Source organism: Micropterus salmoides, unplaced genomic scaffold (assembly GCF_014851395.1).
Source record: "Micropterus salmoides isolate LMB-PRFRI ecotype aquatic unplaced genomic scaffold, ASM1485139v1 Ms_hic_scaffold_4, whole genome shotgun sequence".
Taxonomy (NCBI): domain Eukaryota; kingdom Metazoa; phylum Chordata; class Actinopteri; order Centrarchiformes; family Centrarchidae; genus Micropterus; species Micropterus salmoides.
In genome coordinates, this window is record NW_024043372.1 from 9,556,799 (window position 1) to 9,829,859 (window position 273,061).

Here is a 273,061-nt window from a genome sequence, read left to right on the forward strand (position 1 = left end):
AAATCCATTTTCCAGCATGTTCCTATGCGCGATTGATCGTTTAGTTGTTTGGTCTATAAAATGTCAGAAAATGGTGAAAAAGGTCTAGCAGTGTTTCCCAAAGCTCAAGAAGACATCCTCAAATGTTTTATTTTGTCCACAACCCAAAGATACTCAGTTTATAGTTGACAACTAATCGATTAATCGTTGCAGCTTGTTGCATTCTCCATGTTACACCCCCCCCTCTGGTCATGATGTAGATTTATCAGTATTAGGCTATGTTAGGTGCAGTTGACTTCATGTGGACACAGGTGCGTTCAAGATGACTGCAGGTGACCTTTTGCTGAGGACATGCCTTATTTTAACTCCAGCATTCAATCACTTTAGGTGTGTTTGATTTCATGCGCCGCTGCGTGCCGCTGACTATCAATGGCGAAAGTCAGCCACAGTCATCTCGAACGCACCTGACTCATGTTGTGTCTGTTTCGCAGGTGTTTTAAGTCCAGGCTGGGCGCTTGGCTCTCTCTCTGGTCCACCTTCCAGTCATGACAGCAGCAGACTGACAGAGACTGCTACCAATTTGAATTCTTTTGATTGTTGTTTTTTTCTTATATTTCTGATGGGACTGGTAGTTCAGGTTTCATGGCTTTATTTCTGTTTGTTTAGTTTAGGGATTGGTTTAGGGTAGAGGGGAAGCCTCCAGATCCTATGGCCCTTTGTGGGCTGGTCTGGAGGGCTTCCCTTCTTTTGTTTGTTTTGGCCAGCCCAACAGACTTAATATTTAGCTTGAGTTAAATTTTGACTTCTTTTATGGTTTATTTAATAAACCTGTGTTTTTTTTGGTACAGCTCCTGGACTCTTTGATTATGTTTGACCACCTTTAAGCTTTGGTGGGGGTCTTAACACAACTCTAGTTAATATACTCAGATATTACACCCTATACTCATTTGAACAAATAAGTAATGTAATTGTAAATTTATAAATGATAAATACTGTAAATTATAACTTAATATAGACTATTAATAATACAGAAAAGAACAGACTACTTTTCCTACCATTAATAAAATACATTGATTGTTTTAAGGTTACTCCAAACTTTTTTTCTGGGGTTGGTGGTTTTAACAACCTGGAGGAGTTTACATTTTACAATTAAAATCTTACACAATGGTGGCTATTTTATAGGCCAAATTCCAGTATTTCTAGATTTTCTAGACAGTATTTCAATTTTAGTATTTAGAATTTCATTATACATTTACACATAAAGATGAAATGTTAATGTATTTGACAGAAAAGACAAGATAGAACTTTATATAAATAAATAATATAAGGGGTACTTATGATCTCAGTGTTTCTAAAAATCCTCTCAGAATCAAAAAGAGGTTTATTGCCAAGTAGTATTTTACATGTACAATATGGTGATAAGTGATAAGAGGGCTAGAAATAAATGAATTATAAAATGGAATAAACAGATATGCAAGTTATAAAAGAATTATAGAACTATGTGTAAAAGAAAAACACAACAATGTAGCAGTTACTTACATGTGCATTGCTCTGGGGTCCAATCCATCGCAGGGGGAGAGGAATTGTATTTTTATAAATATAAAATTGACAACATATAAAAATATAATATATATATATATATATATAATATGTACCATATTGCACTTTCTACAACTCTGAAAAAATCACTATAATACATGTATTTAATATTATGTATAAAACATTTATTTTATTGTTCTCACAAAAACTCTTGATTTATCAGGTTTTATTTTGATAGGTCTTACCGGAAGTTTCCTCACAGTCAGTGGCGTAGCTAATAACTGATGGATGTAAATGGATGGTTAGCTCGGAGCTTTTACCTCCAGGTGTGTGTGGTGGTAAAGCAGCAGTCGGGAGTGATGGAGTGGTTATAGGTAAGACCGGTAAGACTTTTTAAAAATGTTATTTAACCTGTTAAAGTGACGGTGTGACGCATTCACGTCATGCTAACTAGCTAGCTCCATTCAGCTGCAGAGGGAGACAGCAGTGTTCAGCTAATCATCACACACAAAAGGTTATCTTCACCTTCACGTGTTTTTAATATGCTGCTTCATCTTCATGTGTCAATATTATGTAGAAAAACATTTTATAGTATGACGCCGTCCAGCATCAGAGACTCTTAATCGAACACCGGAAAATCAGCTGACTGTGTCAACAACAGCTGATCATCACAGTAGAGTTTGGATTTTATTGCTCTGGATTCAGGCGCACCTTACAAACTGGTTACTAAACTGATAGGGCTGCAATGAAAGATTATTCCCATTGTCTGAACAATGTCTGAAAATGATGATGTCACAGTTTCCTAAATTTACAAATTACTTGTTTTTGTCCAACCATTAATCAAGAACCCAAATATATCCAATTGATAAAGACCCTTTCAATTTGAATACATTTCCCCTACATGTTATGTTAACCTGTAGTGTTGGGGAGAAACTATAGTTACATGTAATTTAGTTATATAAATTAAATAAATGTATCCTATAATCCATAACAATTACTGGGGAAATGTGTAATTAAATTACAGTTATGAAAATGTTCATGATTAGTTTGGTGGTTACATCTAAATGTTCTATAAAAAGCTAGGCTATATGTTGAATAATACTTTGTTGTACGTTTTTCATGTGCACAATGTCTTCCTTTGCCATTTCTAGCCACAGCTGTTTAGTAACGTTTGATGAGACTCCCATCTGCCAGCTAAACTGCCTCTTAAGCTGTCTTTTCAAAATGGTTAACAGCTGAAAACCTTCACTAGAAATTTAGAAAATGAATCATAAAGTAATTAAATGTAATAAGGTCCATAACTTTGATAAAGTGATTGAAATAATTACACTACTATTGCATTTTAAATAGGGTAACTTGTAATCGGTAGCCTATTACATTTCCAAAGTAACCCTCCCAAAACTGTAAACCTTTATGAGAGGATGTTAGATTGTGGTTTGATTAATCAGAATGACCAACTATTCAAGAGACAGGGGCCCTCAGTTGTCCCATATTGAACCACTACCCAACCTAAAGACATACCTTCTTCAATAATAAATGTAACACTATGGTTCTGATTATTGAAAAACTTATAAACAGCAAATGGGGAAACTTGAGTAATATTTGAGGTGAAAGGCATTTTCTTTGCAAACAAAAGTTTAAGGACAAAACATTACATTTATTCATTTAGCTGACGCTTTTATCCAAGCGACTTACAATTGCAATACACGTCAGAGGTCGCACGCCTCTGGAGCAACTAGGGGTTAAGTGTCCTGCTCAGGGACACATTGGTGCATGGGTCACAGTGGGGGTTTGAACCGGGGTGTCTCACACCAAAGGAATAGTCTTATCCATTGCGTCATCGCGCAAAAGTGTTTACTGAGGTAATAAATCAGATGAAAAGTAGGGTCATTTTACCATTATTTCAAATGGAGCCGGACTTCTTTTTGCAACCAGAAGTGTCGCCCCCTGCTGGTCGTTCAATAGAATGCAGGTGTCTCTCATTAGAGAAGCTGGAACCAGTGATTGTTTAGTATCTTTGTTTGAAGATAAACCCACAACCAACCTAACATCAGTTACATTACTTGCTGTGTCATTGTTTGATTTTTATCATGGTATTTGTTATGGTATTGGATTTCTCCAGAATCGCTTACCCCACAGTTAAAGGTACAATGTGTAAGGTATGGCCAGAATTTAATTGTAAAACATTGAAAAAAATTTACATTATCAACAGAGTAGTTTTCCAATCATCATGGGGGGAAGTGTGTCGAATGCTGAGCTGAAATCCATAAACAGTATTCTCATGTAGGTGTTGGTTTTCTCAAGGCGTATGAAGGCTGAGTGGATGGCAGTGGAGATGACATCCTCTGTGGATCTGTTCGTTCCTAAAGCAAACTGGTGAGGGTCCAGGCTGGCTGGGATGTTGTTCTTCATGTGCTGTAGAACCAGTACTTCATCAGAATGGGGGTGAGAGCCACAGGATGGTAGTCATTCAGACTGGACACAGCAGACCTTTTAGGTACAGAAACGATGGTGGCTGTCTTGAAGCAGGTGGAAACTCTCTCCTTAGACAGTGATATGTTGAAAATGTCAGTAATAACATTAACTAGCTGATTGGCACAGGTTTTTAGTACACAGCCAGGGATGTTTTCAGCCCCAGCTGATTTACTCATATTCACTCTCAGCAGGACTCCCCTCACATCTGCCGTGGATACTGTCAGTGGCCAGTCCTCTGGAGGTGGAGTAGACTTTACAGCTGACTCTTTGTTGAGGAGATCAAAGTGAGAAGAAAAGGTGTTAAGTTCAACTGGTCATGTGGCCTCACACATGATGGGGGCTCTCCTGCTTTTGTAGCCTGTGATGTATTTGATCGCCTGCCACATATGTTTGTTGTTGGTTGTGTTGAGGTCTTTCTCCAGTCTCTTCTGATATCTTCGCCTCCTTGATGCCAGTTTTCAGTCTTGGTCTGGCGGTGCTGAAGCTTTCTTGACATCTGACTCAAAAACCAGCCTTGTTGTCTCTGGATAGAGCCCTCACCTCTCCATTGATCCAGGCTTTCTAGTTTGGGAATGATTTTATTGTCTTAGTGATCACCACATCATCAACACATTTCCTGACATATGATGTCACAGATATATTCGGCTGTGGTTTTCCTGGGTGGCGGCCTCTCTCTGAACATGTGCCAGTCTGTGCATTAAAACCAGTCCTGTAGAGGTGCTGTAGCCTCATCTATCCACACCTCAGAGCATCAAAGCACAAATCTCCATAATCAGACAGATTTAAATAGTAATTTATCTATAAAAGTTTGTTTTTTTTCAAAGACAGAAAAAATAGCAGGTAGTTACTGCAGTACAGCTGCAATGCAGATACAAAGTGATATTACTGTCCCATTTAAGTCGCGTTTGTCCACCTGATGAATTTAAGTCCAATATTGCTCTTCCCCAACCCCTGAGAAAAATATCTGTCTCTTTAGCTGCTAAATGTTCCACTTTCTTCACCAGCTAGTCTCTGACTGTGTCTGTCTGCTGTTTGGTGCTGGACAGATAGTGGACCATGGGTTTGTCAGAGCTTGTTTGCTAAAAACAGCTGCCTGCTGCTTCTGGAAACAACACTGATGAGAGCTCAAAATCTCAAAATAGTAAAGTTGTAGGCTGGAAAACTAAAACAATAAGATGAAAGAAGCTATAAAGCTTGTGGGAGGAAAAACCTTCAGCAGGGCCAGATGTCTTCAGGTCCTCGTGCATACTGCTTTGTTCTTCATATCTAAAACAATTGAGTTGAATTCAATGCAGTAAAGATTTGCTGGGCTATGCAGCAATTGAACAGGCTCAGTTGTGCATTCATTTATATTTCAACACACGCTCCTCTTGATAGGTTGTTGGAGTATTCCTAATTGGTCCATATTCAAAACAAATAAGTCAGTGAGCCTGTGATTGGTTATGAATTAAAACAGGATCGTATGCCACTAGGCTTTTACCCATGTGAAGGCGCAAGGAAACTACACTCTATAAGTCAAACGCCTGCCTTATCTGTGCGAGCTTGTTCGCAGCAAAGCAGTGCCAGGCACCCCACTATACTGAGACTCTTCTCTGTAACTCCTTCATTAACAAGCCTAGGTACACATTTGTTCTGGTATGCACGGGTCAAGATGTTCTGCTTCTCTTATGTGCTTCGGACCATCAGTGCTTCACGTTTTCTATTATTAAAATTAACCCTTTTCTTTCTTTTTTAATTACGGAGCCGGGGGAATGGGGCACTCTGCGCTCTTTAAAATATGATTTTTACCATTAAGGGCTTGAAGGTGAGCAGAAGGATTTTAAATTCTGAATTTTACAGGGAGACAGTGCAGAGAAGCTAATACAGGAGGGGAAATATGATCTCTTTTCCTAGTTCTTGTCAGTACACGTGCCGCAGCATTCTGGATCAACTGGATAGTCTTAAGGGAGAAATTCAGGCAGCCCGATAATAAGGAATTGCAATAATCCAGCCAGAAGTAACACATGCATGGACGAGTTATTCCGCATCATTTTTAGACAGGATGTTCCTGATATTTGCAATGTTAACGTAAGGGAGGGGAAAAGGCAGTCCTTGAAGTTGGTTTTATGTAGGAGAAAAACATGTCCTGATCAAAGTTAACTCCCAAATTCCTGACGTTGGTGCTGTCTTCTGATTGGATAAGACCTGAAGCATGTTACCAGGCTGTTGTTGCCCCTGAGTGTGCAGCAATTGAGAAGCTTCCGGTCAGCAATCTGATGCAAACGCGAAAACGGCCAAATGGTTCCAAAAAGAAGTCCAGTTCCATTGGAAATAATGGTAAAATGACCCTACTGCTCAGCTTATTTATTACCTTAGTAAGCACTTTCCTAATGAGTTTATGGTCTCAATCACAAGTTTCATATCTTCTTCAATACAACACGGTGTTCATTTAGTAAATTATGGTCCCATTTATTTTAAAATAGACCATAAAGCTGAGTATGCTTCAGAGTATGCGTCAATCAGACTAGAGTGAATCGTACCCACGGAACTGTGTAAATTTAACCAGCGCCGTCGAAAAAGCTTATTAGGAGTTGGCTGTTCACTTTCTCTGCTGAGTATATTTAGTTTTAAGACTGTTGTTCTCTAGATAAAATGTCAGCCCTATTAAAATGACAGTTAACGTGAATTACAGATGCACCTAGCTAAGCTAGCTAGCTAGCTCCACACACGGCAGTTAGCTCCACCGTCTCGTCCAAATACGGTCACGTCCGCTGCCGCTAGTTGTAAAAAATCGGACAAACTCAAGGCTTCAAACGGCGGTCCACAAACCAACGGGTGATGCCACAGTGTCGTCTACTTCAGTCTATGGTGTACAGATAGACTGAGCGTAGCTGTGCAGAGCAAATGACCATAAATGTTATACTTGCTCCGTGTAGAGCCGTTGGGAGAAAAAGCTGTTGAAAACAGACCGTTCAGAACAGGAGGAAATCTGAAGTTTTGGCTCACCGGTTTTCTTTTAAATACTTCTACCTCATTATTTGAAGCTTTGGCCATGTTTAACATGAACATCCAACATTGTAACATTGTAGATAAGTCAAAATATGGAAAAGCATGACAGGTCTCCTTTAAAGGTTCAGTGTGTAAGTTTTTGTGATCTCTAGAGGTGAGGGTTGCAAATTGCAACCAATGGCTCATTGTGCATTCCTTTGCTCTGCGGATGAAAAATGTACTTTATAATAAATGTATTAATTCTGATGGCAATTGTGAATTCAGCTGTAAAAAAAAAACTAACTTTGTACAACCTCCATGAGGTTTTTGTTTGTAATTTGTAAATCCAACAACAAAAAGGCTTTAAAAATATAAAACATATAGTAATCTTTTAATATCTTTATCTAATATAGACTACCCCTGGCAAAGTTTTTTAAAATTTGTGTATTCTTATTTATTTGTATACTGTTCTGTATACTTCTTTATGTCCCGTGTACACTTTCTTCCTCTTTTTGCAATAAAGATTTGAAGAGGAAAACAAATCAGATAATTCCGACATCACATGAATGCACCATCAGTCACTGCTCCCCCCCCCCCCCTTTCAAGTGCGGAGGAGAAGCTACAGTGGCCGACACGCTCTGTTGGCTCTTGCTAAATGATACGCCTGATCCATAGACTGTATATAAAAATCCGGCCTGATTCTCCATTTGTCTAAATTTCACTTCTTTTCTTACTTCTAACAAACCAGACAACGACTACTACTTCTAGTACTTCTTCTTCCTTTGTCTTTGTACGTATTCAACGTAGTGACAGAAAATGCTCTCTATTATGTCCGTTTTGGGCTGCTGTAGAAATATGGCAGCACAATATGACGACTTCCATGTAAGGGGACCTGCTGTGTATGTAGTTAGAAATGCTTTTGCTCATTATAAGGTAATAAAAACAGAACGGTTCATTATGTAAGGTCTTTAGACACCACAGAAAACATAGTTATGTATATTATATTGTTGTTTCTGTCAATAGATCCTCCTAAATATTACACACTGGGCCTTTAAATCTGAGATTTAAGGAACAAGGTCCACAGCTCGTCCTTCTGTTTCTCACAGGCTGGCAGTTTGTGGACACATCAGGGACGCAACACTAATCAGCCAGATGATGTCTGGGCCGTGGAAACGCAGCATCAGCTGGCTGATTATCTCCATGGCAACCATTTCACAAGCTGTTTATCGTCTTGTTTCAGGTGTTGGTGGAAATAGAAATGATCTTTACAACCGTCTGACCTGAAGAGAAACAACACAGACAGCCCAAGGCTGCAGATGGAGAATGGAGACCTGGGTCACATGGTGTGCGAGTGTGTGTGTGTGTGTGTGGGCGCAGTTCTGTTTTTTACTTCGCTGCAGACATTTTTCAGTCTGAACTGTCCTGCTTTCTGGCACTTCAGCCTTTGGCCAGTTGAACAATGTCTGACATTTGAATGATGGCACATGCCTTCATACTCTCTTTGTTTATTGTCTTTCTCAGCTCAAAGTGAGGACATTTTGGTTTGTCCTCACTATGAGCTGGACCTTCAAGTAGTTTTTTGAGGTTTAAAATTAGATTTTAGGAATTAGGTTTAGATTCAGTTCAGAGATTTACAGTTTGAACTTTCACTGTCCCATTACTCATTTATCTGCTGATACTGAGTAAAGATACCAGTGCTCTCTATTTCCAAATTCAGCATCTGTATACATCACAGTGGATAATTCAGGCCTGCTGTGACTTCGTGAATATCCGATAGCTGAAATTTTATGATACTAACAAATAAACTTTTTTTAATGTGGATCAGTCACATCATGAGTGATACCCAATCTGCTCGATAGTTATTTTCGTCCCCAATAATAATGCAATGTGTATGCTTTTTTTGAATGTTTTAATACCTGTGTTTTGTGCATGTGGCATTTGTGCATGCTGCTGTATTGTATTCTTTATCTATTTATTACTCGCTTTAGTGCTCGCGTATGTAAAGCACCTTGAGCTGCATTTAATGTGCTATACAAATAAAAACTATTATGTATCAGATTTTTCAGATTTAACGGTTCTGGTTATGCCTTTTAGTTGTTATGGTTAGGGTTAGAGGCTACAAAATGCATTATATCACTGTCCTAGTTTTCAGACTTTTTTGTTGATTTATCAGAATAATGTCTACTTGAACATTTGGAGATGTAAATATGTGTAGGGAAAAATATACAGAAGCAGTGTGGTGTTACGTATGATATTAGATTTGGTTTTATTTTAAATATACATTACAGTGTGGATAGAAGATGTAGTCACCTGAGCACAGATGAGCTGATGATGTCAGTAAGAATGCTGTTGTCCCAATTAAGTCTCCCAGTGTGGCAGTTGAGTCCCAGTTAAGAGTGTATGTACTACATGCCTTCTGTTCACAGACAAGCCAAGTTTAAACTCACAAGAACACAAAATTGTTGATGGTGTACTCTGTATTGAGAAAGGCCTTCATTGTTGTCTGACTGCAATGTCGTTCCTGCTCTGTCTAGATGGGGGAGCCTGTGACTCTGAATGTGGGCGGCTGTGTGTACAGCACGTCTCTGTCCACGCTGCAGCGCTACCCAGACTCGATGCTGGGAGCCATGTTCAGAGGCGACCTCCCCACCGTCAGGGATGCACACGGAAACTACTTTATTGACCGCGACGGCCTGCTGTTTCGGTGAGTGTGTATTTGTGGCTAGCTCATCAGATGAATCATATTTACCCTGCTGTAAACTCAGTATCCAAACATATGTAGTCTGTATGGATTAAGTTTGTGATTGTCAGATTGAGACATGCTAGCACGCCAACATGCCAAATGTTACATGCGAAACACCGTCAGGTTAACTTCAAATAAGTATTTGTTTGCATAGCAGCATTTTAGCTTTAGCAACAACATGACTTTTTCTCTGCCGTCACCTATGAGACAAACACGCCATTTCTGCGGTAATGATTTTCTTGATGATACTGAAAAATATTTTTGGCTGAGAACTCACAATAGCTTTTGAGCTCTCCACGTACTCAGCTTGTTGCTTCTGCTTGAGATGGTGAAATCAATTTGTTGCATTGCCCCCTTTTCTTGTTATAGTCTTCTTGCACTTCACCATTAGGGCTGCAACTTATGACTATTTTCATACTCGACTAATCTGTTTATTATTTATTCGATTAGTCAACTAGTCAAAATTATTTTTGTCACCCCCTAACCCTAATTAAACCATTTAACTAATTAAATATCTTTAAAGTGAATAACTGATCTCCAACACACAGCCTATCTAGCTAACCTTACCATTAGGTGACTGAGTTTTACTATTCAGACACCAGTGTCAACGCCAGGGAACCAGGGAAGAAGACAAGACAGCGTAGACTACTCCTATAATTCACTGATTTATACAAACTTTAAAACTTGTAACTGTTTCAAGAAAGATTTTTGCTTTGGAACTATATAAAATAAAAACAAATTAAAAGCAAGTACTAAAACCCCAACTGTACACTAACAATGTAATGTCTGTTTGGAACAATAAAGCAACAGTCCCTTTTCATACTACTTCTGTAATTTATTTTTCAGTTTTATAAGTGGGGAATGTTCTGTAGGCTACATCACAAGCCAGCTGTTCCTTTATGTACTTTAAACCATTACTCATTACTAATAACTTTTAGACAGATTTGTGCTGCTGTGTTTATGAGCGTGAGAGAGACGAGCGAGAGGATGTATGGCGTGGATCTGCAATCAAATACGATTTTAAATATGCCTAGTAAAATAAAATAAAAACTAAAATCAGTATGTGGCGGTCAGCATTGATATTGTGGCGGGCCGCGACAAATATATGAATGTATAGGAAACACTGCCTTTCCTTTGTTGTTGCTGCTGCAGTGGTCTGAGTAACTGGGACCAAAGGGCTTTGTGGGCCCGACTGGCCGGATGGCACCGCTACCCCCGCAGGCACAAACAGTCATGGCAGACAGTGGAAGCGATACTGCCCTCTGCGTTGTGCTGTATAGTAAGCCAGGACACACGTCTCAGGATTATCTTGGAGCAGTTTATTCACAGGCAGCTACAACAGCAGCAACAGGTCTGTAATTGTGAAGAAACAAAACATTCACAGCTCCTGCGTAACATCATGAGTAAAATCACTAAATGCTTCATGCTAGTAAGCGTCACTCTCCAAAGCACACTCTAGCGGAGCAAGTCACAAAATAGCCTCACGACACGCACGTGCTGATTGCTAAACATCTCCTTCCTTAGCAGGTTTAAAATTAACTTCAAAACGTAACAATGTAAACAAGGATATTTTTCAAGTGGGTTCGGTGACTTAACTTCATTATTTACAACCAAATAAAATGTAAATAGAAGGAGCAATGAAATGGCGTCAATCAAAGTGTGGTAAGTGCAGTTACCAAAATAAAGTGTCCACTATACTTCCCGTGGTAAAACTCTAACATTTCCTCCTCGGAAAGAAATATCCCCGTCACATAAAGACCATTAACGTAAACACATTCATGAAAAGAAACGCATTAAAACCGTTCCATAATGTTTGATATAAAGAAAAAGAAAAACATTGTAGTGGAAATATTAACTGCATCCTTCAAAATAAAACCCCGTGTTACAATATATACTGAAATGTACAGAGTCCTGTCCACACCATAGCGCAACAACATCACACTACCACACCAGCACTTCCTGAAATGTTCCTGAAATGAAGATTGCTATCTCTCCCTTAAACGGCGTCTATGTAATGATGCGTCGACAATGAAATTTCCCGTCAAACGAATATTTAAAGTTGACGTCGTCGACTAATAGTTGCAGCCCTAATTACCATTTGTTGTACATCTGATCTTTTGTAACCAAACACTACTTAAAATCGCTCCTCCATGGAGCTGGTAGCAACCCCGGCAAGATGGCGGCGCTCAGGGCAGCTGAGGTATTTTGGTGTGCTCTGTTTGTTTTGTTTATGTTTGTTAACTTTGCATTCTGCTGCGATACCTGGCCCTTTCACCAGAGAAGAGCTCATAAACATCAGGGGTCATCAGTGGAATTATTGGACATTCTGGTCAAAACTTCACTGTATTGTTCATGCGGTGAGACACCGGAGGAGGGGGAGGAGGTCCAGTATGCTGGTGTGACTACGCCGAAGAGGACACCGCACGCCGCTACAGGGAATATTTCTCTGCAACATGCGCTCACTGTGCAATAAACTGGACATACTTTAGCTACTGGTGGGGAAAAACAGATCAGGCATCTTCTGTTCTGTGCTTCAAGGAGACGTGGCTGTCTGGATCAATAGCAGACTCAACGCTGCAGCAGGCTGGCTTCCAGGTCTACAGAGCGGACCGCGACACGGACCTCTCCGGCACAGTAAGCAGGGCCCATCACGCCATCCCCCATGCTGCAGTGGGTCACTCTGATCATGTCACGGTCCACCCGATTCCTGCATACAGACAGAAACTAAAACTCTGTAAACCTATATTTAGGACATCTAAGCAGTGGACCAGTGAAGCTGGACTGCACTGACCGGGATGTTTTCAGGACTGCTACCAACAACCTGGATGAGTTTACAGAGGCTGTGACGTCCTACATCAGTTTCTGTGAGGACAGCTGTATACCAACACGCACCAGGGTGAGTTATAACAATGACAAACCCTGATTCACAGCTAAGCTCAGACAGCTGAGGTTGGATAAGGAAGAGGCGTTTAGGAAAGGTGACCGATCCAGGTTTAAGGAGTCAAAGTACAGGTTTACCAAGGCGGTGCAAGATGCTAAACAGCTGTATGCAGAGACTACAACACCAGTTCTCAAGAAATGACTCTGCTTCTGTTGGGAGAGGATTCAGACAGACCACCAGCTACAAACCTAAATCCCCCTACTCCATGAACGACTCAAGCCTTGCCAACGAGTTGAACCAGTTTTACTGTCTCTTTGAAAGACAATGGGACAGACCTGACCTGGAGAGGGACATCAACAGACTGTTCAGGAGGCAGAAACCTCGCAAAGCAGCTGGGCCGGACTCTGTCTCCCCATCTACCCTGAAGCACTGAGCTGATCAGCTGTCTGCGGTGTTCACAGACATTTTTAACACCTCACTGGAGACATGCCATGTGCCAGCATGCTTCAAAGCATCATCATCCCTGTCCTCAAAAAGCCTAGGACCACAGGACTAAACGACTACAGAGCCGTCGCCCTGATGATGAAGAGAAAAGGCCGGGCTAGGCCAGCTGAAGGCCCGTCCTTACACTCACCACTTTAGACGTTGTCAAAAATACTCAAATAGCTCGCCAAAATTGTCAATAATTTATAGTCTAAAACTTCTCTGGAGACGGTCAAGAATCTGTGCAAAAGAGTTTTTATTCCAGTAAAGGACAGCAAAACCCTAGTAACATCCTAGCAGGCATCACGATGGAACAGAGTACGCAGTCAGCGAACATTGCCTTATATATCACCTCAAACTCCGCCCTTCAGGTGGGCATTCTACTCAGTCTCCTCCTAGTCTCCACCTTCGTGTTTGCTGACAGCACCCTCTCTGATGGTGAACTTTTTTATCCCCTGCTGCTATCTAGTGGTTTCTTACATGTAATGTTTTGTTAATTTTAACCCTTTCTCTACCTTTTTGTATCATCAAGTTAGTTGTTTTTAGCTGTTCTTTATCATAATTTTGTTACAATATAGCCTTTTATATTTTTAAACACTCCGGATCAGAAATTCACCATTAGATTTCAAACCTAGTCACACCATATTTTTTTAAAACATATTCTTGTATAATTTGACACTATTAAAACTTAAACACACACAATTATATTTTTAAAAAAGATTAACATAATTCTCTTAAACGTTAACATATCAAACGTAAGTATATAGTGTTGTACCTCCTAAAAAGGACTGGCCACACAAAATAGTCTCTTACATGTCATCTTATTCAGTGGTACGTGACCTGTAGCAGGTGTTCACCTGATGACTCATTCCTACTACTATACAGCATGTTAATCTAGACTTTAACATTACCTCAGTATTTTATCTGGACTCTAAGCAAACATTACTTGCATACGTTAGCAAGACTTTTGCTTTTTCCTAAATTAACATGGCCTTACTGTCAGTGATTTCAGTAGTTTCACTTCACATGTAGCAACATAGGAAGGTTACAATCTTACACAGAATAAAACAGTTATACGATCTATAATGTCAAAGCAAACACTAATCAAACTATCATTTTACTAGTGATTAAAACACTTCTATAGTAGGTTAACATACAGATTATAGATTAGAAGAAAGATAAAAAATTACACAACACTGAAATCTGTGGTTATGAAGTCCTTTGAGCGCCTTGTGTTGTCCCACCTAAAATCCTTCACAGACCCACTCCTGGACCCCCTGCAGTTCGTCTACAGAGCCAACAGATCTGTAGATAATGCAGTAAACATTCACGTCCCTTCACTTCATCCTCCAGCACCTGGACTCCCCAGGAACCTACGCCAGGATCCTGTTTGTGGATTTCAGCTCTGCTTTTAACACCATCATCCCGGCCCTGCTGCAGGACAAGGTCTCCCAGCTGAACGTGCCTGACTCCACCTGCAGGTGGATCACAGACTTCCTGACGGACAGGAAGCAGCATGTTAAGCTGGGAAAACATGTCTCTGACTCCAGGACCATCAACACCGGATCCCCTCAGTGCTGCGTTCCTTCCCCTCTGCTCTTCTGGAGCTGAACATTACCTCCCTCACCAAGAAGGCCCAGCAGAGGATGTACTTCCTGCGGCAGCTGAAGAAGTTCAGCCTACTAAGGACAATGATGGTGCACTTCTACACCGCCATCATTGAGTCCATCCTCACCTCCTCCATCACCATCTGGTATCATTCGGTCTGCAGAGAAGGTGATTGATTGTCACCTTCTGTCTCTTCAGGACCTGTACACCTCCAGGACTCAAGGACAGTTTTTCCGATGGCAGTGGGCTTCCTCAACAAGCCCTGAGTCCCCACTGTTACTGACTCTCATGCCCCCCTCCCCAGACATGCACACTCATACGCACTCCTGACCCCACACTTGACAACAATGCACAACTGTGCTTTATGCTCATGTTGTGAATTTTTGCACATACTTGCTAGCATTGTATTGTAATTTTTGATATCCTTACTTTTTATATATTTCTATTTATGTTCATGTGTACTGTAAGCACCAATTTATACCAAGGGAAATTCCTCATATGTGAAAATGTACCTGGCAATAAAACTGATTCTGATGTTACTTTTGCTTTCAGCCATGCTTGTTGAGATGTAGGGCTGGGCGATATGGCCATAAATGTTATCACGATAAAAATGTCATATCAGTCAACTTTTACTATCACTATAAATTTCAAGTTTAAACAGATGGTTAATTGTGTTTTTAAACTTTTCTTTATGGTCAGAACATGAAAAACAAATTTGAGGTAAAACAAAAAAATATTAAAATCTTTTTTTATAAAAAATAATAATAAAAGTAAAATTAAGTAAAATCTTTTTACAGTCCCTATTCCTCAACAAATAAATATCTTAATAGAAAAATTAAGCCCTAATTTGTTTGTTCGTCAAATGAATTAAATCATACATTTATTAAACATTTATTGAACATTTGTTATATTTTTGTTGAGGAAAATTATATTGCGATAATTATTATTGTTTAATTGCACGGCCCTATCACAATATGAATCATATTCAAACTTATACACACATATCGTCAACAATATGATATGGCACACGCCTATTAGCCTGCTCACTTGCTAATCATTATCGTCGTATACAGTTGGTGGCCGCATTTTAGGTACACCTTTGTGTACCTGGGGCAGATGTCTTCAGGTCCTCTCACCCACATGTACTTTCATTCCTTCTTTTTCTTTCTTTTCAATTAAACACTTGAATCCAGTAGAGTTCAAACTTCAAAGCAACATAATTTTACTAAAACTTCAATGATGTGCATGTGAATCCGAGCTGGTCCCAAGGAGAAACTGGTCAAGCTCTGTTGTACATTCATTATATGTACACCATATACTCTCTTCTGCTCCACCTTTTGTGACTGCAAAGCCAAACTTTTCTAAACTCATCCTGTCTGCTTTTGACATCTGCTTATCCTGATTTTTTGACCATACTTGTCTCCATCGGGTAACAATGGTGTATTTTCCCTGCATCATACTATTAAGAAATAAAAGCTTTATTGCAGCATCAATCAATAGACATCAGTAGACATAGACAGGTGAAGGCCATCCAGACCCTTGTTCCCCAGAGTGTATACGTAAATGGGAACACTCCTGTGTGGGGGAGGCAGTGAGACTCAGCATCAAACAACGAGCTCCCCTCTGCAGGAATGCAAAAGTGATAGCGTGTAGGCAAAGGCCTGCACTTCTAATAACACAGCTTGTCTGATGGATAAACTTGATTCTCTTATATCTCAATGATGATCAAGAAGATTTTTTTTGTGTGTGTTATTTATATATATATATATATATATATATATATATATATATAAATGATCAATAGAAAACATTTCCCACACCTTTCAAATACTGGGTAGGATTCACTTTTGCCTCCTGAACAGCTTGAGTTCTTGGTGGCAGGATTCAGCAAGGTGCTAGACACACCTTAGTAGTGTTGTAGTACTCGGGACTTGTCTTGGTCTCGAGACCACTTTTTGATGGTCTTGCTGTCGTCTCAGACTCGACCGCATTTGTTTTGTCTCGGTCATTGGAGACTCGGGATTTTATTTCAAAACCATAACTTTTGTAATATCAATAAATTGCTTTTGCATTGTCTGATTTATTTGTTAAGATCCTAACTTTGATTTGATGTAAAACGTATTGCTTCAAATGCAACCAATAACCCTAATTAAAAATCACTCCTAACCGCAATGATAAACATGGAAAAGGAGTTTTGAATAAAGATGCTTACGTTGATTTCAGCTCTAAGTGTTTGTATGAGGGTGTTTTAATGGGAATGTGGATCTTTCAGATCAATTTGAGAAGTACCTAGTGTCCAGATATGAGTCTTCACTTCCATAGTCCTCCACTGGTTTTTACATTATGATTGCACTCAAGGAGCAGGAGCACACACGTAGTATAAATATGTCTATAATACATTGTTTGTTAATAAACTCTGTATTTCTTGAACAATTTTTACTGTGCTCCTAAATTTCTTTGTGTGCTCTGAAAAACTTTCATTTAGGAGCACATGTACTCGTTTACTTTTATTTTATTGTATTTTACTAATTTTATATTTATCTTAAACGTGTATTTTAGTCTTTTCAATGTTTTCATGCTTTTATCTTGTATTGTTTTTGTATTATTGTCTCTTGGGTATTATTGTCTTTACACTTGTTAAAGCACTTTGTAACTTGTTTTTGAAAAGTGCTCTACAAATAAAGATTATTATTATTATTACTCATTGTGATGAGGGTTAGCATAGAGCCCTGGCACTTCAGCATCGCTGCTGAATAAAAATTTCTTACCTATATTTTTGTTTATGTCAATCAATCTTGTGTGCAAACCATAGAAACAAATAATTTGTGTATCCACAGTCTAATATATCTTATTCCTCTGTGCCATAGAGCTCCATTGTTGTTTAAAAACTATTAAAAACACATGAGTTGGCCTCACTGTTGCACTGGGTGACATGTTCCTTCATTACCATGAACTGTTGTTTGTTTTGACTCAATCCCAGAAACACCTTCCTGCTACCGGAAATGCTCACTAGAGAAGCAAACGTGTATTAATCCACCACTGAAAATAGTCCCCAACAAATGCACTATTTCCTCCTCTTTGAGTAATGTTTGTAACAGTGAGCAGCTCTTTCAGGAAATGACTGAGTCATTTTTTAGAAAGGAAATCAAATTACATTTCAGTAGGAACCAATGGGCTTGAGGCTGAGAGTCTCAAACAGAGTGGGGAAGTCAAAGTATTGCAAGACTTTTAATGGGATTTGTGGGCAAAAATATATAGAATAACACAAACCTTGTCCTTTTAAAAGAGAAAATAATCTGGACTTGTACAGCAGCTATCTTCGCTCCTGTTCTGACTTAATTGACAGCTCAGAGTTTGAGAGAATCATCAGCTCAGCAGTCTGGACTGATCCTGTCTCTGTTTCTGCTGTTTCAGCTATATCCTCAACTTCCTGCGGACGTCCGAGCTGACGCTGCCATGCGACTTCAAGGAGACTGAGCTGCTCAGGAAGGAGGCCGACTTCTATCAGATCGAGCCCCTGATCCAGTGCCTGGGAGACCCCAAACCCATGCTGCCCTACCCCACTGACACCTACGAAGAGGTGGTGGAGCTGTCCAGCACCAGGAAGCTGTCCAAGTACTCCAACCCTGTCGCAGTCATCATCACCCAGCTCACCATCACCACCAAGGTCTGTGGGAGCAGCGGTTGGGTTGTATTGATGAGTCAAGGCATAATACTTAGTGATAGCTTCAGACCCTCCTCTCTGCTTCTGTCTGTATTTTCCATGTTCATTCATGGAGTCAGACAACTTGGAATAACCACTAACTTTCACTAATTTTGAAACATTTCTCCTCTTTAATTTGTTCTGCTTAGCGCAAATATGCACCTCTTTGACTTATGCCACATCTTTCTATTGACTGTGCTGCCTTTAAATATCACATTGCATCATACAATACAACTGAACAACCACATTCACCACTTTTACTTTGGAAATTGGAGTCTACTAATGTTTAATTTATACTTCTGTGTCGAATCTACGCCATAAGTACGCTGTAGACTACATGTTGCTGCGTACCCTGCGCCAAAAATGTAACTACACGTTGCAACAGTGCACTCTGCAAGAACTGTGACTGGTCAGCTTGGTAGCATCGCATTTTCTCCTGTGCATTTCCGGCTTGTCCTTCTGCCTCAATCAGTTCAAGGGTTGTACATACCATCTCCTCCTCCGACTTCTCTCATTTCTGCATTTTAGTAATTTCACTAAATGTAACTGCTGTTCAACATCGATCAGCTCCAACGTGATCCCCTTAGTTTTAGTCACCATTGTTTGTAGTAGCCTACACCAGTGAAGAAGAAGAAACTCGACACAGTCGAACATAGAAACCCCACCGCCAGCTAGCATTTTGGTGGTGTAATTGCATGTATAAATTGGCCTTAAGGTGTTTCAGACCAGATTCATATATCATGTCTCTTCTCTTAACATTCTCATCTCTATATTTGTATACTTAGTTCTGTTATGCTGATACTGTACATTATGTATACGGTATATGCTAAATTTTAAATAAGTAGTCACATTACTCTCTTTCTTCATTAGGTCCATGCAGTGTTGCAGTCCATCTCCAGCAGTTTCACAAAGTGGAACAAACACATGATGGACACGAGAGACTACCAGGTGTCCTTCACCTTCGGACCATGTGACCATCAACAGGAAGTCAGCCTGCGTGTCCACCTGCTCGACTTCATCTCCAAAGCTGTATGCAACATTTATCTCATCTTTAACATGTGTAGAAATTATCTTCTTACTAGAAAAACTGTTTACATCAGTCAGAGTACTTTAGTTTAGTTTTGTTTTTTTGCTTAGTGGTCAGCATTACAGTGTTTATTTTGTTTAAAAACATGAATGCAGAATGTTTCATCATGTACAGTAGTATTAAATACTTATGTGGAAAAGCAGTAAATAAAACATCACAAATCAAGTCTTTACATTTTCAAAATAATAGGTTATCATGAAACAACATGGTGTATTTTTTTAAATTATGGCTAAACGAATAATGTAAATTTATGTGATTATTTATTTTGCTTGTGTCGTTATTTTCCAGGGTTTCACAATACGCAACACGCGTGTTCACCACATGAGCGAACGGGCCAATGAGAACACAGTGGAACATCACTGGACATTCTGCCGACGAGCTCACAAAGTCAACGACTGACTGATGGACTCATTGACGGATGGAAGATGTGATGGGGTGTCTGCAGACAGACAGAGACTTGTTGTTGGTGGTTTTGTTGTTATGTGTTAATGTTTTGTATGACGTGTGTTCGTTTTGAGTCATTCCCTCATTCTCGTCAGACTTAAAGCAGGAGGTGAGGTTCACATAAGGATAGCACACTAGCCACATGTGGTACATTATCATATATTACCGTAGCTTTATCATAGACTCTAAATGACCAAAAGTATGTGGACAGCCCTCCAGTCTTAATGCTACAGAATACAATGATGTTTTAGACATTAATGTGCTTTCACCTTTGTGTCAGAAGTTTGAGGAAGTTGCTTTCTTGTTTCAACATGATGATCCTGCCGTGCACAAAGCCAGCTCTGTAAAAAAAAATGGCTTTCTAAGTTTGGTGTGGAAGAACATGACTAACCTGCACGTAGCCCTGACCTCAAAACCATCCAACCATCCATTTGGAATGAACTGGAACACCGACTGGGAGCCTGACCTGATCACTAACATCAGTTTTGGAGCTCACTGAGGCTCTTGTGGCTGAATGGGAGAAAAAAGTTTTCAGGCAGGTTCAACCTCTGGTGGAAAGAATAATACCCATGGGTTTGGAATCACATGTTCAATTATCACATACTGTATAGCTGCAGTGTTCTGGTAAAAGTAAAATGTTTTTGACCACATAATGTATGGTAGCTACGTGTCTGACATATCAGCAGTATCACAAATCTGTTGTTCGCCAATGACCAGTAATTGATAGCAATTGCAAATAAAAGAATCTGGACAATTATGGTAACTTTTTTCACCCTCAGTTCTTCTTTTATCCACATATCTCCTAAAGATAGGCCAATTTTAGACTAATTTAAAGGATAGGATGTCTAATAGCCAGGTGCCGATATTTTTGACAGACAAGTGTTTCTTGCTGTAATAATCCCTCCTGTTCATTCTGGACATCAAGATATCCCTTCCTAGCATGCATCCAATGTAAGCGATAGGGGACACAATCCATTGTCTTCATTCTGTGTAAAAAATATATTCAAATGTTTTATTTTAGGCTGATGCAAGGCTTCAGAAATTGAGTATCTTCTGTAGTCACTGTTGTTTTTGTATAAAATGGCCTCTTTATGTTTCCCCTGACAGTGTTTCTGTGCAGAGCTGCAGTGGAAAGATAAAACAAAGAGGGAAGGTTATTAAAAGGTTGTAACTTTTCAAGACACCTGCTTGATTTGTCTTAACTGAGACTGCTGTGTGTGCAGATAAACTTTCAAATACATTTTACAGAGAAACAGGACTGCGTATTTTGTCCCTAATTGCTTAGGAAGGTATCTCTTAATGTCTAGGATGAACAGGAGGAATGATTACAGCAAGCAAAACCTTTTTCAAGGTTGTTTTAAGACAGCAAGACTCTCCTACCTGGAGAAGTTGAAATGTTTGAGCCAATGTCCTCTTTTTGAGTAACAAGATTGTTGTTTAAGACAAACAATTAGTTTTGATTATCTCAGGTGTAGTGAACCTACTCTTTGTAAATGAAATTATTTGTAAAAAAAACAAATGAGAGTAATAGGGTTCAATGTGTATTTAGTTTTTGGCTATTGTGGAAAGGATGTATAACTAAAGTAATAAAAGACGATTAGACGCAAGTTAATGTTATATGATGATACTAAGTTCAATTGGCTATGAGTTTCAGGCTAAAGGCTAAAGGACATCAACTTGGCCACAAAATGCAGAGTTTGCTTTTGCCTCACTGCTTTGTTGGTTTTCTCAGCTGGTATAGTGCTCAGACGGCCCCTCGACTAGCGGCTAGGTTCTTTGGCATTCACGGTCCCTCAACGGCTTGGCACGGCACACGGCCGGTTGCCAGGACTGGGCTTTCCGCTAGTGGGTTTGTCCCGGGGGGCCGTCAACCTCGGCTGGTAGCAGCGGGAACTCTTGCAGTGATAGAGCATTAACCCTGGCTCAGTTCGTTGGTAGATGTCCTCGGTGTCACTGCTGGCGCTGGGCAACGCTAACCAACGCACGTGGTTTGCCTCCCACTCCGTTTGTCGCTCGGAGTAACTTAGTGGAAGTTGATTTGAAATGAAATCAAAGCTTTAAATGAAACTTGGTTGTTTCTCTATTCAAAGTTGCGTGACTTAAATGGTTTGATAACTTTAACAAACAAAATAAAAGGTGTGTTTTGTTTGTTGCTCTCCTTCGAACGTGTGAAAGGACCTGAAAATCACTGTGACTGTTTATACTTAGTGTTAATTCAGTTAGTTAAATGGATTATATAACATAGGATAATATTTCTGTACCATATTATTTATAAGAAAGTATATAGGAAGGTGTTTGGAACATAGATTTTGTGTAAAACATAAGACACAGGCAGGAATGTGAATGAGCATCAGGAGAAAAATAACAGCACTTCAAATTAACTTTCTTTATGGTTCCTTCTTTTCAACATAGTTTCTAAACAATATGACATGGTAATAACTACTCAGAATTGACGAGAACTACTAAGTAACTGTTAAAGATTATTTAACTAGACAGAGCAACAAAATAGCTTATAAGGCAAAGACATTCTTTGTTCATAAAAAGGAATTTGAGGCTGGCCTTTCTCTGGCGTCTTATCAGTTTGGCACATCAGTGTGAAAAGGAGAGGCTGTCTGTGTGTGTGTGTGTGTGTGTGTGTGGGTGTGTGGGTGTGTGTGTGTGGGTGGGTGTGTGTGTGTGGGTGGGTGGGTGTGTGTGTGTGTGGGGGGGGTGATGCAGTCAATCTGTTTTATGACCATTTCGTGGGGTAGAGAATCATGACTGAAAGGGGTTCTTCACTTTGATGTTTTGGAGGTAAGCGTAGGGTGTTACCATGGTTACTTGACCTTTTGGCCTTCCTGTGGAGTGTCCGTAGTGACACCTTTACAGCCAGAGAGGTTGGATGGTCCCAGAATAAACATTTTTCAGTCTAGCATGAGTCTGTGCAGGTCACACAGGCCAAATCTTGGGATGAGGCCCCCCTGGGAAAAATAACTAATCTCACCTTTTCTTAGGGAGAAACAAAGAGAAAGAGATGCTGTTTTTTTTCTTTTGGCATAAAATAGGTAAATGAACACTGGTTGGTTCGCTGGAAACGAAATGGTCTCCTACTTCACTCATTTACATAAAAGACCTTCAAACAAAAACGACATGCTCAAATACACCACTCAGGAAATAAACTATATGCGTCAGTGTAGAGGCAACATGAGAAAATGACTGTCCAAATAGAGCTGAGTATGTAAATGACATGCTCAACACACAACACCTGCAAACTTCAGGCTGTGAGCCAAGAAGAATGGCACTTTGAGTTTGCAGGTGTGAACAGGGTGTTAGGATGTGTTCAGACTGAAAACAGCAGATTAAAGACACACCAGGAGCTGAGTTGGTGTTACTATAGCTAAAGGTGAGAAGATGAAATATCAGCACGTCCAGTTTGAGTGATATATATTGGCGTTTGAAGACTTTTCAGACGGCAAATCACTGCACAGCAAACTGCACAGAATCATGCCGTTCACAATTTCACACTACAGATTAATCTAAAGAGAATGTGTGCTTGTCAGTTGTCTCTTGAAACTGAATGAGGACGAATTGTGTTGTGAAGCAGTGCTATTGTTGGTTCAAACGTAGCCTCAACCTAGGGTCATTTTTAACAGCTGGTTGTCCAAGTACATAGTTAGATCATAAACAGCCTATGTAAATTTGTAAATGTGCTTTTGTGGAACAAAATATTTGGTTATGTTAAATGAGGGCAGTGTTTGCTGCATAATCAGCCATCTGACTGGGAAAACAAGATTGTGTGTGTTTCTTCTGCCATTTTGCCTCTGGTAGAATATCATGACCCGGCTAGTCATACACACAAAGTAACATCTTTGCAGTATGGGCTAATGTGAATACACCTTTTTCATTGTGTCTCTGGCCTGGAGAAACACAAGCACAACAGTGGGTGGTTATACTTACAAACTTAAAGCCATCATGAGAGTACCACAGTGACATTCACACCAACATCAGAACTACGTGAAATCCCCCCACCCCCCTCATTCATTTGAATAAGATCGCTGTGTTGACACAGCAAGGATCCTGACAGAGGGACTCCAGCAAAAACACACACGGGAGTCATCTTTTGCAGCAACGCGTTGCAACGTCCTTAACAGCAATTACTTATTTATAAGCGAACATTCCTGGTAGGTTCCACCATAATCCCACAGTAAATCTCACGAACGTGGAGTTGGAGGATAAAATGATTATCACTGTGATAACCAGAGCTGTAAAATCCTGTAACATGTATTTTTTTTTATGTCTGAAAAACCTTCAAACATGACTGTATTAACGAAACCAGTCTCATCAGTACCTAAAGCAGCATGCACACACCAAAGCAGGGTCAGAAAGTGTGGGACAATTAATGAAAAAATAATCTTTGGGGAAAAAAAGGCTGCATCAAAGTATCCCAAAAGACAATGATGGATCACAACACAGATATCGGTTCAGCTTCAGAATAGCTTGCTCTGGTGGCAGTGGATTACAGTATTTTAAAACAATCATAGCTGTTTCAGTAAGGCAATATAAGTAGTAAATATTACAAGTGGTTTTTCAGAGATTACAGTGTATGCAGATTAAACAGATAATTCTCACTACGAGCAACACCTTTGGTATTTTCACATTGTTATTTTCATACATTATTATAAAATATAATTAATCAACTAATTATTTCATTATTATAATTATTATAAATGACTAGTTTTTTATTATATATATTTCTTTTGTTATGTTTTTCTTTCTTAACTGTTGTTTGTAATCAAGTTGAATTTTCTGCAGGCGGGAAGTAAATCCTGCAGAGGACTCTGGGGAACTTTGACTAGCAAATTTAATCCATTTACTAATAGCAAACTGTTTTGACAGCGCTGACGTTTGAGGGAATGGAGAGCCAGCGAGTCCACACACAATAAGCTGTCATTTTAGCTTCAGCCTATATCCAGTATAAACTGACCCATAAGAGAAGCATAGACTGTGGTCAGTCGTCACACAGGACTCGATGATACAAACATCCATGGATTGACTTTTTGTTCAGTTAGTCTGGGTTGTGCCCAAAATAATTTACTTTAGAGTACAAACCTGTACTTTACACTGTACAAACACAACTTTATTTATTGATTTTGGTAAAATCAAACAATCAGATCCTGCATACAAGAAAACATCATTAAAAAGGTTACAATTATTAAAGTTGTTTTGTATGACTTGAAACGAAAAACGGGGTCAGCAGCGTTTCCAAACTTCTCTGTTTTAAGTCTTCGTTTTCGTCGTTTTAGTGTGGACAGGAGGTGCAAATGTAGCAAAAGGTCTCCGTTTTAATTCAAAAACGCAGTAGTGTGGATGGGGCCTAAGCAGAGGCCGTCACACATTCTACATGAGAGATAGACGACAGGTTAGAAATATGTGTACCCAAAGAGTGTAGACACAAAATAAGAAGCACCTGTCACACCTAATATCTAGCTTTACATAACTCGCCCTTAGGCCCAGCTACCTGTCTTCATAGGGCACAGCCACTGATTCTGATAGTATCCGCAAATCTTTTCTCTCCCTGACCACAGTCACCCTGTTACAGTACGTTGCCAAGCAAAGTCAATTACTTGTTAAAAGCATTATCACCCTAAATTATAACACTTCTGTATTACGTCTTGACTTCTGTGCATGCTGGTTTAAAAACTGCGGCTAGCATATACTCCCATTTAGTTAGCATCATTAGCACAGCTTGGCATTGCTTTATGCTGGCTAATTTGCTAGTTAATGAGCTAACCTCACATGCTCATGCCACCACAGGGGATGATGAGGACATCCGGTGCTGCACTTCTTTGCAGGGAGGGGAAAAGAAGGGGAGAAATCAGCCATACCAAGAGACATCCAGCAGGGTGAAGACGCTTCCTAAGCTCTCTGCAGCTCTCTGGCATCCATGCTGGATATAGCCATCACCAATAATCCACACTTCAACTATGGTAGGAAAATAAATGAGTGTAATAAATGCGTCTATGTCACATATAAAGGAGAAAATGGAACAAAGCAGCAACACCTCAAAATATCTAGATAACAGTCCATATTTTCAATGTTATATCAGCGGTCTAAAGTCTAGTTTATGCTGTGTGACCATAAACTTCAATTGCCACAGTCACAGAAAACTAGTTTTGCTGGATATCATGTACAATGTGTTAAACATGAACCTTAGCCAAGGTAACGTTAGTCATGTCCAGTCATGCCAGGACAGCTAGCTAACTGTTATACATGTCATTCTAAAAAGGAGAAAGCAATAGACTCTGTGACCTTGTAAATATAAATAATCATTAAATCATGCCATACTACATTTAAAAGCATTGGAAATGTGCGACATAACGTCAACTTAGCACCATCTAACCCGTTCATTTAACAACTCCGTCTCTAGTAGTGATGTGTGGATCGATACTAAAGTATCGATATTTCTGATACCAACGTTTCCTACTCTAGGATCGATATCTAAACACAGTCAATTGGAGTGAGTGTGTGTGTTTTATCATAAGTATCTTATTGTCACCAGGGTGGTCTAATTATACTCAGTTGATAGGAACTATTTCTCCATCCACCTGTCAGAGTTATACTTGCGCTACAGCTCTGTGACGGAGCTTCTTTGAAGTCTTTATGTTTCCCGCGATTGAATACTGACTATGGCTGACAGTAAAAGCAGTCACGTCTGGCTGTATCTTAGCTGTGAAGGTAATAATGAGGCTGTGTGTGATGTGTGCGCAAAGACAGTGAAATATCTTGGCAACACCACAAACTTCGCTAAACATCTGAGATTAAGTCACAAAAATATGATGATGTCATAAAGCAGCAGTTCTGAGCAGTTTTTAGTATAATTAAAGAATATGACAGTAGTTTGATGTCTTGTCATTATGCAGCTATTATTTGGAATTGGTAAGCCTAAGCCATGCGGTCGATGCAAACCCATGATTGGTCAGTCACACCCACCAACAGAATCTCTTTTATCGACCGTTTTTTTTGACTCGCAAAACTTTTCAACATGCAAAACTCTCTCACTTGCGAAGGAAGGAAAACTTTTTGACTTACAATCAAAGGAGACAAATTAGCAATTAAAACTTTTTGTGACACAAAAATTGTGTTGTTTTTAATTACAAACTTGATTTTTGATTTTTTTTGCTTGCATTAAAAATACACAAAAATACCTTCATACAGGGAGAGACTGTTTGTACATGAGGTAATCAGGGCGTGATTCATGCACACAGACAGGCTGGGTGATTCACAGGTGACACGTTTCAGAGGAATCAGGCAGACAGGACACAGGGCTTGGAACAAACACCAGACAAGTACAAACCAGACGGAACAGGACCAGCACACAGTTACCAAAACCAACCCCCACAGACCATAAAACATAACACAGAAATAAAGACTGAAAAAACACAGAACACAGGGCAGAATGACTGAAATCAGGATCAAAACTACGAAAACACAGAACAGAATGAACAAACCCTAACACCAGGCTTTTATTTGCTTCAATCATTGAACTCACCCCGCCTATATTTGGGACAGGCCTTTCATTTTTGCACAAAGCTCTTGCTCAGCAACGATAGGCTACTATCAAATTACTTATTTTAACCATTATGAATATTACTTGTCTAAAAATTATATCTGCTAGCATAACAATTACAAATCATTCATTTGATCTAGCCTCAAGAGACAGCCCATCTAGGCCAACCTCAAGAACACACTGGTGCTTATTGTTTCTGTAAAATTACCTGAACGACTGAACTGTGGAGAATCTAACTGATGTACAATGTGCAGCATGTCCATATTGTCAAAAGTTTAATCATTTATGTAATCAAAGCAGCTTAAAACTAGCTCAAGCAGGCTAACCGGTGGCCTTTCAGAGGTTGTATAAATCCAAAGAACAAAGACAAACCAGTCCAAGCCTCTAATTAAGACCTGTATTTAATTTGTCAAAATGTATAGCCAAACCTCGCTAATTGAGACTAGGGTTGTAGTGTTATGGTATATATAAATTGCATTGTGCTCTCATCACCTCAAATGTAATAAAGATGATTAGATGGCACTGCAACTTTGATCTGTAGATGATGCAGTAAACATGCCCTTCACTACATCCTCCAGCACCTGGACTTCCCAGGAACCTACGCCAGGATCCTGTTTGTGGACTTCAGCTCTGCTTTTAACACCATCATCCCAGCCCTGCTGCAGGACAAGCTCTCCCAGCTAAGCGTGCCTGACTCCACCTGCAGATGGATCACTGACTTCCTGACGGACAGGAAGCATCACATGAAGCTGGGAAAACATGTCTCTGACTCCAGGACCATCAGCACCGGTTCCCCTCAAGGCTGCTTTCTTTCCCCCCTTCTCTTCTCCCTGTACACCAGCTGCACCTCCAGTCACCAGTCTGTCAAGCTCCTGAAGTTTGCGGACGACACCACCCTCATTGGGTTCATCTCTGGTGGGGATGAGTCCGCCTACAGGTGGGAGACCGACCATCTGGTGACCTGGTGCAGCCAGAACAGTCTGGAGCTCAACGCTCTAAAGACAGTGGAGATGGTAATGGACTTCAGAAAGAGCCCATCCCCACCCTCCCCCATCATCCTGTGTGACTCCCCAGTCACCACTGTGGACTCCTTCCGCTTCCTGGGCACCATCATCTCCCAGGACCTCAAGTGGGAGCTGAACATCACCTCCCTCACCAAGAAGAGGATGTACTTCCTGCGGCAGCTGAAGAAGTTCAGACTGCCAAAGACAATGATGGTGCACTTCTACACCGCTATCATCCCAGGACTCTGAGGCGAGCAGGAAAGATTGCAGCTGACTCCTCCCATCCCAGCCACAAACTGTTTCAGACTCTCCCCTCTGGCAAGAGGCTGCGGTCCATCAGGACCAAAACCTCTCACCACAAAAACAGCTTCTACCCGTCTGCAGCTAGCCCCACTAACACTCCCCCCCCCCCAAATAATACAATCGTCTCTGCACGTGTAAATATCATTTCATGTCATATCATGCACGAACCTGGCACATTGCACATATTTGTTGTGAATTTCTTGTTAATTGTAAATTGTTGTTGTTCCATTGTTATTTTTTCTTTTTTTATATATTGTCAGTTGTATTATTTTTCTCTATTCTTCTGTTATTCTTATATAACTTGCATTTGTTTATTACATATTTATTATTATTATTTATTTCTACATATGTCAGCTGTAAGTCTGTCTGCGTGTAGCACCTTAACACCAAAGCAAATTCCTTGTATGTGTAAAACACTACATGGCAATAAAGCTCCTTCTGATTCTGATTCTGATCAGGACATGTCCTTCAACTCCCACATAAAATAAAATTCAAGGACTGCCTTTTTTTCACCTACGTAAAATTGCAGAAAATCAGGCACATCCTGTCTCAAAATGATGCAGAAAGACTAGCCCATCATTTGTTACTTGGCTGGATTATTGCAATTCCTTATTATCAAGCAGCCCGAATACGTCCCTTAAGACTCTTCAGTTGATCCAGAATGCTGCGGCACATGCACTGACAAGAACCAGGACAAGAAATCATGTTTCTCCTGTTTTAGCTTATCTGCACTGGCTCACTGTAAAATCCAGAATAGAATTTAAAATCCTTCTGCTCACCTACAAAGACCTTTATGGTCAGGCACCATCATGTCTTAAAGAGCTCATTGTACCTTATTACCTCACTAGACGACTGTACTCCCAGATTGCACAGTAACTTGAGTTTCTTACAGTCTCCAAAAGTAGAAAGGAAGCCAGAGCCTTCAGCTATCAAATATAAATATTTGATGTGTCACGTTAGGGTCACTTGTGCTTCCTGCTGCTGTTCACTTGGGGATCAGATGATGATAATGATGATGATAAATAAGATGAATCAGCACTGACATGCTGGTGCCCCTCCTACTCCACTGGCTGCAGCAAAGGTGTAAGTTCATAAAACAACAACAAAAGAAGAAAATCCCTATAAATATGACGATGACAGACACTGATAGACATGCCTAGTTATGACTAATTATGCTGTTTACATTGTCCGCCAGCAGATCATCTTTCTGTGTTAGAGGCTCTCCTCCTGTGATGAACAACCCGTCTTACACTTGCTGCATCCTTTTTTGCCTTGGTCTGGTCATCCTACACAAATTGTAACAAACACACAACCAGAACACAGACAATAAGCTACTATGAAGAAATAATAGTTAATTCCCTATTAATTTTACTATGCCATTTCAGTTAAAATGTTCCATTGAGCATTACACATTTAGGAGAACCAATGCTTGCATACCAAATTCTTGTTCTCACACAAAAGACCACATATGTTTCATCCAAAATAATTTCTCATGAATTTTATTTAAGGGATTGAGCCTTCCAATAACTTTTTTTTCTCCAAACTCTTGTGCACATTTTTACGGTGGTATTAGAGCTATTAAAGATAAATCTAAATAAATTATGGAGCTGGGGAAGGGGGTAATATTCCAAGACAAAAGTTATACATTTATGAGAGAAAAATATATTAATACAAGAGAAGAATCAGTGCAGACGTAAGAGGTGGAGCTTTCAGACAGACAAGGGACTGCAACAAAGCAACTTGAAAGCATGTGTGAAATCATTCATAAATGTTAAGTTATCTTGAAGTTATCTCATAATACTGTTTGGTGAAAGTAGCAAACCGGTAGATGTGACGGCTATTGTTTTTAGCATCTTCATACCCTGCTGAGTACAGAGTCCCTAATAACAGACAGACTGAGCGTTAGCACATCTAAAAAATTGTGTTTTCCAGACATCAATTTGTGGCTTTAATCTCAGAAATTTCCCACTTTTTTTCTCGGAAATTGACAACTTTAATCTTGGATCTTGAATCTTAAGTTTTTTCTCAGAATATTACTCTGTGGGAGAAAAGCCCTCAGTGGGGCCAGATGTCTTCATGTCCTCTCACACATTTTGAATTTCTTAAACCCTTGAGTCCAGTAGAGTTCAGAGCAATATGTGTTTACTGAAAATTCAATACAGAATGCATGTAAATACAAACTGCTCTCAGGGAGCAACTGATCAAGCTTCGATGTACATTCATTTCTTCTGCTCCTCCTTTTGTGAGCAAGGTCCACCTTTTCTGATCTCTTTGCTATTTAAAAATCTCACTCATTTGACCAATCTGGCTCCATCTGGATGGTGTATTTTCCCTGCATCTGACTATAAAAAATCTTTATTGCAACATCAACCAACAGATTACTCATCAGAATGTGCTATCTTATGTGCTGCAATCATAGAGAGGATGAAGGCTCTCAAAAAGTAAATTTTGTTCGTGGGCTGAAATCAAGCAAAAGATGAAAGTTATCAGACCCATGCTCATCAGAGCATGTGCCCAGCTGGGAACATTTGTGTATAGGGCAGGCAGTGAGCGTTTGCCGCAGGACTGCAAGGGATAACGTAGCTTGTCTGATGGCTAAACTTGATGCTCTTATATATCAGGGATGATTAACAAGACCCTTTGTATTTCAGTAATAATTTGTTTAATAAAGATCAAGAGAAAATATTTCCCACAATCCCTCTCCTCCGTCATTTTTTTTTTTTTACTTGCACAATGTAATGTGACTTATATCCGTTTTACGAACTGCACGTCTGTTTACTTCCCATCAATTCTCCAGTAACGTTACTGTCCACTGTTCACAGTTAGCTTTGTACATATTATTAATAGTATTTATTGTTTGTATATGTATATAGTGTTAAGTCACAGTGTAGCACTAACATTAGCCTGATTTTCATAGCTTAGCTAACGTTAGCTGTTGAAAGAAGAATAAAACGACGTCACACACAGCACGTAGCCGTACAGAAGTAAACAGCCACACATGTTAACTCAGTTTAGCTTCTACTTGCCAACTCTCCCGATTTTCACCCAGGTCATCCGGGTCACATTTCTCTGGAATTATGATAAATGTTCACAACTTTCTGTCCTTTCCATGACATTCATTACTGTTTCTGACGCTGTACAGCGCATATGCCCCACAACTCTCTCTTGCTTTCTATGTCTCGCTCTGCTGCGTCCGCTCAGATCAGTAGCATGCATGTAACTCAGAAGAGAGCTTGTGACCTGGTGGATTTCAGGTGTAAGAAATGGAATTTGTAAGCAGATGATAGCAAAGTAGAAGAGGAAGAGAGCCACAAGTTTATTAATGGCTTATGTGGAGCTTTTTCGTTCACATCGCGGCTCCGTCTAGCGTGGAAACAGCTGCTCAAGAGGGACGTCAAAGTCGCATCAATTCCGATCTGAGTGTCCAGACTGAGGTCGCATTTCAAAAAATCCGATCTGTATCGGAGTAGGACCAAAAATGAAAGTGGCTAAAATCCGAACTGGATAAGATCAGATCTGAGTTACATATAAGCAAAAAAATCGGATTTGGGTCACTTTTACCTGCTGTCCAAACTCAGCCTGAGTTACAGACATGCGGCTCACAGATATACCATTACTTAATTTAGGAAGAATAAGTTAACACTATAGTTTAACTCGTTAATGTTGGAGCTCTTCCTCTGATAAACATGGCATTAGCTAGCTTTGTGGCTAATTTAATTTAGGAATGGACAGTGTTAGCTGCTGTAAGTGATGAACTAGTGAGAAATTATGGGGCCGTTTGTAGAACAGAGCACTGTTTCATAAATAAATCCACAATCAATTTTATCAACATTGTAGCCTCCGCCACTTAACTACTGTAACATTAAACATACTTTTGTGACCTGGGAGGATACCGGGAGAGGGTAATGGAAACGGGAGAAATTGGGAGGGCTGGCAACCTTATTGCTTTGTTTTGTGGTAGATTAGTGGCGGTTTTCAACAGGGGAGTTGCAGAGGGCCATCTGGTGGGCAAACTATGCAACACCCATGACATGATTGAAAGATCCATCTCTATTTCGTTTTTTTTAATCATCATTAAGCGTGTTTTATAAAAGTCGATACCAATTAAAATGCATTTAGCTCGTATCTGCTGATAATATCGACCAACCGATAAATAAGTCGAGCTCTAATTCTTACTGTTAACCAACATAATAGTTTTTGGCATTGTGTAAAATTTGTATTTGCACCTATTGGTATTTTGTATTTGCACTCTGTGCGGACTGGTTCCAGCTCCCGCCGAATGAACACGGCAGCCAGGACCAAATACATTCTCAGAGACCGACAGACTACAGGAAAATTTGACGAGAGGTAATAACGTTACAACCGAGTTGGTTTTCTTGCTGGGTTTAGCTCAGGGAACCCCGGGACCGGAGTCAGCTAATAGGACCACTAGCAGCCCGGCAAATGTTAACCGAGCTAACTAGCTACAGATGCAGACAGATAGTTAGCAGCATTTAACGGTTTAGCAAAAAGTAAAGCTATCTGTCCATCCTGAAGCTCTGTAAATCACCTCAGTACTGTATTCCCTGTTGGCCTTCGAGGCTGTGTTTGGTCCTGTTCAGGCTGTGTTCACTGGGAGGCTGCTGAAAGCGGTTTCATTGCCCTGCTTGCCTAAAATCAGTTAATAAAGATGTGTTTTTGTTTTTGTGCAGTAATCAGTGAGGTCCGGTCAGCCCCCAGAAACACTGCACTCCAGTGGCGTCATAAAAATGAGAAAGCTTTTCATTGGATGCTGAATTAAAACACGCCCCTGAGTGCAGGATGAGTCATCAAAATTTTAAAATCATTTTCCAGGAATGACAAACTCTAAAATACCATCAAGAATACACACGAAACAATATTTTTTTTTTATCATTGATGCTGGTGTATTGGTGTTAGTGCCAGGCATATGCAATAAAAACAAAATAACATCGATTTTGATTTCATGGGGACTTTAAGTACAAGACATACATCAACTTTAACCATTTAGAGGTTTGGTTGGTTGTTGACGCAAAAGATTTTAGCCTCAAACACAAAAAATAGACACAAGCTCCGCCTACTAAAGGCAACACAATTTAGGTTTCTAGATTATGAGAGACAATGATTACTATCCAACTCTGTTATGAAATACAACTTATCCTTTAATTACTTAGGGACTTCTTGTGGATTTTGTTTTGCAAATGATTTTTCTCAGTTGAACCTAAGATTTTATTTCACTCACTCACTTGCGCCGGTTCCCCACCCCCACCCCTCGGCGCGGTTAGCAGAGCCCGCCCCCCTCTCCTCTCTCCCCGGCAGCCTCCGCCTCTCTTCCTTGGTTTGTCATCCACACCGCTGTTGTTGCAGCCATTTTACCGTGGAGCGTCGGAACAGCGGCGACCGGAGGATGCCGAAACAGCAGCGTTGAAAGGTAATTCCAACGTTTTTGTTGAGCGCTTTTATACGCGTCGGTAACCTTCACGTTTCCGACTCAGCAAATAAGTCTGGTAATGTCTGGCGAGCTGAGGAGCAGGCCGACCGGAGGGTTTGAGGGAGCCTCCACAACTAGTAGCTGCTCAGACAGAAGAGATTGCTGGGAGAGTGAGTGGCGACAGAGGCTTGTGGCTGGCAGTTAACAAGTCCGTGAGAAAAATGGCGTCGTTCACTAAAGCACTGAAAGTTGTAAATGAGCTTCTGTGGGTCGAGAACATGAATGTGTGTGTGGTTACAGTTTAAAGGTGCAGGATAGCAGTGTTGTACAAATTAAACTGAGTGTTATTTGTGCGCTCGTGAAGGGGGCGCTCGAGAGCTAAATAACGACGTATGTTTGCGCACGCCTTGTAGCTTAACCCTTATTGGCTAGTCTGGTTTTTGAGTGTTTCAGATGTCTTTTTTTGGAATTGTAGGCTAGTGACTCCATTTTAGATTTCTTTGTTCTTCAATTGAGTAAACGCTTGCGTAGTTAGCATAGGCAGTGTAAAAGAAATGGACGTAGTCACTGTGACGTTACACGTTGGTTTCTGGACTGGTATTTGAAACATTTGGCAAACACAGAGTTTGGCATTTTGGCCGCCACCAGCGTCACCAGAACTGACGATATGTGGACGAGACGGTGTAGCTAACTAGCTTGGTTAGCTAGGTGCATCTGTAATTAATGTTATCGTTAACTTTTTACTGGGATATTAATTCTGGCTGATGAAAAACAGGCTTAAAACAAAACATACATACCAGAAAGAATTAACGACCTATTATGCATTTCTATGTTTTATGACTAAAAATGGCCGAAGCTTTAAAAAAAATGAGGTAAACGTATTTAAAAGAAATCCATGTGAGCCAAAACCTCAGATTTTCTCCTGTTTTGAACAACTTTTTCTACCAATGGCTCCATGCTACAACACACAGGGCTAGACGAGTTGATATTCCATATATGGTCATTTGCTCCGGACAGCAACGCTCAGTCTGTCTGTACCGCTCAGCACAACAACTGCCTGGTAACATGCTTCAGGTCATGGCCAATCAGAAGACAGTGGGCTTTGAGAGGGGGGCCTTAAAGACACAGGAGTTTCTAAAGCTTGTTTCAGGCTTAAATGAAGGGCTATGTGAAGGGACAGTATAAGATTTACTTTGAATCATGCAAACTACAATATCTGGAAATGCAGTATAATAGGTCTCCTTTAACAGCTGACTCCTAATAAGCTTGTTCAGTGTTGGTTAACTTTACACAATGCAACAGATATGAGTCTCCTCTATCCTGACTGACAGATTGCCATGGTAGCAACTTCTCAATCACAAGGTAGTCCCGCCCTAAACCCTGCTTTATCGTATATTTTCCTCTAAATTGGGCCATAATTTACTAAATCAGGTGGGATATAGCCTCATTTTACCATTATTTCTGACTTCTTTTTGCAACCAGAGTCGTCGCCCTTGATGGCCGTTTAAGTTACTTCTACATGACTTCAATTTTCAGACACAGAGGTTTCGGCTTGGTTGTTAGTTTTGTTGACAGCGCTACTGTTGAAGGGGTGCACTGTTACAGCCCTGTCACACCAGCATGTTAAAATGGTGAAATTGCACGCTCACACGCTTTGGCATCCGACTCGAGACAACCACTTTTCTTTTGAGGTAACTAAGGTAATGTTAACGGTCTGCTTCTGTCACTTGTTTGTGAGAAGGCAATTTATTTTCAAGCTAGCTGCACCTACGGACCGGTGCAAGCTGACAGGCAGGTTAGTGACTTTATTGTGTCATTTTCTCTCTTTCCAAAGACAAGTGTTGCAGTATGAGAGTTCTACCTGAAGAGAGGCTATGGAGGCTTTATGTTACATGATACGAGAACGACATACAACACAATTTATCAAATTGGGTCGGTTGATGAATTTAGCGCAATACACATGTGACAACATCCAGTTTTTAAAATAAGGTGTCTATGCAGTATGGAAATGAGATTTATTGGATTCTATTCACAGAAAGTATAAAACATATTACAAGTGTCCATTTAAAAGTACAATAATAAAAAACGTCTGTTGCTGTTTCATCACCATTTATAGCTACTAATGTTGTTTACTATAGCACAACATTGTGCAAAGTTCGATAGCCTCGTAATTTGGCACCAAATTAATACATGTTCATCATATATCCAACTTGACATGAACTTCACTGCAGTCCGTTCTTCCACACGTGCCCGTGCTGGCCTACGGACATACAACTTACTGAGTAGTTCGCGAAGACATGCTGCTATTGTGATGCAGCAAGTAGCGTCAGTTGTCTAATCCACAACTTTGCTAACATTAGTTACATTACTTGCTGTGTCGTTGTTCACTCTATCATGGTATTTGTCACGGTGTTACATTTCTCCCTTCTAAGTTTTTACTTACCCAACCTTCATAATGCAGAGAAATATCCAAAGTTCCAGTTGGAAATGCCATATTTCATTGAATTTTCAAAAAATGTTCTATATAGGGATCGTTATTGTAATATGAAATGACCTATATCGGGATATAAACTTTTTGCCATATCGCACAGCCCTACTTCCAATATAACATCATAATATATGACGACACATTCAAAGCTTCATTCAAAAACCCCAATAGAAGCTTGGTAGAAGCAGAAAAATCAATGACAAATGACCAAATCAACAAAATCTCAACAAGTCAGTCAAAACAGAAACGCAAAATGCTCTGATTCTGAAATGCTCCCCGAAGCCCTGCAGAAGACGGGAAAAAAACGGGTCGCAGAGAGGTGTGCCTGGTAGTAGAAGCTCAAAAAGGTTAACAACGTCAGGCAGGCAAAACGCTCTGCTCCTTAAATGCTTCCAGTGGTTTGGTTGTGTGGTTTTATTTTACATTTTTTTGACATTTCAATTTTATTGTCTGAATATTCTTAAGAATAAATCATTCAGTTGCTCTTTGAAAGGGTGCACTTGTATTTTTAAGCTATTATATTTTCACATCAGTGCCATAATGGTCTTAAAATAACAATATTGTTTGTCGCAATTATTTCAGGGACAATATATCATCCAAAACTAGTTATTGTGACTGGCCTAACAGAGACAGACAGCAGGTTCAGTTCATCTGAAAACTGCAGGCTTTCTGTCCTTCAGACTCCATCCCCACCTGGTAATAATAACGTGATCTATCTATCTAGATAATAACATCAGATCACAACTGGTCTATTTTGCTCACATTGTGATCAGATCTAAATGTGCAAATTAGGTAGACAGAGCTGGCGGATTTGTCCAGCAAAATCTGTGACAAAAAATATTAGTTTGCAGTGCCACGTGTTTATGTTAATTGCTTTGAGACTCTCAGCTCCGGTCCTGAATGCAGTGAAGTTGGCTAAACTACTTTTGAATCAGGCGCTGGAACAACATCCTCTACCATTCAGTTTGACTCTGACAACGCCATCAGGAGCCAGGCAGGAGAGTTGCTCTCTGGTGAACTATTTATTTTATAACAAAACTATACCCAGGACACACATTTTATTTCTTTGACACTGGAAATCTGATCCGACCACAGATTATGAAATAAGGCATTAAAAACCCGAGTCTTCAAGGTAAAACATGAGACTCATGTAAGCAGTTATGAGAGTGTTGGGCAGCTCAGCAGGATCACTGAAGCCAAGGCTGTGAATATTACATTTCTAGTAATTGGAGGTGAGGTGTCTTGAAGAAAACACATCAGTAATTTCTCCGTATAAAAGGGCTCTATGCTTACTTCAGTTTGTCCCGTTGATTGATCATCTTGTGGATATTGCTGCAGGCTCACTGCAAATGACACTCGACTCTATTGCTCCTCTAAAAAAGGAAGATATTAAAACAAAACACAAAGAGGTATAACCCCCAAACCAACAATTTAAAGCACTGGAAAGGAAATGGCGTTACACCAATCTGGAAGGATTGTGTTTAGTCTGGCAAGATAGTCTTAAAACATATAGGAAGGTCCTCCATAATGCCAGACTATTAATAGAGGAAAACAAGAACAACCTCAGGTTTCTTTTCAACACTAGGCAGACAGTCACAGCTCTATTGAACCATGTATTGCAATAGCCCTGAGTAGCAACAACTTCATGAGATTGTTTAATGATAAAATTATAATTATTAGTGATGAAATTCATCATCTCCTGCCCTTTATTGGTACTGATTAGGAACAACTTAGGAACCTTACAAAACAACTGAACACCTGATATGTATTTAGACTGCTTTTCTCCCATTGATCTTAACCAACTAACTTAAGTGATTTTCTCATCTAAACCATTCACCTGTTTCTTACTGTGCATTCAGACCAAATGCAAATTTGATCCTTGCAATGCTTTCCTCGCGGGGGTCTTATTGCTGGACTACTGCCAAGTGTTCACACCTAACTCAATAACGCAAATAAACACAACCCGCAATTACTACAGCTGTACAAACCCAAAGTAAATATTTTGCTGTGATTTTATTGCAATAAACGGATCAAACTGATGTCGATTTAACAGTCCTTTAAAGTAGCCATAATTAAACTTACCTTTCTCTCCAAGATCCTTGAAAAGTTGTGACTTTTTACAAGACAATAGTTTCTTTGAGGATTTTCAATCAGGAGTGCATCATAGCACAGAGACGGCACTGGTGAAAATTACAAATGACCTAATTGCATCAGATAAAGAACTTGACTCTTGTCTTGTTAGATCTTAGTGCTACATTCGATACCATTGACTGTCACTTCCTATTACAGAGACTAGAAGATAAAATTAGCAAGTTAAAGTCCCATTTATCAGATCTATCTCAGTTTGTACATTAACGATGAATCCTCCATGCACGCCAAAGTTAGTCACGGAGTTCCACAAGGTTCTGTGCTTGAATTCCATTCACCTTATATATTCTTCCTTTTGCCACTATTATTAGGAAGCACTCAAACTTGTTATTGTTATGCAGATGATGTCCAATTAGGCCTATATCCTATCAAGCAAGCAAGAGACCGCTACAAGTAGGCAGGTATGTAGACAGGCAGATAGACGGGCCAGCCAATCATTTTGTTCAGCAGAATGAAATGATTGGACATGATGATTGAAGTCCTGCGACAGCCACACATGATTTTTTTGTGTCAGAGCATTTGATTTACTGATTGCTGTCGGGATTTTAAGACAGTATTAACAAATACAACATGCTTCTAAAAAATACTGCCTACTCTGGGGCGGATCCTTCCCTCATATCATGAGTGTTGCATAGTTTGCCCACCAGAGGGTGTGCTGCAGCTCCTCTGTTCAAAACACTGCAGCACCACAGAACAAAATATGACTTAAATAATAATAAATATAGCGCTCATCACTTTGCCTCCTCGGAAAACAGACTTGCAAACCCTCCCATTTTTCACTGCCTTTACTGCTTTTCCAGTAGTATATTGTGTCTATATACACTCACCTAAAGGATTATTAGGACCACCTGTTCAATTTCTCATTAATGCAATTATCTAATCAACCAATCACATGGCAGTTGCTTCAATGCATTTAGGGGTGTGGTCCTGGTCAAGACAATCTCCTGAACTCCAAACTGAATGTCAGAATGGGAAAGAAAGGTGATTTAAGCAATTTTGAGCGCGGCATGGTTGTTGGTGCCAGACGGGCCGGTCTGAGTATTTCACAATCTGCTCAGTTACTGGGATTTTCACGCACAACCATTTCTAGGGTTTACAAAGAATGGTGTGAAAAGGGAAAAACATCCAGTATGCGGCTGTCCTGTTGGGAGCGAAAATGCCTTATTGATGCTAGAGGTCAGAGGAGAATGGGCCGACTGATTCAAGCTGATAGAAGAGCAACTTTGACTGAAATAACCACTCGTTACAACCGAGGTATGCAGCAAAGCATTTGTGAAGCCACAACACGCACAACCTTGAGGCGGATGGGCTACAACAGCAGAAGACCCCACCGGGTACCACTCATCTCCACTACAAATAGGAAAAAGAGGCTACAATTTGCAAGAGCTCACCAAAATTGGACAGTTGAAGACTGGAAAAATGTTGCCTGGTCTGATGAGCCTTGATTTCTGTTGAGACATTCAGATGGTCGAGTCTGAATTTGGCGTAAACAGAATGAGAACATGGATCCATCATGCCTTGTTACCACTGTGCAGGCTGGTGGTGGTGGTGTAATGGTGTGGGGGATGTTTTCTTGGCACACTTTAGGCCCCTTAGTGCCAATTGGGCATCGTTTAAATGCCACGGCCTACCTGAGCATTGTTTCTGACCATGTGACTGACCATTCTGCCTCTGTCTGAAACAAGCCGTAGGTGCTCCTGTCTCTTTAAGCCACATGTCACCACAAAATATGTAGGCCTACTTACTTCGTCCTTTGCTCTGCATGAAGAGAAGGCTGAAATATGAGAGCGCATACTGTACGTACTTGGTTCATGAGATTTTGCGGGTGAGTACACACCTTGGCAAGTAGGCACATCATTTCATTCAAGATGGGATGTGCTCGGTGTGGTGTTTGTCCCGACCCTCCTGCACTGTGATTGAATGGCTGTGTAAAAAGTGACAGTGACGAGCGCAGCGTTTTCCCCAAAGTGTAAAATGTTTCAACTCTCGGCGATTGGGAAAAAAACGCTCAGCACCCAGTGTGGAAAAGACGCTCAGCACCTCTTCACACTCCTGGCATTTTTACCAGCTTGGAAAAACGCAGCGCTCCCATTGCAATGAATTGAAAATAGACGCTGGCGTCAGAAAAAACGCTTTGGTGGACACTAAGTCAGAAATAAACTTTCGGAATTTCGGAAACCATATGTACGGTAATCAATGGTAAGAGACAACTTTTTGTCCCGTAAGAATTGAGCCTTGAATTACACATATGATGTTGGTCAATTTAAAATACAATTTCCCAAGTCAAGGAAGTCGCGGTTTGTTGTAAAACAGTAAAGTTACATGTCGTTTTGTGTGAAAATCTGTTCAACGAACTACATCTCTCATCTTGCACAATATGCGTCAACAACATGTTAGCGTGGTAATGCTAGCTAACGTTCGTTGCTTGGTTGCTTCTAGCTGGATTACTTAGCTGTGTTCCCCGCAGAAATATATCTCACTTGATGTGTTTAATCCAACGACTCTCAGTCCTGTTATCACATCCTTCTCTCATGTAAGTTTTTTGACATTAGTTTCAGTCATTGAGAGAGACAGTTAGTCTTATTTCTTGACTTTAAAATAAATCTTATAAATTGACAAACATCATGTGTAATTCGGGGCACAATTCAAACAGGATCAAAATATTTGTTGTCCCTACCGTACAAGTTTATTTGTATAGCATGGTTCAACAACAAGGTAATTAAAAGTGCTTTGGTGCATGGTGGTCCACAGGAAGGGGGAGGGACTTAGGCTCTCTATACATAGAATGGAGCCCTTGGTAAAAAAGCAGTTCAAAACAGTGTTCAGAACAGGAGGAAATCTGAGGTTTTTGCTCACAGGGATTTCTTATAAATGTTTTAATCTCATTTTTTGAATCTTTGGCTATGTTTAACATGCACATCCAACATTGTAGATTAGTCATAAAATGTGGAAAAGCATAATCGGTCTCCCTTTAATTAGATTCACTCATTTATATCTAATTTATTACTTCTAAATATTTTCTTACATCGCTCACAACAGATATTTCTACCTGTTGCTAAATTAGCCACAAAGCTAATGCCGTGTGTATCAGTGGAGGAGGCTAACATTAATGAGCATTTAAACTGTAGTTATCTGTAGTTACAGTCGGCGTGTCAGAAATGATTACACCGGATAAACATGAGCTGAACAAGTATCTAACACACAGTTGCAGGTCCTCGTTGTAGACGGTCATGTAGTATTGGATTAATTTAAGGACAGCGTTTCCTCTGCGTCACTGTATCATAGAGCCAGAAATGGTTTCTGTGCCATTGGATATAATTAACAAAGTGCAGGTGATAAACTAGATGTATAGTTATTGTGGCAGATTGTAAGTAATAAGTACTGCATATACATTTGACTATTATTCAAAACTTTAATATACTTTGTTGTAATTGTTTATTTTTAAACGGCATTATGTCATGGTATCTTTGGGAGGTCTCAACATAACAAATGTTAGGATAATAGTTGTTTATGTCATGCGTTTATTAAAATAAGGAGGGAAAAGAATATCGGCTGATATATCAGCTATCGGATTTTAAAATCCTCAAATATTGAAATCTGTATCGGACTTATAAATCCCATATCAGTCGGGCTCTAATTATGATAAGATCTTTGTCAAAAAATATGCATGAGTCAAATTAAGTAAAAGCTTTTTTCTGTCCTTTCACCTCAACAAAATAAACATCTTAATAAAAAAAACAAGTCCTAATTCATGTATAGTTCAAGTGAATAAATTGTTATTGAAATAAATTATATTGAGATAATTATTCTTTTGTCTATCCCTATCTACAATTTTTTTTTTGTATTTGTGGAAAATACTATTCCATAGGTCTCCTCATTCCTCTCCAACTAATTCGACTACTTCCCTCTCTTGTACTTTTGTGCTTTTTTTCTCACTCTCCTCCTGTCGCTCTTAGCAGGTATTTCTACCTCCGGAGCTGCCGAGTCTGGATCTATGATTGCAAGCCACCTACTGCCCCCATGTTCCTGCTTGACGCCAGCTGCTCCATTTGTTAGTCTGATTATTATTATTAGTACTACTATCTCCACCACCACCACCTTCTACATCTCTATGGAAAACTTGCATTGTGCTACTGTGTGTCTCTTTCCTCCTGCTTTCTCCCGCTCCGTCTCAACCCAAACGGTCGAGGTAGATGGCTGCCCACCTTAAGTCTAAGTTCTGCTTGAGGTTTCTGCCTGTTAAAACGGAGTCTTTCCTTGCCACTGTCGTCAAGTGATTGCTCATGGTGGGAATTGTTGGGTCTCTGTAAATAAGATTACACAGATAATGGTATAGACCTTCTCTGTAGACAGGTTTCTGTGCAACGTCATCACAGAGACATGCACGCTTTCTTGGTACAATAAGTAACCTTAGGAGTCAACAACCAGCCAAACTGAAAACACTGCAGCCTTGCAGTCGTGCATGTTATAGTAACATGCAATTGAAACAAAAACTAACAGATCCAACTGAAATGACTATTATTGTGTCAACAAGAATTTACAAATGATGCGAGATATACATTGATTGCAATAGTTGACTACAGTCAACTACCGGCTACCAAAGCAGTTTTGCCCCCTGAATGTGGGTGCATCCAGTAGTGTTTGTATACAAGAAACCCGTCTATGAAACAAGCATGTTTAACTGAATTTAATGCACCAACAGCGTTAGCATGATGCCATGCTGGCAGTAATTCACCCTGACTCACTGAATAAAGACCCACTTCTTAACACTACAGCTGGAAAGACACATTGCACTGACAAAAAAAACATTTAAAGAAATAATTTGGCACAAAAGAACACATGCATGATGTTGCAACTGGACCGCAGTATGAAACCAAATGCATAAAATAAAAGGTAATAGTTTTGTTTCTCATCCAGGTTACTGTACTAGTGAAAATGCCTGCAGCTGCTGCCTGCAGCTGCGTGGTTACAGAGCAGTTAGTGAGCCGCCACAAACGAAAAATAATTGGTTAGGTGCCTGGTGGGTGGGGGGATTCATTTGATGTGCCAGAGCAGGAACTCTATACAAAACATGACGTTTCAAGCCAGATCCTAACTAAGTTACTGTTGGAAATTCTGCAGCTCCATATGACATGATATATGATTTTGTGTGTATTAAAAAATATACGTGCAGTATATAGCAAACACATTTATGCACACACAGCCCTTTTCCACTGCAGGTGCTTAAAAGTAAAGTCATGCAGCAAATTAATGTTTCTTCCTATAAATTTAGTTACATAGCAGCCAAAAGACGTACTGTTAGCTTTCCTGCTCAGCGTCCAGACCGCAGTCTGAAACCCAGGGGAGATACTTGCAAGGGCTAACAGCCTTCCTTTTTCCAGCAGTTGGGAAACAGACTTTTATTAACTGACACAATGTGACCTACAACGTACATATACTGGCTGATTGACAACTTACAGCTAATCTTTTCCTATGCTCGCTTTTACTGCCGCTTTCTACTGCTATGTCTCTTTCACTCATCCTGCCCTAATCTTTGCTCTTATAACAGCAGCTTTCACGTAGATGTCTTTTGAAGAATCAGGAGAGGAAGCTAGCCAAGTGTTGAGTGCTGCTGTGCTTGCACAGTGTGCGAGTGAAAATCATTTGTAGCCCGTTGATATTAATGATGGTGTGTAATGTAATGTAATGTGCAATGGATAAGACAACAATTGCAATAAAACCTTTGCGAGTAAAAAGACAATACTTTATCATTACAACGGTCTGTAAGGTAAACATGGACTGCTCTGTTCTCAGCCTCTCATTCTGTATGTTTTATTCAAGCACAGCTAACGTTCGCTTAGCATTAGCCAAATGATAAAAAACAAGCTAAATAGAAAGCTGTGTGTCTGTAGCATAGACTGGTCTGTAGTCTTCAAATTTGGCACATTGTTAAAAACTCAGCTGCTGGCTGAGACACAACAACCGCTCCTCCCTCTACCAGGTAGCGTTACCTGCAGGCAGTGAATAACAGCAGACATTAGGAAGAGGAGGGACTGATACGAGTGATATGAGTTTTTATTCTTTATAAACATCACTCACTATTGTGATGTCAGAACAAAGATCAAATAGAAGTGAGATTCTTTACTCGGTAACTAAAACGGAGTGTTCAACACACAGGGTGAAAAGAGGTACTGCAGCAATGTGCAGTTTGATATGGTGTTTTCTAAAAACCAGTTTGTTTAATGTTATGGTAACTTAAGCCCTGGATATATGCTTTTAACTACGCATTCGCTTATACAAGATGGCTAACACGCGTATCCTGCTCTCCTTTGGAGCGTAGGTCGTGCACGTCTCCAGAAATTAACGCTACGTGTCTGCGAGATGCAATTCCGCACATGAACGTGGGGGCAGTATGTCGACCTGACCGGCAGGTCAGCAGCACTCTACTGTTCCACACACCAGGCCAGGTGGTGGCGGTATGCAGTCGGTTTGCCAACCGTCATTAAAGGCAAAAGAAGAAGGTCAACAGCAGACTTTAAAAAGGAGATTTATGGCGGGATGTTTACAGTAAAACTCTTGGAGCTAGTCCGCAATTACCAAGAGCGTTATGTCTCATATCACAACCCCCTTGAGAGTTGCTTTGTTCGGTTTGTTTATGATGAATGAAACAATTAGTGAATTAAAACAGTATTGGTGTCGTCAATACAAAGTGTATTCAGGATCCATACTAAAAGTGTCTGTGTGCACAAAAGCAAAAAATGCATGCGGCAAAAAATTATCAGATTTATAAAACTGCGTATGCACATCTGCAGGCACATCTGTACATCTGTCCCTTCTATAAATCAGTCCACGAGGAAATGTGCGCACGTGGATCAGCCTCATATCTAGCCCTATACACACCGACATTCAACCATAAATGGTCAATACAAAGCACCTCGTGAAAATTGAAGCATAGAAATGAGAGTGCAGATCAGTGGTTCTGTGCAGTGAATCACAGCAACAACTGAGAGGAAGACCAAGGAAAATAATTTTTCTGACACAGAAGTCGAGGTGCTTGTGGGTGAGGCAGAGGGTTGTATTGTTTGGTGACCACAGCATTGGGGCCACAAACAAAAGAAAACGCTGCGAGAGGCAACATGCTGCTGCTGCTGTGGTTATTGCAGTGAGTTCATCAAACAGGACAGAAGGCTACATGAAATTAAAAAAGTGGTCAGATCTAAAGGTGGAGGCAAAAAAGAATTGGATCCCACTGTCAGAGCAAACAAGCGTGTTTGGCATAGTGTCAGAAGGAGGGAGGCACTGACAAGGCTGAGACCACAAACCCAGGAAAGCACTATTTTGTCTTCTGTTGCATGGTTGTGTAAACAATTAAAACACAGGCTGCGTGCAGGTGGTGACGATGCGCCTGGTGAAGTGACTGTAGAAGGCAGCGTCTGTGTGGCAGCCACTGCGAAGTCTCAGCGCGCCCAACGTGATATCTCATGGGATGGCGTATAAATAGCACATCACTTTCAAAGGACATTTAGCTTGCCATGTTGCCACATTTTAAGCTTTTCGCATGTAATTTAATGCCGTTACAGATGCTGCATTTCATGAGATTTGGACATGCAGGAAAGGAGTCAGGTGACTTTCATTGTCATGGTAACAATAAGAAACGTATCATTAATGTTGTTAAAGTTTGACAACAAAACTACATGGTTAAAATAAGTACATTCAGTAAGTCAACTCGCATCAATGCTCCGCTCAGCCTGCAGGCCAAAGTTACCCAAATCTGATTTTCTTTGTTCATATGTGACTCAGATCTGATCTTTTTATAACGGTGTGAATAGCCCAAGTCACATGAAATCGGATCTTTTCCAGTTCAGATTTGGGCTACTTTCATTTGTGTTCCAAATCCGATACAGATTGGATTTTTTGGAGTGCGACCTGAGTTGGGACGGTCAGATCTCAGGCTGTGGATGACACTGGAGTCTGATATGGTCCACATTTAAACAATGTGAACTGTCAAAAAAATCATATCTGATGGATTTCTACAACTGACAATAATTTCATTAGATAGCCAAGTTAATGTTGAGGTGAAAAGGAGTTTATTCACATTTAATATCAGGAAATGGCAAGCCAGACTTTCCTGCCACCTGGCATATCCTGGCATCATCCAGCATCCACAGCTGCAGTGCTCTACAACCATGAGTGTCAGTAGCTACAGTCCGGCCGTCTCGTCTGTGCTCCGGGGTGGAGAATATGATGGGGAGACGCCGCTGAAAAAATATTGAGCGGGATTCAATTTGAGATGGCTTATCTTTTACATTTAAAAGATGCCATTTGGAATAGTTATGGCTCACTAGCTATCCACTAATTACAGTTCTTCTATGGTAAAGTAGAACTGTAAGTAGTTTTATGAAGTGAAATTAAATGTGTTTATCATTATTCCTATTCATCTCACATTGAATTAAATTTTGAAATTAAACATCCATATCCACTTAAAAGAACTGTTATTACTATATACATAATTATGTTTTTCATAGACATAGCACAGTATCTGGAGTGCAAAGGTTATTTTGAAACATTTGGCGAGTTTCAGTACTTTATAGTTTGGCGTCACCAACTGACTGAGCCAGACAAGAGATAACAGGACGGCCCGCACATTCTCACTTCATGTCCGTTATTACACATCCCACAGGTGTGTAAAAAGCAGCGTATGCAACCTTTTAGTATGTGTGCACCGTTTATACATGAGGCCCGAGGTCCTTGGACTATATATACAAGTGCAAAGTACTGGAAGGTGGCGGATAGTTTTGAGCACACAAATTGACCTTATTCACAGTTATTCATTTCTGAATACTGAAAATGTACATAGTTAGCAATTATGACATAGATGAGAGAGGAGAGCAGCACACCCTGGTACTTTGCCACTGCATCATGCCTTTTTGGGTGAAAGCACTTTGACCGCCAATTAAGGGCGTGCCCATCGATCGGTCAACGATTGTAATCGGTAGATAATGGCTTTAACTAGTTTGATCGGTGGTCTCTAAAAAGGCAGATCAGAAAAGCAGATCAGATGATGCAATACTTGCCAGACAAATTTTCAACAGCAGCAAAAATGGTTTCACTACGTGGTCTGAGCATTTTGAAAGCTAGCTATCACCAAAGTCCTTTTCAGACAGGAAGCGATTGATGTGCCCAGTTAATCATTTACAATGAGAGTTGAGCAACACTCAGACAGGCAGAGCAACAAGCAGGAGCGATCATGTGAAACTGTCGCAATCAAGCTCCGCCTGTGTCGAAGGCAGCTGGCGACTGAGATGTCAGCTCTTCTTTGTGGACAGTTGAGCTAGCTAGCCAGTTAGGGCTGCAGCTAATGATGATTTTAGTATTCAAAGCTTTGATAGATTATTTCAACTATTCATCGATGCGTTGTTTATGAAGTACATTTGTTAGGCAGCGGCGGTGCCACCCCCCTACCCCGACTGTAACGGGATCAGCTGTGCACGTTTATAGATGATGGATATTTATTAGTCCTTTCGGAAATTCATAGTGTGTCATACAGCAAACATCAGACCAAACATCACCCGAATGCTATACAAGTTATACTACAGGCTCGTGCAGGCTACACGACTTTCAGCATCGGCCGATGGCCGTGCCGTTCACACAACCCATAAAGACAAAGAATCTGTGTGAAAGGATGGATTAGCACACGCAGGTAGAGGGGATTGTCGGAGCTACAGAGAGAGCTGCAGGTGAGTTAAAAGGTGCAGCTCCCCGACACCCAGTTAACTCTTGACTGTGAGGTTACAACTCACGGCCCAAAAAGGAGAACAACAGTCGCACGTGTGTACATTTTCAGCTGAGGACTGCGGCTTACTTTGGCTTCAACTCAACAATCAATCATGATTTTAGTTAAATGCTAAAGTTGCTGTTACTGTTATCTTGTCTGTGGTCTGCTGGCAGAACACCGGCTGCTTTTTTTTAAGGCGCCGCCGTGTTGTTGCGGAGGCAACATAAGTTTTGTTTTAAGGTGGACGGACGGTAACATTAGAGTTGTTTTCTTTAGCTTGAAATAATCCCATACTTTGGACAGTAAATAATAACCATCACATATTAAGTCATAGTACAAATAGTATTTTATATTTGAAAATCTATTAAAGGAAATCGGGGGGGACAGTTTGAATGGGCTGGTAACATTAATATCTTACAAGTATTGTTATCTATAATTTACAGTGGCTATATCTATATCTTTGTCAGTAGAGTAGATGCTGGGTCGTCAGCCAGTACAAGCACAGTTCATCCACATCTAGCCTCAGCCAGTACTAGCACAGACCCAGTACACACATGTATAGCAAGTGACACAGACCCAGGTGAAATACAGGCAGCATCATATACAAGCAGCTCAGGCCCTAATGGAACAATTGCTGCTCCACAAAATGACCCAGCAGATTGGCAGTGACTTTGAACAGACTTGTAGACTGAGTTAGTGCACAGAGGTCCATTCAAACCAGCACCGGATTTTTATTACTTTCAAGGCAAGTCTAGAAGAGGTTTCCATTTAATTCACGCTTATTACAGAGACAGACTCTTTAAAGGAGGATTGTAGTGAGAGTACTGTGGTGTCAGGTGTGACTATGCAGCTATGGCACATTGTTTACATGGCTCACGAGTCAGGTAGGAGGGCCCCATAGTATGGCTGGGCGATATGGAGGTAGAGCGGGTTGCCCGTTAATCGGAAGGTCGGCGGTTCAATCCCCGGCTCTTCCAGGCTGCATGTCGAAGTGTCCTTGGGCAAGATACTGAACCCCCGAATTGCCTCTGGTGGCTGTTCCGCCAGTGTATGAATGTGTGTGAATGTTAGTTTCTGTTTGAGCACTTAGGCTCAGTGAATGAATGTGAGTGAATGGTGAACGCAGATGTAATGTTTATTTGTATAGCACATTTTAACAACAAGGTAATTCAAAGTGCTTTACACAAAACATAAAAGCAACAAGGAAATATAAAAAAGGTTAAAAGCAACATAAAATATAATAAAAGTTACATTGTTACAATCAGGGTTAAAAGAGTTAAATGGAAAATAAAAACAGGCTGAGGGGTTGAGCAAATAATTGAGTTACAATTATTCTGAAAAAAGAATAAACAGAGAAGTACACTTAATCCACTCTCTCTAGCTAGTCTGTACTTGGGTCCACAGCAATCTTTGGATCCACTGAAACTCCAAAAACCCTCAGACACTACAGAGAAACCAGGACATGTCTGTCAGCAGGCCGCTTTGATCCAGTTATACTCTGGACCTACCTGTGCGTTTACAGGTGGACAGAGGTTCCTGCAAATCACTCGGGCGTGAGATTTAAGACCACCCCCTTCACTCTGTTCAATCTCACTCCCATAATCCCCCGACTCAATTTCCTACTCATTTCTCACTGTGTAAATATTTAATTAAAAACAACGAAAAAGAAAACAGGACAGTAAAAGTTACAGTGCAGTGTAAGTTATCAATAAAAAGAAATCTTAAATATTTAATTAAAAGCAATGGTAAAAAGAAAAGTCTTCAGTCTTAATTTAAAAGAACTGACAGTTTCAGCAGACCTGCAGTTATCTGGAAGTTTGTTCCAAATATACGGAGCATAATAACTGAACGCTGCTTCTCCTTGTTTAGTTTTGACGCTGGGGACAGAAAGCAGACCTTCCCCAGACGACCTGAGAGGTCTGGATGGTTCGTAACGAAGCAGAATATCGGAAATGTATTTTGGCCCTAAACCATTTAGTGCTTTATAAACTAACAAAAGGATTTTGAAATCAATTCTTTGACATACAGGAAGCCAATGTAAATACCTCAGAACTGGAGTGATGTGATCCACCTTTTTGGTCTTAGTGAGGACTCGAGCAGCAGCGTTCTGAATTAGCTGCAGCTGTCTTGATGGATTTCTTAGGGAGCCCTGTAAGGATGCTGTTACAGTAGTCGAGTCGACTGAAGATAAATGTATGGATAAGCTTTTCCAAGTCCTGCTGAGACATAAGTCCTTTAATCCTTTTGATATATTCTTCAGGTGATAGTAGGCTGACTTTGTAATTGTCTTAAATTGGCTCCTCAAATTCTGGTCTGAGTCCATGACTACACCAAGATTTCTGGCTTGATTTGTGGTTCTTAACATTACAGATTGAAGTCGAGCACTGACTTTCAATCGTTCCTCCCTGGCTCCAAAAACAATAACTTCAGTTTTATCCTTGTTTAATTGAAGAAAATTCTGGCACATCCAATAGTTGACCTACTCAATACAGTTACTCAGCGCCTGTATGGAGCATGTAAATGTTAAACAAAAGAGGTCCCAGAATGGAGCCTTGGGGAACTCCACATGTCATTTTTGTCAACTCAGATGTGTAATTACCTATAGACACAAAGTAGTCCCTGTCCTTTAAGTAGGATTCAAACCATTTTAGTACTGTGCCAGAAAGTCCAACCCAGTTTTCAAGTCTGTCAAGTAATATGTTGTGGTCGATTGTGTCGAATGCAGCACTGAGATCCAATAATACTAAGACTGAAATTCTGCCACTGTCGGTCTTTAAATGGATGTCATTGAAGACCTTAACAAGAGCCGTCTCAGTGCTGTGGTGTGGTCGAAAACCTGACTGGAAAACATCAAAACAGTTATTTAGTGCCAAGAAAGCACTAAGCTGTTGAAAAACAGCTTTTTCAGTGATTATACTTAAAAATGGGAGATTTGATATGGGCCTATAATTGCTCATTAGTGAACTGTCCAGATTGCTCTTTTTTAAGAGTGGCTTAATGACTGCAGTTTTCAGGGCCTGTGGGGAAAAAACCTGAGAGAAGAAGTTTGGGAAGCAGCATCCACTGTGACTGTTCAAAGGTGCATTTTGTGCGCTTCAACAAGGCACTAGGTGATGCTCACAGTTCGAAGCGTATTTATAACTCATTTGAAGTATAGCGCTGTTTTGTTTTAAGTATTTTTTACTTGTAGCACGTAAAAACAGTGCTGTCACTCTGCAGCTTGACAATTTGTAGTAAATCTGAGGCCACGCATTTAGAAACATTTTTGAAAAAATCTGTTGGCAGAATATCAAGGCAGCATGAGGAGCATTTCAGATGTTGTATTATGTCCTCCAGGTTTTTATGGTTAATAGAATCAAATTGTCTCATGCTATATGAATTGTTTTTAAGTGGACACAGGGGCAAGACATATCCTGTTACTGACATGGAGGTACTGATTGCTTGTCTAATTGTTTGAATTTTGTCTGTGGAGAAGGGAGCAAATTCATTGCAGGCCCTGGTGGATAGAAGTTCAGAGGCTACAGACACAGGAGGGTTGGTTAGCCTGTCGACAGTAGCAAACAGGGCACATGCATTATTAGTGTTTTTGGTGATGATGTCAGAGAAGAAGGACCGCCTTGCATTTCTCAGTTCTAAATTAGAAATGCGAAGTCTCTCTTTATAGACGTCATAATGAACCTGGAGATTTGTTTTCCGCCACCTGCGTTCAGCTTTTCGACACTCTGTTTTTTGAGTTCTGACCAGCATGGCATTTCTCCATGGAGATCTTCTCCTACCAGAGACCACCTTCACCTTGGCTGGTGCAATGGAATCAATAACATTTGTAATTTTAGAACTAAAATGATCTACAAGCTCATTGACTGAGACCCGTGAGTGTTGAGAAAGCCTCAATCAATTTTTCACTAGTGTTTTCAGTGATAAGCCGTTTTGTGATTACCTCTGTTTTAACATTTGTGTGCACGCAGATAGCACTCTCAAAGAAAACACAGGAATGATCAGAGAGAGCAACATCAGTCACCACAACCTTGGAAATGTCCAGACCCTTGGAGATGACCAAGTCCAAAGTGTGCCCCTTATTGTGCGTGGGCCTCCTCACATGTTGAGTCAGTCCATAATTATCAAGAACACAGCACAGTTCTTTAGTCCCTCTGTCCTGGGGGTTGTCAACATGGATGTTAAGATCACCAACAATAACCACACAGTCAAAGTCAATACAGATTATAGACAGCAGTTCAAAAGTTCCAAAGTCATCAAAGAAGTTTGCACAGTATTTAGGGGGCCTGTAGATATTTAGAAAAATAGCTCGAGAAGAGGAATTCAGCTGAAGAGCCACATATTCAAAAGAAGCAGAATTCCCATAAGACATCTTTTTGCATTGAAGGGAGTCATTAAACAAAATGGCAACTCCACCTCCTCTCTTATGCACTCTAGCTTCACTCATAAAACTGGAGTTGGGAGGGGTAGACTCAATAAGGACAGCTGCACTGTTATCTTGGTCCAACCAAGTTTCAGTTAAAAACATGAAATTAAGATTGTGAGTTATTATAAAATCATTGATTAAAAATGTTTTTCCTGCCAAAGACCTAACGTTTAACAAAGCTAATTTTAGTGTGTTAAAAACATTATCTGGCCCGCTTTTTTCAACAGGCTGTGGCTGACGAGGAATTAATACTAAATTTGCAGGATATGTTGAGTGCTTCCTGTTTCTTAACACATTCACCATGCCTTTTCTGTTACCTAGCAAGACAGGGATGGAGAAGACTACCAGTAGTAGTGTAGTGTAAAAGCGCTTTGAGTGGTCAAAAAGACTAGAAAGGCACTATACAAGTACGGAGCATTTACATTTATTTGAAGCTTCTATAGATTATTTCATCGATACATCGTTTAAGAAGTACTTTTGCTTGGCGGCGGCGCCCCTCCTCCCCCACGGTAACGGGATCAGCTGTGTGGATTGATAGATGATAGATATTTATTTGTCCTTTCGAAATTAGTGTGTCATACAGCAAATATCAGACCAACAACATCAACAGACCAACAACTAGACCACTGCTTTACATCACCCGAGTGCTAACGTTAGTATAACTTTCAGCTCCCTGACACCCGGTTAACTCATGACTGTGAGGTTACAACTCACGGCCCTACCAGGAGAACAACAAACGCACAAGTGTACATTTTCAGCTGAGGTCTGCGGCTTACTTTAGCTAGCCTTCAACTCAACAATCAATCATGATTTCAGTTAAGTGCTAAAGTAGCTGTTACCTTGTCTGTGGTCCGCTGGCAGAACACCGGGTGCTTTCTGATCAGATGCTCTCGTGCTGTTGGTAGGCGACATAAGTTTCATTTTATGGTGGACGGATTGTGACATCACAGAGTTGTTGTTTTCTTTAGTTTGAAATAATCCCACGTTCTTCTTCGTCCCTCGCTATTTTCTCTCTCTTCCTACACTTTTCAGACAGCGGCATCATAATCACGTCGTGTTCACACAGTGTAAGAGCGATGTGTGGCAGTAATAAATGTCTGTGCGAAACAGTATGCTATACAGTGATGTGGACTAAACAAAGCATTGATGCAAAGAATTTGCGTCGATGCATTTTAGTAATCGATTTAATCGATGAATTGTTTCAGCCCTGCATCAATCTATATCGGTATAAACGGTATTGACTAATTTTATCTCTTTTGAAATGATATCTGTATACCTCATTATACCGATAAACGGCCCAGTCGTACCCTATAGCAGAATTTTCTTTCTATAGACTGACTAATCGAGAAAGTGCTGATGACTTACAACCTCAGGACAAACCTTACACTTTAGCTCCAACTGTAGCAAGGGCTGTGTACTGAACTCGATATAACGGCACCGTTTGCTCTTCAGAAACCTATGTGCGATGTCACGGGCACTATGTCCATGTTTTATATGGTCTATGATTACTAAAAATTTCAAAATTTGCACCATTGATTGCAAGACTGTTTGGCCATTTGACAACTCAAAACTACAACATTTATTTGAGGGAGAACTATTGACCATCACACAATTATTTGTTTCTGATTAATCACTGTGTCCTTTTTGTTTTTGGAGCGGGAAAAAAAGATAGGCTAACTGTAATATATAACCATTTCCCTTCATCGAGACTCATTGGACTACCAGGTGAGAGAGGATCCCGGGGCATTGCTTCTTCTCTCCCAAAGATTCTGGTAGCCATGGTAGCTAACGAGGGTTGTTAAGATGGAAGGTATAAAGGTGAACTGGCGGTGAACAAAGGGAAGGTTGCTGTGGCTTCTGCTCGTCAGCTCACAGTAACGAGCCAACTGATGTGGAGCTTTACTGTTTCTTTATAATTGCTGTGTTACTGTCTGCTGGCCCGGCTATGTAAGGTGTCTGATTACACTGCTGCTGACAGTAAACTAGCTTCTCCCCCGAGCATTAATCTACCTATTAAAAATCTCCAGCCTGTGTGTTTACAGCTGCAGCAGTACACGTTCATGTTACCATTTTGTATTCAGGTGACTCTTATCAATAACCTCTTGTAGTGAGCTCAGCTGCAGAGCATGCTTTACTTTCTGGATCACATTTAACGAGTAGTAAGGAGGTCAGATGGTCATAGCACCCTGAACCATTAGAAATGATGATGATGATGGTGGTAAAGAAACGTTCAGGAAAGGCGAGAGTCAAACATCAAACATGTCTCCACTAATGTGGAACCTACATTTTTATTCTTCATACACAAAATGCTTTTAATTTCCAGAACCATCTTCAAAATAAATAGGAGGCAAAGTGGGACTTAAAAAGAAGTAAGGCTGCAAAATAAAACACGGACTAAAAGGAGAGATTGAAGGGTCATGATGATCACTCTGTTTTATTGGTATTAGTTCTTGAATAGTCTTTTCTGTTATACTGTTTAACCGAAGGCTGTCTGTATTTTCCTGACAGGACTAGAAACATGGCTGGCGCGGCACAAGGTCCCGTGGTTGGCCGGCCATTGGCATTTGCCAATGAAGAGCAGAGGGCGGTTCACTCCTGGTCCCGGATTTCGTCAGCGGGGCATAACGTCCTCATAGATGCTCTAAAGATCCTCAGCCCGATGTCCCGTGACCTCTCGAGCAGTGAGGAGCTGGTCACCTTCCTGCGGGAGCTGAGCGAGGAGGGCCACAAGCCCACTGTGCTGCGCAGCAAGGAGGTGTACGGCTACCGCTCCTGCACAAGCCAACCTCTTACTGAAGACATGCTGAAGCCACCTAACCGGAACGTCAGACCCACTGCCAAGAGGAGGGGACGGAGGCTCCAGGCCAAGAAGAGAGAGGTGCACCCTTCCTGGAACACTTCTGAGAGCAGCAACCCCAGGATTCAAGGGGTCCGCCCTCCAGAGATGTGGGTGGACCATCGTGCAATCATCTGCAGCAGGACATACGGTCGGACTGTAGAGATGTCTCAGGCGCTGCAGGTGCGGCCATGCCTCAGACTGACCAACATTGAAGGCCTGTCTGGCTTCCACACGGCCAGACTCCAGATCCACACTTCCTGGGACTCGTCTTCTGAGCAACAGCAGCAGCACCCTCCAACGCTTTCAGGAATACCTTTTCAGCCTTCTCAGAATGGTGGCGGGGCACCCACCAAAGCTGTGGCCTTGTTCAGCCAGAAGAGCCTGTCCTGTCCCATCCGATTGGACGGCGCCCTCATTGGTGATTCTGCGCCGGTCTTTTATGCTAATGGCCGAGCATTCCCAGAGACTCACACGGAGCTAACCAGCAATGGATGGAGGAGCAATGGCCTCCACCGGGATAGTCGGGGCCCCAAGGAACTGAACAACCAGACCAGGCAGAGAAACGGCTGGAAGGACAAGAATGGTTTTAGATGGAAAGTGGTAAAGGTGGATGACTCTCGCTCGGTGGCTGAGGCCCGCAGAAAAGCGCAGAAGATTCTGCAGGTGAACCTGTCTCCAGTTATTCAGATCCAACCTCTCAACCATGTGCTGAGAGACTTCAGATACCAGAATAAGTGACAATTCCCCCAAACACACACACATTGTTTCCTTTAGCAGATGTTAGTGTTTTACATCCATTAGCCTATACCTGGCTGAGCCCCAGTGTTCATAGCAGACGTCTTACATGGGTTTTTGTGATCTCTGCTGAGTGTTGGAGGTAGAGAAGTTTGTCTGTGGAATTTCTGGTTCCTGGCACTTGGGATTGAAAGGCATTTGAAGTTGGGTGAGTTGTTACTTTTCCCAGCAGGCTGGGAAATGAGTATCTGCCGAATGCTGGTACATTTTCATGGTCTACATTAGTTTACGCTACACATCATTCTGCTTCGGGCTGACTAGCTGCTAGCCGATGTTGATGAAGTTTGGGAAGCAGCATCCACTGTGACTGTTCAAAGGTGCATTTTGTGCGCTTCAACAAGGCACTAGGTGATGCTCACAGTTCGAAGCGTATTTATAACTCATTTGAAGTATAGCGCTGTTTTGTTTTAAGTATTTTTTACTTGTAGCACGTAAAAACAGTGCTGTCACTCTGCAGCGCCTTATTTTCCACTGGAAAGAGGGAAAGTGGTTGGTTGGACCCAGCAAAACATATGAACTAAACAAACAAAAGGAAAAAAGAAAGATGTGTTTAATTTGTCTTCCTTTTTTGTATTTCTGTTGTTTCCACTGGAAATCGGGAAGGCTCCGGGAGCGAGTACAGCAGGGAATCAAACCCATGGCCCGGGGGAGAGAGAGATTGAAAGCTGCATTACTTGTTTGAACTACAGTCCTTCACAAAGTGTTCCTTTGGTTTAGTATATCCACAATGAGACTTGTAGAGTATTTTTGACTGTTTGGAAGATTAGACAAAAATGAACCAATGAAAGCAACTGCAGGAAACTGAGTATAGAAGAGGACTTGAGCCTTGTTAAGACATTTGACTTCTGAGATTAAGCTTTAAATCTTAATTGTGGGAAAACATGAGAATGTTGAGATACAAGAATTTCAAAGTTGATTTTCCAGAATGAAGGTTTTTCCCTCAAAATTCTTATACTCCTGTTATGGTCCTGGTCCACCTCCCATAAGATGTTTCACACCAGATACAAAAACACTGAGATGTACACTCATTGGAAATGAGCATCAGCTGCTGGTATAATTCCATTCAAGATTACGTTTGTCCAGTACATTTCTGTAGGCCTACTATACAGGCAACAAGCTATTTTCAGTTGAGGTCCTGATGTAAGACATTTGTTTGGCGGATTTAAACATGTTTGTGCTTGAACTGCAAGCTGGTTTGTTTCCTCAACGGTTCAATTTAAAACTGCCACATCAGGAAGTTTTACCTCCCATCAGAACTCATTTCTGCTGTTTTAAGTCGATGACGAGAATTGCCCAAACAAAATCTACTCGATACTTTCTTGAATCCCTCAGCTCTCAAACGGTTGTGGCTCACCTTAAAACAAAAAAAAGCACTTTGAGAGTGTGACAGTGCTCCATTGTGACCTGTCCCTTAACACGAAAATATTTGAAATAATTTCTAAAATTTGGTTTGACTTATTTTGAACCCACACAGTTTTTGCTACAGGTGCTAACTTTGCAACGTTGGTGCTGAATTAAATGACTGGCACTAGAATGTCATCAAGTTTCTCCTCTTCTAGTTCTGATTGGAGCATTTAAGAGGAGCGACTTCCTGTGAGCTATTTCCTGATAGACTGATAGTGCTGCTGCCCCCTGCAGGTTGGGATGAGCATGCCAAACCGCCTTGTGTGTTCTCCAAAGGGTTTCTACTGAGAAACCACCTGAATTCATTTTCATGTTATCTGTGAGAAACCCTGTGTATTCCCCGAAAAAGTTCGTTTGAGATGTTTGGGCCAAACCACATTCCACAAGACAAATAAGTTGTTACTGAGCGCCAAAGTTTGTTTTTTATCTATGAAACCATACTTTAGCAGAAAATCTTAACTCATAGTCCACTTACTGACTTTTTTCCCGGAGCTTTTACTGATCTCAAGACCATTGAAATATGAATGAAAGCTGTGGGGGAAAAGCCAGTAATCAGAACTTGATTTTAAGATTTTGTTTGTCAAACTACATTTTTATTATTTTTTCTTTTTAGCAAAAAAGAAACTAAACTAAACCCCCATCGGGCCAGTTAATGAGGACTTTAGATTCAAAAACTATGAAAAAGATTCAGTAAAAACTAAAACTTGATTTCCAAACATCTGTTTCATACTTGAATGCTGTGGAGCCTCTTACAGGCTAATCAGATTTAAAGTGGATATCTCTGCTTTCTGATTTAGGACCACGTACTATGAATTGTCATATGTTGCCCTGTTTAAACTAGGCCACATCAGTGTTTGGTGGTCGGCTTTAAAGATTTCCACGTCTCTGTTCTGGTGAATTTTACGTTCCGACAGAGTCTCTCGGTTTCCTCGTGCCCCTCCCTGATCGGTCTGTACTCAGTCATGTTCACCACCGACAATTCCCTTTTCTAGATCTTTCTGTTAGTCTTGTTTGTGCAACACTTGTATAATATTGTATTTCCTACATGATCTTTGAAAACGTTTTTTGTTCAATAAAACTGATCTAAAAAGAATGTGTAGGTTTTTTTTTTGTTTTCCTCATCTACGACCTTTTCTATAACGTGACTCACTTCGGTGGGTACAGTACAATCTAATGCTGAGGAAGTATAATTAGATTACCATGTGATCAGATTATTTATCTTCTTAGACCCGTCTCATCAAGCCAAATATCATTGGGCTGTTTTTGGCTGTAGGTGCTTGATTAAGTTGTGTTATCTGATCCAGCTATTTGAGTCAATATCCGGGAAGGGTACAGATGCAGATGCAATGGGTACAAAGTTGTTCATGTAAGACTGATATTTTTGATTTGGGTTGATCAAAAGATGCAAGATGAAGCTTCAGAACAATGTTTAGATCACAATAGTATCAGAACGTGTAAACAGAACATTATCTGTCCCAAATGCTCGTTTCAGCCAAGTACTCGCTGCACCCTGATCATAAGAATCTTAGGCTGCAGAATCAGTGACATCTTTTATATCACTTCTCAAACACATCTTGAAAGAACCTGGTTCCTAGTTCAACCATGTAAAGTGATTGATCACTTTCTTTTAAAGGAGACCTATGATACTGCATTTCCAGTCCTATATTGTAGTTTTGTGACTCCTCTATAGCTGCTTTGCATGATTCAAAGTTTAAAAAAAAAATCACTTTCTATCTTATACTGACTCTTCGTGTAGGCCTTCATCTCAGCCAGTCTGAAACAAGTTGTAGATGCTCCTGTCTCTTTAAGACCCCCCCCCTTAAAGCCCACTGTCTTGTGATTCTGATTCTGCCAAGGCCTGAAGCATGTTATAAGGCTGTTGTCACTGAGCGGTACAGACAGACTGAGAGTTGCTGTGCGGAGCAAATGACCATATATGGAATACCGGCTCTGTCTAGCTCCATGTGTCGTAGAACAGAGCCCTTAGTAGAAAAAGCTGTTGAAAACAGCATTCAGAACAGGAGGAAATCTGAGGTTTTGGCTCACAGGGATTTCTTTTAAATACTTTTATCTCATTATTGAAGCTTTGGCCATGTTTAACATGAACATCCAACATTGTAGATAAGTCATAAAACATGGAAAAGCATAATAGGTCTTCTTTTCAAAAGTGCTATATAAAAAACTGTTTATTATTATGATTATGTACATATATTTATCGGTGGGATAGTGGTAAAACAAATTGTGCATTTTATGGTCCAGAGTTGAAGGCTAAGGTGACATGGAGAACTGACAATATAACAGTATATTCAGGTGAAATAATGGCAATTTATTTCACTCTACTGTGGATTCTACTGTGGATTCTACTATGCTCAGACTCAAAGTGCAACAAAGATGCAGTGGCAGGGTTTACAGGATGGAGATCTGAAAAGAAGACATTTGTATTAGATCCAGCAAGAAGTGGAAGTGGGAAGGTCACTTGGAGAGAAGACTGTCTGATAAATCTGATTAGACTGGGACACACTAAACTAAATTCATCTTTACACCTCATTGAAAAGCATCCAAACTGTGATTTGTGCAATCAAATTGAGACTGAGGATGTCATCTGTGTTTATCTTAAATATGCAAATCAAAGACAGGCATGAGATGGAACGTCAAGAGATTAAATACACAGACCTTAGAACAATCTTCACAAACAGGAAATTGGAAGCATGTCTTCACATCTACAAGACAGGGCTGAAAACAAATACGCACTGGTCAGATCTCAAACAAAACAGTTCAAAATCTTTACTGTACATTGTTGAATTCGTTAAGAACGAAATGACATAACTACGGTCAATGGAAACTGCTCAGTGTGAAACTGCTCTCATTCGTGAAGAGATCCAGGCGCCAACAGCGGATCCACCAATTATGGTGTTGTCTGGCAAATGCCAGCTGAACTGCACGGTGCTGGGCTGTGAGCACAGATCCCACAAGTCTGTTTCTGACAGTTTGGTTAGAAACATGCACAGCAGTAGCCAGCTGGAGGTCATTATGTAGGGCTCTGGTAGTGCTCCTCCTATTCCTCATCACACAAAGGAGCAGATACCTGTCCTGCTGCTGGGTTGATGCCATTCAACAGCCCTCTCCAGGTCTCCTTGTGTAACAGCCCATCTCCTGGTATCTCCTCCATGCTCTTTAGACTGTGCTGGAAACACAGTAAGCCTTCTTGAGACAGCACTTAGAGATGAGCATTCCTGGAGGAGCTGGAGAAGCTGGACTACCTGTGCGAACCTGAATGGGCTGCAGGTTCCTTATGCTACCAGTAGTGAAAAAGGACACCAGCAAAACTAGAGAACAATCAGTCAGGAAGGATAATGAGAGGATACTGTCTGTGGCCACCACCTGCAAATCCATTTCTTTTTTGGAGGGTTGTCTTGCTGTTCCCTCACCAAAACATCTGTTATCACATTTTCATTCACCCAAATAAAATACACTGATTTGCAATCACTCCTGCTTCCTAACTGGTCAGATTGATATCCCTGAAGTTTAATCGACATGATGTTATACAGTAATGATCAAATGCTTTTTTTGAGCAGTATTTCCATTCTGCAACACTACAGAACTACTAGAGGATGAACTGAAGAAGTTCAACCTGCCCAAATAATACCAATACATTGATGCAAATCTTTGGATTATTGTTTTTCACATATTCTTTATACTATAAACATTTGCACATTCCTTGGTCATATTTTGCACATTGCATCCTTTGTTGTACAGCTGTATTAATTTTAAAAAGTTATATTTCACATATTTTCTGTATATTTTTCTAAATTGACTTCTGCAGTACTTTATTTTCTTTTTTCTTTAACCAAAACACCAAGGCAAATTCCTTGACATGAAAACCTACTAGGGTATAAACCTGTTTCTGATTTAGTTGGTGGATCAAAGAAGATCGACGAAGAAGAAGAGGAAGGGTAATTGGGCTCTACGTCATGCGAAAGCTGAAGGTGAGTCATGTGAAGTTAATTAAAGATATGAACGTGGTCACTGTGAGTCGTCAGAAGTCATTAAAATCAAACAACACAGTTTGTTTTCAGTAATGGTGACGTGCATTTTAACTGCATTTGACTTTAGCTATCAGCAATGCAGGGAGGAGAGGAGTTGAGGTCTGAGCAGCTGGATGTTTTTACAGCCTGGATTTTTACGACTTTATCTCCATAAATAAAGAGAAGACCTTCATACCGTGAGTTATACTGTGGGATGACACACCGTCTCTGTCTGTGCTGTCGTTTTGCTTGCTCCTGATTACATAATCATGTCCTTTATGATTATTTGTAACGTGACATGTGATAACATGAGTTGATTGGTATCGTGGTTGTAAACTCTTGGTCTTGATTGTGTAATGGGCTTAGATGAGAGAGCTGGAAGTCAAGTATCACTGATTCTTTTGAATGTGACTGTCAACTTTCAAATGTTATCTGTGAATATGGATACTGCAGTTATACTGCGTATCTATAATCCGCTAATAATACAGCTTTATTAATTAGTCTGCATAAGGTTAACTTTAAAAGTGTGCGTCACCTGGCGGCTTACTAATGCTAGCTACTGTTATGACCATTGTTTTGTAGTTAGCCATCTAGTTTTGCCATTGAATCTCAGTGAGGTTGGTTATAAACTCTGTCCCTAGCTAACTGGTTTTGAAACGAGTCCAGTAAAATCTTCTGAAATATGCGCACAATTGCTACGTACATTATATTGTGCTAAAAGACTGACAGCAGCAGGTGCGCCGCATGTGGAGGAGGCTTGTTGACGATGTAGCTTGAGAAATGATGAAACTAACTTGGCACCGAAGACATCTTCACTGGTGTGTTCACTGTCACTTTACCTGGTCCGTGCTTGTAAAATATCCACCATGTCCGCGTACTTTAACGTAATTGGTAATAACTATCTCCGTTTCTCTGCAAAATGCAAAAATGGGTCGCCAAATATATCTTGGCAATCCGCCAAGTAAAGTCTATGTGTGGGAGAAACACTGAGCTGATGCTTTTTAGAGGTTGCACGCCTTTGGAGCAACTAAGGGCTAAGTGTATTGCTCAGAGACACATTGGTAGATGTGTCGCAGTGGGAATCGAACCGAGGTCTCTCACAACAAAGGCATGTGTCTTATCCACTGCACCATTGATTTTTTTTTTTTTTGTGTGTGTGTTTTTAATAGTGGGATTAGATATCTGGGAATATCCAATTCCATGACAAATACCAATAAGATGTGGTTTAGCAAACTGACGCTACGGTTGCTGCTGCAAAGCTAACATGCAAAGAGGATGAGACAGTTTCCCAGAGTCAGCACACCAGCTCCAGACTGCAATACTCACAACTCTCCTGCTACTATAGCTAACATCACAATAACGGCATGTCTTGGTGAACTAGAAAGTATGCTGGATGTTGGTGGGCGAGTCATTTATCATTACCTGACACACAAATCATGGCGGGAAAGTGTTGTGTGGTCAGATCCACTTTGTTTCCCATTTACAGAGGCAGGGCAGGAGATATTCGCTGAATTAGACAAAAAGGAAGGCGTTTATTTAATTAGAATTGCTTACCCTACATCTAAATGTGGGTGGACTAATCATTGTAGTGGCTGATGATTTTGTTGTCATGAAGAAGTTGGTTTCACAGAAACTCGACTGTCTTTTTTTTCTCATTTTGAGCAGTTTATACACTGAAACTCTGATCGCTGATCTTGTTACCAATGTAACGGCTTCACCGCCCGTTCTGTCAGTAAAGTTTGTTTGTTGACTGTAGTTGGGGTGTTTTTTGTTTTGTTTTTATTTTATTGTTTCAGAGCTGCTGTTGTGTTATAGCTACGAGCTGACAAGTCTGCTGGCATCATCTGTCTGCTGTGGGAGGTGGAGCTGGTGGGAAAACGAGATATCAGAGCCAAACTGGAAAAAAGTGACATTTCAGTGTGGATGGAGGGGGAGGAGGGGCGAAGGTTGAGTCAAGCAAGATGCTCAGCTGGCTGGTTTTTGACCTTTGATTCACAGCAGTTACAGCGGATTCTAATGGAAATGTCACAGTAAGAAAACAAAGTAAAAGGTCTAGAAACGTCACAGACCTAACTGCCATTAGTCTGTGTGTGTGGTATCAAACACTTGTAGTTTCTTCAGAGTTATACACAAATCCTGCCTCAACGTTCGGCTACCTGACTTGGGCTTCAGGTTGTATTTGTTTATTTTCAACTGTAATTTACAGAGAATGTCTTTCTCTCTGAGACAGAACCACTTGTCTGCACCTATGTACCGTATATTATCTGTTGCAAGTAGATTCACGTTGTCAGTGCCATCAGTTAGCTTGGTGAGCTAATGGTCAGCAATGGATGAAATCATAAATATTCCCTCTGATCAGGTTTTGGTGATAGATTTGGCAGTACCAGTCTGGTCAGGTTCTGGTCTCATATGGAAGTCTATTGCCTCCTCAAAGACATCTCCACTTGAAGTATGTGTTTTTAGGGATTTATTGGAACCAGCAGGCTGAAGCTGCAGCCCAGATTGTTCTCTGTAGCTACACCAGCAAGCAGCTAACAGTTGACTTCCAGGTATTGGGTCCAGTTTATTTGGTACGCCTAGCTAAAACTAATAAATTTTCTTTTTATGTAGTGCAGAAGCAGCCAACACATTATTCACACAGAAATACAAAAATAGTAAAAGTGGTTGTGGTCCAGACAGAAAATTAATAATGGTAATTATAAAAAGGGTGTTTGCTTCTGATCCCCAAACTTGAGACCCCTATTAAATGAACGAATTATCTGGATGTTTCTTTTGTGGTTGTACACCTCCACAGTCCGATTAGAACAATTAAGATGGTGTTAATCTGTCCAATCCAATGGCACTCTCACACTCTTTGTTCTTGCGACTTGTTTATTGTAGAAATGAAAATAGTGTGTGTGGTAACTGTAAAGAGAATAAACAATATGTACACAAATATGAAATTTTAGACATCTGAAATAGCATTGAATAAAAACAATGAGATAAAGAATTACGATTAATGACATTTATGAAGACAAATGAGCAAAAAAGAAATGACTTCTGAGGAAAAAGTATGAACTAAATAAGTGAGCTTCAATATTTTACACACTTGGACTGAAAAGGCTCTGCTTCATTGGCTAACTAATGACACAGACTAGGTAGTTTCGTGACGGCCCTTTACTAACCCAACAGTACTAATTAACAGGAGGGAAAAGTCAGACATGAACTATTTATTGATTATATAACAGGAGGGAAATGTCCGACTGAGTATAAACATGAAAACAAACACAGCAAAATATGATATACAGTCCCCTCCAAAAATATTTGGAACGGGAATCCAAATTCCTTTTTGTTTTTGTTGTTCACTCAAGACATTTGGGTTTAAGATCTAAGATGAGTATGAGACAAGAGTTCAGAATTTCAGCTCTCATTTCCTGGTATTCATATCTAGATGTATTAAACAACTCAGGACATACCAACCTTTGTTTAAATCCACCCATTTTTCAAGTGAGCAAAACTATTGGAACATGTGACTGACAGATGTTTCTTGTTACCCAGGTGTTGCCTTTTAGCTTGATTGTCCGAACATTAAATAGCTCTGCATGACTAGTCCAAGTTTTCATCCTTGGTTCAAACCTCTAAAGACTGCATTTCCTGTTAAAGAGGATAAACCAAGCTGAGAAAAGAAGGAAAATCGACCAGAGCCTTTGGACAAACATTGGAATGTCCTGAAAAAGAAACTACTGAGCAACAGACGTCGAACAGGTCGGCCAAGAAAAGTAGTTGATGACAGAAATATCATGAGAGCTGTGAAGAAAACCCCCAAAACATCAGTAAGTGACATCACCAACAACCTCCACAGTGCAGGGGTGAAGGTATCACAATCCACTGTTGGAAGAAGACTCCGAGAGCAGAAATATAGAGGCCACAGCACAAGATGCAAACCACTCATCAGCAGGAAGAATCGGAAGGCCAGATTGAAATTTGCAAAGATGAGCCGCAAAAGTACTGGAACACAATCTTGATGAGACGAAGATTAATCTCTAATGGAAAGGCCAAAGTGTGGAGAAAGAAAGGAACTGCTTATGATCCGAAGCATGCAAGCTCATCTGTGAAGCATGGTGGAGGTAATGTCATGGCTTTGGCGTGCATGGCTGCTTCAGGAACAGGCTCATTAATATTTATTGATGATGTAACTGATGATGGTAGCAGCAGAATGAATTCAGAAGTGTCCAGAAACATTTTGTCTGCCAATATATGGAGAAAAAAAGTGGAAGGTTTGAAACTTGCCAAGTCAATCACCTGACCTTAACCCAATAGAGCATGCATTTCACCTCCTTAAGAGGAGACTGAAGGGAGAAACACCCCGAAACAAACAAGAACTGAAAGAAGCTGCGGTAAAAGCCTGGAATAGCATCACAAATGAAGAATGCAACAGTTTGGTCATGTCGATGGGTTGCAGGCTTGAGGCAGTTATTGCAAGCAAGGGTTATGCCACCAAATATTAAATGTTACTTTACTTTAAGATTATTTGTTCCTTTTACTTTTGCTCACCTAAGAATGCTGTGGTCTAATACAAACTGTGATATGTCCTTAGTTAACACATTTAACACATCTAGATGTGAATATCAGGAAATGAAAGCTGAAATTCTGAACTCTTGTCTCATATTCATCCTTTGATCTTAAACCCAAATGTCTTCAGTGAACAACAAAAACAAAGGAATTGGCCTTACCGGTTCAATATTTTTGGAGGGGACTGTATGCTACGAAGTGAGACGGGTGATAAAACACACAGAAACATAATACGCGATAAAATGAACAAACTAACTGTACTCACTTCTCAAGGACGCACACAGAATAGATTTGAAAGATTAGATATAGATTATAAAATGAAGTGTTAATCTTGAAGTCCAGCTAAACCTCTCTAAACTAAAAATGAAATGATGTGACAGCAGTGTCCCCCTGAACTGTTGTAACTGAAAGAGGGGAGACTGAAAACTGTCTCTTCAATTGAAGCACTTAATAGCTGAAACGTCATTGGTCCAGGGTGACATGGGGACCGCATGCACAGCGCCACAGCCTGCGCATGCAGGTAAGGTGGTGCAGTCTATGGGTCGAGTGGGTGACCTTCTGAAAAGTTATAATTATCGTAATTATGTAGCAGCAGCAGCAGCAGCAGTTATTGAGCAGGAACATAGGGGCAGCAGGAAGCCAGTAAACACAGATCCAGACTCTACAGCTCCGGAGTTGTAAACACCTGCAGAAAGCCATAGGAAGAGAGAGGAGGACAAGAAAGCACAAAACGACAAGTGAGGTGAGGGAACAAATCGAGTTAGTAACAGGCATTATGTTATATGATTGCATACATAAGGCGAGGATGAGCTCAGTGCATCATGGGAAGTCCCCCGGCAGTCTAGGCCTATAGCAGCATAACTAAGGGATGGTTCAGGACTCTCCTGAGCCAGCCGTAACATAAGCTTTATCAGAAAGCTAAATGCGGAGATGGTGTCCTCTTCCTGAACCCAAACTGGAACCTGGTTCTAAAGGAGAGGAGCTTGATAGCTGAACGCTCTGGCTCCCATTCTACTTTTGGAGATTCTGGGAACCACAAATAACCCTGCATTCTGGGAGTGCAGTGCTCTGGTGGGGTAATAAGTTACTATGAGCTTGTTAAGATATTGTGGTGCCTGACCATTAAGGGCTTTGTAGGTCAGCAGAAGGATTTTAAATTTATATTCTGGATTTTACATGGAGCCACTGCTGAGAAGCTAAGACAGGAGAAATATGATCTCTCTTCCTGGTTCTTGTCAGTACACGTGCTGCAGCATTCCTCGATCAAATGGAGAGTCTAAAGGACTTATTCAGGCAGCCTGATAATAAGCAATAATCCAGCATTATGAGATAGGTTGTGCCTGATTTTTGCAATGTTACGTAGGTGAAAAAGGAGAACTCAGAGATTGTGTCATGATGATGCTAGAGTCCAGGGCAATGCCATCTAGAGTAACTTTATCTTTAGATAATGTCTTATAAGTATTTGGGGCCAAGTAGAATAACTTAAAAACAGAAAATTACAGGTTATCCAGGTTTTTACATCTTGAAAGCACACTTGAAGTTTAGCTAACTGATTGTTTTCAGCTTGGTTGATCGATAGATATAAATGGTTATCATCTGCATAACATTGAAAGTTCATGTAGTGTTTTATTGCCCAAAGGAAGCATGAGGTGAATAGAATTAGTCCAAGCACAGAACCTTGAGGAACTCTATGACTAACTTTGGCATGCATGGAGGATTCATCGTTAACATGTACTAACAAAGACAAGGACTTTGTCTGATGCAATTAAAAGGTAATTTTTACCAGTGCTGTCTCTGTGCTATGATACACTCGACAAACTCAAATACAGTCTAAGATAACTGTCCGAGCTACGTGAAGGTCATAATAATCAGGTTTGTAAGCTACCAAGATGGCGCTGCAGACGGCAGCCTTTGGATTACACTCCGTAGTGCTTTTTGTGTTTTTGTTAATTAACGCTGTTTTCTGCCGTCCCTCTCTGGTAACATTTACCAGTGAAGAGCTCTTAAATATTGGACTTTCAACTGCTCATACTATTCCACAGCTCCTTGTCGAACCCGGAACTTTCCCAGCGTTATTAGTTGGAGGAGCAGCAGCTCTGTTTGGGATCGGAAACGACGCACGGGAAAACGAGCAGTTGCGCTGGTTAAACTGAGACAGCAGGGTTTTCGCACTGCGCTCCCTTCAATTCACCCGGCGAATGTCTGCTCTCTAGCCAACAAAAATGGATGAACTGCTTCTCCTCAACAGAACTAACTCAGACTTCTGCAGATCTGCCGCTCTGTTTCAGTGATTCCTGGCTTACCAAGCACATCCCGGACAGCGCACTTCACCTACCAGGATTTAATCTCATCCGCGCGGATCCTGAAAGGGAGCTCACGGGAAAAACAAGGGGAGGCGGACTCTGTTTCTATATAAATGAAGATTCCTGCGTCAGTGTGGCGAGGCCTGCGGACACTCACCAACTACAGGAGACCATCCCCCAACACTGCTGGTACTCAACAACTGGCAGACGAGCTGAATGGCTTTTATTGTAGGTTTGAAAAGCCCGCAGTCACACCTCTCCCCCCGCTCCAACACCATCTTCAGTCGCCTTCTCCCTCTGACACACTACCCCCCCCCCCCCCTCACCTGCACTCATGATCTGTGAAGAGGACGTGAGCCACCTCTTCCAAAGGCATAAGATCAGGAAGGCTCCTGGTCCAGAAGATGTGTCTCCATCGTGCCTGAAAATCTGTGCAGACCAGCTGGTCCCCATCTTTACTCGGATTTTCAACAGATCACTGGAGCTGTGTAAAGTTCCCTCCTGCTTCAAACGCTCCACAATCATCCCGGTCCACAAAAAAAACTCCATATCTGAACTAAAAAAACTATAGGCCTGTCGCCCTGACATCTGTAGTCATGAAGTCCTTTTGAATGACTGGTGTTGGCCCACCTGAAGGACATTACAGGCCCCTTGCTGGACCCCCTGCAGTTTGCCCACAGGGCTAACAGGTCAGTGGCTGATGCTGTCAACTTGGGACTGCATTACATCCTGCAACACCTTGAATCTCCAGGGACATTTGCAAGAATCTTGTTCGTGGACTTCAGCTCGGCGTTCAACACCATCATCCCGGACATCCTCAGCACCAAACTCACCCAGCTCACTGTGCCAGCCTCCACCTGTCAGTGGATCACAAACTTCCTGACTGACAGGAGTCAGCAGGTGAGACTGGGGAACATCACATCCAGCACCCGGACTATTAGCACTGGCGCCCCCCAGGGGTGTGTGCTCTCCCCACTGCTCTTCTCCCTCTACACCAACGACTACACTTATTATTTATTCACCACTCTCTATTTCAGTGCTGTTCATACTGTTGTCATATTGTAGATACTGTATACCTAATTCACCTACCTCAAGTCATTACTCCTGCACAAAGTACTTATTTATTCTAGCATCCTTTGCACTATGCTTCATTGCACTGTGTACATGTATATGTACCTGTATATCACATCTACCTCAGACATGTACATACTCCTGCATCCTTTGCACTCTGCTCACTGCACTGTCAATATGTTTATTGTTCATAGTGTGTGTGTATATTTGTGTTGTCTTCACTGAAGTCTGTCTGATTTTATTTTATTGTGATTTTGTATTTTTGAATGAGTAAGCACATCGTGAGCATTGTACAATCCAGAGTCAAATTGCTCATGTGTACACATACCTGGCAATAAACTTCTTCAATAAGTCAGAATCAGTTTTAATAGAGATGTTGATTCAACTTCAGTTAAATTCAATTTTATTTATATAGCACCAATTCATAACAGTAGGTTTCTCATTGTACTTTTTAAGAGCAGGTCTTGGCTGTACTTGTTGTACCCAACTGTGTTGTTATACTGGCAGATGTGTCTAATATCCCCCCCCCCCCCCCCCCCCTTCACCTTTCTGTATGATGCAATACAGTCCAGAAGCACCATAAACTTTACAGTTTACACTCTTGGTTTTGCTTTTATCAATAATAAACTTCTTGTAATGGTATATTTCTTCCTGGCTAGTCTAGGTAAGAGCTAAATTAAAGACAATGGGTTATCTCAAGATAAAATGGTTAAACAAAATTAAACAGGATTTGATTGTTTCAATACAGTAACATGTTGAATGGTAGCTCCCACCACTCAGAAGAGGGAAGTGAACTATCAGGAGAGTCGAACTCAGTGGGGTTCAGGTGTAAGGCTTGCGTCTTAGGTGTTGGCAACAGATGGCACTCAGTATACGCATGCTGTGGCCTTTTTGTAGATGGTATAGCTGGAAGGCTTAGTGTTAATTAATTCCCCTAGGGGTAACCACAAATAATTTCTCTAGTACTACCTGTGCTGTGACACTCAAAATAGACTTTACAAAGCCATTGCTTTTAAACCCTTTATCACTTTAAATTGTCTAACTTCCATGATCTTAAGATGGAGTAGACAAATTGGAATACACAAAGTATACTAGCCCTTTCAGGGCTAAGTATTCCAATAATGGATTAAAAAGTGATTAGCTTTTAACACAATTTTCAAACATGAGAAATTTTATCTGGCATCAACTCACACTTAAGTGTTTCAGCAGCGGAGCGTTTAGCCTACACGTTGGTTCAGTCCCCCACTGTGACTCATCCACCGTTGTGTCCCTGAGTGAGACACTTAATCCCTAGTTGCTCCAGAGGCGTGCAACCTCTGACATGTATAGCAATTGTAAGTCGCTTTGGATAAAAGAGTCAGCTAAATGAATAAATGTAAATGTTGTTAACTTGTCTGTCATTTTGTGTGCTTCAACTACGGATAAAAGCTCTCTGTGAGTCCGTTCTGTCATGCTCTGTGCGGGCTACATATCCTACATGGAGCATTTCAGAATAAGAGCGTTTTGCTGGTCTGATTTTACTGAGTTATTCAGAATTTGCGTATTTGTTCAGCTGTCCTGGATTTTTGTGCTTCTACGTAGTTACATTGTTTCTTTTTTTGGTCTGTTTTACTGTGTTTATTGTTGATGTTCGATCGGGAGCCTGCAACGGGTGTTTTATTTTGAAAATCGACCGGATTCTCTATGCCGTTCTGTGTCTGACTTCCTGCCGGTTCATCTACTCTGTGCTGCTCGACGTGGCTTCTGTCAAAAATAGACTGGCAGTGAATATTGTATAGTAATCGCAATATCTGGCAGAAAAATCGCAATTAGATTTTAGCCCCAAATTATTCAGCCCTACAACCAGTTGAGTACGAGGAGAGCTCAACAGCTATTGTGAGTTTTAAACCAAAAATACCTTTAAGTATTGTCATATTTTCAAGAATTTCATTATTGCAGAAACACCCTGAATGCTGTGATATTCTTTTAGACCTATATTGCCCACCCCTACGGCCATGAAACAATTTGATTCAACAAATGTTTTGCTTTTTTCACTCTGTTCTCTCAGCTCCTCATCTTTGATTTTAATCTCTATAAACATTGCAAAAAATGTACAGCACTCAATACTTAGCTGGGGCTCCTTTTGCCTGAATTACTGCAGCAATGCGGCGTGGAATGGAGTCAATCAGTCTGTGGCACTGCTCAGGTGTTATGAGAGCCCAGGTTGCTCTGATAGTGGCCTTCAGCTCTTCTGCATTGTTGGGTCTGGCGTATCGCATCTTCCTCTTCACAATACCCCATAGATTTTCTATAGGGTTAAGGTCAGGTGAGTTTGCTGGCCAATTAAGAACAGGGATACCATGGTCCTTAAACCAGGTACTGGTAGCTTTGGCACTGTGTGCAGGTGCCAAGTCCTGTTGGAAAATGAAATCTGTATCTCCATAAAGTTGGTCAGCAGCAGGAAGCATGAAGTGCTCTAAAACTTCCTGGTAGACGGCTGCGTTGACCTTGGACCTCAGAAAACACAGTGGACCAACACCAGCAGATGACATGGCACCCCAAACCATCACTGACTGTGGAAACTTTACACTGGACTTCAAGCAACGTGGATTCTGTGCCTCTCCTCTCTTCCTCCAGACTCTGGGACCTTGATTTCCAAAGGAAATGCAAAATTTACTTTCATCAGAGAACATACCTTTGGACCACTCAGCAGCAGTCCAGTCCTTTTTGTCTTTAGCCCGGGTGAGACGCTTCTGACGCTGTGTCTTGTTCAAGAGTGGCGTGACACAAAGAATGCAACAGCTGAAACCCATGTCTTGCATACGTCTGTGCGTGGTGATTCTTGAAGCACTGACTCCAACTGCAGTCCACTCTTTGTGAATCTCCCCCACATTTTTGAATGGGTTTTGTTTCACAATCCTCTCCAATCCCCATTGCTTGTACACTAAAATTTTATTCTACCACATCTTTTCTTTCCCTTCGCCTCTTTATTAATGTGCTTGGACACAGAGCTCTGTGAACAGCCAGCCTCTTTAGCAATGACCTTTTGTGTCTTGCCCTCCTTGTGCAAGATGTCAATGGTCGTCTTTTGGACAGCTGTCAAGTCAGCAGTCTCCCCCATGATTGTGTAGCCTACAGAACTAGACTGAGACCATTTCAAGGCCTTTGCAGGTGTTTTGAGTTAATTAGCTGATTAGAGTGTGGCACCAGGCGTCTTCAATATTGAACCTTTTCACAATATTCAAATTTTCTGAGATACTGATTTTGGGGTTTTCAGTTATAATCATCAATATTAAAAGGAATGAACACTTGAAATACATCAGTCTGTGTGGAATGAATGTATACATTTTACAAGTTTCACTTTTTGAATGGAATTACTGAAATAAACATTTTGATGATAATCTAATTATATGACCAGCACCTGTAGTTTGATGTTGAGTTAATGTTTCCATAAAGTCCTGCCAGCGTTTGCTCCTCTCCCTCCTTCACCTTGCAGCCCCGCCCCTCCCTCTGCGTCCGCACGCAGCCGTCTACTCACAAAGTCTCTAACAAGATGGAGGGAGTCACAGTCACAAAATTTATAAGTGATTTGCTGTAAACACATTGCTGCACGCTAGCAGCTATTTCCGAGCAATACGTTTAATGCCGACATGCGATCTCAGGCGGACATCGGCGAAATTTGTGTTGTTATTTGGCTATTGATTGTGATTTAGTGGTTTGCAAACAACCGTGGAAAAGAGGAGCAGTCGTAGAAAAACACTCAACAAATCTACTTGCCCATTCAGAATTTCACTGCAAGGAAAGCCCACCCCCACAAAGTACCAGTACTTTCGGAAATTACTAGTACAATAGTACATTTGTTCTTTCAGGGCAGTTCACGCCAGTGAAACCTGTGATAGAAATTATTTCCAGTGGAGTGGAGACTCCCCAGGGTGTGTTAAGAAATGTGATGCTGTTTCAACAAGGCAGAGGCGTACCTGTGTGACTCTAGGGAGTTAATGCTTTGTGCTTTCTGCTGGAGCCTGAAAAATGAGAATACCCACTCATGTGTTAAGATGCTTTAGTGATCAGTAGTCGCCCTTCAGCACGTCTTAAAGAGTCCAGGTGGATGAGGATGGTCCTGCTGTTACCCCACGTATTGTGGTTTTCTGTGATCTTGGAGCTTGTTGTTCAGAGAGATACTGGTTTCACACCTTCCCAAGAATGTTTCAGATGTTGGCTTGAACAGCTCTGACAACTAGATGCAGTCGTTAGAGTCATGCAAGCAGTCTGGGCCCTTTTGGAGCCCTTTGAAATATTTAGCTTTTTAAAAACATAATTATTTCTATCAAATGCAATACAAAAATAAAGATTTGACTAGAGTGACTGCTAAAGAAATGGGATAAACTAGGCTACTAGTGTCAGTTTTTATACATTTTCAGGTAGTTTGAGGCTCTAGCTTTTGTTTAGATTTACTAAAATGGTTTTAATTATTTGCTTATTAATTAATGTGATTTTCAAGAACTTCATTTGTATAAGTTAGGTTTGGTCGGGGATAATCTTGACCTGCAAATAAAATGTGTAGGCACAGACTCAAATACTTGTGATACAAGAGGATGCCATTCATTGTGGAACTTGAAAAACATGCTATCGTTGCGCACCACTACTCAAAGGTGTCCAGTTGCATGACTTGTTGAAATTGAGAAAGGTTCTGCAGATGTCCTGAGACATCAAAGAGCAAAAACCTTTAGCACTCATGTTGATTTCCTGTAAAAACAGAAGCAAAGACTTGTTTTCCACTTTGTTCCTTCAAGAGACATATAGGGCCAGATTTACTAAAGATTTGCATGAGTAAAAATGTGTGCAATTGTGATATCGCCAGCAAATTAATATGTAAGCTGATCTACTAACTCTATGCACGGAGAATGACGTCTTTCAGAAGTGCAAGATGGCACCTGTTACTACTTTTGCCTTAATGAATATGCAATTTGGGGCTTTTCAATTTTATTGTCCAAAGTAATGGGAGGGTAACATGGAAATACATTTATTTACTTAACGCAATATGATCTAACAAGCCGACAAGCAATTTCATGTGAGTGCAACAGCCTCTGTATTTAATACGTTTGAAAGGAAGGTGCAAACCGCCAAGTGTTGCGCAGATAAAGCTGCTGTTATTGTTGAGAGAGAGACACAGGTGTAATGAAAGACGACGTAGAGAAAATTAAAAATATTAGATATTCTATATCAAATATATAGAAATAAAATTATCTTTATTTATTTGAACTATATGAATTGTTTTTTGTACTGTTTTTTTTACCATTTGTCAAAGCAAATTTGAATTGATTTGAGAAAGGTTTTTTTCCATTCATGTCAATATTTTTGGTATGAGTGAGGAACATATAATGCGTACATTTTGCCTCTCCAGCCATGCCATATTGGAGCTGTTGGCTGACCTAAGGGCTGATCTGGAGCCAGTTACAAGAAGGAGTTGCGCAATATCTGCCATGCCCAAACTTCTTGCAACTCTGCGTTTCCTTGCGTCCTGGTCATTCCAGCATACTGTAGCTGTTTCTGTTGGGGTTTCCCAAAGCAGTTTTTCAGGTGTGCTGTCCCAAGTACTCAGTGCAATCTTATGCAGGATGGGCAGATGTGTATATATTTATATATCAGATATTTCCACATACTCAGGACGCACTGAATGAAACAAACCAAGGTTTTTACGCAGTCCTTTAAATACTTACACCTCCATTGTGTTTGCTCCTGTTGTAACTTAAGCAGTAATTCTTAGTTAATCACCCATAACAGGTACTACAATTATACGTGCTATAGAATGCACACGTAATTTAGAACTCTTTATTTGGGATGTTAGTAAATCCGGCCCAAAGTGTGTAAATACTGACATGCTCAAGACAAAACAAACCCCAAGCTTTAACCCTTGTTTCACCTGGGATGAGACAGAATGCTATTAATTAGTAATTTAACTTTAAAGAGGTGGTATTATGCTCATTTTCAGGCTCAAAATCTTATTTAGGGGTTGTACCAGAACAGGTTTACATGGTTTAATTTTCAAAAACACCATATTTTTCTCATACTGCACATTGCAGCTCCTCTTTTCACCCTGTGTGTTGTACGCTCCACTCTTGAGCTACAGATTGATGCATCTTACTTGTACAAAATCTTTGTTGGGAGTTGCATATGCAGAGTTCCCAGGTAAGGACTACTAGCCAATCAGAAGCAGAGAAGGGCAGGTTGTAAGAAACAAGGTAGTGTGATCCAAATCAAAGCCGCTTCAGACTGCGACTGTAAGCAGATGGTATAAGTTACACACAAGTCCACAACCACACATCATTGTTCCACATCTTACCATAAACCATTACAAAAATCACCATATTTCCACTCAATTTTATATACAAATTGGCTAAACAATTTGAACGTTTGCTCAGTAGCTTTCACATCGAGTGTAACGTTAGCATTATAGTTATAACTTAAGCTGTGTTAGCCAATGTTTACAACAACTCCGCACACAGTCTGTAAAGTTACATTGCCGTGTTTTATTTTAAATATAATTCACAACCAATAAAGCATACTTACAGGTTATGATTGTGAATTTCCAGGCCCAGAGTCTGAGTCTTTTACGACTAAACGTTGAACTGTTGCCGGTGTTCTGACGATCTATGCTGCCTTGCCGAAAAATGCTACCATAGCGCAAATCGATATACTCGACTCTACTCGGCCCTGCTCCGTTTTCCATTGCAGACAGTACCCAGAGATAGTACGTAGCTGGTCATCATAGCGACGCCACACTCAACTGCTGCGACGTAATGTTCAGTGTGACACACACACCAGAGATCCACACAGCTTTCTCTTTAAGTTAAAACGTTTCAACATTCCTCAGAATGTAAAGACAGATAAGCGGTATGAAAACCTTCCAGCTGTGTTTTCCTCTGCCGTTGTTGCTGCAGCGGTCAGTGTGATGGCGGGAGCAGAGGGCTCTGTGAGCGGGCGGCTGGCCGGCCTCACGCTCCTCCTGCGGGTTGGTACAGGCTTCCCTCGCAGCCACTCGCGGAGCTCCTCAAATCCGAAAATATTCAAGAACATTTTGTTCTATCATCACTTCTCGTAAAACTGTCAATATTCGAAATCTACACAGCTGATTTCTCACCTCAAAACTTCTCAGAAGTGGATTTACTGATGAAATTCCATACGAAAACTGTAAAATATAAAACTTTCTGTTGCTGGCCTCTGTCTGGTGCAGCAATGATGATGCAGTGAATAGTGAATAATCTCTCTGACCAGTCATCAGTCTGTCGTGTTTTCACGTTACATTTTAGTATCCCTCAGCTCACTTGGAACCTCGATGGAAGTGAGGTGATATGAAAAAAAGTACCTGGAAGCAGGTACAGGTACAACATTTCTACAATGGAAAACCAAACAAAGGCGAGCCAAAGGGCCTCCGCTCAGACTAGCTTGGTTTGAGGGCGTGCCTGACCCCGCTAGCCGCTTGGCAAGCTTTGATGCGTTTTCATTGTGACGTCACAAGTAAAGGAAGTGAAGGGCTGGACTACAAATGAGCTGTTTTCAAGCGGTTCAGAGCAGAGTTTTCTGTGGGAGATGGGAACTCCCTTTGGGCTGGACTTTGGGCTTTTTCACTTTGCAAACCTGTTACATGCACAAAAAATGTATAACTCAAAGGAGAGGGGAAAAGCCAACAAGCATAATACCACCTCTTTAACATAACATACTGGTGTCGCTCATCACTATTCAAAACTCAAAAATCGCCCATCACCACATGGGGAAGTTGAGTAAGATTAAACTTTATGCAGTTGTTACTCTTGGCATACACCAAGTGACAACCAATCACGCTACTTTGAATTAAATTCAGGGTTTTCTCCTTCACTCAATTACTTTTTCAACTAAATTTCAAACACATTGGAGGAAAAGCTAATTGGGCCAGTCAATGGCTTCCCAATTCTCTCCCAGTTGTTGCTCCACCTCCACATTTGCATGAAGTTGAACCTTTCTTCACTTCTCAGTGTCTCGCTGCTGGGTACCTTTCTGAGTCTTGGGTTTTTGTTGGCGGAACCAGAATGTCGGTGGCTCTAAAGTGATGCCTTTTGGCTGCACCGATCAGACGCAACAGAATGCCATTCTGAGCTGAACCTCCAAAAACATGTTGTCTGTGATGGCAATTCTTGTGACGGAGGATGTTTAAAGCAGCAGGGTTTATTGAAGCCCATCCGGGGAGAAAATGACAAGTGGTGCAGATTGAGAACCCGATGTAATGCCAAACCAAATCTGGAGACGAGATGAGCAACAGTGGGAGAAATAAGCGAATCAGAAGTAATTTCAAAAGGCGTGCTCTAAAAAGGGAAAAGTAGACAGCGAAAAGAGAGCTTTTAATCAAGAATGGACAGACTCTTACATGTTCATCTCTGCACCGGCAGACCGTTGTGATTATTAAAAACAGCAATGTGAAGGGTAACTAACGTTACGAGACAAAGCAAAGAGCATCTTATGAGCAAATATACCCACTCAAATCCAAACTGATCGCACAGAAAATGTACGATCTAAGAGTCAATATAATCAGTCAACCAGAAATAGTATTGTCTGTGACAGTATTTGAAATCATACCATCGGGATTTCTAAATACCCTGGCATACCTTGATACTGCCCAAGCCTAGCGCCCAGGAGCAGGAGGTCAAATTCATTATATTGTAAGTGGAGACAGACTATATGAAACGAAGATATTCTTTACATGCATAGGAGATGGACCACAGAGTTTGGCCTTAGGAAGGCAGCTGCGTCAGTCAGTCAACCAAACAGAAAGCAGAGACAAAGTTTAACATATTGTTTTGAAGAGTCACAGTCTGTCACCTTGGGCTTACTTTAGCTCAGCAAATTATCCTAACATGAGACCCTGTGTAATATTACTTTTAAAGAAGGAAAATTCCTTCACACTGTCCGCTGTGACTCAGACGTTGCCCAGATTCAAATGTCCTCTGACCCAAAGGAGCCACAGCACTTTTAATTCCCTTGCAGAACAGAGACACAAAGTGGTTTTCTCAACTGTAAAAGAACAGTGAAGCAAAAATCTCCAGGATATAACTTTAATGAGCCACCAGTTCTACAACAAGAAAAACAAAGAAAAAAAAAAAGTCCAGTAAAGTGTCGGCGTGATAAAAATAACTCCTCAGTTGGAGATGAGTATGAAAGTCACATGCTCAACGCTAAACACAACAGCATGCTATTCATTTTGAACTGAACCTTGAAAAACATGTAGGCGTCGTCCACTACTAAAAGGCTCAAGCACCTGCACAATGTAGAGAAGTTAAGAAAGGTTCCACGTTGTGCAAATGTCCTGTCAGGCTGAGGCGACAACGTGGTGAATGCCGCAGCTTGTTTTGATTTCCTTGTGAAAGTGAAGCACAGAGTTGTTTTCTACTCTACTCAACTTTGTTAAAGAGATTTAAACAAAATGGAGGAAAAGTCAACAGCTTCACAATTGGTGAGCTACGAAGACCTGAATAAGAAAAACGATACATGAAAAATATGTAGCTCAATAAACTGCTTCATCATGTGTCAGTATTTGCAACGCGAGAAAATAAGATAAGCTAAATCTGTACATTACATGCTCAATGCAAACATGGCCGCAAGAGTCATGAGAGAGACCGATCGATAGAAATCAGAACTTCAGTTTCCTCTCCTCAAACCAGCTATCACGTTCAGTTCTTTAACACGGACAGAGCGTAGTCTCGGCTGAACTTCAAACCTGATATAAACGTTTCCTCAGACGAGGGCGTATGTGAACCAACACCAGTTTTGAATGAGGTCTGCAGTGGCGGCAAACAGCCAGGCAGCCTGCAGCAGCGGAGGTCAGGGTCTCTGGTCTTAACCCACCCTCCCCCTTTCTCCCCCCACAGCGTCGCTTCTCAGGCAAAACCATTTCCATGCCGCTCTGCAGACAGCGCTGCCGCTCAGCTCTTTGTGTGTTGGGGGAAGGGAGCTCTGCAGGCAGAGAAACAGCCGGAACAGTAACCGCCACAGCTGCTTGCGCTCCATTTTGGAAAGGTTACCTCATCACAGATATTCTAATCTCAATATAATATAATTACACTACTGTATGTACCTTGTGTGTGCTCTTTCTGCTGAACTGAGGGAGGAGGTCAGGCTCGTTTTTTTTTTAATGTCAGCAGCAGAGAAGGAAAGCTATTTAAAGTGAAGGTCTACAGAGAGACGAAGCATTTGGGGTTTTTCAGTGTGAGCCAGCGGTAGACAGCAGAATAACAGCATCTCTTTTTTTTTTTTTTTGCCTGGAGATTTGAACAGGAGGAGAGGAAGGAGAAGAAACAAACTGGACCCTTCCATCGTAAACAACATGGCTGCTTTCACACAAACAACCTGAGTGTTTATATATAAAAAAAAAAAAAAAAAAAAAAAAATTCTGCTGGCTGTGTAAACAAACCACATCTCTTCTGTTTAGACAGCAATGAGGAAAAACAGAAGTGGGCCAAGAACAGATGTGGAGGCCAATGAGAGACGCAGAAACATCACATAAAATCAGAGTGAAGACTGAAGCAGATATCTGTGATTTTTATGTAAAAAATCTGTTCTGGCAGCAAAGAAAAGAAAAGCCAACAAAGGATCATGTGGATCGTTGGATTTAACAGCTGTCTCCAAACACTGAAAACCCAGTGAGCACGTCCTGTCCTGTGGCGCCGTATCTTTTCATGTAGCACCACCATGAGGTCAAATTATTTGTCCAAATGACTAAATACCAAAACTTAATGACATTCCATTTGTCCTCAGCTGTACTTTGTTTTTAATGGTAATTAACCCTTCGCTAAGCCACGCCCCAAACATGCAGCTGGCCAATCACAGTGCAGGATAGGACTCTCTCAAACTGAACTCATGGCTGCGCTACATTGACTCTGTGATGGGTAGGCTATAGCTTCATCATTTCTGTTTGACAGCCTGAATACAGCATTCAAATGCTCAATGCAGCTGCAAAACTGTCTCCTTCTTTCAATTAACAAAAAAATTAACAATATTTCTCCAGAGTGCACTGGCAGCGGCGTGCTAAAAGTCAGACGGGTCCGACAGTTTGTCGGACTTAGCAACAGTAACTAAGGGGGGCGTGGCTTAGCGAAAGGGCAATTGGCATATGTTAGCATGCTGTCACGCTAAACTAAGATGGTGAACGTGAAAAAATTACTTTCAAAACATCAACATGTTAGCACTGTCTGTTTGAGCATGTTAATGTTTTTTTTGCACAAGACTGCATAAAGTACAGATAATTAAAGATGATTCAGGAGAGATCAATAATCCACAAGCTTAAAAAACAGACCTCTCCTGCCTTTTTTTTTTATGGAGAAAAACAAACATTAACAAAATAAAAACTAAGCTAACATAACTAAGGAAAATACAGCGACAACATGCAGCTCATGAAATGAGCAGAGAAACATTTAAAAAAAACACGAAATACTTAACATGTACATTACATTCATTTGAAACAATACAAACTGGGGAATGTGTGTGTGTGCGGCGCACGTGAGCGCATATGTATCATAATATTATTATATTCTATATATTATTATTCATAAGACATATTTGATTGACTGAGTGTGATGACAGTTTCCTTTTTAAAATGTTGAGCTCTTGACCACATGTACTTTGGCATTCCATATCTGTACACGTGCTGAGTGCTGCCATGTTTTGTTAAAATGAAGGTGAAGATGATAAACCTGTGTAGTATTATATGAATACATTTGGAAATAAAGCTGCAAGCAGCGTTGGGTGGACCCTCGCATGTGTAGCGCGTTGAGGTGTGAGGTGGCCGCGTTGCAGATTCTGGAGTTCTGCCGGTGCGGCTGTGAATATTGGCATGTAGATCTGTTTGGGGCGAGACAGTTATCAAGCATGTAAAGTTTGGTGTAGATGTGAGCATGTACACCGAAGTTACAACAACTTCCTCTTTCTTTTTTTGCCGCCACTCCACTGCCACGCATTTAACTGTAAGCTCACGAGTCTTACAACATGGCATTATCAATGCATTATGGGTTTTCTGGGACAGTTTTGCAGTTGATATGTCCAACCTGCTAGGAGTAGTACATTACAGCGTAAAATGTGTCATTTCCTGTTACCAGCAGGTGGCGCTATGACTTTGAGTGAATATTGGCATGGGGATGTGTTCAGGGCAGGACTCTTAAAATATATTGCAAATTTGGTGCAGATGTGAGCATGTAGACTAAAGTTATAACAACTTCCTGTTTCATGGCGAATCATCGTTTTTTTGACAGCACGCCACGGGCAAACTGGTAGTAACTGTTTGTACAACTGTAGGAGGGTCAGATCTGTAACATTATGCAGCACTAATGTTATACCAGGGTGACGTTAAATGAAAATAAATAAATACATAAACCTGGACCGAGAGAAATATGTTAGCAACAGTAGTTGATTACATGCACTTTAATATTGTGCATTTATTAGTTATGTTTTTAAGTGCATTGTTTGGTGCAGTACAGTTGGTAGGCTAATATATGTTAACCTAAGAAATGATTGGGCGTGCAGAGTTGTTACTGTCAGTGCTATATTTTTAATATTAATATTTAACGTGGTTTCCACTGTAATGTACTAAGTTGTTTCCCCTTTCTACCAGCAGGTGGCAGTATTTAAATGAAGGCCTGGTTTGTGTCTTTATTAAATGTTTTGAATCCAGATTACTGATATAGTTGTATTTATTGTTGTTCATTTAATTTGGTTTTTCATATTTATGTTTGCAGCCTAGTTGTCTTCATCATTCACCCTCAGCCCAGAGTTAAACCTGCATGACCTTCTGTTCTAACCCTGCTGTCAGCGTCTTAGCAGCTCTGACAACAAAGTCACATCAGAAATGTCCTAACGTAGGCCATCTGGCCAAAAAAATGATTTACCAGTGTGCTTTATACTGTGTGAATCTTTCTTCTCCATACACATTCCAGTGTTTAACATACACCACTTCCATTGTGTCATGCAAGTGAAGAGAATCCATGCAAGTTTTTCCATACAACATTTATAGCACATACATACTTTTATAACTTATGGCTGCAGAACATTAACTTGCCATAAGGTGAAAACATTGAGGTCCTCAAAAGAAAGAACCTTTAAAATATGGCCTCACAGACCTGACTGTCGTCCTGAGAAGACATTCTCAGCGTCGACAGCCTTTTTTTTTTTTATAATTTAATTATGTTTTTGGACTTTCTACAGGCCTGCTGCTCTTGAGAACCTCATAAATGTTGCCTTATGGCTTCACAGTCAGTGTTCTGCAGCCATAGCTCATACATTTATGTTAGAGAGGTGGTGTTATGCTCAGGTTCAAAATCTTATTTAGTGGTTGTACCAGAACAGGTTTACATGGTTTAATTTTCAAAAAACACCATATTTTTCTCATCATACTGCACATTGCTGCAGCTCCTCTTTTCACCCTGTGTGTTGTACGCTCCGCACTTGAGCTACAGATTGATGCATCTTACTTGTACAAAATCTTTGCTGGGAGTTGCATATGCGCAGTTCCCAGGTAAGGACTACTAGCCAATCAGAAGCAGAGAAGGGCGGGTCGTAAGAAACAAGGTAGTGTGATCCAAATGAAAGCCTCTTCAGACTGCGACTGTAAGCAGATGGTATAAGTTACTCTTGAGTCCACAACATCATTGTTCCGCATCTTACCATGAACCATTACAAAAATCACCATATTTCAACTCAATTTTATATAAAAATTGGCCAAACAATTTGAACGTTTGCTTAGTAGCTTTCACATCAGGTGTAACGTTAGCATTATAGTTATAACTTTAGCTGTGTTAGCCAACGTTTACAACAACTCCGCACTTGAACAGTCTGTAAAGTTACATTGCCGTGTTTTATTTTAAATATAACTCACAACCAGTAAATCATACTTACAGGTTGTGATTGTGAATTTCCAGGCCCAAACAGAGTCGGAGTTGCATCGTCTTTTAGGACTAAACGTTGAACTGTTGCCGGTGTTCTGACGATCTATGCTGCCTTGCCGAAAAATGCTACCATAGCGCAAATCGATAGACTCGACTCTACTCGGCCCTGCTCCGTTTTCCATTGCAGACAGTACCCAGAGATAGTATGTAGCTGGTCGTCATAGTGACGCCACACTCAACTGCCCCGACGTAATGTTCAGTGCGACAGATAAGCTGGATGAAAACCTTCCAGCTGTCTTTTTCTCTGCCGTTGTTGCTGCAGCGGTCTGTGTGATGGCGGGAGCAGAGGGCTCTGTGAGCGGGCGGCTGGCCGGCCTCACACGCTCCTCCTGCGGGTTGGTACAGGCTTCCCCCCGCAGCCACTCGCGGAGCTCCTCAACTCTGAAAATATTCAAGCACATTTTTGTTCTGCCATCACTTCTCGTAAAACTGTCAATATTCGAAATCTACACAGCTGATTTCTCACCTTCTCAGAAGTGGATTTAGTGATGAAATTACATACGAAAACTGTAAAATATAAAACTTTCTGTTGCTGTTCTGGTGCAGCAATGATGATGCAGTGAATTGTGAATATTCTCTCTGACCAATGAGCAGTCTGTTGTGTTTTCACGTTACATTTTAGTATCCCTCAGCTTGCTTGGAAGCTCAATGGAAGTGAGGTGATATAACAAAAAAAGTACCTGGAAGCAGGTACAGGTGCAACATTTCTACAATGGAAAACCAAACAAAGGCGAGTCGAGCCAAAGGGCCTCCGCTCAGACTAGCTTGGTTTGAGGGCGTGCCTGACCCCGCTAGCCGCTTGGCAAGCTTTATGATGCGTTTTCATTGTGATGTCACAATGAAAGGAAGTGAAGGGCTGGACTACAAATGAGCTGTTTTCAAGCGGTTCAGAGCAGAGTTTTCTGTGGGAGATGGGAACTCCCTTTGGGCTGGACTTTGGGCTTTTTCACTTTGCAAACCTGTTACATGCACAAAAAATGTATAACTCAATAAAGGAGAGGGGAAAAGCCAACAAGCATAATACCACCTCTTTAAAACATAATATTACATTATGTTTATTATTGCCATGGAAGTATGCTATACAGTGGTGCTTGAAGTTTCTGAACCTTTTTAGAATTTTCTGAATTTACTGGCTTCCTGTCTCACTCAGGATTGAGTACAAGGTGTCCTTCCTTACTCACCATCCATGGTGAAGCCCCCCCTCCCTACCTCAAGGAACTCCTCACCAAACAAACCTCCACACGTACCCTCCAATCTGCCTCAGCATTCTGTGTACCTACATTAATGACGCTTGGTGCTCAACCGCAGCCAAAGATGGGCAATGTTTATTAGATGTAGAATTCTGATGTGTTTTGTTGCTGGCGATTTTAATCAAACAGATCTCAGAACGATATTGCGTAAATTCCACCAGCATGTCCACATCCCCACCAGAGGAACAAACATGCTGGACCACGTCTATACCAATATTCCTGGCAGCTACAAAGCCCTCCCCCGTCCCCATTTTGGTTTATGAGACCATATTTCTCTGCTTCTTCAGCCCACTTACACCCAGGTGATTAAAAGGAAAAGCCAACAATTAACAGTGAAAGTGTGGACAGATGAATCTACAGCAGCTCTACAGGACTGTTTTGGGAGCACAGATTAGAGTATGTTCAGAGAGGCCGCCACCCAGGAGAGAAACATTAAGCTTGAGGAATATACATCAGTGACATCATACATCAGCAAATGTTTTAATGATTTGTTGATCACTAAAACGATAAAAATCATTCCCCAATCAGAAGGCCTGGATGAATGGAGAGGTGAAGGCTCTAGCTTTTCGGTTGGGTGATAAAGAAGCTTACCGCACCGCCAGAGCGAGAATGAAAGCTGGCATCAAGGAGGTGAAGCGGAGACATCAGCAGAGACTGGAGAGAGACCTCAACACCAACAACACCAAAGATATGTGGCAGGCCATCAAAAACATCACAGGCTACAAAAGCAGGAGCGCCCCCATCACGTGTGAGGCCACATTACCAGATAAACTTAACACCCTTTTTATGGTCGCTTTGATCTCCTCAACAAGGAGTCAGCTGTAAAGTCTACTCCACCTCCAGAGGACCGGCCACTGTCAGTATCCACAGCAGATGTGAGAAGAGGCCTCACACTGTACACCAAGACTGCAACCCCAAACATGGAGAGAACTCTGCTGTGAAGTTTGTGGACGACGACACCACCATTATCGGCAGGATTTCAAACAACAATGAGACTTCATATCAGGAGGAAATTCTTCCAGAGTAGTGCTCAGAGAACAACCTACTGCTCAGCGTCAGCAAAACTAAGGAGCTGATCATGGATTTCAGGAAAAAAGGAGATAAAGACACACACACTCCTGTCTACATCAGTGGAGCTGAGGTGAAGCAGGTGAACAGTTTCAGGTTCCTGGGAATCAGCATCACAGAGAACCTGACATCTCACATCTCTATGCTCGAGAAGAAAGCTCAGAAATGAATGTTTCTTGAGGAAGCTTAAGAAGGCCAAATTCCTGTGCCAAGTTCTTGTCAGTAAAAAGAGCTTTTACAGAGGAGCAATAGAAAGTATCCTGACTGGAAACATCACAGCTTCCCCCAAGCTATCAGACTTTTTAAACTCAAAGTCATTGTCAGCACTGCTCCGTTGATTATAGTTTATTTCTGTTTACCATTTTTTAAAAATTGCTTCTATATTAATGTATATTGTCTGCTATGTAACAGATGGGAGTGACAAAACTCAATTTCACTATATGACTGTTAAATCACAGTCTAACGTGTGCGTGTGACGATATTTGAGGAGTTTATTCGGCCTTTTGCAAAATACCCACCCAGTTTGCTGCTTCCCATTTGGTGCTGGACATATGCACAAAATATTTTTTACAGTGTTGTTTTTGTTGGTAATCTTAGTTGGTACATTCACAACATGGTTTTTCTACACGTGTGAATGCTGGACTTCATTCAGACATCAAAATATTCCGCTCAATTAACTCATGAGCTATTACTTTTCTCATTCATACCTTTCATTCTTCTCATTCAAATAAATGGATGGAATATTAAAAATGTCCACATTTTTACAATTTTTCTAAACTTTTTCAACTTTAATCTACTCAGTCATCTTAAACATTTTTCATACATTGATATCATTCAATTTTAAAATCCCATTAAGAATTTATTTTAATATATCTCATTTTAATATATAACTTTTTCAACTTTATTTAGCTGACGGTTCATCTAAAGCGACTTACAATTTTGTGTGTATGTGTAAATATTTTTTTGTTTTGACTAATAATTAATGTTCAATTTTATTTATATAGCGCCAAATCACAACAACAGTTATATAAGAGCAGGTCTAGACCATACTCTGTTATTTACAGAAACCCAACAATGTTAACACCTTCAGCTGTTTACTTACTACTTTATAGGTGAATGCAACTTTGCTAGTATTACAGCATAGCTCTGTATTTAAGCATTATTAGGTAATGATCAGCTTCTAACTCAGTGTTACATTTCAGCTTCCAGGTTGTTAAGCAAGGCAATGCATTTGGAGACTTTTGTCTTCTGAGACTTCTCGGGCATTTAATTTCAGACTTCTGAATTGTTCTGAAAATTAATTTCACCTTTCAGCACATATTTTCTGCATGTGGTGTTCAGTGTAACTTTAGCATTGTTTTCAAAACTACCATATGTGTCTCTTTCAACAACAAAGAAATTCAAATAGCTTTAAATAAAACCTACAGTCAACATAAAAGTATAAAAAGACATTTAAATACAATTACAAGAGTTAAATAGAAAATAATGAAACAGGACAGTAAAAGTTACAGTGCAGTGTAAGATATTAATCAAAGCTTTGAATTTGATTTAATAAAAGGCAGCGGCAACCAGAAAAGTCTTCAGCCTTGATTGAGAAGAACTGATAGTTGCAGCAGATCTGCAGATTTGAGGGAGTTTGTTCCAGATATATGGTGCATTCATTAAAAGTGAAAGCTTCTTCTCCATGTTTAGTTTTGAGTCTGGGGACAGAAAGCAGACCTGCCCCAGATGACCTGAGAGGTCTACATGGTTCATAATGAAGATCAGAAAAAACATTCAGTGCTTTATAAAAACAGCAGTATTTTGAAATCAATTCTTTGACAGACACGAAGCCAGTGTAAAGACCTCAGAACTGGATTAATGTGATCCACTTTTTTAGTCTTAGTGAGGACTCGAGCAGCAGGGTTCTGAATCAGCTGCGGCTGTCTGGTTGTTTTGGGGGGGGCGTAACGACACCATTACAGTGGTCAAGTCGATTAAAGATAAACATGGACAAGTTTTTCCAGATCCTGCAGAGAGACAAGTCCTTTAATCCTTGATATATTCTACAGGTGATAGTAGGCTGACTTTGTAAATGTCTTGATGTGGCTGTTGAAATTCAGGTCTGAGTCCATGACTACACCAAAAGTTCTGGCTTGTTTTTTTTGTTTGTTTTTTTTAAATGGCCAATTCAAGCTGAGCGCTAACTTTTAATCATTTCTCCTTGGCTCTAAAAACAAAGACTTCAGTTTTATTGTTTACTTTTTATAGCAGCTAAAGACCTAGATATTTTTTCACTAGTTGGGAGACGAGAGTTAATATTGGATTTACGTTCTTCAGTTGTACAAGAACACAACTTCAATAGGATGATAAATGTGTTGTGTATTATCTTAATGTTTTAAGTTACAGGACAAAGCTATGTATTGTATTCTAAGGCACTCTTGTTTAAAGCACTCTTTTGGCAACTCTTTCTATTTATGCTTTAAGACAGACACAGAAACGGCAGAGAATCTGGTCAATAAAAAATAAAAAAACGCGTTTTCGTTCGGCTGCGTTGATAATAAACTGACCTAAACACAATAAGTGGGCGTAGTCAACGTGACGTCACCCGTTGGTTTGTGGACTGCTGTTTTGAAGCCTCGAGTTTGGCGCGTGGCCGTGTGTGGAGCTAGCTAGTTTAGCTAGGTGCTTCTGTAATTCACATTAACTGTCATTTTAACAGAGCTGACAACGTTATCTAGCGAACAGTGTTGAAACTAAATGTACTCACGAGAGAAAGTGAACAACCAACTCCTAATAAACTTTTTCAATGTCGCTGGATAAATTTACACAGTGCCGTGGGTAGGAGTCACTCTAGCCTGATTGACAGGTTGCCATGGTAACAACTTGTCAGTCACAGATAATCCTGCCCTGAATCATACTCTGATTTATGGTCTATTTTCCTCTAAATGGGACCGTCATTTACTAGATGAACATCATCTTGTATTGAAGAAGACTTGAAACTAGAGATTGAGACCATAAACTCATTAGCGAAGTGTTTACTGAGGTAATCAGCTGAGAAGTAGTGTCATTTAACTAACTGAGCCAGACTTCTTTTTGCAACCAGAAGAGTAGCCTCCTGTTGGCCGTTCGATAGAATGCAGGTTTAAGGGACTTCCGTGTTTGCATCAGTTTGCTGACCGGAAGCTTCCTGCTTGCCTAAACATCATGAATGACTTAAGGGGCCCCCTACCCGGCTGGGGCCCTGGGTCGGCCGCACCCACGCCACTCCGCTACCTCCGCTTATGCAGTCAATGATGATATGAGCATGCATTCCTGGCTGCCTTTTTGAAGATAAGAGTACAGCTGCAAGTGGGAGTAGGACAGTGTAGCATCATCATGGGTGTAAAAAATGTAAACTGTGCAGGAGAAAGTGAACGTGATGAGCATTTGTTGCCAGGAAAAACAGTTCCAGTGTATTCAGATTCAGTGTTGGAAAGTCCCTGAAGCTCTCCTGCATTAACCCCCTGATTATATGAAATGTAACAGATAATATTGAGTGATTGGAGTGTTAAGTGTTTTATTTAGAGTAACTATGTGACCAGAAAATGCAATCTCCCTTTTAGATGAGCTAGTCGTAGAAAGAGGTGGAGACCATGAGAAGATGCCCGCCTAGAATAGGAGGAAACTGAGGACTATATTAAACAGGCTCCTCCTCAGTACATCCTGCTAAAAGATGGACTCTGGTTTTTGTCTTGCAATGATGAATGACAGGATCACTGTAATCTGATCACTGAGTAAAGGTATTGACTACTAATGATCTTTTGATGTAAGGTTTTAATTACTGATTTTAAGGTTTTAACTTTTAAGACTACTATATTCTGTGTGAACTTTGAATGAACTTATAACCTTTCAATGTCTCTCCATGAGCAGAGAAGTTGTTCAGGCAGAACATGCAAAACGTAGCTTCGCCTGACTGTGAACATGCAAATAGACCTACAATGCTAAGCAAAACTTAGCTAGCGGACGGGAGGTACTGTCGGCTGCAAGGGAGATAAGGGGTAATGTGAATTTAAGGGTGCTTTCACACTTGTAGTTCGATTCATTTGGTGCGGACCAAGTGGGGGGAAAAAAAGATACTGTTGCATTTTAGTTCAAACTCCGGTGACTGACAGAAGTTTGTGCAGCACTTTAATGCTTTTGATCTGTATAGCAAAGAACTCACAAAGTGATAATTTATTATAAGCATGATTAGTAATGCTAGACAGCAGATCGACCGCATAGCCTATTATGAATAATAACATAAAAACAGGACATGTCCAGTAATAATTTGGGGTTTATTCGCCTATAGTATACTGTGGTATCGCTGTCACACGTTTTATGACTTATACAGATCAATTATAAGATCGCTGAATGCATTTCGCAGTCAGACGATGGATGGATGGAAATATGGTGGGGTCTAAGATGAATATAAGGAGACGTTCGCTGACCACCAGATCAGTTCCATCCTGAGACCTGCAGGGATGTTTCTCGAGTTTACTTGTCCTAAATTGGAATAAACTGTTTTGCACAGTCTCTTGATCGTCTCCAGAGAAGTTTTTGACAACAAAGTTATTGACTATAGAAGAAAGTATTTTTAACTGAGGGTTAATAAGTTGGTGAGTGTAGGGACAGGCCTTCAACTGGCCCAGCCTGGCCTTATCTCTGACCCAACATTAGCCACAAGTTTATTTTAGGCATAAGCGTTTGTTTGATAGCTTTTCTGCCCATTAGTGGTATAAAATCCCTTAATGCTGCATGTGAATATAAATGTCTGTGTAAAGTCTAAAGCCAAGGTCTTTGTCTCTTAGCTTTTCTCAATCAGCCTGATGGATATCACTGGTATTAATACAAGCATAAAGTAACTGTGGCCAACCTACTTCCTGATCCTCTTTTAGCTTCCAGTTTGGGGTCTCCACTTTCTGGCGCTTTACCAGCCAAGAGCTGGATTCCGCCATGCGCAGCTGCGTCGCGTTCTGGCTGTAACACAGTTTTGTTTCGCATTCTATGCAGCCTCATATCCCACTGGAGCGTTCTGCCTGCTCAGCATTGTTGAATTTTTCCTTTTTGTGCTTGTATTGCGTGACTCAGATTTGTACCGTACTCTGCACAGCTTCATACCCCACAGTGTTTTAATTGATTGTTGTTGATATACAGTCAGGAGTCTGCACAGGGTGTTTTTTGGTAGTTTACCAGTGGGTTTATCAGAGCTAATCTGATGAATACAGCTGCTGCTAGAAACAGAAAGACTGATCCAAACAGTAAATGTAAAACAAGGAGCTAATGCTGCATGTTAGCTACCACGTTGTTTTTGTTTTGAAAGGCTAACGAATTACATCTGCACTATTGTGTTCACTGTCGCTTTACCTGGTCCCTGCTTTTAAAATATTCACTGTGTCGTGGCATGTAATGTAAGGTGTAAAGTGTATGTGTGGGAAACACTGACTCAACCGTTGTTTTTTTACAAGCCAGGTCTTCACAGGCTCTGTGTTTCCCTCCATGTTGTTAGAGACTTTGTGAGTAGACGGCTGCTTGCAGAAGCACAAGGAGGGGCGGGGCTTCGCGGTGAGGGGGAGAGAGAGGAGCAAACGCTGGCAGGACTTTACGAAACATATTAATTAACTCAACATCAAACTATATTGGTATAAACGGTATTGTCTAATTTTATCTCTTTTTGAAATCATATCGTATGTACTTTATACCCAGCCCTACCAGAAACATCTTCACATTACAGTGAATCATTTGAAACATTGATAATAAAAAACATTGATTTGGTTTTCCTCCCAGAGAGAACCTGGATTAAGTAAACGGACAACTTTTATTTCTTATTTGGATACAGATAAACTGAGTAAAAAGCTGAACCATGATAAGCCAAAAGGTTATTGTGGTTTGTAAACTGATAGCTCCAGTTTTAGTGGTTCTACTGGTCCAGGTCCAGAATCTGTGGCGGTTCTTCAGGTTCTGCTGGCTCCATCCCCTGACCGGCATCCTGTAAGGAGGAGAGAATGTGATCAAACCAGAAAACCAACAACAAAAGTGTGTGCAGGGCTGTCAACATACTTCTGGTCATAAAGTGAATATTTATGGCTGTTTCCAGAGCCACCCCCTCAGGGTGTTCAAGGATTGTAATGGGGAGGATAAAGCAAAAAGAGAAAAAGCATCATGTACAGAATTAAAGGGAAATATGATGCTGTAATAATTTCAACTGTCATACCGGACAGGAAGAAATTAAAGAGGAACAAAATTTACAGTTTTATGTAAAAATGTATTCCAATGTTTATCTGAAGCTAAAAGACAGACAGTTCTTTGTTGAGCAGCGGAGGAGGGACAGCAACAATAGAAGCATCTCTCTTTTTGTTTCTGACGCTTTCATTTTAGTGGACAAGGTGAAAGCTGAAACTGAGAATCTGCTACCTGGATCTTTTGAACAGTGCTCTTTGCTCATGATAAGTAGCTTAGCAAATCTGTGCACTTTGCCAACCTCTCTGTCTGAAGAGTTACTCACTGGTGCCCAAATAATGTTTCACATTCTGACACTCTGCTGCATATGCAAGAGTAAATTAAAGTGCTGTCATAAAGGAAGAGGGCAGTACTGCATCAATAGCCATGATGAAGAAAGGATCCCATTTCGAAAGGCCTTGATTCCAATTCTTAGGATCAGCTCTGCACATATCTACTAGTAATAACTACTAATAACATGAGAATGTGAACAAATGGATGCGTCTTTTCCAAAGTTCACTCAACCTATTTTGAGTGCGAGCATTTCACACTCATACGCCCTTAAAAATAGTCCGTGCGAACAGACTCTAATCTTCTACCACACCGGCCCGCCCAATACCAGTCATTCAAAACATAGTTGGACTGAGCTCTGTGGCCGCTCGAACAACTCCGTTACTCAAAAACAAGAGCAAGATGTGCCGCCTGCAGCTGAATCAGTAAGACAGAAGACAGCAGGGAAAATATAAACAGCATTTGGTTAACGTTAGCTGGCTATTTGGCTACATCTGTGCCTTTTTTCTTTTATTGAAACACTTTTAATAAAGCCGATGCGCTCGTCAATGTTACTTGGCAACAGATCAATCACAGCCTGAATGGAGTGGGACATTTAAAAAAAAAAAGTTTGACGTGCTACAGCAAACTTGAACTTCCAAATGTTGAACTCATAGTTCTGCATAAATAGTTATTATTATTATTATTATTATCGACAAGTGTGTAGCCTACTTAAAATTAAAGAGACTAACCACCATGTAGAGCATTTGTCTTGCACAAAGTTAATGAATAAAAATAGATTTAGCCAGAGGCAGGATGCCAGTGTGCCAGTATGTGCATCTTCTAGCTGCCTCCCCTTGAGAGCAACATGTTCACCTCTTTCTATTTTACATCTGTTTTACTAAAGTTATTGTTATAAAAACTTACACAACCCTTTTAACAGTGTGTTTTAGACTTAAACGGTTACAGATCAAAGTGGCGTGGCAATCAAAATTATGCTGAAAAGGTCTTAAAAGATATTGAATTTTACTTCAGGAATCCTGTGTATATACTCTGCTGTCCATACTTGATCCTCAGTGGTTTTTTTATTTTAAGAAACGGTGAGTAGCTCAGACTCTACTGCTAGAGTTTAAATATTCAGTCAGACTCTGGTTGGTCGACTCACCCCAAATGGCTCGGAGAAGACTCTGGAGCCGCTGTACAGAGGGTTCGGGATGGACACCAGGGTGGGCTTCGACCTGCCGCCTGCAGCACCGTCCCCGTCCTCATTCTGTCAGAGGAAACAACGGGAATGACTGTCAGCTGTTACCAAGGTGAAGGTAAACTACCTGAATCACATTTGAGATATTAACAGATGTCATTTATATCACACACAAACTCTCAGGCTTCACTGAACCAAAGAGTTTAAGAAAAATAATGTTATTAGGGCTGCAGCTAACGATGATTTTAGTATTTGAAGCTTCGATTATTTCGACGAGTCATCAATGTGGCGTTTAAGAAGTACATTTGTTTGCCGGCGGCGGCACCCCCATCAGTATTATTATAAAGATAAGTTATAAAGACAAAGAATATGGGTTAAAGGATGGATTAGCACACGCAGGTAGCAGGGATTGTCTGAGCTACAGAGAGAGCTGGAGGGGAATAAAAAGGTGCAGCTCCCCAACACCCGGTTAACTCTAACTGAGGTTACAACTCATGGCCCAAAAAGGAGAAAAACAAACGCACATGTGGACATTCTCAGCTGAGGTCTGCGGCTTACTTTGGCTAGCCTTCAACTCGACAATCAATCATGATTTCAGTTAAATGCTAAAGTTGCTGTTATCTTGTCTGTGGTCCGCTGGCAGAACACCGGGTGCTTTCTGGTCAGGTGCCGTCGTGCGTGCTGAGGCGACATAAGTTTCGTTTTACAGTGGACAGACGGTAACATTAGTTGTTTTCTTTAGCTTGAAATAATCCCATACTTCTTGTATGTCCCTTGCTATTTTAATCGATGAATCGTTTCAGCCCTAAATGTTCTACAGATTTTCGTCAACCCCCCTGTTCTCTGCATTTAATGTGTCCTAACCAAGCGAGAAGCTTCCCGTCTGAGACATGAATCCAATGCGAAGTCCCTTAAACCTGCATTCTATTGAACGACCAGCAGGGGGCAACTCTGGTTGCAAAAAGAAGTCCAGTTACATTAGAAAAAATGCCAAAATGACCCTGCTTCTCACCTGAATAATTAGCTCAGTAAACACTTTTCTGAAGAGTTTATGGTCTCAATCACTAGTCTGAGGTCTTCTTTAATACAACATGATGCTCATTTAGTAAATTATGGTCCCATTTAGAGGAAAATAGACCAGAAAGCAGAGTATGCTTCAAGGCAGGATTATCGTTACCATGGCGACCTGTCAATCAGGCTAGAGTGACTCCTACCCACGGCACTGTGTAAATTTAACCAGCGATGTTGAAAAGAGTTGAGTTCACTTTCTCTGGTGAGTAAGCCTGTTTTGCATTAGAAAAAATAATCATCCGGTTAAAATCACGGGTGGTGATGGAACAGTGGATAAGACACATGCCTTTGGTGTGAGAGACCCAGGTTCGAATCCACTGTGAGACACCAAGGTGTCCCTGAGCAAGACACTTAATCTCCAGAGACGTGTGACCTGACATGTATAGCAATTGTAAGTTGCTTTGGATAAAAGCATCAGCTAACTGAATAAATGTAAAATGACAGTTTGAACATGAATTAAAGATGCACGTCTTGTGCCGTTGGCGGCGCTGGCTGGGTCAAGATGACTACGTCAACTTCTTTTCTACAGTCTATGGTCGTAACAATGGAGGGTCCTGATCTGATGGGCAGGAATTTTCTACGATTGACATTTGTAAGGTACCTAATGAAACATCATGCAGTGATTAAGCTTCTGATATGTGAAAGAAGTGAGTTACCAATTAAGCACTGATTTGCTGGTATGCAGGTTTTGAGTCACACTATCCCGATTGACCTAAAGCATACCCTGCTTTATCTTCTATCCTCTAAATGAAACCATAATTTACTAAATGAACATCATGCTGTGTTGAAGAAGACTTGAAACTAATGATTGAGACCATAAACTCCTGAGGAAAGTGTTTACTGAGGTAATAAATCATGTGGGGGAAAAAAAAAGGTAATTTATTATTTCTAATGGATTTGTATGTACATGCCTACCATATAGTGTATATATATAATTATAAATATGGAAGACATGCAATTCAAAATCTAATTTCCAGCAACTTTAATGCATCAAGTCATTAAAAATGGTGTTGAAAAACATGTCATGTAACTAAGACAACTAGAGACCACTAAATTTGGTCCAGTTTTAACCTGCAAGGTAAATGAGTGCTTACTGGAACAATATCCGCTCACACCAGTTCTGTGTGTGTGTGTGTGTGTGTGTGTGTCTCACTCTGAAGTAGTGGAACCGGAAGGCGTCTGTCTTGGTTTTGAACACGTAGTAGCCGAGTGCAGCCAACACACACACCAGCAACACAGACACCAAGATGGCCGAAACTGTGCCACTTGAGTGGGTGTGGCCACGGGATGCATCATGGGAGCTCTGGAGACGGGTATGACAAACACAAACAAGAATTTATACATGATAACATCACATTAAACCTGTTAATCCTCACCACTGGATGTACCTCACACACACACACGCTAGGGAAACATGACTCCGTGCCGGGTCGTCACCACCAGCTTTATTTTTAATTCAACCAATTAAAATGAATAATTAATGTTAACCATCCAATCAGAAGACAAACAGGACTGATCCTCCTGATCCTGGTCACACGTTTATGACCGACTCTGGCAGCCATTTTGTTTTTCATCACAGGAGGAAGAACTTGTATGTTTACAGGTTATGCAGAAAGTCCACTAAGTTTGGCTGCGCCACGGTTTTGTTCAGTCCTCTGCCTAGCGTCAAATTCCACTGGAAGCATCTCAGACTCGTTTCAGGCGCGGAGCACGTTGTTGGCTTGTTGTGAATTTGTCCTTTTTGTGGTTCTACTACCTTCACAGCTCTCTGCTACCTGGTTGTCTGCACGTGTGCATATCCCACAGGGAGCATTTCAGAATCAGAGCGTTTTGCCTGCCTGACTTTTCTAACATGTTTAGATTTTGTTAATTTGATTATTAGTGCTTGCTTTTTGTGCTTCTACTATGATTAATTAGGCTACGTGATTAAATTGGTTCATATGACTGTATTGTTTATTTACGATCGGGAGTTTGCACATGCAGTTTTATTTTGAAAATTGACCGGATTCTCTCTGCCGTTCTGTGTATGACTTCTTGCCCGTTTCGATCTGCTCTGTTCTGCTTGATGCGTCTTCCGTTAAAAATAGACTCACTACGTAGTCTCTGCGGAGCGGAGAGCCGCTTCAGGGAAGCACTGCGGGCCCTGTCTGGTGGACAAAAAATGATTGGAATGGCCGCAATGTGCTCCAGCAGCAGTAACATGACGCAGGCGGACTCAGTGTGACGTTCGATGTTTAAGTTCTCAATTTACACAAACATTTGAGTTTGTTACTTTACCAGAAATACAAATGTGCTTTTGCTAAGAAATCATAAATGTATATCTCCTTGGTGTTTGTTTTGACACGTGTACTTATTTTTACTAAAAGAAGACAATTTATTTTTTCCATTAGTGTTCCTCAGTGGTAAATTGTCTCTAGCTGTGGAAATCAAGTTCTTACAGATCTTGCTTGGTGTGCCTTTTCTCTTTATGCTTGCTCACACACACACCCCCCCACCCCCACCCCCACCCACCCCGGGACCCACAGCTGCAGCCTAAACTCCAGCTGTGCTCTACACCATTTTGGTGAGGACAGAAACAGTGTATCTGCCATGTTAGGGGGCTGGGTTTGCCTGCCATTTTGTATCATTGTGTGACAAGCCACCTAGGTGCTCACATCCGCCATTTTCCTCGATCTTGTCTCTCTCACACACACATTCGCTGATTGTTGTATGTTTTTATTTTTGCTTAGAATAGATGATAGTGATTTACTGGCTGAAGTTGTTGATCATTGATCTTGTATTTTTAAAGAGCAGTTGGCTGTGGTTATTTGTGTATTGTGTAGTAATAACAGCTGGTTTTGACAGTCAGAGCTGGGATTCACGTTTCATTGTGTAAAATAGTATTTAATTAAAGCTGCAAGCAGCGTTGGGCAGGCCCTCGCACGTGTAACGCGTCAAGGCGTGAGGCGGCCGCGTTGCATATTCTGGAGCTCTGCCGGTGCTGCTGTGAATTTGCTACGCGCTTCGGACGCTGCACGAAGGTGTTATACGTCACTTCCTGTGTCCCCTTTGTGGCGCTACATAGTACTTGGCGCTATGAATATAAATGAATATTGGTGTGTACATGTGTTTGGGGTGGGACAGTAATCAAGCACGTAAAGTTTTGTTCAGATGTGAAAATATACGCTGAAGTTACAACAACTTCCTGTGTCATGGCGAAGAGTTGATCTTTGACGCCACACCACAGACACGCCCATTGATGAATACTCACAGATAGCACAACTTTTCATCGTCAATGCCTTTAGAAGGTACAACAGAAATTTGAAATCGATCCGACTAAATCCCTAGGAGTTTGTTAAAGTACGGAGTGTATAAATCATCCAAAAATATCTGTAAAATTCAAAATGGCCAACGTCCTGTTGAGGATATGGATTCTTGAGGCTTTTTTGTGCGTTGTGATATGATACATGTCCCCAGAAAATTTCGTGCATGTAGGTTGAACGTGGACGAGGGGCTAATTTTTTCAAATTTTCTAGGTGGCACTATGGAGTCATTTTGCCACGCCCATGCGCGAAACCCACAAAATACGACATTTTTCACCACTTCTGACATGTGCAAAATTTGGTGAGTTTGAGTATGTTTAGGCCCCCAACATTGAGCTTACTTTGCAGAAAAAATAAAAAATAAATAATCTCTTCAATTTCACGGTTCGTGCTCGGGCCCTAATTATTGGCATTAATAGGTGAGCAAAACCCCCTTTAAGACTATTTTTACGTGTAGGGTAGTGCACCATGTTCATTAACCTTTTATAAATAAGTTGTAATATGAATAACCTTATTAATATTTCTAAATTATATCTGATATTGTGCTAATTCCCAATTCTGCCCCTAACCAACACAGCTTTTAATGTGAGATTTAATGTATAAGAAATCATAATCTAAAGTCGGATCTTTCATAGGTTAGGTCAGTGTTTTAATCAGCTTTTAAACTGGCTTAATGAAATAAACCTCCCTGGTGTCATCAGGCTCCTTTTTAACAAAAAAACTCTGGGAATTTTGAGTTATTTGAATGTTTTCACACTGACCTGGTGTTTTTGTGACACTGGAGTCTTCTGACATTGTTGTTGTTGTTGTTTTTCTGACTCAAGGCTGCGTGCGGGTTTAGACTGCAGTAAACGGTCGGTGGTTTTGCGAGTGTTGTTGAGAACTCTGTGACCTTGTGTAGATGTGTGATAACCTGAGGACGCTCATAGGAGACCATAAAACAGCAGCACTCGGCCTGTTTGTTGTTAATCCTCCAGGCTCCACGCCTGCTCTACTCTGACACTTGGGAATATGCTCAAAATACTAATAAATATCTTTAATAAAGATTCAGGAGATATTTGGAAATTGTTTGTCCTGCAGTTAATTCTTCCACCCTCATCTTTCTGTAGCCTGTAGACACATTTATATTAATTTAATACCAAAAAGCTCAGTAAAGCGCAGTCTGGGTCGGAACATTTTTACATAATATGTTTCCAAATAATAAAAATTTGTCTTTAAATAACAAAATTTTGCTCTCAAATTATTTAACCTGACCCCCTCTATTTTGTACATCCATAAGCATGGAGTTTCTACTTTGAAGTAGAGTTTGGATCAATTGCATTTAATGTGTTTTTCTATAAAACGGATTTCAGGGAAAATATGTTTAAAGAGTAACCAAAAAACCTTTAACATTTATTACTCGTCACTCAGAATAAATTCAAGTAATAATTTATAGTTACTTATCAAATATGCCATGTACTTTTCCACAGTTTAAACAGTGTGTTTACACTGTCACATTACAGCAGGACACCACCACGATATAATGTGACTGCTTCACTGTAATAATGTGGTCAAACTAAACGGTTGATTAAATGTGTTTCATTACAGTGTAGTTTCAGGCTGCTGACGTTTTCATCAGCTACTTCATCCAAATACTGAGACGTGTTCAGACAGAACACGGATGCGATTGGATCCAAAGCAAACGCAAAGAGGCAACTCACAAATTTTGTAGGCGAGGAAATTAAAGATTAAAACTTCACTGTTAAAACTCAAAACCTTAAGATTCAAATAAACAGACTCTGTCCACAGTCAGTCTGTGGAGGGGAGGATGAATGAACGGTCATTTGGGGGAATAGAATAATTGTTATTTCGCCAGAGGCTTCGGATTAATCTGTTATGATCTAGTCTTCGTCATCTTTTGTGTCCCACATCATGAATATTGATCAGAGTTGTGATGTTATCAGGGTGGAAATTTGGCTGATTGAATCTTCATTTTCTGAAAACTGTGCCAAGAAACTAAATGCAGCCATCTGCTCCCTGCCCACAACCGTAGCTGTTTCCTGGCAACAACAGACACAATGCTCTATTAGGAAGCAGACCGGAGAGGGATGGACGCCATGGTGCCTCCTGGTGGCTGCGGCCAAAACTGCAGCAGGGTTCCATACACATTTTCACGTAATTGTTAGCGAGCTTAGGACGTAAAAATAACTGTTTGATGAATTAGGTTTGTTTACCCCGATAAAAATTTCTGTAATAATCTCAAAGACTTTCAAATCTGTCATCAAATAAGGTAACACAATGACACAATGGTGATCGAGCCTGATGAATTGCAATATTTATATATTTGCAGTATTATAAACTGAGTTTTGTTAGTGACATTACGAACATCTCCTACTGCTGCAGCTTCACACTGAAAGCATTTAACTTTTCAAAAACACCAGGTGACTTTTATGAAGTAGTCACAGGAAATGAAAGGCACCAAATCAAACATCACGACCACACGATCAGAGCGACGCTGACAAAGCTAAGGTTTGGCTGTAACATCACAGGTCAGCTGGGGATGTTACAGTGGAAACAAATAAACTGAATAAAGCAGCTGATCAAGTGGAAAACTACATGAAAAGCGGAATAAATATTCCCATTACACTGCTACGTATCAGTGAAGTCCAAGAATAGTAAGTATATTTCCAACTTTCCATCTGCATGTTTTTACATGTTGAATTTAAAACCCTGAATGGAAACACTGTAAATGTACAAATATTTTTGACATCACAAAAACGAGGTGGAGAAAATTGGAATATTGATGAAGCGAAAGCATGCCAAAGGCATTCAAAACAGATTTTATTTTTATATCCTGCACAAATACTGGAAGTTATTTTGAACATTTCAAATTAACATTTGAAACACCTGTTTGTAGTTTAACTTATCTGAATTCTTTTTTAACTTCTCGCTTAATTTTACTTTTTCTTATCTCTCCTTTGTCGATAGGTGGAGGCATTTACATTTAGCCTCAACTTGTTAATTGTCTTTTATTCTCTTCTATTCATGATTTTGTTCCTGCAATTTTTTTTAACTGTTAAATGCAAAACAACAAATATGCTAAGCTAACCTACCCTTTATAAATAAAGGTAAAATTACTACATGTAATGTAGTTCTGAGATACAGTTTTAAATTGGCCAGTTTTAAATATTTTGCCTGTATGTCCACAGGTTTTCAACACACATTAAATATCTGTACATGAGTGTTTGTGTTTATATCTATAAATGAGACATTTATCAAAAAGTTCCAAGTAAGTTTTGGAACTACAGTTCCCGTCATGCTCTGGGTGTAAACAGAAAGTGTAATGTCCGTCTGTTAGCTGTGAGCTACACCTGTTTGATTTATCCTATATACCTCCTACATATTGGTGAATCTACACAATTAAACATGCTGCATTAGTTACTAACAGTTTCTGTTTTCACCGTAACCATTAAAACTCTGAAACACAATGACTGAGGCAAAATCTAAATCTTCTTTTCTATGATTTCTGAGAGTTGTCTTTGATTCCAGTGTGTAAGGTTTTACGGCGTACACCAGCGACACTGTTCAGTTGTTGCCCTACTTGTCAGCAACTCTGGGTTAAACCATCTTCACTCACAGGTAGGTGTGGTGCGGTCAGCGGGGCCTCGAGGACATGGATGATGCCATTTACAGCAGGAATGTCCCAATCCAACAGCAGCTGCTTGTTCACCAGCTTATAGCTCTGACGGGAGATAATTAAAAAGATTAACAAAGACACAAAATCAAGAAATCTGTTTAATAAACATCTAATCTTTACTTAAATTTTTGGATTCATGGATGTGGGAGGTGCGTGTATGTGTGCGCCTGTTCCTGTACCTCGTTTTTGCCTTCAGTAACAGTCAGGTTGAACCCAAGCCTGGATATGATGAAATCCTGATGTCTCAGATCCTTGAACGATCGTCTGCCGTTATTAGCTGAGATGTGATACTCCAGATCTCTACCAGACAGAGTCTAAACACAAAGCAGAACAGAAAGTTTTCATTGACAGCTTCGCCTGTTGGAACCTGCTGGTATTCTGATTGAACTAGTTCAGTTCTAAAGGTTAAAGACCTAATTAGGAACTATTAAGTAAAGGTTAATATGTATGTGTGTGTGTGTGTGTTTATGTTCAAGAAGTAGAAAATGGGAGGTGGTGTGGGGGAAATGGAGTTGGGAAGTATAGAGATTAAATGCTTTGAACTTAAGAAGAAAAAAAGGAGGGGGAATTAACAAGAAGAAGAAAAAGGAAAAGCAGAAAAAAATATGAATGATTATATTCAAAATAATAAATTAATTGAATAAAACGTCTCTTCCTGCCTCCCTCCTCCGTCCCTCTGATTATTGTGATAATTTTCTACAATAATAATGTAACAAATGTTCAATAAATGTTTCATTTAATTAATTTGTCTTAAGATATTTTGTTCAGGAAAAGGGACTGAAAAAAGATTTTACTTAACTGTACTTTATCATTATAATAGTTTTAAATGTTCTATCTCAGATATGTCAAGTGATCCACTGTTTGGCATCAAGTGTTGTTCATGTTGTGAGCATAAAGAAAAGTTTAAAACCAAAGTTAACCATCTGGTTTCTTCAACTTTCACTCAGGAACACAAATAATCCTTTAAACTTGAAAGAAATAATGATTTGACATTTCAACTTAATAGGCCTACTGTAACTATTCCTCAATATGTATTGATTAAATGTCAAATATACTTCATGTATTAGTAACAGTTAACAATTAAATGCTCAAAACAGTAATTAGAATTAACTGTTACCATATGTATAAATATATTTACTTTTTTGTTAAGTAAAAAGTGAATTTGTTATAATATATTTACTTCTTTGTGAAATTTAAAAAAAGAAAGATGGCGCCGCTGTAGTTGCAGCATGTTGCAGGAGCTCTGGTAAACATTGTTTTTTTTCTGTATTTCCTTGTGTTTTGTCCCGTTTGTATAAAGGGGAATCAGGCTGAGGGAAGCCAAGACAAAGCTCATGAGTTTAATTTGCTTTTCAACATCATCTCTGCCTCCACAGCTGCTGCCTCCTCACACCTCTTCTGTGATTAGGATGAGTCCTGTTATCTGCAGAAATTCTCAGATGTGGGATGTGTGATTAGTGGATAAGACCCTGAGTACAGGTGGTCGATCGCTTTGGCTATTTTCAGACTGCAGGCCTTAATGCTCAATTCCGATTTTTTTCCCCCCCAGATCCAGTTTTTTTGTTTGACAGTTCATATTTCTGCTTAAATGTGGCCCATATCAGACTTCAGTGTGAACTGTCCGTGGCCTGAAAGTGACCCGCATGCGTAGAATAATAACACGTCACACGCAGCACGCTGTCATGCAGAAGTGAACAGAGCCACAGAGGTTAGCTCCGATTAGCTCATACGTGCTAACCCTCCCAATTTTCATGCGAGACTCACGTTTTTCCATTGTCCTCTCAGGGGTCACATTTCTCCCAAATTACTTTGGGACTTTGAACTTTCTGTCCTTTTCATTACGGTTTCCGGCGCTGTACAACGGATCTGCCCCATAACTCACTACCCCTCTCTCTCTCTCATAGTGTGGGTGGGAATAACCTCCTCATCTTAAATGTGGCCAAGATGGTTGTGAACACCATTTACACATGGGTATTCATCTTGACAACAGTCTGGAAGTGTAACACTGAGGCTGTCTACAGGACGGAACAGAGCAGACTCTACTTCTTGAGAAAGCTTCAGTCCTTTAATGTGTGCAGCAAGATGTTGCACGTTTTTTACCAGTCTGTTGCTGCAAGTTTAGTTTTCTTTGGAGCCATCTGTTGAGGCAGCAGCATCAGAGCCAGTGACACTAAGAAGCTGAACATGCTGATTAAGAGGGCTGGCTGGCTGGGACCGCCCCGGAGCCTCTTGAGTTGGTTGTGGACAGAAGGATGTTGCACAAACTGCTCAAAATTATGGATAACACTTGCACCTCTGCACGAACTACTGGTCGGACAACAAAGTCCGAAAGAGAGGAAACTCATTTGCACAGATATCGTCGAAGAGACATATCTCATATCTTCAAGCCTTTATGAATATTATATTTTTTAACCTACCTCATGTACGTTTTGTTTAAGTTGGGTATGTCTTGTAACTGTGATTTTATTGTATGTAAATGTCTGTGAAGGTTCTCAGTCATCCAGGTCATAGTTATCCAACGAAGGTTGAGGTCAAGGGCAACTGGACTTGGAAGAACATACTAGAAGACGTTTCAACAGTCGTCATGGTCATGGCCAAGTCTGAACAACCATCGTTGGCATCTACACCTGAGGCCAAGAGGAAATGCTTGTTTATTTTTCTGGGAAGTTATTAAAGGACCGCATTGTAAGTGGGGGATAAGTGGTGGCGTAGACCTCCTTCTCTGTTCAACGACAGCTTCTCGATCTGGGTGTAGATGGCTTCCCTGACACCTCTTTCAAACCATCCATCTTCTGTCTAAAATGTGCACCAGGTGATCCTTAAACGACTGTCCTTTATCCTTCAGATGTAAATAAACTGCTGAGTCTTGACCTGAGGAGTTGGCCCTTCTGTGTTGAGCCATGCGTTTGTGTAGTGGTTGTTTTAGTCTCCCCAATGTACAGTTCTGTGCCTTCCTCACTACATTGGATCGCATACACTAGATTGCTTTTCTTGTGTTTGGGTGTGCGGTCTTTAGGGTGTACCAGCATCTGTCTGTGTGTTCTTGGGTTTAAAAAACAGTTTGTTGAAAATCCTCCTGAGTTTCTCTGATACTCCAGACACGTATGGAATCACAATGTTGTTGTGTTTGACCTTCTTTTACTCATCCCCTGTAGTGTTGGTCTTCTTTCTGGATTTTGTCGCTGTTTTCACAAAGGTCCATTTAGGGTATCCACAGGCTATAAGTGCCCCCTTCACTTGCCACTAGCTGAGTTTCCCTACCACTCAGTCACAACGAAACGTCGTCTTATATCTTCCACCAAGTCCAGTTGCCCTTGACCTCAACCTTCATTGGATATTGTATGTAAAGCAGCAGTTTTTTAAATCCTAAATGTCTAATTCTTTATTTCTAAAATGCTTTTTTATTGCCTTTGACTATGACATGCATGATAAAAATAAGTAGATGTATTGTAACTGTTAGTTAAAGGGTAACACATTAGTAGCTAACCATTAATATAATACACAGATTGGCAAGTAAAACGGTGACATAAAATACTTATGTTTCGGTTACTGGTTTTATATTAACTTGACATTACTTTAAAAGGGTAATTAGTTTTGGCATTTAGTAATTATTAAAAGATCGGGGCTGTGCCTCACCTGGTTTTGGGCGAAGCCAGAGTTGTGAGGAACAAACAGGGTGACGTCAGACTTCCCGTGAGACAGAAAGTCAACGAGCTGTCTGCCCTCAGTGGTCGAGCCGCTATAGTCCAACAACAACTAGAGAGAGAGAGAGAGAGAGAGAGCGAGAGAGGTTATTTAGATTTCTTGTCAAAACTAATCCACCCAATTATTCTGTGATGCATGCTTTTAAATCCTATTACCGTAACACCACATGAACACATCACATTTATTTATGCATACCTTAAAACAGCTGTTCCAATGTGATTCAGGTCCACAAAGGTTGATTAGACTGTGTGGACCTGAGTCCTACACTATGAAATTTAATATACCCAGGATATCTTTTCTGTATCTAAGCAGTCACATAGCGTTGGTCATCAACTCTGTAAGTCAACCCAGGGTTTCCCAATCCAGCTATGAGTGTGTTCACATAATAGAGTAGGTATTAGCAGCATATGACCAATCGCAAACATGGACAAGTGTACTGTCAGCAGAGCTTCATATTTTACAAACGGAAAGCAAACTTTTATAGAATACGAGGAAGTTAAAGACACAGTTCAGGCTAAAAGGAACACAGCTGGAGGGACACAGCTGGAAAAAAACCTCAGACCTTGTGAATGTGTGTGAATAACAGACTTATCACTGCCCCGTCATTACAGCATAGTAGATCTGACTGTAATTACATTTGTGTGTGACATTAAATTAATGTGTAGCTTGTAACATATGTACGGTGTGGATGACAAGTTTAGGCTGTGAAACTGGCTTGGGGGCAAATAAAAAATAAATATAAAAACAAATTTCAAAAACAAAGTGTTAAGTACTAACTGTCAGATCTTGTAAGAAGAAGTACAAGGCTTTAGTGCTTCAATCAGCCTCTGCTATAGCATGATATCGGTATAAGTTATAAAAGCACAATTAAATGACTTTGACATTGCTTGCAGCCAACAGGGGAAAACATTTAATGACGAAGACAGGAAGGTGCCCTCCTACACAGGAGGAGGCTACACTCCTGCTGCTCCTGCTCGTAAAAAAAAAAAAACAAAATTGTGAAAGCCAAAGGGCTTTGCCGGTCTCTGAACACTCTCGCAGATCCTGCACAAACGGTCAGGAACCGTCTCAGAGAAGCTCATCTGCATGCTCGTCGTCCTCATCGGGGTCTCGACCTGACTGCAACTTTGCACAGCCATTGAAGAGGAGTGGACCAACGTCCCGCAGGCCACAATCAACAACCTGATCAACTCTATGCGAAGATGTGTTTCACTGCGTGAGGTAAATGGAGGTCACACCAGATACTGACTGGTTTCTGGACCCCCCCCCCCCTCCCAGTACAGTGAAACTGCACATTTTCAAGTGGCCTTTTATTGTGGCCAGCCTAAGGCACACCTGTGTAATACCCATGCTGTCTGATCAGCATCTTGATATGCCACACCTTTTGAGGTGGATGATTATTTTGGCAAAGGAGAAGTGCTCACTAAGACACATTTTGACAGATTTGTGAAATATATTTGAGAAAAATAGGCCTTTTGTGTACACAGAGAAAGTCTTAGATCTTTGAGTTCAGCTCATGATGAATAGGGGCAAAAACATAAGTGTTGTGTTTATAATTTTGTTCAGTGTAGCACTGCTATTTAAATAGCTGTATAACTGCTGTATAACTAAGTCTCAAATTTTCTTCCAGTTCTCAGTCCTTCAGGATGTATGTTATATTGTAAAACTGGTCAGATATTTGAATAAATGACCACAAGCAGCAGATGTCAAATCGATACAATACAACACGCCCCACTTCCGATACAGACGGGAAGTTTAAAGCCAAAACAATAGTACAATAATAGAAACGGAGCACTTCCTGTTTCTGAAACGCATACAGTCAATATGTTACGGACATGCACTTTATAGCAGACAGCAAGAATTTAAACTGAACTGAAACTAACTAACAGGGAGCCAGAAAAGAGGAGCCTGACTGGTTTAATGTTGAGGAGAAACCAGCAGGAATCAACCACCTGTTGAAAATGCAGCTTTCTACTATGTTTAGATTGTGGCTTTAACATTTCCTCCATAACAACAAGACATCTGTTCTTTCTCAGAGTTTTAGAGCTCCACATTTTAATCTCTTTTATAAGTCAGACCTTGAAATGAATCCTCCTACAGCTTTTTCTTTTTTGAGAGTGAGGGGGGGGCAGTTAAGTCAACACTACCTGTCAGCTGACAGCAGCTGCCTTTTCTTTTCATTAACTTTTCCTTTAAGTTTTCCGAAGCTCAGTTATCTTCAGGAGGTGTTTCTATCTTTCACAAAGGTTTGATTACCAAGTGTAAAAATACCTGCTGTCTTTTCCGTTTGTTGATTCTGTTTGTGTTTGCACTGTTACTGTTTTGTTGTGCAAGACTAAACCGTAAACCAGTTTGAAATAACACAGGAGACGACAAACTGTTCCTCTGTGTTTAGTTCTGAGATGTCTCTTTGTCTGAGGATGGAGAGGAAATTACTCCTTTTTTTTTTTTTTTTTTACAGCTAAATGGTCCAACTGTCACACTCACCTTGTAAAAGATAGAGAAGTTACTGTACGTTGCGAGGACACTGGTCAGGACGCCATTACAGAAGTCTCCGTTTCCAACGTAATCAGCAGGACACACACATGAAACATCTGCACGCGCGCACACACACACACACGTGTATACACACACACACACACACACACACATTAGTTATATTAAGGTTGTCTGCTGTTTATTTTTTGCACAGAATCATATTTGTGTCATTCTCACGTTTGGAGGTCTAATGTAGTGTCTCAGCTCTATCTCTTGATTTGTCTTCCGGTAAATTTTACCAGAAGTTGGGGTTGTATTGTCGTACTCTGCAGCTGTGTAGTGAGCAACTCTCTCTCAATCAGGCTTTAATATTCTGGAGAATTTGTACTACAGTGGAATAAATGCTGACTGATACTAGTCAATTAGTCAATGGGCAGAAACACCATCCAAGGAGGTTTAAATCTCTCATCCAAGAGGCTTCTTCATTTCTGACCTGAAGCTCTTGATTTAAACCTCCTTGGACAACTATGCCAGACAACTTGAGTAACCACCTCAATGTTAAATCATTTAAGTAATTTATCAAGCCAAAACACCAACAATTCAAATGTGAGAATTTCACAAATTTATTTGTTTTATGATTTAATTCTGATTAAATTTTCTAGTTTTTAGTTTCTATTTTCTAATAATAATAATCACCTCGGTACTCTATTCCCTGTCGTCAAACTGGTGTCAGTCTTTCTCGAAGGCTGTATTCATGCCCGGTCCGGCCACATTCCCCGGGAGGCTGCTGAGCCCGGTTTTGATCAGAAGTCAGCCAATAGGACCACTAGCTGCACGGCTAACTGAGCTAACCAGCTAACAGCAGCTACAGTAAGCAACAGTTAGTGGTTGCTTTAACAACAAGTAAAAATATCTGCCAATCGGAAAACTGAGAGCCAAGGCAAAGAAGCCGGAGGGCATCAGAGGGAAAACCAGAATATATTTTCTCAGTAAAATCAGTGAATAAAGTTAGAGTTGTTTTTGTACTGTAACTGTGAGGCCTGGCCCTCTCAGCGATGTTTTCAAACCTATATCTTTTCCCATTTGTGGTCTGATAAACAGCAAATCCATCAAATCCAGTGCTGTTGTTCAAGGAGGTCGTGTGGGAGTGACTGCCTTGAAAGTGACCAATCATAAGAGGTTACTGCCTCCAAATTGTCAAAAGTCACACGAGCAGAACTCAACTTTGAGAGCAGAGTTAACCTGTTCAGATCATGCATGCCCTCCAGTGCTCGCTAAGAAGAAACTCTAATACGTGGTAGCTGTTTTGTTCTGATGCTTCCTACGTTTTATCGCTCGCAGCTTCCTGTACAACTCTCGATTGTGGAATTTGTGAGTGAGGACTTATATTGTGCTAGTGGCAGTCAATATATGTCTGTGTGAAATTATATAATTTAATTGTGAGCATGTTTTATCGCGATCGTGACATGACATAAATCTGACACCATAGTCTGAACACCGTGCTGCGGTAGTACCTTTGACCCTGTAGCAGTAGGCATCGTACTTGCTGCTCTGGTCCACAGGTTCTTTGTAGATAACCAGGCCCACGTGGTTGTCTCCACACTTGACCGAGGGGAAGCGAGTCGGGTATCCCACCTTCCCCCCCTCCATCCAGCCGGCCACGCACAGATGCATCCCCAGCTGTCAGGACCGGAGAAGGAGGATGACAGCAGCATAAATGATTGATCACAAGTACCAGCATGCACTGTTGTGACCTGGACTGGTAAAAGATGAAAACGATACTTCACAATTGACTTGAAGAAGTTGTTATAATGTGGCAAGAGAGGCAGAGACGTTTAGTATTAAGTCCTGTTTGTTATTTAACAGGATATCTCAAAAGATCTAAAGGTAAAGCTTGATTTAAGCTTCTGCATTAAGGACTCACACCACACCAACTGTGGCTATATGCGAAGGCTATGAGGTTAAGCTGTAGCCGACATGAGCCTGATCAAAAATGTAGCTATATGTCAGGGCTACAGAGACCACGTGGGGATTGGAAACTGTGTGGCTGCTTGTATTTTCACAAGATCATAAGATCAATACTCATGCAGTAAAGAGTTAATGGTTCAATAAACTGTTCATCAGGAAAAAAATGCTCAGGTATTTCCCAAAACACTAGTTTTTAGCAAATGTTATGGAAACTGGAAGAATTAAAACATTTGAGGTGGCGCTTGCTGCTCTCACTTTATCTACCAAAACCAATGATCTTCATCTGCTTAAACATTGTTTCCTTTAAATATACAGTGTGTGTGTGTGTGAGTGAAGTGTATTGATCTGTGTGGTGTCTCTATGGAAACCCCTTCTGTAGGTGAGGTTACCTGCTGTGCGTCTCCCAGCTGTTTAAAGTTGGCCAGCGTGGCGTCCTCAGCCTTGCAGGCGGCGGCAGCCTGACTGAAGTTCATCTTGTACTTCCCCTCCAGAGAGCGCAGGTGGAAAACTCCGGCTGTGTTGGCTGAACCACAATAACCATGTTACCTTTACCTCAGATTACCGAGCCTTAACGAGCTGAGTACTTTTGCTTGCTAACGTTCGACTTTACAAACCTAGAATAAACAATGTTCTTCATAGCGTTACCATGGTAACATGAACGCCATAAAAAGGTCAGTGGCAATGGAATCAACAGTTACCATGGCAACTGCAATGAGGTAGGACTGTGGCGCCAACATGGCTCCTGCTCAGCAGAGGCAACACATGCAGCTACTGGATCGATGGCAACACCAGATTATTGGTGTGACTGGATGGATATTATGGCTGTCTTGCACCATCAACTTTTACTGATGTGTTGCCTAGGGTGACCATCCGTCCTCTTTTGGGACTTAAAAAATGCGCCTGGCCGTGATTTCTAAATCACCCAAAATGTCCGGGATTCGGATTTTGTTTTCTACAGTCAGCATTCATTGAGTGCGTTTTTGCATTTTTTCTTTAGGTCCCGCCTTCTCAGCTGCCACCATTGGTCTGTCATCCAGGCCTACACGTCCTTCACGTCAGCATTGCTCAAATTGCACCTCATTTTCCTCAGCACCACAGCCAAGAGAAAGAGCAACAGCTTGCTTTTCAACAGTGGCACATGGCGCCTGAACAGCTTAAAAATGCCCGAATGCAGTGACTGAAGTGGGCCGCAACTCACCGGTACGCAGCACTGGCACTTCCACATTTTACTCTTTGGCATACTGGGACTTTTTCCTGTGTACCAGCACTTCTCACAAGCTTCTGGTAACGTTACTTTTGTCTGCCCTCTCCTCCAGGGGAGACGGAGTAGGGAGAAGATTGTATGCACAGCCTAGACGGGGCGGGACATTAAAAAAAGGTTGGCGCGCTACAGAAACTTTGGAAATGTTGAACTCATTCTGCATGAATGGTTATGAATGACAATTTTGCACTTAGCATTAACAAATTAGAGACGAGCAACCATGTAGAGCATTTTTTGCACAAGGATTTAATGAATGAGAGCAACTTAATGAAACTGCTGTAACTGGAATTAATATTATACTAGTGGTAAGCAATTTATGATATTATCTGGAATTATAATACACTAATTACCCCTAATCAATCTTAACAAGAGAGAAAACGGTTTTATCTGGAAATCAGTTGAATTGATGAATATCAATAAGCTGTTGAAATATTACAAATAGGCCACTATAAACAATCTGTAGACAAACATAAGCCAAATAAAGTGTAACCTATAAATATATTCGAATTATACTAACGTTCAACTTTTTATTTAATATTGTATTATACTAATACACTGATTTATACTAGTTACTCCTCCAGGTGGATAGTGCCTCTGCAGTACACGTTAGGCGCGTTCAAGATGACTGTGGCTGACTTTCGCCGACTTGACAGTCTAACGTGAGCTGCATGCGCCTGCAGGGGCAAGGAATAAAAACGGCGCCGTCAAGTCAGACACAATCTACCTGCTTGAGCTTACTGTGAGCTGAGAATGACTGATCTCCACTGAGACCAGGCAAAAGTGTGGTTCCAATTTTGTGTGGCTGGAGAAAAGCAAGTGCGGTCGCTGAACTCGGCACCTGCAGGCGCCTTGCTCCCACAAGGTTTTAAGGTCATGTGACATGGTGACGTTTTGCAGCGCTGGCGAAAGTCTGAGACAATTTCTAACCAGCATGCCTTATGTTACGTTCAGCATGCATCACGTTAAGTCAGCGCTGCACAGTCAAACGCACCTATTGCCACGGTGCCACCAATTACTTGAATCTCCCCCAGCCCCAACCTTCCTCCCACTGTGGGTGTCCGTCAGTGGCCTCCTGCCCCCACTGTCCTCTTTTTTGAAAACCAAAATATGGTCACCCTAGTGTTGCCATGGTAACAAAAGTCACTACAGATGTGTTACCATGGTAATGCAGGTCCTTGCAGACAGCCGCAGGGTCACATCCTCCGTTGTCTTCCAGGCAGCGGTCAACAGGGGGCACCAACTTCTCCAGACACTGGACTCCATTACCCAGATACCCCGGCAAGCACGCACACTCACGCTCGTTCTGGAGGATCGATCAGGTTGAAGCAGGATATCGGGTTATGTGTTTAGATGTGGTTAGATCCTGTTCCTCTCCACTGTCTAACTAGTTTTCTGAGGCAGTGGTAAATATAATAAGAAACCTGCTGAGGTTCATTTAGTAGTTCAACTTGTCGCCACAAGTTGGGACAGAAAGAGAAATACATTTTTGTTTGTTGAGTTTGCCACCACCACTGACAGTATCTCTGTTCTGGATGTTGTCGACTAAAAACTGTTTTTTTTTTTTTTTTAAAACACAACATCTCTTAATTCTTAATCCCTATCATACAGTAAAAAATACAGGTTTTTACTCACTGGACCAGTGAACTTGCAGGAGGCAAAGTCACTGCAGCCACCGTTTGGCTCTTCAACACACCTGGATTACAAACAAGCAGAAAAACAGAAGGCTGATGTCACATCTCTAACCGTGAAGGTGTTACATTGAGATAAAATTCAAACAGGAATTTACTTCAGAGAAAATGAAAGCCCACGCCCACCTGTTAATGGGCTCGCAGGAGTAGCCATCTCCTTGGTAATTGCTGTGACAGGTGCAGTTGACGAGCAGCCCCGTCTGGTTACAGTCTGCGTTCTGGTGACAGCCACCGTTATACTCAGAGCAGAGATCTGGAGCTGCAGAGCGTTGAATAAGACTGTCATCTGAACTGCTCGCATGGTGGATTCATGCCAGAACAAATGATGTGTGAATGTGTCTCATCTACATATTTACATATTACTCATTGTTATGCAGTATTTTGAGAGCATACAGCAATACAGGATTTTCTATATATATATAATATATTCATCATGAGCTGAACTCAAAGATCTAAGACTTTCTCTATGTACACAAAAAGCCCTATTTCTCTCACAAATTGTTCACAAATCTGACAAGATCTATGTTAGCGAGCACTTCTCCTTTACCGAAATAATACATCCACCTCCAAGGTGTGGCATATCAAGATGATGATCACACAGCATGGGTATTACACAGGTGTGCCTCAGGCTGGCCACAATGAAAGTCTTGGTGTTCTCATGGTGAATGGGGGCAAAAACAAAAGTGTTGCGTTTGTGATTTTGTTCAGTATATTTTTGAATTTTATTGTTTTGTCTCCACACTAGAACACTGGATTTGAAATGAAATTTTGGCCATAAAGCTGAAGTGTTGATTTTCAACTTTGAGGGGTTTTATATCGAGATTGGGTGAACACTGTTTGTTGTATAGCCCTGCAGAGTTCCCAGTTTTTGGACAATAAAAAAACACAATGACACCTGAAGTAAGCTACTCCCCCATCCTTATCACCTTCTACTGCAGCAGCATTGAGCGTGTAGTGAACCGACAGTGTGGATTTGTGCATTTTATATTAAATAATTTGGAGACTCAACTCCTCTTTTCTCTCCCAGAGAGAAGGAGGAGGGGGGCTGAGATCAACTTTCAACAGACGGCTGAAGAGACTCAAAGGAAAAGGTGTAAGGTTTCTCTCCCTAAGTGCTGTCTCTAGGCAGTTGATCGTAAAACTGGCCACCTTTGGCAACAGCCGAGATAAGCCTCTCGGTGCCTGAATTGTTAAAATGACAAAGAAACTAACCAGAGATTACAAACAGCCTATCAGAACTCTTATTAAAGAAAGGGGCAGGAAACCCTAAACTGCAACACACATGTAACCATGGCAACTGACCTTCCTCTGCTTTTGATTACCTCTCATCAAAGGGATACTCCTCGTCACAACCAGGTGTGACAAAATCCAGGACACCAAGGACAGCCCTGAACTTTATGTAAACAAAGACTGCAGTCTCCAAAGACTCAAAGCATTACCTGTTTAATTAAATAATCTTTTAGTTACTTGATTATGTTTGCCTCTATTTGAGTAGTTACGTTACCATGTTGTTGCTATCTGTGGTTGATATTATTGCTGAAAAAGAATCTAAATAAGTTACTTTTGCAGTGTTTTAATTTTCAGCAAGGTTAAGGACACTCTTTCAGTTTATGTGTAAACAATGCTTGTTCACAATGCTTTCTGACAACACCTGTCATACTATTCTCTACTCTATTAATTGCCAGCTTAAATTTAAGGCTAAATAACTAAATTTCCCAGTTCCTAGGCATAGATTGTTTTTGGATTAATTTAAGCTATCGTCATGTTACCTGAGTTCCCCCAAGTGGACGAAATAAGTATTACATGCCATCATTCTGAAATGCTAACCTTTTAAGGTCTAATTACTGACAATTGTTTTCCTGTTACCAAATGCTTGAACTTAGAACGGTACAACCATTTGACCGTTGAGGTTTGATTGTGGGAAGATATTATAATTATTATATATATATTATTCTTTTCCTTTTATAGAAATATTAAAAGTTTAGAAAGACAGTCCCTCGGGAAACTGGAAACGAAGGACTGCCCTCTGACAACAAAAGAGCGACACACAACGTTGTTCACTCTTTTCCCCTTGCTCTCTGCCACCCTCCTCTGCTGGCTTGGTCCAGGCTCTTCAACGGCGCTTCGGCACGCGCCCGGCGTGCCCCTCTCCTGGCAACGCCCTAAGAATTCGACCAGCACAACAAAGTCTTAGTTTCGCTTGAAGCTACACACGCGAAGTGCCGCGACTTCAGTTTCCCTCAGTTCCAGCAACTTTACTTGTTTTATTTTCTTTCTTTTGTTTTGTTAAAGTTATCAGTCCATTAAGTTACACTAGTCTAATTCAAGAACGACCAAGTTCCCCTTTTTAAGTTTTTTCGTCGAGCTAACTTCACCGAGGTCAGACCAAGCCACGTGGTTTCGCCAGCGACAACAAAGGACACCTGAAGAACAGCCGAGTTGCCAGACGGAGTACGGCCAACCCTTGAGGGTTTTTCTTCAGACACGGAGAACCCCGGAGAATTCCCTAGCAAAAAGCCAGGAATCGGGCAGCTAGCGCGGGACCCGTGCAACAGGCCAAGGCAGGCCGCCGACCTACCGTAAGGCAAAACAAGGCATTCTGTGACCAGTGATGTCCAATAGTTGTTAATCCATTATATTCAGTCCTTAAACCCCTCGACAAGTTTAACCGAGTTATCATCTAATTGCATTCATTAGTTGCCGTATGAGTCAAATGCTTCCCACAACAGGAACTCCTTCTCATTGTTTAGCCATTGTTTATTTCTCTGATGTATTGATCCACCTTTTTATATCACCTTAGTTAGTTAATAAATTCACTGTAATCAAGGAATTGTGTGTGTTGCCTATTTCTAAGCCAAGAGAATTTACCCTTTAGATATGAGACTGACTGATTGATTTAAGATAACTGAGCGATTATTAACTAACTGATCACTGGTGAATAATTTTATAATTATTAAAAGCTACCTAGAGGTCCGGAGACTCTAGGTTAATAACAACTCCGGTGGTGCCCCTGCGAAACGAGAGCTTTTTATGGATTAATATTTTCTGAATATTAAAATTCATAATTGGGTATTAATTCTCATAAATTTATTAAAATTCATACGTAGTTTAGACATGGCATGCGCATCCTGACCAGCTGCATCCTTACCAGGTGTGGAAACCCAACAAAACGAATGACTGACTGAAGCCGTTTTGCTGCAAACGATGCCGTCCTTCAGATGAGTTCCTGACTCACTGTGGTCACCACCTAATCATCCCCCAGTATAATTACTTTAGTTTTTTATAAATTGTGTCGTTTAACTGTAATGGATCTCATCCTTATAGCTTTCCTTTTCTTTCGTCTAATGCTTAGAAATTACGAACTGTATAGCTGTTTATTGACATTTATAGAAAAGTATTGGTATTGTGGAAGGATATGTGATTAAAACACGCGCACTTTAAGACATTACTTTTAGAGGTGCTCCGATCAGGATTTTTAGGACCGATTTGCTGAAAGCAGTATCAGCCAATACCGATCTATTTGAAGCATTTTATTTATTATATATTTTTAGACTTGAAAATAAGGGAAATTTAAAAAAGTAAAAGTACAATGTACATTCCACATTATACTGTTAGTATACTGTTAATATTACTTATAATTACTACATTCATTTTAATTTCATATGGTTTACCACTAGCATAGGCCTAATATTATTTCAGTGAGTTGTTTTCATCTATTAAATCCTTGTGCAAGAAGCACAGTCTACATCTTTCACATGGACCTACTGCCACCGGCTTTACCAGAGGAGAGAGTAGTAAACCGCAAATGGTTTCAGACCGCATAGTGAAACCATTTTGTCCAGCGAGTATTGCATGATCTGATCGGCCTTTTTAGAGACCACCGATTAAACTAGTTAAAGCCATTATTGGCCAATTAAGATTGGTGACCGATCTATCAGAGCACCCTTAATTACTTTGGATTAAAGTTAAAACCTCGAGGGACAAGGGCCAAGCCCCAGGAGAGGGACAAACAAAAACACAGAGGACCCGTGGTCTGACCCTCTTCTCTTCGCTCTTTAATTCGTGACTTTCAGACCCCTGCATTCAAGGGCTGGCCCTGAGTAGCCTACCTCCATGACTTTCAAATTTTATTTTATTTTCGAGCCCCAACAAGGATGAAAATTTCCACAGACTATTTCATTCATCTCAGCAATGTTAATTATATTCATGAGGTCTCGCGAACATTCATTGAATTTGGGGGGCTTTCACACCTACCTCGTTTGGTCCGGCCTTTCGGACTTTTCAGTTTGGTCCGAACCAAAATTGCAGGTGTGAAACCTCCCATGGATCATGGTCTGGACAAAAAGACGAAATTTGGTTCTTCTTTTTGGTGTGAAAGCATTTTACGGATGGTTTGGACTTTCAGACTATTTACAGGAAGTTTGGCGAGTGACGTGTAAACTGGAAACAAACAAATGCACAGAGAAAGATATTAAAATAAGGACACAATTATAAATCGCCCGTGACAGATCATCATTTCAAACAGACAACCACTATAGAAGCACACTGCCACATACAACTTTAGTTTCTCCTCAAACGGAGGTGCAGAAGAATTGCTTGTTGTCTTCTCCTCCTATCCTGTCGGCGAAGTTATCATATTCGCACAACGAGGATGTTTAATTGCATATTTGAACAATTTTTCCGTATAGTTGGTGCTGCTATAGTTGGTAGTAATGCCATAATAATAACATAGTGGCAAATATGCATATGTTAATTTTTTATTCATTCTTGTCAAAGATACCCGCTGAACTGTTTAATAAACCAGTCAATGTCAAGTATAGAGAGACGCAGCCCACATAGATGATGACGATAGGATGCAAGTGTGTCATGTAAAGTCCTTTAGTGCGGTCGCAGAATTGCAGTGTGAAACCAAACCAAATCTAATGTATCTAATCAAATAAAAATGTACGAAAACATGAACTTTGGTTCGGACCTTGGTGCGGACTTTCAGGTGTGAAAGCCCCCTTATGTTTGTTTTGTTTATAATTATTAGGTTGTTCAATTTATGTAACTTTTGATTGAGAAACAACAATCAAGTTTCTTTTAAAACCTTATCTTGGTCTAAATTAATTTCCACTACTTCTAATGACCAATGGAGTTAAATTCCAGTCAAATGAGTTGAATGAGCCACCAGTAACCAAGAAGACATCCACTTCAGAACACCGAGCTAGAGCTAACGGCCTCGATCACTGCAAGTGTCTAGCAGCCACATGCCGAACCCAAGGAACCTGAGACAACTCACTGGCGAAAACCCGGTTCTGCACTGCCGTACAGCATGCCAAGCCCGCCTAGAGGCCATGAACGCAACTAACAAAGTAGCTAGCTGTGGGCCTTCGGAGTAACAGACGGTTGAGGAACCACAAAGCAGTAAAGCAAACAACTCGACATGCTGTGGTTAAAAGTTGATGTCGTTTAGTTCTGAAACTCATAGCCTCATTCTAAACTTAGTTATCACCAAAGAACTTACATCGATTCCTGTCCCTTATTTCTTTAGAATCACATTCTTTCCACAATAGCCAAACTGAATTCACATTGAACCATATTACTTCTGTTCTGTCTCCCGGTGATTGCATTCTGGTTGTTGTTTTAATCATTGTTGTTTTGTTTCTTTATATCCCTGTTTACCCTGACATGTTTTCACTTTAGTTAGTTAATAAATATTCACTTAGATTACAGGAACATGTTTGTACTGTTTCATAAACCCAGGTAAATACACAGAGGACTCATCATCAGATTTGAGACTGAGTAACTGGTTAAAAATAATTGAACTATTAAGAACTAACTGATCAATAGTAATAATTGTTGTAATTATTAAGCTATACCCAAAAAGTCCTAACAGCCCCCCCCCAAAAAAAAAGTCCAGTTACATTTTATCCTCTAACATTGATGGTGTATAATAAAAGCATTTTCTACACTGTTGTTGATCCGATTTGGACATTAACTCCCTCAAATTAAAGCTGAAAGTGGGAAAGAAAAACTTTAAGTTCTTAGTCGCAGTATTGTTCAAAAAAGTCTGAATGTGTTTGTTTGAGCCACAGCAGGGTCAGAGTGACCCAAGATCCTGCAGCAGGACTTCAGCAAAACATTTTAGTGTGTTCATTGTTATCAAATAAAGTAAGTTTTGGACTCTGTTTCCAGTTTATAAATCTTTCGTGGCTACAAAAACTAATGTTGTTATTATCATCATATATGACACCTTCGCCATGCTCTGGTTAGTTTGATATGTCTGATTATGTTGCTACTTTATTTCACTATCATCAAGCAGACAAAAGGCTGCAGAACACTCACGTGGCTCTGGACTGCAGAAGGTGCCGTTCCCCTGAAACCCAGATTTACACTGACAGCCAACACCTGGCACACAGTCAGCCTGATCGTGGCACTGCCGGCACTCCTCTGGGATCAGGCCTGGACAGACAGAAGGGTGGATGATTCATTGAAGAAGGAATTGCACAACATTGTAAAGACTAACTGTAAAGATCAGGAGTTGACAACATGTCTGTTTGACGAGTAACAACTAGAAAGCACTGCAAGAAAAACACAAACTTAAATCTCCTCCAATGCTGCACAGTCTTCTAATTTAATTCTTAACCTGCATCTTCATCTCCAAGTTACACTTGTTGTGTTCCTCAAACCATGGTCTGCAACAATGCTTATGTCATAATGTTATGGCTGATTGGTGTATATTATATTTTGAACATATAATATTTTGACGTTTTAGCAAGACTCACCTATTTCGTTTTGGCAGCGATCGCCCTCCCAGCCCAGCTTACAGACACACTGTCCAGAGCCTTCAATGCCCTCATCACACCTTCCCTGCTTCCCACAGCTGCAGACTGAGAGAGAGGAAAAACATGACTTCAACTCGCTGATAATTTAAAATAATAATTATTTCAGGGTTCCTTCATTTTCTCCAAACAGTGTTAGGAGACTGTTAGACCTCTTTGAGCCTTGGATAGACATGAAACTTTCTTGGTTGAATCATCTGTACAAAAGATGAATGAAGGAGGTGGTGCACTTCAGTAACATCCAACCTTAGAGCTTCAGATCATGTGTGCCGCTGACGCTAAAGATTGCATTTTGTAGAAACTTATTCAGAAACATTCAGCAGTTTAAATCAGTTCATTTTGTGATTCTCGATCAGTTTGGGATTAATTCAGTAACCATGGTGACAGCTCTGATTTACACCTCTGACTGGCTTTTTCTCCACTGCAAAGGATGACTTGATAAACGTTAAGGAGATCACTGAAAGAAAACTTTGAAACCTGAACAGAAGATGATCAGCAGCTACTTAATATTTTCAACAGGGTCTGCTGAGTGAAGACAGCTGGCAGGTTCCTCCTGAGCTGGAAACATACCCAGCTGTGTGATGGAGCGTTACTATGGTGACAGACTGCTGGATACCTGATTGGGGTGAGACTGTCTGCTGACTTCAGATTATTTTTTTTTGGGGGGGGGGCAGCTACGTGTCTGCCTGAAACGTAAAATCCACATGGAGACAAGAACTGTGATTGGTCAGTTCTGCCAACTAGTTTCTGATGTCGATTGTGAATATAACAAGCAACAACTTGAAAAAAGGTAATCTGGCCATTTTCAGTAACATACGTCTAGCAAAGCAATCTCTGCTGCAAACCTTCTTATACTCCCTGTGTCATTTTATTATGATAATTTTCCTGGGAAAACTGTCCGCCGAGATTACGTTATTCTGGTATTTTCTTCTGACTTTTAATTTGGGTTCAAACACAGTGTTTTAGTTTTGCGTTGAAATCAAACCCGTGTATTTCCTGTTTTTGGTCTACCTGTGCAGTTGGGGCCGTAGTGGCCTGTGACACACAGTTCGCAGGCTTGTCCTCTGAAGCCTTCACGGCATCTACATCTTCCTGAACCGCGCACATCATCATCGCATTCACCATTGTGGCCACAAGGGGCCTCCACACCACCTGGACAAACTCAAATACAGAGGAAAGGGGTAGAGTTAAAAAACACAGTGAGGACAAAGAAGGCTCTTCCTGGTAACAAAAGACGACAATGAGGTTTAAACAAAATGCTCTTTATTATGGCTGACATTTTGCTTTGTCAAACCCAGGTGTAAGAAATAACTTTAACAGAGCCTGGATTCCTGAGACACTTCAGTGTCACCTATACTTCTGCTACAACAAGTCAAAATGTAAGATTAAGACTAGCTCTACAAATGGTAGGGTATTAGAGAATTAACATGGAGCCTCTACGAGACATAGCACTTTCTCCAGATGAAGGTCTGACCACAGGAGCACTTTCTTTCCTTCCTTACCTTGACAGTCTCGGCCATAGTGGTTTTTGCAGCACTTCTGGACCCAGGACGGAAACAGACAAACTCTCTTACAGCCCATCCGACGGCTGAAATGATCATCCAGGGTAGAATACCAAGGTGGGTAGCCGTGCCTATACCTGGAGTAAGAGTTCAAGCAACTCTCCTTCTTTCCCTGGAAGAAGGCAGTTTATGTTTATATATTGTATAAGCTGCTAATGTTCTTTTAGTAGACAGACAGATCTTACTGTGTCATGGTGTCTCAATGGGCAGGTAGGAGGGAAGATGCAGCCACCACAGCGTCCCTGAGACATTTTAGAAAATAAAGCTTCAGTCCAGCTTTCAATACCCTTGTATTAAAGGCTTAGATCAATTTAATTACCATAGTAGTGTGTAGGGCTATGTGATATGACAAAAATCTCAAATTACATTACATTACAGATTACATTTAAATAATTGATTTCAGCCCCAAATGTCTGGGGTGACCAGGCCTTTACAATGAGCAGTAGGTATTTAATACTATCAGATATATCACTAGTTTTTTAACCATGCTAGTGCCCCCCCCCCCGCGGCGGTGCTCAACGGTCCCATTATGGCAATTGTTTAAACGTGTGTTGATAAGCATGCTGTAATTTCAGGAGCTACAGCTATGTATTTAACAGATAGAAGCAGAACAGCAGAAGAAGAACGCCCAATAAGTTCTGCTGAGTGAGGGGGGATTGGAAGGGGGAGGGATAACGGCGGCATAGGTGCGCAAGTCTGTGTGCATGTGTGAGAGAGAGAGAGAGAGAGAAAGAGAGAGAGCACTCCGTTTATTTATTCTCATTTCTAGGCTAACTGAGTGATTATTACCAAAATTGGTGGCTGCTGTACAGAGCAGGGGGAACCGTAGCTGAGAGTCCAGAGTGAGAGAGTCTGATCCGAGCAGGTCCAGAGCAAAATCCGGGAATAGTTTAGCCGGGCGGGGGTCCAGGCGGAGAGCGCACGGGATGAGCGGTGTTTCTGGTAGCGGAACTAAATCTAACATGTTATTATGCAAAATTCACTTTTAATTTTAATTATACCGACAAAATGCTCTTCTTCTACAATATAATTAGGCTTATTTAAATGCATTGTGTTGCTGTTTGTTTCCAGCCTACAGTTTACTGATTCATTTTAAGATGTAGGAAATTTGACTGTTTTGATCTGTAATGAAATTATGCAATTGTAAAATTAATAAACGGCATAACTTCCACACTACTGCAGTCATCACTCAGTTTAAACTGCTCCCACACAGCTGAGGGCTTCATTTAGTTTTCCCTTTGATGTGAACTGGAGCGTTGCGTTCACTGCTGTCGGCGGAGGTCAGGCGTGCGAAAAAAAGCCTCAATAATAGAATCTCATAATTGAAAACTGAATGTGTACCCAACGGTCGAATATTCGGGTCCAGCCCTACAAAACAGAATCAAATGTAATAGTATTAGCAGTACTAACATAAGTGGTTCGGTTCTCCAGGGTGTCACAGTGTGCTCCCAGGCCAGGTGGCTCCAGCAGTTGGTCGATGCCATAGGCCAAGCCCTCCTTGAACGTCAGGTAGCGTTCCACTAACCTGGCTGCATTATCATTAATCAATACAGCCCCCTGAACACACACACAAAATCAATAGCTTTTTAAAACAGTCCACAACAAAACCAGAACAGAACACATATCATGTACTTTCACACCTTTCCTGTTTGGCTAGTATCAAAGAAGTCAATAAAACTCTGGTGTTAATTCAAATAAGCTATTGTTAAATCAGTGAAGAAAGAGTGAAAATTGTACATACATCAGAAAGTTCAAACATAGCGACCACACAGTGGTGTGAACTATCCCAATGTAATATTACAATACAAAATGTCTCTCTCTTTCTTTTTTTTGTGTCTCTGTTTCTACCTGTTCGTCATTATTTATGACAAATGAGTTCCAGTTACAGAGTGGATCTATAATGCCCATCATAAGTTACAGTATTTCTCAAGGAGCTCTTTGTGACACCAGAGAAGGTAAAGTGCTTTCACCAAAATTTGATTTTCCTCTACGGGCCCATGTAGAGCTGACGAAGCAGGATGAATTCACCAATCAATAAATAGTCAGTCCAAACAACTTCCGAAGTTTGAAATCCTGTCTTATCTCAGTTTAGAATGATATTTAGGATTGGTACTACAGAAACATGTTTTCCAACTACATTTGCTATCTTATCTAATGATTTTAGCTATTACAGAACCGCCCTAACCCAAGACTTTTTCCTAAGTTAGGGCTGCATAGACCCCGTCCTGAACTCATAATTACTGTGGCAACACTACTGTTGTTAGGTCTGTATGTCAATAACAATGAAGATGGGGAACAACAAGAACACCAAAATATTACGACTGAAAGGCTACTCAAGCTCTTTTAATTTCCTGGATCATTTATTTATGAGTATATTATCGACTGCAAAGATGATTAATTTTGAATTAATTGTTGTGCTACATCTTAGAGATCGACCGATATGTTTTTTTTCGGGGCCGATCCCGATTAGACCAATTAGACCATTTGAACGATATGTGGAACAGATATTACATTTGCTGTAAAATTTTTAATCTTGGTGACAAAATTGAGAATAACATAAACTCCAACACAAAACTTTGTTGAAAATAACAAGATTAAAGTTAATTGTCATGTTTAATCTAAATAGTGAATTAAATAAATTAAAGATCCATCACAAAGATGGACTTAATGATAAATTATCATCAACTTTGTCTTTACCTGCTGCCATTTATATTGTATTTATTTTATATTGTTAGGATTTTATTGATGCAATTTATTGGTACTGTGTATTTGTTCTGTTCTTTATCTATACTTTTATTAGTTTTTGAGCTTTGTAACTCCTTTCTGCTACATAGCAGACACATTAATAAAGAATCAATTATGAAGAATAGTAAACAGAAATAAACTATCATCACTGGAGCAGAGCTGAGGATGAATTAGAGTCTGATAGCTTGGGGGAAAAAGCTGCTCTGCAGTCTGGTGGTTACAGCAGCAAAGTAACAATATGAAATCAGTATCACACTGGATACAAATGGAACATGTAAAATAAACTATATTCCAGCTATTAGCTGAGCTAGCACATGTGTTTGTATAAAACCAAAACACAGCTGCGGTGGATGAGAAACAGCAGATTAAAATATAGCTTGGTTTGATAGGCTATGTCATTAATAAACCGACCTGCTGCTCATCTGCTGCGGTGGATGAGAAAGAGCAGATTAATCTAGATTAATATAGCTTGTTTTGATAGGTAACACCCAATATATGAACATGTCGACTTGCTAAAATGACTAACTTTCTGTGTTAATCTCCCTCGTAGGTCTACCTGTGGCTACTGAAGTGGAGAGCAGTACCATCATGTTACTACCACACCTGTCTCCAGTTTCTACTCCTCCAGTGGATCCTGGCCATCAGTCCTTAATGACGTTGATGTGGTGAGCAGGGAACCAACACAGGTTGACAGAGACATTTAGACTTTTCCAAAAAGACACTCGGACAGTAAAAGTCTTTTCTATCATTACATGTTTAGATCACTCATCAAGAAGCTGGCTGAGAAAATGATGTTATCTTAACTGTTTGGCTGTTATTAAAGATTCAAGCTTTGGTCATAATCTGTTTAGAAGTCTTTTTATTCAGAACTACATTAATCAGTGTCTACTAACTCTTGAATAGCCATTAAGCTCAGTAGCACTGGTGGTATCATATGTTTCCTGTTTGACTTCAAACATAGTAGATATAATAATACAGAGTTATTGTTTTTCATCAGAATCAGCTTTATTGCCAAGTAGGTTTAAGAAATTTGCTTTGGTGTTTTTGTGCTAAACAAACATAGCAGGTTTAGGAACATAAGAAAGATTCATCAGGTCTTATTTAAAAACAAGAGATGTTTTTGTGTCATATATAGTGACAACGCCCGACAGAGGGGACTACAACAAAATTTTGATTAAGGCCCCCGAAGGTCTAGGACCGGCTCTGAAAGATAGGATGTTTCCTATCTTTGAAACTTAGCTAAGTTAAGTTAAAACAGGACAAGCAGGTAGGATGGATGTTGTTGCTGTCAATATAAAACAGTGTAGCCAGCTGCCAGGTGCAGATGCTAACATGAATACCTGTTTGGTTTGTGTGTGTTTTCTTACCACCAGGGTCTTGTCACAGCTGTATTTGATGGTGGATCCATGCATGGTGCGGAAGGAGGAGTATTTATCCGGCTGACTGACACCAATCACCTGCACGCACACACAAACACACAATTGATCTTTTTGTAGAGCTAAAACAGCAAGACCTTCTGCTCCTCATCCTACACCTCCTCCCTTTGAAGGACAACTCTACATTTTTTGGATTAGTGAGGATTTTGAATATACATGTTCATTAGGATATTTCCTAATGACTGTGGTGACCCCACAACCCTTCCTCTGCAACCACCCCCAGAACAAACATCTTATTTTCAACTCACTTACTGGTGAGCAGGGGAGGTGTGGGAATCACTTTTGGTCTAGGAGTTAAACAATGCAGAATGAATCACCACAGATGTAGGGTAGTCAGGAAGAGGAGGTGGGGTGGTATTGACAAGGGCCAACTTGTCGCATGGGCAAACATCAGTTTTTCCTTTTTTAAATTCTGTATATGCTTATTACAACTACATATTTCTTTATCAGTCATATTCATAATCAGTGTGTTGTCTTTCAGGGTTCTCAGTCTGACTATTTAATTGTTGAAAAAGATGTTTCCCAAGGTTAATTAATGACTTTCCTCAAATATGCTCAAGTTGTCTTATTCGTTTTTATGCGGATCACACTGTTATTTACTCTGATATATTACAAACCCAGAAATCTTTACAGTATGATTAATTAACTTGGTCCAAAACTGGTTTCATAACAACAAACTCATGTGTATTAATTCTGATGATGTGTCATCCTTTGAGAAAGTTAATTTGTTCAAATAACTTTGACTTGACCAACGTTCCTTTAAGCCCGACACTGATTTTATCATGAAAAGAACATGTGGTTCTCTGAGTTCACTTTATTACTCAATTAACTGTTAACAGTCGGAAAAACAATAATATCTCAGTTGATACTATTTATTATTGATTATGCTTTATATTATCGGAACACCTCTGGCACCTTAATGTTGTATATAATTCTCTAGATTTGTTTTGAGATGTCCATATATGTTATAGAACCTGTTGCTTTTGATTAATGATTAAAGACAAATTCTCTGCTTTAATTGCGCCGTATGACAATGCTACTTTATTTATTATCCTGGTCATTGTATCGAATTTCTCTTGTACTACAGTAGATGGCTGGACATTTTGACAATTTTCAGACATTTACAAAGAAAAACAGTAAATGTGACAATAAATTACGATGTTATTTGCAGCACTACAAAGGTGATTTCTTAAAGGTTCAGTGTGTAATATTTCTGAGGATTTATTGACAGAAATGTAATATAATATATATAACTATGTTTTCAGTGGGATATAAAGACCTACAATAGCCGACAACAGACAAACAGCGCTACAGAGCGCGTTTTGTCATATCGGCGGTCTTCGTCTGCTTGTATAATTCCGGCAGCGTAGACGCCCGTCACTACATTAAATGTGTCCGTAGAAGAAGAAGAGGAAATAATAATGATGTGAAACAGTCTCTGAGTAGTCCTCTGGTTTATTAGAAGTAAGAAGAGAAGTGACATTTGGACAAATGAAAGAGCACACGAGTTATTTAGTACGAGAGCCGACAGCCTGTGGATCTTTATACCATGAAGCCAGAGGAGGCGGGACAGATACAGCTGACGAAAGAAATCACGGACATAATCGGTGTGGATTTTCCCGGATGGAAGGCTTTGATGTGGGACAGATGTTTTCAACGGGAGCTGAAGTTGTCTGTTTTCTGCCGGACAGGTAATTAATTTAGTCGGACTTTAGCGATGCAAATGAAAACTGTTGTTTGATAGCTTTAGCTTGAAGCTGGCCATAATCACCGACAGACCTAGGGTCTCATTTATAAACGGTGCGTACGTACAAAACAGGGCTGGAAACGTGCGTACGCCACTTCCCACGCAAAGGTTGTGATCTATAAAAAACAAACGGGAGAATGTGCGGTCCTGTAAGTAAACTCTGAACCATCCGTACGCACATAAAGAGGAGAAAGAGAGAAACGGCGACTCACATGGCAGAAGGATGAAACGCTTTGAAATAAATAGGCCTACTATTGTGTAAAATAAATGGAAATATTACCTTTAAGTATTATAGGCTTGAAGCCTTTCTAAATAAACAAACAACCGTTTGATTGCCTTTCCCTGAAATGCGCAAAAAACCACACAATTTAAGATCATTTGCAGCACACAAAAAGATCCAGATTTAGGATAATAAACACAATCAGAGATTCTGTTTCTGCAAAAGAACGCCTCAAATATGTTGTACAGTTTAATCATATTAATTAATACTTGCATGCAGTGCAATTTATTCTCATTAATAAGGTAAACAGGAGGACAGATTACATCTAAATTGATGCCGTTTTCAATGCGTCAGTCGTGCAAATATGAGTGCATAGTTTCATGTAGCCTATTCTCTTCTCTCGAGCCAAACGCTGTGCGCCAGCGTGTGGATGTGATGCGCTGCTTGTAAAAACACATTATGGAAATATAACCCTATTTTATGTCATTTACAAGAAGTCATATTTATTTGAACTATCGGCAGCCTCGGTAAGTGAGTGGACTGTTTATGTAGCCTAAATACATGTTTAAACACAGGTGGAATGCATTTGGTTTACTCTCTTGTCAAACGGGGGAATCCAAATTAGTACCTGGGTCATCCCGTCTTGCGTGTGTCCCCCTCCAGCCAGTGACATCACTACTCAGGAGGGATGCCCGTTCCTGCCTGCAGATCGGTTATAAAGGGGTGGAGCTCCGGTGCCCCCTTTCCTCCGGTGCACAAGTTGTGTGAAAGTGTGTTTTTTACCCACCAAACAACATGCTTCAGCTTCACCAAAAGGAACGTCAGTGTCACACGGAGTTAAATTTCATTTTGTAGCTTTTCTGTCAGAATTTGCCTCCTTTTCTTCATGCAGTCAGTACATATTAATATTAATGAGGGGCGTTTAACTGACCATTTTTAGGCAACTATGGGCGTTTGAAGTATCGGACATGGAGCTCCCTCACGTGCGCCACATTTCAAGTTGATTGTGATTTATAAAGGGAACTTGTGTACGCATGGTTTTATAAGTCTGAATATTTTTTGGCATACGCCATTTTTGGCTTTTGGGCACACATACACTTTTAGTGAGGTTTCTACGCACAGTTTTATAAATGATACCCATGGTGTGTTTCACCTGTCCAATGCTGTAAAATGTGGGATTAATTTCATGTTGCCTTGCTATTCTCCAGCACTGTGGTTTGGCTTTTAGCGAGACAATCAGATGATCAGTAACATTAATTGGCAATAAAACCCATAATGATAGCTTAGAGCATGGAAGCATCAGCCAACCAAACTTTTACTGCACTGGTAGAGAAAACATGTAGTTGGATTCATTTCATGTAGTTATTCTCCAGTGCTGTGCTTTGGCTTGTGGTGTAAAACATGTAATGTTAGTTGGATTAGTTTCATGTAGTGACTCTCTCTCCAGCGCTCTGTTTTGGTAGCTTCCAGCATGAATGCTCAGATCAGCCAGCTAAACTTTTACTGCCCTTGTAGAAGAAAATCTGTTGTTGGATTATAATTTTACATTTAAGAGTAGGCTTAAGACTTTCCTCTTTGATAAAGCTTATAGTTAGGGCTGGCTCAGGTGAGTCCTGAACCATCCCTTAGTTATGCTGCTATAGGCCTAGACTGCCGGGGGATTTCCTATGATGCACTGAGCTCCTCTCTCCTCTACTTTCTCTCCCTCTGTATGCAACCTCATCCCATTATTGCATGTTACTAACACAACTTCTTCCCTTTCCGGTAGTCTTATGCTTTCTCATCCCTCTCCTCTCTCCTCCTATCACTTCCTCCTCTGCTGCAACAACTATTGTTACTAGTCCTATTGTTATTATAATCATCAAAATTACGATTATTATCAATAACAATACTATAAATATCTGTACCATTTTTCATTTAATCTATAGCAACATCACCTTTACTGTCTGTACCTCTGTGTGTGTATATTGTGTAGGCTATTCTATTCTATTCTATTTATTTATTACAGGGACAGTGCATATTCATAAACATTTCTGTCAATATGCCAGAATTAGCCTAAAGGCTATTTTTCATCTGCAGTCCCTAGACAGATGGTAAGAGTCACCCTAAAAAAGATTACATAGTACATAGCACTAAAAAATTAAGATACATTTAGTAAAATATCTATTATATTAGAATATGCCTCCCTCCCCTCTCTCTCCTTCCATCCCTCTCTTTTTCTCTCTGTTTCTCTCTTGCCCTCTCTTTCTCTCGCTCACTCCCCCCTCTCTCCCCCTCTGTCTCTCTCCTTCACCCCAACCGGTCAAGGCAGATGGCCGCCCACTCTGAGCCATGGTTCTGCTCGAGGTTTCTGCCTCTTAAAAGGAAGTTTTTCCTTGCCTCTGTCGCCTAGTGCTGCTCTTGTTGGGAATTGTTGGACTTCTGTAAATAACATCACAGAGTATGGTCTAGACCTGCTCTTTTATGAAAAGCGCTGTGAGATAACTGTTGTGATTTGGCGCTATATAAATAAAATTGAATTGAATAATTTAATGTAGTTATTCTACAGCGCTCTGTTATGGCTTTGCAACATGGACAGAAATGTGCCCTTACCTTCCTGAGACAAACCGCTGATGAATGTTATTGGCAATAAAACGGTAACAGCATGGAAGTTCAGATCAACAGCTTCTGTTTGAATACTGCCCTGGTGGAAAACATGTATTTATTTTACTGCTAATAGTGACACATAACATGACCGTGTGCCTATCAAGTGACCAATAATCAATACTTTCCATATTTGCATTAAAAAAAGTGATTTTTGGATAGTGCTTTGCCACTGTGCACACAAATGTGTAATTTGTACTTTCGCATGCTAAGTGCCCATTAAAAACGTTGCACTATTTTACCACAAGCTGAAATTATGGTAATCAATTCTACTTTATGTTTCTGTTGTATTTTAAAAAATTAAAAAAGACATTTTGGTAAGATTTGCATGCTTATCTAATTAATTAAGCAAAGTGAGAGCCTTGATCCTTACCTGACAATGCATTTGTAAACTTCATGTATTATGTGGTTTATATTGGACTGTGGTGCAGAACAGTGAGGCTTACACTTTCCTGTTATCTGTCAATGGTCATACTTGTTGCAATAGAAGTAGTTTTTGAGATGTTCTTCATTTACTTTGATATGTTAGTCCAGATGAGCAAACCCTCCCAAGATGCAACAAAAAGTATGATAACAGTACAGTAAAATAATGTATTACAGGAGAATGAGAAATCATGTAACACTTCATTTCTTGATGTGGCTGTTGTTTAATGAACAAGTAACAATAATATTCACAATAACATATGGTTTTACTGAATTGTCAAGTAACTATAATTTCTTTATATCAATGTAAAGAAACCTGATTTCTTGACTGGTAACTCTCTGCTATCTCAGAGGACATCTTTTGTTCTGTCTCAAGCACCAGGGGGATGGGGTGCAGTTCGCAACTCTCACCTCTAGATGCCACTAAAACTTACACACTGAACCTTTAAAATAATTTTCTTTCTGTGTTGTAATGAACTTCAGAGGCCATTTTGAAAGAGTTACATTTCAGTATCAAACTAATTGATACAGCCATCCTCTTCCTACCTTGGAGTTGCGTATGATGTGAGCCTTCACAATGGCAGCCAGTTGGTCTTGGTGGTCGGGGCTGGAGAGCCAGCGCTGTCTTTCAGGTGGCAGGGAGTTGAGGGCCACGTCTGTGGGCCAGAACATGGTGAATGGCTGGTGGATGGACAACTGGAGCACTGGGAGTAACCCTGCATCCTGTACAAACGGTATAAGTTATAGTTTAGATGTTTTTTTTCACTAATCCCACTCCTTTAATATTAAAATCTGTTGACTTGCTAATATCAAGTCTGATCTCATATATTTCTAATTAAAAAAAACAACTTCTCTCAAACTCAAAATTTCAATTTTCAATTCCAGCCAAGCTAGCATCTTTAGGGTTGCTGATGTCTGTCAATCCACCACTTTGTTTTAGACTTAAATCTCTTGACAAAAACTGGATCAATTGTCATGAAATTTATTGTTCATGTTTACTGCAGGATCCCCTTAACTTTTGAACATTGGTCTATAAACATTACAGTTTCTGTGACTTTAGTTGGTGGAAACATACGCACACAACTCTGCAAAATCACAAAACACTGTTCATGTATGTGTTTTGCCTGCTTCATTTTGCTCTACAATTTCACATTAGCTACAGATAGATATATCCATTGAAATGCAACTTTTGATATGATTTTGTCTATAACTTGTTGAAAGCAATGGTGCTCCCTCTAATGTCCTCTCCTCCCAGTGGGGCGCACAGCTAGAAATAATAAACCAGCACAGGTGAGAAAATATAATTCATGGCAAAAGCCAGTTCACCAGTACAGAACTGTACTCACCACGAGAATTCTGAAAAAGTCCATTTAGCATATTTAAGTACATTTAGCTGAAACAGCTTTGTGTAACACAATGTGCCACAACCTTTTTTTCAATTGTATTTCATTTTCAGTGATTTTTACCCCCCAACTACAGCCCGTCTATGCAATATTTCCTCTGGTTTGTGTTAATGTAGAGAGTGTAGAAGCAGGAGACAGCATCTGGGAAGTAGCTGTAGGAGGATAAGAAGTAATAAGAAGAGGATGTGTAAGTGGTACAGAGAGGAGGCAGAGTGAGGTATGTAACTACAGGAGGGGAACGGGTGGTGGAAGAAGACAAAGGAGGAGATGGAGGTGGAGCGTGTTTTTGTTTTATTTACCTCCACGAGTTTGTAGAAGCGGCTGTAGCCATAAAACACAGCAGCTGAACTGAAGTTCATCTAAACAGAGAGAGAGACGTCACACTGCCTGTCTGTCAAGTGATCATCAATCATTTATTAACTTCAATCAAACTCAGCGCACTGTCGAAACATGGATGCTTGGTTTGTCCTGCAGCCTGTAGGGCGTCAACAGGGCGTCAATGTGGTGAATGACTCCATTAGCTGTGATGTAATCGCTCTTCACGATCCTCGACCTGTTGTTGACCCAAACTGAACCCTGCAGGCACAGCGAGAGAGAGGGAGGTGAGGCAGACAGGTACAAACAAAGACAAGGTTAGTTTAAACTGTGAGACAGGTGAAGAGACACACACACACATCACTAAATATATATAAATAAAACAACCAACCTCTTGCAAGCCATAGACAATTATTCCTGCTTATTCACTTTAGCCAGAGCAAATTAAGTTTTGCGTTGTAGCTTCCAAACATGACAAAACTAACAACGCTAACAAAGTTCGTTATGAAAATGAAAGCTTACTTCATGTTTTGATAGACACATCTGAGGACTGTTTTGCGGCAAGTCTGGCCTCACTGTCCTGTGATTGGCTAGGTTGTTGCCTTCAGCACATACTTGCAATTGGATCCTAGCACTTGTGTTTTTTGTGTAGAATTTTTTGCAAGCCCCTCTAGTGTTATTATTATAAGTTCTAATCGGCGAAGAAAATGCCGACAAATCGAAGAAATGCCACAGAAATGGAATACTATACTACCCTACTGATTGTAGAGAACGTCCAACAGGGGTGATGCTAGCCTGGATTGGCGGAAAGGACAACAGGTCATAGCAAAGACAGATGATGCGCAAAGTCATTCTTTGTTTGGGCTGTGAGTTAATGATATTATTCTATTAACTTACATTCACACAGTAAAACGTTATTTATATATGTGCTTGTGCTTCATTGAGTTGCTGATCAATATTCCGCACTATTAAGTCCAACAGGTAGTCTTTGAAAAAGCAACATTATGGTGTATGTGTGTTACCTGCTGCAGGCTGAAGTGCAGTTTGTATCCCGACGTTGAGACAACAAGCTTGGTGGTTTTGAGGTCACTCAAGGTCAAAGTCTCACAGGAAATGATATGGTAACGAAGCAGGTCATCAACACGACCGGCCTGTTTCCATTCCTCTAACTACACAAACACACACACACACGTCAAAAATGTACAGACAGTATAGTATTTTTTTGTTTAGGACACTAAATCTCACAAACAAACAAAAACTGAAGATAATATTGGTAATATTATTATTGTTCTATCAGACAACACACAAACAGCAAATATTGTACACACAGAGACGTTGCCGGTGGCTTCCTCTACAGGGACGAAGACAGTGAACGGTCCGTTACCCTGAAGACCACTAGAGCCTGAAACCTGAGAAAGACAAAGAAAATAGTGAATTTATGCGATTATGGATTAGGAACCAGTATCATGAAGAAAGTTCACCTTAAGCTCCTTCTTGAAAAAGTTCCATGAACTATGGAAGCAGAGAAACTAAACTAAGGAACCTTTTGTGCATTCCTTTTTCCTCCGCATCTGAAGAACCCAGCACATTTGGCAAATTAGACCCGTAGACTAAAAACCAAGGGCTGCAATACTGCATGTGATGCCTTCTGTGGGGTTGAGCTCACAGGGCTTTTCCTCAGTCTCAGAATGGACCTTTGGTGACTATGCAGGACAGTAGGCATTATTGTCTCTCGTACAGTAAAAGGCAGTACGTCTGTTTTATCTTATTTGACAGTAATCTATACATTTTTCTATAATTTCTGACCATTTGATAAAGAAAATTATAGGGCTGTACTTTTTTTATTTTTTTACATTCAAAGCTTCTACTGAAATTTTTGAATGAAGCTTTGAATGTCTGTACATTTGACTATTTCTTTATCATTTGAAATCTACGTCAAACATAGTCTGTTTCTCTTATGATTACCAGTGGCCTGTCCTATGAAGCAGATTTGAGGTTAGCAAGGTAACTTCAGGTTTAACCCTGTGTTTTGAGTGCTACAACTGTGATTCACTTGTTACATAAAGCCGCTGCAGGTGAAAGATATAATGCTGAAAACTGTAATCCACACCATAAGAAAACATCTAAGCAATACATTAATTTAATGGAATACACAAATTACAGTCAAATCATGGGGTGCTGATATTATATGCCTGTTAATTTATGCATTCACACGTCATGATTTTCTTCCTGTATTTGGCAGCTGCAGCTGCGTTGCTTTAAGACCGGATTATGTGTTTAACTTCTTTATACTTGTATAATATTACATTTTGGTCTTATGCAGCCAGTGGACTTGTCCAGGTTTGCGATTGGTCATAACCTGCAAAAACCGCCCTTTAAAATGTGAATGCACTCATGGCTTGATTGGGAAATCCTGGTTTGACTTTACGAGTCGATTACCAGCGCTGCGTGATCGCAGTTATCAGGGTTAGTGAAGTCAGATAACAAAACAATATCCCAACTTGCTTGGTAGTAACTGAACCTAATGCCAATAGTAAACTTAAAAATGAACCCTTTGGATTAGCTATTGTAGCAAATTGCAAAGGGTTTTATTTTGCTGGCTAACCAAACTACCAGCCTCTTTATCTGCAGTAATAAAAATTGTTACATCAACAATTGTTTACTTTCGGTTAGGACTCAGAGACAAGCATTTGAAGTGACTTATGTAGAAGGCTTATGTTGCTGGCCCTGAGGAACATGCTATTGCTGGGCACTGGGACCTGTTTGAGCTGCTTTCTTTGTCCTTTAAACTGGGCTGTTTACATTCCCCCCTGATATTTTCCATCTTAGGACATCATTAAATTCAAGAAAAAAAAGTTCTACAAGTTCACCATCTTAGTAGGTGTCGTTTGCTGATAGGAAAGTTCACACTGTACATTCCTCTTCCAGCTCAGTGTTCCACTTAAGTGCTAGTGTTGTCAATGTCCACAAAATTGCATGTCAAACATTAAAGATTTATCCCCCAAATTGTCACCAGTGCCTGTAAGAATTGAAGTGATATAACAAACTACACTGCTCAAAAAAATAAAGGGAACACTTAAACGACACAATGTAACTCCAAGTCAATCACACTCCTGTGAAATCAAACTGTCCACTTAGGAAGCAACACTGATTGACAATCAATTTCACATGCTGTTGTGCAAATGGAATAGACAACAGGTGGAAATTATAGGCAATTAGTAATAAAGGAGTGGTTCTGCAGGTGGTGACCACAGACCACTTCTCAGTTCCCATGCTTCCTGGCTGATGTTTTGGTCACTTTTGAATGCTGGCGGTGCTTTCACTCTAGTGGTAGCATGAGACGGAGTCTACAACCCACACAAGTGGCTCAGGTGGTGCAGCTCAACCAGGATGGCTCATCAATGCGAGCTGTGGCAAGAAGGTTTGCTGTGTCTGTCAGCGTAGTGTCCAGAGCACGGAGGCGCTACCAGGAGACAGGCCAGTACATCAGGAGACGTGGAGGAGGCCGTAGGAGGGCAACAACCCAGCAGCAGGACCGCTACCTAAGCCTTTGTGCAAGGAGGAGCAGGAGGAGCACTGCCAGAGCCCTGCAAAACGACCTCCAACAGGCCACAAATCTGCATGTGTCTGCTCAAACGGTCAGAAACAGACTCCATGAGGGTGGTATGAGGGCCCGACGTCCACAGGTGGGGTTGTGCTTACAGCCCAACACCGTGCAGGACGTTTGGCATTTGCCAGAGAACACCAAGATTCACAGATGAAAGCAGGTTCACACTGAGCACACGTGACAGAGTCTGGAGACGCCGTGGAGAACGTTCTGCTGCCTGCAACATCCTCCAGCATGACCGGTTTGGTGGTGGGTCAGTAATGGTGTGGGATGGCATTTCTTTGGGGGGCCGCACAGCCTTCCATGTGGCTGGAGTGTGTCAGCAGTTCCTGCAAGAGGAAGGAATTGATGCTGGCCCGCCCGTTCCTCAGACCTGAATCCAATTGAGCCCATCTGGGACATCATATCTCGCTCCATCCACCAACGCCACGTTGCACCACAGACTGTCCAGGAGTTGGCGGATGCTTTAGTCCAGGTCTGGAAGGAGATCCCTCAGGAGACCATCCGCCACCTCATCAGGAGCATGCCCAGACGTTGTAGGGAGGTCATACAGGCACGTGGAGGCCACACACACTACTGAGCCTCATTTTGACTTGTTTTAAGGACATTACATCAAAGTTGGATCGGCCTGTAGTGTGGTTTTCCACTTTGATTTTGAGTGTGACTCCAAATCCAGACCTGGGTTGATAAATTTGATTTCCATTGATAATTTTTGTGTGATTTTGTTGTCAGCACATTCAACTATGTAAAGAAAGGAGTATTTAATGACATTATTTCATTCATTCAGATCTAGTTGTGATCTAGATGTGTTTTTTAGTGCCAAATAAATAAAAATAAATTGAATTTAAATTTCTTCTTAATAACTTTAACCAAATGAGGGCACACCAAGGAAATTTATACTGTTTTAATTTAATCATGTGTAAGCAGTGAAGTCCAACTAACAGAACAGCAGGAGCTCTGATTGGCCAGCAGTTGAGTGTGTTGGGTCACGTTTAAAATTTCAACTTAGCATCTATGTTTTTGCAAAGCAGCCTGAAAATAATAACTGGAAGTAAAATACTGTGTGGATTATTAGGCCTACTGACAGTGACTCACAGATATCATTCGACGGAAGAAAGCGTTCTCTTGACGTCGGAACAGCTCCTGTAAGACAGACAGACAACAGTTTTGGTGAGGGGGGGGTTTGACAGTGGGAGCTCAGTGGTCTTGCTGAAGCCAGAGGTCATGTGACTCACGTTGTTTGTGCTTCCCCGGCAATTGATGCCATCGCCTATGTGGCCTCTGAAGCAGGTGCAGTTCCTTTGACCCTGGCCTATATACACACAGCGAGCCTGGATACTGCAGCCACCATTGTTCTGCACAAACAAAAAATGTATCTTTAATTGCTGATAAAGGACGGATATTAACAACCCTGCAAACTGTTAATTTTTGATCAATAAGGTTACTTGAGTCACCAATCAGTCCGTACACTGCATCAAACCTCTTAGCTCTAGCCTAGCTGGTGCCCGAGGCTATATCTGTACAGTTTGGGACATATCTTGTATTACAGCATTCTTTTCCCATTACTATTGTCTGTTGACCATTTATACATTTACATAAATTATTAACTAATTAATCAAATGTGTTGTAATTTACATGTGCCAAATATGCCAAAAATACAAACATGGAGAGTCCACTATAATAATCTTGGTATAATTATCAGCAGTAGTATTTATTTAGATTATCCAGAGGAAATTGTGATACTTAATGTATCACTTTCGTCCAAATAATCGTTCCATATAAACTTGAATCTGTGTGAAACAGCTCAGCTTATTTTTATTATTTATTTATCTATTTCTTAATTGACTTGGCTGTGTTATGCCTCTTTGCCAGCAGCCAGCTCTGTCTTAAGAAGTAATTCAGTCCTTGAAGCACTATTTTCATAAAAACAAGAAAACACATCTGCCAACGGGATGAATTAATCAATTTTACATCAGTTTTTTTTTTTTTTTTTTTCAGAAAACAAGTGTCCATATCTTGAAAGAGGACAGAAGAAAGCACGATACTGCAATACTGTACAATACTATAATATTAAATGATACAGACATACATATCTGCAGGGGTTGACAGGGTAACAGTATCTCCCGGTTCCCTGAAAGCCCTGCTGACACCTGCAGGCTGTCTGGAGATGACAACAGAGAAAACAGTCAAGTCAGTAAAACAGTCAATCACTTGATTTTTCCGTTTCCTCCCTCCCCCTGCCAATCAACACATCAAATATTAATTTCTCCATAACTCCTGTTTTTCCATCAGTGAATCAGAACCAAATTCCCTTTTTGAGCAGTAAACGCACTCTTGTTTCTTGGGGTGTGAAGCATTAAGAATACAATGTGTAAGATGTGATCTGACTTTTAGTTTAAACCTCCCTCTCGCTCTTCTCTCACGACTCCTCTCCTGACTATCTGAATACGGCATGAGTTCGTTGTCCCCAGAGTCCTGACCGGAGCTGCTGTAATCATCTCAGTAGTGTAACCCGTCTTAAAACTGGCCTCCGTTGGTCTCGTGGCTAAGTTCGTTCTGGGACCAATTGTGTTCAGAAGGATTGGCGGTTAGAGGGTATCACGAGAGGATGATCCGTTAACCTTGACATGCTCTGCAAGCAAAGAACGTCTCACCAAACTCCATTCACAGAACACTAAATTTTAAGTTCCCTTGCTTCTCAGCACACCTTCTTCTGTCAAAGTCTTGGTAGGAGCTTAAACTGGTCTCTGTCTGTTTGCTGAGCTCGGTTTTGTTGCCCTCTCACCTTTGCCCCAGGCCTGAAAACCTCCTCTGCACGGCAGCTATAGTTAGCAGCAGTTAGCGGTTACTCTGGTGATATCAACAGGTGGCCAAAATCTTGCAATACTTGCGTATTGCACTTTTAATCGCTGGCCATAAAAACTACACATTAGCAGTCATTCCCATGCTGCTGTGCTGCGCTGACAAAATCCTTATTTTGTAATGGTGACATCGTCTGACAAAATCCAAAATATAAATATTGGTCACTGAAATCGGACCCCGCTGAAACTTTGACAATCTGACGTGGCCTCACTGACCTGAAGTGTGTCTCAGGTACAGTGATTGCCCAGTGTTGGGTCAGGTCTAACATTATGAGCACGAGTACAGTATTGTCTTACAGTGTTGGCGCCAGTTCTGATGCAGTCTGCTGCAGAGTGGCAGCCTCCATTGTTGACCAGACAGCCATCGATCTCTGTAAGCACACAACAGGTTGGAAATTGATTTTTATGACATATACAAAATGTATAATGTATTTTTGACTTTTTGGATGGTGTTTGCCCAGTGGAGGTTGGTGCATGTTCCTCCAGGGGGAGGAACCAAGTAGGTTTGGTGCCTAAAACTAACCAAACTGCGACTCTTTCACAACAATCACCGTTAACCATGTGTTAGAAAGCCTTTGGTTAGATTTAGTAAAAGATCATGTTTTGGGTTAAAACAAGAAGTCAACACCGAACCCTGATCTCCTAGGTGAACGTTCTGTGTTTGACTGATTCATCCACCAAACCTGCTCCCTTAGTGGACTTTTTATACTATGTCACCTAACTTTCTACAGATTTTCTGGCACAAATCTTTAAGAAAGCTTTTCTTTAGTTGCCTATGAAATTATTCTGACAACTACAATGACTGAACGGTATTTCTCTTAATGCATTGATTGAGTTGCTCCTCTGAGTTGATACAATGTTAGCCATGTTGATGTTGAATGTGACCACTGTATTATGTGGAAGTACCGCCGCCTAATGTGGTCTCCCAAAATTGGAAAAATTTGTTCCTGACCTTAAAGCAATATTTTAGTGCAAAGAGCTATCAACCTGTTGTTTAAACGTTCTGAGCAATAAAATACAACATCTTTTTTTGTAGCCTCCACGTTGCTTTCACATTAGAACTTCAAATCCCATGAACACACCGAAGTAGGAAGAACGACTTCCCAATTTGGAAAATGAAAATCCGTCAGAGCGATCCGCGCAATTTTCAACCAGACTGAAATCGCCCGAAGGGTCGGTACTCCACGGAACATGACTTGACGCTGCGGCTGACTGGACTGTGATATACAGAGGCACCCTCTATTGGCCAGTCGCACCTGTTCCCCCTGCTTTATGCTAAGCTACTGAAGCACAAAAATGAAACTGATATCCATCTTCACATCTGACTCTGAAAAACGCAGAGAACAAAGGGATTTCCAAACATGTCAGAATTTTAATTTAAAATATAATCCATGCTAAGGCCTCCAAGGTCACAGTGGGAATTTCTTTCTCACAATAAATATTGCATCTCTGCAGATCCGTAGAGGAAGGCTGAGTTGTATTATACATTTAATATTATATATTATGCAGTAGACTGCCACTGGTTGTGACCACAGCTCCAGTGGGTCCACCCTCAGCTGTGCTCTGTCTCACTGAGCTGGATAGATAACAAGACGAGCTACTTTATCAGCTCTCTCGTTGACTGCTGCTGAGGCTGACTGAGACGGGCTGTCACTGTGATTGTGGCTGTAGCCGTGGCTGTGCTTTGTTATGATTATGACTGCAACACAGTTTAGTGTAACATTAACTACATGCAGGGGTTGTGTGTGTGTGCAGTGAGTTGAGCTAGTTGTGCTGGTTAAGTGCTCTATTGAAGCTACTGTATTCTTGAACTCCTGTGGTGTATTGATAAATCATCTATTATATCTGATCCTGTGTGGCTTAACAATGTTTTCTTGGCTAATGTTAATACAGTATCTCACAAAATTCCTCGTATGTGTAAAATACTACTTGGCAATAAAGCTCCTTCTGATTCAGATTTTTGTAAATATTTGATTATATCTTTTCATGTGACAATACTGAAGAAATGACACTTTGGTACAATGTAAAGTAGTGAGTGTGCAGCTTGTATAAGGGCCTGTGTCCACCAAAGCGAAACATGAGAGATTTTGCGGGCGAGGAAACACCTCGGCAAGTAGGCACATCGTTTCGTTCAAGATCGGATGTGCTCGGTGCGGCATTTGTCCCGCCCCTCCTGCACTGTGATTGGACGGCTGGGTAAAAAGTGACAGTGACGAGTGCAGCGTTTTTCCCAAAGTAGAAAATTTTTCAACTCCCGGCGACAGGAAAAAAATGCTTAGTGCTCAGCGTTCAGCACCCAGCGCGGAAAAGAGGCTCAGCGCCTCGTCATGCTCCTGCCGTTTTTACCAGCTTGGAAAAACGCAGCGCTCCCATTGCAATGAATTGAAAATAGACACTGGAGTCAGAAAATAATTGGTGGACAGGGGCCCTAACAGTGTAAATTTGCTGTCCCCTCAAAATACTGACTGCAATCACACAGCCATTAATGTTTAAACAGCTGGCAACAAAGTGTCATTTCTTCAATGTTTTCACATGTAAAGATATAATCAAATATTTACAAATATGTGAGGGGTATACTCACTTTGTGAGATACTGTAGCAGTAGAGTATCCAGAGTACAGATTCTGTAGCCATGGCCCAATCAATAACCATATCCACAGCCAGGCCGCTGCTGTGCTGACAACCAGTGGCTGCATTTTGTCGGAGCTCAGCCTTTTGAACAGAACAATAAGTACTACTACTACTACTACTACTACTACTACTACTACTACTACTACTAATAATAATAATACTACACATAATCTTCCCTTTCTGTAGAATCTTCCTAAAATGGCAGTGTATTATAACTGGACCAACACACTACCTATTCCTATGTAATGCAAAAACTATTGAGAGGGAATTCAAAACTGCGAGGTAACGCAAAGGTAGTTCAGAAAAAAACAAACACCATGAGCCATTGGGGGCTTTGTATTTAGGAACACGTTTTGTAGATAACTTTTCCAGGTCTTGGTAAGATGTCAGGAGATCCAGTTGTCCAGGGGTTGTGGTGTCAGAGGTCAATACTACATACCCAGGCAGATGACCCCATCTCCAGTGTACGCCTCTTTACAGGTACAGGTTCTCTGTCCTGCTGAGACCTTCATACAAACAGCAAACTCTGAACATCCACCGTTGGACCTGCTGCACAAATCCAGCTCTGAGGGAGACAGAGAGGAAAAAACTTATCAGATTTGATATATATACAGGGAGTGTGTGTGTGTGTGTGTGTGTGTGTGTGTGTGTGTGCGCGCATGTGTGTTACCTTTGCAGTAAGTTCCATTGCCTTCATATCCAGCTACACACAAGCACACAGCAGCTGAACCATCTGGTCCTGTTATACAGCTGCAGTAGAGGACAAACTGTTCAAAACACATTTCTACTGAACCTGAGAGCAGCGGTCATCTGTGGCCATTTTTTAAGATAATCAGTACAGCAAATACCATGTGCAGACCCACACCAACAATGACCTGATCTAAGTATTGTCTGTGTATCCAAAGCCTGATATATATTATTCTTCTGTGCCACAGAGCTGTTGCACTGACCTGTCGGTGTCACAGTAATTTTGTGTTTCCTGTAATTCAATCAACTTTGGACAGCTAATGTAAAGTAATAAGTCAACTACATTAGTTGAAATGTTGTACCTACTCATCTTGCAAGTGTGTTGGCATCACATTGTACCTACTCATTTTACATTTGATTTACTTGTTTAAAAGATTTACAACAGCCTTCATATAAAGTTTTTAAAATTACAGGTAGATTTTGATGCCTAATAATAGCAGCTGATGACAAAACTTGTTTGAGTCAGTTAAACAAAGTTTAATTAGATTTATTGAAAATGTTTTTAAAAATTGTTTTAATGTTATGTTCAGTGATTTCACTGAACACATTTGACTGCTAGTGACTTTTTGAGCAGCACTTCCAGTGTTTTATATATTAAAACACCTTTCAATATAATCCATCCAGTACAACACTAACACACACAACGACCCTAATAATAAACATAAAAGTAGAATTTTCACCTCATTGTAGACCAAGATTAAACACAAACTTTGTAAAAATATAATTTATGACTGACTTGGATTGCATTAGATTGTACAAGTGTACCTAATAAAGTGACCAGTGAGTGTAAGCACTGTACTTAGATCATTCTTTTTGTAATAACAGTAGTCAAATGTTTTTCCTGTCTGCACAACGCATGGTGGCAGTTAGCTCTCAGTTACCATCATCAACGTATTTTTATGTTTCAGTGTTTGTGTGGGATGATGTCATTCCCCTAATCAAGGGTATAATAATTATCACACTACAAAATAGTAAACAGTAAATTATTTCAGACAGCCAGGCAGGGTTTTTTGTCCCAGTGTATTCTCTGTAAATATACAGCGTCTCCAATCCAGATCACACACTTACATACACATTAGCTATAGACATAACAGGAGGACTTACTTGGCGTTCTCATCACACACACCTCCACAGGCGTCGTCCTTGATCTCTGAGACACACACACACACACACACACACAAAGATTTCAAGTGATAACAATTTAGAGAAAATACTGAGTGGTGTTACAATTTCACTGTGCGCTTAAATGTATGTTTGTCTTACCTACAGAGCAGGAAGCTCCTTTCCAACCTTTATAGCACACACACCTGCCACTTCCTGCCAGACCGTCCTCACACTTTCCATGGTCACACACACACTCTGCAACACACACACACACACAGGTTAACTGTGGCAGCATGTCTCCTTGGTGGTTTAAAAATGACTCATCTCGTCATAGGCTACTTAGCATCATCGGTTAGCATCATAGCTTTGTTAGTGCTGATTATTAGCCTTGCTGGTTCGTTAAAAGTTGTAGGTTTGTAAGCATTGTAATTTTCATGCATGTGCTAGCATGATAGGATTGTTAGATCCACAGGTTTTGTTAGCCCTGCTAGTTTGGTAGCATTGCAGGGTTATTTACGCCAAGTGTTTGTTGGTATAGGTTAAGTCTCTCGGGTTTGTTTACATTGTAGGTTTATTAAGTTTCACAGCTTCACAGCTTCACAGCTTTGTTAAGTGTTGTAGGTTTATCAGCTGCTTGGGTTTGTTAATCTCTCAGGTTTGTAAACCTCCAACAGTAAGACTGTGTCACACGAGAGTCAGTTTCGATAGGAGATTCCAGCCAGAAAAGGGACCTTCAGGAATCTAGTCAACACTTTCCAACGAAAGACCAGATTTTATAATTAGACCTTAAAATTGGGCCCCATCCACATTACAATGTTTTAAAACGTGGACTTTTTGCTACGTTTGCACCTCCCATCCAGAATAAAAAGGCAAAAACAAAGACCTAAATGGATGGCGCTGTCTATAGCTGCCTCGGAGTTAGGTGTGTTTTCAGCTGTGATTCCCGGTGCTCTTTCACCAGAGAAGAGCTCATGAACATCAGGGGAACAACTCCAGCGGATTTATTTCCCACTTTTCTCGCGCTATCAGTGGAATTATTGGACATTTTGGTGAAGGGCTCTCGCATTAATGTTGTATGTAAAGGGAAACGAGCTGGGTCGCTCATGCGCCTCCACCAGCAGGGACTCCGCACACCGCTACTGGCAATATTTCTCTCCAACATGCGCTCACTGTGCAATAAACTGGACGAACTTCAGCTACTGGTTTGGGAAAAACAGAGACTTTTATTCATCTTCTGTTCTGTGCTGTGCTTCACGGAGTCGCGGCTGTGTGGATCAATACCGGACTCCGTGCTGCAGCTGGCTGGCTTCCAACTCTACAGAGCGGATCGCGACACAGAACTCTCCGGCAAAACAAAAAGTGGAGGTATCTGTTTTTATATTAACAATGGCTGGTGTACCAACGTGACAGTGACTCAGCAGCACTGCAGCAATTCAGCAACAGCAATTCCTAATCTGGAATTTTAATTCATAAACTGTAAACTGTTTTACTCCCCCCATGAGTTTGCTTCATTCATTCTGGTCGGTGTTTACATTCTGCCGCACGCCAACGTGCACAACGCATGGCGCACGCTGGCTGACCAGATACTGTGTGTGGAGCAGACAAACCCAGACTCCCTTGTCATTGTTCTTGGTGACTTTAACAAAGGAAACCTCTGCCAAGAACTCCCCAAATACAGAGAGTTTATTAAGTGTCCAACCAGAGAGGGGAACACTTTGGATCACTGTTACACCACAGTTAGCAGTACCTCTCACGCCGTTACACGCGCTCCACTGGGACACTCTGATCATGTCATGGTCCACTCTGCAAACCTGTAGTGAGGACATGGCCCAGTGAAGCTGTAGAGGATCTTCAGGCGTGTTTGGACTGCACTGACTGGGATGTTTTCAGGACTGCTACCAACAATCTGGATGAGTTTACTGAGGCTGTGACATCCTACATCATCTTCGTTGAGGACACATGTATACCAACACGCACCAGGGTGAGTTATAACAATGGAATACTCTGGTTCACAGCTAAGCTCAGACAGCTGAGGTTGGAAAAGGAAGAGGTGTTTAGGAAAGGTGACCGGTCCAGGTTTAAGGAGTCAAAGTACAGGTTTAGCAATGCGGTGCGAGATGATAAACAGCTGTACACAGAGAGACTACAACACCGGTTCTCAAGGAATAACTCTGCTTCTGTCTGGAGAGGATTCAGACAGATCACCAGCTACAAACCTAAATTCCCCAACTCCATGAATGACTCACGCCTTGCCAACGAGCTAAACCAGTTTTACTGTCGCTTTGAAAGACAATGGGACAGACCTGACACCGTCACCACTGACCGGCCACAGTCCACCATCTCATCCCCCTCCTCCTCCCCCTCTCTTACCATCCTAGAGAAGGACGTCAACAGATTGTTCAAGAGGCAGAAACCTCACAAAGCAGCTGGGCTGGACTCTGTCTCCCCATCCACCCTGAAGCACTGTGCTGATCAGCTGTTTCCGGTGTGCCATGTGCCAGCATGCTTCAAAGCCTCCACCATCACCCCTATCCCCACAAAAACAAGGACCACGGGACTAAATGACTACAGACCCGTCGCCCTGACCTCTGTGGTAATGAAGTCTTTTGAGCGCCTTGTGTTATCCCACCTTAAATCCATCATAGACCCACTACTGGACCCCCTGCAGTTGAACCACTGCTGAAGTTCAGCCTGCCAAAGACAATAATGGTGCACTTCTACACCGCCATCATTGAGTCCATCCTCACCTCCTCCATCACCATCTGGTACGCTGCGGCCACTGCCAGGGACAAGGGCAGGCTGCAGCGTATCATTCGCTCTGCAGAGAAGGTGATTGGCTGCAATCTTACATCACTTCAGGACCTGTACGCCTCAGGACTCTGAGGTGAGCAGGAAAGATTGCAGCTGACGCCTCCCATCCGGGCCATAATTTGTTGTTAATTGTAAATTGTTGTTGTTCCATTGTTTTTTGTTTCTTTTGTATTGTAAGTTATATTATTTATATTATTTATATTATTCCTTGTATGTGTAAAACACTACTTGGCAATAAAGCTCCTTCTGATTCTGATTCTTCTGAGAAGTTTGAAAACACTGCCGACCCCGTTTTTTTGTGTTAAAACTCCGGGGTAGTGTACCCGGACGGGCAAAAACAGAGGACTTTAAAAATGATGACGCAGACGCTCACGTTTCCCTGATTGGGTCTTATAAGTCATGCAAAGCAGAATTACAATGTTACTGACCGAGTTTTTGATTTGGTATTATTATTAATATATTTTGTACTGTGCAAATATAGCCTACACTTGTACAATGCATGTTGCCTTATTTACTTTGCAACGAATACCAGTCTGTTCTCCTCGCCACAGCCCCTTTAAACTACACTCAGCAAATGTTTCAGCTCATTATTGGTCCATGCAAAAAAAAAACTCTGGTGTGGTTCTTCGTCTGTATTTCTTTATTCTTATACGGAATAGACCATCTGCTTCATGTTTACACCGGCACGCACATGCCTAGTGTACGGCCACTAGATGTGTGTTTTCAGTCGTTTTAGTATAGACCCAGATCAACTCTGATATGCGGCTAAAATGCTGGTGTGGATGGAGATCGTATTCGTTTTAAAACTGTTTTTAAACAAAAACTGAGTAGTGTGGATGGGGGCCAAGTTAAATGTAAGTGTCACTGCCCATGCTAATGGGCAATGACACTATGCAATTTTCACATTTTCCCACCTGAACTATGTCCTTCTATTGTTTTTCCTCCCTTCCAGAATTTAATGTTATCCTGATTCATTTTTCTTTTAGTTTCTATATTTTCTATGACTTCATACAGAGAGTATTACTATCGATCTACTATCAGTCTGAGAAGCAGAAACATGTTTCTGAGGTTTTCTGTCCATATTTTAAGATAAATTAGTACCACTAGTGAACAACTCATTGTATTACCAAAGATTACAAGCAATTATGTTGCGAGCATTTAACAACTATAGGTCCCATGAGGCTTGGATAGAGCTTCACGAAGTGTGTTCTTTGTTGGTCAGTCTGAATAAGTAATGCCTCCTGTCAGTTCGGCAGTTTTTCTGTCAGGTGTGTGTGTGTTCCTCACTGGAGGTACAGTTGACGCCGTAACGTCCTGGCTCACAGTCCTCGCACGCCGTGCCATGGAAACCCTCGAAGCAACGGCACTCCCCGTTACCATGGTTACCGTCCTCACACTCCCCGTGATTGGAGCACCAGCTGCCAACGTCTCCAGGGCATTTGAAGCATTCGTGGCCGTAATAACCGGGGCAACAGGAATGATCCTGCAGGACAGACCATCAGTGTCATTGTTAAGACCTGAATCTATAACACTGCTGACTACATCTGTTTGTTAAAGTTGTGGCTTTATGTCAATCAGATATGAGTTTTTGTTATATACATTGTTATTACATCTTTTTTTTTTCTTTTCAGACATCACAAGACTATAAGGGAAAAAGCCACAACTGTCAGCTGCTCCTCAGAAGGGGGCTGAAGAACAGCAGTGAGTTGGAAAATAATGATACCAACAATTTCTCTCACAGGCTGCATTACTGATAGAACTTATCTAGAACTACTTATCTGCTGAGAAAACTTATTCTGCTCCTTCAATACAAGGCCTTAATGCTCAATTCCGAGTTCCCAGATCATCATCCTCCATCATTTTTGTTTGACAGTTCACATTATTGCTTAAATGTGGCCCATATCAGACTCCAGTGTGAACTGTCCGTGGCCTGAAAGTGACCCGCATGCGCAGAAGAATAACAGGACGTCACGCGCAGCAGCACGCTGTTGCAGGCTACAGAAGTAAACAAGGAGCAACAGAGGTTAGCTCCAGTTAGCTCACAGGAGACTCCCATTTTTTATTGTCCTCTTAAGGGTCACATATCTCCCGAATTAAGACAAGTGTTCACAACTTTCTGTTCTTTTCTTTATGGTTTCTGGCGCTGGACAACGCAACTGCCCCACAACTCACTCCCTCTCTCTCTCTCTCTCCCCACTGTGTCTGCTCAGACAAATACCATGTACCTAACTCAGAAGAGAGTGGTCTGGTGGATTTCAGGTGTAAGAAATGGAATTTGTGAGCAGATGATAACAAGTTAGTGGAGGAAGAGAGACGCATGTATAATAATGGTTTTTGTGGAGTTTTTTCGTTCACCGCGGCTCCATCTACAGTATAAGAGCAGCTCTAGAGTGACGTTAAAGTCGCATCAATTCCAATTCCGCATTTAAAAAGATCCGATCTGTATTGGATTTGGACCACATATGGAAGTGGCCCAAATCTGAACTGGAAAAGTTCAGATTCCATGTGACTTGGCCTGTTCACACTGTCATAAAAAGATCAGATCTGAGTCACATATGGGCAAAAAAATCGGATTTGGGTCACATTGGCCTGCAGTCTGAACGTAGCCTTATTAACTTATTAAAAGGTCCCATCCAGCAAAAATGTCAGAAATATCACTTTACACCAATTGTAACAATAATCTGCAAAAGTTCTTCTTTTTATGGGCAAGACTAATGTGTAACACTCAAGGTTTCTGCCTCTTAAAAAGAAATTTTTCCTTGCGTCTGTCGGCTAGAGCTTGTTCATGGTGGGAATTGTTGGGTCTCTGTAAATAATATCATAAAGAGTACAGTCTGGACCTGCTCTATATGAAAAGTGCAATGACATGACTGTTGTCATGAATTGCCGCTATATAAATAAAATTGAATTGAAAATAAAATTGAATATAACATGCACTTTTTAAAGATACTTTTTTATAAACTAAACTAAAAAGTGTTATTAGTAAAGAATAAAAACAATAAAATAATATAATTAGTTATAAAAACTTCAACATAAACACATACTGAGAGTGATTTCTCTGCCACTAACTTCCTGGAAGGAAGGGACTTGAAAAGTTCTGGTTCTGAAAACTGCAGTGCTAAGACTGTACAGTACAACAAATTTGTAAAAACAAGTTATCACAGCCCAAAATGTGCCCTTCTAAAGTGTTTCTCATACGTTTCATCTCGAATTAAAGTGATCATATTAAGCTCGTCATTTTCAGATTCTAAATTTTATTTAATGGTTGTACCAGAACAGGTTTACATGGTTTCATATTTAAAAACACCATATTTTTTTATCATACTGCACATTGTTGCAGCACCTCTTTTTACGCTGTGAGTTGAACGCTCCATTTTAGCTACCGAGTGAAGCATCACTGGAGTGAGTTTCAGAGTGGTAAGTTATTAATTTGTAAGAAATGTATCTTTCATACGTAACGTTTTAAATGTACATCACAGTAACAACATTATGTCCATTGACTGCCTGGACGATATGTAACGTTTAGCAGTGAGAGTGGGGGTGAGGGGAGGCAGCAGGTGGACATCTTGTCACTGTGTGCTGCAGCTCAGTGTGTTTCTCCACCAGTGTCTTTGATGGCATGCCACACTAGATGCTAGGCGAGCATTATGACGCATGTTACATAGTAACGCAGACAGGTTACTGAAGTAAAGGCTGGACTACAAACGAGCTGTTTTCAGGCAGTTCAGGAGCAGTGTTTTCTGTGGGAGATGGGGGACTTTTGGCTTTTTCTCTTCACAAACCTATTACATGCGCAAAAAAGATATATAACACAATAAAGGAGCATCATATGACCTCTTTAAAGAATTCCACTGCCTTTCACAACATATAATGCACAATAACATATGAGCAAGACTTCTCATTCATATTTGCTCAAATTTTGTAGATAAAATTATCATTATGAGAGTTTTGCCTAGTGGCAGAACCAAAGTACTAGTAGAAGTGTCAGCAGACCGTAGTTAACCGAAGACATTTGATGACACAGCCTGACACCGACTTCCTTCTGGATCCGACTCGCTTCCTGTATTTGCAGTTGGGATGCATGTTGGCCGGAAACTGTTGTCTGACCTGCAGTAAGTAGAACACATAAAAAACAATAGAAACCCAAACTGAGAGGCATAGAACACCTAAAGTAGAGCCGCAACAATTAATCAATTAGTTGTCAACTTTTAAATGAATCACCAACTATTTTTAGTCCTTTTTAAAGAAAAAACTTCTCAAACGTGAATATCTTCTGGTTTCTTTACTCTTCCATGAGAGTAAACTGAATATATTTGGGTTGTGGACAAAAGAAGACATTTGAGGACATCACCTTGAGCTTTGGGAAACAATGTCTTACATTTTTTCACAATTTTCTGGACCTAACAAGTATCAATTAATCGAGAAAATAATCAAGAGATTAATCAATGATGAAAATAATTGTTAGATGCAGCCCTATCCTTAAGAGATGAATGAGACAGACTGATGGCTGAAAAACTGTACATAAATACAAATAAGACTTTAGTTTGTATGCCTGCTCAAAGTAAACATGTCTAATAGTTTTTGTAGTCCGCTGTGCAATTAATAAAAGTCACTCCTGTACAACATAGTATGATTAAATGTAATCTAGTCTTCTCAAGTCTCAACTCTCACTTTGAAAGGTTGAATTTGGTAGTTGATTTAACTAGCAATTTTTTGTGTTCCTAGATAATACACAGACATTCATGTAATTATGTCCACCTCCTGTAGACTAACAGCTTCCTTACTGGTTTGTAGTTGAACAGGCATCGCGGTGGTCCATCACAGTCTGAACACCTTCCCTGGAGACAAGGACAGAGAGGGAAAGAGAGGTGTTGGAATAACTGGGACTAACACCATCATACATCAATCCTAACAATCGATGTCTGAATCTGCCACAAAACCTTTCTAATGCGAAGCTAATGATTTTGTCCACATGACCAAATAAAAACTTTAGAGAAAATGTGCTGCAATAATGGAATAATTCTTAAAATGTAAATGTTCTATGTAATGTAAATGTAAATTTTCTTTTTAGCAAGTGACATTTAATGTTTTATTTTTGAAATGCATTATGGTGCAAACGCTGCTGTCTCATCAATTATGATATAGTGTGACCATTTGTGACGTGAGATACTGTAAAATAAAAAGTGAAATATTACTTCATTCCAGTTCATTCATTTACGACCTTCATTCACAGGTTGCGCATGGCCCCGACCCAGCACAGACCCTTTTTAGGGCCAGTATTCCATGGTTAGGATGGTGTCTGACGTCATCAAGGACTCACAGTTTGTAATGCAAAATTGAATGTACACTATTGCTATGATATGCTTAGTTAGAAAAATAGAAAAGGATGATGATTGAACATGCTCATTTTTTTAATTAACAGTAAGTGTTTACACAGAGACAAACAGGATGACCCCACCCCCGTTTCAGGGAGAGGAGAAATGCACAATCCTGTATTTGTATTAAAAAATGTATTCATTTTATTTTACTCATACTCAGTGACACACTGAAAGGAAAACCAACATGCAGTGTCTTAGTATGGAGTCAGGCCACCGAGAGCCTCCAGAGCAGCTTCAGTGCTCCTCATTAACAGTGACCAGATGTCAACCCAATTTAACACCTATGGAAGATTTTTGACCAACGTGTAAAACAATGCTCTCCACCACCATCTCCATCGAAACAAATGATATGAAATAAACTTTCATCTTCAAATCTGTTTAGTGATGCTGTGACTGTCTCTGTCCTTTTGTTATGAGATCTGGATACTTGATGATTAAATAAAGATAATGAGTATCATTATCATTCCTGAATATATAATAATTATTCCATCCCTCCATCTGTCCTACTGGTTTTATGTCCATCTATCCTTCTTTCCATTCATTCATTCATCACTCTCTCCATCCTTACGTTGACCTGCAGGGTGACCTGTTTGCTGCATCTGTTGCGGTGGATTTTGAGAACTTGAGGGAGGACTATGATGACACCATACTGCGTCTCAATGAATCTGCCGTCAAGAGGAACGTCGTTTACGGCAGTCTGGAGGACGAGAAACAAATCAGACTCTTTACTCCGCCTGACCGGTAAAGATTTACACATTATTAGACGACCATACCGCTGTGTTTGCATACTTCAGCACATTAACTATGGATCTTTTATATTTCCCAAAAATGCTTACCATCTGTTAAATCATCCCATCAGTTTTTAGATTGATTACCTTCTTTCCAAGCAACCATTCGTCTCAGGTCATTTCTATGAATATTTATTTACAGAGACTTGAAACTTGCTGCATAGAGATAGTCTCTCACAGTCAACATGGTAAGCTTTAATTTTCTGTCAAAGTTCTGGTATCATCACCTGACAATGCAGCTGTGAGCAGTAACTCTCCTCAGTGGAGTGTTCATCCTAGAAGTGACAGTCAGCTGCTGAAAAGTATTTCATTGACAATCACTGTTGTCATAAAATCAAACTCATAAGACAAATTATGAAATAATTTTGCTGTTCTGCAGCAGACTCTCGGACCTCACATGTCAGAATGTCCTTTAACACACTACTGGGTCTATATATACATCTGAAAATATAACCGCTGAGATGATCATTTATCTGGATTTTGCATTTTCATAAAAATTAACATATGGCTGCTTGGAAGGAAGGAAATCAAAAACCTGATAGGAATGTAAAAGAAGCAGTTTGGTCCTTAAACTAACAGACGAGCCTTCAATGTGTTTCAAAGCTCCTGGAAAGTTGCTCACATGAAGCTTGAGCTGGTCCAGTTATAGTTACCTCGTTGTTGTTGTTTAAGTGGAACTGGACCTGGTAGTCGCTGCCTAGCAGTGTGCTTTTCAAAGTGCCATCAGAAAGGCGATCAGGGAAGAGCAGCTCCTTGACAATCACATGGTACTTTAACACATCAGAGTCCTGGACAGAGAGACAGACAAATAGAGAGATACACAAACAGACAGAAAAGGTGGGTTAAATTGATAATGACCACCCACATCTCTGACATATCATTAGTGAAGACATCTTCATGTGCCAGAGCATGATGAGATGGATGCTGATTGGTTGGAGCAAAATGACCCTTACCACCTGTGCAGTGACATTATTAAAAGGAAGGAAAAAAAGGTATTTGGGGAAATGTTAGAAATGCTCTTTTTCCTCTAAGCCAGCTGGTGGGGTGTGTCCCTGTCTGTATTTGATTGACAGCAGCTCGCAGGCCAGCCTCCAACAAAGAAACACCAGCGAAAGTAAACAAACTTGCTCAGAAGCCTACATGTCATGGGCAGACAGTGTGTTGTTAGTATATTGAAGAGTAAGGACTACAGCAGCATCTACCCAGCCCGAAGTGACAGTTTTAGGTATGTTTACACAATGGTTAATGTGCTGGAGCTAACTATCTAGCCTGCAAAGTAACATTAGCAATGCACTTCCCCCAGTGAATGTTTCTTTGGTTGCTTGTTCAACAACGTACGGTGCAGGCCAAGAGGTGTGTTTATGTTTGTGTAAGTTAGATAAGAAGGAGATGTTAGCAGGAAAGCTACTGTGGGTTGCTGTTCAAATACTGTGTCTTGTGTTTTGTAAAATAATGCTGGCTTAATGAGACCGTCTGCCTATGACAGAATGCTGATGTTACTGCTTTATCCCAATATGGTTTAAAATTAAGCGATCTGATTGACTGTATGGAAAAAAATTCTTCATTTATATAGACAGATATATTTAGATTAATTAAGGAAAAACAAGAGGGCACCAAATCCTCACCAAAAATATAAAATATAAATTTCTGCCTTTTTGTTTCTGATTTTGATTCAAAGAAGAACGTAGAACAAGTTTCGTGTCTTTTTGATCATAGAGGAGGGTTTGCAGGCCAGCACTGGCTCATATCATCTGGACCTACCAGGAGAGAGGAGTTAGTCCTGCTGAGGTGCTGCCTGATGGCATCATCTGTTGGCAGCAAGAGGGTGAAATCAAGTGCACTGAGATCCCCTGACAGATTGTACATCTGTGAAAAAAAAAAACCATCATAGTGAAATACACTGAAACATGAAGTTGAGTTCAGACAAACAAGACAGATATCTTACCAGAGCGTACTGTCTGAACAGGGTGAAGTTAGGAGAGGAGCCCAGGAAGGCCATCAGGGTGGGGGGCTCAGGGGGGATGTCTGAGCGGGGCGGGACCAGAATCTGACCACACCCAAAGAAATAGACAGACACATATGGTTTCAGTTCATTAAATATTTTTTTAGGAACCAAAATCACTCAAATATGCTTTCATTGCTGTCACAAAAGACTCACTTCAACTTTCTATTTTATATTGTGGTTTAGGTCTAATCTATTCAAGTCTCCCTAATCCTCTGCCTGCTGATCTAACAATTTATTCTCTAGAGGCTAGTGTAGTTGAGCCACTTTTGAAAGATACAACCAAATTCCTGAGTAATTTGATTAAATCCCTCTCAAAAGATTTCCTCTTGTTCTGAACACTCTGTTTTCGATAGCTTTTTCTACAAACGGCTCCGAATGACGACACGCAGAGCTAGACAGAGCCAGTATTCCATATATGGTCATTTGCTCCGCACAGCAACGCTCAGTCTGTCTGTACCGCTTAACAGCAACAACAGCCTGGGGCGAGGTCAGCGGCAACAAAACGTAGCAAAACGTTTTTTTTCAACGGAAACAGTGGTGCCTCGAACATCCTGTTGTGAATGTACCTGTGCAAAACGTTTTGAGATTGAACTCGCCCATGGTAACATGCTTCAAGTCTTGGCCAATCAGAAGACAGTGGGCTTTGAGAGGGGGGACCTTAAAGAGACAGGAGCATCTACAGCTTGTTTCAGACAGAGGCTGAAAACATGAAGAGCCACTATAAGATAGACAATGATTTTGTAAAACTTTGAATCATGCAAAGCTGCTATACAGGACTCACAGAATAACTATATGGGACTGGTAAAGCAGTGTAATAGGTCTCCTTTAAAACAATCCCATGATCTTTCCTCTAGCGCCACCATCTGGGCAAACTAGCTGTACCACTGGTAAAGCTCTAATAATAGCTGACATCACCAGTATGTTGTTTGCACTACTTGGCCTCCTGGCTGACTCTTACCTGGTCTATGATGTGGATGTAGCCATTGATTGCAGGGAGGTTGCGAGTGAGGATGGAGGCGTTTCCAATGCGGATCACCTGGAACAAAACAACAACAGTTAAATATATACTTTGTTTGGTGTGTGTGTGTGTGTGTGTGTGTGTGTGTGTGTATCTTACCCTGAGCTAGCTCTGAAAATATGTGAGGTACTACTGTGATATTTTTGACAGACTACCATACACTTGCAAATTGTGTGTAATTAATGTCTGATTTGTTGAGGCAGTGGTTCATTACACGGTCTGCACCTGGGACTGAACCCTCTAGTCTCTGAGAGTGAAGCTGAGCTCAGAAGGTGCAGTTCAGTAAAGGGATTTGAGATCACAGAGGTCAGGAATAATCTATAGTGTGATGCTGCATAGACATATTCAATAATGATATAACAAGATTATAAAACATTTCCTGAGGCTGCATTTCAACTCCACCTGGGAAAAACACGTTTTATTCTGTGAATCATTCATTAAAAATAATACAGCCTAATCTGTAGGTCTGTTTATATTACTGAAGCCATTTAAGGAATAGTTTAACATTCGCTTGTGCTTATACACTTAACTTCTGAGATATAAATGAAAAGATGGATTTCAATCATCTCTGTGTGAGCTGGAATCAGGATGTGGTTAGCCTAGCTTAGCAACAGCTAGGCTTAATCAAAGTTAAAGAGGTGGTATTATGCTCATTTTCAGGTTCAAAATCTTATTTAGGGGTTGTGCCAGAAGAGGTTTACATGGTTTTATTTTCAAAAAACACCACATTTTTGATCATACTGCACATTGCTGCAGCTCCTCTAGCTATGGAGTGATACATCTTGTCTCTACATGATCTTTGTTGGGAGTTGCACATGCGCAGTCCCTAGCCAATCAGAAGCAGAGAGGGGCGGGTCAGTGAGAAGCTGGTAAACACAGCTTCGGTTCAGCTGTAGATAGTCCCCTTAACAGCTTAGTAACATGGACTGGAGCAAGAGATTCAGAGTGCTGAGTTATAAATCTGTAACAATTGTATCTTTCATCCATAAAGTTTAAACTGAGCTCTGTCTATACATCACAATAACAACTTTATGTCCATTGACTGCCTGAAGGGTAGCTAGTGTTTAGAAGGGAGAGGGGAGGTGTATGTTACAGCTCAATGTTTTTCCAGCGGTGTTTTTGAGGGCGTGTCGGAGTAGCCGCTTGGCGAGCGTTATATGGCGCGCAAGGGAAGTGGCTGGACTACAAACGATCTGTTTTCAGGGAGTTCAGTGCAGTGTTTTCTTTGGGAGATGGGAACTGCCTTTGGGCTTTTTCACTTTATAAACCTATTACATGCACAAAAAAGATATTTAACTGAATAATAAAGGAGACGGAAAAAGCCAAAAAGCATAATACCACCTCTTCTAATGTAAAAATAGCAATATTTGGTCTCGTGCAACAGCAGTCATCACAGGTACATACACTCAAGAAATTACTCAGAGAAATCAGTTTACCTTACCATCACAGGATGTGTGCCTAAAACCCAAGTTATTGACTACCGGTATATGCATGTCGAACGATTAACCCTACAGCTGCACACATTGGCCTCACGGCCAACGTGCTACCGAACAGGGTTAACCTCCTTCGTGTTGCTGTGCATTACCACCACCAATCCACTAGATGGCGCTGTCACAAAAGAACTACAGCCTCAGGATTGCGGGGGGCCTGACACTGCAGGTACTGCAGCTACATAATATTGAAATCCACCAGTGAGTCAGTCTGTTGCAATTACGCCATTCTTACCCCGCTGCTGTTGCTGATCTCCCAGTAGGTGGGAGCGTTCAGGGTGGGGAGCCTGCTGCCCACCAGTTTGTCCAGATCTTCTACAGAGTAAATCCCCAGCAGGTAGTGGGCCCTGCAACCAAGAACAGGATAAGGAAATGGCTACAACTCATTTAACTGAACACAAAAACTCAGTGTGCTCTTGGGAGATTGTGGATGTAACTAAAAGTCTGATGGATTTGCGTTACATGAAGTTTAATGTTCAGTGGTGAACAGTGTAGTGAAAGATTCACACCATGACAGATGGGTCAAAACTCAGCTTCCTGGAAATATATTGTTTAATTTATAAAAAGGCTCAGTAATTTTCTTAAACAGATGGTCACTGTAGTTTTTACCAAATGTTACTCAAACAGGAAGAAATAGTGCATTTACTGGGGATTATTTTTAGCGGTGGAGTAATACATATTTGGTGTTCAAGTGAGTATTTGAGGCAGGAGTGTGTGTGTTCATGGTAATGAAGGAACATGTAATCGAGTGCAACAGCGTGGCTCACTGAAGTGTTTTTTATAGTTTCTGGAGGACAAAGGAGCTATATTGCACAGAGGAAAAACATATATCAGACTTTGGATTCACAGACGTGTTAGTAGATCTGTTGTGTTGTGGAAGCGATGTAGTGACTACAGCATACCAAACTAGCTATAGCACTATATTATTAAGTAACTGCTATTTGACATTAATACCAACAAAATCCTTTTGTTAGCTAGTCAGATGAGGAGATTAACAGCCATTCTTCCAGACTTTGTGCAAAGCTAGTTTTAACTAGCTTAACTCTCTCTCTGTACTGGAAACACAGAGAGGAAACTGATTTCCATCTTGTCACCTGACTCTGGAGAAGACAGAAGTGAAAAGAATTTAGAGGCGTGATGTCTGTTGTAGACACACAGAATTAAAGTACTATGTGTGAGTGTGTTACACATGTCTGATCAGTGTGTGAGGTGACTGACCGCAGGAAGTGAGGCAGGTGGTGTCGGCTGGTCCAGAACGAGTCCCAATTTAAGCTGATGTTCCTCAGAGCTTCTCTGGATGGAACCAACAATGTGAGGTTTCCACTCAGGTCCTCAGAGGAGTGACTGTACCTCTGACAACATACAAAAATACAACTTATATTATCTTTTGTGTTGAGTTATTTGTTAAAACATAGGCCAGCTATATTACTACAGCAGAGACATCTACTTTGAAAGGAAATGAAAAATTCTAGGTTTTACAGCCTTTCTTTTGGTTTTGGTTCATTTCAAAACAACTACAACAAGATTTAACAGAACAGCAGTCTGTTTCAGCAGCTACATCTAAGTTAAGATTACACTTTGATAATTGTATTAATTCCCACAGGGAAAACTAGTTTGGTTGCCCATCTAAGTTTAAATGTAGTTTGTTTGTTAGTTTGAACGCAGTGTGGCAGTTAGGCTATAACTTTGAGTCAAGTAAAAACAGGATGCACCATACAAATTGGTTTTGTGTGAGTACCTGTAGACAGTGAGTCTGGTTCTTACATACCTGAGTCAGTTGGTAGAAACTATAAAGCTTCGGGTTCATGTCCAGCTCCTACAAACACAAACATGCACACAGTTATTGTGGTATTTAATCAGTTTGTTACTGGTGACTGTGACCGGGTTACAGTAGCAGTTTACAAAACATTTAGGTAGCAGCTTCTTTTTTATGCGGTGCTGACTGTAACCCTCCACTCTGTAACACCACTGTATAACTTGAGAGTGGTGAGTGTTTTTCTGGGTCCAACAACTTCAACACAGAGATACGTCTTCTCTCTAGCTGATCGCACCAATTTGTATTCTTCCAGTTAAACTTAAATTCATATCGTATCAATAATTAAATCTTGTTAATTTGAACCAGGTCCTCCAGTATTTAGGTTAAGCAGCTTGTGAAAAATATGGTGTGCCAAAGTCAGCTGTATTTCAATGTGTCAGATAAATATTTAATTAACTATGTAAATATAAATATCAGATTGGACTCAGCATGTACCTATTATTAAAGGGCTTGAACCAGGACTGGGGCCAGAAAAACTTCAGGTTCATCTCTATATGATACTGGTCTGAATACTTACATCCAGTAATGATCCGTAGCAGATGGTTCCGTCTCCCGCATAGCCGTCAGGACAGGTACAGGTGTGAGTTCCGTTCTTACTGTGCGCACACTTTGCCTGACAGAGTGTACAACAGATAGGAAATATATGTATCTAACCTACTGAGAACGCAGCAATCACAAGAAATTACCAATTCTCTGTTCTCATCTAAGGTGTTACTAATAACTCATAACACAAATAAACATTAAATAAATAAAAATTATGCACATCAAAGTCTTCAAATGAAGAAGATTCAGAACTTTAAGAAACAATGTCGAGGTTACTACACAGATATTAACGGTAAGTGTTAAGAACAATTATAACCCATCCTTTAAATCTCATGGCTGACACTTTATGTGATGCACAAGTGTTTTCTTTAACAAATTATTTTAATGATTGTCAGTCATTTCGAATGTTTCTATGCCTGCAGTACTGTCACAGTAAATATCGTGGGACATTTAAGCAGCAAAACTACACAAACTGTAGTTATAAACTTTACAGGACACACAGTAGAATCTCTCCAGAGGAAACAGAATTAAACTTTTAGCTTTTCAGACACCTCTGATGGTGCTCAGGATTGATCGAGAGGACAGCTGATTTATTACAAACTGTTTCACTGTATGAATCTTAGTGGTGCAACGGATCACAAAACTCATGGTTTGAGTCAGCAAAATAAAAAGTTAGGGTTAAATTAATTTTAAAATGAAGTACATTGTAGCCGCCTCACTCTCTCCATGCAGTCTCGCTCAATGTCCCACCCACTGATTGGTTACACTTAATGAGTAAGAGCTTATCAACACTTGCGAGACAGTCACTGCTCAGTGAGCAGTGGAGCTGTGTGTTGAATCGAAGGCAGCATAATTACCAGGAATAAACATCAAAATCATATGATCTGTTTCTATGAAGACAAGAAGCCCACTGTCCCTGTTACACCACTGAAAATGCCGGACGTCACAGACTATTGGGTTTCACTCAATGGAGACGAAAGCAACGGCTTTTGAATCAGTCCCTCTCCCCTAAACTAATCACAACCATCTTTTCACTGCCACTCTGCTTGCTGCTGTATATATTTATTACATAAGTGACAGCGGCAGTAAAACTGTTCCCATACTGTGATGGTTAAACCTGCAATCATCTGCGGTTCACCTGTGTGCTGAACCGTGGGGGGGGATCCATGCGGATCACGGGTCAACCGTTGCACCACTAATGAACCTCCACTGCGTGTGAGACCTTTTGGATGTGTAGAAGAACATAGAACATTAATTAACGTAACGATCCTGTCAGCATGACGTTAGACTTAAATAATCTATTAAGTTACACTGCTGTGCCTCCAAATGCTCACAGCCACTCTCTTAATGGGGAGACGCTTCACCCTATTTCACCCACCCACAGCCCATCCACTATTAATCAGAAAGTACATTTTTATGAACCAGCCAGCAGATATAACTTCGATCTACGCATCACTGGTGTGTGTGTGTGTGTGTGTGTGTGTGTGTGTGTGTGTGTGTGTGTTTACCAGGTCACTGCAGCCTCCATTCTTCTTGAGGCAGGGGTTAATGAGGTCACACACAATACCATTGCCCATGTAGCCTGTTTTACATACACACTCACTCTGCAGACACAGATGGATAAACAGACAGTTCTTAACAGTCCTCTACAATATTTACAGTCAGGCATCTGATTAGTAACTAGTAAATAAATCATATAGACAGTTGGAGATAATGGGAACATAAGAGGGAGGATAGTGTGGTAACAAGCTTCTCTCTGAGTTGATGTGAACTGTTACTAAGTGTGAGAGAAGAGTAAAAACATAAACAATGCTTTAGAAAACTGTGCCAGTAGAAAGACATCTCAAACAGGGAGAAAACAGGTGCAAATAAATCTGTGGAAAAATGGTTAGTAACTGTTAATATGTTAATTGTTGTTAATGATTATTAATTGATGCATATTATCATCATTATTTTTTAATAACTGACCTGTCCAGGTCCAATGTGGGTACAGTCAGCATTGGGGCTGCAACCACCTCGACTCTCCAGCTGACAGTTGTTGATCTCCACACACACACTGCCGTCACCTTCCCAACCCTCAACACACACACATGACACGTTACCTGGACCCACATACACACAATCCGCCTGTAAAGAGATGGGGGAGTGAGAGGATGTGTTATAAAGGCAGGTGGACAGCTTTGAATCTGACAGTCAACAACAACAACACACCATCAGTTTACCAATATTATATATTTGATACCTGCTGATACAGTCCCCTCCAAAAGTATAGGAACGGTAAGGCAAATTCCTTTGTTTTTGTTGTTTACTGAAGACATTTGGGTTTAAGATCTAAGATGAGTATGAGACAAGAGTTCAGAATTTCAGCTCTCATTTCCTGGTATTCACATCTCGATGTGATAAACAACTCAGGACATACCGCCCTTTGTTTGGAGAAAAGCAAGCCACTGTCGAGCTGAGAAAAGAAGGAAAATCGACCAGAGCCATTGGACAAACATTGGGCATCACAAGCACAACAATTTGTAATGTCCTGAAAAAGAAAGAAACTACTGGTGTACTGAGCAACAGACGTCGAACAGGTCGGCCAAGGAAAACAACAGTAGTTGATGACAGAAATATTGTGAGAGCTGTGAAGAAAACCCCCAAAACATCATCACCAACGACCTCCACAGTGCAGGGGTGAAGGTATCACAATCCACTGTTGGAAGAAGACTCCGAGAGCAGAAATATAGAGGCCACAGCACAAGATGCAAACCACTCATCAGCAGGAAGAATCGGAAGGCCAGACTGAAATTTGCAGAGAAGTACAGAGATGAGCTGCAAAAGTTCTGGAGCACAATCTTATGGACTGATGAGACCAAGATTAATCTCTAGCAAAGTGATGGAAAGGCCAAAGTGTGGAGAAAGAAAGGAACTGCTTATGATCCGAAGCATGCAAGCTCATCTGTGAAGCATGGTGGAGGTAATGTCATGGCTTGGGCGTGCATGGCTGCTTCAGGAACAGGCTCATTAATATTTATTGATGATGTAACTGATGATGGTGGCAGCAGAATGAATTCAGAAGTGTCCAGAAACATTTTGTCTGCCAATTTACGGAGAAAAAAAGTGGAATGGTTTAGACTTGCCAAGTCAATCACCTGACCATAACCCAATAGAGCTGCATTTCACCTCCTTAAGAGGAGACTGAAGGGAGGAACATCCCAAAACAAACAAGTACCGAAAGAAGCTGCGGTAAAAACCTGGAATAGCATCACAAATGAAGAATGCGACAGTTTAGTGATATCGATGGGTCGCAGGCTTGAGGCAGTTATTGCAAGCAAGGGTTATGCCACCAAATATTAAATGTTATTTACTTTAAGATTATTTGTTCCTTTACTTTTGCTCACCTAAAAATGCTGTGGTCTAATACAAACTCAAATAAACAAATATCATTATCAAGTAAACAAATATAACATTTTAGTTTGTTTGCAATGTTGTTTTATCTTCAGGCCTGGCTACTGTAATGCTTTGCTTAACTGCCTCAATTCTTGAGCTGTAGCTCAGCTTCATACTTTGCAGAACTCTACAGACAGGCTCCTGACCATGACACTTCTCACTTCACCCCAGTTTTAGCTTTTTTGCACTGGTTATCAATTTCTATTAGAATCCACTTTAATCTAGTGCCAGGGGCCAGAGTGCATCAGTGACCTTTTAACTACTTACTGAACAAAAAGGCCTCTGCAATCTGCTGGTGTAGGCTTTTAGCTGCTACAGCGAACAGGTCAAAGTGACCATTCTGTTGTTTTATTTTCCATTAATCTGTCAATTGTTAATTTTACTTTTATTGTGCTCGTTGGTGGTTATTGTGAAAATAATTGCTCCATTAAAAAGAACAAGATAAAAAGAAGATATTACCGTGTTTCCGAGCGGACCGCGTAACGGAGCTCACGGAAAAAACAAAGGGAGGCAGACTCTGTCTCTACATAAACGAAGGTTGGTGTACAGATGTCACAGCCCTCACTTAGAGACATTATTTATAAACTGTAAACCTTTTTATTCACTGCGGGAGTTTTCCTCGTTTGTCCTGGTCGCTATTTACATTCCACCTCAGGCCTGTGTTAGTGAGGCGTTACTACAACTGGCTGACCAGATAATTAATGTGGAGAAAAAACATCCAGACTCCCTGCTCATTGTTCTTGGAGACTTCAACAGAGCAAACCTCAGCCACAAACTTCCAAAGTACAGACAGCATATTAAGTGTCCCACCAGGGACACTAACACACTGGACCACTGCTACACTACATTAAAGGACGCCTATTCCTCTGTCCCCCGTGCAGCCTTAGGACTCTCTGATCACTGTCAGGTTCATCTTATCCCAACTTACAGGCAGCGACTGAAATCTGCTAAACCTGTTGTAAAGAGTGTGAAAAGATGGACCAACAAGTCAAAGATGGACGACTGCACCTCAGGAGACCCATCTGTCAAACTCCTAAAGTTTGCTGACAACACTACGGTCATCGGCCTCATCCGGGACGGTGATGAGTCGGCCTACAGACGGGAGGTTGATCAGCTGGCTCTCTGGTGCGGTCAGAACAACCTGGAGCTTAACATGCTCAAACTGTTGAGATGACCGTGGACTTCAGGAGGAGCCCCCCCACTCTGCCCCCCATCACTATACTCAACAGCCCTGTGTCTGCTGTGGAATCCTTCAGGTTTCTGGGATCCACTATATCCCAGGAGCTGAAGTGGGAGCCCAACACTGACACCATCATCAAGAAGGCCCAGCAGAGGATGTACTTCCTCTGCCAGCTCAGGAAGCTCAACCTGCCTAAGGACCTGCTGATCCAGTTCTACACAGCCATCATCCAGTCTGTCCTCTGCGCCTCCATCACTGTCTGGTTTGGATCTGCCACCAAAAATGACAGGGACAGACTACAACTGATAGTCAGGACTGCAGAAAAGATCATCAGTGCCAACCTGTCCTCCATTCAGGACTTATGCATTTCCAGAGTCAGGAAACGGGCAGGAACTGCAGATCCATCTCACCCCAGACACAACCTGTTCCAGCTCCTCCCTCTGGTAAGCGCTACAGAGCACTGTACAGCAAAACCAACAGACTCAGGAACAGTTTCTTCCCACACTGTGTACATGTATGCTTGTATTTGTATGTGCACCTTTATATATCATCCACCTCTGACATGTACATAATAACAATAATGGTAATAATAATTTACTCCTGCATCCTTTGCACTCTGCTCATTGCTGTCATGCTCTTGGGTTTTTGTGTGGCATTTTTCTGTTATTTATTTATTATTCTTGTTTAGTGAGTTGACCATTGGTTCCTTGTTCTCTGTTGTATTTGGTTTCACATGTCTTTGTGTATTGTCGCTAGCTTTACTTCCCTGTTTTATTTTGTAGTGATCAGTTTCATGTGTTTTTGTCTAGCTTTGTTTCCTGCTTATGTGTCCCACCTGTGTTAATTGCCAGGTCCTCGTGGTGTCATCATCTTATGCTGAGTGTCCTGCCTGTTCTTTGTTTCATGGATTATTCCTCAACTAACGGACTTCTCTGCGTTTTGGATTTGTTCCCCGTTTGGATTACTCCCTTTTGTTTGGACTCTAACCTTGTATTCATGTAAGCTTGTTTAGTTTGTTAAATAAATCTTTGTTTGAACTGCAACCTCCTCGTCAGTGTCTGCAACTTGGGTCCACACCTCAGTTCCTCTGCTACTGCACACAGCCCAACCTGATAATTGCAGTATTGTCTCAATCTGTCTGTTTTGTTCATAGTGTGTTCTCTATATTGTAGCCTGTGTTTGATTTTATTATTGTATAAGTAAGCAAATCGTGAGCATTGTACAATCCAGAGTCAAATTCCTCGTATGTGTACATACACCTGGCAATAAATCTGATTATGATATATATCCATCCATCCACACACAAACGAGCAGTAAGTCTTACGTTGGTGTCGCAGCCTCCTCGGTTGCTCTTCAGGCAGGGGTTGATCGGAGAACAGGAGTGACCATCGCCCTCATATCCATCGCTACACACACACCTGGTATAACACACACAGATTTATGATGAACAAACTCAGCAGCTGCTGAGGGAACAGAGGGACTGGTGATAAATTCTGCTTATTTTGAACCACTGAAGAAATACTGAGAGCTCCTTTAAGTATTGGTAAAGGATAAGTGGGTTGGATGTTTTCAGTTTTGAGAATGAGAAGTGTGTGTGTGTGTGTGTGTGGGGGGGGGCACTGGAAGCCTCTGGTTCATCAGGGGCCTTCATAGAAACAGTTTGACTGCCTGACACACATACAAGCCAAATAGTAAAATGATTTGCCTTTGCTTTAAGAGTGATAATCGTTAACTGCTTAGCTCATATTACAAAGGTACAAACTTTAAAGGGGCATTACGGAGTTTCCCGCAGCCACTAGCGGTGTGTTTTAAAGATTGCTACCAGGCGTGTGCTCGTACGTATGCTCGCTTGAACTCATGAGCGAGCATAATCCAAAACACAACCGCGTTCATACAGAAATCCTGCAATAAATGCAGGAACACCAGCATGCAGGCTGTGACTTTTCACTCAGACATGTTCAGGCTTTGTTACTTCAACGCTTTCGTCTCAGAGACAGATCAACACCTGCTGCTTTCAGTAACTATCTTTACTATCTGTGTATCTTTCACCGGAGGTTCAGCAATGTCAGCACAGATAAAGTATTGGATGATAACAAACAGGTAGTGAGCTGAACTGAATATTATAACGAGATTGTGTATAAGACCACAGTAAGTAACTTTACTGTAGTGTTAGTGCATGGCTCTTCCTCTGGGTTGTTGTCGCTGTGAAGTTGCAGTATTGTATATTATGTGGGTCACGTTCGTTATAGCGACGGAGAAGTGGAGAAGCTGTGTACCTGATTATTGGTAAAACCAATAAACCTAAACTGAACGTTACAAAGCAAACAGCGGCAGGTCCGAGCTACTGCAGCGTTAGCTGGCTGCATCACTACAGGCTAACGTTAGTAAACAAATCGCTCCACATTTGCTTTTTACCATTACATCCTTTCTTGCAAGCTAAATCAATAGTGGTACACTATTAGTATAGTAACATGGGTTGCGTTAGTTGGTGAGTAATGTGGAAAGCGATATAACTTTGCGCCGGATAACGTTAGCAACAGCTAGGTATTAGGCGGCGAGCTAACGTGACTTTCTGGTTGTTTTATGGTATTAGTGGACTGCGTGTCATTAGCTGCCGTGTTGTCGCTGTAGTACACGAGAGAGGCTCGGGAGCGTGCACAGGGCTGAATCCGACCCGGAATCCCCACCTTAAAAGCAGAATAGTGGCTGATCCAAGCAACGGAGAAAACAGACATGTGCTTCATTTCGAAGTGAGTTTTGAGCCCATTGACAATAAGGCAATGAAAATTTAATTAATTTCATTGAAAAACTTACATGTAGTCCCTTTAAGTAAGAAAGATGTTTTATTTTAGATACTGTTAATTTCTTTAATAAGAGCAGTAATAAGAGTTTCTGCAGTCTCTTGTGCCCTGACCTTTGCTATGGTTGTACATGATCAGATTTCAGATTAGACGATGATTTCCGGTGATGTAGAAACGAAAGTCCGCTCTTGCTGGCAACTCGACCCTTTAGATAAATAAAAAAGGCCTCCCTGAAGACACTTGAGTGCATCTTGCTCACATGAAGGGAAGCGTGAAAAGAGGTGTGAAGATAAGGAGGGTCAAGAGTTTTCATCTTTTAAATCTATATTAATTTTAAGTTTAGAATTATCTTTAATAAATTTTAAAACTTGTTTTTTGAGATAACACCCTCTATATGTATCCCCTGATGATGTCAAATAATTGTTTTGATCAGCGAAGAAGGTGCTATTTGCTAATGTGACAACAGTTGTGAGGAGTCAAGCACCTTCATTTTGTGATTAAAGGAGGAGGAAGGCCTTTACTCTGCTTTTTAAAGTCAGAAAGAGATGAGGAGAGTAGAATGAGTGTTGACATGAATTGATTTGATGTATTCTGCTTTTGGAGTAATGCATTTAAAATTAATTTTCATTTGTGCATCCATTTAAGATTATGTAAGATAGGGGATGTTCATCTGTTTTGTTTAAGAAGTGTTGCCTACTATATTTGTCCTTTATTCATTGGAAATTTAAATGATTATACTAACATGTAGTTGTAGAGACCTGCATGATTTGCGTTTTTACCTTATTTAGAGAATTATTTTGTGAACTGAGGCGAAGGGGTGTTGCAACTACTGGACAAAAGGACAATCTACCCATAAAAGGAAAAACAGTGTAACAACCAATCAGTGTGATGATCAAGTTCTGATAGCCAACGATTGCTTGAGAAAAGGGTAGGGTCCTCCCTGTCTCTTTCTTTAAGTTGCTGACCCTAGAGCTCAACAGGAATAAAAAAGGAGCGAAAAGAGGAGAATAGGGGGGAACTTTTGGGGGTGGAGGAGATCAGCTGATGTTCTATGTGGCGCTAATAAATATATGTTCCAGCTGGAACTGTCACTGTAAACCAACAGATCAGAACATACATCAGAGAGGAAATAGCTGAAGTAGTCCAGATGTGAGGTGAAAAACACCTGGGCTGTCTCCCTCATGAGGGAAGAGTGAATCATCCTGATGTTATACAGGAGGAATCTTGAGGAGCTACTGCTGACATTCACTAAAGTCAGTAAAAAAAAAAAAACATTTATGGACAAAATTCTTCTAAAACTAGGGATGCACCGAAATAATTAAATATTTTTAAAAAAGTAATAATAATAATAGCATTTCTGATTCTGAAAAATTCTTGGCGGAAACCAAATATAATGAAAAATAAGAAGAAGATGTCTATGAAGATTCTCAGTCATCCAGGTCATAGTTATCCAACGAAGGTTAAAATGAAGGGCAACTGGACTTGGTTGAAGATACTGGAAGACGTTTCGTCCCTTATCCAAAGTACTTCTTCAGTTCTGACTGACTGGCAGGGAAACTCAGCTATTTAACCTCAGTGGGGTCGTTGGCCCGGGTCATCGATACCGCTGGTTCGTTAGTGTTCCTTGTTGCTGTGACGACAGTCGTTACAGTCGTTAAGACTACCTGTGGCCAAGACTGAACGACCATCGTTGGTATCTTCACCTGAGGCCAATAGGTTACGTTTGTTGAGTTTCCTGGGAAGTGATGAAAGGACAGCATTGTAAGTGGGGGATAAGTGGTGGCGTAGACCCCTCCCCTGTTCAATGACGGCTTCTCAACCCTGGTGTAGATGGCTTCCTTGACACCTCTTTCAAAGCATCCATCTTCTCTGTCTAAAATGTGCACCTGGTGGTCCTCAAACGAGTGTCCTCTGTCCTTCAGATGTAAGTAGACTGCAGAGTCTTGACCTGAGGAGTTGGCCCTTCTGTGTTGAGCCATGCGTTTGTGTAGTGGTTGTTTAGTCTCCCCAATATACAGGTCTGTGCATTCCTCACTGCATTGGACCGCATACACTAGATTGCTTTTCTTGTGTTTGGGTGTGCGGTCTTTGGGGTGTACCAGCATCTGTCTTAGTGTGTTCTTGGGTTTAAAAAACACAGGGATGTTATGTTTGTTGAAAATCCTCCTGAGTTTCTCTGATACTCCAGACACGTATGGAATCACAATGTTGTTGCGTTTGACCTTCTTTTCCTCCTCCCCTGTAGTTTTGTTCTTCTTGGATCTTGTGGCTGTTTTCACAAAGGTCCATTTAGGGTATCCACAGGCTGTAAGTGATCCCTTCAGGTGGTTCTGTTCCTTCTCTCTGGCTTGGGCGCTTGTTGGTATGTTTTCCGCTCTGTGGTGCAGTGTTCTCATGACCCCTAGCTTGTGCTCCAGTGGGTGGTGTGAATCGAAGAGTAGATATTGGTCTGTGTGTGTGGGTTTTCTGTAAACACCAATCTGCAGGCTCCTGTCCTCTTCAATGTGTACAGCGCAGTCCAGGAAGGCCAAACTGTTGTTGTGAACATCTTCTCGTGTGAAGAGGGGAGGGGAGGAGTTACGACTGTAACGACTGTCGTCACAGCAACAAGGAACACTAACGAACCAGCGGTATCGATGACCCGGGCCAACGACCCCACTGAGGTCAAATAGCTGAGTTTCCCTGCCAGTCAGTCAGAACTGAAGAAGTCCTTTGGATGTTGGACGGAACGTCTTCCAGTATCTTCAACCAAGTCCAGTTGCCCTTGATTTTTAACCTTCGTTGGATAAGAAGAAGATATACTTTATTTAATCCCCAGATGGGAAACTCAATGTTTTCACTCTGTTATTATGTTAGTATACACACAGGTCTGAAAGACACACACAAACACGACCAATAGCAACACACGGAGAGATGTCAGAGTGAGGAGGCTGCCGGTCAAGCAGCAGTTGGGGGTTCAGGAGCTTGCTCAAGGCCTCCTTCAGCAGTGCCCAGGAGGTTCACACTCCACAACTCTGGTCCGAGCTGGATTCAAACCTGCGACCCTCCAGTTCCCAGCCTAATCCTTACGGACTGAGCTAATGCCACCCCAAAAAAAAAAATTGCTGAACATTCACACTTTTCCATTTATTTTGCCTTTTTTTTACCATTGCATAAATTAAATAGTCAAAATGTGCTTTTTACTCAGTGTTTCCCACAGGATTTCGAGAGACTATGGTGAGTGTGTCTGAGGCCCAAGAGGGTCCGGTAAAGTAAATTACGTGTCCATTTACTTTTAATGAACACATGTAATATGTTTTATACTTTCTGTGAATATAATCCAATTAAACTTATTACCATACTGTATAGACACCTTATTTTGAAAACCGTAAGACTTCATAGCTTCTCTTCAGGTAGGACTCTCATATTGCAACACTTTGTACAGAGAGAAACTGACAGGATAAAGTCGCCAACCTGCCTGTCAGCTCGCACTGGTCCGTTTCAGTTACCATAAAAGCTTGAATACGTGTGCACTCCAAATTAAGGTGCGGATAGCTTAATCACCTTCTCAGAAACGAGTGACAAACACTCAAAGTGGGTCAGACCGTTTGTTGCCTTTTCTAAGAAGTCTACCACAGATGGAGTGGATGTGCTAGGAGACAATTCAGTTTAAAGTTTAAAATGCTTCCACACAGCCGACATGTCAACGTAATTGTTCGGAAAAATTTATTTGGTCTTTGAAATATTAGGCCGAACACCGAAAGTGCTTTTTTGGCTATTTTTGGCTGATTCATTTTGGTGGCAAAAATTAAACTAAAAGGTAACTAACAATAACAAACTGATACACTTCATTCATTTAAATCTAATCTAAAAGATAAAAAATTAATCAAACTTAGGACTCAAACACTAGGGCTGCTTGATTATGGCAAAAATAAGGATTACTTTGGTCAATATAGAGATCGTGATTATTTAACGCAGTTACCGATTGACTTAGGACACATCATGTGTTTATTGAACTTTTAAAAGTGAATGCTTCATTTTTTCAATTATGTATGCATTACCTGAATAAAAACTAAATAGATCATGTATGTATAAATAGGTATAAATAATATGTAATTTTTAAGCCGCTAGTCTAATTTATGCAGTGTAAAATGCCGTAGGCTTAAACTAACAATTGTAACCAACAAGTTACAGCAGTTATAACTGGTCATCTTGGTATGAGCTGAATAAACAGCACAGCCTGGCTGAGAGAGAGTCTGGGCTTTTAGAGAAGGGCTTGAGCCACGGCTGTGAAGGAAAAATGTGCGCTGGATTCATAACACAAGAAACAACGAGAGCATCTTTGCAAAGCAGAATGCTTCACAATAATCGTTTTGATTATCTTGTTTTCGTAATCGTAGGAAGCCAAAATAGTAACTTCATGATAGAAGTATCTTACGTAGTATGCAGTCCCGTGAGTGTACAGTATGCGTGGATGTGACAGTGTTCCTGCAGTCCGTCAGAGTTGCAGGGCGTGGCCGTCTTGTCACAGTTTTCTCCAGAGTATCCCTCCATACAGGATCCTCTCCGACACACACCACCGCTGCCTGGACGGTTATCACACACACCGTGGACACAGCGACACTCTGAAGACACACACACACGCACGCACCAGGTGATAATTTCAGGTCAGTCAGCCAATGTTATGGAACAGTGTCACACCAGGTAAAACACACCTCTGGGCCTCTGCATACAACAGAATCACACTTACAAAACTGTTTTATATTTAAAATCAGAAATGCAGAGGGCACAACAAAATTATACAGTTTTATTAATATAATCCAGCTAAATTTCAGATGATAATTCAGATGATAATTATGATCATGGATCATAATTAGAGTGACAAAGGGAGCAGGTGCTCATCTGGTGACAGGAGGTCAGACATAATGACTGATGATCCCCTGATTTTACCTCTAACACCACCATGAGGTTGACATAGGTGGTTGTACAGAAGATAGAAAGAAAAACAAATATAGCCAGACATAACAAAGGACATATAGCATTCAGAGACAGTCACAGACATCACTTAATAGATTTGGAGATGAAAGTTTTATTATTATGTCATTTGCTCTTATGGAGATAGTGGTGGAGAGCTTTGTCTTACACACTGATCCAAAATCTTCCATAGGTATTCAACTAGGTTAAAATCTGGTGACTGTAAAGGCTGTAGCTTTTTATTCATGTTATTTTCATACTTACCAAACCAATCAGTGAGCCCTGGTGCACAGAAGCCTCTGGGTGTGATATGTTTCTCCACACTATATCGTACAGCCTCAACAAGTCACTAGCATGATTGTAGACTATGTCAGAAATCACTCCCCATTGACTATATAGTGCACCATAATTAGGGCCAGATTTACAGATTTAAGGATTGCGTGAGTAAAAACGTGTGCAAACATATCACCAGCAAATTAACATGTAAGCTGATCTACAAACGGTGTGCATGCAGAATGACATCTTTCAAAAGTGCAAGATAGCAACTGTTGTTCATTTACTACTTTTGCCTTAATGAATACGCAATTGGGGGCTTTTCAAATTTATTGTTCAAAACAATGGGAGGGGAACTTGCAAATACATTTATTTACTATACGCAATGTAACAAGCCAACAAGCAGTTTCATGTGCAACAGCCTCTGTATATAAGTTTTAAAGGAAGTGTTGCGCAGAGATGCTGCTGTTATTGTTGTGAGAAGGAGACACAGCCGTAATGAAAGAAGACAGTGAAATTTTAAATATAAAGAAATAAAATTATTTCATTTTATTTATTCGATGAACTATATGAATAGAATTGTGTTTTTGTATTTTCCGTGAAGACTTGGCAATACTGTTGTATTGACATTCATGCCAATCCAGAAAGTTTCGTTTTGATCTGACTTCTTTTTTCCATGAGATGGAAGAATTTAGAAAGTTGTGTGGCGCTGCTGAGAGCCCCCAGCTGCAGTAGTGCATGGATAAAATTCATCCAGCCAGAGGGAACGATCACCAACTGTTCACGATCTGCTGGTATATTTCCTCGCGTCTGGGTCATTCCAGCATACTGTATCTGTTTCTGCTGTGGTTTCCCAAACAGTTTTTCAAGTGTGCTGTCCCAAGTACTTAGTGCAATCTTAGGCAGGATGGGCAGGTACATATGATTTCCACATACTCGGGACTCACTAAATGAAACAACCAAGGATTTTTACGCGGTGGCTGTTTTCCCTCTTGACTCTCCATGGCGGAAACCATTAAAACATGCAAAACTCTCATTTAAATACTGACACCTCCATTGTGTTTGTTGTCATCTACGCAATAAATCTTAGTTCATCAACCATTACAGGTACTACAATTGCACGTGCAATATTTTAGAATGTTGTTAGTAAATCCGACCCCTACTGTCTAACAAATATTCCATGTAATAAAAAAGTAGTGTCCATGGCATAAACATTTCTTTCTGCTACCAACCCCACAATGCAATGTTTTGCATTTTATAGATACAAATATTACTGCTGCAAGACTCTACAGCTGACAGTGATGACACAAAAGGATAACAATTAACAGTTGTCCAAAATCTCTAACTATCAAGTGTCTGTTATATAGGTGATAATGAATGAGTTAACGAGAGAGTGGTTTCAGACACGGCGTTAGTCTTGTTTGAATATGTGAAGGGGCATTTTAAGGCTAAATTACGTGTTAAGTTGCTCTCCGAATGTTAACGAGGAGGAGCTGTTACCTTCGTCACACTTCTCCCCATGCTTGGATGGATCCGAGCAGATGTGGCAGGCAACACCCTTGAAGCCTGACTGACAGTTGCATGAGCCGTTGCCACGGATACCGTCTGAACACTGCATGTGGTAAAAACAAATTAAATAAATAACACACATCAGTTGAGAAATAAGGCTCCATTAACAGAGTTGTTTGTGTGTTGCTCACCGTTCCTTTGTCGTAGCAGGGATGCTGGAATCCTCCAATACAGGGTTTACAGTCCGGCCCGTAGAAACCCTTACAACACTCTGCTACCTGTTAAACACACGCAGATTAAAACACAAAAATACTGAATGATTTAAAAGTCAGATAAAGGACTGTTCCACATTTTGGGACCTGCACAGCAAAACCATTGATTTTGTGTCACTTCCTATTTCCTAGCTACCCAAGAACCCTACTGATGCGGGTCCTTGTTTGACCTTCAAATAGTACCTGTGTGCTTGTGTTTTTGATGTTGAGGCATAGTTTCTTAACAAAAAGGACACCTTAATACTTCCATCTGTTTTCTGTTTTTAAAAACTGGTGTGTTGTTCTTTATCTGACTTGCTGGTTGTGTCATATGAAGATCTCTGCTGCAGGACTTAACCAGTCACGGCATCAGGCGGCCGTGCACACCACATAACAGGGCAGCGCTCGCACCGGGCAGAGGAGGGGGGACGTGGCGTCCTCCACCAACCCATGAGAGGGAGGAAAAAAGCCCGTGACCGAAAGGAGCTCGTAATGCTTTTAGGCATGAACGTCTCAGGGTTCAGTGTCTCCCAGACATTAACAGACATACTGCAGAAGTGCAATTCACTGTGGAGGAATTCCAACAGGGGGGGTTCAAATACACTGTGGCTGAGACTCCTCCAGATCTGTAAACTGGCTCCTCACTTCCCCATAGTAAAAATTCCAATCTGACAAGCCAAACGAGGCACCAGGACTTTCCACCGCTGAGATATATATATATATAAACCTATGGGTAGGTGACTTTCTTTAATAAAAGAAAGTAACAGCGAGATGTGAATGACTTTTGATTATTTTAGCTGGATATTAAATTAAAGATTAGAGGCTGAACACATCCATCTTCTTGTGTCTTGGGGTGTCTTGTGTCTGTGTAACACACACACACACACACACACACACACACACACACACACCCCCCTCTTACTCTCTCGCCTCTGATGTGACCTGAGGTAATCGTGTCTGCTAGACCTACCAAAAAGTGTGCATTCCTGAGGAATTACCACTGTTATTTTATTTCCTTTAGCTTTAGCAAAGTCTGAATGAATGTAAATTAGTTATGTACAATGTAAGATTCATAGATTTAATAACTGGTCAACCAAGTAGCCACACTGCCATCTATAGACAATATGACAGACATTTCTGTAACAACTAGGCGTGTCTAGTTATGTAAGACTGCATTTTCAATTTTTCTTATATAATCAACTGAGGGATGTTCACCTCTGTGCACTAAGTAGCATTAGAAATCATCTCTACAGCTAATTAGTCAGCAATGTCGTGTCATCTGGATGTGTAACTATACCATGTCATGCTTCGAATCACGATTGCGTGACTGTAGTGATATATTGAAGAATGTGACTTTGTGTGTAAATTTACAATACATTCAGTAGTTTAATCTGGCAAGCCTATACTTCAGTAACTTATCTGTGTCACTATGTAACACGCGTCATGATGCTCGTTTAGCGGCTAGTCAGGCATGCCCTCAAAACGCAGCACAGTGACAAGACATTCACCCGCTGCCTCCCCACAGCCCCACTCTCCCTACCAAACATTAGACACTCTTCTAGGTAGTCAGTTTCAGTTTATTAAAACTGAAGTTGTTAGTGTGATGTAGAGACAGTGCAAAGTTAAAACGTTATGTATGAAAGATACAAATGACCACTCTAAAAGTCTTGCTCCAGTCTAAGATGCGAACATGTAAAGCTGACAGGGTTGGGAGGATTACTAAAAATGTAATCAGTAATGTAATCCAAGTACCAGAAAATACCAATAGGGGGGTTCTCCCCTGGAGTTGGCCTTTTGACATGCAAAAACTAGAGATATCGCCTGGTGTTTTGGTAAGGATCTGCAGAGACTCAATCAGATATGCATCGCTTAAGGATTGTGTAGTCAAAGAGCCTTAGTGAACCTTTCTCGCCATAAAGGTGTCACTGGAGACACTAAGCAGGACAGCAAAGGGGCTGGCCAACCCCTCTCTCTCCACAGGTCACTTCCGGACATCAAAAGTACCACCCGTCCGGCCTCAACCTGACTCCTTTTCCCACAGAACGGCTGAGCCATAAAACACCACTCCCTTCTCTCTTTAGCCGATATGCAAATGTGATATGCCAGGATTGCAAAAGGGGGACACACTAACAACCCCTGTTTTCTTGAACCAACAAATATTTCATTATAAACTGTTTGTTCTATTTAAATAATAATCCTTGCTAAGTTAGTAGTGGCGTTTGCCTCTTAGTTTAGTAGTAATGACCCTGTTGTTACCCTTTAGTGATGTTTGAAAACTAGAGAACCATAAGAAAGTAATCTTGAAGAGTTCCCTAATTTCCTTTTTGTTTTGTTTCAAATCCTCCCTGTTATTCCCTAGTAATCACTGTCTGTTTAGTATTAACTAATGCTTTAGTTAAACGTTTCATATACAATTTCCTACTAAAGCATTCATCCGCATGCTTGTGTGTATAACCAGCTTCCCAGTTCCTAGTTAAAGTGGAGAATCTTAAAGTTGAATGTCTACTGTTTTCTCATACGACCCGAGCTCCACCAAGGGGACAGAAAAGGTATAACACACAAGTGTTTAAAACTCGGCTTACACCGCCAAATATCTATATCACCATGTAATGGTATAAACGAATTCTTTGCTGCCATGCTTACATCTAAATTGTCTCTTGAGTTAAAACATGTAACCATCAAGTTTACACTGAAAACATGTAGTTAAGCTTTGTTTCACCTTTTATTAAGTATATAACAATTAAGAAACCCTTAACACCACGCGCTGTTTGATGTACAGAGAGACAGAGTGGTCATCGGGCTGGGTCACTCTCCAAGTTGCTGCAGAGCTTGTAATTTATGCTGAACTCCTTGATGTAATAAACTTTTATGATCAAGAACAGTGTCAAGCGGATTTCTTCTCAACACATCATCGCAGCATTATTGTTCGGACACCACACCCTCTAGTGTTTAGTCTCGTTTTGCTTGTCTTTATCTAAATGTTTAGAACTAAGTATTTTTCAAATGTTGGCGCTGGTTTTATGCGCCTTAACCCAAGCCCAGTTTGAGCCTTTGGAGACGGCGGATCTGAGATTCCTTTCAGCTAAGGTCGCCTTGCTCCTGGCTCTGACATCAGCCAAGAGGGTCCCCCCTCCTCTGCCCGGTGCGAGCGCTGCCCTGTTATGTGGTGTGCACGGCCGCCTGGTGCAGTTCGCAGCTGTCTGTTTGTGCACTACAGGGAGTGGTCCAAGGGACTTCCCCTGTCAGCACAGCGCCTGTCTCACTGGCTGTGTGATGCCATTTCCCAGGCTTACATGTCTGCCGGTGAGTCTCCCCCACATGGCATCAGAGTGCACTCCACGAGAGGCGTCTCCTCCACGAGAGGCGTCTCCTCCACGAGAGGCGTCTCCTCCGTTTCTACCTGTGGGATGTCTCCCGTTTCTCTCTGAGTCACTCAGTACTGAGTGTTTTGGCTGAGTGATTCTCCTTGTGAGTGTGCTGTGCGCCCTCTCCCACAGGACAGTGTGCGGGGGCGGCCGCTGCTTACATGGCCCTGCCTTGTGCGCAGCTGATGCAGTTGCTGTCGTGACCCTGCCTGCGTCTGTACAGCTGCGGGGCCCCCCACCCAGAACCGGTGGGGAATGATTGCGCGGAGCGTAGCCGGGTGAGCGGGCAACAAAACTGCGCTCAGCAGTGTCCCAGTGAACATGACCGAACACAGCCTCATTAGCTGACTCAGCCCAGGGGTGACAAGAGACAAACCGGCAAGAAAAACACCTTCATACTGTGTTCCCAGTGTTCAAACTGGCCTCCGTCGGTCTCGGAATCTGTGCTCGGGTCCGGCTGCTATGTTCACTCACTGAGCTGAGCTGGCATCAGTTCGTACAGAGTCTGCATGACGGGGTGGGGGCGTGACCACATTCAACTGCTGGCTACACACAGATCAATAGACACATCCCTCATTGCTGTGTGTTTTTACAGGAAACACGTAAATAGCAAATAGCAGTCCGCTTTCCGTTTAATGGAATCTTTGTTCTTAAAGTATGTTAATCTCTATGTGCAATCCCCATTTTTTCAAAATGTACCTGCAATCTGATTACGTCTTTATTTTCTGTACTGTAACAGAATACAGTCACTTTATTTTTGTATCCTGATTATGTAACGCCTTACGCGTAATCCGTTACTCCCCAACGCTGACAGCCAAGGGTCACAAGCCGCCCTACTCTGCTTCTGAATGACTAGTAGTCCTTAACTAGGTTCTGCACATGTGCAACTCCCAACAAAGATCAAACAGAAGTAAGTTGCATCACTCCATAGCTAAAACGGAGCGTTCAACACACAGGGTGAAAAGAGGTGCTGCAGCAATGTTTAGTATGATAAAAATATAGTGTTTTTTGAAAATGAAGCAAAAAACCGTTCTGGCACAACCCCTAAATAAGATTTTGAACCTGAAAATGAGCACAATGACCACTTTAAAACATATAGAAAGGCCCTTCGGTAAGACCCTGTAAGCCTGGCTACAGTACTGTAGCCAGGCTTACAGGGTCACAGCTCTATTGAGCCTTGTATGTCTATAGCCCTCAGCAGTAAGAAATTTATGAGATTCTTTAATGATAAAATTCTAATTAGAGGCTAAATTCATCACCTTCTCCTGTCAACTGGTACTGACATATCTTCAAACTCAGAAACCTTAGAGACAACAGTAATACCTGATATTTAGACTGTTTTGCTCTCATCGATCTTCACCAACCGACTTCAATGAATTCTTCATTAACCTGCCTCCCTGTAGACCTCATCCCAACTAGGCTGCTTAAAGAAGTTTTACCCTTAATTAGCACTTCTATACTAGTCACGATCAATCTGTCTTTATAAACAGGCAATGTACCACAGTCCTTTAAAAGTAGCTGTAATTAAACCTCTTCTTCAAAAGCCCACTCTTAGATAAAGATCTATGTCTAAGCTTCCCTTTATCTCTAAGATCTTTGAGAAAGCAGTCACCAACAGTTGTGTGACTTTCTACAAGACAATAGTTTATTTGAGGATTTTCAGTCAGGAGTATATCATTGCACAGAGACCACACTGGTGAATATTACAAATGACTGCATCAGACCAAGGCCTTGTCTCTTTGCCTTGTTAAATCTTAGTGCTGCATTTAACACCATTGACCACCACATACAATTACAGACAATGGAACATTTAATTGGCATTTTCTGCTTGTTTAAGTCCTATTTATCAGATCGATCTTAGTTTGTACATGTTAACAATGAATCCTCAGATGATGATACCCAATTATAGCTATCAATCAAGCCAGATAAAAGAGCTCATAGTACCTAACTACGCTACGAGTGCACTGTCCCAGAATGTATAATTCCCAGAGTGTCCAAAAGTAGAATGGGAACCAGAGCATCTGTGGTTGCAAGCCACCTACTGCCCCCATGCTCCTGCACCAACAACCGCTGCTACAATTTTTATTAGTAGTCCTATTATTATTACTATTTTTGATATTTGTATTACTACAACCATTATTTTATTATTTATCTCTATGTGGAACTAGCATTGTGCTACTGTGTGTTAAAGCTGCAATGATTAATCAAGTAATCGATTAGTTGTCAACTATTAAATTAATCTGCAACTATTTTGATAATCGATTAATCAGTTTGAGTCATTAAACTTCTTAAATGTGAATATTTCCTGGTTTCTTTCCTCTTCTATGACTGTAAACTAATTATCTTTGGTTGTGGACCAAACAAGACATTTGCAGATGCCGTCTTGGGCTTTAGGAAACACAGATAGACATTTTTCACAATTTTTTATAGACCAAACAACTAATTGATAAATTGAGAGAATAATCGACAGATTAATCAACAATGAAAATAGTAATGAGTTGCAGCCCTAATGTGCGTTTACTTTTCTCGTGCTGATGCAGTGTTCAGGGATCCCACTCTCACCTGTTGGGTGGTGTTGCACAATTTGGCACAGCCTGAACTGAGTGTTGGCCTGAGAGGAGACGTGACGTAATTGCAGCCGATCTGATGCCTGTCCTGGAAACAGACACACAGATTTGTTGGCTTGCTGTTCTCATCCATATTGCCCACCAGGTTTCATTGGGAAGAAAAAAATATTGTTGTGGAAAAATATTAACACAAATTCTTAAACTGAGCTCATGATTTCGCAGAAATTGTAAAGCAAGACTTCTGGAATATGTAAATGAATATAATTTTTTGAAAAGAAAGTTTCAAGTAATGTAATACAATATTGTGTTGTCACACCAGGTAAATTACAAGTATTATCTGGTGTCAGAAAATAATCAAAATTCAATATTCAATATTCTGTGCTTAATACACTGAAAACAAGCAAGTTCCTTTTTGATTGCTATGGCTCTTAATGTCTAATTTATGCTCTTGTTCAGATTAGCTGATTCGCTTTGTTTTAAGAGGACAGGTTACAGTATTTTATTCTTCTTACACTGATAATAATCTGTGCTTTCATTCTGTGGATACAAATAACAAGCTACATCTCCAGAACACTTTCTCATCTTAACCTAGGGCTGGACAATATAACAATAATTATTGCAATATAATTTTTTTCAATAACAATATAACAAATGTTCAGTAAATATTCAATAAATGTGTGACTTTATTCACTTGAATTATACACAAATTAGGACTTTTTTTATTATTAAGATGTTTATTTTGTGGGGGAGAAGGGACCCCACAAAATACTTAATTTGACTCGTGCATATTTGTTGACAAAGATTTTATCATAATGATGTTCTAACTCTGTGAAGTGATCCACTGTTTAGCATCTAGTGTTGACCATAATTTAGAGTTTAAACCACAATTAACAATCAGGTTTTTCCAAGTTCCACTCAGGAGCAAAAATCAGCCTTTAAACTGTGGTTAGCCATTAAGAAATAACGATTTGATGCTTATCGTGATAATTGTCGATATCGAAAGTATTGGCCATATCGTCCAGCCCTACCTTCACCCTTTATATCCTGAAGGTCAGAGGTCAAATCAGAAGTTCGATGGTTTCCATTAACGCAACTTTAAAAGCTCCTCCATATATTTTTCACCTTACATTTTATTAATCTCTGCTCATGGATTGCCAATCTGACCATGCAATCCCTTTGCACAGATTTCCCCGTGTGTTACTGTGTGACCCCCCGGTGGGCTCTGTTGAATAAAACAGAATAGAAATGTTTCATTTATAACAATGTGTTTTACCATTTCAGTGCTGCCATCTGGACATTGAGTCTCATATAGGTAACTGCAGTGAACACATGGACCCTGAAAACATACAAACACACAGGAAAAAAAAAATTATTTTAGCATTTTCTGTTAGCATCATTGCTAGCTTTAAGCTTCTATTGGCCTGTTTGTTCTCTCTGTGAAGAGATTACCTATTATAAGTCTGCTGACATGTATTTAAATCCACACTACCCATCCCCATCCACACTAATCCGTTTTGAAACAAATATGATATCCGTCCACACCAGCGTTTTCGTTGCATATCAGAGTTGATCTCTGTCTATAACAAAACGACTGAAAACGCGATACATCTAGTGGCCGCTCACGTACACTGGGCATGCGCGTGCTGGCTCTTCTGTAGTTAGCTGAAGATCTGGAGAAAGAATAAAGTAATGCAGACAAAGAACCGCAGCAGATATTTTTTTGCATGCATCAATAACGAGCTGGGACTGTTACTGAACGTAACATGGAAGTTTAAATCGGCTGAGGCGGCGGAAACCTGACTGGGAGTCGTTGCAAAGTAAATGGCGACATGCACAGTAGCTACAAGTGTAGGCTATAGCCTAAGTGTTATTTGCCGGGTACAAAATATTTTAATAAAAATACTAAATCAAAAACTCGGTCAGTAGCACTGTGTTCTGCTTTGCATGACTTATAAGATCCAATCAGAGAGCCAAACGCGAGCGTCATCATTTCTAAAGTCCTCGGCCGTCTTCGCTAAAACGCTCTCCGAAGTTTCAAATCAAAAAAAGGGGGTCGACAGCGTTTTCAAACTTCTCTGTTTTATATTAATAGAAACAAATACATTTTTTTAATTATTTTGGGCATTTACTGCCTTTATAGGAGAAATGACAGGAAACAGAGAGAGAGAGAGAGAGAGAGAGAGAATGGTACCCAATTTGACTTGAACCAGAGATGTTGTGTTTCGTTTTAATAAACTGAGATGTCATTTGGTTTAATCATCCCTTTGTGTAAAATATGTCAAATAGTTACTGTTGGACTCTGTGTGTGCTGCTGTTCTGTCCTGTTTGTTTGTTCAGGGGTTTGATTTGATTCTCTGCCTCCCTCTGCTCACCATGGTGATCTTGCTCTCGATGATGTCGCAGCGGTGAGGCAGGATGGGAAGGATGGAGGGTGGGAACAGAATCCTGTCAATCATATGGATGATCCCATTGGAGGCAACAATGTTGGTGCTCACCAGACGGACGCCCTTCTCACCTAATAGGATCTCACCCTGGAGAGGAAGGAAGGGGGCACCTGGTGTTAATGGAAAACTGCTAATGTTTGCTGTAAATTAGTCAGGAAACAAGTCAAATTATTACACTTACATCGTCAGACACAGTGATGGTGATGATCTGATTGGCCATTGTCTGAATCTGAGGGAGAGTAGCTAAGTCGTCGACTGTCAGCTAGAAATAGAAAAAATTATCATAAAGTAAAACTTTAGGTTTTTTTTGTTGTTGACAGATTTAGCTTTCCCCCATGCCTTACCAGCAGTGGAGCTAAAAACATAAGTAAGCCTTGAGGGTAGCAGTAAGGGAAAGTTATGGTGTCATTAAATATAAAGGGTTCATCCTCTGGAGGCTGAATGTGTGTAGAGGTGACCTGTTAAATTACAGGTGCTGGTCTTTAATTAGAATATCATCAAAAAGTTGATTTATTTCAGTAATTCCATTCAAAAAGTGAAACTTGGATATTATATTCATTCATTACACACAGACTGATATATTTCAAATGTTTATTTGATTTAATTGTGATGATTAAAACTGAAAATCCCAAATTCAGTATAAGACCAATACAAAAAAAGGATTTTCAGAAATGTTGGCCAACTGAAAAGTATGAACATGAAAAGTATGAGCATGTCCAGCACTCAGTACTTAGTTGGGGCTCCTTTTGCCTAAATTACTGCAGCAATGCGGCGTGGAATGGAGTCAATCAGTCTGTGGCACTGCTCAGGTGTTATGAGAGCCCAGGTTGCTCTGATAGTGGCCTTCAGCTCTTCTGCATTGTTGGGTCTGGCGTATCGCATCTTCCTCTTCACAATAGCCCATAGATTTTCTATAGGGTTAAGGTCAGGCCAATTAAGAACAGGGATACCATGGTCCTTAAACCAGGTACTGGTAGCTTTGGCACTGTGTGCAGGTGCCAAGTCCTGTTGGAAAATGAAATCTGCATCTCCATAAAGTTGGTCAGCAGCTGGAAGCATGAAGTGCTCTAAAACTTCCTGGTAGACGGCTGCGTTGACCTTGGACCTCAGAAAACACAGTGGACCAACACCAGCAGATGACATGGCACCCCAAACCATCACTGACTGTGGAAACTTTACACTGGACTTCAAGCAACGTGGATTCTGTGCCTGTCCTCTCTTCCTCCAGACTCTGGGACCTTGATTTCCAAAGGAAATACAAAATTTACTTTCATCAGAGAACATAACTTTGGACCACTCAGCAGCAGTCCAGTCCTTTTTGTCTTTAGCCTGGGCGAGACACTTCTGACGCTGTGTCATGTTCAAGAGTGGCGTGACACAAGGAATGCAACAGCTGAAACCCATTTCTTGCATACGTCTGTGCGTGGTGATTCTTGAAGCACTGACTCCAGCTGCAGTCCACTCTTTGTGAATCTCCCCCACATTTTTGAATGGGTTTTGTTTCACAATCCTCTCCAGGGTGTGGCTATCCCTATTGCTTGTACACTTTTTTCTACCACATCTTTTCCTTTCCTTCGCCTCTCTATTAATGTGCTTGGACACAGAGCTCTGTGAACAGCCAGCCTCTTTAGCAATGACCTTTTGTGTCTTGCCCTCCCAGTGCACGGTGTCAATGGTCGTCTTTTGGACAGCTGTCAAGTCAGCAGTCTTCCCCATGATTGTGTAGCCTACAGAACTAGACTGAGAGACCATTTCAAGGCCTTTGCAGGTGTTTTGAGTTAATTAGCTGATTAGAGTGTGGCACCAGGTGTCTTCAATATTGAACCTTTTCACAATATTCTAATTTTCTGAGATACTGATTTTGGGTTTTTCATTAGTTGTCAGTTATAATCATCAAAATTAAAAGGAATGAACACTTGAAATATATCAGTCTGTGTGGAATGAATGTACACATTATATAGGTTTCACTTTTTGAATGGAATTACTGAAATAAATCATAATTATATGACCAGCACCTGTACAACATATTTTGCTGATGACCAAAGTGTTGGACAGAGAGGCATTTCTTTTTCCCCTTCTTTACCAGCAGGGCAAAAAAAAGACAAAAGAAAAGAAAGAAGCATGAAGGACGGACTGATGGAAGGGGGTGGGGTGGGTGTGTCTTACCACAGCCTGGGAGAAAACATGGTGTCTGAGAAGTTCCTGAAGTTTATGTTTGGCCTTGAAAAAGAACAATATGATTAAAAAAATACTGATAATCTTCACATAGTGTAATTATAGGGAATAAAAGGCATAATAATTGGTAGCTGGGGTGGTTGTTTGCATTATGTTAGCCTTTTAAAAAATGTATTGAGCCATTTTCTAATATTTACATCTTCAATAGGTACCAATTGTTTTGAGGCTGGGAGCCACAGACAGTCATGAAGTCAGGGTATTGAGATTCAGACTGACACAACTGTAGGTTTTCGTCTTTTTATGGGATTTGGTTGATAATAATACAAAAAATAATATGTCAGCAGACTTATCCTTAAAAGTTACTTGTATGTTATCTGCACTAACCACAAATACACTAAATAAATGAAAACTTAAACCACCTACGTCGTTCAGCATGTACAAGATGCTGCCGTCTCTGGCTTGGTCCACAGCCTCATTGGTGGGGATGAACACAGTCAGGGGTCCTGGGCCCCGCAGGGGAGGGGGCGACCCGCAGTTCTACAAACACACACAAACGCATCACATCTGATTGGAGCAGAGGATTTAGCATTGATTCCCATGTGGAACTGGTTCCAACTTGTCTGCTACGGCTGTCAATCTTCCATTCTCACACAGTATAAAGGGTACAATGTAGATTTAATCGTCATATTTCAGAATGTTCAGGGTGTATGCGTGTATGTAAAGTATATAGCCTTTGTATATAACTGTATATATTATTTTCTTATATTTATTTTATATGTTACCATACAGTGCCTTGCGAAAGTATTTGGCCCCCTTGAACTTTGACCTTTTGCCACATTGCAGGCTTCAAACATAAAGATATAAAACTGTAATTTTTTGTGAAGAACCAACAACAAGTGGGACACAATCATGAAGTGGAACGAAATTTACTGGATATTTCAAACTTTTTTAACAAATAAAAAACTGAAAAATTTGGTGTGCAAAATTATTCAGCCCCCTTAAGTTAATACTTTGTAGCGCCACCTTTTGCTGCGATTACAGCTGTAAGTCGCTTGGGGTACGTCTCTATGGATTTTGCACATCGAGAGACTGAAACTTTTGCCCATTCCTCCTTGCAAAACAGCTCAAGCTCAGTGAGGTTGGATGGAGAGCGTTTGAGAACAGCAGTTTTCAGTTCTTTCCACAGATTCTCGATTGGATTCAGGTCTGGACTTTGACTTGGCCATTCTAACACCTGGATATGTTTATTTGTGAACCATTCCAGTGTAGATTTTGCTTTATGTTTTGGATCATTGTCTTGTTGGAAGACAAATCTCCGTCCCAGTCTCAGGTCTTTTGCAGACTCCATCAGGTTTTCTTCCAGAATGGTCCTGTATTTGGTTCCATCCATCTTCCCATCAATTTTAACCATCTTCCCTGTCCCTGCTGAAGAAAAGCAGGCCCAAACCATGATGCTGCCACCACCATGTTTGACAGTGGGGATGGTGTGTTCAGGGTGATGAGCTGTGTTGCCTTTACGCCAAACATAACGTTTTGCATTGTTGCCAAAAAGTTTGATTTTGGTTTCATCTGACCAGAGAACCTTCTTCCACATGTTTGGTGTGTCTCCCAGGTGGCTTGTGGCAAAATTTAAACGAGACTTTTTATGGATATCTTTAAGAAATGGCTTTCTTCTTGCCACTCTTCCATTAAGGCCAGATTTGTGCATTATACAACTGATTGTTGTCCTATGGGCAGAGTCTCCCACCTCAGCTGTAGATCTCTGCAGTTCATCCAGAGTGATCATGGGCCTCTTGGCTGCATCTCTGATCAGTCTTCTCCTTGTAAGAGCTGAAAGTTTAGAGGGACGGCCGGGTTTTCGTAGATTTGCAGTGGTCTGATACTCCTTCCATTTCAATATTATCGCTTGCACAGTGCTCCTTGGGATGTTTAAAGCTTGGGAAATCTTTTTGTATCCAAATCCGGCTTTAAACTTCTCCACAACAGTATCTCGGACCTGCCTGGTGTGTTCCTTGTTCTTCATGATGCTCTCTGCGCTTTAAACAGACCTCTGAGACTATCACAGAGCAGGTGCATTTATACGGAGACTTGATTTCACACAGGTGGATTCTATTTATCATCATTAGTCATTTAGGTCAACATTGGATCATTCAGAGATCCTCACTGAACTTCTGGAGAGAGTTTGCTGCACTGAAAGTAAAGGGGCTGAATAATTTTGCACGCCCAATTTTTCAGTTTTTTATTTGTTAAATAGGTTTGAAATATCCAGTAAATTTCGTTCCACTTCATAATTGTGTCCCACTTGTTGTTGATTCTTCACAAAAAATTACAGTTTTATATCTTTATGTTTGAAGCCTGAAATGTGGCAAAAGGTCGAAAAGTTCAAGGGGGCCGAATACTTTCGCAAGGCACTGTATTTTAATACACATTTAATTTTCATTAAGTTCTGTGTGTAGCATGTAAGGACTACAAATTTTCTTTTCGTTAAACAACCTTGGTTGTATAATGATAAATAAACAACCTTGTACCACAGGGTTGAAAAAATTATGTGCTGTTTTGTAGTTCCCTTCTGCTACAATTCAGACAATATATACAATGTCTATACAGTCTGGTGATGCGATAGTAGTGGGTACTGTCCTGTTACATGCAGTTTACAATGGTGGCAGATTTACCCTTAAAAATGTATATTCGTTTTTGAAACAAGTCATTAAATTTCACATAGGAGTAAACAAAAGCAGCTTATTTCTGACCAGCAACTGTGGATTTTGCTGAATTTAAAACTGTTGCTTGCAGAAGCAATCAGTTTGTGTACTGAGGCTTAAGCTAAGAGACAACTTTATGTATGATAATGAGTACGGCTGGGGTTGCTTTAGTGTGAAAAATAATGTAATGTATAAAATAATGTAGTATTGACCTTAGAAAACATCTAACCACCAAACACCTGTGTGATGTTATTGACTAAGAATATACTCACATCAACCAGAGATAGGAAGCGGTTGAATTTTTCATCCTTAGTCAGAATCTCACCTATCGTCTTATCAGCAAACTGGACACAAAAAGAAGATCAAATGACTGACATTCACATTCATACTGCACAATGCTGTAAAATCAGTTAAGAATATAAAGTCAGACTGCACTGTTTTAATGTAGGTAACACTCCAGTTAGCAAAAAATTGTGTCATTTAAATTTAACTGGAAATAAAAAAAATTTTGAGAGACACATTTTGTTTGATTCAGGGTTCTTCCTGCATACAGAAATTTTGGCGCCCCCCAAAGAGGTTTTAGTGAGCACCAAAGGAAAATCACCAGCACCAAAATGATCTGAATTGAAAAAATGTATCTCAAATCTCCTACTAATGTGTATTACTAGCCATTATCAATCAACTGTTGAGCAAGCAGAACATAAACTTAAGCCGTTTGTGCTTGAAGTGTACCGGCATTCACCAGTAGGGTCACTTTTACATTTTACTCTTTGGCGTAACGGTTCCGGTCCTCTTCTCTGCCCTCTCCAGATCAGGTTTTCTGGGCACTACGTGACGCTCACCTGTTCCTGTTCTCTCCTGCCTGCTAATCTCCGTAGGGAGATCGGGAGCCTTTCGCGCAGCTGTGTGCACAGCTGCTTGTCAGTCACTTTTCGTGAACCGACCAATCACAGCATGGAGGAGGAGGGACATTAAAAAAAGGTTGAGGCGCTACAGCAAACTTTAGAAATGTTTAACTCGTTGTTCTGTATGCACAGTTTTTATTACTGACAAGTTAATTTGCATAAACAAACGAGAGACTAACCATCATGTAGAGCATTTGTCTTGCACAATAATTTAATGACTGAAAACAACCCACAGAAATTACACTGCTGTTTTGGCCAACTGGAATTAATATACATTACTAATGGTAAGCTATAGTAGCCTATATTATTATCTGAAATTATAATGAATACACTAAAATTAGCACTAAGCAAACCTTAACCACAGTGGTTTAGGCTAATATCAGAAAATGTTTTTATTAGTGAAACAGCTGAATCTCAACTAATAAACTATCTGTAGGCAAATTATACATATAATATATACCTTTACTCCTCCAGGTTGTGTATATATTTTTATCCAATGGTCAGAAATAACAAGAAAATACATAGATTTCAGTCATAAGATAACTCATTGCCTTTAATGTACACGTATCGGCCATGGTTACTGTTGGAAAAACCCTCTTGATTCCCATTTTTTAGTTAAGGTAAGTGTTGATGTTGTTGTTGTTTTTTTGGAGTTTTCCATATTTGGTAACCTTTTAACTCACCTGTTCGTCACGAGGAGGCCTTCCAGAAAGTGTGATTGGCCGGTCGATGATGTGGATGATCCCATTGGCTGCTGGCAGGTCTTCCTGGATGACAGTGTAAAGTCTACTGGGATCGTCCATCAGGATGAACCTCTACATCAACCAGACAGAGATAATCAGCGTGTATCTGTACACTTAAGTAAACTTGCCATTGAGACTTTCTACAAATATCTGATTTCTTTCTAACATTTTTGGAAACAAGAATCCGGGTTTAGACTGATTTTTAGAACGTGTGACATGATGTGCATGACAAAAACTTCAGACAAAAAAAATATCACTTTCGTAGCGGTATGGCATTATGAAAGGAAACATCATTACTGTATAGTAATGTACTGTATATGTATTTTGTATTAATTCCAACATTTGACTTGACTTTAGATTTGTAAAATTCAGACGCATTTACACAGTCAGAAGCTACTGTCTTAGTATGAGCCCGTCCTCTTATTGCACCGTTGATCCAAATGACAAAGACAGAAAATAGTCCAGGCTAAAGTGTCATACAGTGAGGAAAATAAGTATTTGAACACCCTGCTATTTTGCAAGTTCTTCCACTTAGAAATCATGGAGGGGTCTGAAATTGTCATCGTAGGTGCATGTCCACTGTGAGAGACATAATCTAAAAAAAAATAATCCAGAAATCACAATGTATGATTTTTTAACTATTTATTTGTATGATACAGCTGCAAATAAGTATTTGAACACCTGTCTATCAGCTCGAATTCTGACTCTCAAAGACCTGTTAATCTGCCTTCAAAATGTCCACCTCCACTCCATTTATTATCCTAAATTAGATGCACCTGTTTGAGGTCGTTAGCTGCATAAAGACACCTGTCCACCCCATACAATCAGTAAGAATCCAACTACTAACATGGCCAAGACCAAAGAGCTGTCCAAAGACACTAGAGACAAAATTGTACACCTCCACAAGGCTGGAAAGGGCTACGGGGAAATTGCCAAGCAGCTTGGTGAAAAAAGGTCCACTGTTGGAGCAATTATTAGAAAATGGAAGAAGCTAAACATGACTGTCAGTCTCCCTCGGACTGGGGCTCCATGCAAGATCTCACCTCGTGGGGTCTCAATGATCCTAAGAAAGGTGAGAAATCAGCCCAGAACTACACGGGAGGAGCTGGTCAATGACCTGAAAAGAGCTGGGACCACCGTTTCCAAGGTTACTGTTGGTAATACACTAAGACGTCATGGTTTAAAATCACGCATGGCACGGAAGGTTCCCCTGCTTAAACCAGCACATGTCAAGGCCCGTCTTCAGTTTGCCAATGACCATTTGGATGATCCAGAGGAGACATGGGAGAAAGTCATGTGGTCAGATGAGACCAAAATAGAACTTTTTGGTCATAATTCCACTAACCGTGTTTGGAGGAAGAAGAATGACGAGTACCATCCCAAGAACACCATCCCTACTGTGAAGCATGGGGGTGGTAGCATCATGCTTTGGGGGTGTTTTTCTGCACGTGGGACAGGGCGACTGCACTGTATTAAGGAGAGGATGACCGGGGCCATGTATTGTGAGATTTTGGGGAACAACCTCCTTCCCTCAGTTAGAGCATTGAAGATGGGTCGAGGCCGGGTCTTCCAACATGACAATGACCCGAAGCACACAGCCAGGATAACCAAGGAGTGGCTCTGTAAGAAGCATATCAAGGTTCTGGCGTGGCCTAGCCAGTCTCCAGACCTAAACCCAATAGAGAATCTTTGGAGGGAGCTCAAACTCCGTGTTTCTCAGCGACAGCCCAGAAACATGACTGATCTGGAGAAGATCTGTGTGGAGGAGTGGGCCAAAATCCCTCCTGCAGTGTGTGCAAACCTGGTGGAAAACTACAGGAAACGTTTGACCTCTGTAATTGCAAACAAAGGCTACTGTACCAAATATTAACATTGATTTTCTCAGGTGTTCAAATACTTATTTGCAGCTGTATCATACAAATAAATAGTTAAAAAATCAGACATTGTGATTTCTGGATTTTGTTTTTTTTAGATTATGTCTCTCACAGTGGACATGCACCTACGATGACAATTTCAGACCCCTCCATGATTTCTAAGTGGGAGAACTTGCAAAATAGCAGGGTGTTCAAATACTTATTTTCCTCACTGTATATCAGTTTTTACGGGAGAAATCTGATTAGTGACCAGCTGCATCACTGTGCTCCTATGAAGACTGCCCAGTGGAAAGGATGGAAACATTATTCATCATTGTTCTAATTTATCTAATCTTCACAGTTTGTCAGAAGAGGTGGAACAGAAAGGGAGCTTCAAGGTTAAAAAAAATTATTTCTTGTTTTGAAACAACAAAACAGAACGTGTCAGGAGGGCAATGTAAATCAACTTTATTGGTCACATACAGCTTTAAACAATACAACGCATGTGAAATTTGTTCTCATCCTAATTAGGAGCAGTGGGCAGCCACTCTACAGCGCCCAGGAAGCAGTTTGGGGTTCGGGGTCCTGCTCAAGGACACCTTTGGCAATGCCCAGGAAGTGAACTAGCACTTCTCCAGCTACCAGTCAACACTCTATGACTGGTCTGTGCCAGACAAGTCCACAGGTGCACTGTATATACACATATACACAACAAACAAACAAAAAAGCCTTACTCCATTCCATCCTGGGGCTACAGGGTTTCACTCAGTGACACTCTTGAAAGTGACGGCTTTTAAATCAGTCACTCTCCCCTCACTACCCACTCACTGCACTTAAACACATCATCCATCCGTCTTCTTTTCACTGCAACTCTGCATCGTGATGTAACGTTATATATTTATTACTTTAAAAAGTAACAGTGGCAGTAAAACTTTTTCCCAGACTGTGATGGTTAAACTTTGTAATCAATCCACATTTCATCTGCGTGCCGAACCATGCAGAGGGAGGTGGGGGGGTATTTTCATTAAAAAAACATGTTTCAAAACATCCCTCAGCTGTTTTCTCACAAATTGCACGCTGTGTTGAGCCTTATAAACAGATGACATGGACTAAAAGAGGATCCATGTGAGGATTTGTTAGAACAGTGCTTGTGGCTCAGCCTGAGAGGGAGAGGGGAGAGAGAGAGGCAAAGAGGTGTGTGAGTAGCCTTTTTCTGTGAGCTAACTATTAATAATGTTTTTAGTTTTACATTTAATTTACAAAGGAAAGTTTTTATTTCATGAAAAATTCCACCAAAAAAATAACTGCTGTAGTTATTACACTACTACACTACCATTACATTTTTCCTGTCGCGCACCCCCCTAGAGGCAACTCACATTGTGCTCAAGATCCTTGTGACACACAAACCTGGTATGATAAATATGAGAAGTCAGGGGAAATGTCTTGACAAAGCACCGCCTCCTCTCTGACTCAACACTGAAAAACAGGAAGCACTGCTAATCATTTTTGTGTGTGTCTTATCGTAGAGAAGACACAGACGGTACATTCCCACCAAAACTAAAACATCCACTGAGAAAGGACAGTTGCAGGAGGAAACTCTGGATATACTGGAATACTGATTTCCTGCACTTTAACCTGCTGTTTCCACATAACGAACTGGAAGAGCTACGACTCAAAGTGAAAGTAACTTTCAAGAACGTTCTTCAGTGACTGACTTCCTGTGTTTTCAGCTTTACTCAAAGACAAAATGTCATCTAGATCAGAGGAGGATCTCTGCTGTCCGGTCTGCCAAGACATCTTTAAAGATCCTGTTGTCCTATCATGTAGCCACAGCTTCTGTAAAGCCTGTTTACAGAGATGGTGGCGAGGGAAACAAACACGTGAGTGTCCGTGCTGTAAGAGAAGATCCTCCAAGACTGATCCACCTCGTAACCTGGCTTTAAAGAACCTGTGTGAGGCTTTTTTAAAGGAGAGAGATCAGAGAGGTGCAGCTGAGTCTGAGATTCTCTGCAGTCTGCACTCTGAGAAACTCAAACTCTTCTGTCTAGAACATCAGCAGCCAGTGTGTGTCATCTGTAGAGATTCAAAAACACACAACAACCACAGATTCAGACCCATCGATGAAGCTGCACAGGATCACAGAGAGGAGCTCCAGAAATCCCTGAAACCCTTACAGGAGAAACTGAAGCTCTTTGAAGAAGTTAGAGGAAACTGTGACCAAACAGCAGAACACATTAAGGTCCAGGCCCGAAACACAGAGAAGCAGATTAAGGAGCAGTTTAAGAAGCTTCACCAGTTTCTACAAGAGGAAGAGGAGGCCAGGATCGCTGCTGTGAGGGAGGAAGAGGAGCAGAAGAGTCAGATGATAAAGGAGCACATTGAGGCTCGGAGCAGAGAGATAGCAGCTCTTTCAGACACAATCAGAGCCACAGAGGAGGAGCTGAGAGCTGAAGACGTGTCATTCCTGCAGAACTACAAGGCTGCAGTGGAAAGAGTCCAGAAGCGCCCCCTGCTGGAGGATCCAGAGCTGATCTCAGGAGCTCTGATAGACGAGGCCAAACACCTGGGCAACCTGACCTTCAACATCTGGAACAAGATGAAGGAGATGGTCTCCTACACTCCTGTGATTCTGGATCCAAACACAGCAGACCCAGAACTTGTTGTGTCTGAAGATCTGACCAGCGTGAAATGTGGAGAGAAACGGCAACTTCCAAAAAACCCGAAGCGGACCAAATTCCCCTGCTCCATCCTCAGCTCTGAAGGCTTTGACTCAGGGACTCACAGTTGGGCCGTTGAGGTTGGAGAAAACAAGGACTGGGAACTGGGCATATTGGGAGAGTATATCAGGATAAACGAGCGCCTACAGACTGGACTGTGGAGAATTTTGTTCTCTAACGGTAAATTCACAGCATTCTCCACGTCAGATCAAGAGAAAGCTCTGCCAGTGAAAAAGAAGCTCAGGAGGATCAAAGTTCATCTGGACTTTGATGGAGGAAAGTTGTCATTCTCAGATCTTGATACTAACACACACATACACACCTTCACACACACTTTCACTGACACTCTGTTTCCCTACATTTACACCGAGAATCACGTCCCACTGAAGATTTTACCTGTGAAGGTCTCTGTGACGGTGAAAAAGCACAATAAGGAATTATAATAATAATGTGGGCAACTGTGCAAATCAATGAGCATGGCTGTGTTAAAGCAAAGGTGTTGTTTTATTTGGTTATTATGTATGCTTGTTACTGAAGGTGCAGATTATTAAGCTCATAAAATGTCTAGGATGGAAAGATTTTTAGGAATAGTGTGCTATGACTTTTGGTAGCGATGCTGCAAATCGTTTATGCAAAATTACAGAACAGATTTTTTATAGCAAACAATGGGAAATGCAAGGTATGATCGAGCCAACTACTAAGATTCATCGTAGTGTACATGATAAGGTTTTATTATGCATTTATAGTTTTGCTCTGTGCTCTGTTACTTTGCTTTGTGGTATAGAGTGACTGCAGAATATTTGCTTTGGAGATGTCTATGTTAGATGTGAGTTACTAAAAAGGAGTCTTTCAGTACTTAATTTGCCTTGTGTTCACTTGCAACAATCTCCACCAGCATCAGAAACTTGTAGGAGAAATACAAGCAGGCCGAGCTGATCGAAATCAGTTCTTGTTGCCTCCACAACATCTACAGTGCTAACACATCTAACACATTACATACAAAATTACAAACATATATTTATTAATTTCCCGAAATGAAATACTGTATACTGTGATGAAGGATTTTACCCCACCACCAGGTTATGATGATTACATATGATTAGGGGGCGACTGAAATGGGTTTTTCAATGGCCAATGCCGATGTTTGGAGGACAGGTTAACCGATGGCCGTCATATAATGCCAAACCAAAGAAAAGTCTTGTATAATTCCAATATTCCATGCAGAGTACAACCTAATATTCATGTTACCTTAACCAGTAACATGTTGTTTTAGATGGAATTTGTATTAATTAATACAACAGAAAAATACATTGGGTTTAAGGGAGAGTGGGGTACATTTGTCAGAAGTGACATCATTTAACTGCATATTCTCTACAGTATAACAATATATATTCAATGCTAGCCAGTAGCAAGTAATAGTTTTATGATTGGTATTTTGTCTTAACACAAAACAGCTGACTTAAAATGAAATATACTGTCCAAAACTTGCAAAATGATGGGGTTAGTAGGGTTTTAGATTTTGGGCTATACAAATAAAATTTGATTAAAACTTTTTATGAATCTGACCAGACAAAAGTTCATACTAAAGACACATTTCAGTGGGTACTTTTTTATTGATATTCAATACCCAGGGTCTACTCAAAAGCAAGTGATGCTCCTGGGACTCCACAGGGCTGATCGTGACGATGCTGATTAACATTATGGTATGATGACGAAGCGGTAAGAGGTGTAAGTAAGTTTAAGGTGGTGGTGGTGAGGATCACATTGTTAACACTGAATTCTGAACAGTATGTAAAGTAGTGATTATGGTGATAAAGCTGTGACGATGTTTTTACAGATATCTTTACTTTCTGTGTTGTATTTCCTTTTAAAAAGGTCCAGTGTGTAATATTCAGGAGGATCTATTGACAGAAATGCAATATAATATACATAACTATGTTTTCAGTGGTGTAGAAAGACCTTACGTAATGAACCGTTGTGTTTTCATTACCTTAGAATGAGCCATTTCTGTCTACATACACCGCAGAGAAGGAAGAAGTAATAGTAGTATTAGTAATAATTACTGACAAAAATGAATGCAATGATTTATATCGATTATTCTGAACGTTTGCGCCCCAAACATTCGTGTCCTTTTATTCACTCTGCATGTCACAATGTTTGCGGGTGCGGGCGGGAGTGGATACAAAATCAGCGGGAGCAAGAAAACAGTCCCGCGCAGGGCTCCAGACCACACGTTTTATTTAGCACAAGAGCCGCCAGAGTGTGTCGGCAACCGTAGCGTCTCCTACATGCTTGGAACGGGAGGGGTGAACAGTGAGTGAGCCATTGGTTGCGATTCGCAACCCTCACCACTAAAGCCACTAAATTGGACAGAACAGGCAGAATAGTGGTATTACAATGTAACAGTGTGAATTTCAACAAAACTAACAAAATGCTAGTTATAAATGAATTTCTGTCATAGACACCAAGTCCATATCTTGTTGCAGTTTCTTTGTATTATTCTTATTGTGGGACCAATAAAAATTATGAAACAGTTTACACTGACTTTACTTTGTGATCATCTTTCCAACTTCAAATGTTTACAGCATTTGCAGCTTTGTTTTATGTAATTAACATCTAGTTTCAAATAGTTGTTAAAGCTGAGGATGGCAACGTTGGAGAAACTAGCAAGAGATTTTGAAAGTATCCAACTGAAAAAATTTCACACCTCTCCCTTCAGGCATCCCTCCAAAGCCATTTCCCCAAAACACGTTTTCTTGTGCAGTGAGTGCATGTGCAGATGCAGGTAGGCAGATAGACATGTAGACAAGACAGGTAGGACAGCCAATAATTTTATTTGGACTGAATGAAACCAGAATTTCAACAAATACGAAATAAATTGCCTACCTCTCTGTAACATAGTTGTGGAGTTTGGAGAAGAAGTATTACCTTGTTGTCTTTGTTTCTCAACTTGGCTCCGCCGTACAGGCTGAAGTCTCGACTCTCCAGATCTTTGTAGAGGTGCTGACCCAGGATCAGGTGGTTCTTACACACCACCTCCTCATTAACACCCTGTAGAGACAGTGTAGGTGAGTGGGGTCAATATCAACTAATTTATTAATCATTTTGTTCCTACTAGTTGTTGAAAACAGACGTGTGTCATATGTTAAAGATGTTTACCAAACAGGCATTTAAAGATAAAATAAAACAAGGCTGCGAAAAACTATAAATAAATGGCCTCCAACACAAGTCCAACTGAGCAACAAGAAATTCTACTCACACATTGAAAATTACAGAAGGCCCAAATGATTCTGAGATATACCGTGGGGTGCACTAAGACACATATGAACATAATATGGGGTCATAGGGTGTTTTTGGGTCTTTTACTCTCGAGATTACTGCTGCTGATCCAGACGGATCCAGAGCCATTAGGAGGCAGCTTCTGTTGTGGACCTGATGTGGTCATTAGCACTGCCTAGTTTTTGGTAATTGGTCTGTTGAAAGGAACATTTTCTGTTTTTGTTGTTTTCACTGAATGCCTGTTTTTTGCATCAGTTGGATTCATCTTTGATTTGCTTTTTTTCCATTTTCTATAGCAGAGGTCTGACCAAATGCCATCAAAGTACAACCAGTCATTCAAAGCAATGTCTGCTCTGTCTCTAAGCAGCAGAAAGTCTTTGAGCTCGGAGTGTTTTTCACGTCATGAGGCTGTCGAAACTGATTAATGTAGTTATGTCTGTAAACCACACAGAGTTGTACACAAAGTAAATAAAAAAGCCAGATTTTCAGGATTTGATGCTGGAAAAAAAGAGCACCTCACAATCATCAGTTTAAATTGAAGTTTCAGAAGGAGACAAAGTTTTTATGTAGAAGCTTTAACAAACTTGACAGCATAATTCACAGACATTTTGTTTAATTTTGTTCTATAAAAGTACATTTCTCTTGCATCTCTGCGTTTTTAAGGATGTCAGACATGCTCACATTAAACCTGCTGCACAGCAAGGCTTCAGATGTGCGAAGTATTTGATGCCTGTAGCGAGGGGGAGCAACACCTGCAGTTTGGTTCATTTTCTAATGGAAGGTGAATGTAAGGTGACTGACAACTGTGTTTGAAAATATCTGGTCCATTTATAAAAAAGTTACAGGTACAATAAGGCCACTTCCACTCAACCGTTTTAAAACGAGAACAATTTACATCCACACCAGCATTTTAATTGTGTTTCAAAAGTGATCATCTATATTAAAATGACTTAAAACGCACATGTAGTGGCCATTTACATACACTGGGCATGCGCGTGCAGGTGTAAACAGGAAACAAATTGTCTACTCCACAGTTGCAGAAGATTTAGCGAAAGAAGAAATTACTACTACACACAAAGAACCACCCCAGAGTGGGGTTTTTTTTGCATAAACCGACAACAAGGTGGAACTGTTACTGAAAGTAACACGGGAGTACAAAGCCACTGTGGCGGCGGAAAACAGACAGGAAGTCGTCACAAAGCAAATACAACAAAATGCACAATACAAGTGTGCAAGTGGTATTTGCACAGTAAAAAATATTTTAATACAAACATTAGGGCTGGACACGTTAACGCATTATTATTGCATTAATTAACGCTGACATTTATTTTATTGCACGTTAATGCAGTGTTTATTATTATTATTTTGAAAGTCCGTTGCTCACTGGCTCTGAATTTGTTTAAAGTGTTTGCGAGCCACGTTATTGCACTTTTGTGTACATAGCAGTACATTTAAATTAAAAGTGCGCAATACACTACTTTAGAATTCCTTATTCAATTTTGCAAGATTAATCGCGAATAATCGCAAGATCGCAATTAAATATTTTAATCATTGCCCAGCACTAAAAAAATACCAAAACATAAATGCTTTCAGTAGCATTGCGTTTTTGCTTTACATGACCCGTAAGACCCAATCAGGAAGCCAAATGTGAGTGTCTGCATCATCGTTTTTAAACTCCTCCGTTTTCGTCTGTCCATACCCGAGTTTTAATGAAAACGTGATCGGCAGGGTTTTCAAACTTCTCTGTTTTAAGTGTTCGAATTCATTTAGTCTAGACAGGACGTGCAAACGTAGCAAAAGGTCTTTTAAAACGAAAACCTTGTAGTGTGGATGTAACCTAAGTAACAGCCAATCACAGTGCTTCACAGAGATCTTTAGTACTCCATTTACTGTATGCGGAGGCTCAAGTTTACACTGTAGAATCCATCGAAGGGTTAGCAGTTGTTTACTTTTGTTTAATGTGTTTACTTTCACATTCTTGATCAGTTTGGGATAAATCTGCCAACTATGGTGATGGGTTTTGTTCCCAACTGTTCTAAATTTGAAACAGCTTTGATTCACATATCTTTAGAGTAGGGCTGTCACGGAATTAATTTCCACCGCGGCAATATATTGGGGCTCAATATGCAGTATTATCGCATTTTTCATCAATGAAGTATTTTGGTACCATATAGCAGAGTTAAGAGTGTCTATATCTGTCACCTCACTCCACAGCGAGCCACTAACAGCAGTTTTATGGTCTGAGCAAGCTAGCTGCTGCGTGCTCGTCAACAACATTTCCAACCATACTCCTTTTTGTAGTTTGACCATGTCTTTTTCAGACGTAGCTATATCATTACCTTCAGGGCATGTCTATCAAGTCAATTTACATACGTCAGCAACGCACGCGCGCCGGTGTGGAGCAGAATGGCTGTCCACAACTAACCACTGCGCTGTAGTAACGTTATAACTAAATTTCCACAGAAAGCAACATTACAATCAGCTGCTTCCGACACACTACGCTGAGGCTTACTGTCCAATGTTTCTCTGGACTGTCCCTCAGGATCATAACGTTAGTCCAACATTGCGGAGCGTGCTAGCGTCATTAGTCGCGCAATATGCTAACGCCAAGTTAGCTAACCTTTAAAATAAACGGAAAAACTACAAACACGGCAACACTTACAGCTTCAGAGTTTGAAGTCGGGTCACGTACAGCCCATGGCGATCCATCCTTGAACCTTTACAGAGCCTGTTACAGTTGTGGAACTTTTGAAGCACTCATTTATTAATTTAACACGCCCTGAAGTGTACAGTATGAACATTGCGGTTGTTGCGGTGCTTGCCATCCTTGACCAGTAGCGCGGTATTTCAATTTTGCAGTTATCACAACAGCCATACTTTAGAGCCAGAGATACAGACACCAGACAAACAAACGACCTACAGTCAGAGGTGTTTTCAGCACAGGAATGAAAACTGTGAAGGGTCCATTGTGACTCAGCAGCTGTGAACAGCCTTTCTCTGAAACACAAATAAACATCACAATCAGCTTTATTGACCCTGTATGCGTAAGTATGCGTACACATATAAAGAATCTTCCAATGTTACACACAGTTCCAATAGAAAGAGATTGACATACAGCTAAAAATAAGGAAAACAAAGTTGAACAAAGGTGGGTAAAAATAAACGTACAACTAAAGTTTAAAATAATTACAAAACAAATACAAGACAGTATAACGAACATAGTTTTTACAGTGTGTTTATGGTTCTTTTACCGAATAGAGCAACGGCTCCGGTCAGATTTTCTCTCTGCCTTCCACTCCTGTCAAGCTCGATCAGCCGCTCCATCAGGTTACCATAGCAACGCTGGCCATCACCAATCTGACCCGCCTCACAAACACACCTGGGAGGGGGGGTAAACTAATGAAGCTACAACACATACATTCACACAAACTAACGAAGAAGCAGCTAAAGAGAATCAATTCCATTGGCATTTGAAAAACTCCAAGACTTTTTTTGTCTATACTTGTTGTCGGTTATCATAACCTCAAAGCGGTTTTCTGCAGCTGCCACACCTCTGCTCGGCTGTGAAATGGACACTGTTGCACAATAGAAATTTTTTAATTTGAAGAAGTGTGTGTATTAGTGTGTGTGTGTGTCTGTGTGTCTGTGTGTGTGTGTGGAATTAATTGAATCAGATAATTAATTATTAATTAATTAAATAATTGATCATGTTTTTTTTTTACATTTCAATTTAATACTGTAACAACTTAAAATATACAAGACACACAATCACAAGGATGAGTGGAAGTAATGAGCTAGCCAATCACAGCACAGTAGGGCAGGACATGACGTCAAAGATTACCTAAACAGATATAAAGAAACTGGATCTTGCTTTACTCCTGGTTCTGGTCTATTTCTAGGGGGCAACAAACTTTTTCTGAGTCTAGGTCTTATTCATGATCTGGTTCTGGTTTTGAAACTGTTGCTAGTTCTAGTCCTTTCCTAGTTCAAGATCTAGAAAGTAAAAGGAAGCCAGGAATAGAGACTTGATTACAGATCTAGTTCAGTTCTAGTCCTTGTCCTGGTGCTAGTTGTGGCTCTAGTCCTAGAAACTGGTCCACTTATAGTGCATGTCTAGCATTTGTCTAGTTGTGTCTAGGCCTGGATCTACATAGCTCAAGTTCTAGAGAAGACAGAGTGTTGTCTGACCTGGGTTGTCCATCCAGTTCAGTTTGACAGGTAGCTGTGGGATCACAGGTGTCCGCTGAGCAGGCAGAGACCAGCTGACAACCAAACTCAGTACTGCCACCTACAGGGGACATGCCGAACATACACTCGCAGACAGACTGACAGACAGACAGACAAAGACAGAGCGAGGTTAAACAGTTTCAGGATGTAGCTATGGTTTTGTTTAATATGGACTCTTGAATTTTTGTTCTGACATTAACTCTGTCTTCTTGGTTCTAGTACTGGTCGTCATTCTAGTACTGGTTCTAGTCGAGAACAAATCTTGTTTTAGATCTGGTTCCTAAACCTGGTCCTGGCTCTGGAGGTGTCCTCACCTTGTTGGGTCCTTTGAAGACACAGATGGTGGAGTTGATGGGACACCCTCCACTGTTCTCAGAGCAAGGGTTTATGGGTACGCAGATCTTGCCATCACCCTGGTAGCCAGACTTACAGATGCAGCTAACCTTTGACGACTGTAAGGAGCACTGGGCGTTAACGTCACAATCCCTCACTGTGCAAATACCTGAACAGGAAAAAGTTTTTTTATTGTCAAAACAAACATTCATAAAATATTCATAAAACATTCTCGTTCAGTGAAATAAAGAGATAGTCTAATAGTAGTCCTGCTGCTATGGGCAAGAAACAAAGAGTGAGAAGGAGGAATTCTTTCTGGATGAAGGCCTTGTTCTAGCCCTCGTTCCAGTTCTGGGAAAAAATAATTACAAGACTAGTTCTGGGTTATTTCTGGCTCCAGTCCTTATCTAGTTCTTATCTTATTTTAGACCTGTTTCTAGTTCTCATTCTGATCCTAGTTCTGTATCTAAACAGCAAAAGGGAGACTCTCGTTCTCGTTCTAATGAGAAAAGACCTAGCTGTAATTCTGCTCCTGGTTCTAGTCCAATTTGTAGTTATGTTTCTAGTGTGCAAGGAAGACTTAGAGAAGGAAACTTTGTTGTAGCTGTAGTTTTGGTTCCTGTGCTGGTTCTAGATGTAGACCACCTGTACTTCTAGAGATAACTGGTGTGCACAACATGATACAGTATTGTGTTCCCACGATACAAAAATATAAAGACAAACTTTCAGGAGTTCAAAATTGTCTAAAATCACAAATAGAAAGACACTAAATGTCTGTAGCTTCACTAGCAGCTCTGTGAGGCCATAAGGTTCATTTCATTGAAAATAAAATAGTTGGATGGAAGAGAATCAAAATCAAATAAGCTTATCCTCTGTATGGTGGCCATATTGGGAGATCTCAGCTTCAGCTCTGCTTATAGCACACCAACACAAATTTGACAGATAGACAGACAGACCAAATTATTGGGAGCTTAAACTAAAAGTTAAGATCAAATAAAACAGAAATCTAAGATGATCGTTGAGCTGTGTGTTTACTTGTGCATTTGCCCTGTGGCGTCCTCCTGTGTCCTGGCAAACATTCACAGCTGGCAGCGTCTCCCTCTCCTTTACAGTACGAATAGGGGCTGCAGTTACTGCATCTCGTACTCACTGCCAACAACACAGTCACAACAATTAAATATCATACAGACAGTAAAAACAAACTGGAGTAATAAATACAATATGTGTCACCTCTCATTTTACTTGGATGACACCCAGATGACAAAAAACATTTTTTTAGAATGGGGCATCAAGCAGCAATACTGTTTTGGTTCTGACCAAAATGTGCCTTAGATTTGTCTGCTTACTCTTTGATCACAGGTCCTGTTTAAAGAATCATTTTGCCAGCTTTAGAAAGCATTTTATTTAGACAGAGTTTGTGTAAGACAACAAAAGTTTGTCTTTCTTTCTTAAATGAAAAAACTATTTAGTATATGCACCTTTCAGAAACCTTTATTTTGTCCCCATATCTGCCAAAATAAAGTCACTCCAGTTGATAGTCATCTAGTTGCCTTCTATTCTTACAGTGAGCTCACAAAACAGCCTTTATTGCCCCGGTATCACCAAACCCTGTTAATGGTGGGGCTTGATGGCACCCTGGGCTGCCTGACAAGTAGGCCTGCAGACACTACTCAGGGGTGAAAAACTCCCTGCATGTTTTTCAGGGCGAAAAAATATTTAAGCCATTCTTTACACTGATTTTCCCCCCAAAGATAAATTGTACATCAGAGATAAGCAATACGTAAAAGTGTTCTTTCATACAAATACATTATCTATTATCATGAAATTATCATGTCCAATTAATCCAAATATAATCTTCAGTAATACATTCATACCATTTCTAATAATTAAAAAAATTTAAATTACTATAGTCAGAATTTTAGTTTAGTGTGTTTTTGCTAGGTTGATGCATGCTGGAAATAGATTTCAAATTCAGGTACGACATCCGTATCAAAACATTTCAAGTCCCACTAAGCATTTGAGAATGATATAATCTATTTTATCCTAAAAATATGTAGTAATATAGTCTGATCTACTGTGGCTTCATATGTTTTATGTAATCTAATATAGTAAAATCCAGCGTGTCATGGTCTTACCTTGGTCACACCGTTTCCCGGTGTACGGTGGCTGACACAAACACTGTCCATCACCCTCTGGACCTTTATCACACACTCCATGGTCACAGTCACATGCTGTCAAAGACAGACACACAGACAGAGGACAGTTTTTCAAACAACTGTGGGTCTTCCAATTTGGATGTTTTTTTTAGATTTAGCATTTTCCCTTTTTCTAATACATGACCACATTTTTACTAGCGAGGTAAGAAGTGAGAGAACCTACCTTTGTCACACTTTTCTCCAAAAAAGTTCTCATTCTTACAATCCTGACAGGCAAAGCCAGAGAAACCTTCCTAAATAGAGAAAAATGAATATTTTGAAATATCACCAAGACCTCAACAATCTAAATGAGATTAAAAAAATCTCCCAACTTCCCCAGTCTCCCTCCCCACCCAAACACAAAAGCACATCAAACACATGGAAAACTCCTGTCAGAGACACAGGCTGACACTGAGAGGCTTGGGCGGTAAATTTATTTTATGTCAATGTTTAATTAAAGGGCACTGTCTCCTATAAGTACATCAGCAATACTGATCACTGAACTCGTTGGCAAAAAGGTAGGATAGTCACATAGGATACTGACATCACAGACGCAGGTCCCGTTGCCGAGATCTCCATCCAGACAGGTCCCATGGAAGTTACAGATCTTCCCTGACCAGCTGGGACAGGCTACAGACAGGGAGACAGGTGGTTATAAAGGATCGCTATTGATTGTGTATGATTCTATTTAGTTTCCCTCCTGTGCCAATCTTAAAGGTTCATGTGTTACTGTCACATTGTTGTCAGTTGTCCTATTGATTGGTTAGAGGGCAGACGCCAGGAGGAGCAGCTAAAGGATGAAGGAAACACGAATGCAAGAGATTGCTGCAGATACAGTGTGGAATTCTTTTGTTGAGACCGCGATGACACTGAATAATAACAACATTTATTACTGAAGTATTACGGTTTCTAATATGCTAACCTAAATTCACTGAGACCAACACTGACCTGTGAGCAGGCAGTGCATAGTTTGGTAAAATACCAGAGGACTTCAGGCCCAGCTCCCACACATCAAGTGATGAGATGAACTCAGTGGGGTTCAGGTAGCTCTGCATCCCTTCTCTGGCGTTGGCAACCATAGGCACTCAGTATATGTTGTTGCCTTTTAGTAGCTGCTATAGCTGTCAGGCTTAGTGGTAATTCATCTAAATGTAAAAACATATCCTTACCTGTACCATGACACGTCATGTTGTACTGTGTGAGATGATCTAAAAATATCTTGGTCTCAGTGTGTTTCAAACTGTACGATATCAGTTCTGAGGCATGTCAGAGATGTGAGATGGAGGAGCAGGGATGCGTTATCAACTCATGTCGCTATCACCACTACTCTCATGTTTACCATGTGTAACAAATAAATAAATAACTTTGGCAGTACAGCCATAGCGTTTACAGTATCTTTTAGGACAGCATATTTTGTGCAATGTTTTGCATTCTGATTTGTTGTTTTTTAGATGTCGGTAGTAGCAGCAGTCATATTGTGAAAATTTGGTCCTCAGCTAACAATTCCAACTCCAGCCACTACACCAAAATCACATCAGAGGCCTGTGCTGCTCATATATGCTTTAAAAAAAAGAGCTTCAGCTCCTCACATGGCCACATCTCCAAAAACACTCAAACTGTACTGAATTAAACTGTAGGAATACAAAGTCATTAATTTCTCTATAAAATATTGAGCCCTTATATGTAATGTGTCTTAGTAGAGATTTTATTTTTTTTATTGTTTGATTGTCTTGAATACTTGATACTTTGATACTTTGAATCTTATAAATGCCTGAATACTTAATTGTGAAATGTAATGACTGCTAAATACTTACTGTTGAAAGTTAAATACCACTGAATTAATGATATTAAAATATTTCCCTTGAAAATCATATAGCTGAATATAGTGACTGTGGTTTGAATTCCCCTTTTCATATAAACTTTCCAGTAGGTGATTTTAAAATGGTGCAGTTTATTCTAGGGTTGACAAATTCAAATTCAAGTGTCCATAACATAAACTATATGAAAGTTGCTCAAATTCTGACCATAAAAGTCATAAGTTCAGGTTGTTAAAATTGGATTTGCGTTGTAGCAAACAATATATAAATACATGGTATGAAGTACATTTAAATTAATCATTAACTTTTACTCAATTACAATGAATAGTTTTACCAATTACATACACCGATATGCAAGTTATCAATCATCAACATTATCTGCAGCATTATAAACTAAAATTGGACGATAAACGATTGTTACCTCTCGTTTTGCTTTTACTGGACTGTGGTAACGTTACTTTAGTTTGAAATAATTACTTTCACGTTAGTCCTTTATTGGTAACACCTGCAACGCAATATAATTCTTTCTTTGCCTCACAGTTTACCGCAAGTCACGGTAGTTTAGTGCATCAGGGCACAATTCACACAAATGCACAACAGCTTTAAATAAAGCGCAAAACGTTAACGCTAGCTAACAAAAACGCTGATTCAGAAGGCAATAAACAAGCTAACAGCGGCTTCTTTCATAAACAGTCTTTTAAAAAACTCTCTCTATAGTAACAGAAAGAAAGTTTCACTTACTTCTTGTTGTACACACACAAGTGACACCTCAACAGCAAAACAACGAAGGTCCCAATTAAGCCAAACTAGCAAATGTTCCTTTTTTTTTTAAATCTGCGACAGAAAATTAGAGCTGTTCTGTCTGGCGTGACCATAGCGGTACATGATTGGAGAAAGGAAATGACAATCAATGAAACAACCAATCAGAACTACAGAAAAGCAGCACAACAGTCCCGCCTTCTTGTAAAGTAGCCGTTTACGACTGACCGTTTGTCCGGACCGGTCCGGTCCTTTGAAGGTGCTTCACTCCACCCGGTTAACTGAAATGGAGTTTAAAGGGCTTCTGTCTAATATCAGGTAAGTTTACAACTAAAAAGTCTTCTTTTTAATTTTAATATTGGACAGTTAAATTTTTATCTGTTGTGATAATATCTCGATCGCCTCCCTGTGGCTGGCTTCAGTATTGGACATTAAACCCGCCCCTTCCATGTTAGCGGATGGGACTGCCAAACAAAATAATTAAAGTACACAATATGTCAAAAATAAAAAAGTCTTCGTGTGGATGGAGGACCGACTTGAAGGTTTAGTAGACACAAAAACACAGAACAGTAGAAAATATTAGAAATATAAGCAGCAAATAAGACTAAAGTTGAATAAGTGACTTTATTCTCCATGTCCATGATGGATATATGAAGTTACACCTTTCATGTTACTATAATCTATAAGGAAAGGGACTTGCACGTATTTGATTGGCCAGTACAGTACGTTGCCGGATGACATCACACTGTGTTGCGGCAAAAGTTGAGCAGGTTCAACTTTTTATTGGATTAATTTTTTGTTGTCTGACTGAATGAAAGAGGGGGTTACGTTTATTTGTTTCATACAATGGAGTGCTTGTAGGTACCAAATCTGTACTGCCTGCCGGATCCCTATCTGCACATGCATAAAAGTGGTAGTCTGTCAAAGAAGAATACCACAAATGTGCCTGTTCATAATTACTCGTGCATTGTTGTCTGTTCTCATCTCAGGATGTCCAATACTAACGCTTTCAGAAAGGCTGACAAAGCATTATTTGATCATAGTATTTGATGCAAAAGGTACCCTTCGGTGTGCTTATCATACACCTCGGGCGCGTCTGTATGAGACACCCTCTCTAGACTGGAAGTGCTAGCAGCTAGCTAGGTAGCTAGCTATGTTAGTATAAAAGGCGTTGACAGCTTCCCAAAGCCCCTTACCCTGACCATGACAGGGGTGTGTGCCTAAACCAAAGTAAGCGACTGTTTGCATGTCGACCAGCTAACCCTACAGCTGTGCAAATCGGCCTGCTAGCAGCTAGGGTTAGCCTCCTTTGTGTTACTACTTTGTTCGCATTATTAGACATTAAAAATTTACTGTTGCATAAGGTTTTTCATATCTTGAGTAAATTCCTATTACATAATAGTGAACAATTTAATCTCCAGTGATTAAAAAACATTTTGTTATCTTGATTTGAAAGATTTAGTTGAATCATTTTGAATAGGCAGATTGGAGGTAACCTTCTTGGAATGACAGAACCACTCTTGCACATGTGCAGAACGGATCTGGCAGGCGGTACAGATTTGGCACTGACAGCGCTAAGCCCCTCGCTTCCGCTTCCGCCTCATGAGACCTTATTTTGGGAAAAATATGTACCGTAGTCAGTGGTGAGGACAATTTATTTTTTGATCCTTTTGGAATTGTGCCCTTAATCACACATATGATGTTTGTCAATTTAAAAGACAATTTTGCCCATCAAGAAAGTTGCAGTTTGTCGTAAAACAGTAAAGTTACATTTAGTTTTGAGTGAAAACCGTTCAATGAACTACATCTCTCGTCTCGCACGATATACATCTCCAACATGTTAACGCGGTCATGATAGCTAACGGTTACATTGCTTGGTTGCTACTAGCTAGGTTACTTACTGTGGCTATGTTCCACACAGAAATGTATCTTACCTAATGTGTTTAATCTAACGACTCTTGGTCCTTTTATCACATCATCCTCTCATGCAAGTTCTTTGGCGTTAACTTCAGTCATTGAGAGAAAAAGTTACGACGTCACATATGCGACTTTTTGGGTTTATGGTCTTATACTTGGAATTGATGACCATCATGATATGTTTAATTCAGAGCACAATTCAAATAGGATCAATTGTGTATATGTGTGTGTGTGTGTGTGTGTATGTGTGTGTGTATGTGTGTGTGTGTGTGTGTGTGTGTGTGTGTGTGTGTGTGTGTGTGTGTGTGTGTGTATGTGTATGTGTATGTGTATGTGTATGTGTATGTGTATGTGTGTGTGTGTGTGTGTGTGTGTGTGTGTGTGTGTGTCTTACGGAGACACAGAGGGCCCCAGTGTTGTGGGCAGCAATGCGGCTCCATGAACCTCTTCAAACAGGTGTGCTGACATCCATTCAACTCCATATCCCTGCCACCAATCTGCACCACGTAACTGCAGCACACAGTGAACAACATGAGGTAAAGAAAAAAAAAAAAAGCTGCTTAATTCACACAACATACTACTACTACTAATAAATAATAATAATAATAATAATAATACTAAATTTTATTTATAGGCGCCTTTCAGAACACACAAGGTCACCTCACAAAACATAATAAAAACAGTACAGCATTAATCGATAAAATTAACAACTATAATTACAGTGCATAAAATCAGGGTACAAAACAAATGGAAACAAAGATCGAGAAAGAGTGATCACGTGGGATATGCCAGTTTAAAAAGATGTGTTTTCAGGCGGGATTTAAAAATGGAAAGTGAGTCAATGTTGCGAATATCTGGTGGAAGAGAGTTCCAGAGACGAGGGGCAGAGCGGCTGAAGGCTCTGAACCCCATGGTGGTCAGACACGCAGGAGGTACAGTGAGGTGAATAGAAGAAGATGACCTAGTACGGGTGGGTGTGTTAATATGAAGGAGGTCAGTAAGGTACCGAGTAGCGAGGTTATGAATGGCCTTGAAGGTCAGGAGCAGAGTTTTGAAATCAAGGTAGTAGTTTTTACTACTTGTTACTACTAGTAAAAACTACTACTACAAATGCACAGTTAACCACATGTATGATACATTCATGAATCCAAGGTCAGTGTGTATTAGAGGTGAAAACAATCATGCACTGCTGTGAAGAAATGTAGATATGTAACCTGGGACATACCTGCAGTTGGTCGTGCCCACTCTGCTGAAGCCGTGGGGGCAGCTGCTGGTGGCGAGGGCGGCACAAGAAGTGCAGGGGGTGTGCATCTCCACCCCCTGTGAGATATCACACCGACCAGGAGGAGCTGTCTGAGGGAGAACAACCAATATTACAAGCTTGATACCATTTTCTGTCTATATTTGGTACTTGTTGGTACTGTTGGTGTCAGTACAGCCCTGTTTTTAAAAAGATACTGCCATAGTGGTGGTGGTAATAGCAATAGTACTAGAGGTAGTAGCAGCATTACTGAATTAATTAACTATTATTCTTGTGTCCCAAAGGGGTGAGCCTATATGAGTTTACAAGATAATAACAATACATTCAGAGATAAGAGAAAGCAAAAATGAAAGAAAGCAAACGTGTCGCAATATTGCTCTTGTCAAAGCCACCAGACTCTCTTGACAAAACTAGTACTTTTACCTCTCTGGTTTACCACTGCCGTGATTGGTTTGTGTTATTATGTGCTGGCTTTGATGAGAACGATATAGCAACTGTTTCTGGTTAAACAAAAAGGATCTTTATCTTAATAAAAAGGTCTAACTCTGTAGGGATCCTTTCCAATGTACAGATCCTTTCCACAGTGTCATCAGACACTGAGCCTGTCAGTGGCAAAAACAAGCACTGAAGTGGATGTGCTTTAACAGAGTCGCAATTGCCCGTAAGGATTACTTTGCAGCCCTGCACGCTCGCTCAATACTGGATCAGTTTAAAGAAATGTTGTCCCATTTAGTCACATAGACACAAATACATGGGAAAATAAGGTTCAGGTTGAAAAATACCGACATTACCCTTTAATGAAGGGCTGAGAGGCTGACTCTGGGTCAGATATGTATGTATTTTACAAATAGGCCTTAGAGGATTTAGAGAAAACATTATTGACTTACAAAATTATGTGCACGTATGATTGGAAAAACATGGGTACTGTTCTGGAGATGCCAAATTTCTTCTAAACTGTCGAAGTATCAGTTTCTGAATAAATCTATGACGAGAAATAGACCATGCAGCTTCTGCATCAGGATTCATTTTGTTTTAAACAACACAAAGTTATTATGGTTGCTCAGAGGTCAAGTGTTCTGTTTGTATTTCTGACTGGTGCTAGAAAAGTGCCACTGCAGCTGTCTAATTAAGGTTTAGCCCTGATTTGTTAGATTAGGTTCAAAGGAGCACTCCACCAATTTTACTTGTATTGTACTACTAACAATAGTTCACACCCACAATATTCACTTTATGCAAAAAGCACATCTTTTCATTTGCTCTGTGACCAAAAAATGGCATTCGATTCTGTATAAATGAGAAAAAATATTCTTGAGATGAGGCTCCGTAAGAAAGGCAATGAGTAGTGTATTTGCATTTATCAGAGAGCAAAGCAATTAACTTATAATTTAAAGATCTAAAGAGCATAAAGAAGTGATGCAGGTGGAGATGTGTTACCTGTTCTTGCAGTGACATTTGTAGGCAGAGCAGCAGCGGAAGCAGCAGCAGCATGGCTAAAACTGTCACATCCAGGGAGGAAAATAAATCCACCAACCAGGCGTCCTCCTCAATCAGTTGACAAAATCAGTAGAGAATGTGTTCTGGCTGTGTTGGATCTGCACATCAGCCTTTTCCTCTCGCATGTAGTCTGAACCTCAAACACAACCTGCTGTACTAGCTACAGGAAAAACATAGATAGAAACATCCTCTCTGCAGGAAAAACCAAACTATTAGAAAACAATAGACTTTTCCTGCAGTAATAGGTGTAGGAAAACTCAAAGCAACCTGACGTTCACAGATGCAAAAACTGTAGTATTTAAAATACAAAAAATAAAAACTAGTGTGGATCCAGGCAGTGTTGAGATTATCAGCAGTATGCTTTGCGCATTTTAAGCATGAAGGCAACAATCCTTGTTATGTGGAAACTAACTACAACTAACACATTACAACTAAAACATAAACTCTCAGCGCAGTGTCCCGCGAGGCGGAGAGCAGACAGAGAGGCTGGAGCGTCTGCTGGCGTTACGTCTTTTCCTCTTTATTCTAGGAAGAGAAAGAGAGAAAAAACAACAACAGAAACTGGCAGAGTAGGAACCTCCCAGCAGAGGTCATCTCCTCCTACTACTCCCCTGGTAGTAATGGCAGAAATCCTAGTAGTGTAAGTATAAGTACTAGTAAGGTTGCAACAGTAGCAAATGTTAATGGTAACACTTGTTTTATTCAGAATAGTAACTGCAGTGTACTGTGACAGCAAAAGTGAACATTTAGTGATACACACCACTTCCTTCTCTCCCTTTCCAATGTTGGGAGCTCTGGACTCTGTGGTGAATATTGAACTACAGAACCTACAGACCAACCAAACAAAATCATGAGATAATTAACAAATAAGGAAAGAGGAACACATATAAATTGCACATTGTAACACTGTTTTATATATTTTCATATATTTATATTTAATCCAGCCCACTAATATAAGGTTAGAGACTGAATATTAACAACATTTCCCAGTATAACACATAACGGTTCAACACCATTACAGCCTCCAAAATGACCATAACTTTGAATCGACACCTCTCTAAAACATGAACATTATAACCTTTGTGAAAGTATCATTTACCGCAGGACTATTGTATTATACCAAGGTTTTTTAGATTTTTAGTAACATACAAGCACATGCAGGTTAAAAGTATCAACTGATGTATCAGCTCAGCTAAATTTAGGAAAACAATTTAAAAAAGTAATAATTAAAACACCTATATTGACATGCTTACACACGCTGTAGGTGTCAGCCAAAACGCATAACACCTGAGACCTGGCTAATGTGAGACAGCTTTAATGTTTTTTTGTTTTTTTTAACAAGTCAAAATGTTCAAATATCTGAGAAAGGTCTACAACAGTTGTACGCTGGTGGCTGTATTAAATAATTAAAAGTAAAAACACTACACAATGTAAAGGTGTAACAGTATTTTTTGATACTGAAGTACCAAGAGTTGGTACATTATCATTGTGAAGAATGATTTGTTTCGGTGTGTTGTAGCGGTGCATTCTTGTCTAACTACATTATACAACTTGGCAGGTTAAACACTAATAATTTGTCATATTCTCATTGTCATACGTCTTAAATTGTGATGATTTTCTGCTTTCAGGTCTGTTAAGGGATCTCACGCTCCTCTACAGTTTGAGTAAATTCTTAAAAACTTTCACAACTTCAAAACTATATTGACGTAGAGTGAGAAAAGTACTAAGTTACCACATACCTCTGCAGCAGTAGCACAAAAGGTCATAAAATGACCCTGCAGACAAAATTCATAGAAAACGTACCAACCTATGGCTTTAATCACTCTGGTTTATCCATTTAAAACTTTTTTGAAAACACATTAAGAATTATGTATAATGTATATCTTTTTAAGATTTAAACTATTAATTTGACATGTTTCTGAGGACATTTCTACATGTTTTATATTGATTTTATTACATAGCTTTGGATTTACTATAACCCTGGATTCAAGTAACAATTGCTGGATTATTGAATGTTTTATATTTACCAAATTTTACACATTTTTTGCTCATCTTTGTCTTTCTCTTCCAAGGTCTCCTACTGCACATCAGGTTGTCTGAGGCCAGGGATATCTCTGAGCTGTTATGTAGTTATGAGTTGTGAGTTGTTATGAGACAATGGAAGTGATTTTGGATGAGTCAAATAAAGTGGATATGTGGATTGAAACTAACTCTGATAGAAAACTACGAGGTATGTGTTAGAGTAAAGAGAGAGGTTGTGAGAAATCCTCTCTCTTCCTGACAGGAAGTTTGGGGCGGATTTCCCCTCCTGGTCGTCCCAATGGGGTGGTGTGATTTGGGCGGATTTCCTCGTCAGCTGACACAACTCCTCGTGTGCTTCTCAGAATGAAAAGGAAAAAAGGCGAAAGCTGAGTTTCTTTCCTGTTTTAATTTAGTTTGACTTGACGATCAACTGACAGATGCAGACAGGTCAGTCTAACCAGAGAGAGGGTCAAAGGCCAAACTGCAAGCAGACAGAACAATAGCAGGATGCAGGCAGGCAATAAACTGCTCCTGTACTCTGGGGGGGTTACTGCCTTGCTTACTGGCTCTTCAGCAGTTCATTTTTTCCTGACGGATTTCCAGATACAGTTGGGAGATTTTAACCAGCAACCTTCCAGCCACAAATTCTACCAATTTTCAAAATTTCATTGATCATTTGATTGCATCAAAGTGAAGCAAATTTTCATCTTTTATCCAACCAAATGTGACTGCTGAAGTGTTTTTTTAATAGACATTAACTGTAGCTAGCTAGCAATTATGCACTGATTATGTATGTGTTGCATTTCTGTTATTTTCAGCCAATTTCTCTCAACTCGCACGGCCACATCTTTGCCACAATGCGTGCCACCCAGGTGAAATTGCATCTACTCCTGTCTACATTGACTTTGCTTCGCATTCAGTCTAAATACACTTTCTGAAAAAAATATTGCTATTTAAATCAGTTTAAAATAAATCATAGTTGGAATAACATGGTCCACTGGCAGATGTTAAACCGACATAAAATGAGCCTGATGGTTGTTGAAGTTATGGCCATGAAAAAGCAGTGTATGTAATTTAATCCTACATGTTATATGATGATACTGACCACCAGCAGCATACCAACATGTACCCTGTCTCTGCTGAATGATGAAGCGAAGCAGGTTGCTGCCTGGCTAGTATGTAGGTGGGATACTACATGGGAAAAACAAGGTTGCTGCTGGAAGAGGTGTCGGTGGGCCAGTAGGGTCCTCTGGTGCTAGATAAAAAATCCCAGTGCAGTGACGGGGTATCTCTTTGGATGAGGCCGAGTTCATGACTCATTGTGGACATTAAAGATCCCATGGCACTTAATGCAAAGAGCAGGGTTTTCCCAAGTGTCCTGGGAAAATTCCTAATGTGGCACTTTCCATCTGGCCATCTAATCATCCCCCAGTGTAATTGGCTGGATGTTTTCCTTCCTCTCCACCTCAAGCTGATGTGTGGTCAAGCGGGAAGTTTCTGGTCAGCAAAATGATGCGAACGCGTAAGTCCCTCAAACCTGCATTCTATCGAACAGCAAGCAGGGGGCGACTCTTCTGGTAAAATGACCCTACTTCTCAGCTGATTTATTACCTCAGTGAACACTTTCCTCATGAGTTTATGTTCTCAATCGCTAGTTTCATGTCTTCTTCAAAACAAAATGATGTTCATTTAGTAAATTATGATCCCATTTATTTTAAAATAGAATGCTTCAGTGTGGGATTATCTATGATTGACAAGTCGTTACCATGGCAACCTGTCAATAAGGACAACCAGCACCATTGAAAAAGCTAATTAGGAGTTGGATGTTCACCATCTCTGGTGAGTACTGTTGTTCGCTAGACGAAATTGTCAGCCCTGTTAAAATGACAGTTAACGTGAATTACAGATGCACCTAGCTAAGCAAGCTAGCTAGCTCCACACACAGCCGTGAGCTCCACTGTCTCGTCCAAACATGGTCCCGTCAGGTGACGCTGGTTGCTAAAATTCAACATGGTGGCGCCTTATCGGCCAAACTCGGCACTTCAAAACATCAGTCCACAAACCAACGGATGACGTCACGATGACTACGTCCACTTCTTATATACAGTCTGTGTGTGTGGTGAGTATTCTGGCTCAAAATGGCTGCTGTGCATCAACCAAGAGGGTGCTACACATTGGTGTTAGTTGAGATGAACCCCCCCCCCCTCACTTGCTGGAGCGCTTTCAGTATCTAAGATAAAGCGCTAAACAAATGTAATCCATTATTATTATTACCAAATTTATCACAATTCATTTTGAGGGGGGCATCAAATGTCTTGCTAAAGTCATCAGGATTCATATTCTGGGAACCATGAATGTCTGTACAAAATATTACTACAATCCTTCTGATAGATTTAGAAATATTTCAGATATTATCGATCAAAAAGCCACAGGGGTCATTGTTGGACCACACAACTTAATTCAGTGCTCCAGATACTACCACATGCACTGTCCCTACCTACTGCTGACTGGTTGAAATTCTGCATCACTCTGGATGTTTTTTGTTCTGACTTCTGTCATGTGGTCTCATATCTGCGATGCCTTGAGACTGCTTGATAAAAAAAGATAAATTAAAACATTGTGCTAAAGACGCCGTGGTAATTGTTATCTCCGAATGTTGTATAATGGCACCAATAGATACACACTGTCACTCACTGCTGACTCCTGAAAAAGTGGGAAAAACACGAGAAAAGAAGTAGAGAGACAGAGGGGCCTGAGCCGGAGGTCGTGGATGTCTCTCAGCCTACGTCCCGGGGACCATCTCAACCTCAACAAATGCCTCCAATCAGCACTCTAAGCCGGAAAACAGCCAAACAGACAAGACCATGAAAGATAAGAGGAAGTGAGAAATGATTTACTATCAGTGTCACCACTGCCTGGCTTTCCCTGGTGTATTTCTGCTCCAGCTGTTTATCAAAGGACACTTTAACTGGATTCAACAGAATATCTGAGACACCTCGTACTACCATGAATACATATACTTTATTAATGTTTCAGTCCAATCACGCTCACAATTTGGGGTATGAACCACTTCTTTTCTTTAACTAATCTCCTTCAAATCATGTGTAAAGCATTCATTGCCATTTATATGCTAATGCATTTTATCTATATATACTAAATATATTTTATTAAATGCCGTACACCTATCTTAGTGTACTACTTTGACAGCAAGCACAAAAGTAAACTGAAGTAGTGTGCGTTTAGTACAATAAAGAGATGACTCATGTATCCAAAATAACATGACACAGGTTCAATTTATAACTCATTCATTTTCTACTGAGAACTTAAAATTGTTCATTGATTGTGTCACATCTAATTATAGCTGCTAAACTGAATGGTCAGCTAGCATCAACCAAAGTTAAAGCTGTTAAACTTAAAGCCGGGGTAGGCAATTTATTTCAGAAGCAGTTTTGTTTTTTATTTATATACTCTTTACATCAGCAATGGATAAATCAAATGGTCTCAGAAAAATAAGAAAAGAATCAGGGATCTGTGGCTGCTGCAGGACTGTAATAAGCACGGCCAATTGGCTGGTTATCAGCTGGATGCTTTCAAAATCTACTTGTCTCTTGCTTGTTCTCCATAGTTTCCTACCCCAGCTTTAACTGTTGGCTAACCTGAACCAACGTTTCATCTGCTAAACTGGACCATTAGCTGACTGGAGTCAAAATTGTTTGTTTATTTTATATACTCAACCGTTAACCGTGAACTGAGCTGTTAGATAACCATGATTAAATATTTGCTGCTAACCTGGATCGTTAGCTAACCTGTAATGAACTTTTATAGGTAGGGTCTGAAATGTACTGTTTTTCACTGCCTACCGCTATTGCAGGCAAGTAAAAACAATTTCTCCGCCACTCAGAAATTTCATCTGCCACTTTTGAAATGTATGTGCCAAATGAAGGAATGATATTCAGCTAATTTAGGTATCATTTAATGTAGATAATATTGTCATTCAATGATTAGTATATTTACGCAATAAAAACATTACATGCATGAGTAAAGCACTCATGTGGTTTGAATCCTACCTCTCGGAGAGTTCCTACAATGTTTTGTGGCAAGGACTATTATCCTCCTCCCACTGCCTCTCCACAGGGGTGCCCCAAGGCTCAGTGCTAGGGCCTCTTCTCTTCTCAATTTACACCACCTCACTGTGGCCGATCATTCACTCGCACGGCTTCTCTTACCACTGCTACGCAGACAATACGCAACTCTACCTATCCTTCCCACCAGACGACCCCACCGTCTCGGCGCAGATCACGGACTGTCCCTCTGACATATCTGGATGGATGAAGGCTTGCCACCTTCAACTAAACCTTTCTAAGACTGAACTCTTGGTCATTCCAGCCAAGCAATATATCCACCATAACATCACACTACAAATTGACTCAGCCATCACTCCAACCAGGGTGAAAAACTTGGGTGTCATGATTGATGACCAGCTGTCCTTTTCAGACCATGTTGTTGCGGTCTCTCGGTCGTGCCGCTTTGCTCTATACAACATTAGAAAAATCAGGCCCTACCTCACTCGCCACCCAGCTACGGGTACAGGCCATGTTTATCTCTCGCCTCGACTACTGCATTGCCCTCCTAGCAGGTCTTCCAGCTTATGCAGTGAAACCCCTACAAATGATTCACAATGCAGAAGCATGTATGTTTTTGATCAGCCCAAATGGACTCATGTCACTCGTTTACTGTGACCCTCCAATGGCTACCCACAGCCTCCAGAATAAGATTCAAGTCACTAATGCTTGCATACTACTGGGTCGGTAAACTATTAAATTTATTCACAGATATTTTTATTATTTGTGGAATTTATGTATTTGCAGATCTGTTTTCTATTTGCTAAATATTTTTGTGAGTTTACAAATCTTCATTTTGTGTTTGTGCAAAGTGTTTTATATTTACAGATTACACATTTGCACACAGATCACTCATCTGTTCACAGAAATAATATTGAAACATAAATACCCCCATAGTCGCTTTGGATAAAAGCGTCTTCCAAATTAGTAAATGTGAATGTAAATGTTCACATGCGCAAAGGACCCATGTCAGTGCATGACAATCACTCCACATTACTTAACAATTACTAACAACCAGGTATTTAAACTGTATCTGAACAAAAACCTCCTCTTCTGGATCCCAGCAAGTAAATAATAAATTCTCATTTTGAGAAATACAAAAAATTGACCAACGAAAAATAAAACCACGGTACGCCTCTTGCGTCTAAGACGACGATTGTACTGATTCTCAGACCAAACCGGTGTTTGTTCCTGTAGTCTGGCAGGTGCCTAGTAAAGCTAATCGTGTGTCACTCAGGACAGACTGGGCCTTTTCCACTGGTGAGTTTGGTCTGCCACAGGTATTCCCTGAGCTCACTGGTGTGTGTTGTATGGGTTAGGGTTTGGTGTAAACTTTTTTTTCTGCTAACTTGGACTTTTACCTGTACCAAACAACTACAGTTGTTAAAATGAGAACCTTTTTACCTGCTAACCCAAACTGTTAAGCTATAGCTAACCTGAATCAAGGAAATTGCTGAAGAAGTGGACCGTTAGCAAACACAAACCAAAGTTTTTGCTACTAAATGTAGTTTATAGCTAACCTGAGGAAGAGTTGTCGAAAGTCTGGTGGGGGAAAAAAAAAAAATTAACCAAACTGTGATCACAACTCATAGGGTTCAGGTTTGGTAAAAAGTGTCTTTATATGGAGGCCATTTCATATTAGAAAGCACATATAGTTATGTAGTGATAACATTTATAGACATTCATAGCATACATGAGCCGATTGTTTTCATTCAAGCGAGTGCAGTACGTCATGAGAAAAAAATCCAAATTGCAATGTGAAGAAATCCGCTTAAAAATTCCTGGTTCCACATTATAATTTAATCAATTGATCGGTAGTCAATTGCTGAATTTTCCACCAAATTATATTGAGAAGTTTGATAGATATGCTGTTCACAAATTCATGGGATAAAAAAATATAACCACCTTGGCAGAGGTGATAAACACTGTAAACACTGATACTGTATGTCATCTTGGCACACTGACTGTCACACTTTGTTCCAAACACAAATCCTGTTTGGAACTGTCCTGAACTGTCCATGTGATGAAGTTTCAGACAACTGGATTTATTTCTTTATTACAGTTTTTCTTCAAATGAAAGCATAGCCTGAAAACTGAAATTCTTTCCTATTTGCCAGTTGACCTACTGGAACCAACAGAACGCCAATCAGAGGTCAGTTAGCCAGTTTTGCTGATCAGACACTTCCTGGTACAGTATATCTGCGTTAAAGTGTCCCTAAAAAGGAAATCAGCTGAATTTCATGAGGAGCTCCTCCTCCGACAGGAAATAGAGGAAGTTGAATGAGTTGAAAGGTGGTGGTGCGTTTTGTGCTGCTGAACTGCCAAGTCATCAAAACCTCAATGAGCAGAGGGAGAGAGAAACTGCTGATGGGAACTTTCAGTAAATTCTTTTCATGTTTTTGAGATGTCTTTGTCTCCTCTGGAAAACAAGTGGTCCTCAACATAGCCATTGACAGGAGGGAGCTTAGACATATTGAACTTATGAGCCCCCCCCCAAATAAACCCCTCTTAAAATTGTGTTAATGACTTAGATGTTTCATATATTTGGTTTTTAGGAAGCTGTTCATTTGTATTTTCTGCAAGTTTCCACTGATAAGAGCTAAATGAAACACTAACTACAATGTAACTAGAACTTTGTCCATATCAACCTTTTTATAATTAATACCAAATTACGTAGGTCTTTCCAGGAACCTTGTTTGCAAATTATTAGGGAAATCATAAACCTAATCCTATTTCATCAGACCACTATTTTATAACTCAGTTCCTGTTCCTGGACTACACACCATTATGCAAACATTCCTACACTAGATGTCTGTCTGACAGTGCTGTAACTAAATTTAAGGAAATGATTCCATTTGCTTTTAATTCAATACCAAGTCTGGCATAGTCCGACACTGCACAGTGCATGGTTTATAATAATGTGGGACCGGATTATACAACTTTGAAAATTTATCTTTATCTTCTGTCGCGACAATCACAAGATAAACAGTGGACATATGGCGTTCATGTTAGAAATATATCGACAAGGAATGAGTGCTTGCACTTATTAGATTAGGGACATTGAGTTGCAGTCCAGCAAAAGTTGAGTCAAATATTTATTAGGGCTGGGCACGTTAACGCGTTATTATAGCGTCAATGCATTAATTAATTAATTAACACAGTTACTATTATTACTTACTGAAAGTCTGTTGTTCACTGGCTCTGAATACACATACAATCAAACCGTGGGTCACAAATCGTTCAGCCCTAAATAATATCTTGCGCGCACAAGATAATTATGTAGTTATCTTGATAATTATGATTTGCAAACACTTAAACAAATAAGGTGCTTTTTACCAGCAGTATTCCCTTTACACAGTAGCAATAAAATATTTCTTGTAAATGTCAACTTAAATATTAATGTAATCAAACCAAAGCTACCTTTTATAGCTTGTTAAGTCAAGAGCCACGATCATAACAGGCACCTTCTGAGCAACAAGTTAACACATATATAAATCTGTTTTCTTGTTTTTTCTCCGAACAGGTATCAGCAGAAACATTTTCTTTTATCAGGGTGCAGCCTAAACAGTCTATGTTCAGTAACAAGTGTCCCTGTTGGAGTGAAGTGAAGTGGTCGCCTCCTTGCTGTTTGTGAGTTTCCAGAATCTATTACTGTTTTCTAAATAGGACATTTTAACTTAAATTAAATAGGCTACAGCTGTGTAGCACACAGAAGCCGTTTCCAAGGTTACTCTCCATAGAACTCCGGCCGTTTACTCGCGGAGCGCTTGTCTGTGTCGGCTCGGCTGATGCCATTATCACACACGTTTCAATCTATTTTCATTTGTTGCTGCAAAATGTACACGCCCTGTGCCCGCTCTGATTGATCAGTAGGACCGTAACAGGAGGCACATGGCGCTTATGATTGGCGAGCAGGTCTGTCACACAAGGATGACAACAGCATGAATCTGTAACTGCATGACAGTTTAAAACGGGTCAGATGTGCTGTATAATTAAACTACATTTTAAGTGCCCGTGATTAGCTAATCACGTTCTTTCAAATCACAATTTCGATTTGAAAACAATTAATCTTTCAGCCTTAACATTTTTTATCATATATACACCGATACATAGATATACCCGGCAGTGTTTTACTGTACCTTTTACGTTAGCACCCTTTCTGCATCAATGCAGCCCCCTCATTTAAGTGAATGAGAGGGCTGCGTTTTTCAGCAGAGCTACAGAGTGTCAGGCAGAATGTGGCCCAAACAGAAATTCCTGGCTCCTATTTAATTCTTTCATCAGAAAGTCTTCCTAAACAAAGCAAGAATTAGGCAGGTCACTGTTGTTATAATGATCTGTTCACTTCACAACCATAAAGAATATAAGAAACTTAATTTGTATTGAAATGGGGACTTATAATCTTACATTTTTCTTCCACCTGTTAGTTTTAGCTGTCATTTTCACAGAAACATGGACTGACTCACATAATGTTGGTCCAACACTCGTGGTTTTCTGGTTTAATTGCTGCATTAGCAGAAAAGTGCACAGACTGTGGTTAAATTTTGCTGAGTCCTGGTTTGATTCGAAGAACCAAACCGCTGTTGCTTATTCCAAACAGGAATCGGTGTTACATGTGGAGTTGTCATTTTCACTTTAATTCAGTGGCATTCCCCAGAAAACACAACAACATGTAACTTAAACAGTGGTGAAGGTCAGGGCAGTCCAACATAAGCTGGCTTCCCATTTGTCGATAATAATGTATGAAAAAACATAACATATAATAAAACAAAACAAAAAGAAAATATAAAAAAAATAATACTAAATACGATATTTCAGGTTTCAAGTGGAAATATCATCAGGAGCTTCATATTTAGTACAAAATCTACTTCAGGATGGAAAACATCCGTCTGTCCAAAAGCAACAATTATATTAATATAATATTAATAACAATATACAGGTCAATAATACTGCTAATCAATTACAATGTACAAGGAATAAAAAGAGGGAAGATTGTGCCAAGCAGCGGCGTGTGTGTGCGCTACTTAAAACAACAGTCTAACATTTTGGGATATCATCTTGTCCGCACCTCCAGAATGAGCAAATGTAAAACTGGAAATGTATAAAAGTGATTTTTGGTTTACCTAAATAACAATAACAAAATTTAAAATCAGACAGCTTTAAAGTTGTAGGAATGTGGTCTTTTTTCTATTTCGATGGAGCTACGCTAGCAGTTTCCCCCTTCTTCCAGTCTTTGTGCTAAGCTAGGCTAACATGTCCTGGACCTTTCTTTGTACGGGACACAGAGATGAAAGTGATGTACTTCCAATCTTTTAATCTGACTCTGGAGAGAACAGAGAACAAGAGGATTTACCAGAAATGACAAACTGTTCCTTTAAGGTAATGTTGATTAAAATCTAGTTGAAATCCTGTGGACTGTCTGCAGCGCCCCCTGATGTGCAAAACCAGTCTGTCAATCAAGTCATCCAAACAAAGCAGTAAATCTGCTCCGTGTGAGAGATTTGAGGTTGTGCCAAAAACTCCCACTATTTCAGTTCCATGCGAGGTCACAGTCTCCACCTAATGTCTGCAATAGCAGTCTGGTGTCTGTTCAGTCCAACTATCCCTCAGTTTTTTTCTGTGGCAGGTGTGTGGTCAGAGCCACACCCCTTCCAGTCCATAAGAAGTAAGACTAAAAGGCCCCAGGATGCTTCAAACTAAGCTCTTGTTGGATGACCGAACGTCTTAAAATACCAGCACCCAAACCTTTTCAACAGCAGAATCTGCGACTGACAATTCTGGTAACTTTCCGAAACCAACAATTACGCCCAGTTAATGCAGTGACTGGCCAGGTGTGAAAGTAAGCAGTGCTTTAAATAATCCCTCAAGCTTTCTTTTTTCCACTTCTCACAAAATTACACTTTTCATGTGAACAACCGAGTTAACATTGTGAATGCGCAGTTATCCCCATTTGAGCAATTCAAGACGTCAAGACTATAAAGACATGCAAAAGAGACAGTTGTTGGAGAGAGAGCGTGGGGGGCAGTGGGATGCAGATAGGAATACGCAATAGGTGTTCATTCACCTGTTTTGGATTTGCCTAAAATTAAAAAAATATTGCTAAAAGGTTTTTTCGCTTGCTGAGGTGGAAAAACTTGGCGTATCGATAAAAGCAAAATGCAACAAAGTGAAGTGCGATAAAAACAGACTTGGCGAATAAACCATGACGCACATAAAGCATTTGATTAAAACGTCCACTGAAGCTCCTCCTGAAGATCCTCCAAAGAGATAAAAAATAGCGGCAAACTAATACATAGCATCTGTTTGAAGTGATGAGGAGAATGTATCCCAAATGAAACAATCAGAAATGCTATATTTCCACCGTTTTCACAAGGTTTGACTGGCGCTCAGTTATATAAGTCATCTTGTTGCGCCCTCTTCTTCTCCAATTGTGAAATGTCACCCATCTCGATGATTGGAGCCACCTACTGTTTATCTTGATGTAAAGGGAACGAGCATTCATTCAAAGTTTGTTTTGTAGAGTTCTTGAAATTCGGTTACAGTTTCCAATTTCCACCTTGAGTGCACCATGATGAATACATTCGAGGTGTCATGTCTTGCACCTCTCTGTGACAATAGGCTTCTGCCGTACAGTGTGACCATTCAGAGCAGCTGGTCGTCAGACAACACTTTGTACAAACTACTCTGTTTGAAGCATACTGAGGCCTTTAACCAGCCAATCAAGCTCCTAGTCTGTATAAACGAACCAATCAGCCAGTGAGCTCCACAGGAAGCTCCCGGCTGCACAGCGCCTCCCACTGGCGAGCGAGGAGCGATATCAGCCTCTCTCTGCTGTCGGCTCCCGGGACAAAGACGCACCACTGGACCTCCCCCTCTGCGCCCCCACTGGCTCCGCCCCCTCTGGAGAGGGCCCCTTCCTCTCCGGCGGCGAAGTGGTCCATGGTGAGGTGGCAGAGCAGGTCAGGGCCAGGCAGGTCATCGAACACCAGGGTCAGAGCCTGAGGGTATGTCTGGTACCCCAACAGGACCCGGTCCAAGTCCCGGATCCTCCGAGCCTCACGCAGCTGGTACCGCTCCCTGCAGGAGGACATGACGAGGATGACTACTACCATCATGTCAACAAGCTTACGTAATGTGTCAACAGCCTCGTGTGGCTGTATTTTAGGTAATCAGATTTGTGTGTGTGTGTGTGTGTGTGTGTGTGTGTGTTTGTTTTTTAATATTCAAAATTGAAGAAATGGCTTGGCACACAACAAAAGCAGCTCTGGACCAAGAAAAAAAAAAGCTCTTTTTAAACATTTTCTGCAAGTGGAATGGGAAGCAGAGCGTTGTGCAGCTGCTTCATCATGATGTGACACCACTCATGAACATGAAGAAGTCTTTATGAATGTTTATGACTGTTGTCATTAATTGCCATTTGGTCAATTATGTCTTTTTTAGTGCCAAGTTGACATTGAGATGTCTTTGACATTAACCAAGACAGCATAACGTGTCATAAACATGCCATAGCAGGATGATTTATCTGAAGAAACCATTTTGGCTTTAACATTAAATTATACTATCATACTGTGTGTGGTTAGTTTTGACATGGGCTGTCGTGACACCATTTTAATTGTGTCATGAAAGTTATATATTTTGGATTTGTCATAAAAGTTCTCATTAAGTTTATCATACTGTGAAATGCTTTTATAACTGTGTCATGAATACCGTTGATTCTTTCACATTGCCTGCATAAAACAACCAGCATCCGAGTGAATAATTATATACTTTTGACTTTTTATTTATTTTTTTAAAGATATTTCTGGGGCTTTTTTGTACCTTTATTAAGATAAGACAGTTGAAATACAGGAAATGTGGGAGAGAGAGGGGGGACGACATGCAGCAGAGCCACGGGTGGGACTTGAACCTGGGGCTGCTGCAGCAAGGACTCAGTCTTTGTATATAGGGCGCACGCTCTTGCGGTGACCTAACTAGTGCCCCGGGTACCTGAAACAATTTGTGAACACCATTGACACATCATGACCTTTTAAGTTGATATGTTGAAACAGTTAGCATCAACAGTTACGAAACAACATTTTCATTCATTTGGAGTTGTGTTTGTAGCCAACAGATGATTTAAAGTCCAATATTCACTCTCTTTTAGCTGTTTTTGGTCTCTACATTCTTCTGAGTGAAATGTCGGACTCTTTAGCTGCTGTGTTGTTGTTGTGATGTTAGCTATAGCAGCAGGAGAGTTATGAGTATTGCAGTCTGGAGCTGCTGTGCTGCTCTGGGACCGTCTCGTCCTCTAATGCTGGCTTTGCAGCAGCACATAGTGACAGTTTGCTAACCCACAACAACAAAATGTTAGTTATTACTTGCTGTGTCGTTGTTTGCTCTGTATCACGATATTTGTCATGGTATTAAAGAGGTGGTATTATGCTCATTTTCAGGTTCAAATCCTATTTAGGGGTTGTACCAGAACAGGTTTACATGGCTTAATTTTCAAAAAACACCATATTTTTTTGTCATACTGCACATTTCTGCAGCTCCTCTTTTCACCCTCTTTTCACCCTTTTGAACGCTTCGTTTCATCTATAGAGTGATGTGTCTTGTCTCTAAATGATCTTTGTTGGGAGTTGCACATGCGCATTTCCTAGTTAAGGACTACTTGCCAGTCAGAAGCAGAGAAGGGCGGATCAGTGAGAAGCTGGGAAACAGCTTTGGTTGCAGCTTGGCAACATAGACTGCAGCAAGAGTTTCAGAGTGATGAGTTATTAATCTGTAAGAAATGTATCTTTCATCCATAAAGTTTTAACTGAGCTCTGTCTATACATCACAGTAACAACTTTATGTCCATTGACTGCCTTCAGGGTAGCTGGTGTTTGGAAGGGAGAGGAGGTGTGTGCTGCAGTGCTCCACTGGTGTTTTTGAGGGCATGTCGGACTAGCCGCTTGGCGAGCGTTATATGAGGTGCATTTAGCTTTCATCCCTGTGTTGTCGACAAAACTGTCACTGCTTCTGTTTCAGGACCATATCTCTCAGGTGGATCTCTCAAGTGCTGTCGTTTGTTAAAAACTAGATCAAGAATTTCAAATGTTTTGTGTGTGAGGAATATATCAAGGGGCTGTTTTAGATCTGGTTCATATTTTCATCCTGTAATAGATCCACCCATATCTGATCAGTGAATAAAATAAGTCATGTTTCGTGCTCATTAATAGCGGTTTCCCTAGTTGGAAAAACTACTGAGCAAATCAGAGCTTTGTAGGTAAGATCATGAATGAGGACATCAGCTTACTTTGCCAGAGCCAGACAATTCTCACTAAAATGTGGATGAAATGCTGTACATGTTGTTAGAAGTCGACTTACAGAATTAACAACTCCACACATTTTTTGATGACTAAGAAATATGCTCCAAATGCTCCACTCTAATGAAAATAACTTCAACGGGACAGATACGTCAGTCACCACTGATTGGTTAGAGCTTATTAATCCCCCTACCAAAAAGAACATGAACACAAAGTCAGAAGACAACACACCCCGGCAGCTGCTGTGTCATTCATCATAAACTTAACATAAATTCATCATGGCTTTAAAATTTCATACAATAAGGCCCAAACAAAGAAGCGCTTAACGCAAAATAGGTTAATAACCTGAGGTTAGTAAACATGTTGAACTCAGCATTGGCCATCTAACGTTAGCGTGCTTTTTGCTTTAGCTACGACCTACCGGAGGTCAACTCCGACTGTCGTTCGTTACGAAAAGACGAATGACCGTTTATATACTTGCCAAACTTGTGGTGGTCGATTAACGTAATCATTTACTGGCTGGCTGCCATCACGTTAATTTTAACATTGGCTGCAAACAGGTTACAGTTTATTGTTGATCATGTAACGTTACAGTTTTATTTAGTCATACCGTTGCACTGGTTTGATAGTCTGGGGGATGTGTTGACTTACAGTAGTTTATAAGCGGCCATTAGTTGTAGACACATTAGGCTACATGGCTGTGCTCTGTGAAAAACAGGTTACAGGTTTATTGTTGATCATGTAACGTTACAGTTTTATTTAGTCATACCGTTGCACTGGTTTGATAGTCTGGGGGATGTGTTGACTTACAGTAGTTTATAAGCGGCCATTAGTTGTAGACACATTAGGCTACATGGCTGTGCTCTGTGAAAAACAGGTTACAGGTTTATTGTTGATCATGTAACATTGCAGTTTTAACATTAATTAATGTTACACTGGGTTTGAGAGGGTGTGTTGACTTACAGTAGGCTAGTTATTAAGCTGTTATTAAATGCATTGCACATTATATGGTTGTGCTCTGTATAATGTCACTGTGATGGCATCTTTTCATGCATTTATTTTTGTTACGGTCTAATAAATCAAAGGTTACAGTTACAGAATCCCATTTAGACTTGAGACTTGACTTGGACTCTAGCTCAAAGACTTGTGAGCATCTCTGGTATTAACAGTCAGTACTTAAGTGTTTAGACATCCCTTTGGATTATATCTCACACACTAAGCCCTGATCGATCAAAACATGTCTGTGAGTTGTTGGTGAGTTACTAGTGAGTCAGTAATAAAAGACATAGTCTCCTGTTCCTTTTCACAACGAAGGATTCAATGTTCCGCCTCTCTGCTTTCAGGCCTCTGTGAATTTTCAGCAGTTTCTCTGCCTCTTGTTTCCTGTGACACTGTCAGTATCTGTGACTGGTGGTCTACACATCACACATGGTACCTGGCCTGCCACTTAGTGTCTCCTCTTCTTCCTCTTTTTGTGCAGCAGACGAGCACCAACATGAAGGAACTGCTTTTTTAAATGTTTTTATTAATTTTTTTTTACTAATAATTTAATTATTACAAATTACAATATGTTTCACTGGTTTTATTGTATAATGTTTGTAGGCCGTGCCTCCCGAACCTGAGGTACGTCACTGTGAGTAATTCTGCTCTGAAAGTGACTCCCCTGGATAAAGACAGGTAAAGGTTTTGACATGTTGTGGTACAGGAGGGCAGGGCTTCCTGTGTTCTCACCTGGAGGGAGGCTCTTTGGCAAAGTCAGGCAGAGGATAACTGACGTAGTCCTCGTCCAATAGGAACACGTCGGTGCTGGTCAAGATCAAAGTCCTGGGCTGGAGTACAGGAGATGGAGCAGAGCCAGAAACAGAGGGGGAGTGACCTGAAAGAGCAGAGCCCTGGCTGGGCAGGCTGCTGGATATCTGGACCTGGATGAAAGGAATAATAATAATAATAATAATAGAGTTTTAAAAAACTAACCTAAACAGAAGAAAAGACTGGAAATATAAAATCAAGGCAAACCAGCTAAGAAATCATCACTACATACATGGGTTTATAAACCTGCAATAGCTGATTTTTTTGCCACTTGGGGTGGCGGAAAAAACACTGTGAACACATATTATCACCCCTTAAGTTGATACTGCCCATTCACACATTCAGATCATTTGGAGCAACATTATAATTTATTTTGTTGTGTTTGTGTCCATAATCTCTCTCATTTTAGCTCTGGTTTGGTCTCTAACACCCGAGAAAAGCATCAGGCTTCTTAGCTGCTAAACGTTACACTTTTTTTGCTTGTCGAGAAATCATTGACTTCCAGCACATCAAGTCCTGCTAAAATCACAAAAAAGGAAGTTCTTACCTGGAACACCAGCAGGTACAGCAGTACGTTGAAGGAGCGTGAGGACGAGGACGCTGCGCTGGCCAGAGTCTTCCTCTCTGCTACAATGAAGGTCAGGTCTCCCATTTCCTCCTCACTGGGATAAATAAATTTCACCATGCTGCTGTGGACCAGCTCGTAGTTCTGCATCTTACCTTTAGGGGGGAGACAAAATCCCATCTTAACACCAGTTCTGTAATTAAAATTAGGCTTTTTCACTCCAATTAAAGTCAGAAAACGTGTTAAAATTTTGCACAGATATAATAAGGGCTGATGAGGTCCATATATCAGGCAAAAGCATCAGTCAGGGACGGACTATAAGGCCGAATTTTTATTTTATTTTACTGAACCAATTTCAATGGCAATTTTTAAATAGAAGGTGTGCTTTTCTGGATATTACTTTTAATAGGTGGAGTCATGTTAGTATTTGAGGACTAGATATTGTTCTCTCTCTGGTCCCCGTGTCAGAGCAAGCCTGCTATGTTCAGAGAGTGTAGCATTATGGGTTGCTTGTAGCCTTAATGTTGCTAGGTTAGCAGATTTCTTCACGTCCGATTCTCAAACTTTTTCACATCAAGGACCCCTTAACTGACACAAATTATACTATGGACCCCAATTTAACAAGATTTTGTGCTATGATCTCCTATCTGAAAGCTTTTAGATGTTTTATTACAGAAAGTGTATGAAACCCATGACCCAAAAAGTCATTTGTGTTACTTGATGGAATTATAGTGAAAATAAATGATTCCCCATTGTTCTGGGGATGTTAAAACAGCACTTGAAAGTAAACATGCTTGTTTAGCATTGTTTATTGACCTGACCAACGCATTTGGCCCTGTTTTGTCTGATGCGGTCACACTGAACAAGGGGGTCCCACAAGGCTCTATTTTAAGGCCCTTGTTCCTTTTAATCTATATTAATCAAATCTGTGATCATCTTAAATTCTCCTCGTACCATATGTGTGCAGATGATACAATTCTATATTCGTCAGCGCCCTCTCTAGATGCAGTACAATCACCTTACAAAATGCTCTTCGTGATTCAAAATGAGTTCTGAATGCTAGCAAAACCAAAGTTATGTTGTTTTCTCATAATTCTGCTGTAACCATTCCTCCTATTAAAACTCTGGATGGTGATACCATAGAAGTCGTAGACACATACAAATATCTTGGTATTTGGCTGGATAAAGACCTTAATTTTAAACATCACATTACATATTTGATAAAAAAGCTCAAATTTACTCTAGATTTTTTTTGTTTAGATTGAAAACATGCTTTTCTTTTTCTTCCCGTAAGCGGCTTGTAACAAGTTTTTTTTTTAATCACAGCTGGACTACGGAGACACCATTTATAGATTTGCTTGTCCCACTACCTCAACTAAACTGGACCCCATTTACCATGCTGCTTTGAGGTATATAACAGGTTCACAGGTTCAACAGGTATAGGACTCACCATTGTACTTTATATACCAGAAAAATGAGTCTGTTCTATTTTGGCCTACGGTCTTGGAATGATTGTTGGAGTCTCTTATTCCTGTATCCAGTTTTAAACAAAAACTGTAAGAGGTTTTAAACACATCTTGCACCTGTAACATTTAGTCAAATTATGACATTTAAATTTCATTGTGCTTTTATGTTTTTTTTATCTTATACTTAGTTGTAAATAATTTAATAATACTGTTACTCTTATGAATAATGTTGCTGTACATGCAATGCCTTGTTTGCACCTTGCACTTTGTGCTGTTTCACATCTTGGCCAGGACATCCTTGTAAAAGAGATTAAAAATCTCAATGGATTTCTTTCCTGGTAAAATAAAGGTTAAATTAAAAATAAATTAGGCATTTTTATCCGGTAAACAGACATCTTTTATTTTGTGTGCAAGCCATGTGACCTGCCGAGAATGTTATATATAATTGTAGAGGGAAGTGTGTCGTATGGATGACCACTGACCAATCGAGTTGTTCAGGTAGGAATTGATCCCAAAACAAATACTAAATTCCCTCTGTGTGACCTAGTCCCCGCAGGGTTACCTGTGTTTGTGCTGGTGAACTGGGAGTAGAAGTCCTGATCTGATGGCTCTGGAGGAGGAAGCTGTTGCTGCAGACTGAGAGCCGACATCAGCTCCCGAAGAAAGATGCTCGTCCCATAACTGTCCCTGCTGAGACAGCACACGATGTGATCGGGCGAACGACCTGCAAACACACAGAAAGAGAAAGAATGAGAGAGAGAGAAAGGATCCATGGACAGGTAAGAGGGTGAGAGTTAAGCAGCAGTTTGGTATAGATTTGTATGACCTCTGCAAACACTGGAGATAAGTGTGTACATCCACTGACCTACAACTCTGAAGTACTGGTCAAACAGTCCCACATTGACAGACAGCAGCTCAGACAGTCTGATGGACAGACAGCAGCACAGACGAACGTCCGGATCTCCAGAGTCCATTATGTCCAAAACTGAGAGACAGAAAGTAAATCGACTAAAAAAAATATTTTACAAAACTGAAAGTCTACAGACACACTTGTGCCTCTCTGAGTCTGTAATGTTCACAACACACCAGCAAACAAACTGTTATATGACTTAATGAGAAACTGCTTCTGTTCACTGACCCATGACATTTTATTTTGATCCTCATTAACATGGGGAAAATAACAACAAAGATTTCATGTGATTATGGAAATCAAAGTAAGTGAGAATAATATTACATACACTATATGCATATACTGTACATATATACATACTGTAAATGCATTTGTTACCTAAATCTTAAAAAGACTTATTTTCTTTGCGTTTCTATACATTACTGCTCCTGGGTGCTCTGCTTGGTCACATTAAAACCAGGATCAATCCTGATTCTAACATTTTAGTAAAAGCTATAATAAATAGCAAGGGGAGCCGCAGCGGGTATTAAAACAGCTGTGACTAACATTATATTATGTGATTTTAAATGCAATCTTTTCTCACTCTGACTGAACCAATTTGTGTCAGTTCATCGTACCTGAGTGATGACCGAGTGTGGAGGCGGAGTCTTCCAACAGAAAGTAGATTGTATCAGTGGAGAGCAGCAGACAGCAGGTGAGCTCAGACTCTGGAGACTTGTAGAGAACCACAGACAGCCACAAGACCTGTCTCACCTCCTCCGCCTCAGACTGATGATCAGTGGGACAAAAAAGTAAAAAAAAACCCAATGTTGAGTTGGAATAAGAAAAAAACAAAAAGACAGAACACAAGAATTGCAAAATGTCTTTCTGACCATGAACACTGCCCTAAGAGCTTTGGGATCTTTTTGCTTTGCTTTGTTTCCTGATATTCTAGAGACAAAACAATTAATCAATGAATTGATAAAATGATACGTATGTAAATAGGTAATAGGGCTGGCCATAATTATTATCACAATAAAAAAAGTTGATTGATCAGTCGATTTTGATAATTATCACAACATCAAATCATTATTTCTTTCGAGTAAAAGTTGAAGAAACCAGACGGTTAATTGTGGTTTTAAACTATATTCTTTATGGTCAGAACATGAGACAAATCACTTCACAAATCTGAGGTAAAACACATGATAAAATCTTTTTTCAAAAAATCTTAATTGAAAAATTAAATGCCAATTCATTTGTGACTAATTAATTATTATCATCATCAATTTATCTCCCAGCCCTAATAGATAATGAAAATAATCATTTGTTGCAGCCCTACAATAATTAAAATCTAAAATAGCTATTTTTCCTTTGGCGATTTTGCTCTAAAACAAAGTGCATTTGGTCCATGGCAAACACCTCCTCTGAGACAAAGAGTACAGAGCATAGGAAAGCAAGTGTCTGTTTGTCCTACCACTGCTATGTATCTGCGGAAGAAGGCCAGCAGTTGCTGTTCTCCGAGCCCAGCCAGGAGCTTCAGAGCTGGGGAGAGACCAGGGGTGAGGTGGGGGGACGGCTGGTTCTCCTCCACCTGGAGACGGGAGGAGTCCCAGCTGAAGAGGAGGAGGGAGGAGAAGAGAGAAGTGAGGCATCTCTCATGATCTTTACAGAGAGGCGGTGGGAAAAGATGATGACACACTGTGCTACCTGGTGTTTATTGAATGATGCACAGAAAAATAAAACCATGCAGAGAAAACAAATTAGATCATGATCAGGATTTGTTTTTAATGTACAGACGAGTTGTGTCCTTGTTAGAGAAGTATGTGTAACTCTACACAATTAATTATTCTTGCAACTTCCTGTGATGCGAATCCAGACAGAAGAAGTACAGGTACAGGAGCCAAGATGTGCCGATTCAGGGAGCAAATGTGCTAAAATGGCTGCTTTTCTGGGGAGTTTACACTGGGAGATAGGACGGTGGCACACGTGTACATTTGATGACACATGCCATATGCTGCCAATTAAAGATGCCAGAGTATCGTTTGTGAAAGTCTGGAGTTAATGTGATGTACATTTCTAGTAGTACAGATTAGAAGTCTTCACAGGCCAAAGGTTTTCTGTACAGAATGTTACTGCATCTACAGAATCAATTAAGCTGTGAGAGGAAGTTCTGGCTCTTCATTGCCGATTTTCAAGTTGGACAATCAAGGAAGCACTACAGTCCCAAAATGCAACATCTTTCTAATAAAGGCAGGAATGTGTCTGTGTGTGTGTCTGTGTCTTTCGATTATCTCAAGAAATGTTCATCCAATGGACTTCACACAAGGCGGGTGTGTTGCTGTGAACCTGAGGGAGTGCATGGTAACGTTTGGTGCAATGTGGACACAAGACTCATTCAGAATTAATAAATATTTTAGAGAACTGCGCAGAGAGGAGTGGCTCGTATGGGCGGAGCTGATGTAGCTCCGCTGTGCAGCAGCGAGGGGACAGCAGAGCAAAGCAGCTTGCGCAGGCGGGGCTTATATGCACTAGAATTTATAAACTTTGAATTAACTACTGTACAGCACAAGTCGCTCTGCTCTGCAACAGCGAGAGCAAGATAAGCTCTCAAGGACGAGGCTTACATGCTCCAATGTGGTAGTGGTTTGTTGAAATGGAGTTACGGTCATCACGCAGGTTTGATTTATGTTAGAAAAGAATGTGTTAAAACAGAGTTATAAGAGTGTTATGAAGTTCTAAGGAAATACTAAATATCTAGGAGTATCTCCGCCATTCTCGTGTTGTTTCAGTGATATTAATGCTGTAGGTGACACCAATGTCAGACGCGCATTTTGAACAACCCACCCACCATAGTCTCTCCAAATCCTGTGGGAAACACTGAGTAAAAAGCACATTTTGAGTATTTAATTTATGGAATGCTAAAAAAAAAAAAAATGGAAAAAATGTGAAAAACTGTGTTCGGGAAAGTTTTTCATTATATTCTATTTTGGCTTCAGCCAATAATTTTCATTTTGGTGCATCCCTACTTGTCAGTGACCTTAGTGGACAAACTATGTAATGGAGGCACTGTTTCTATATGACCTCAAACATATCACTGATGTTCCTGATAACTTGTCACCCAACATAAAGCTATTGCAGCTTCAGTGACGTCCATCAGCATTTACATTCACTGATAAAGAAATGAGTGCTCTGTGTTATAAACTGTATGGTCTTAATCAAAGTAAAAGTATGATATTACAATGCAGCTGTAAATGCAGGCACAAGAACAGGAATAATTCTGCAGTTATGTGGAGTAACTAAGTAATCTATGTTGGACTAAAGAGAAGTGCTTCTGAAGTCTACCTGCTGGTGCTGTGTGATTTCCTGGAACTGGTACAACAGCACTGGTCTCTGGATCTGTAACAGCCTGAGAACACAACAACAAGGAGGTGTCAAACAAACCGTGTCAAAAAAAAAGTGTCAAACTAAACAAACCCATCAGCCTGAAAAAATTCCCTTCTTGGTCTGAGTGTATGAGCTGGTCTTCACCTTCTGTGTGTTGCCCTTGGTGTGGACAGGGCGTGCAGGGCCAGGGCAGGGCAACCATCTTCAGCCCCTCTAGAGAGGCTCTCCGCTGACTCAGCTCACCTAGGAAGGAGCTCCTGTCCTGGGCCAGAGGGAAAATCAGCAGCAGCCTCTGACCGCCCAGCAGCAGCTCCACAGTGTGACTCCTCCTGGACACAACATGATGGTTCAAATACAGATGCAAGGACAACATCCTGTTTCACAAAGACATGGGATTCATTTTTGTGTGCCACTGGAATAATAGTCTTTTACAGTTTCATTTTATTAATCAGTAAACCTGATCAAATAAAAAAAAACAAGTAGAAATTGATTAAACAGATGTGTATGTTAATGATACACTAATAAAATCAAAGTTAAGTCAGCACAGTATGGAAAATGTAAGTGTTAAAGCAGGAGACAAATGAATTGTGAAATATGACAGAAGGGCAAGATATGGGCACTGATCTCCTGATTCTCCTTTTTTTTGATTCTATTTCATTCCTAATGATCAGATTAGATAACTATCAATATTATATAAAGCATTTATCAGAACTTATTCTGAAAACTTAAATTTCTCCTTACTCCAAAAGTAAGAAAAAAAGATTGTTTTCCTTAAGGGTAAAACATGAACATTATCTACACTCAAATACTTAAAGTATGTAAAAATCATACTACGTATCACTCATTATACTACTTACTATACACTACTTAGCTAGAAAAAACGACCAAACGGAGATATACATACATCCTGTTTTCAGTTTATTTGGTTCTGTAAAATTTCCTGCAGACACACAAGTACTTTCAAATGTATAAACTTTAAAAAATATATAAGTATGAAACTCCATAAAGTGCATTCATAATTATATGTTTGGCTACAATTACAGCCTCTGTACCTGTGGTGGTGTTTTGGTTCGGGGCAAGAGGTGTTGCTGGTTCTGTCGCCAGCCTCAGAAGCGCTCTCTCTGGGGTGAAGCACCACGGAGCCGAGGGGTACACGGACCAGCCTGCACCAGGAGGACGAGGAGGAGTGATAAAGGTCAGCACAACTCCTCTCTCTTTCTGCCAGCTCTCTGAAGTCCATCTTCAACACCCAGAGGTGTCTGTGGGTGAGAAAGAGGAGAGAAGGGAGGCTGGGCTCCTCGCTCTTGGACAAGATGCCTGACAGGAGGGGGTGAGTGTCCGGGGCAGAGGAGGAAGAGGAGGAGATAAAGAGATGGGCAGGGTAGCCTCCCTGTGCTCCCTGGCACTCCTCCAGCTCCCAGGAGTTGATGAGCGAGTGTGGGAGGAGCTGAGGAGAGTTTGGGGGCTCTAGGTCAGTCTGAAACCCCGCTGCCTGGAAAAACAAATGAGAAGGTTTTTGTTTTTAAGGTGCTGGCACAGTGACAGAAACACTTCAGCCTGATTCAGGATGCGCCACACATTTATGAATCTCAAATTACAGACCAAAGGTAGTTTAAGAGTTTATTTTATTATTCAGAAGCCAAAGATGAAGGAAATACTTGCTAATGTACTCTGAAAAACTGAAAAACTATCGACAGTAAAGGAAAACTGAGCAGAAGCTGTCCTTTAATGGCTCTAAATAGCTCATGTGATGCTCTCTGACCTGGATCAGCAATGTCAGCTCGGTCCTGGTCTGCCAGAGCTCCTTAGCCTCGGAGAAGATGTACCAGCGGGTCGGATCTCCTTGGTGGCCAAAAGCAAGGCAGGAGTCAGGGAGCTCAGCTCGGGAGGAGAGCAGGAGTTGAGAGTACGGCAGCAGGAGGTCCACCTGCAGGCTAGACAGCACCTCCTTCACAGGCGGACTCTGCTCCTGGTCTGAGAAGAAGAGGAGAACAGATCGCTCTTAATATTTTACCATGCAGCAAAATCATTTCTACACAACAAGTGTTCAGCACATCATGTTCTTTACTGTATATTTGGGCTGCAACTAACATTTTATTCATTCATTACCGATTCATCTTCTCATCATTTTATAGATTAATGGATTGATTGTTGATCTATAAAAGTGTTAATTGTTCAGTTATCTCTTGGTTTCTGTCAAAGATGTCAAAAAATATTTTTCAATATTTATTTATACAAATTGTTCTCTTTTCTTTGTGGGGTATAACTTTACATAAACTTGTCAAATGTGATTTGGGCCCGTTAGCTTGTGATAGTATCTATCAAAGCAGCAATGTGGTGTGAGCAGTATGTTTGGATATCAATATGTTGTTGGTATTTCCAAACGGAATGTGTTAAGGTCTAATTTATGGTTTTCTTCCTCCTCCTCCTCAGGCAGGGAGTTGTGGGTGTAGACTAGCAATCACATCATAATCAACATGTTCCCTTACATATTTCACTTCTGACCAAAAAAGTTAACTATGTTGTTTTCAGAACACTGAGATCTCTTTCGTCCGCAAGCCTATCTCATGAAGAATGATTAGTTAACTGGATGACTACCACCTTAAGATATGTTCGTAGTTTTACACAAGAAAGTTTTCCAGCTAACATATTACTCCTGCTACAAGAACTCAGATTAATTAATTCAATACAAAACTCAATTCATATAACAAATATGAAAAACAAGATCTGCAACCACAGTTTCCATATTTCATAAACAAAAACAATGTTTCATAAACAAAGTTTAACTGAGGCTGATTGTGTGCTGACCTGTGTCCAGGCTGGTCCATGTGAAACCCTCTGATAGGTACAGCAGGCCCAACAGCCGGTCCGTCAGCACCAGACACACATCTTTCTGCTCCACCTCCTCCTTCACCTGAAGACAGTAGCACCACAGAACCCTGTTGACCCGTACCTCCTCCTCTGCCTCCTCCTCCTCTTCCTCCTGACATAGCCCCCCCTGGTGGCCACCGGGCTCCTCTGCAGGAGGAGCAGCGAGCAACGTAGAGGAGGAGCAGACCGACTCCTCCACAGAGTCATCCAGACCCATCTCAAAGTATCCATCCCTGGAGCCGGGACTGGAATAATGAGCATACAACAGTGGATGAAGCAAGAATTATCACTTTGTACTTTTTGTTCATTTAAATGTTTTAACACTGTGATTTTACACAAAATAGAAACTTGCATCTCATTGGACACAGCCCTATAGTGCAAAATGCAAATATATCTTCTCAAAAACTATATATCCCAAAAATCTGTGTGAATTTGAAGGAAACCAGTCAGAATCCTAGAAACCAGGGGGACCTTCAGGAAATCAGTTTAAGGAATTTTAAGAATCAATCTGAATTTTAGGGAATCCACAAACCAGTGAGAATTTTTAGGAATCTTAGAAACCACTAGGAATCCCACAAACTCACACGCACTTATAAGTATCACAGAAACCAGTGGGAATCCTTGAGGAACTGCTGAACCCAGCACAAAGTACAAGGAATCCCACAATATTAGGGGATCTCAGACAACACTTCGAAATTTTAGGGCTCTCAGAAACCACTCGAAATCCCAGAAATCAAGGGCAACTTTAGGGGATCCCACAAACACAAAAAACAAGAAACCATTGGGGATCTTAGGGGGTTTCATAAACCATATATAATGTTTATGAACAGGAATATCTATAAGTTCCAGAAAAAAGCAGGAACCCTAGAAGATCCCAAAAACCATAGGAAACTTACAGGAATGTCAGAAACCAGTGCAAACTTCTAGGATTCTCAGAAAACACTTTTCTGAATTTTAAGGGACCTCAGAACATCTTAAAATCTGCTGCAACTTTCTCAGGAACCACTGTGAACCCGTGGAACCAGACAGCCCTTTGGGGAATCTCAGAAATCAGACAGAATTTAAGGAGATCTGAAAAACCAATGTGAATCCCAAAAAACAGTTTAAATTTAAGAAACCAGCAAGAGAAGGTTTCTGGTTAAATTACCTGGGACTTCCCACCTCGGTGCGCTCCACATGGGACTGATCCTCTCTGGATTCAGATCTCTTCTCTTCCTCCCTCTCCTCCTCCATCTCTTCTTCCTCCTTCTTCCTCTTCTGCTCCTTCAGGGTGGAGCTGAGACAATGGCAGAGCTGCGTAATGAAATCTTTGTTGGAGGAGGAGAAGGAGAGCAGGTGAGAAGGAAGAAGAGGACAGCATGCTGCGATGCAGGAGGAGCAAGTGGTTTCAACTGGTCTGGAGTAGGAAGAGGAGCAGACACAACTGCAGGAGAGAGAGACGGGGAAGGAGATTTTATTTCGGTCCGTGATGTCAAGAAACACCTGTTCAAATATGACATAACATCATTCAGTCCCTTCAGTTGACCTATCAGCTCATTTTACTTTCATAAACACCCCTGCTGTTATTTAACCAACTTTACCACAGGTATCTTCAATAAAAACAGAGCATGAGATATTTGGGAGTAACACAGTAACAGTTGTGTTAACGGTGCTGACTTGTCCTGATGCTGTACCTCCAGCTGGACATACTGAACTACACCTGCCTCCATCTTGACTTCCTGCAGATCCTGTTAGCAGAAGAGAGAGGCCTGAAGGACAAGACAGTATTGCCTGATTATTATAAATAAAGTAACTAAAGTAGCTGTAATGCTCTAGTATTTGTATGTGTAGTAACATTTTCAGCTGCAGTAGTAAAACATAAGAGGAGTAGCAGCAGTAATTGCAGAACTGTTTGCTGATTGGACCAGTAAACAGCTGGTGTTTATTGAATTGCTGACAGTATAGAGACAGACAAAATAAATGGAGAGAGAGGGGAAAGACATGCAATACTGAGCCCAGCAGTAATCGAACCGGTGACGTTGAGGTGACATGGTGTATGTCTTAAACACGCAGCAATCAGGATGACCCCAGGTAATACAATTACTAGCATTATATTTGGTCTTAAAGTTAAAGTAATAATAAAATTAAATCAAATAAATAAAAAATAATTGGCTTAACAGCAGCTAAATTCATTTTATACAGTATACATTTTCAAATAGTTTCCGGGGTCTTTATGAACCTCAACAGAGAAAAAGCTTTGTTTGAGACATGCCTTTATTTCTGACTAATTTCATGGTTTAAGAGGTATATTTGATCATAATTCAAAAAGAAGCCTCCATATTTTCTGGTTGGCTCCCGTTTTAAATTCAAACTGAACCCATTGTCCATTTTTACCTGTTGTCTTGATTAACTCGGTAATGTGCATGATGCCAATAGAGTCATGTCATTCTCACCACTCTGCTGTTCTCAGTTTATCATTTTACCCCAAATACGTTCGTTCACTCTCAATTTTCGGTAACCTTTACTAGTTGTTAATGCATATTATGGTTGTATCACTGTTATTTGACACTGACCAGACAGTAATAGTAGGAGTCGTAGAAGTAGTAGTAAGAGTAAGACTTGCAGAAGCTCCACATTGTGCGTGTTCAGACAGACTGACAGCAGGTTGTTGTACCTGCAGACAAACAAATGAAGCAACATTAGAGCTCAGCTAAAACCAAATACCTCTTACTCATCTGTACTTAAGCACAGCCATGCTTTGAGCCAAATGCTAATATTAGCAAGCAAACTTGCACACAATGACTATGTTGACACACTTTATCGGGTTACACTGATCATATTTACCATGTTAGTATAACATATTTGCGTGCCAACGGTTAACACAAAGTACAGTTCCACTAGCCTACAGAGGCTATTTGATCATTCATGAAAATATTTGAGCTGCTGATGGTGCTAGATGAAAAGACAGAGGATCACCAAAGTTACAATTCATCCTGAGAGGACCATGAATGTCTGTACCATATTCCACAATAATTAATCCAATATTTCTCTCTCTTGTTTTACTCTGGACTAGGGCTGAACAAGGAATCGAAACTGTATTGAAATCACAATATGGCACACTGCAATTTTTCATATCGCAGAAAGTGCAATTTTTGTTTGCAAAGGCAAAATGTGTGTCAAAAACCATTTTACTTGTCGTACTGCAGAGACGTCCTGGCCTACACATCATATTCTCAAGACGGATGTTCTCCAAATATCTTTGTTAGGTACAGATCTTTGCAATAATCCCAGCATAATCATTTAAAATATGTTTTTCAATGAAATTGATTCCCTCCAATATTGCAAATCAAATCGCAATTGCAATATCAGTAAAAAAATAATAGCAATTAGATATTTTTTCAAAATCGTTCAGCCCTACTCTGGATTAAAGTGCAAACTAAAATGCAGCTTTGTTGCAAGAAAATCCTCATCTACAAAAAAACCCTAATCTGTAAAGCAAAACATTTTCAGGAACAGATAACAGTTTTTTTTAATAAGAATGTTTTGGAAATTACTATCTTGTCAATATTTTCAGACATCACTATGTTTTTATATTTTTGAATCACGACATTTTGTTTAATGACACACTGTTAGACTCCCAATCTATACAATCAGTTGATGATTTTTTTTTGTCATATAAGTCCTCTTTACATTAAATGGTACAGTCCTTGCCTCTCCACCCCTCCCATCCAATCAAACTGCCGTTCCTCCCAACTGATAGCTGATTGGTTGTCATAATAACAGACCCCACCCCTCCCTGGTGTTTCAGGTGTCTCTCTCACCTGTGCCATCTCAGCAGACAGGAGGTGTGTACTTGGGTTAAAGCTTGTGGGGGGAGGTGCAGCGTCCACAGGGGGGAGAACAGTGGGGGGAACTGCGGCTTCTTCTGTGCTCGTCACTTCTGCAACAGGAAACCAAACAGATCAGTGACGCCGATGGTGAGGAGCACACTGCACATTTTGACTGATGTGACACTGTTAAAGTGCTGATGTCTTTATTTTTTGGATGGATTCTCCCACAACTTGACATCTTTCAAATATGACTTTCTGTGCAGAATAATTAGATTAGATAATTCAGAAAGTTTTGATTAAATTAAACTCAATTGTGCTCAGAACATGCAGCAATGATTTGATGGCTCTAGCTTCTTTAATATGAATATTTTATGCTTTTCCTTGCCTTAACATTAGTTAATTAAATATCTTTGGGTTTTTGACTGTTGGTTGGGCAAAACAAGACAATTTAAAACAACACCTTTGTGGTTTAATTGTGATGGGCATTTTTCACAGTATAATACACAAAACAATTAATGAATTAACTGAAAAAATAATCAGCAGATTAGCCAATTATGAAAATGAGTTAGCAGCAACCTACATGAAGGGCTTGTAAATTATCAACAAAGGCTGCTTTGAGCTTCAGTTGTTGTGTGCAGAGTTTGATTGAATCAAATAAAAATGTCTAATTCATGAAAAAACAAACAAAAAAAACACAGCCACATAACAGTCAAGCCCTGTTTCACTGGATGGGCATAAAAAAAATACCAACATGCATTTGGTTCTTACTGTTTAGATTCATACATGCACACAGTATGCAGCCTGTACTGAGCCAGAACAAATATTAGTCTCACAGTCGGAGGTTAGTGAGCATTAGCAGGGAGTTGCACAACCCCCAGCCAAACATTAACCACGGATATTCACTAGTTATTCTCATGTCATGCTCCACCAGCTGTTTATAAATCCATCACTCAGTCTTTATGTGAAGTTCAAACTGCTCAGAAATAACCAGTCAGTGCTCTTTGGTGGACAAACTATGTAATGGAGAAACTGTTTCTAAATTACATCAAATATATTTTTGATATTTCTGTACTCTTTTCCTATTTAATTATCAAACCACATAGTCAATAACGATACACCTGTGATACGATAATATCTGATTTGCAGGTGTATTGGTGGGGCTTCAGTCAGTTGTAACAGCAGCTTGTATTCTGATAATCAGACTAAATGTTAATTTATTTCTTCATTCTTTAGTCTGACATGGTGATTGTGTTAGTTCTGTTTGAGTGGGGGCTTAACCAATCAACAGAGACTGATGTAATTGTCCTATCAATGTAATTTTCAGTCGCCAAAGAAGGTGTAGTAGCAGTTGCTAGGAACATTCAACTTAATGTTGTTTGAAGTAACATGTTGAATTTAGAATTGTTAGTTGACTTACAACACTTTGTACAGCTGCAAACATCTAATCCATTACATACATTTTTGTGGCATTTTTACAGGTTCAATGTTTCTGAAGCAGGCTATTCTAATAGTTGGTTGGTGTACATATAATTATGGGTTAAGTTTAAATGTAAGAATTGATGAGGCTGGTGCAACATTTGTGTTATAAGGCAGAGTTTGAGCTCATGAACAGCTGAAGCAACAAGTAGGCAACTAATCACACATTTTAAAGTTATAAACAGACAGTGAAATAAGCTATTTTCTGAGCAGGAAGCAGTGTCTACAACAGGAAATATAAAAGCAGAGGAGATTTGGTTTAAAGACTAAAACAAGACACTCAGGAGGGACAGCAGCAGGTTAGCTTCAGCTTCATCCAACCTGATGAAGGATTTATGATTTCTTCACAGCAGCAGACTGACTTTTCACATGTAAATGGTTTCTGATTAAATTACATCTCTGAGGAACATTTTGATGATACAAATCGCAAAAGAGTCCAACATACTGTAAGTAACCAGACACAGAGTATCACATGACTGCGATGGAAAAAGCATTTCAGTGAAGCCTCTATTGTGTTAATCCTCATAATCTAAACAAAGGAGAGTTAAACCAAACGTTATCTTTACTGAAAGCAGCAACCAGACAGATTTGATGTTTTCATGTTTTTACCTTTCCGTTTCTACAACTGTTCAGAAAACAAACACACAATCTGAAATCTCTTTTGTTTTACTTTTGATGGAGCTAGGCCGGCATTTCCCCCTGCTTCCTGTGTTAGTGCTACACTGAGCTAAACACGTTCCACACACAATCTTCTGTAATTTGGTTTCCTGCAGGGTTTCTGCTTTAATAAAAAACATTAACCTTAAAGGGTAAAAAACAGAGGCACTATTTAACACAGAAAATGCCTTATATTTAATTAGTGGTGTTGCTACATGAGATAATGTGTCAGAATGTGGATGGCTTACTGCCTCAGCTTAACCATTCCCAGGAAAAAACCCTGATGTAGAAGTCATGAAGTGATTTATTGCACGTTTGGAATTAATTGTATATAGGTTTATTTGTTGTAGCACTTTTTTGGTAAGTCACGGGAATGTTCAACGCCAGTGGCAGAAAGAGGGTGAGTGAATGGGACACTGTATTTTTTGTTAACCGCGGTATTCTTTTTTGAGTTTTTGATCATTGTGATCAGTTTGAATATACGTTTTTCCACATTATATTAAGTTGCATATTTTTGTCAACAAAAAGCAATAGATTATATTTTTTTAGATCCGTGAATTATTTGTGCAGCGAGTCCGACAAACAGCACCACAAGGCCCTACCCTCAGCCTCTCAGTGACTACTTTGTTTTTGCTTTAAGTATAGTCGCTACACCTGATGAGAGAGATAATTACCATTTCCAAAAATGTTCTAGTATTCCTTTAACTGATCAACAGAAATGTTCAAAACTAGTTTTAAATATCAAAAAAATAGCTGGTTTCAGTTCCTGAATTGAAGAAATTGTCTATTCTCAAGTTTTTTGGGAATTTAAATGTAAATCAGTAAGTTTTTTTTGAGTTTTTCAAAACTTCCTTATTGTAAAATATATGTTAAAAATATACAAAAAAAAACAGTTAAGACAGATTAATAGATACAATATTTGAAAAATGGTCAGCTGCAGCTGTAGTTATAACATATCATATAGATATTAAAGCAGTCTTCAATCTTTCAGGATAGTAGCACAGAAACACAACGCTTGTCTTTTTGTTTTTCCTGTAGCGTTAAATTCACTGTGTAGGAATTTTTTGATAAATCAGTTGAAGTAATGAGATTCATTGGTAGGAACCAGCATGGGTGTGAATATGTAAGGATTTCTCCATGTGGTACCAAGCGCCTCTACATTTTACCATAATGTTTCGTGCCATTGCTTGTAAGTTGTGGCATTTTCTGATGTGCAAGTAATGAATTCATTAATTTGGTTTCAAAACAAACACTTTGATAAAATAGTTACTAGTTGCAGCCTCAGCGAGCGCAGTCAACTTTTGGGAATTGCCTGTTTTATATTCCAAAGAGCAGAGAAACATACCTGTCTGTCTGGCCACTGCCTTACAACAGAAATAAAAACCGCCGCCCCCCCTCCCTCCGCCCTGCACAGCCTGATACATACATGATTACCTTGGCTGGGGCAGGCAGCCTGCTGGGCCGAACAGGAAGAGGAGGAGGAGGAGGAAGAGGAGGAGGAGGTGACAGCAGGAGGAGTAACAGCAGAAGAGCAGCAGGAGGAAGAGGAGGGGGGAGAGGAGGGGGAGAGGTGAGGAGGTGCAGCAACAGACAGTCTGGTCTCCTCACTGATCTGACGAAAGGACAGAGAGGAGGAAGCCTTCAGAGAGCAGCAGTCACCCATATCATCAACCAGATCACATCCTACAACCTGCAACCAGCAGCTCCAGTCAGTTTTAAAGACATTTTCAGATGTCTGTTCAGAGACAGACCTGCTCCATTTATGAAAACAAATCAATGCAGTAGCACTAGTCTGCTACTGCTCTAGCTGTATAATTACAGTCTTTGTATGAGGTTGTGTGAAGTCAAAGAGCTAAATCTGTGTGCAGAGATTTTAAACATAACCTTCCGACACGTTTTGGAGTTTTCGTTTTAAACCTTTGACTGCATTTAACAGTTTCTTTATGCAGAACGACCCTGTAAACATCCGTTCAGGAAATATTATCTCACTGAATGAAAAGGTCTCTTCCTGTGTGGGTGTTGAGTCACTTTTAGTTTAAAACATTCTGCTTGAAAGCTGGACCAACATACAGCCTAATATTTTACCATGTATGACAGTCAAACTGTATGTACAACTATTTAATATTAAAGCTTGACACAATCTTTTATTTTTTACAAAAGCATGAGGACTCAGGCCTCTAAATATGGCTACGTTTATGTAAGAATAAAAACCTCACTGGTATGTAGAGATGCATTTCATCAATAATAAATAAAAGCCTAACTAAAGATAATCTAGCCACATTTTGATCTGTTGCTGTAGCCTTGTTCCACATCTCTGATTTGTTCAGTGATTCAAATCTTTGTCTCTGTAGGCGGTACTAAGAATGGGGGTATCATCTTTCTGTACAGGCTGTTTACAAGAAATATTTAACCGTCCTCCATAACCATAAAAGCACATGAAAGGGCCCTTTTTTCTGAAGGCTGGAAACCCTAACGGGATGCAAAACTATCAGTTTCTTCTGCAGGAGGAAAATGCTGGCCACAAATATTTTGAGATGTTCTCATGGCAGAAAAAATAGATCCACAAAATATGAGAATATACAAAACTATAGATGCTAACACAACATTGCAGCCTATGTTTAAACACACACCAATTTAGCTCAAGAACTTCACAGATGAGTTGACACTGGTGCATTTTTACAAGTTAGTAATTCCAAGTAAGATTACAACTCACCCACTTCAATCACCTGTTTTTATGCCCACACAACCGATTAATTGTTTGTATTTCATCTTAACTCTGCTGCTGATGTGCACAAAAAGGTCAACGTGTCTAGTCATTGGTGTTCAGCTGGAGTTGCTGCTCTGCAGGTTGCGACTCCAAACAACACAACAGCAGCTTGTCCCACTCAGGTAGTTAACAAAAACAGGCTGCTGTAGTGACAGACAGAGTTTGTTTTAACAACAGCTGACCAATCCTCAGGCTTCAGAGATCTGTTAATCTAGTAATTAACATATTTGGGTCACTAGTAGTCACATCTAATAGCTGGATTTTGTTTTGTGATGATTGGTCTATTATAAGGTTAGGATTATAACACCACTACAGCAGGTTTCAGGGTTAATTCATTTGGAAGTTATGAATATAAAGTACAACAAACAAAGATGTTACAGTAAAGAGTGGTTGAGCTCAAGATTGAACTCACATTACAGTTCAAAAGGTCAAAGTTTTAGTCAAATAATTTCCTCTGATGCTGACTGATTTAATATTTAATATTCAGTGTAAAATTCAGGTAAAATCATCTGATGTGATGTACAGAAAAGAACAGTCTAGTTTTAAGCTCTGCTGTCTCACAGTCCTATTTTATTATTTACACTGGATATATAAATGACACAATTATTTAAACTCTTAAGATTTTTGAACAATCTTTAAAGTGCAAACTGTATGTCAATATAAAAGACATAAATACTGACAATTTAACCACATAAACTGGTCTCAGAGGGTCTGATCCTGCCTCCTGTTGTATGATTCAGAGCGTACCTTCCTGTCGCCGCTGCTCATCCTGTCTTTGACTTCTTTGGCTTTCTGAATGGCTTTCAACACTTCCACTGTGTCCAGCTCCTTCTCTGTCGTCACTTTACAGTCCAGACACACCTGACAATGCAGAGACAAAGGACACAAAAACATGTCAACACACACAATTTAAAGAGGTCATATTACACTCATTTTATTGAGGGGTTGTACCAGAACAGGTTAACATGGTTTCATTTTCAAAAAACACCATATTTATGTCATACTGCACATTGCTGCAGCACCTCTTTTCACCCTGTGTGGTGAATTCTCCGTTTTAGCTATGGAGTGATGCATCTCACTTCTAAAAGATCTTTGTTGGGAGTTGCACATGCGCAGTTCCTAGTTAAGGACTACTAGCCAATCAGAAGCAGAGTAAGGCGGGCCCTGACAAGCTGGTAAACACGGCTTTGGTTGTGGGAAGTGGGAAGCTTCCGGTTTGAGACTAAATCCAATGCGGAAGTCCCTTAAACCTGTAATATATCGAACGGCCATCAGGGGGCGACTCTTCTGGTTGCAAAAAGAAGTCCAGCTCCATTAGAAATACTGGTAAAATGACTACTACCTCCTTCTCAGCTGATTTATTACCTCAGTAAACACTTTCCTAATCAGTTTATGGTCTCAATCGCTAGTTTCAAGTCTTCTTCAATACAACATGATGTTCGTTTAGTAAATTATGGTCCCATTTAGAGGAAAATAGACCCTAAAGCAGAGTATGCTTCAGGGCGGGATTATCTATGATTGACAAGTCGTTACCATGGCAACCTGTCAATCTGGCTAGAGTGACTCGTACCCACAGCACTGTTTAAATTTAATTTAAATTTAATTAGGAGCTATTCACTTTCTCTGGTGAGTACTGTTGTTCGCTAGACGAAATTGTCAGCCCTGTTAAAATGACAGTTAACGTGAATTACAGATGCACCTAGCTAAGCAAGCTAACTAGTAGTAGCAGTACAAGAAACAGTGTAAGCAAGAAAACCCTGCTTTAGGTGGTGTATATCTGCTGTAGTAGTACAGCAGTAATATGTAGAGTGTGGTGGTTTTGGTGGTGTACCTCTGCTGCTCGGTCTCCAAACTGGGCCAGGACTTTGGTTCTGTAGTCAGGGATGATGCACATGGGGTTACTGGACAGGTTGAGTTTCTCCAGACAGGGAAGAGAGCCGATGTTCCTGATCTCTTCCAACTGGCATAACACACAAGCCAAATCAACCTCCACTCCTGACTAGAGCTGAACGATTTTGGAAAAGAATCTAATTTAACCAATATTGCGATAACGATTTAATATGTAATTCATTTTTAAGCTCTTTACCTTCTGGTAAATCAGTGTATACTATGACCAACACAATATTAGATAGATTAAACATACACTGTTCTTTCTTGTGGGTCAGGCCTGTCTTTGATGAAATTAGATGATGCATGAATTACATGAATTATTATTATGAGCAATGGTGGAGAAGAAGTATCAAATTTTAATAACATAAGAAAGATAATTTGAGAGTCAAGTCATGTCATTAGCATATATTATACATTTTGTAAGGTATCATTTCTTGCATGTTTCACTTTTTTTTATGTACAAACTGTGCAGGAAGATTTTCAGTATGAATCTGTCACTTTGACCACTAGAGACCATCAGGACATCTGAGGTGTGATTACCTGGGCCAGCTGGTTGTGACTGAGGTCCAGGTTGACCAGAGAGTAAAGCTTGGTGAGTCCAGTCAGTTGGTCCAGCTGGTTACCGGCCAGGCTCAGGGTTTTAATGTTGCCCAGACGGGTGTGAGCAGCTTCCAGGACCCGCAGGCTGTTATAGGCCAGATCCACATGGACCAGATTGTACAGGTGCTGCAACCACAGGACATTTACCGTTAATGACAAACTACACATCTGTAGAGGTTTAGACACCATCTGACAGGACAAGCTGCCTGCTGCAGCAGCTGAACGTAAGTTGGATCCAAAGTTTGAGTGTAAAGTCAAAACTAACTGCTATGTACTATTCACAGAGGCATCTTTTCATTATACTTTACTAAGGTGAGTAAACAGATACCTGAACAGTTTCTGTGAGAAACCCTGAAATGGAGCTAACAGCAAATCCCATCTCAACTGAATGCAGCATAAAATCACACCATACCAGTAACAGTATCACAATACTGTGTGTGTTATTGTCATCATAAATATATAAAAGGGATGTAGAATTACACAGGAAATGTTCTCCTACTGTAAATATCAAATTAACTTCTCCTCCAGCTCTTCAATTATTAAGTCTCCCTCATATTTCTGTTCCTTCTGCCACGACAACAGTTAATAAGGAACAACTTCTACCTGCCTGGGAAGGTGTACATTTCAGGTTCAATCTTAACTCTATTGTAACTAACTTGTATGGTGCAACCGTTTTTTCCTAATTAAAGTGTAAGCCCTTCACTACGTTCAGTCTAAGCCACGTGTGAACTCACACATAGCTTCTGCAGCAGCCTGATGAGGCAGAAAGTGCTTCAGAAAGAAAAAGAACCTCATAGAACAGAAGTACAGAAATACTGAGTGTACCAACTGAAAGTGTATTGGGAACTAATATCAAGCGGAAATGTCAAACATTTTGTTGTGTCAGCATCTCTACTACTGCTGCATCTCTGTTTTTGTTTCACAGTAAACTGAATGGACAGAATGGTCAGACAAAAATAGTTGTGGACATTTTTCGCAATTTTCTGACATTTAACAGACCAATCAATTCATTTCTCTAAAACAAAAACATCATAATAATCAACAGTGAAAATAATTGTTAGTTGCAACCCCAGAAATGATACCGACACCAACATGAAGGACGACTGTCCTGACAGAGCTGATGTACCTGGAGGTTTTCCACTGTGGATAGCTGGTTGTAGCTCAGATCCAGAAACTCCACCTTAGGAATTAGTTTCTACAACAGAGAAAAACTCAGTGTTTAGCACACAGATGCTGATGTATGGAATATAAACATTGCTTTATTCACATACACAGCCCTTTATTTAGCCCGGTGAGACAGAGATGGTGATTTGCCTTAATCTCCTGATACAACAGCATGCTGACCTATCAGAGCCAACAGGTCTGTACTGAGTATTTGTTATTGATTATCTAAAGATATTAAACAAGAACACAAATTTATCTCCTGACACAACTGATTTGTATGTTACAAAAGATAACTTGCAATTTATATGTCTTAAAACTATATCTCTGTTATGGAGTTTTAGCTGACTTGGTTTGTCAAATTTTCCAAGTGACACCGCTAAGTTTTACAAATATGACGAATTTAGCATCATTATTTAATCATTAAATTATTAAAACAGCTTTTCAAGGTATAGAAAAGTTATTTTCACACATTTCCAGGATTTTCATGATGTGAACTTTAAAAATTAGTAATGCAAATCATTCCAAGAAATCATCAAAATCCGATTAACTTTTTCTACAAAGGTGGTGGATAGGAACAGGATTTCTTTTTTTGTTTTGTTAAACAAAAAAAAACAACAACATATAAAAACTGATAAATGACATCTGAAATATTGTGTGAAATGGAAAGACAGACTGACCAAGGTCAGTATACCGTGGGGAAAACAATTTAATAAGCACTGACACTGACTTTTAAACACTGTTATCAACTAAAGTTCACATTGTGTTTACGTTTGGCGGGCAAGTCTCACCACAGAGTTGTCAATGGTGCTGATGCAGTTGTGGCTCATGTCTAGTGTGGTCAGGTTTCTCCACGTGGGGATGACAGCGGTGACGGGACAGCCAGACTCCGCCCCCTCAGCCCCCTCCGCCTCCCACTGGGAGAACTCACTCGCTTCCGGCACCAGGATCGACTGAAGGACGCCAGAACCAACAGAGTACACGCATCAGTACACAACATACAAGACCATGCATGGACATGTATACTACAAAGTACTATTTAATCTAAACTGTCTCATCATATTCAAGAAAGGTTGAAATCAAGGGCAACTGGACTTGGTTGACGATACTTGAAGTCATTAATATCAGAGAAACTAACAAACACCACACCCCTGTGTTTTTTTAAACCCAAGAACAGACGAAGACAGATACCGGTCCACCCAAAATACCGCACACCCAAACAAAGAAAAGCAATCCAGTGTATGCCGTCCAATGCAGTGAGGAATGCACAGACCTGTTATTGGGAAACCAAGCAACTATTACACAAACGCATGGCTCAACACAGAAGAGTCAACCCCTCAACTCAGCAGTTTAAATACATATGAAGGATAAGCAACACTATTTCAATGACAACCATGTACATGTTTTGGACAGGAAGGACAGATGGACTGAAAGAAGCCATTTACACCAGAATAGAGACCATCACTGAACAGGAAAGGAGAGCTGAGACACCACTTAAACAACACTTACAATGCTGTCCTTTCATCTCCTCCCAGGACAATGAACAAATGCTCACATTTGGCCTCATTTGACAATGCCAACATCAGCCGTTCTGACTTGGCCTCACGTGACTCCAACAATGAACCAAGCGGTTCAACACTTCCAAGTGGTTAAAGAACTGAAGAAGCCCCGCGGATGAGAGGCGAAACGTCTTCAAGTATCTTCAACCAAGTCTGGTTGCTCTTGATTTCAACCTTCCTTGGACAACTATGACCTGGATGACTGAGAATCTTATGTACCATCATAGTTTCAGTGGAGTAGTGGATACTCAGAGTTGCCAGACTGGACCTCAGAGACGACAGACCTTGAATCTGCTCAGAGCTGCACTCACTGATCTGGAGACAGAGAGAAACAGACAGCCACAACCATTACAATCCATATTTTATTCCATCAGTGTGGTCCCATAAATACAGTTATAGGGACATACTCAAGAGAACATGACATGATTACATAATTAACTCAGCACCAGTACCTCAGAGACACTGTGGCATTTCATTGCTGCTGATCACCTTAGGTGGTATTTGTGTTTTCACAAAGAAATGAAGTTGTCTCCTCTGATAGCGTTTTTACAACGCATAGAAAGTGGAGTGACATCCAACAAGTAGTACAACTGTTACCAAAGTCTGTTTCCATCAGCCTGTCACATGTTCTCTTTATTTATTCAACAACCTTCAGCCTTTAATTCTGCTCGTCAGAGATACTAAACATGAGCTCACCTTTTCACAAACACATCAAATTATTAATGATAATGGACAACACAACACATTATGCAGTTAAAAATAATGTATTTTAAGAGGCTATTTAAGACAATCGCGTGTGGTATTTTTCTATGACAGCATGAGTTTGCCAGCAATAAAAAGTATTAATTATACATATTTTTGGGTAAATGCTCTTTAAAGAATGATGAGGCTGTGGTGTCAGAGCTATGTGGTAATTTAAAAATAAAAAATACATAAAGTTATATCAGAGTAATACCACTAATAGTCATACCCCTCCAGTGTAAAACACAGCAGAGACTGCATTTAATGACCTGAGGGGCCACAGATGTGCTCAGCAAAGAGATCCAATCACTGGTCTAATTATGTGGTTTAACAATCTAATTTTGAGCCAACACACACACACACACACACACACACACACACACACACACGTCGGTTCAGGTTGTGGCTTCGCTCTGTGTTCAAACTGAAATTTGACTAGTAATATGTAGCCAGTTTGAGAGAGGGAGTGGGACTGACCTCCCAAGTGAAAGGTGAAATAATACAAGCAGTTTGGCTTTAGTGAGTACAAGGCCAGTGATAGAGGATAATGACAGTTTGATCAAACGCTGTATAATTAACAACACTGTTTGTAGACCGCTTGCAATGCAGCTCCTGCAATTTATGTTAACAGCTCTACCCACGCTATGGGTCTATGTGAACACTGATTAATAGCGTGCTCACACCAGTATTTATGTCACTGTAGACACCAATCAATTGATCTCAAAACAGTCGCAGTGAACGGCATAGATATTTGTGGAGGCGAAGTAGATCTACACAGAACCTTCACGACAAGTTCTGTTGGAGAACTTTGAAACGCTAATTTGCACTGCATTTCTTTTTCACTGAAATAAATATAAAAATGATGATAATGTGTGTTTGTTTACTTTTAAACAAACATGTCCCCCTTAAGTCTGGAGCATATGATGTGTAGGCTGGGGCATCTCTGCAGCACCACAATGCTTTATTATTTATTACTTGTGGTAAATATTTATGAAATTTTGATATTTTATGAGCGTGTAACTCACTGATTATTCCCATCCTAAATTGTTATATGGTTTATGTTATATGTTTTATTGTCTGCAATCTTGTTAATTGTACTGCTGCCTGTCTTGGCCAGGACGCTCTTGGAAAAGAGATTTTTAATCTCAATGAGTTTCTTTCTGGTTAAATAAAAGGTAAAATTAAAAAAACAAATTTACAAAATAGTATGTTGTGACACATTTTACCTTTATCAGATAACTTCAGATCCTGTGATTTCAATAATATTTCAATTTAATTGTTCAGCCCTAAAGAGTATTTTTGAGGTTAGACAGACAGATGCAAAGAGAGTTACCTCTATCTGCAGCAGTGATTTGAAAACTGACAGGTCGAAGGGGAGACTGCTCTCCTGGATGTTACTGGTTCCTACTGGACCTCTGGTCCCACACACCTAACCAGAGGAGACAAAACAGGTGAGAACATTCACCACCTCTGTTTCTAAAAGCAAAGTCAGGACACAGCGCTAAACTGTACAATAGTTAAATAAAGAGGCGTGTGACCTTGAGGTATCGCAGTCTGCAGGTGAAGTCAAGGATGTGTCCCAGGTCGGTCTTGGCGTCTCCATTAAAGCAGGTTGGTTTGGCTAGACGTAGCTGCTGTGAGACGGAGTAAAGCTGCAGAGGACAAAGAGAAAACACCTCCCCAGCCTGCAGCAACTGCTCACCTACAACACACAAACATACAGAGGTCTGATACTGTACAAGATTTCATGAGAACAATTAACATTTTTGTAGGCTTGTCAGTTTACGGTTTACAGCTGTTGTTTCACAGGGAAACATCTACAAACCAGATGTTGACAATACCTGCAACATTCAGCGATGTGATATAGCACATTTACATCCTTATGATTATTCCAGTTAATTAAAGCTGAGGTAGGCAACCTGTTTCAGAAGCATTATTTGTTATTGCTGAAATTCTTTCATCCCGACAGAAATCAATAAATCAAAATCTCTGACACAAAAATTGAAAAGAAATCTGGTATCTGTGGTTGTCATACGGCTGTAGTAAGCATGGCCTATCATTTAATTCAGTCATACTCACTGCGCATGAAAATGTGTTTTGAGGGAGTGGCTTTGGAGGGAGGGTGTGTGTGTTGGTTACCCCAGATTTAATGTGTATCATCCCTGATTAATAAAGTGTCGTAGATTAAGAGGCCTGACAGCTATAAGTAATAATTACAGACAGAAAGCCTCTGCAGCTACACAGTTGTAGAAACACTAGATGAGAAAAGGTCAGATAGGAAGCCAACCTTTATGGAACAACTCCTCAGCCAGTGCTGCTGTGATGCCGTTGATCTCCTGAATGACACAAAGAAAAACTGGATTCACTAAGGATGATTTAACTACAAGAGTCTACAAGCTTAACTGTTACTATTATTATTTATTCACTGCTTAGCAGACAGCTCGTCATGGTTTCAACTCTCATCCAATATTAACAAATAAAACCTCTAACTCTGTTTGAAAAACCATGCCAGCTAGTTGATAATTAACAGGACAATTATAGCTGGATAACATCACGTTTTTCATTGTTTTCACCACCGTTACTTTATACAGTAGATATACAGCATTAATGCAGCTGAAAAATAAACAATTACAACAATTTTGTGTGGTCATTTAACCTCGTCTGTCACAGTCACATATTTAGCATCTCACATCACATGAGAAGGTTTTTGGCTGTTTACTCTGCTGTCCTGAGGACTCAGACAACAGTCCGACAACAGAGACAACAGTGGTGTGTTGTTGTACTAATATCATCATCATATGATCACAGTCACTGACATGACAAAGCCTTTAAATACTGCTAACACTGGCCTAGAGCAGCGCTACTCAACCTGGAAAATAATCACCATTTACTGGACAGAAAGACAAAACCTTTTTATTACTATAAACACGTCATTGTTCTCTCATTACATTTTATCCTTTGATGTACCAAACTGTTTTTTGAGAACTAGAACTAAAAAAAAAACAAAGATATAGATGTTGAGATATAAACTGAGGCAATTGAAGTTAGAACGCTTCTGATCTGGTTTTAGTGTAGTAAAGGTTGTGTCACAGCATTTAGCAAAGAGTGCAGCCATTGACACAAAAAAATCACAACTTCCTACTTCTTCTTTTTTTTTTCCTAATCAGCAGTCCAAAAGGTTGGTGATGGTGCAGTGGATAAGACACATGCCTTTGGTGTGAGGGACCCAGGTTCAATTCCCTACTGTGACACATCCACAAATGTGTCCCTGATCAAGACACTTAACCCCTACGTAGTTCCTCCAGAGGCATACGACCACTGAGATATTTATCAATTGTAAGTCGAATTTAGCATCAGCTAAACGTAATGTAAAAACATTCAGTTTACAATAATATAAAACAGATAAAAACAGCAAATCCCCACACTGAAGAAGCAGAAACCAATCAATAGTTGTCATTTATGCTTTATAAAATCCTCTTACTTTATGGAAAATACTGTAATGTCAACAGTTTGATGAAGATCCTTACTGTTTCTACATGACAATGTCCCCATGTACAAAGCCAGCTCCACAAAAGACATAGTTTTCCCAGTTTGGTGTGGAACAACTGGACAGGCCTGCACAGAGCCCAGACCTCATCCAGCACCTTTAGGATGAACTGGAATGCCCCAGGCCTTGTAACCTAACATCAGAGTTTGACATCACTAATGTTCGCGGCTGAATGGGAGAAAATCCCTGCAGGTTCAACAAACTGGTGGAAAGCCTTTCCCGAAGGCTGTTATTGCAGAAGATTATTTCCCATTTTGGAGCCACATGTTCAACTATAACAAACAGCTGCAACGTTCAATGGTCGACATAGTTTTTGCCATGTAGTGTAACTGCTGTTTGCAGTATCTGAGCGCATACTCAAGCAGGTAGGCTTTAAGTACCACAAGGCGATAAGTGTGGTATTAGAAAGCTGAAGCACCTAAACAGGTTACTGTACTTGTGCAGGGGTTGTAGTAGTCACAAGTACTCACGTAGAGGTGAAAGTGCAAGAAGCTGGCAAGAGGAGATGGCGTGGCCTGTGGGAACTGCAGCAGCAGTGTCTGCAGGTAAAGCTCCAGCTCCTTCTGCCGCCGCTCCACCAGACTCTTTGAGTTCTTCCCCAACATCTTCTTTGGAGGAAGCAGCCGTCGGTCCACCTTTTTCTCTGTCGTCAACTGAAGGATAAAACATTCATTAATTAAGTGAAAATGCCAAATACTCTGGTTACAGCTTCTCCAATGTGAGGATTTGCTTTTCTAATAAACGATTTATCAATTAACTGAATCAATTATGGGCAGATAAATTAAAACTAAAACTAATCATTAGCTGCAGACATAATCTGGCAATAATTACGGCAGATAACATGGAGCCTGCAGGGTGTGATTCCTTAGTGACTGTGAGCACCGCAAGCACCATCATTGTTAGTATAATAAGTATGTCACACAGGCAAGTAAATTAATTTAAATCAGTTGCATTGCTGCTTGTTAGAAAATGAAAAAAAATTACAATGCCAGAAAAAATGGCCATTCTTTTAGTAACAACAAAAAATTGTTTGCAAAAGTTGTACTGACAGTAAAACAAAGCAGTTACTCAGAAAAAAGTCCCGTTATTGTCCAATTCATAATTTATAATTGCAAGACAGACAATCATAGTTAATGGCTCTAAAATTGATTGAAATTGAAGTTGATTGAAGAGTTGTTGTCATGCATCACAGATCTAAATTTAATTCATGGGGGTAAACAGCCATCAGCTGACCTGCTCTGATCCCTTACCTTCTCATGGAGATCGTGAAAGTCACTGTAGCGATGCTTCACAGTCCATCTGTGCTCCCCATCCGTCACCTCGATGATGTAAACCTGAAACACATCGCAGCAGGACAGTCGCGCCTGAATTAAAAATCAAAATGGTTCCTGAGCTGCATAGATGTAGACTTAAAGTAGATTTTAAAAACAAACAAAACAAGGAACAGCAGACCATCTTTGAACAGACAGAACTTACCACATATGTACAACCTTCTGTTTTCAGGTAAACTAAGCTCCATACTTAGATGATGTGAACTGTCTCTATGATGCTCCGTATTTGTATAGCGCCTTTCTAGTCTTTTCGACCACTCAAAGCATTCACCATTCACACACATTCATACACTGAGCCTAACTGCTCAAACAGAAACTAACATTTACACACATTCATACACTGAGCCTAACTGCTCAAACAGAAACTAACATTTACACACATTCATACACTGAGCCTAACTGCTCAAACAGAAACTAACATTTACACACATTCATACACTGAGCCTAACTGCTCAAACAGAAAATAACATTCACACACATTCATACACTGAGCCTAACTGCTCAAACAGAAACTAACATTTACACACATTCATACACTGAGCCTAACTGCTCAAACAGAAACTAACATTCACACACATTCATACACTGGTGGAACAGCCACCAGGTTCAGTATCTTGCCCAAGGACACTTCAACATGCAGCCTGGAGGAGCCGGGGATTGACCTTCCGATTAACGGGCAACCCGCTCTACCTCCTGAGCCACAGCCACCCCTATAACAGCTCAGTGTGCTGAACAGTGGCCACAAGATGCAGCTAAAAGCTCCATCATAGTTCAAGAAAGCGGACTTTGTGCTAAGAATTATTCTCAAACTGCTATGTCCAAAGTCAGAGGTTAACTTTTACACTCACCTCATAACTTTGACTTACAGTCAATTATAACATTGACGTTTTGCATAGCAAAGTCATAATTTTGACCAAGGACTTTTTTGACTTTGTGCTGAAAAGTGGTGGGGACATTTAAGGGCTCAGATTAGGGGTGCAGTGATACACTTGCTCCAGAAATGTGAAAAAAACTACTAGAAAAAAGATACTAGAATAAATATTCACTACTGTGATATGTAATTTGGGGAGTCTGGGGGTCCTCCCCCAGAAGATTTTGAGCATGAAACACTTAATTTCCAGACCAATTTATTGTTGAAATGTCATATATTTATATATAAAAAGGGAAACACAAAATTCAGGTGTAAGGTCCCCAGCATCCCCAGTGTAAATGACACCTATGATTTTGACTAATACTGACATTAGTGCTAATTATTCATTGATGTTCCTCATTTGTTTTTTCTTTTCTTACCAAAAAGCCCCTTGATGAATATGTGTGATTTGTGATATTGGGCAATTTAAAAAGTGACATGACTTTAAAGAAAAGAAAATTAGACGAGCTGTGGTGAGCCTAAACAAACCACTACAGACAGTACACTGTGTTAACAGTACATAAAATATAGACATAAAAACCTGCAGTGGGATGTCAGGTCTGAAACCTTTAGAGGAAACGCTATAAACACAGTGACACCTCAGTTAAACATGGCGGTTAGCTGTTAGCTTGTCAGTTCTGTCCAGTTCTTCTAGTCCAGCCTCAGTAAGATAAAGACTGACAAAAATAAATTATAATAGCTTAACACATGATGCATTCACTTATAGAGTAATTTCTTCAATATTAACCCGGTGGCACATTCACAGACCTGAAGCTAGGGTAGCTACGAGCTAAGCTAACTAGCTAGATGAACCCGGACGTAGCTTACAGTATAGTTTTCCACCAGCTCCGACCCGACAACACAAACGTTCCTCTCCGAAACCTCCTCCGGAAATGGGGCGGACTCCATCTTCAGATCAGGACGACCAAATATTATCTGTTATTAAGAAAAAATATATATTAAAACGGCTTCAAATGTTTTCCTAGCGCGTATTCTCAGTTCTCAGTCGGTTAGCCGCCTCCAGACGCCATGTTTGTTGTGATGCCAACTGAAGCAGCTGATTGATTCAAAACGCTCAAACTTTATTTACTGTTGATCTGTGACAGTTTTCCCCCCATACTACGTGCTTATTTCATGAAAAGCAGCCTTATGCTAAACATTTATCAAACATACGAACATTGTGTGAGCAGCCAGACTGGGTAATTACACTACTCGTACAATAAAGGCCATAATAAAACACATGTCCGATAATAGGAACATGTAGGCCCTATGGCAAGCCAATGTTAGATTTATTTATTACCTAAAACTTAGTAGTTTTTATTTAAAACCTAATAGTATTATTTAGTCACTAGTAACCATTGCATTAGTTAAAAGTAAATATTTTTAGATATTACAATATCAACAATTCCAAATATTTAGGGCTCTGCAGTTCCGATATCACGTTTTCAACTATTTTCACTTTACTAGTAACTATTATTTAGCCACTAATACTTATTTTTTAAGTTAATAGTAGTAACATATTAATTCTTACTAGTAAGAATGGCTGTTTATTTAAATAAATAATTTTAATATAAATGAAATGCAAGTATTTGTTTTAAGGAGAAGGACAGCAGAGACTGGCACATTTACTCAATTTAAACAGCAACCTCTAGCCAACATTTCAACTTGTGCCTTCAGCAGGGGCCAAACAGGAATACTGGGTTCAAAACCTCTTTAAATGCATTTTCAAACATCACTAGGCATCCAATCGAATGACATCCTTCAGTCATCAGTGCATCATCTACATCACCTGGAGACATAATATAAGGTAATGGACTTAATACATCCATATATGAGCATGGTGTTTTTTCTGAGGAAACGACCAAACCTTGGATCAACAAATTAATAAATCCATTCCAGTAACTGGGAACTTTAGAGGCGCAGACATGTCTCTTAGCAAAGTATAAATCATTTTTTGTGAAGATTTGAAGAGAAATGTATTTGAGACCCAGCTAAACCAATTGGCAGAAGTTTCATATAGAATTGTTCATAAATGTGACTCCACCAATCTTTTATCTGCACCACGTGCACCTTTTGAAATGACTTTTTTTTTTCTTTTTGATTTTATCATATCTAGGCTTCAGTATGTATAACTTTTTGTTCAGATCTTTATTGTCCCATAAGAGGAAATTCTTTTTGTAGCAAGGCATGTATGTTCCTGTACATTTGACCTATAAAGAACATAAAGAAGGGGTTTTGTGCTTCTGTAATCCACATGAACACAAACTTGGCAAAAAAAGATCTGGATTATGAGGTGTGGTGATGACATCTTGTATCAAAACCGGCTAAATACGCAGTACATAGTTTACAGTATATGTCATCAGCTAGCTTAACAGTCAAGCATTGTTGCATTACATAATGGAAAATGGCAGTCTACACTCTGTATAGCAAGTCGTAAATCACTGACCCCCCTTCTGCTTAGAACTGTTGTGCCATATACATTACAGCCACTTGGGGTCAGGAGTGCAGCTGCAAATATTTTTTATACAGTCTATACTGCAAATTTATAGGTGTTTTATGCATGCTTTGGTCTATGTTTTGTTGAATTTCATTTATTTAAATATACTTAAAATAAACAGAATTGTAATAGAAGGGATAGTTTGTTAGATAGTAAGTAAGCAGTACTAGTTTTAATGGTCTCCCTGAAGAGGAAGTGCTCTGTGGTGACTTTGAAGACAAAGTTCATGTTTTATTGATTATTATGTATTGAGCTGTAAAATGTCCTTAATTTATGATTACATTTTCTGGTTGGATAATTACAAACAAGAGTAAGTGTCTAAAGCCAAGCAGCTCTGTGAGTCTGTACTTAGGAACAGCTATATACTAATTTAAGCATGCTAACATGCTCAAAATAATAATGTGAGCATGCTGATGTTTAGCAGGTACAATGTTTACCATGTTTATCATCATAGTTTAACATTTGTTAATTAACATTAAAGATAAAGTGCAGCTGAGACTGATTGGAATGTCATTAATTTTGCAGGTTTGGCCCAAATAAAACATTTGGCCTGCTGATGGCGCTAGATGCAAACTCAAGGGATTACTAACAAATTACAACTCATGCAGAGGAACGTGAATGCCTGAACCAAACTTAACTCTATCTTATAGTTTATGAGATATTTTACCAAAAAAAGGGTCATGGGGGTGCTAAAGGAGCAAAGACAGTGGGATCACCAAAGTCAGTGAGATGCATTGGGAAATGTCTGTTAGAAATTGTATCTTAACCTCTCTAAGATCTGTTTAGATATTTCAAAAGTGGACTGACATTGCCTTCCCTAAAGCCTCGCTGGTAGCAAGGCTAAAAAAGTAAAGGTTGTGTTTTAGAAAGGGAAACTTTTTTGTGGCACTTTGCTTTTCAGCAAAGTTTGCTTTGAGTTTCAAGCAGAAGACATGCCTACTTGTTTGCAATGTGATATGTATGTAACATTGAAAACTGTTCATTTCAGACAATATGTTTCACCACTGCAACAGTATTCTTGTTGTCTCAGTGTGTCCATGGTCTGTGTACTTGTACGTGCATGACACAATAACTATCCGCTGTCACTGCGGTTACAGTAACTCCTACAGCCCTCTAGCTCCATTGGTGCTGGTTGTTGTTGGTGAACAGTGTGTTGTCGGAGGGGCGGGCAATAACAGCAGCAGCTGTGGATCAGATTTCAGCTGCTAAAACTGAAGCGGAGTGAACCATCCTGCTGCAGGGAGAAGCTTTCTGCTTAATAAAACCACATCACACAATCTGAGGCACCCACTGGCCGACATTATGTTTTAATATATTATTCACATGTGTAGGTGTAATATCTTACATAAGTCTGTGATTATAATGTTAATAATAGGCAGCAGACAAACCTACTGACACTGACAGAAGACACCTTCTGTTAAACCCGTGAATGGATCCTTCCAGCTCTTTATCGAGGCTGTGAGAGGAGGGCAGAGCTTCAGTCTGAGCTGGTCAGAGCTGAATACGCTACAGTTGCTGGCCCAATACTGAGAAATAACTGCGTTAAATCAGCTGGGAAACGCTTAAAACCGTCACCTGCTTACTTCAGTTCACTAATAAGAGCTGTAAAGAGCTGATTTGACTTTAATAGAGGTGAAGAAGAAAGATTAGACACAGACAGAGGAGGGCGTGACAGGGAGACAGCGGAGCAGGCAAGCTGCTACTGCAAGGGGAGGAAGAGCAGGCTATGCATCAGCCAAAGCCAGAGGCCAAGAAGAAAAGCCAGAGAGTAGTGAAAAGGTAGACTCGGAGAGAGAGAGGGGTCATTTGTGATCCGAGCCAGAAAAACAGAAGCCAGCCTCTTTGTTGTTGTGTGGGCCAGGCAGGGAGGAGGATGTGAAGGAGAGCAGCAAAGAGGAAGGGGGGCAACTGCAAGGAAAACAAGAAAATGCTGTCAGAGATGATGTGCAGGAGAAGCTGCCAACAGCAGCAGCAGCAGCAGCAGCAGCAGCAGGATGGGAAAGGGGCTCCGCAGAGGGACCTTTCCAGCCGCAGGAAGCACGGCTGGTCCAAGAGCTGCAGGGGGCGCCTGCAGGGGCGAAGGACAGGAGGGGGAGGGTGGCCGAGAGAGCGCAATCATCCCCACCAGCACCTTCAACGTCATCATCCTCATCACAATCATCCCAGACAACTCCAGAGGCCGGTGCTGTCCCTCCGGCCCGTTAACGTCAAAGGAAACAGAGCGAGGGGGATGCGAGCCCCCAAGAACACCAACCAGTTTCTGATGCATGAGAAGTACCAGATGCTGCATATGCGCTCAGACTCGGTGGGGAGCGACAGCGGAAGCAGCTCTGACAGCGACGTGGAGCTCACAGACATGGACTCATACCTGGGCGTCCTAGAGAATGCCAGAGGAGCCCTCTTGGACAGTCCCAACCCACACGGTTCAACGACACCACCAGGACAGTTCCTGGTATTGCACGGGGACAGTCTGCGTCTGCACGAGGACAGTCTGCGTCTGCACGAGGACAGTCTGCGTCTGCAAGAGGACAGCATGCAGTATTTTCCCTCAGAGGATGACCTAATGCAGAGCCAGAATTTCATGCAGAAGGACTTTGTTGAGTTCTGTGACATTCTGACATCCTGAAGGGAAACGTTCAGTGAGCCATTTTGTTCTGAGCATTGTGAATCTCAAACCTCTGAACGGGGTCAGGTTTGTTCTGCTTCATGTTCACAGAACATTTCAAGAAATCTGCAAATATCAGTCAGTTAGCCTTAAAATGTAAAGAATCAGCTGAGTGAGAGGGTGAGATGATTCCACCAGTTTCCAGCAGAAGTCAACATTTTCAAAATATTTTTTAAAGCAAGTGTCATTTTTTTAATACTCATGCAGCGATTTACCTTTGTCTTTTTTCAAGATACTGGCACTGAACACAACAAGGACAACTGCACTGAGAAAAACTTAAATCATTCACCTTGTGGGTATTTTCCTAGGTTTAACAAAAAACAATGCAAGGTTAAATGACAGTTGTTGTTTTTACTGTTTATGTTTGGTCATGTACAGTGTTTCTGCTGTTGCACACAAAGGGAGATGGGCTGGATGGTGGGAGTGAGCCCAAACAGCCAATCAGCATCGAGCTGGCTGGATTAGGCTGCAGGTGATTGGCTGATGCAGACTGTCATTAACATAAAAAAACATTTATTGTACAAAATGAAAAAAGAGAGAAAACACAAATAAAAAACTGTTTGATGTAACATGGGCTGATTTTCTTTGTGTATATAAGTGAGTTTTTCACAAAGTAATTTATCAGGGCCAGTGTGTCGCTGAGACATCAGAGTAAGGTCAGAGTGAATAATGCACATGTAAAAATAAATACTCACATGACAATATGTGGGAAGAGCAGCAGAAACAGAGACCAGCAGTAAAGAAAAGCATATTCAAGAACTATAACATTTGATACAAGTACCGAAATATGCAATTAATCACTTTTTTGGATTGCATAGATAACTTTTTTAATTTAATTTTAATCTGCCATAAACCAACACACACATCTTATCTAAATATTCACAAAACATACAAAAGAAGAGAGGAAAATATAGACAGGTTAAATCCAACATGCAATGATGGAAAATGTTACGTATCAAGTGCTCAGAAAGTCTATGGTATTAGAAATTACATGTATATACACTTCTTTAATGTATGATAGCCATATGTAACAATAAGTAATGTTTTATTAATCTATTCAGAGGTTTTAGACAGGAATGAAAGCTCGAAGGAGGGAGAATCGCCGTTCCTGCATACACAGAGAGAGCAGTTAAAGTGAAGTGGGCTGGTCACACCCACATATGGGCAGGGAGGTGTGAGCCTCTTTGTGTGTCATGAGCTAATAATGGTAACTGTCAAAGTGTGAGGAACAGGCAGGTTATAGATGTTCTTAAATCTGACTTATAAAATCTGTTATCCTGCCCTTCAAAGTGAGAAATCAGTGACTGTATAATAGAGATAAATGCCTTCATTTGATGTCTTTGTAGTCTGATTATTTTACTGCACAGATGTCAGTGGGATAGACTGAACATAATGCACGAGTACCTAGATTTAGCTTTAGCTTTAGTCTGCTGGTTAGCTTTAACTTGATATGGCTCTCTTTCTTTAGCTGTCTAGTTGGCTATATCTCTGTAGCAGAGAAGTGGAAAGTTTTACATGCTTTTCTGTCACTGAATTGTACATTTATTTGGCATAGAAATTACCTTTATGGTAAAGCAGATCTTAACATTCACCAAATATTTACTTACTTAGTTTGGCAGAATTATTATTATTATTTATATAAATATTTATTATTGGACTTAAGCAGGTTTCAGTTGCGTTTTCATCCTCTTCTAAGACAGATTTACACTGAGGAGGAGAAAAATTAAGTTGTGCCCACAGTCCTGTTTCTCCAAATCTCTGTGCAATGTGTATATATAATATACATACTGTAAGGACAGTAGCACCTGGAAATTTAATGGTAATAAAAGTAGATTGTAAGTTGAGGCACTACAAGACAAAACTAAAAAGTAAAAACTGAAAATAAAATATAACCTATTTCAAACAAGAGCTATCAACCAAAAGACTAAGTGGGTGTCTAAGAAATATACATAAAAAGGAACAATGTAACACTGAGAGAAAGTACAAAAACATTTCCCTCCTACACAGGAAATCAATGTGTTTCCGTAATCACCGAAGCATTTATTAAATAAAAAGACATGCTTCCCTTTTGATGGTCTTATTTCTAATATTTTGCTGTTGTAAAGCTCTTTGTGATCTTGATCTGTGAAAGGGTGCTGTATTAAATAAACTTTACTTACTTACCGTACTTAAAGGAAATATTTTTTACCAGTTTGCACATCCTACATGACATTTTTTCATATGTTGTAACTTCTCTGACCTCTGTAATTAAGTCCTGAAAAGAGGCTCTCAGAGTGCCTCTTGTTGTCCAATCATTATTGCCATGTGAGCCCAGTCCTTTAATGATTATGGAAAAACCTACATTACAGTTTTGGAGAGAATACAAATTGCAGACCTGGACATTCACATATAATTAAAGTGAATCTTTATTCACAAATGTTACATTTCCAGCAGAGTCTGTTTAACTTGCTTGTAAGGTAATGTGAATTTGAAATCGTACTCTTAAATCTTTTGGCATTATTCAAGAGTTTTGCAGCAGATTTTATTTAGTTCATTAAATTATGCACTTTTCCCAAAGATGTTTCCAAAAACACAGAGTCTGGAGCTTTCAGGGCCTCTTGAGTTCGGGGATCTTGGAGCAGTAACCTTCTTTGGCTGGTTGCTAATCAAGTCTAACCTCCTCAGATTGACCTTTGACCTGTAGATCAGCTGACCAGCTCAGTTGGCATAGGATGAAATGCATACTGAGGTTTTGTTAACCAAGAGCACGGTCACACAGCCCTACCATGTGTTTGCACTCAATGCCTTGTTCTGGGACACAGCAGCAGATCACAGCTGTCTGTGCCTCTAGTGTCTCTGCTGTATCTACTATAGCTCATGTTTCTAATTTTTCTGCTCTTGTCATCAATCAGCAGCAGCTTCTACTTTAAAGTCTGAGTTGTTGTTGTGCAATGCTGTCTGTGATTGGCCAGCTAATACTGCCAAACAGGAAAAGAGAGTCAGCTGGCACACACAGACACGTCAGTAAGGTGGTGTATGTGGCAGATTACAGAAAGCAGATCAGTACCCTGCAAACACTTCCTCTGCTAGCTTTGCTAATGCTAATCTCCTGACACACAAACACATTTGTATGTCTATACTTGTGAGGTCCCTAGGACATTTTCAAAACCAAAACTTTTATATGAAGCCCCAAACAACCCTTTGACGGGGTGGAGACCAGAAGGAGTGTTCTTGACCTTCAAAGAACGCTAGTTACTTTGTAAAAATGACTTGAATGAACTTTTAAGATCTGAAACTGAAATTGGTCCTCACAACGACGTACAAGAGCACACAGACACTGAGAAGTGTGAATTGTAGGAGAAGTAGCAGTCGTCCAACAACAAGTACAGACAGCGTGATAGTATGAATGACGGTTAGAAAGATTATTGACACACCCACACACACAATAATGCACTTTACTGGTTGCTATAATCTGTGAGACTTCATGTTTGTACTGTGTTTTTTACACAACAAGCTGCTCCAAACAAATTACCCCTAATGGGATTAATGAAGCTCTTTTTCTTGTATATAACTTGTTGGGGGAGGCTCAACTGTGCAATTGACTTAGTAATGATCAGATAAACAGTTTTGCAGATAAAGAACAGAAATATGCGCGCACACACACACGAAAATACCACAGGTATATGAGTGTTGAACATGTGACTGATCATTACTCTGCTTCTAACAGCCTCCATGGTTACATTTATGCTTTTATTAGATACTCACTAAAACAAGGTAAAGAGAGAGATGCACTGAGCCTTTCAACGGTCAAATTAGCAAGTAACGCATGGTGATGTACCCATGACAGAATTTCTCAGTGACTGACCCCCATTAACAGCCAGTACAGCCAATCAAAATGCCCCAAACGAAATATATTTTTGTTCAACTGAAAAATCCCATTGACATTTGTAATATAATAATAATTGTATTTCTATAGCACTTTTCAGGCTACTCAAAGACACTTTATAATCAAACCATTATTCAACATTTCTGTTTTAAGTGCCCTTTAACGAGCACCATTGCCCATAGACCCAGGGGTTTTTGCCCGGTTAAAGTCGCAGCTCATCAAAAGAAGTGACAAAAGAGTCAAGGGGCAGCTGTTGAAAGAATGAAAGAAATGCTGAATGAGAGACTCCACTGAGCTACAGAAGCTAAAGAGGGGTAAAACGTGACATTAGGACTTCGGCTCTCTACACCAATCTGTCTCTCTACCATCAGCTCTGCAATAAAGGCAAAATGCCAAAATAAATAAATAAATCCCCTGTGATGATGATGATGATGATGATGATGATGACGTAGGACCAGAGCTTCAGATCATGTTGACATTGACCTGAGACCTGCAGCAGTACAACAGGAGAGTACCAGACCTTTTCCCCAACTATTTGTAATGATAATAATAGATTTTATTTGGGGGACTATGGCAAGCTGTTTTAACATTTATTCTTGTACTAAAATGTACTAGTTGTTATTTATAAGCTACTAGTTCTTATTTATTAGTTACTTGTAACTATTCCCGTTTACTAGTAACAAGTGATTAGACACTAGTACTTAACCTTTTTGTTACTGGTGACTATACCATTAGTTACTATAGTAACTATTTTTATTTATGTCATTGAAATCAATGGGGCTCTGCAGTTAATAAATATCACCTTTTCATTAGTTCATTAGTTACTTAGTAAATATTTTCATTTTACTAGTACCTATTTATTAGTTACTGATTATTAACTATTCCACAAGATACTAGTAACATTTGAATTCTTCATTGTACGTTTTCTTTGGTTACTAGTCATTCATTAATGACTAGCAAAATGGCTTGTTGAAAGTAACATTTTAATTATTACTAGTAAGATTGGAATAGTTACTAGTAACTAAAAAGAAGGACTAGTATCTAAATAGCAGACACTAGTAAAATTGAAATGGTTACTTGTAACAATTGGAATAGTTACTGGTAACTAATGAATAGGTAGTAGTAACAAAAGATTTAGTACTAGTATCTAATCAGTTGTTACTAGTATAATGGGAATAGTTACTAGTAGATAATCGGATAATTAGTAGTAACTAATAAATAAGTACTAGTGGCTTTCAAATAGAGACTAGTCAGTTTTAAAGAGTAAATGTTAAAACTCATTCAAGGACATCTTATACATACAAGGTGGTACAAACATGCAATTAAATGAGGTGCATAATTCAAACATTGCAAGTTAAAAGAAGTCTAAAATAGGAGGAAAAAACAATTACACAAGGAACACACACATGTAACTGTGTGTGCCTGTCAAATGTGAGGGGGGGCTGTGTTACAAAGCCATGGTGCTGAGCATCTGAGGGCACGGGCTCCCATGGTGGAGATGCGGAGTAGAGGGGTGACAAGGAGCCCAGCAGTAGAGGAGCGGAAGGAGAGGGAGGGGGCATAGACTGGGAGGAGGTCAGAGAGTTAGGTAGGTGACAAGTTGCGGACGACTTTGAAATGTGAGGACAAGGGTCTTAAATTTAATCCAAGATTGCGCAGGGAGCCAGTCATGTTTGATAAGAGCAGGTTTGATATATTCAAATGATTTTGTGTAGCTGAGGATTCTTGCTGCAGAGACCTGAACGAATTGGAGTTGATTAATGAGTTTGGTGGGGATACTGGTGTCTCTCAGCGATGCCTAACCATAACTTCCCTCTAACCGCAAAGGGTAACACTATGGGAAACACACTAGGAAGCACGTTTGAAAACAGACTTTGACTGTTTACTAGTAACCATGTGGAGTCATGGTGAAGGTTTCTAATGCTGTCTTTGTAAGTTAGATGCCTGAAAAAACAAGCCTGGTGTTTCCTTACACGTCACATGACATGAAAGACCTTCCAAAAAATTAATACCAAAACAAATGGATGGAGTTATTGGTCACGTTTTAAAACATCTGCAGTGAAACCAGATTCAAATAGAGCATACTGGGTTGTGTTTTTCTACCAGAACTCTTAACCAATCAGAGGTTATGCCGTTGTGGTTCAGAATACAGCCAAAAACCCTGGAAGAAACCTCTGTTACCTCAGTGTGTGTGTGTGTGTGTATTTGGGTAAGGGGGCGTGTGTTTTGTGAATAGATGAAGTGATGGAGGGAGGAGGAGGAGTAGGAGGTGTGGATGGAGTTGGAGGCAATCTCAGTTTGGAGTGGAAAAGTACAGCTGTCCGCGACGGAGGCGGAGACTTCTCTGTTGAGTACACAACCCAGCCAATCAGAACACAGAAAAACACATTGACTGACAGCCTTGACCAGCAGAATGACAAACCAGCAGAGAGGCTCCAACTCTGAACTCTGTCTTCAAATAAACTTTTTTTTTTTTTACTACTTTTAATGATAATATTCAGTCTCAAAGATTCTACTCTGTAGTGAAACAGTACTTAATGTGAGAAAGGATAACATTTCTGGAGCAGACTGAGCTGTGAATCTGCAACTTTACCAAAACAGTTTAAAAAGATAATATTTGTAATATCTGTAGATACAAAAAGTGTGTTGTTTTTTGTTTTGAGAGAATGGTTTATCAATAATTGGTTAATAAAGTGTTAATATCCGCACATTTCGAGTAATCTTCTCAAAGAAAGCCACTGAAACGTTAAGGAAGTCAAGTCAAGTTATTGACTGTTCACCAACCCTCCCAAACAGCTTCCTCCACATGCTGAAGTGGACTGCATGGAGTTATAGGCAGAGAGATACTCTGTATACAGAGACTTTGGAGGGTAAGGGTAAAAAACACAAATGTGTAAGGAATGGATTAAACAGTCACTAAGCACCTAACGTCTCCCCAATATATGAATATTTTTTTCCTTTAATTGTACATTGACTTGCTTTATGTTTTATTCAATGCAAATCACTGTGTGTGATTTTTATTCTCTTACTCATCGTCAACTGGCACAGCAACTTGTCGACTTTTCTATGTTTTACATTAATTGCTGGAAAGCACTTTGTTCCGTTTATTGAAATGTGCTATACAAATAAAGATATTAGTATTAGTAGTAGTATTATTGTCTCCCCCAATATCTGCTATGACCAGACATCAAATGCCTCCAAAAGCTAATTGAAAGCAAATTTAATTTTCTTTCCTTAACTAACAGCCAGCTAAGGACCTACAGGAGTAACCTAGTATTACCTTCAAGGCCAAAGGTTAGCAAGCATATCATTATCTGAATAGGCTAAATCATTTTTAAGGGGGTTAGAGGTTACAATAGAAAAATCCTCGTTCAGGACTGAAAGATCCACTGTGTAGGACCGTTCCTGGATGATAGCATATCAGAGTTTAGGTTATAACGTAAGTGGCTCTGTCTAGTTTACAGAGATATATAGGTAAAACCAGCGGAGTAGTACTGGGAGAATGGATACACTAATGTTTGTCTGAAGATAGTACCAGAACTTAACAGTGCTGGTACTATCGCAACAAACAACATATGTGTTAATTAGTTAACTTTATAGATATTGGTAAGTACATTTTTTTTAACTTAGAACAGAGCCCGTCATGCTGATCCCCTCTGCTAACCATGTCCTGATTACAGCTCTGTACTTAAAACACAGACATGAGGTTGGCATCAGTTTTGGTTAAATGCCTTCCATCAATTTATGACAGTTTTCTGTTGAATTTGTGTATATCTGATATAATGTGTTTGACACTTGTCAGCTTTCTTTCTTTTTGTTTTCTCGAACCTTTGAAGGTAAGTAGTGTCTTGGAAGCCCATGTGGGCTGAGCACCTTTAAGTGAATGACACTTGAATATCAAAATTAATTAATTCGGTATTAATCAGAGCAGATATAGATCGTGTTCTTCGCACATTTTAATAAACTGGCCTCCAGGCTTCAACATGCAGTTCATGTCTGGCTGAGGTGGACCAGTGTGAGTCTGTTTCTTGCTGCTCCACTGACCTGACAGCTATGCACACACACACAGAGCTCAATTCAAGAAGAGAAAGCGAGAGTGGGGGAGTTGATATCCTCTCAGCAGTGTGGTGAATGTTTCACAGGACTGACAATAATTCAAGGTACACACTCTCACACACACAGACACACACAGATTCCACTGGCTGTGTGTGATTAGCTTGGATTGAGAGAGAGACCAGGCCAAGAGACTTGACTCAGTAGTAGTGTGTAAGATTCCTGTTAGATTTATATGAAGAGAGGAGATTTACTGTTGCGTGTGACTTCATAACTCTGATATCTAAACTACATATAGGAAGAAACACAAAATATTTAAATAGCGGGGTGACGCTTTAAGTTACTGCATAATTCTTCCCAATTCTCGCCTTTGTCGCCGGTCTCTTGGAAGGGTTCGCCTTCATCGCCGGCCTCCTGCTCAGTCTCCGGAGCGATCTCTTCTTCGCTGTCGACCTCCAGGGAGGATTAAGTTTCTGTCTCTGGCCCCCTGCCCAGCCTCCAGAGAGGTCTCGCCTTCACCGCCGGCCCCCTGTCGGTCTGCTGGAGTCGGTCTGACCACCGACTGGACAGCTGGGCTGGGGACCATGGACCGGACACGAGGAGCTGGAACCGGCTGGGCCACCGACGAGGGAACAGGAGTCGGTCGGGCCACCGACGAGGGAACAGGAGTCGGTCGGACCACCGGCGAAGCTGGTGCCGGTCGGGCCACCGACGAGGAAAAAGGAATCAGCTGGGCCACCAATGGAGCTGGTGTTGGTCGGACCACCGGCAAAGCAGGTGCAGGTCGGACCACCGACGGAGCACGAGGAACAGGAATCGGCTGGACCACCAACGGAGCTGGTGCAGGTGCCCCCCTGTCTCTGGCCCCCTGCCCAGCCTCCAGAGAGGTCTCGCCTTCACCGCCAGCCCCCTGTCGGTCTGCTGGAGTCGGTCTGACCACCGACTGGACAGCTGGGCTGGGGACCATGGACCGGACACGAGGAGCTGGAACCGGCTGGGCCACCGATGAGGGAACAGGCTGGGCCACCGACGAGGGAACAGGAGTCGGTCGGGCCACCGACGAGGGAACAGGAGTCGGTCGGGCCACCGACGAGGGAACAGAGGGAACAAGAGTCGGTCGGGCCACCGACGAGGGAACAGAGGGAACAAGAGTCGGTCGGGCCACCGACGAGGGAACAGGAGTCGATCGGGCCACCGACGAGGGAACAGGAGTCGATCGGGCCACCGACGAGGGAACAGGAGTCGATCGGGCCACCGACGAAGCAGGTGCCGGTCAGGCCACCGACGAGGGAAAAGGAATCAGCTGGGCCACCAATGGAGCTGGTGTTGGTCGGACCACCGGCAAAGCAGGTGCAGGTCGGACCACCGACGGAGCACGAGGAACAGGAATCGGCTGGACCACCAACGGAGCTGGTGCAGGTGCCAGATTCTTGGCTGCTCGTCGTCGGGGCCTACGTCGCCCTCCAGCCGGCCTTACTGGAGGTGGATCCGACACAGAGTTCGACGAGGTGCTAGCCTCCAGGCTAGTAGACCCGGAACCGGAGCTGTGTAGGTCTGCTAGCTGACCGGTCTCCCTCCGACCAGTGGTTGGTTGGCTGGGAACTCTGTCTGTTCACTCTGGCTCCAAAGGTAAGTCTAACAGAAAGGCAGCCAGAGAGCTCGAAGTCCATGAATCCCCAACCAACCTGGAAGTTTGAGCCGACTTGGAGGGGGATGGAGCAGGCAGATGTCTAGCCGCTGCAGTGCTAGCAGGCCAGGAAACAGGCTGGGGGCTAGCCGCTGGAGCGCTAGCAGGCCGGGAAACAGGCAGGGAGCTAGCCGCTGGAGTGCTAGCAGGCCGGGAAACAGGCAGGGAGCTAGCCGCTGGAGCGCTAGCAGGCCGGGAACAAGTCCTCTTGGGGTTAGTAGGCTGGGAACAAGTCCTTTGGAGTTTAGTGGCCTGGGGAACAGACGGCCTGGAGCTAGCAGCGCTAGCAGGCCGGGGCTCAGGCTGGCGGCTAGCAGCGCTAGCCGAGCTGGTTTCAGGCAGAGCAGGCCGAGGGCTAGCAGCGCTAGCCAATCGGGTTACAGGCAGGAGGCTAGCCGCAGGAGTACTAGCAGGCCGGGGTTCAAGGCTAGCAGGCTTAGCAATCTCACACTGGGGGGTGGCAGAGCAGAGTTTTGACACAGTCTCTAAATCAAAAGTCTTTCTCCACCGGGAGGAGGCCACGAGCAGAGCCATCACCCCACATGACAGAGCAGTTTGAAAAACTGTGGCTCCTCTGCTGTTAGCTCCTCCTTGGGCACCCCTAATTCCTCCCAAGTGCTGGGCAACTTAACTATGTCCGCTGGGTCCATGTTTGGTCGGGTCATTCTGTCACGGTTTTGAGGTGAAGGCAGGGTTGAGCTGGTTGGAGGACCCAAATGCAGGACGCAAGGCAAAGGAGGTACAGTTCAAGGGGTTTTAATAAATAAACAAAGGCGAGCACACTTACAAACTGAGTGGCTGATGACAGAGTCCAAAACAAAGTAATCCAAATGAGAAAACCAGAATCCAAAATCCAAAACAAGCAGGGAAACAGGGAGACATGACGAGTAGGCTGGCAACAAGGCAACACTGTAACACACTGTAACACACTGTAACACACTGTAACACACTGTAACACACTGTAACACACTGTAACACTGGGTGACAATAAACAATGACCCAACAAGGACAAGACAGAAACACCAGGTATATATACACAGGGACTAACGAGCAGGGCGGGAGCAACACAGGTGAAA

At 40.6% G+C, this 273,061-nt stretch overlaps 6 protein-coding genes and 1 long non-coding RNA gene across 22 annotated transcripts; 5 read left to right on the plus strand and 2 right to left on the minus strand.

Annotated features, from left to right (window-relative positions):
- The first annotated feature begins 1,760 nt into the window (after positions 1-1,760).
- kctd6a (potassium channel tetramerization domain containing 6a) lies at positions 1,761-20,672 on the plus strand. 4 transcript variants are annotated; one of them, XM_038697062.1, is made up of 6 exons: positions 1,761-1,892; positions 8,201-8,303; positions 9,495-9,664; positions 18,090-18,342; positions 19,249-19,407; positions 19,754-20,672. In XM_038697062.1, exons 2-6 carry the CDS (start codon positions 8,277-8,279, stop codon positions 19,862-19,864), a joined length of 720 nt encoding a protein of 239 aa, XP_038552990.1. In that variant the 5' UTR covers positions 1,761-1,892; positions 8,201-8,276; the 3' UTR covers positions 19,865-20,672. The 4 variants fall into 4 exon arrangements, with proteins under 4 accessions (XP_038552990.1, XP_038552991.1, XP_038552988.1 ...); XM_038697060.1 differs by having other exon boundaries at positions 1,773-1,901; positions 19,754-19,895; XM_038697061.1 differs by lacking the exon at positions 1,761-1,892 and adding an exon at positions 6,231-6,309 and having other exon boundaries at positions 19,754-19,895.
- Positions 20,673-34,051: 13,379 nt separating this feature from the next.
- Positions 34,052-59,131, plus strand: ccdc71 (coiled-coil domain containing 71). 3 transcript variants are annotated; one of them, XM_038696450.1, is made up of 3 exons: positions 34,082-34,190; positions 42,786-42,877; positions 55,509-59,131. In XM_038696450.1, exon 3 carries the CDS (start codon positions 55,519-55,521, stop codon positions 56,575-56,577), a length of 1,059 nt encoding a protein of 352 aa, XP_038552378.1. In that variant the 5' UTR covers positions 34,082-34,190; positions 42,786-42,877; positions 55,509-55,518; the 3' UTR covers positions 56,578-59,131. The 3 variants fall into 3 exon arrangements, with proteins under 3 accessions (XP_038552376.1, XP_038552378.1, XP_038552377.1); XM_038696449.1 differs by having other exon boundaries at positions 34,084-34,190; positions 42,783-42,877; XM_038696448.1 differs by lacking the exon at positions 42,786-42,877 and having other exon boundaries at positions 34,052-34,190.
- Positions 59,132-87,022: 27,891 nt separating this feature from the next.
- stab1 (stabilin 1) lies at positions 87,023-210,868 on the minus strand. Of its 2 annotated transcripts, none has more exons than XM_038695610.1 (70): positions 210,297-210,868; positions 208,827-208,954; positions 207,996-208,111; positions 203,653-203,738; positions 203,293-203,362; positions 203,049-203,144; positions 201,949-202,062; positions 200,895-201,082; positions 200,542-200,678; positions 199,605-199,732; positions 199,274-199,350; positions 196,003-196,125; positions 188,445-188,576; positions 187,129-187,200; positions 184,578-184,691; positions 184,146-184,199; positions 182,161-182,241; positions 181,908-182,066; positions 180,809-180,871; positions 179,531-179,623; positions 173,544-173,630; positions 173,344-173,455; positions 171,035-171,221; positions 165,141-165,234; positions 161,170-161,328; positions 160,710-160,805; positions 159,176-159,271; positions 158,611-158,658; positions 158,061-158,194; positions 157,078-157,189; positions 155,293-155,370; positions 154,275-154,376; positions 154,091-154,195; positions 152,983-153,117; positions 152,110-152,238; positions 150,948-151,001; positions 150,157-150,270; positions 147,451-147,646; positions 143,512-143,607; positions 143,353-143,398; positions 142,172-142,251; positions 141,941-142,066; positions 139,169-139,242; positions 138,100-138,171; positions 137,246-137,365; positions 137,106-137,153; positions 133,732-133,812; positions 133,426-133,572; positions 132,530-132,664; positions 132,388-132,447; positions 131,232-131,408; positions 125,584-125,673; positions 122,882-123,028; positions 121,657-121,713; positions 121,412-121,583; positions 120,921-121,061; positions 119,853-119,957; positions 119,413-119,529; positions 113,212-113,344; positions 113,030-113,090; positions 112,556-112,700; positions 110,526-110,659; positions 109,683-109,848; positions 108,178-108,284; positions 105,622-105,741; positions 102,165-102,299; positions 101,926-102,030; positions 96,161-96,310; positions 93,901-94,005; positions 87,023-92,235 (listed from the first exon to the last, which is right to left on the minus strand). In XM_038695610.1, the coding sequence occupies exons 1-70, from the start codon at positions 210,348-210,350 to the stop codon at positions 92,167-92,169; spliced, it is 7,644 nt and encodes a 2,547-aa protein (XP_038551538.1). In that variant the 5' UTR covers positions 210,351-210,868; the 3' UTR covers positions 87,023-92,166. The 2 variants fall into 2 exon arrangements, with proteins under 2 accessions (XP_038551538.1, XP_038551537.1); XM_038695609.1 differs by having other exon boundaries at positions 120,921-121,070.
- Positions 191,824-195,618, plus strand: LOC119885534 (nuclear factor 7, ovary-like). Its single transcript, XM_038695612.1, has one exon. It carries the CDS (start codon positions 192,105-192,107, stop codon positions 193,515-193,517), a length of 1,413 nt encoding a protein of 470 aa, XP_038551540.1. The 5' UTR covers positions 191,824-192,104; the 3' UTR covers positions 193,518-195,618.
- Positions 205,670-212,566, plus strand: LOC119885535. Of its 4 annotated transcripts, XR_005441361.1 has the most exons (4): positions 205,670-206,002; positions 210,886-210,996; positions 211,985-212,020; positions 212,429-212,566. It is a non-coding gene; the product is annotated as an uncharacterized LOC119885535 (long non-coding RNA). The 4 variants fall into 4 exon arrangements; XR_005441358.1 differs by lacking the exon at positions 211,985-212,020; XR_005441360.1 differs by lacking the exon at positions 212,429-212,566 and having other exon boundaries at positions 211,985-212,422.
- Positions 212,567-220,971: 8,405 nt separating this feature from the next.
- nisch (nischarin) lies at positions 220,972-258,266 on the minus strand. Of its 7 annotated transcripts, XM_038696151.1 has the most exons (28): positions 258,047-258,266; positions 256,228-256,311; positions 255,448-255,630; positions 253,718-253,766; positions 252,969-253,132; positions 252,764-252,859; positions 250,909-251,004; positions 249,922-250,083; positions 249,096-249,164; positions 247,910-248,095; positions 247,311-247,439; positions 246,227-246,340; positions 244,147-244,324; positions 240,571-240,689; positions 239,323-239,423; positions 237,918-238,193; positions 236,708-237,015; positions 235,662-235,873; positions 234,952-235,391; positions 234,044-234,228; positions 233,858-233,921; positions 231,990-232,128; positions 231,154-231,304; positions 230,492-230,611; positions 230,189-230,350; positions 228,143-228,315; positions 227,518-227,708; positions 220,972-223,576 (listed from the first exon to the last, which is right to left on the minus strand). In XM_038696151.1, the coding sequence occupies exons 1-28, from the start codon at positions 258,125-258,127 to the stop codon at positions 223,249-223,251; spliced, it is 4,560 nt and encodes a 1,519-aa protein (XP_038552079.1). In that variant the 5' UTR covers positions 258,128-258,266; the 3' UTR covers positions 220,972-223,248. The 7 variants fall into 7 exon arrangements, with proteins under 7 accessions (XP_038552079.1, XP_038552080.1, XP_038552082.1 ...); XM_038696152.1 differs by lacking the exons at positions 250,909-251,004; positions 252,764-252,859; positions 252,969-253,132; ... (2 more) ...; positions 256,228-256,311; positions 258,047-258,266 and adding an exon at positions 250,640-250,890; XM_038696154.1 differs by lacking the exons at positions 220,972-223,576; positions 227,518-227,708; positions 228,143-228,315; ... (7 more) ...; positions 235,662-235,873; positions 236,708-237,015 and adding an exon at positions 238,444-238,518 and having other exon boundaries at positions 238,065-238,193.
- A 2,920-nt stretch (positions 258,267-261,186) lies between these two features.
- wu:fb55g09 (homeobox protein prospero) lies at positions 261,187-262,949 on the plus strand. The gene has a single exon (XM_038695979.1). It carries the CDS (start codon positions 261,643-261,645, stop codon positions 262,339-262,341), a length of 699 nt encoding a protein of 232 aa, XP_038551907.1. The 5' UTR covers positions 261,187-261,642; the 3' UTR covers positions 262,342-262,949.
- The last annotated feature ends 10,112 nt before the right edge of the window (positions 262,950-273,061 follow it).

Bases quoted from the DNA above. Each gene is read 5' to 3' on its own strand.
- nisch (XM_038696151.1), bottom strand. From the start codon at position 258,127: ATGGAGTCCGCCCCATTTCCGGAGGAGGTTTCGGAGAGGAACGTTTGT. The intron at 255,631-256,227 runs GTAAGGGATCAG...TTTATCCTTCAG, and splicing joins TTCACGATCTCCATGAGAAG to TTGACGACAGAGAAAAAGGT. The intron at 230,351-230,491 runs GTCAGTGGATGT...GTGTGTTTGCAG, and splicing joins CCAGTACTTCAGAGTTGTAG to GTCGTTCGCCCGATCACATC.
- ccdc71 (XM_038696448.1), top strand. From the start codon at position 55,519: ATGGCTGGCGCGGCACAAGGTCCCGTGGTTGGCCGGCCATTGGCATTT.
- stab1 (XM_038695609.1), bottom strand. From the start codon at position 210,350: ATGCTGCTGCTGCTTCCGCTGCTGCTCTGCCTACAAATGTCACTGCAA. The intron at 143,399-143,511 runs GTAAGACAAACA...TGTGTGTCTCAG, and splicing joins AGGAGCTTCCTGCTCTGTAG to AGATCAAGGACGACGCCTGT. The intron at 92,236-93,900 runs GTGAGTCGACCA...TCCTCCTTACAG, and splicing joins TCTTCTCCGAGCCATTTGGG to GATGCCGGTCAGGGGATGGA.
- kctd6a (XM_038697062.1), top strand. From the start codon at position 8,277: ATGGAGAATGGAGACCTGGGTCACATG. The intron at 8,304-9,494 runs GTGTGCGAGTGT...TGCTCTGTCTAG, and splicing joins ATGGAGACCTGGGTCACATG to ATGGGGGAGCCTGTGACTCT. The intron at 19,408-19,753 runs GTATGCAACATT...GTTATTTTCCAG, and splicing joins TCGACTTCATCTCCAAAGCT to GGTTTCACAATACGCAACAC.
- wu:fb55g09 (XM_038695979.1), top strand. From the start codon at position 261,643: ATGCTGTCAGAGATGATGTGCAGGAGAAGCTGCCAACAGCAGCAGCAG.
- LOC119885534 (XM_038695612.1), top strand. From the start codon at position 192,105: ATGTCATCTAGATCAGAGGAGGATCTCTGCTGTCCGGTCTGCCAAGAC.